General features: G+C 37.8%; 21 protein-coding genes and 1 long non-coding RNA gene across 41 annotated transcripts in view; 13 read left to right on the top strand and 9 right to left on the bottom strand.

Annotated features, from left to right (window-relative positions):
- The window catches only part of cdk14 (cyclin dependent kinase 14), a 158908-nt gene extending 137741 nt beyond the window's left edge, over positions 1-21167 (bottom strand). The window contains exons 1-2 of the mRNA XM_077221663.1: positions 20855-21167; positions 16131-16162 (exon numbers count right to left, since the gene is read on the bottom strand). Coding sequence (XP_077077778.1) covers positions 16131-16162; positions 20855-20948 — 126 coding nt within the window. The 5' untranslated portion in view covers positions 20949-21167. The remainder of the gene's footprint in view (positions 1-16130; positions 16163-20854) is intronic.
- Positions 21168-23624: 2457 nt separating this feature from the next.
- Positions 23625-50921, bottom strand: LOC143731011 (pituitary tumor-transforming gene 1 protein-interacting protein). The gene is made up of 7 exons (XM_077221640.1): positions 50567-50921; positions 49483-49529; positions 48720-48828; positions 41745-41853; positions 37369-37434; positions 34816-34862; positions 23625-24850 (listed from the first exon to the last, which is right to left on the bottom strand). Exons 1-7 carry the CDS (start codon positions 50730-50732, stop codon positions 24801-24803), a joined length of 594 nt encoding a protein of 197 aa, XP_077077755.1. The 5' UTR covers positions 50733-50921; the 3' UTR covers positions 23625-24800.
- A 1683-nt stretch (positions 50922-52604) lies between these two features.
- LOC143731019 (B-cell receptor CD22) lies at positions 52605-66220 on the top strand. The gene is made up of 8 exons (XM_077221661.1): positions 52605-52717; positions 55614-55991; positions 61324-61635; positions 62791-63054; positions 63819-64088; positions 64965-65064; positions 65192-65363; positions 65958-66220. The coding sequence occupies exons 1-8, from the start codon at positions 52675-52677 to the stop codon at positions 66063-66065; spliced, it is 1647 nt and encodes a 548-aa protein (XP_077077776.1). The 5' UTR covers positions 52605-52674; the 3' UTR covers positions 66066-66220.
- Positions 66221-67108: 888 nt separating this feature from the next.
- On the top strand, positions 67109-90622 carry xrcc1 (X-ray repair complementing defective repair in Chinese hamster cells 1). The gene is made up of 18 exons (XM_077221660.1): positions 67109-67232; positions 68078-68176; positions 68566-68658; positions 68851-68958; positions 70071-70229; positions 70326-70403; positions 70486-70609; positions 71679-71776; positions 73065-73221; positions 74186-74417; positions 74529-74645; positions 78976-79054; positions 79304-79394; positions 87228-87270; positions 88209-88348; positions 88427-88517; positions 88665-88740; positions 89574-90622. The coding sequence occupies exons 2-18, from the start codon at positions 68120-68122 to the stop codon at positions 89679-89681; spliced, it is 1851 nt and encodes a 616-aa protein (XP_077077775.1). The 5' UTR covers positions 67109-67232; positions 68078-68119; the 3' UTR covers positions 89682-90622.
- A 1550-nt stretch (positions 90623-92172) lies between these two features.
- drd2l (dopamine receptor D2 like) lies at positions 92173-128166 on the top strand. The gene is made up of 8 exons (XM_077221662.1): positions 92173-92300; positions 108392-108762; positions 109696-109805; positions 111300-111436; positions 114813-115018; positions 122850-122933; positions 123024-123369; positions 126951-128166. Exons 1-8 carry the CDS (start codon positions 92273-92275, stop codon positions 127145-127147), a joined length of 1479 nt encoding a protein of 492 aa, XP_077077777.1. The 5' UTR covers positions 92173-92272; the 3' UTR covers positions 127148-128166.
- Positions 128167-128992: 826 nt separating this feature from the next.
- On the top strand, positions 128993-139169 carry LOC143731005 (uncharacterized). The gene is made up of 10 exons (XM_077221634.1): positions 128993-129452; positions 131415-131934; positions 132244-132348; positions 132462-132590; positions 133191-133365; positions 133531-133709; positions 136733-136828; positions 136900-137042; positions 138345-138500; positions 139022-139169. The coding sequence occupies exons 1-10, from the start codon at positions 129438-129440 to the stop codon at positions 139073-139075; spliced, it is 1572 nt and encodes a 523-aa protein (XP_077077749.1). The 5' UTR covers positions 128993-129437; the 3' UTR covers positions 139076-139169.
- A 109-nt stretch (positions 139170-139278) lies between these two features.
- Positions 139279-149131, top strand: ethe1 (ETHE1 persulfide dioxygenase). 7 transcript variants are annotated; one of them, XM_077221566.1, is made up of 9 exons: positions 139279-139456; positions 139616-139722; positions 141355-141484; positions 142854-142998; positions 144372-144520; positions 145808-145937; positions 146936-147025; positions 147282-147398; positions 148659-149131. In XM_077221566.1, the coding sequence occupies exons 3-9, from the start codon at positions 141455-141457 to the stop codon at positions 148703-148705; spliced, it is 708 nt and encodes a 235-aa protein (XP_077077681.1). In that variant the 5' UTR covers positions 139279-139456; positions 139616-139722; positions 141355-141454; the 3' UTR covers positions 148706-149131. The 7 variants fall into 7 exon arrangements, with proteins under 7 accessions (XP_077077681.1, XP_077077682.1, XP_077077679.1 ...); XM_077221567.1 differs by having other exon boundaries at positions 139281-139456; positions 139659-139722; XM_077221564.1 differs by having other exon boundaries at positions 139318-139456; positions 141342-141484.
- A 3163-nt stretch (positions 149132-152294) lies between these two features.
- Positions 152295-172376, top strand: phldb3 (pleckstrin homology-like domain, family B, member 3). 6 transcript variants are annotated; one of them, XM_077221558.1, is made up of 16 exons: positions 152295-152553; positions 154109-154174; positions 157839-157987; positions 158714-158824; positions 158902-159039; positions 159132-159248; positions 159659-159826; positions 162183-162293; positions 166229-166330; positions 166427-166508; positions 167744-167915; positions 168994-169078; positions 169565-169702; positions 170585-170792; positions 171652-171737; positions 171922-172376. In XM_077221558.1, the coding sequence occupies exons 3-16, from the start codon at positions 157841-157843 to the stop codon at positions 172054-172056; spliced, it is 1800 nt and encodes a 599-aa protein (XP_077077673.1). In that variant the 5' UTR covers positions 152295-152553; positions 154109-154174; positions 157839-157840; the 3' UTR covers positions 172057-172376. The 6 variants fall into 6 exon arrangements, with proteins under 6 accessions (XP_077077673.1, XP_077077674.1, XP_077077675.1 ...); XM_077221559.1 differs by having other exon boundaries at positions 152306-152544; XM_077221560.1 differs by having other exon boundaries at positions 152322-152553; positions 170588-170792.
- A 1280-nt stretch (positions 172377-173656) lies between these two features.
- LOC143730939 (polyadenylate-binding protein 1-like) lies at positions 173657-180497 on the top strand. Its single transcript, XM_077221526.1, has 8 exons — positions 173657-173789; positions 174982-175175; positions 175260-175375; positions 176431-176570; positions 176654-176748; positions 177927-178064; positions 179949-180044; positions 180162-180497. Exons 1-8 carry the CDS (start codon positions 173672-173674, stop codon positions 180495-180497), a joined length of 1233 nt encoding a protein of 410 aa, XP_077077641.1. The 5' UTR covers positions 173657-173671.
- A 14-nt stretch (positions 180498-180511) lies between these two features.
- On the top strand, positions 180512-184407 carry LOC143730938 (polyadenylate-binding protein 1A-like). Its single transcript, XM_077221525.1, has 5 exons — positions 180512-180614; positions 181834-181961; positions 183677-183737; positions 183842-183972; positions 184052-184407. The coding sequence occupies exons 1-5, from the start codon at positions 180512-180514 to the stop codon at positions 184139-184141; spliced, it is 513 nt and encodes a 170-aa protein (XP_077077640.1). The 3' UTR covers positions 184142-184407.
- Positions 184408-185518: 1111 nt separating this feature from the next.
- LOC143731001 (polyadenylate-binding protein 1A) lies at positions 185519-192475 on the top strand. Its single transcript, XM_077221629.1, has 15 exons — positions 185519-186194; positions 186820-187013; positions 187089-187204; positions 187488-187627; positions 188003-188097; positions 188182-188319; positions 188432-188527; positions 188721-188993; positions 189718-189808; positions 189902-190012; positions 190098-190246; positions 190985-191069; positions 191182-191312; positions 191961-192056; positions 192148-192475. The coding sequence occupies exons 1-14, from the start codon at positions 186002-186004 to the stop codon at positions 192048-192050; spliced, it is 1902 nt and encodes a 633-aa protein (XP_077077744.1). The 5' UTR covers positions 185519-186001; the 3' UTR covers positions 192051-192056; positions 192148-192475.
- Positions 192476-193570: 1095 nt separating this feature from the next.
- nr0b2a (nuclear receptor subfamily 0, group B, member 2a) lies at positions 193571-202342 on the top strand. Of its 6 annotated transcripts, none has more exons than XM_077221498.1 (4): positions 193571-193804; positions 195293-195410; positions 200864-201364; positions 201639-202342. In XM_077221498.1, the coding sequence occupies exons 2-4, from the start codon at positions 195392-195394 to the stop codon at positions 201878-201880; spliced, it is 762 nt and encodes a 253-aa protein (XP_077077613.1). In that variant the 5' UTR covers positions 193571-193804; positions 195293-195391; the 3' UTR covers positions 201881-202342. The 6 variants fall into 6 exon arrangements, with proteins under 6 accessions (XP_077077613.1, XP_077077612.1, XP_077077615.1 ...); XM_077221497.1 differs by having other exon boundaries at positions 195275-195410; XM_077221500.1 differs by lacking the exon at positions 193571-193804 and adding an exon at positions 193840-193875.
- Positions 202343-203406: 1064 nt separating this feature from the next.
- Positions 203407-210382, bottom strand: kdf1a (keratinocyte differentiation factor 1a). Its single transcript, XM_077221495.1, has 4 exons — positions 210095-210382; positions 207239-208278; positions 207073-207150; positions 203407-205684 (listed from the first exon to the last, which is right to left on the bottom strand). The coding sequence occupies exons 2-4, from the start codon at positions 208257-208259 to the stop codon at positions 205632-205634; spliced, it is 1152 nt and encodes a 383-aa protein (XP_077077610.1). The 5' UTR covers positions 208260-208278; positions 210095-210382; the 3' UTR covers positions 203407-205631.
- Positions 210274-215943, top strand: LOC143730926 (uncharacterized). Its single transcript, XR_013200680.1, has 3 exons — positions 210274-210386; positions 213434-213746; positions 215827-215943. It is a non-coding gene; the product is annotated as an uncharacterized LOC143730926 (long non-coding RNA).
- Positions 211165-213839, bottom strand: tpbg1a (trophoblast glycoprotein 1a). The gene is made up of 2 exons (XM_077221494.1): positions 213420-213839; positions 211165-213070 (listed from the first exon to the last, which is right to left on the bottom strand). Exons 1-2 carry the CDS (start codon positions 213710-213712, stop codon positions 212137-212139), a joined length of 1227 nt encoding a protein of 408 aa, XP_077077609.1. The 5' UTR covers positions 213713-213839; the 3' UTR covers positions 211165-212136.
- tmem222a (transmembrane protein 222a) lies at positions 214464-221443 on the bottom strand. The gene is made up of 6 exons (XM_077221502.1): positions 221292-221443; positions 220428-220512; positions 220315-220346; positions 219653-219749; positions 219058-219188; positions 214464-215167 (listed from the first exon to the last, which is right to left on the bottom strand). Exons 1-6 carry the CDS (start codon positions 221408-221410, stop codon positions 215080-215082), a joined length of 552 nt encoding a protein of 183 aa, XP_077077617.1. The 5' UTR covers positions 221411-221443; the 3' UTR covers positions 214464-215079.
- Positions 221444-223695: 2252 nt separating this feature from the next.
- On the bottom strand, positions 223696-236770 carry wdtc1 (WD and tetratricopeptide repeats 1). 2 transcript variants are annotated; one of them, XM_077221487.1, is made up of 16 exons: positions 236531-236770; positions 234933-235082; positions 234623-234706; positions 233877-233923; positions 233687-233798; positions 233412-233599; positions 231877-232059; positions 230595-230689; positions 230391-230506; positions 230206-230281; positions 229730-229814; positions 228823-228987; positions 227881-228116; positions 227615-227783; positions 226505-226697; positions 223696-224766 (listed from the first exon to the last, which is right to left on the bottom strand). In XM_077221487.1, exons 2-16 carry the CDS (start codon positions 235020-235022, stop codon positions 224569-224571), a joined length of 2037 nt encoding a protein of 678 aa, XP_077077602.1. In that variant the 5' UTR covers positions 235023-235082; positions 236531-236770; the 3' UTR covers positions 223696-224568. The 2 variants fall into 2 exon arrangements, with proteins under 2 accessions (XP_077077602.1, XP_077077601.1); XM_077221486.1 differs by having other exon boundaries at positions 228823-228997; positions 229731-229814; positions 236531-236752.
- Positions 236771-237601: 831 nt separating this feature from the next.
- cndp1 (carnosine dipeptidase 1) lies at positions 237602-244248 on the bottom strand. Its single transcript, XM_077221489.1, has 12 exons — positions 243829-244248; positions 243616-243723; positions 242664-242807; positions 242295-242457; positions 240960-241048; positions 240634-240831; positions 239613-239697; positions 239361-239521; positions 238656-238820; positions 238428-238569; positions 237939-238086; positions 237602-237861 (listed from the first exon to the last, which is right to left on the bottom strand). Exons 2-12 carry the CDS (start codon positions 243721-243723, stop codon positions 237789-237791), a joined length of 1476 nt encoding a protein of 491 aa, XP_077077604.1. The 5' UTR covers positions 243829-244248; the 3' UTR covers positions 237602-237788.
- Positions 244249-246420: 2172 nt separating this feature from the next.
- On the bottom strand, positions 246421-248532 carry LOC143730920 (uncharacterized). Of its 3 annotated transcripts, none has more exons than XR_013200679.1 (6): positions 248450-248532; positions 247305-247369; positions 247045-247144; positions 246824-246847; positions 246560-246616; positions 246421-246484 (listed from the first exon to the last, which is right to left on the bottom strand). XR_013200679.1 is itself a non-coding variant. In XM_077221491.1 (6 exons), exons 1-5 carry the CDS (start codon positions 247533-247535, stop codon positions 246565-246567), a joined length of 342 nt encoding a protein of 113 aa, XP_077077606.1. In that variant the 5' UTR covers positions 247536-247592; the 3' UTR covers positions 246421-246484; positions 246560-246564. The 3 variants fall into 3 exon arrangements, 2 of the variants coding, with proteins under 2 accessions (XP_077077606.1, XP_077077607.1); XM_077221491.1 differs by lacking the exon at positions 248450-248532 and adding an exon at positions 247528-247592 and having other exon boundaries at positions 246824-246866; positions 247305-247443; XM_077221492.1 differs by lacking the exon at positions 248450-248532 and adding an exon at positions 247528-247592 and having other exon boundaries at positions 247305-247443.
- An 83-nt stretch (positions 248533-248615) lies between these two features.
- On the top strand, positions 248616-258402 carry LOC143730916 (uncharacterized). The gene is made up of 12 exons (XM_077221488.1): positions 248616-249251; positions 249953-250092; positions 250205-250380; positions 250464-250624; positions 251722-251862; positions 251997-252118; positions 252207-252375; positions 252488-252633; positions 254373-254497; positions 254670-254796; positions 254917-255050; positions 255893-258402. The coding sequence occupies exons 1-12, from the start codon at positions 248788-248790 to the stop codon at positions 256010-256012; spliced, it is 2025 nt and encodes a 674-aa protein (XP_077077603.1). The 5' UTR covers positions 248616-248787; the 3' UTR covers positions 256013-258402.
- A 276-nt stretch (positions 258403-258678) lies between these two features.
- c1galt1b (core 1 synthase, glycoprotein-N-acetylgalactosamine 3-beta-galactosyltransferase 1b) lies at positions 258679-262989 on the top strand. Its single transcript, XM_077221490.1, has 3 exons — positions 258679-258770; positions 260065-260714; positions 262793-262989. The coding sequence occupies exons 2-3, from the start codon at positions 260115-260117 to the stop codon at positions 262967-262969; spliced, it is 777 nt and encodes a 258-aa protein (XP_077077605.1). The 5' UTR covers positions 258679-258770; positions 260065-260114; the 3' UTR covers positions 262970-262989.
- col28a1b (collagen, type XXVIII, alpha 1b) lies at positions 262977-284013 on the bottom strand. Its single transcript, XM_077221483.1, has 35 exons — positions 283854-284013; positions 283300-283436; positions 281384-281949; positions 279687-279707; positions 277546-277605; positions 277415-277468; positions 277275-277319; positions 277154-277180; positions 275444-275488; positions 275312-275356; positions 274086-274139; positions 273511-273579; positions 272851-272919; positions 272700-272768; positions 272039-272107; positions 271886-271954; positions 271561-271629; positions 270958-271026; positions 270785-270856; positions 270619-270687; positions 270466-270537; positions 270303-270371; positions 269593-269661; positions 269451-269519; positions 269266-269334; positions 269082-269150; positions 268276-268344; positions 268086-268154; positions 267762-267842; positions 267577-267612; positions 266196-266232; positions 265545-266099; positions 264747-264823; positions 263707-263929; positions 262977-263627 (listed from the first exon to the last, which is right to left on the bottom strand). Exons 2-35 carry the CDS (start codon positions 283427-283429, stop codon positions 263455-263457), a joined length of 3408 nt encoding a protein of 1135 aa, XP_077077598.1. The 5' UTR covers positions 283430-283436; positions 283854-284013; the 3' UTR covers positions 262977-263454.
- Positions 284014-287497: the final 3484 nt, after the last annotated feature.

Below are 287497 nucleotides of genomic sequence, written 5' to 3'. Positions count from 1 at the left end.
TACTCTCATTGATTATTTAACAAAATTTTTCCATACTGTATTTTATTGTTGGCAAATATTGCTGAATCTACGGGACAATGTGTGTTTTGTTGAAAAGCATCCTTTAAAAAAAAAAAGTAAATGCATAAATATTGAGATACATATCAAATATAATTTTTAAAAAGGTCTGGGAAATATCTTTATATCTTAAAAAATCTCCCATCCCTACAGAGATATTTAAAATAGTATTGAAAGGGTACACAAACATGTATCCAGGGGAACTCATTCCCACAATGCCCTCAAAAGGATAAGAAGTGAATGCTGCTGTCATTGTGTGTTTCCAGACTGTATAAGAGTCGATGCTGAATGTTCTTTTGGAGGTCAGGATCAGGAGATGTGACCTCCGGGAAAGACCAGCGTTCAAGGCTAGCGGTGAATATCCGACTCCTGTCCTGGCAAACGAGAGGAAAATGAAAATGAAGTGGCATTTGAGGTCAGATGCAATCTGGCGGGAACATCTTGAAGTGATTTTAGATACGCTGCAGTATAACATGACCTTCGAGCCCCTGTGGAGCATTCTCACGCTGGGAGACAGACTCACTCCTGCGAGACTAAAGCTGGACCTCAGGAATAACATATAATTAATACTCGCAGACATGCCAGATTTACACACTGTAAATGGAGCAAAATAAATATTGTGTGTCTCATATCAAAGCCTTATTAATGAGAGTTTGTGCACAAGACATTGCTTTAGGGGAGAAAGACCTTAGTGGTCTAGAATTTCAGAAGAGATCTCATTATGTCTCAAACTATGCTCAGATTTCTCAAAAGTCTGATGTCAGAGAACTCAATATTATGGAAGCTTATTTACGGCACATAATAAAACAATTTAAAAATAATTGCAACCTTTTTTCTTGCGATTCTGACTTTTTTTTCATACAATATGAACCTCATTTCAACAAAACGGTCAAAATATTCAATTTAAGAAGTAAAATACACTAAAATATTTGAATAATCAAGTCGTGCTTTTTATTAAATGAAGAATATTTGTTTGAATTTATTTTTTATGAATATTTATATTTTACTCCTGTGCAGCATTTTGGTCAACTCTCTGTTGTTTTAAATTGTGCTTTATATATAAAAAAAGTAACATATTTGTTGTACCACCTCTGACAACTGCAGAAATTATAACGTTTCTGCATTTTCTGTGAAGCAGCTTTGAAGCAATATGCATTATGAAAAGCGCTATACAAATAAATGTGAATTGAATCAATATAATAATAAATAGTCATGAACAGCAATACTCACCTATATATTTTTACTTAAACATTTGAAAAGTGTCAGAACTTTCCCCACATTTAAGAGATGATACAAGTGAATTCAATTTTGGATGAATTCACTGAAATGGACAGCTTGAACTGATTCATATCAAACTTATTGTGGCGAAGGCCGAGGGCCGTGAGAGAGCGGCGCGAGTCCGGTGGCGTGATTAATAATGAGCAACACCTGCGCGACGCAACGGTCTCGTATGTCTCACGGAAGAGCGACAGAGAAGGAAGAGAGAGGTCAGGCCTGGATTTATGTCTTTTTTTATTTATATTTTTTTTACTTTAATACAATAAATGAAATGAATACAAAGCGAAAGTAAAAACAGCAGCCCCTCACGGATGACTGCTGTCACATATCATATCAAAAAACAAAAACATAAATCCAGGCCTGTTTCTCTCTCGTCCTTCACTGTCGTCGCTCCTCCGTGAGAGATACAAGACCGGTGCGTCGCACAGCTGTTGCTCATTATTAATCACGCCACCGGCCTCGCGCCGCTCTCTCACGCCACACTTATCAAGCCTAATGACATTCAAATTAATTGCCACATAAAAAGTTTGTTAAAATCATCACAATATGCTATTGTATATAGCAACATTTATTAAAAAAATTATCAAATAATTGAGAAAATGTCATGAATATTTTATTTATCACCCAAACGGCATGTGGCCGATGAATGCAGAGGATGTGATGTCATGCTCGTGTGCAGTTCTTTGGGGAGCTGAATGCATTTGTTACAGTCCGGACACAAAGGCTTTATCCCGAAGACTGTACTTGTTGCGTATCCATGGTGACGGGAGACATTAGGGGGAACACAAAAACCATCAGAGGAAGCAACATAATCATGACTCAGGATAAGAGAGCGACAAATGTGCGCGCGACCACCCACCTGCATTTACAGCAGCGCATCAGCGGATAAAGAGAAAGTACAGAGTCAATGTAAGATGCATGTTGAAGAGACGTCCAAACTCCAGACAACAAAAATCAATTAAGGAGCCATTGGGCTCATATAAGAAAAAATAGGCACCAAATTACCAAGTCTTTTCCAACTTGAGAACTACTGTATACAGTCACAAAGAATTGTTCTTTACACAGAATCTGAGCCAGTGTCACAGGCCATAGTGAACCTGATTTCACCAAGTACAACATGCTTTATTGATCCTTGAACAACACTACAATCAACCAATCAGATTTGAGGAAAAGTTTACAGTTTATGTCAAGTTTAGGCTTATAGCCAGGTGCTTCTTTAGGGATAACTTATGGGTAGGTTTTGGGGTGACCACCCGTCCCGATTTGCGTTGTACCGCACAGCATTTTCACCCTTTGTCCCGCACGTCGCATTTTGAGAAAATGTCCCGCATTTTCATCAGTCTGTTGGTTTTTTATTGTCATATTAAGAAACCGTGCAGGTGTTCTTTTGCCTTTTTAAGAAAGCATTATATTTATTATTTTTGCGGCGTAGTTTTTCACCTATATTTAACAACGCTTCGTCAGAAGTACAAATACAACAGCCATTTTTAAAACCCCATCCAATGGTTGAAAGGACTGGAGTAAAGGCGGTCACTAGTGGGTTGTGACGGCTGTCAATCAAAATGTTGAGCGGTGATTCGTTCCATGCGTTTCTGTCAGAAAACAAGTGGATAATTCGCTAAATTTAATTTTAAATTTAAAATAATTTATCAACTTGTTGCCTGCTGTGGTTGTTTTAATTCACATCCTTTCTAAAAAAAATATGCACTTTTGTGGTTTCATATATTTTTTATATATATACTGTAAGACTGTCAATGATCTAAATTCATGTTGGTTTATATTTTATTTGTTCATTATTTATTTTGTTGGATTTTATTTGGACTTGGTCGGAACTGTTTCAAAAATAGTGATCTGCATGATGCCTGCCTTGCTCAGTGATGTTGAATTTAAATGTCATGTAAAATAAAGACATGTTATGTTACATAGTGATGTAATGGTGTTTTCTGGAAGGGACTAAAGAACAAAGAATCTGTATCAGCTGAAAGGCAGAATACAAATGTATTTAGTTAGATAAACATTATATAACAGTTTCAGGTTATTTTTTACTGTTGGTAACATGTCCCACATTGTCCCACACAAACTTATAATCGTCCCACATTTGGTTTGTTTGATGGTGGTTTCCCTAGTAGGTTTAGAGCTAAGTTCAGACAGGAATGTTGTTCCAGGATCAACAAAATTTGTATCTAACTTGTATCTAACTAAGACCAAAACTATGTCAGCATCACTTGGCCATTGAGAGTAGTTTGGCCTCCTCAATGCATCCCATAAACGCTGATATGTCTTGCACACACCCAGTCTATTTTACATCATTACTAATGTCAGAATCTAAACATTCAAATCGCATTAAACTAAATAGAAAAATGTTTTAATCGAATCATTCTGAATCTAATCAATAACCTATGAATGGTGAATCGAATCGATTTCCTGTCTACCAAAAATTCTCAAATGTTTCTTCTGAACAAAATACCTAAATTATCTTACGTGTCTCATGTTGAGTTTCAGAGGAGATCTCAGCAATGTCTCAAACTGTCTGCAATCAAAGTCAAAGCTCTCCATATGAACTCTTCCAAAATGATCTGAGCTTCTCTCCACATTCATTTTAAAGCTCTATGCTCTTTCTGCAAGACAACTGACTGACTTGTGTATCCACTTTTAATTTCTCTTTAATTTTATGAGAAGCATCTAAGACAAAATTTACACTTAACCTAAATGAAACATAGCCTAAATGAGGACTCAATGTTCTACAAAAATGAATCACCGTCAAACCATCAGGACCTCCTCATGTGTAATCTTCCTCTGAACCGCTGTCTTCAAACTTTCTAATAATTTCAGCTCATGATAGGAGCGTAAAGCAGCTTAGAGGAGGAGACGGCAGCACATATAACCAGCGGGTGCCTGTATCATGCTTTTTCAGTTATTGCCTTTCATGTAATGTGTAATTTAGCTGTTTGAGAATGTAAAAGCTCTGCAAAGTTTCAAACGTACTCCCTGATCGAACCTACATAGGTTTGTAATTTGCATAATGCTCGTCTATGGTCTTCATTGGCTGCCCGTGAAAGACGTCTACTTTGACCGTCAAGCACTGTAGTTGTAGCTGAGCCCTGGAAGAGTTTGGTGTGTGTTGTCGACACGCTGTTAAGTTGTTTTCTGTGCTACAAGAACAGATCCACTTTGCATGCACTTCTAAACGATGAGGACTGAGTCTCAGGCTCGAATTAATACGGTAACGTTAACTCACGGCATCATAACTGACCTCCAGCACTTATGAGTGTGATATTAGAAGCATGCAGTACATAAGGCCACACTGTAAATGTAGACGAGTGACCAGGAAAAGTAATTCTCACACGCTGGTGCACGCTGACATCATGCGCTTGGCTTTGAAACGGTGACCTCTTTAAGCACTTCTCCAACTGATTTAAATGTCAACATGACAAATGTGGCACTTCCTGGATTGAACCGCTCTTTTCCTTTGCAAGTCATTTAGCAGACGCTTTCATCCAAAGTGATCAACGACCAAGGTTTTCAAACTGGGTCAGTGAAAAATTTGAATGCACAATTACAAATCCAATATCGCTCCATCTAATTTTAAAAAAAAAGAATTCGGATATCGACTGCTAATCTATTTTAAATGCTACAATGCAAATTATAAAAAGTGCACGTGGAAGCATCCTTACAAACCATGAAATAGCATATGAAGCAAACGAAGGCCACAAGACTGCAAGTCCAAACCAGTCAACATCAATGAGCTAAACAACACAAGAAGACACTGCTAGTGTCCTGATTCTCTATGACGAACATTATTCACCAGCAAATGCTTGTTTCATTTTCTCCAAAAGCAAAAAATCTGGGCAATTGCATTGTGTTCCTTGGAAGGAAAACATGTAATCTGTCTGGCAGTTCCTGAAAAACTTTTATCCAGGACCGTTTGCAGCGTTTGAAAAAGACATTTGTGTGTTTGGCTGGATTTAATCACTCCACACACACCATCTCAAATATAATTGGCAAGCATCTGGATGGATGGATGATAGCCAAGAGCTACACAAACCAACCTCCCCACACGAACGCAAACAAATAATGGATGAGGGGCGAATGGCGATATGACAATCTCATCACATTAACTCAGCGTTTCACACTTCATTATAAGCTAATGGAGGAAGAAGAAAACAGATGACAGCCCATTAAAATTGTCATTTACTATCTGAAATGAGGAATCCACCATGCAGCAATGCTGGTTTTCTATCCTGGAAATGCTGTGTAACGTTTCAGATTTCTGGAAAGTTTTCCGTGTGGAACAGCTGAGCTGGCGAGCGATTAGGAGGAGCAGACGTCCTGATAATGCAGTCGGTTTGGTCACATGTCTGTCCGCCAGACGCATGCTGAATCACCGAGGCGGCAGAAGCCGTGACAGACGGATTCTCACCGGAAATGTCTCAGGCTTATCTTTGACTTTGTGTTTGGAGTGTTTTCTGGCCTTTTCCCAGAAAGACTTCACCCAAAATGTGACGAACAAAAACACAATCACACATTCTTGAACGTCTTAAAGGGATAGTTCATTCCAAAATCATCATTTACTCTCCCTTATGTTATTCCAAACCTATAAGACTTTGGTTAAAAATTAAAGGGGACCTATTATGCCCTTTTACAAAGTCTTGATTTTGTCTCTGGGCTCTACAAGAACAGGTTTTCATGCTTTGATGTTCAATAAACACATTATTTTTCCACATATTTCATTGTTGCAGCTCCTCTCTCTTCCCAGTCTGTCGGTAACGCTCTGGGGTGCGTTTCCCGTACAATGACGTACGATGGATTGTTGAAGAAATCAACTTGCTAGTCACAACTGTTTCCCGAAACCATATTGTCCCAAAGTAGTCGTTCAACCACGTTGGTTTATTGCGTCACACACATGGTGGAGAAAAAACTCAATCGAATTAACGCTAGATGTTTTGATATAAATTACAGATATGGCATTTGAGGACTATTTCTTATTTTGCTCAGTTATTTTGCTTTATTTCCAGATTCAATCATGGGCTCGTTCTTACATAGTGGAGCACGTTCGCACATGCGCAGTCTTCAAAAACTGTGCTTTAAATCTCTTGACAAACTAATAGACATAAATGACATTTTTATGCATACTAAATTAAAGACACAGGTTGTACTGAATGTCAGCTTGCTTTTTTTGCTCAAGATAAGGATTTATTAAGTCCACATGTAATACAAACTATAATCTTCTAACAACAGGTCGAGAGCTGTCGTTCCAACCACACAACTTTGCGATGGTGTTTGGAACAATGGGTTCGAGAAACACTAGCCGCGTTTCCATTACCCTTCAAATTGCGCAAATTGAAATTGCGAATTGAAATTATGCCCAATGGAAAACTCCTATTTATCGCAAAAAGTTTTTTAACTCGCATGAGGTGGTTTTTCAGGCAATTCAAAAGCAATATTTCACGAAACTGCAATGGAAACAGTTGTTGGGCATTTACAGGTCACCTGACGTAGATGCAGGTTTCTGTCCCTCCGCTGAAAGTACATGACACTAAAACTTAAAATATCCAAAAAGGTTATAAAGGTGTCATAAAATAATCCATATAAATCAAGCGGCTTTGTCCAAGTCTTGCTAAAAGGTATGATTTATTTATTTGATGAGCAGATTTAATTTAGGCTTTTAAACAGCACCTTTATGAATCTTTTAGTTTCCTGACTTTTAATGCGTTTTGAAGTAAACCAAAGTCTTATGGGTTTTAAACGACAGAGTAAATGACAGAGTTTGACCAAACATGAATTCAAAATAGTCTTTAAAGGGTTAGTTCACCCAAAAAGGAAAATTATGTCATTAATGACTCACCCTCATGTCGTTCCAAGCCCGTAAAACCGGATGACAGTTTAAGATATTTTAGATTTAGTCCGAGAGTTTTCTGTCCCTCCATTGAAAATCTATGTACGGTATACTGTCCTTGTCCAGAAAGGCAATAAAGACATCATCAAAGTAGTCCACGTGACCTCAGGGGGTTAGTTAGAATTTTTTGAAGCATCGAAAATACATTTTGTTCCAAAAATAACAAAAACGATGACTTTATTCAGCATTGTATTCTCTTCCGGTTCTGTTGTCAATCCGCGTTCACGAGGCCAGTGACGCTGCTGACGGAAGACGCTGCTGACGTGTTATCTGGTGCGTCCGTGCATTTGGGTTCAAATAAATATGTCTGGTTAAAAAAAATGCAAGTCTTCCCCTGTGTCGAAATCCTTAGACATGTTTGCAAAGATTGTTTTGTTTACAGCGTGCGTCTCCCTCAGACAGTAAACGAAGCTCGGACGCACCAGATAACACGTCAGCTCGTCTTACGTCAGCGGACTCATGAACGCGGATTGACAACAGAACCGGAAGAGAATACAATGCTAAATCTAAAAAAAATCTCAAATCTAAAATATCTTAAACTGTGTTCCGAAGATGAACGGAGGTCTTACGGGCTTGGAACGACATGAGGATGAGTCATTAATGACATAATTTTCATTTTTGGGTGAACTAACCCTTTAACTCATGTTCTTGATGGCTGAAATCAATGTTCACCCCATAACAAAAATACAACAGAACACAGAAAGTCCTTAAAATTCACCACAGACTTTGATCCACTTATATTAAGGATTCATTTGCGAATACCATTAAGCTGGATTATAAAAATTTTATAAGATTATATTCATCAGCAAATAAGAAAATTCAAGATGTTTGTCTTGAAATTAAAGCTGAAGCTTTTCCCTCAAACACAAAAAGAAAAATAGATGCGAGCACATTCCACAAATAACTGGGGAGCCTTTAACATGATGAAGGACGACATTTATTAAAATAATTCCTTACGCTGACACCAAACAAATGAATGTGGAGAACATGCCAGACTCTAATTCAGCCGAGAATAAATAATGAACTTCTTGCACATGGAGAAAAGACAGGAAGAGACAGGAGGCTGGAATTTATGATTAGAAAATTACAATTTCTTTTGTGACACCTTCAGTCGATCATGTATTCAGGAATTTTACAGCTGTGAGTCTGACGACTGGATCCAAAAATAAAAAGAGTTCACAGGAATTTATAATGAAATTATTTCCTCTGTAAGTAACTGTTGACAAAAGCGTCTGCTAATTGCATACATAAATGTAAATGTAATTCTGCTAATATATTTTGATATGTAGAGCTTATATTGCATTATTATATCCACTACAGTTAGTAGTGTATATATATATATATATATAAACTATATACACAAGTCTGCTAAATGCAAAAATAAATTTAAATTTAAATGTAAATTGCATGCATGCATGCATATATATATATATATATATATATATATATATATATACACACACACACCCACACACATCATTCCACTGAACCGTTTAAAAATGCAATTTACTGAATATAAATCCCACATATGAATATAATTGTTATTCTAAGCTTTTACATTTTTCTTCCTACCTGTATTACTATCACTTCTCAAGTTATTGCCTCCTTAAGATAAATGGCTTGATGTATTCCTCCTTTTTTAAGTCACGCCTTCTAAATGGATAAATGTAAATTTGAATCTAAAAGGAGCGCAATCCTTCTCCACAGATGAGAAGACATTAAAAGACAAAGGCATCATAGCCAAACGCACAAGCGTGCATCTCTTTCCTCTCAAGCGCGCTCACAATGACAAGCATTTCAAGTCTCACAATAAACACATTCTAACTGAAGGCACCAAATCCCTCCGGGGCTTCACGCCATTTTGAGGGCCCAGCATTCCTTCAGCTGTGAACCACTCGATCCCAGAAAGTTATTTAAAATTCACCCATGTCCCGGTGCGGCAGGGACTCCATTAGCAGTCTGGGAGCGCAGCGGGGGGCTGGAAGAGGACAAATTAGATGATGTGGAGGACAGAATCTCTGCTTCATCACATTTCTGTGGGTTTTTTTTTTTTAAAGAGGAGCTTAAAATTAGAACTTGTTTTGAAGATTCTTATCCCAAAAAAGACCTTATAAAATTATCATAACAATAGTCCATATAACTGTTTTTAAGTCTTCAAAAGTCACATGACTCTTTGTCTGAGAAACAGAATCGACATCATAAGACTTCAGAAGAGTTGGAATACAGTGCATGAGTGTTATTGGTATTTCATGGTTGTGAAATGTTGTATGGAAAAGAGCCGCATGAAGATTCAAAAAGTTGACCTTTCAGTACTAGAAAAAAAAAGAAGAAAAAAAAAGATTTTAGAACAACACGAGGGTGCAAATATTGACAGAATTAAACATTTTGAGATCAGCTATTCAAGCTACTGTATCATATTTGGTACGCATATTTCTAAGGTCTCAAATTGATCAACATGAACAAAGCAGCTGAAAAACCTGTTGCACACAATCTACAACATGCCTTCTGTCTGATTGATATTTATACTTTTTAGCAAGTAAAAGGTCTTTAGTATAATTGTAAAATGTCCACCCTCAGGTCTTTTTACTGTGAAATATTTACTGATTTTTATAAAGTAAACGCAAGAACAAATTTGATATTGTTAGTAAAAATTTCAAGATGAAAGCAACTTGATATCCATACATCATTTTTTGAAAATTCATGTTCAAATATAAGTATCACATATGATCCATCAGGCTTCTGAGGAAGGTTTATTTTTTCATCTCTCAATCATCATTGTATTGCATTGGATTATAGGTTTTAAAACTACAGATCTTTAATCATACAAATTAAGCATTTCAATATCTTCAAACGAAAACATATTATTGACAGATATATGTTGACGACTGAATTGAACTCTGCTAAACTTTTATAAAGATCTCATTGATTTAAAATTACAAGCTTTCATAATTTCATCTTTTTGGCAATATATATATCAGCATCTGCATCAAATTGCATATATTTAGGCCTCTAAATGAAATTAAGCTGTTTTGCCCTTCATATCATCACTATGAGTTATAAAAGACTGATGTATCAAATATGATAATTAACAACAAAACACCTGGTTCTGATAATAAAGTTCTAAAAAACAAGAAGTTCTGAAAAAAATGTAATCCTGCAGACTAAATAAAATGGTATTTATTCTAATTAATCTGAATATTTTTTTTTTAAATCGGTTGAATGAACGATTCAATGACTCACTCGTTTCATTACTGGATGAATCGGCGTTTTTTGAACATATCTCTTGAATGATTGATTCAATGAAAATACATTTTTTAACAATCACTTGTCGCCACCTACTGGTGTAACAAAGTAATTGATACAATCGTAATTTGAAGCCACAAGTTACTTTCAAAAGATGATTTACTCTATTTTGATCGCTTTCGTAGACATCAGTGTTTATGTCCAAACTATAAACTTTGAAAATGTTGACGTTGAAAAGGCTGTTTCATACCTATACATGACAACTGCTCTCTCTGGGTCAGCGGCGATGCAAACGCAGATCTGAATTGTGTGATTTTGTCGAAGGTTTAATAGACACAGGCGAATCATTGTCATTTTGGAATAAGATTGCGTGGGTGTTTGAATCAAGATCGAGACCTTTTACGATTACACGTGCAGCTCTACTTCATCAGATATAAAAGTTTTATCAATATTGCAAGCAAGATCAGATACAGTATGGTGTTCAGATGAGCAGATCTGACATAGAGGTCACCTGTGTGACTGATCAAACTTGACCTTTGTGAAGTCATTATGAGACTCAGTATGACTGTGGACGTTGATGGCAGGTCACTCTAAAACTCTGGCATCAAGCTATAAATAAATCTGAATGCTGTGGAGATGCACACTTCAACATACTCAGCTCATTCATTGGCTCGCCTGCAGTCAAATCACACAGAAAACAATGAGATCTTCTGTAAGCGAGAATCTCATCCAGCTCATGCTACACATTTCACATTTATTTTTGAGAATCATGATTTTTCTTTTTACATTTTAGTATTTTTCCATGATAATTAAACATTTTCACAAGACATACTGTCATGTGAAAGCATTTTTAATTCTCATAATTCTGTTTGATAGTCATTCCTTATATTTATATACAAAAAATAAAAGGCAGTGCAACAAATACCACACTGCATTAATGCTTTACTAATTAAATAATGCATCATGACTTCTGCTGTGTCATGAGACATCATTGAATAGAATGAATAAACATGAAAAGAATAAATAGTCTTTATTTTGAGCAAAATATGTATATTCTTTATTCTGCTATGAAATATGAACAATAAACTTTTTTTGTGAGATTGACACATTAATGTCCTTCACACACAGAGAATGCAATAATTGTGCATGTGCAAGTAAAAATCCTGTTGAGACTAACTTTAGCGTGACAGTAACAGTAAGATCCATGCGTTAACAAGTGCATATGAAAAGCACACTAAACCAACTGTTTCTTCAACTAAGGATACTGACGACCCCTGAAAATAAATACTCTTCAAACTTTCACTAATTTTTCAACTAGAAATGTCCATCAGCGGACACATATGAATCACATTCTGTATTTTTTAGATAATATATTGTGATAATAATGATGATGGTGGAAATGACCTTTTAAATTAAAGGTTAATTTCCCAATAAATAACATTTTCATGCCATTAGCATAACTTGGCGATTGAAAATGCAATATATTATATTAATAATATTCTGTTTGCAAATTATATCTTCCTTGAAATCTTTGGCTCTGGCACCAGAGTAAAGCAATAAAATCAACAGACAAAGGGCATTTGAAAAGTAGCAACTAACATATTTCTGAAATACACTGAAAAAAAATTTTCACTAAGAAATTGCTAGAAATGTTCACAAAAAATTACAAACAAAATAATACATTTTTCAAAACAATCGACTTAAATATTTTCTTGTAAAACATACTTCAATAATTTACAACTGACAATTTTTTTTTTACAGTGTAGTTTGAATAAACAAAAGTCCCCTTAGTTTAAAAGAAACACCCACATGCATCCAGCGCTGTGCCTCAAAGCGCCAAAATCAGAGAGACCAGCAGGGGTTTATGGAAAAACTGTCATCTAGTTATACATGAAGACTCACGCGCACACACACACACACACAGAGAGAGAGAGAGAGAATCAGGACATTTCTAGGGAGGTCAAATACTTTCTGCTTTCTCAGACACACACTTCATGCTCAACAGGAAACAGTCCCTTTCCTTCTTAGATTCTTTACATGTTTCCCCAGCGGCGGCAACCATTTATAGCCAACGGACCGAACCAGTTCCCATGAAGAGAACGCTTCTGAATGCTAAATCTTATCATTTCAACAAACTGCACGGAGACATCATTTTCATGGACTAACAAGCTAAAAATAATCACCATTAATGGATACTGCCAAGATACGATTCCAAGAAATATGCTGCAGCCATTTTGCAGATAAAAAATTAATTTTACTTCTTAAATAAAAATAAAATAAATAAATAAAAAATATATAATATATATATATATATATATATATACACACGTTTAATTTTAAATTAATATATAATAAGTTATAAAATTAATATTATATTTATTTTTTACATATTATATAAATAAATAAATAGCTTCAAAAGTCATAAATAGAAGAAAATAACATTGCTACATTTTAGATTTTCTAAAGAAAATGCTCGTCTATGCAAACCTTGCTGCCACTATGCATGATCTTTCTTAGCACAAGTTCCTATTGTGCATGATTCTTTATGTTACTCCCAAGGAAAGAAAAAAAGAGTTCTTTTGAATAATCCCTCTTTAAAATGTTTATAAATGACTTGCTCCGCCTTTTTCTGCTGACATCATCAGTCCCTCTAAACACCCGCTTTTCAAGTCCAATCAAATCCTGATGGATAAAATCCATCCCATTCTACTTTAGTCTCACTGAAGATCCTGTTTCATGTCAGATTTCAGAAGTAGAATGGGTTGTGAATGTCAAGAGGGCTTTTTGTTCAAGTATGAGCAACAGTAACGGCCTTAGCGAACATGACTAATGAATATTTTGAACTAGTAAAAGCAAAAACTCTATGTCACTCACTCATTAGTTTCAGAGACTCCAGGCATTAAACATGCAGCACAACGAGGCCTCGTTTAGCTGACGGAGCGTCTCGTAACATGACACGTAGGAAAAAAGCCCAACTAGACATCTGCAAACCTCTGCGAACTGTTGAATTTTACATTTATTCAGTCAAGGTTGTTGTTTTGCATCCGCGGTATTTTTTATGCATGCGTAAAGCATGTTGTTAAATGGATACGGGGTTGTAAAGAGAGAGCCTGTCGATGAGAAAGTGACGGGCTTCCTGTGGCTCTCTAGAGAGGAACGCAGAAACACACACACACGCTCATCCAGGCCTAACCAGATGTGACGGCTGACCACAGCCGAGAAAGACAAGAGATGCAGCGATCCAAGACACCCGAGCACCAGCGCTCAGGGTTATATAAAGATCTCACATGCTCCAGTTCAAGATCAAGTTTGTCATTTGTTGATGTCCAGATAGTTTCTGGTGTTTAAAGTCACCATGAAATCAAAATTGATGATTCTTAGTTATGGAATATTGCTACATTTATTATACATGATTTATCCGTGCACATCATTATTTTATTTTATTTATGTGCCCCGTAATCTTAAGGCGAGACACTACAGGTGAATAGGCTAATTTTTTTAACTAGCAGATATCACCATGAAACTTTGCCAGTTGATTACCTACATTAAGATGAGAAAAAAAATGTATTACAAGTTTTCTGTAATTTAATGTTTAAATATGCAAATGAGACATCATGTAATTAAATATGCGCTAATTTGCATACATTTTAAAAAACGAAATCTAAATATTGGATAAAGCCAGGTTAAAAATTATTTTTTCATTGTGTTCACATATTAGATTAGAAAAAATTACAGAGGGATTTATGGATATCTACTTTTGTTATCCTGTAAATCAGAATATACTGCCAATAGCCTTAAAAAAATGATTTTCGCCATGTTTTTTGGAATAAAATGTTATATAAATCAGGCTGGGAATAATATATTTACAAATCCCTCAGTAAATGTCTTCATAACTAGGTACAAGACTGGAAAGTTTGGTGCATATATGTGCTACTGAAGTGGAGATTTCGGACTTGGAGTATGAGAGAAAAGTCATTTTGAGAAAACGTGCTTTGTTTAGCATCAGCCAATGAGATTGCGCATTTAGAGTAAAATCCCCCCTTTTACTTTCGCGATTGGTTGCTGATAAAAAGGAAATGACCATATTTGGATCCGGCAGTATTGTTCAGGAGAGAGAGAGCTTTCTAACGGTGTGTGTGATGACAGGGTGCAGATCGCGATCGCGGAGCAGAGGGATGATTTATAACGACAACTTTTGATGAATTTATGAGAATTCATCAAGAAGACGCAAACAGACAAAGTGTAGTAAAATAAAGACCTAAATGTGTATTTCAGACTTTTTTTCACCACAAGTCTGAAAGAAGACATGTTATTGAAGATAAATATCCCAAAATCTCAAAATTGACCAGTGAAAAAAAAACGATGTTTTTGCCTGCCGTGTCTCGCCTTAAATGAAAATAACTTCCCCTCCCTCTTGCATCTCATCTCTTCCCTTCATCTCTTCTCTGATGAGGTGTTGACTAGCACGAGGGCGGGGCCACCTGTCACTCACATGAGATACACCAATAGCAAACACAACCATCCAATCAAATCCCTGTGGACAAAATCAAGCCCCACCCATTTTTCTTGTTCGAGAAGCCATTTCACTTGGATATACGTCACAAAAGGGAAAAAAAAGACTATCACAACTTCCGTTTCATGACGACTTTAATGTTCAGACTAATCGGTACTTTGACTTCCCGAAGAGTGAAACAGTGATTGTTTACATGCCCATCAAACTCCATTTAACCGGAATTTGGGCTAGAGTATTAGCTAAAACGCTTAGCTACAATGGCCGTTTGGTGGAAATGATGGTGTCTCTGTTTGGAACCAATGTGACGTATGTGACATGCCGCTTGCTTCTGGTGTAGGTCAAATTACATTCACATACAGTTTATCCAAAGTGTCTTACATTGCATCCAAGGTTTGCATTTTATCAGTTCATGCATTTCCTAGGAATTAAACCAGTGAGCTTGGCGTTGCTACTGCCATGCGCTACGGTTTGAGCCACAGAAATGCAGATTGCAAATTAACTTGAAAAATACAAACAAAACATGAAAATAAATCAACAAACAACTTTGTCTTTGTATTGCAATGGGACATGTAGTACTAAAACAAAGCTTCGATGACTGCCTGAATACAAAATGGTTATCATTTTGAGAAATTTCGTTTTAAAGTTCGTCATTTTAGAATATAGAATACCTACATAATCGTCAATGTCAATGTCTTTAAAATAATACTCTGGAAAACATGGTTCTAGAAAAATCACCAATAAACACAATCAGTGATGGTTGTAACAGTGAAAAGGGGCCTCAAATGCATTGAAATAATATTTTATGTTCCAATATCACTCGAGGGCCTGTTTCCAAAGCCAATGGAATAATGTATGGACGGGTTGGTGCCTCGGCACAATGAAGAAACAGAGAACAATGAAGCATCTCTCAAATGATCACAACTGACACTTCAACCCCAGAGACCTACACCATCGCCTCAAATAGCAACATCCAAACAGCACATCCCAGCATGCACTACTCCAATGACAGTCAAAGCGCAGTGAAATCCATTAAGCACACAACTACACCAAACATGTCACATAACATCTCACGACAGTTACATTAACTGTGTCTTCCAACACTCCCAAGGATTATGAAAGTCAAATGGTTGTATTTTCGCTTACCTCGTCAAAGCCGCTGTCTTCTTTCTTGAAGGCTTGAGGGGGAGAGAAAGAAAAGTAATATCAGACTTTCATTTTACTGACTATTGAACAGTGAATAAAAGAATGAAATAATCAAAAAGTGGCTCTTTAATGTATTATGCACATGCAAATGAAAAACTAATAAGAAAGACTGTAATTGGCTGAAATAGTTTTCCAGCCACAGCCGTAGGTCATTAAGAGAAAAGGGTGAAGAGCAAGTCCACATTACATTTAATCCCAAAATCAAGTGAAAGAAATTAGAAAATATATTTTCCATAAAGAAAATGAAGCCTTGTTTTATTATAAACTATACTATAAACTTTATAAAAGTTTTTATATTATATATTGAAAATATAAAACGTTTATTACAATATATATATGCTTCACTTCATAAAAAAATATATATCATTTCTTTTGATTTGGGGTGAAATGTGTCCTGCTTTGTGTCCCACACGTATAAACCACATCAGCATCTGCTAACAACTCCAATAAAGCCGGGAAACCACAGAGAAATGGTTTTATCTATTGAAGGGTGAACATTAAACTGATACTCCCATAGCAAACATCGACTTTTAGAACATCATTCAATGAAGGAAACAGAAACTGGAGATCATTTGGGATGAAATGGCCACTGGGAGCAGAGAATGGATTGTTGGTAATAAAGCTTTCCTCTCAGATCTAATGAGACTATATGTACTTATAAAAACTGGATGACAGTTGTTTTATCTTTTTAACTGTTGTGGTAAAGATCTCTGTTGTGTCTAGCACATGGGAGAATTGTTCTACAGTTAATAAACCAATTTATGATCAAACAAACTACACTGAGATCTAAAAGTGTTTGAGATACTGTTGATAACCACAGGAAATAACTTTACAGTCAATGACGCAAAACTCTTCATGCTCAACTATTATGCCCTTTTTCAAAATCTTGATTTTGTTTTTGGGCTCTACTAGAACAGGTTTTCATGCTTGACTGTTCAAAAATAATTCAACACATTATTTATCACATAACCTCCATTTTTGCGACTCCTCTCTTCCCAGTCCGTCAGTATCGCTCTGTTTAGTTCCTATGTCTACGAAGCCCCTCCTTCTGAAAAGCTCAATTTGCTCTGATTGGTCGGTTGGACCAGTGTGTTGTGATTGGTCAAGCGCTTCGAGCGTATTTGTGAAATGTCTCTCCCCTTACCATAACCACAAGTTTCAACACACTACTAACTCAACCAGACCCTGCTCCTTTATTTTCCACATTAATATAATTTTATAATCTAAATAAGAAATATTGTGACATGTTCATTCCCGGAAGAAAAATCAAGACTACAATGGAGACGTTTCAGGCAGTTCAGAAACAGTGACACTGATATAGAGAATAACTCCCGCTGGAGTGGATTTGTAACTTTGCAGACCTTTTTCATGCTCAAACAGCAACATTACACACTAAAGAAAGTTTGGAAAGTAAAAATGCTTTGCAGCACAGACTTGAGTTTAGTCTCTTTTTAAACAAGACACTTGGCAGATTGGTGAAAAAAAGTGAACTTGTAGAAGTTTTAGAATTTTTTGTGAGTAGTGTGACTATTTTTCAGGACCATTTAACCTTTTTAAATCATGACCATGATTTTGTGTGTGTGTGTGTGTGTGTGTGTGTGTGTGTGTGTGTGTGTGTGTGTGTGTGTGTGGTGTATAAATGTTTTTATATCCTGGTGGGGACTTAAACCTGAATGCACACAGACTCATGGGGACTCGTGTAACTGTGGGGACCTAAATTGAGGTCCCCATGTGTACACGTGTTTATAAACAGAAAGTTTTGTGTGATGGGTAGGGTTAGTGTAAGGGGACAGAATATACAGTTTGGACAGTATAAAAAGCATTACGTCTAATGAGAGTCCCAACAAAGACAGTGAACTGTGTGTGTGTGTGTGTGTGTGTGTGTGTGTGTGTGTGTGTGTGTGTGTGTGTGTGTGTGTGTGTGTGTGTGTGTGTGTGTACACAGCAAGAGCTAAAACCTTTACCAAATTTCGGACCATTCCGATTAAGTAAAAAATTAATAAAAAATTCCATTCAAAAATGAAAGAAGAACACCAGAGGGTTATACATTTTAAAAATACTAGCTTCGCATGTCTGCATTTTATAACCATGCAAAGATATTGTGGTTATCAACATTATGCGTTATCAACAAAACTTTCCCTTAAAATATGAAAGAATTGTTCAGATCTGTGCTCATGACATCAGGCAGATAATAGACACAGATCTCCTTCATTCGGCTGCTTAATAAACCCTCCCACAGTTCGATTATTTGACTGAAGACAGTCAGTATCACTGTTAAACGAGCACCGCTGCCGAGCATCTTTCTTCCATGACCCTCGCAAAATTATTTATTCATGTCACTGTTGTTGTTTCAAGGCGACGAGCCATTAAATTGCACCATTCTCAGAGGAAAACTGAGACAGAAACTGCAGAACTATTACAGATTTCACTTCATTCACTTCAGGGGGAAAAAACAACAAGGAAAAACACAAGTCATAGGCTAGGTTATGATTTAATTATATGCTACCTGTGTGACTGTGACATTCCTGCATGATCAGCATGAAAGCAGCTTCACTGTCTGGGTGAGCAGATTAACTTCAATGAAGAAAAAAACATACATTCTGAGTCTCAAAATATTCGTCCCACACATTCAAAAGAAAATAAATACTTGGAGCAGGGTGTCTAAAAACAGTCGACTGGCAGCCTGATGAAAAGATAATAATGCGAAATGAGCGATGGGCCGGATGAGACATCCCAACTTCAAACATACAAACACAAGACGCTCACAGAGACGCCAAGAACATCCCCGTAGCAGCGCCTACACTGTAAAAAATGAGTTTTCATAGTTGTAAAAAATACAAAGATTATTGAAGTACGTTATACAAGAAAATCCTTAAAAATTCATGTTTAATTCAATGTGTCACTCGCCGTTATTTATTTATGAAATTTACCAGCAATTGCTGAGTGAAAATGGTTTCTACGATGAATGTTTTTTTTTAAGACATTCACTTTTAAGATAGCATCCTTGTTATAAATGAGTGATTTGGAAAGATACATATATGGTACAGAACTAAATAAGTACATATACATTTATACATAATATAGCATACATGTATATATATGCGTGTGTGTGTGTACATATATATGAACACTTTACTAATTGCATAAAAATGTTTTATAAAAAATGTAATTAAATAATAATTAATTAATTTAAAAAGTGAATGATTGAATGAATCATAGATTATTTAAACTAATATACACACTGCTTGTAAATAAAAATGTTTTATAAAAATATTTAAATTCATTTTAAAAGTGAATGATTAATTGAATGACTCATAGTTAAAATGTAAAGTATAAGGCTTATCTCATAAGGCTTAACTTTATGAGAAAATATAATTTATTTTAATTGTGAGGTGAAATGCAACATGGATGCTTTTGAGGTTCGCCCATATGTACAAACCACTCCAAATATTTATTGCCTTCAATGTTGCAAAAGAAGTTGTCTGCGCAGGCATCATGATTAACTGGATTTTGGAACGGGGCCCATATGAATTACTCCTGTGCAAAGACACAATCGTCAACCCATCACTTCTGTTCTTACTGTCCTTTAACAGAACAGATGAACGTAGCACAACCATGATGAGACACACGACTGGTGAAGTCAGCGTCTTTAGGATATAAAAGCCCCTAGGCAGCATCTTTAACCGCCACTGCAACAGAACAGCCTTTACGACACTGACAGAAGACAATCAGAATCTCAAATCAAACCGCAAAGGGACCAGCTTAGTGCCCTAAAGAGTGCTCACGGTCTCTTCGTAACTGGTCACATTTACAATAAGCCATAAAAGTAGCATTGATTGCTCAAGTCTCTATTAGAGCTCATATTGAAATGTGACACATAAGGTGAAACATCTGATGATCTAATGACTGAACCTTCATATTCTGTTGTCTAAGAGAGACCAAAGATCAAATATCTTGAGGTTGATGAATCATAGCTGTTCCACATTCTTATGAGGATTGACACATTTTAGTTTAGGATTTTCAAACAGAAGCAACACTATAATATCACAGTCAAATGTATGCCTGCTTTATTATAAACCAAAAGTTTCAATAATATCTCTCAACAAGGTTTTGATGAAATCAGGGAATTCACATAAATAACTAACAGATGACATTGATGTTAAAAAAAGCTCCATTTGATCTGCTCAAGTAATGAGATCTTATGATTATTATGCACAATCTAAAATCAAAGACCTTTACAGATGAAGGTCTCTGCGAGTTTAGAGGATTTCAGATACTGACAATGAATAACAATGCAGGAAAGCAATGAAAAGAGTTTACACTGATCGATCACACACATTGATCACGTGTGAACCTCTGACAGAAGATCACAAACAATCAGATACTGGTGCATCCGCAGATTAAAAGTCCACGAGATGATATTCATTCTATTCAATTCTATTCTGCTGGTTTGTGAAGAGCTCAGCCGCATCATGAACAATCATGCAACATGAACATCTGCACTTCACATACACAGTTGTTTCGTTTGCGTTTCATTTGGCGTAAAAAATGCGTCGCTTGAAGCATAAAAACGATCATTTACAGTGAAAACAAACTTTCTAAGGACTGTCCTGCAGAAATAATGAGCTCTTGTACAATAAAAGCGATGGATGATGGACACTCACCGATACGACTGAAGCTCTCCGACAAAGTTCTTCTTAATTTCTTCATTTTGCCGATTTTTTCGGCAGGTTGAGCCGCTGGCATTAAATCACACATGAGTTTGAAATCAGGGAGTGATTTAGACGCGTATATAACAGTTGTGTGCAAACACTGTCCTTTTGTATTAAATATGCATTTCCAATTACTACATATCTGGAGACAATGTAATCCGCAATAATTTGAAGAGGCGAGGTAAACTTAAGGACAACGTCTCTAAACGCCGCGGTTTTCCTCTGGAAATGTGGATGTCATTTTTGGGATTCTCTCCTTTCGTTTGACGAGAGTGCGGATAAAACCCTTAGTTAGCCCCGCCCCCACATGCCAGCTATTGGTCGTCGAACGGAAGTATCTCTTTTAACTGGCTGAATAAACTGTCCATCATATGTAGAGCTCCGCCTTGCCTTATAATAAGAGCCAGGCGTCTTCAGGATATTTAGACACTTACATTTGTATAGTTCGTAAATTGCTTTTAATGACCCAAATATTCCGTACATTCTATAATTCATAATTCAACCAGGAGAAGTTAAAAATGATTAAATAAATGCACTCATTTGGTTTTCATTATGCGTTTTATAATCAAGTTCTCTTTAATGTTGTTTTAATATTTCCATTAGTAGCCTACTATTACATACAGTAACAGTCAAAAAGTTAAAAACATAACTATTTTTAATGTTTTTGAAAGTCTCTTATGCTTATTAAGCCTGCATTTATTTGATAAAAATACAGAAAAAAACAGTAATATTTAGAAATATGAATATATTAATAGTATAATATATATTAGAATAGACAATATTATATTAACTGTTTTAATATATTTTAAAATATAATTTACTTCTGTGGTGCAAAGCTGAATTTTCAGCATCATTACTCCAGTCTTCAGTGTCACACGATCCTTTAGAAATCATTCTAATATGATGATTTATTAGCAATGTTGGAAACAGTTGTGCTGCTTAATATTGGAACCTGTGATACTTTTTTCAAGATAAAAAAAAGAACAGCATTAATCAAAATATAAATCTTTTCTAACAATATAAAACTTTACTATCACTTTTTAACAATTTAATACATTCTTGCTGAATAAAAGTTTTTTTTAAAAGAAAGAAAAAAATTACTGACCCAAAAACATTTGGACGTTAGTGTATATTGTTACAAAAGATTTCTATTTTGAATAAATGCTGTTTTTTTTTTTTTTTTTTACTTTTTATTCATCAAAGTATCACAGGTTATAAATAAAAATAGTAAGCAGCACAACTGTTTCCAACATTGATAATAAATCAGTAGCCTATATTAGAATAATATCTGAAGGATCATGTGACACTGAAGACTGGAGTAAGGATGCTGAAAATTCAGCTTTGCACCACAGAAATAAATTATATTTTAAAGTAAAATAGAAAAACCATTATTTAAAATTGTAGTAATATTTCACAATATCACTGTTCATTCTGTATTTTTGATCAAATAAATGCAGGCTTGATGAGCATAAGAGACTTACAAACTTTTAACCGGTACTGTATATATATAAAAACAAATTCCTTACCATTTGATATACCAAAGTATCACAGTATGACATCATCACTGTACTACAGCCACATTGTTTTATAAGTAGAGTATTACATTTAAAAAACACTACTTACAGGTTACTTTACAGATTTAAAGAGGCACCCTAATAATACAAAATTGTCATGATTTTTTTGAGCAAAAATGCTTCAATTTCTTTATTCCAAATAAAACTTTTGATTTTGAAGTAAAATATGATCAGTACATGGTTTCATATATATATATATATATACCCACGAATGTCTTATTAATTGTGCGTCTGTTACAACCATAGGTTTAGAGAACCTCTCTCTCTGAGCCGAATGGAAATGCAGTGAGAATGTGGGAGGTTGAGATTCTACAAGACAGTCGAGTCTAATATAAACATCCCTTCATCAAGTTCACAGTCAAAGCAATCACACGCCTTTCTTTGCTGATTTCTGCTGCACAACGAGATTCTCATTACAAACCTGTTAGTCAAACACAGTTCACAACCCTTTTTACCTCCATAATCTGACGTATCTGCGAGCATCCGTTGTGTAAAGTGTCTCTATTTCACGGGTGGCTGAAAAAGTCAGCATCCTCCTGCATCATTTTCCTTGGGATAGGAACGTTCAGGAACATTATAAGACAGTAAATAGGGTCAGTGTGGATTTCATGTTGACTTAAATCTTTCATGCAACCGCTGTGCTCGACTCGTTCTGCTCAGCATCTTTAAAATGCAGCTGATGAGTGAGATCTACACAGCAAATTCCCATGGATGAGCTTTGCCGAGTCTGCCCAAACATTTGCATTTCCCTGCTGGATTTTGTTCCTTTGCAGTCTAATGAATGTAGCGGGCACAAATTTCGCTGTTATTCTAATTACAGCACAGAATGAACTGCATAACTAATGTGCCTGTCGATTGTTAACGCTGCACTGTAGAACAGGTGGCATGAAATAAGAGAGAAGAACGATTAAATGAATTGAGTTATTAAACGTGGTGCAAAAGAATCCTCATCATCTCGTGTTGCAGCTCATGGTTTAGTATGGAGATCAGGAGCCGTCGTGACTGATGGAACGACTAGGACATGAAACTACTTCCTCCAGGCAGTGAAAGGGATGTGATGCGAATTTCATTTAACTCGTCTGTCCTAACTAATCGTCACTCAACACAGTTTCCATGATTTAGACATTTAAACCAAACAAGCACTAGAATTTCTTTAAAAGCAGAAGCTTGTTTTTTATTAGAACATGTTTTAATAAGAACACACAGTATAAATATAAACGTCTAAGTCATTCACGGAGTGATTTAAAAAGACGCTTCCTGATTGATCACAACTGAATCAAGAAGTGGAATAACTGAGTGAAAAATGAAAACTGTCATTATTTAATCGCCCTCGTATCGTTTCAAACCCATATGCTGTTATTTTTGTATCTGGAATTTTTCAGTCTTTTTAACAATAGTTCATAGTGACAAACAGAAAGCATCATAACAGTAGTTCATATGATGCATGCACTATACTGGAAGTCTTATGAATTCATTTGATGCTTTGTGCAAACAAAACACTTTAGTGATCATCTTCTCCACCAGGCTCTTAAGTTTGAATATGAGGAAAGACAAATAGTGTGGTGAACTTTGGTGAATTTCCATTGAATAAAACTCACAGTTAGTATTATATGACTCCAGAAGACTTGTGCTGAATTCAGAAACGCATACTAGTCGTACTATGTTTACCATATCTTTCTATGGCAGAAATAGTAAGAGTAGTATGATAGTGTACGCTTTGAATTCATCAGCAATATAAAAATAGCATACGCATCATTTGGACTATGTTTATGGCACATTTATTGTCCTTCTTATCATTTTGAAAGTCATAGTCAGTATGAACTGTTGTTTTTGCAGAAAAGAGTTGCATGAAGATTCTTGTATCCAGCAAGGGGGGAGTAAATAATGACATACTTTCCAATTTTGGTGAACTAGTCCTTCAACTCACTATAAGACAACAAAGAAACAAAAAAAAATTCACTCCATTTTGGCAATTTTCATCAGTTGCTTTTAAAGCAATTCAAATGTGATTCTGTTGTGTTTAGAGCAAAAAAAAGGAAAAAGAAATAAAGAGGAACCGCAGACTAGTATACTACTCTTACTATTTCTGCCATTCAAAGATATGGTAAAAGTAGTAAGAGTATAGTATACTAGTATACGGTTCTGAATTCAGCTAGTGTCAAATCAGAGCAGAGAGAGATAACTGACCAATGGAAGGGCTGATGAGGTTAATCTCAGTTTCAGCTGCTATCCAGCTTCATCTAACCTAAAGTGATTTGACGTGTCTCAAAAGAGCAAAGCAAAGCATCTGGTGAAGTGATTCCTGGACGTCCAATCCCTCGGTTTTACTCGTTCTCGAACTTGCTGTAAGGATGGTCGGAGTCTGGGATGAGACCTAGAAAGAAGGACGAGAGATATTTTTATTTACATTCATGCAATTAGCAGATCAGAATACAGGATCATAAGCAAATAGTCACTAAAACAATCACATGTGGGAATCAAGAACCAGTTCTTAATCATTACACATCATGTTTTCAGTCAGTGACATTTCCTTTAACACCCTGTTGCTCCAGGGCACTGACGCTTACGGGGATTTTGTGTAGAAGTAGCAGAAATAAATTTCACAGAGATCTATTCTCCTCACACACGTTGCTCTGAGTTTGTTTGCACAAGGGCAGATGGGAGAGGAAAAGCCTCTCAACTTTCACCTCCCTGATAGTTAGGAGGTGCAGCAGGTTTTCGGAGGACGTGACGTGTTTTAAGCAGACGACCGCAGCTAATCCATAACCTTGGGTCGATTCGTGCATGTGCACTGCAGAGAGACGCGGATCTGACACGGGCAACGCTCACCTCTGATGAACACGTGACATACGGGCTGAAATGCTTCTTACCAGCTATGAAACTATTTTAATAAAAAAAAAAATAAGAATACGGTTTGCATGCATTTGTTTAAATCGCTTAAGTCACTTTCATCTTAAAATTTGTTTTCAGAGAAAACACTACTTGTGTAACTAACAGATATCACCATACTTTTCTCAGTCAATCACAGTACATCAAGACAATTGGTTTGTAATGAAATGTTATGTTTATACATGCAAATGATGCATTATCTAATTGAATATGTAGTTATTTGCATACATTTCTAGAACAGAAATTTGGAATAAAGCCAGATTCAAAAGTTTCATTTCACTGACATATTAGAGTTAGAGGGATTTTGGATATCTCTTTTTATCGCTCAATAAATCAGAAAATACTATCATTTCACCATATTTTTTTAGAACATATGGTGCATGTAAAGTTGCAAAAGTGGAGATTTCTGACTCAATGCAGGAGAAAAAAACTGCATTGGAATTGAAATCTACAAATGCAAATAGATCAAGTGCAATAAATTGCAAAAAAATTTAAGTGCAAAAAAAAAAACACCTAACCAATAAAATACACTTAAATTTCTATTTAGGGTGTTTTCATTATTTTGAAAGAAGACATGTTATGGAAGCAAAACAGCCTAAAATCTCAAAACTGACCAGTGTATGAAAAAACACTGGTTTCACCTGTATTGTCTTTGCCTTAAACAAACAAAAAAAAGGTTACAAGCTAATTGGCCAAAGTCAACTACAAGTGAGTGTTTGTTTTGGACTCTGTTGCTGCGCAATTGTATTAAGAGTGTGATACATGGCAGAATCTCACACCGAACGTCCTTTCGAGGGCAGACGCCAGTGTGTGTGTCCATGTGTGAGAGCAGCAGGGTCGGAGAAACCCGTTCCCTGACGTACAGACTGCTGAGAGCAGGAGAAACACAAAGGAGGCCTCCATCCATCATGCTGTCATGTCGTCCATACACACACACGGTGCACCACAGGACACACAACAGGACACACAAGCACACAGCAGAGCCAATGAGGACACGGCCCAGAAACCATTAGTCATAATAGAGCAGCATCACCACACACTCAGACAATGACATCAATGACTTCTATTTTTTACTGAATAAGCAAAGTTTCCAAAAATGATTTTTAGTTTGCACTGCAGCAGGTTGTGGAAACAGTTATAGTTTCTGAGATCATAGTCTCCTTTTACCTAAAGCAGGCAATCTTCAAATTCTGCCCCAAAAAAAAAATACAATTTAAAAAATTGATTTGTTGGGTGAATCTCACAGAACAGCAAAGAACCCAAACAAATTCCAAATAAAAAAATATAAAATTACATTATGCATGAACATTCTTTGAGATGAAATGTAACCTGGACACAAACTCTAATGCTCAGAAAACTATTCACTTAAAGCATTAAAAATAAATTATTTATTACTCTTAGTTAAATGTTAATTTAAACATTTAATAATACATTTTGAAAATTAGAAGTTGTATTTGTTAACAATAGTTAATGCAGTATTAACTAACATGAACAATTGTATTTTGATTAACTAACATTGAAATGGATTATTAAATGTTATAAAAAAATATATATATTACTCACTGTTAGATACTAATGTTAACAAATGAAACCTTATTGTAAAGTGTTAACAGAAAACTGCAGCACAGTTGTAGGATATGAAACCTTGAATAAAATCATAAGACATAAACTTCTACAAACTGCTTCATAAAATCCATTACCGAAACTTCTGAAAGTACAACACTGGACACGAGGATCACATCTAACTGCTCAGGATCTGTTCATCAGCAGTTATTCAGCACATTACTGACCACACTCGAACGTGTGCAGATGAGGAGCCTGTCGTGCAGGGAGAACACGATAATCTCCAGTTGGAGTGGGAATGAGGAGACGGTCTTGTCATTATATGGTGTGAGCGTGTTCACAGCCTTTGATCTTCTCTCCACTTTGAACACCATCTTCACCGGCTCACAGAGAATGTCAAACAGTCGCACTGCAGTCACATGACTGTATCTGCAGGCTGTTTGTCGCCATTTGGACCTAGCTTTTTAAGTGCCCCATTATGCTATTTTAAAGGTTCCCAATTTAGTTTTGGAGTATCCTACAATAGGTTTACATGTATCCGAGGTCAAACAACACTTTAATTTTCTCATAATATACATTGCAGCATAACCCCTTCTCTCAAAGTATCTGAAACGATTTGATAAAGTGTACAAGTCTTTCTAAATCCCTCATTTCGTCGAGCCTGCTCTGATCTGATTGGTCAGATGGCTCAGTCTGTTGTGATTGGTCTACTCTGCTCTGATTGGTCAGATGGCTCAATCTGTTGTGATTGGTCTACTCTGCTCTGATTGGTCAGATGGCCCAGTCTGTTGTGATTGGTCTACCGCTTACAGCATGTGTCGGAAATGAAACGGCCATTACTATATATAGATTTCAGTTTTGGATCTTCCTCAGCACTTGAAACACAGTGAAACAAACGACGGTGTCGGTTTTAACGCATCAATCTCATTCTTTTGAAGTGCAAGCAAGGTACATTTGCTTCCGTAGCGTCTTCTCGACACTAATAACACAAACTAAACTGTTCCAGCGCTCAGCTACAACTACAGTGTTTGACGGTCAAAGTAGACTTTGTTTTTGGGTAGCCAATTAAGACTATAGGCGAGCATTATGCATATTTGTTACAAACCGATTTGGGTTTGAGCAGGAAGTAAGACTAGAATTACTGACGACTCAGTATTAGTTCAGAATCAGTTCTTTCTTTTGAGAGACATGTAGCACACGGGGGGTAGCACTCGTCTCAGTTACTAGGTCGCTATTGAGAGTGAGGAGTCACGTGCCGATTTGGGCGGGGTCTGAGCCTGTCGGCCATGATGGTAGGAGATGCTATCGGTTACCAGGGGCAACGCCTTCAGAACTTCACAGAGGCGCTACTAAACATTCCAGAGCTCTTTAATTTTCGCGTATTTATTATTTTCACGCATTTATTATTTTGGCGGGACAGAGACGGATCTACGAATATGAGGGGAAAAAAGGAAGTAAGTAAAGCAATGCAAAAAGATAAGGCGGAAGAAAAGGGACCTTACAGGAACAAGCTCACACCAAACGCAAAACAGCGGTATTTGGAGAAGTAGCATCAAGATATTTGTTCTTTTGCACTAATAACAGTAGGCCTATTATTATTATTACTTATGTTGTCCAAAAAATATATATTCAGTTCTCAATAAATATTGTTAAGCCATATCAAGTTGTTTCAAGCATTTATTTCAAAGAAATAAAAAAGTAATGAACAAGGCACTCAAACAACACTTTTGCACATGTTCGTTAAGGCACAGCAGACAATCTTATCAAAGGCATCAGCCAACCAAGCAATCCAGCATCTCGTCAGGTCAGAGACTTGCTTTCCCTGATGAAGTGTCCATTTCGGTAACCTAAAAAACTGTATTCCATTGTTCCTATGTTTTCCATATGTATCGTGTGAGGTACTGGAGCAGTTTTTAACGCAGCAGTGACGTCCAGGCATGGTAAAACAGTGCGGAATTGCGAGAATCTCCTCTACTACCGAGTTAACAACACACGTAAACAATCATGTTTTCATTGTTTTGCCGCGGTAATCCTGCCAACATGGCGGAGAGGGGAGGGGCTCTGTACAATGACGACAACTCCTCACTCTCAATAAAAGCAAAACTATGGACCAGAATCAGAAGATTTGGATCGACTCACTGAAGCAAAAATTAGCAAAGATGATAGTAAGAAAGAGTAAAAACAATTAACCACTCAGAAAAAACAATTATCTGCATTCCAGTGGTCTATTTGTTTGTTCTTTTGCATGAGTTTTATCTTTTGAAATAAAAAGAATGAAAGAAAAATAACAGTAACACACAGTATTTCAAATAAATTATAAACACAGAAATACACAGTCAAAACATCCCAACATCAATTTCTGAAATTCAACCTCAGTTTCAAGTTCAATGTCTAATTTATTTAAATTCCAAAAAAAATTACTGAGTAGGAATGTTCATCAAAAATGAATGCAGTTCAGTCCATGAAGAGAAAGGGGGGGGGGGGGGGGGGGACTTGGAAAACTTGAAAAACGCTGCAGTGTGTGCCGCACAAGCATCTCGATCGCCCCAAGGTGTCTGGTCCTAGTATAGGTCATAAACCCTGCCCTCTCCATGTTTTTTAATGGGACGTGAAACAAACTAAAAAATTCAATTACACTTCAAATATCTTTTTTCCAAAGACGGTTTCTGTCATTTGCTGTAGTTTTTAAATCAGGCTGATGTAAGTTCAAGTGTTTGATTTTAAAATAGGTTTGTTTTTAGTTAGTTACTTGATATATATATATATATATATATATATATATATATAGATAGATATATATATATGCTATAAAAACTGTGGTGTGGCGTCATGATTGACAGCTGTGATTGACAGCTTCTCTGAGCGAAGAAGTCACTGATGCACCAACAGACTTTTTTCGGGATCTTCGGAAGACTGAGGAGATTGTAGCTTTAAATTTAATATCTAAATTTCCATAACTAATTATTTCACACTGACATAATGGGTTGTTCTTACTGCTAACCGATCTGGCATATCCGAAAAAAAAGTACAGGATCATGTGTTTGCGATTGATTCTGCGAGAGTGAGGGTGAGGCTTTTCACGCCTTTACTTCCTGCTCACTACTGCGCAGACGCAGGTCCCGAGATCACTACTGCGCAGACGCATGTCCCGAGATCACTACTGGAAAGACGCAGGTCCCGAGATCACTACTGTGCAGACGCAGGTCCCGAGATCACTACTGCGCAGACTCAGGTCCCGAGATCACTACTGGAAAGACGCAGGTCCCGAGATCACTACTGGGAAAAGGCACAGGTCCCTAGATCACTGCTGCGCAGACTCAGGTCCCGAGATCACTACTGCGCAGACGCAGGTCCTGAGATCACTACTGCGCAGACTCAGGTCCGGAGATCACTACTGCGCAGACGCAGGTCCCGAGATCACTACTGCGCAGACGCAGGTCCCGAGATCACTACTGCGCAGACTCAGGTCCCGAGATCACTACTGCGCAGACTCAGGTCCCGAGATCACTACTTCGCAGACGCAGGTCCTGAGATCACTACTGCGCAGACACAGGTCCCGAGATCACTACTGCGCAGACGCAGGTCCCGAGATCACTATTGCGCAGACGCAGGTCCCGAGATCACTACTGCGCAGACGCAGGTCCCGAGATCACTACTGCGCAGACTCAGGTCCCGAGATCACTACTGTGCAGACTCAGGTCCCGAGATCACTACTGTGCAGACTCAGGTCCCGAGATCACTACTGCGCAGACTCAGGTCCCGAGATCACTACTGCGCAGACACAGGTCCCGAGATCACTACTGCGCAGACTCAGGTCCCGAGATCACTACTGCGCAGACGCAGGTCCCGAGATAACAACTGTGCAGACGCAGGTCCCGAAATCACTACTGTGCAGACTCAGGTCCCGAGATCACTACTGCGCAGACGCAGGTCCCGAGATCACTACTGTGCAGACTCAGGTCCCGAGATCACTAATGTGCAGACTCAGGTCCCGAGATCACAACTGCGCAGACGCAGGTCCCGAGATCACTACTGGGCAGACTCAGGTCCCGAGATCACTACTGCACAGACGCAGGTCCCAAGATCACTACTGCGCAGAATCAGGTCCCGAGATCACTACTGCGCAGACGCAGGTCCCGAGATCACTACTGCGCAGACGCAGGTCCCGAGATCACTACTGCGCAGACTCAGGTCCCGAGATGTCAGCGCCATATCGGGACACTGAGACTCCACTATTCACCAATGGAAGAGAGTGAAGGGTCGTCGTCCATCTTTTTTTACAGTCTATAAGGTACGAAACGATGGGATGGCTCGCCAGTCCAAACCCGCGATAATAATCCACAGCCAGGACAGGATTCAGAATCACAGAAGCAATTTTCCAGACACTCAAAAAAGAGAAAAAATAAAACACAAGAAAGAAAAGAAAAAAAACAGCCAAGGAGAAATATAAATCAGAGACCAAAAAAAAAAGAAGCTTATCAAAGGAAAATATTTTGTTCAGATCCTATCTCGTCAGTGTCTTTTCTTCTTGTCGCGTTCAGATTCACAACGCACTCTTCTCAAAGCGTGAGCTTTATCTCATAATATCTCATAAATCTACTTCTCAACTTGTTAAAGGGTTAGTTCACCCAAAAATGAAAATTAAGTCATTAATTATTCACCCCCATGCTGTACCAACCCCGTAAGACCTTCGTTCATCTTCGGAACACAAATGAAGATATTTTTGATTAAATCTGAGAGGTGGATCACTGCTACATAGGCTGCCAGAGGGAATGAAACTTGACGGCCCAGAAAGTCATTAAAGAACATGTTTGTGGCTCAACTATAAGTTTATCAAGCGACGAGACTACTTTTTTCCCGAAAAAAACCCCATAAATAACGACTTTATTCGACTATTCCTTTTCTTCCTTGTGGGCCTGAGATGAGAGTTCAAGAGATTTCCACGACGCATGCGCGAGAACTGAGAAGAGGACGTTCTTCTTCTAATACTTCTTGTTCAGTTCTCGCACATGCGTCGTGGAAATCTCTTGAACTCTCATCTCAGGCCCACAAGGAAGAAAAGGAGTAGTCGAATAAAGTCGTTATTTATGTTTTTTTTTTCGGAAAAAAAGTATTCTCGTCGCTTGATAAACTTATAGTTGAGCCACTGTAGGCACATGGAATATTTAAACATGTTCTTTAATGACTTTCTGGGCCGTCAAGTTTCATTCCCTCTGGCAGCCTATGTAGCAGTGATCCACCTCTCAGATTTAATCAAAAATATCTTCATTTGTGCTTCGAAGATGAACGAAGGTCTTACGGGGTTGGTACAGCATGGGGGTGAGTAATTAATGACTTAATTTTCATTTTTGGGTGAACTAACCCTTTAATAATCTATTGCTGGATTATTAAACAGTTTGTTCTCACTCAAATCACTCAATCGCATCTACTCTCACTCTCGTATAGTTCGCAATCTCTCGTGTCTCTCACACATTTCTGCTTGTATGCGATCTTCTGGAAACTTTCCAACATTAGGCGGAGCTAACCTTTCACCTCACCAATCACGAATCAGTTCAGGAACTTTTTCAATCTTTTGGAATTATTTATAATAAAATAAATACATTTTACTTCATGTTCTTTTCTTGCTATTAGTTTTAAAGCGATATAAACAAAATAATACTAATGATTAATATTAGTGACCCTAATATTAGTGAGTTAATGACCTGGGTTACAGACAATAACTCCGTTTATCGAGCTTTGAAACTAGCAGATCTTTTACATTTACAAACGAGAAAGCATAACTGGGGCACTTGGATATACAGTAGAATAGAAGTTTGTTTCCATGTAGCTTTACATTATTTCTTCTGAAAGAAATGCTCTCTGCTGTTTCCTCCTATTCAGGTCATTTTCATCGTTCTTCTTCTGTGGCATGAACCCACACGTCCAGCTTCCTTCAGCTTCTCTCAAGGTCACGTGTATTTCCACAGGTTGGTCCTCTTGCCCTCAGTCTCGCTCTGAACGCTGCGGCTCTGGTGACTGACCCTGGTTCTCGCTTTCTCTCGCTTTCACGCACTGCAGGAGCTGTGATCTGAAGCGCCAAATACATTTACATTTCACCTCATTCCTGTGCAGCGCTGGGACAGGACCCGGGGCTTTGCCACCATATAAATCACGGCTCTTCTCGGCTCTCCACTAGTGCTAATTAGCACAGAGTTAATCAAGCGTGAGTCAACCAGCCAGCCGGGTTTATATTAGGAACCAAAAGGTGTAAAACAAAAGAATAAATTCTGGAGAAATTAATCTCTCCTCAAACCCTCATGGATTTTAAACTTTATAAGGCAAGACACTACAGGTGAATAGGGTAAAAAAAAAAAGAACAGAAATGATTAAACATTGAATAAAGCCAGGTAGAAAATTATTGTTTGATTTTGTTCGACATGTTAGAGTTAAAGGGGATTTTGAATCTCTCTTTTTATCACTTCATAAATCAGAAAATACTGCAGCCAGAAAACAAATCATTTTTATTATGTTTTAGGAACTGGAAGAACAGGTTGGTGTCTATGTCCATCTGGTAAAAGCTAATCAGGTCATAATTCATAAGTAATTGGTAAAATAATTAGTAAAGTAATTAGTACCACTATCCTACTGCTATCTAGGAAAGCAATCAGTAACTTTTAGCATTTGTATTACTATCACTACAACACATTCATAATCTCTACTCTTCCTCTGCTGAGGCGCCACATTACATTCAGCCACAAAAGCATTGATCACGACGAATCAATCGTTTGAAAAACGGCATATGCTGAATCAAGCATTACTGAGGAACCAGATCAATAAAGACAACCAGAGCTGACATGATGATGACCTGTGTGAAAACAACTCCATATAATGTCCTGTAATCAGAACAGAACACTACAACTGAAGACACATTAGCTACGTTAACCCAATAATGAAACTACTGTAAGAAGTAGTTGCAGAATTGAGCACTTTCTAGTAGCGTCAGTGCAGCAGATCAATCTGAATCTCACCCACAATTATTGGTGCAATTATCTCCATCAAATTCATCCACATCAGCGGCCTGAATACATTAGTGTGTGAACAAACACACAGGCCACAACCTCTGCAGACCGTCTGCTCACGCTAAGTAAAGTGTGTGACGTCTGTGCGACCGGACAGAAGTTAGCACAAACTGACTGAATTTGTTTCTCATGATCTTCAATACCTTTTGCACTAAAGGCTTCTGCTTGGTAAATATGAACTGTGCATATATATACAATACCGTTCAAAGGTTTGGGGTCAGTAAGATTGAAATTAATACTTTTATTCAGCAAGGAGGCATTAAACTGATCAAATGTGACAGTAAAGACATGTCACAAAAGATTTATATTTCAAATAAATGCTTTTCTGTGGTTTCTGCAAAAATATGAATCAGCATGACTGTTTTCAACATTAATAATAATAATAAGGAATGTTTCTTAAGCAGCAAATGATTTCTGAAGGATCATGTGACACTGAAGACTGGAGTAATGATGCTGAAAATTCAGTTTTGCGTCATAGGAATGACATTCTAAAATATATGAATATATAAAACAGTTATTTCAGCTTATCGTATTTCACAATATTACTGTAATTTTGATTAAATAGTAGTGAGCATTAGAGACTTCAAAATCTTAATGACCCCAAACTTTTCAACAGCAGTGTATGAATTTCTTGTAAAACAAAATTCTACAATTTGTATGTTATAAAGCATACAGTGAAGTAGAAGCAGGCAGCACTATACAGCATACATGTATCCTCATAATTTTATTTGTGTTATTTCGTAAATCTGCTATTTTCATAAAATGCAGAAAAGAGTAAGTAGACTGTGAATGACATTAACGACAGAAGATCAGGACTGATGTGACTCACCATACTTCTTGCGGATTTCATCATGCTTCGTCTTCCTCTCCACCTTCCTGCAATAGACAGTAACCAGAGATTAGAAACTGGTTTTGACAGACAGGTCTAGGTTATGCATATTTTTCCAACTTCTACTTTATGCGAACCTACAAAACTAATAGTCATTGGCATCATTTGAGCTGTATTTTGTTGCAAAATCATCTATGACTTAGTAGAAACTAGTTAAAATCAGCATGAAACAAAATTTGCGACTGACTTTTCCTGTCTATTGTGACATATCTGAGAGAAACGGCTTCTCAAACAAGACAAAATGTAGGGCGGGATTTTTTTTTGTACATGGGGAATTGTGGGGAACCATTTGAGTTTTGCTATTGGTGGCCGATAAACACATCATTAGAGAAGAGATGTTGCTGCAAGAGGGAGGGGAAGTTATTTTGATTAAAGATTACAAGGAGCATGAATTTAAAAAAAAAATATATATATCATTTATAATAATAAACACTGCAATATTCGATAAATTGCAACTTTGATTTCATGATTCAAGAGCTTGATATTTAGGAGATAATCCAACATTGAAATTTTCATATTTCTTATCCAGACTATGTAATGTAGTTCAGCATGTATTGCTATTTATTTTTAATAATGTGTTGGTCACCACTGTCCAATATAATAACCTGAAAGAGTTTATAAACCTGAAAAACAATTCAAACTCATAACCTGGATTCAATTTCAGCTGCAAAAATTGCAGAACTGAAAACGTAAAAACCCGGCAAGTCCTAAAGAGCAGCACATGGGATGCAGTGGGTGATTCATGCCGAGTTCATGTCTTTGTTTAAGCCCATCCATTCCTTCACAGGCTCACGGTGGGGCGTCGTAAATACGAGCAGCAGTGTTTTATGGGTGTGTGACACACTGAACGACACCACTCGCTCCCCGTACATCATTCATTCTCTCTACACTCCATAAAGAAGATGGGCCGAGCCGGAGCCTGGTCTCCATACGAACCTGCGGTCGCTTCATATGTGCACAAAAGTGGTGTATAAATCAGCCGGAGCTTTATGAGCAGCTGATCTGAGAACAATCACCAGAGAGCTGTTAGCCATCTGTTGCTGCAAACATAATCCTGCACAAAGCACCACAACAATGACTCCACCGGTTGCTGTTTAACATTCGTGTGTGTGTATCTACTGAGAGAACCCACTCAGATCAGACTTCCACATTAAACTGGAGGGCCAAACGCTTAGACCAACAGCGATTAAAAACTAAAAGGGTCTTAATCAAAAGACAAAGTTACACTACCAAAAGTTTGGGGTCAGTAAGATTTTTAAGTGTTTTTGAAAGAAGTCTCACCAAGGCTCCATTTATTTGATCAAAAATACAATAAAATGGTGAAATATCATTGCAATGTTAAGTAATTATTTTCATTGTAATATATTTTAAAATGTGCAATGCAAAGCTGAATTTTCAGCATTATTACTTTAGTCTTCAGTGTCACATGATCCTTCAGAAATAATTCTTATATGCTGATTTGTAGCTCAAGAAAAAAATTCTTATTTCAATCACTGAAAATTATGATTTGTTTTCAGGATTCTTTGATTAATAGCAAGTTTAAAAGAACAGCATTTTAATTGAAATTATAAATGCTGTTCTTTTAAACTTGCTATTAATCAAAGAATCCTGAAAACAAATCATAATTTTCAATGATTAAAATAAGAATTTTTTGTCTGTCAATTTTGATTAAGGATTAACTGTCTCTTTTGATTAATTGAATGCATCCTTGCTGAATAAAAGCATACATTTCTTTAAATTTTTTTATAAAATCTTACTGACCCTAAACATCTCAATTTAAAATGTATTTATTCAAATTAAACTTGAAACACCAGTCGCAACCAATTCTACTTACACAATGTGATATTTTTATGCAGAGAAAAGAGAAGAGAAAAAGAGAAAAATACTTTTATGGTACTTTTACGCCAGACAAAATAGTGAATAAACATTTAAAATATGCAACAACAACAACAACAAAAAGAAACAAATATTAATAAACCTAACCATTGCTAATCAAATGTCTTTACTGTGTAGGTTATAATTTTTTCAATTCTTCTTTTTAAAAAAAAAAAGGCAAAAATAACTGATTTACTCCAAATACATGTTCAATTGTCATGACGTAAAAATCTATAAGACTCCCAGAATGCACTGTGCTACTGTTTGCAAAAATCATTCTAAACGATATGTACTAAAGAAACACACTGTTGTGACAGACAAGAAAATACTGAACAAAAGCACATTGTACATCAGATGCATCACACACAATCCGTCAAGACCCTGCAGAGATATCTGATCTTGGTTAATCTGAGCTCTCGAGTTCAAAAGGAGATTTCTGTTCCCCCTCGAGTGCCTGACACAGAAATGACCTTGTTAGTGCAGCACAGCTGCTGAAAGACCCTACAGACATATTTACACGCAACACACGTAATGAACTGATTGAGCCACACACACATTATGTGACCGAATCCACTACCAACAGGTGCCTGCCTGATCTGAGGTCTGAGATTTACTTACCGTTCATCTGCTCGCTGTCTGATCTCTTCTCTTCGACGGGCAAACTGCTCATCATCACGGTCAAAACTGAAAATAAACCAACATATAGTCACAATCACCACACTAATTTAATATAAGAGAGATTAACATTAAATATGCCACCTAAAAAACAAAAATAATTAAATTAAACATCATGAAAATAATATTGCAATGCAAACTAATCATAATGTTTTTTTAAAAATAAGCTTGTTTTTTATGCACAAATTCTTCTCTCTTTATTTTGAGGTTGGGGTGAAATATAACCTAGGCATGTTGTTGACCAATGAAGCTTATTTAATCATATTTATTAACCAGTAACAAAAGAGAGAATTTACAGCTCAAATTCACCTGCAGTCCTTGTCGACAGTTTTACAGTCACAACGAGATCAGCTTGAACAGATGTTAACATATTTTATGAAATGGATTGTAATTGTGATTGGATGAGCATTTAAATATTACTTACAAAGCACCAAATGGTTTAGCTCCTCAGTACTTAAGCGAGTTCTCAACGCGTTATAGTCCTTCACGTCTATTTTAATCTCAAAATTCTGGCCTGTTGATAATACCAATCAAAATCGACTGCGGGCGTTAGATCCTTTTCATATTTAGCACACAAACTCTGGAACAGTTTTCCTAGCATTGTTCGGGAAGGAGACACACTCTGTCAGTTTAAAGGGGTCCTATTATGCTAATGTTGCTGTTTAAGCATAAAAAAGATCTGCAAGGTTACAAATCTCGACTCCAAAGGGAGACATTTTATTAAACAAAATCCACTATTCAAGAACTACAATGAACGACAAGTTTGGACTACAACGAGTTTATTCCGAATCTTATGAAGTCACAATGGGATCATTTCAATAATTTCCACCAACGGAATATGCAAAAAAGGGACGAGGCCTGGCTGAACTGCATTAGAGAAGACAGTGTTGTCGCTGTCAAAGAGACGCTGTTTTGTCTACCCCGTTTCCAAAACTCATTTGTTTGACCTTCCTAAAGCTGACAAACTTAGAGTGGTTAAAAGCTATTTTAAACACTGTTCCTGAACATTAAAACCCCAACGTCTATCTATACGCTGTACATTTTATGGAGAGCAGCTTGTTTTCTGTAGATTTAGTAAGCTCTCGCCTTTGTAAGACAAAATTACAAAAAACATACCACTCTGAAGCATCCTGTGAAATCAGATCCTCTTGTTCGTTAACATTGTCAGGGTCTGAATCGTCTCGAATTGGTTTGAAATTGACGCCATCATTATTTACACTAGAGAAAAACTCGCAGTTCTGAAAGAAAAGGACCAAACACAACACACTGGGCCACCTAACCAATCACAGCACATTTCGTATTTCGGAAGGAGGGGCTTCATGGAAAAAGGCGTGTTCGAGCCAGACTGGGGAGAGAGGTGCTGTAAAAATTTAAAATATGTGAAAAATAATGCATTCAAGCATGAAAAAATATTCTAGTACACCCCAAAAACAAAATCAAGACTTCATAAAAGGGCATAATAGGACCCCTTTAAAATAGACTAAAAACACATCTCTTTAAACCGGCATACATACACATAACACATTTCTATAATTCAAATCCTTTAAAAGGTTTGTTAGGCCGCGTAAATTAGATCAACCGGAACCGGGAAAACTTCCCATAACACCCGATGTACTTGCTACATCGTAAAGAATGGCCTCTACGCTAATATTAGTCTGTCTGTATCATCCTCATCCCGAGGTTACCGTAGTCTGCCACATCCGGGTCGTATCCAGATCACCAGATCCTGCACTTGGACACAGCCCTGAAAGTCAGCAGAGACCGTGTCTACTAGAACAATCCCCTGTAAAGGACTCGTCAACACGACAGCCGTCGGCACAGATCCTCAGCAGAGACCGCAAGAACCAGACAACTCCTCTGCACAGACCTATGACCAGCTCCATACCTGCGTGACCAGGATCTTCAAGCAGAAGGAACTGGATGAAATATTTTGAATTCTAACGATCCACTATCTGATTCTGGCTTGTGATGCAGCCAGAATTATAATGACACGTGTTCGTTCATTCGTCAGAGGAGAACTGAGCGACTGAGCCTGGTTACCTCCATGTTTTTTTCCTGTATTCTGTCACCTGATAGAGTTTGGGTTCATTGCCACTGTCGCCACTGGCTTACTTAGTTGGGGACACTTAATCTATAGCAATATTACTAATTTGACTGCACTGACGCTTTTGGATGAGAACTCAACTTCTGCAGAGCTGCTTTATAGCTGAATTGATCTCATTTCATAATTGATGTACTTTACACAGTTATTGAACTGAAATGAATCAACACTGAACTGATTTCAATTGAATAATGACTGTTTACTATTGTCTTTTTAGAGCTGCAAAAATCGCTGCAAAAGATGCTTTCCAAGAGGTGTTGGAATTCGTTGTAAAACTGTGGACCTATTTTTCCAAACGCCTCACAACCGGACATTCTTCCGATGAGAGCTTGAATAATAGACACTCCAGCCCAATTGGTGGCGATAATGCACCTTTGCCAATGTTTGGATAGCGTAGCCTACGATACCGCGACTTGAAGACTACAGAAAGAATACAAACAACCCCATTTCCGTTTCCGGCGGCGGAGTAATACCGTACCTCACAGAACATCCAATACAAGTCAATGGAGTTGGACAAAAACTACGATAAAACCTGTTGGAAAGCATCTTTTGCAGCGATTTTTGTGTGAGCATATCAGTGAACACCCCAGACCACTCGGTGAGTTTCACGTCTTTGTAAACTAAAGTTTAATGCATTTTATGAATTATATTGTTCCAGTGCCCCTATGAAACCATTGTGGAGGTGGGGGTGCTAACACAGAAACCGAAAATTCTCGGGACAGCAGCATGTGTCCAAATTTCAATCTTAACCGTTCTATTTCATCAGAAACGATCTTAAAACAGGGCTTTAAGTGTAAAATACCGGACTTGTCCTTTAAGAGAGCTTACTAAATAAAAACATTGTCTACTTGCTTTAAAAGCAGAACAGCAAAAAAATCACTCCTCAGACAAAGAACATGAACTACTAGTACTAGAATCTGACATTTACTGTAATTCTGCTGAGAATCAGCAGCTTCAGGACAATCACCTTTAGGTCATCACTGAAACTGAAACACCAGACACATGAATTCCCCTTGATGATCAACCACAGTTAAATATCCTTTACTCAGAAAGAAAACAAAAAATGAAACTGATTTGTGAGTCTCAATACCACAAAACATTACAGTCCACATTCATGCCAAGCTCACATGAGCGAATGGAGATTAATACGCGTTAATAAGAGGTAGAGGAAGTGCTCACTGCTTCTTTAAGTAATTCACGTCTGCGTTTTCATCACATGAGATGTGTGATTGACATGAAGCCGGTGAGCAGATGGACGGCTTGCCAAATGAAATAATCTCTGATTGACTGACTGACACACAGACATGCCCTTTACAACCCGTCAAATAGAAATACTGGCTTCTTTAAAAATCATCTCTGTGGGGAAAACATCCATTTTTAAATAAATAATTTATCCAATACAGTATGTAATTGTGTTCATTAACCCTATAAAGCTACTGTATCATATTTGATACACAAGTTTCTCTAAATGATCAACATGATCAAAACTTTGCTAACAAAAAAACCTTTTTCACACAATCTACAAAATGCCTTTTGCCGTCTGACTGATACTTTATACTTTTTAGCAAGTAAAAGGCCTTTTAGTATCATTGTAAAAACATCCACCTTCAGGTCAAGCTTCATGTGTCTTTTTGTTGTGAAATCTTTACTGATTTTTATGAAGTAAGTGTGAGAATACCTTTAATATTGTTAGTAATACTTCAAGATGAACACTTACTGAAGCAACTTAGGTTTACTTAATTATTCATACATAAATCATGTTCAAATGTAAGTATCAATTATGATCCATCAGGGTTTTAAGGAAGGTTTCTTTGTTCATCGCTCAATCATCGTTATATTGCATTGCATTATATGTTTTGCCCACCACAGTATAAAATACAGAGCATTTAAATATCATATTACCTAAACATATTATTGGTCTAATTGATTTACATTACAAGCTAGAATTTTATCTTTTTGGCCATATGAATATCAGCATCTGCACTAAATTGCATATTTTTGAGCAGTTTTGGCACCTCTTTTGTCTGAAGGTTCAATAAACTGTTTTTTGTTTTGTTTTTCTTTTAATAGATATGGCAGGCTTTACAGTTAATATTTTAACACAGAGAGCGCATCACAGCTCTGAGGTGGAAGTGAAAACTGGAAGTGTGAATGTGACTATTTAAAGAAAAGAGGCATTGAAGGACTGTATAAAGCGACTTATGAGTGTGTCTGTCACCTTGATGAGCGTCTGCGTTTACAGCAGCAGCAGCAGCAGCACACAGTGATCGCCAGCAGCAGCATTCCCAACACCACGGCCATCGCGATGATCAGAGCCTCAAAGTTCACTGGCACAACACAAAACAACAGCAGATCACAACACTGAACTTGCTCAAACAGATCTACTGAAGCGCTTTGTGTTCGTCACTACTGACATCTGCTGGACATTTACTCACAGTGCAAAAGACAGGAACGTTCTCATGATTGAAGAGATGTGCAATTGTTTTTATTGTTATCATGTGAGCATGAGCAATGTGATTCATCATATAAAACTTAAAGCAAGAGGTTACGCTACAATGACATCATTTACGCAACTTATTTACGACCTGGACATTCAGTTCTCATTTGATTTGATTTCAATTCAACATCATCAGTGCCATTTTAGGTAATTCACCGTAGACCCACAAGGTCACGAGTCTGTCTGAATGTCTTCTTCTATTAAGATAAGTGATAAGTGGTTGTGTAACCCTGAAACTGACTTGAAACTGAGCTGCTTCATGACACTCAAGAGAAATATTTGAGACTTTCATTGTAGAAGTGAGAAACTAAGTAAGGAGAATATAAAGCCAGCCTTTCATCATCGCGAAATAAAACTCAAAATCAGGATTTTTATCATTTTTATTTTGTGATAATGACCGTCTTAATGTACATTTTCACATGTATTACATGAATATTTACCAAATAAATAAATAAAATAACAGGTATATAGCGTTTAAATTATTAATGATCTATACATAATGAAAGAAAAAAATACGAGATGGTGGAAAAATTATATATAAATGCTTTTGCGTTCCCCTGGGAAACGTTGTGTTCCCCCACAAAATGTTTTGTGTTCTCCAAGAAACTTTGCGTCCGCTCGTAAAGAACACAAACGCGCGAATGCAAGTTTGAGCGAATGCAAAGTTTCTCAGAGAACCCATCTAATATTTATATTTAATTTTATTTCAGCTTTATTTTATTTAAAGTCCCCCTGTAGTCAATAATTTGATCCCTTAAAATTTGATCACCAAAATGACATATTTAAACGTTAGTTTAACTAACTAATTGATAACAGTATCTGTCAATAAACAAAAACTAATAATAATGACAAAACAACATAACAAAATTACTACTAAAAACTAATTGAAAATTAGAAATTTTGCCTTGGCATCTAACTGAAATAAGTTTAAAGGTACAATATGCAGGATTTTTGCAGTAAAATATCCAAAAATCACTAGGCCAATGTTATATATTTTGTTTTGTTGATTACTTACAATATCCCAAATGTTTCCAACTATTTCTAAATCGTGAGAAAATTGCGATTTTAACCAAGGAAACGGGGCGTGTGAGCAGGGGTGAGGAGTCGCCAGTCAATGGCGTCATATCCGTGTTAGCATCGGTTTCCGCCAGATTTGCGCTTGCACTGTGATAGTAACCATGGTGAAAGACGTGGACAACCGGGTTATTGCCGTTATGCCTAGCAAGACGCTCATGCTGTTGTTGTTTAAACATTATGGACCATGGCAAACAGACTTTGAGACAAAAAGAAGGCTAAAACGAAAATCAAAATCTTTCGAGATGCCGAGAGCTCCACGTCCGCGACTAACTTCGACTTGACAGAGACGCGAGCAGGGCCTGAAATTAACACCTGACCACACGCCAAATGCGGGTGAATTTTGCAATTGGCGGGTAAAACTGTCAATCTACCTGCCACATTGGCGGGTAGCCAATAAGAACTGAGTGATTGATTAGTTGTTGTTTTTTGCGTCTGTCCGATAACATCAGCAATTTTCATTCAAGCAGCTGATTTATGTGAATGCATGTAAAACTAAATGTATATTGCAGCACAGGGTGAAGTCAGTATATACATTAACGATGATTTGAGACAAATAAATGTACATTTAATGTAAAACTATGTAAACGGCGCTCTTTGGCGCGGCAGGATTTTGAACAAGGTCCTGAGCCGTGGATGGGCACCGCGGACAGACACCGAGTGGCGCCGCTGGTGTGTGTACACTGATAGAAAATAATGTGTTCAAATTTTAAAGACGTGGTTCTGCGTGACGCATCCGGTGTGCGACCCCCTTAAGAGTTGTTATTAATTATAATGATTTCGTTAATAACTTGACAGCACTTAAATGTGTATTCTTACAAGTTAAAGAACAATGTTTGTGTGATTTCTATTTTTCACCTTTATGAGGCAAAAAAAAACAAAATAATAAAAAAAATTGTCTGGTAAAAAGTTACTGTGGCAGGTGGATTTTTAAATCCACCTGCCACAGTGGCTGGTGGTCAAAAAAGTTAACTTCAGGCCCTGGACGCGAGTGTTGCATGTACTTTATTAGACAGGTGAGCAAACGTACATAAAACTAATCAATCTCATTTAGTTCAACATGATGAAATGTTAGAATATGATCTGTATGTTATTCTAATGTTGATCTAGCCCACTGCTAGTCTCATACAGCCAACACACAACCTAACTAACAACATTCAACACACTGAAATGGCGTTTAGTGTGATCGTGTAACTGTTAGAGCAAGTGAAACAGCGCTGCGTTACCTAAAGTTTAATTCATCTAATAAACTGACCTGTGTGAGTATTAATTAAGCACTTGCGTGTAGTTCGGTAGAATGAAATGTCCTTATTCCTTTATATCCGCGGGACTCGCGTTGCGTGTGGCGCTGGTATACGTCTAGCAATCGCGCCATGCTTCACACCACAGTCATGTTAAAAACATCAATGTATTCACTCATCCATAAAAGATCCATCAGCTTGACGACAAGATCCATACTTACGCTTAAAGCTCCAGTAGGTAACTTTTGTAAACAAATATTTGTTAAAACTGTCCTATTGCCATTTGCAGAAATACACCGCTCCTGGTCAGAAACAACCAATCAGAGCCAGGAGGAATGTCTTAGCAGTGTCAATCACGCTCGTGTACGCGCTGATCACCCCTCTCTTGCACAGCGCGAGCGGGTACCGTCGTTCGTGACTCTCCTGTTCGAACTCGTTCATCCAAATGAACGAATCTTTTTTCAAGTCATTTCGTTCATTCAACGAACGAAATGACTCGAAAAAAGATTTGTTCATCTTGATGAACGAGTTCGAACAGGATCTCGAACGTGCATCACAGAACAGAGCAAGGCGAGCATTTGTGCTTATAAAACTTAAACTGTTTAATTTATTTTTTAAATGACCGATCGTTTCGCTAGATAAGACCCGTATTCATCGTCTGGTATCGTTTAAAGCCCTTTGAAGCTGCACTGAAACTGTCATTTGGTCCTTGAAACGTTTGTGTCCTATTGAAGTCCATTATACTATGGAGAAAAAGCCTGGAATGTTTTCATCAAAAACCTTCATTTCTTTTCAACTGAAGAAAGAAAGACATGGACATCTTGGATGACATGGGGGTGAGTAAATTATCAGCAAAAGTTTTTTTTAAAAGTGAACTAATCCTTTAACGTTATCTTACTAGCTATTTATAACTTATAGAAAGAGTGCAACGTTATAAAGTTACATGTATTGCAAAATACATAAAATTTGAGGACCAAGTTTGTAGTCAAAGTATGGGCAGGCCATAGTCAATCTAAAGCATATTGTTGATGTTTCGTCCCTATTAGTGAATGTTCCATAACTGTTTATAATCCGCCGTCATCGGTGGTCCTGTTTACTAGCCTGCGCGTTCACGCCAGGCTCCGCTGTGGGGGAGGAGCTGTGGAGGGAGGAGCTGTGGGGGAGGAGCTGTGGAGGGAGGAGCTGTGGGGGAGGAGCTGTGGAGGGAGGAGCTGTGGGGGAGGAGCTGTGGAGGGAGGAGCTGTGGAGGGAGGAGCTGTGGAGGGAGGAGCTGTGGGGGAGGAGCTGTGGAGGGAGGAGCTGTGGGGGAGGAGCTGTGGAGGGAGGAGCTGTGGGGGAGGAGCTGTGGAGGGAGGAGCTGTGGAGGGAGGAGCTGTGGAGGGAGGAGCTGTGGGGGAGGAGCTGTGGGGGAGGAGCTGTGGAGGGAGGAGCTGTGGGGGAGGAGCTGTGGAGGGAGGAGCTGTGGGGGAGGAGCTGTGGAGGGAGGAGCTGTGGAGGGAGGAGCTGTGGGGGAGGAGCTGTGGAGGGAGGAGCTGTGGAGGGAGGAGCGGTGGGGCGGAGCTGTGGGGGAGGAGCTGTGGAGGGAGGAGCTGTGGAGGGAGGAGCTGTGGGGGAGGAGCTGTGGAGGGAGGAGCTGTGGAGGGAGGAGCTGTGAGGGAGGAGCTGTGAGGGAGGAGCTGTGGAGGGAGGAGCTGTGGAGGGAGGAGCTGTGGGGGAGGGGCTGTGGGGGAGGAGCTGTGGAGGGAGGAGCTGAGGGGGAGGAGCTGTGGAGGGAGGAGCTGTGGAGGGAGGAGCTGTGGGGGAGGAGCTGTGGAGGGAGGAGCTGTGGGGGAGGAGCTGTGAAGGGAGGAGCTGTGGGGGAGGAGCTGTGGAGGGAGGAGCTGTGGGGGAGGAGCTGTGGAGGGAGGAGCTGTGGGGGAGGAGCTGTGGAGGGAGGAGCTGTGGAGGGAGGAGCTGTGGAGGGAGGAGCTGTGGGGGAGGAGCTGTGGGGGAGGAGCTGTGGAGGGAGGAGCTGTGGGGGAGGAGCTGTGGGGAGGAGCTGTGGGGGAGGAGCTGTGGGGGAGGAGCTGTGGGGGAGGAGCTGTGGAGGGAGGAGCTGTGGGGGAGGAGCTGTGGAGGGAGGAGCTGAGGGGGAGGAGCTGTGGAGGGAGGAGCTGTGGGGGAGGAGCTGTGGAGGGAGGAGCTGTGGGGGAGGAGCTGTGGGGCAGGAGCTGTGGAGGGAGGAGCTGTGGAGGGAGGAGATGTGGGGGAGGAGCTGTGGGGGAGGAGCTGTGGGGGAGGAGCTGTGGGGGAGGAGCTGTGGGGGAGGAGCTGTGGGGGAGGAGCTGTGGAGGGAGGAGCTGTGGAGGGAGGGCTGTAGCGCAGCAGAGAGCAAGAGGGTTGGACCTGTAAGTTGTGCTTGTTCAAATTTTCAGGCTAAGTCAACATTTTCTCAAAACTCCCTACTGCAGCTTTAAAGGGTTAGTTCACCCAAAAATGAAAATTAAGTCATTAATTACTCACCCCCATGCTGTACCAACCCCGTAAGACCTTCGTTCATCTTCGGAACACAAATGAAGATATTTTTGATTAAATCTGAGAGGTGGATCACCGCTACATAGGCTGCCTAAGGGAATGAAACTTGACGGCCCAGAAAGTCATTAAAGAAAATGTTTAAATATTCCATGTGCCTACAGTGGCTCAACTATAAGTTTATCAAGCGACGAGAATACTTTTTTTCCGAAAAAAAAAACATAAATAACGACTTTATTCGACTATTCCTTTTCTTCCTTGTGGGCCTGAGACGAGAGTTCAAGAGATTTCCACGACGCATGCGCGAGAACTGAACAAGAAGTATTAGAAGAAGAACGTCCTCTTCTCAGTTCTCGCGCATGCGTCGTGGAAATCTCTTGAACTCTCGTCTCAGGCCCACAAGGAAGAAAAGGAATAGTCGAATAAAGTCGTTATTTATGTTTTTTTTTTCGGAAAAAAAGTATTCTCGTCGCTTGATAAACTTATAGTTGAGCCACTGTAGGCACATGGAATATTTAAACATGTTCTTTAATGACTTTCTGTGCCGTCAAGTTTCATTCCCTTAGGCAGCCTATGTAGCAGTGATCCACCTCTCAGATTTAATCAAAAATATCTTCATTTGTGTTCCGAAGATGAACGAAGGTCTTACGGGGTTGGTACAGCATGGGGGTGAGTAATTAATGACTTAATTTTCATTTTTGGGTGAACTAACCCTTTAATGCAGAATACACGTCATCATTATACGCCTTTGTTATTGTAAGAGGTTAGCGACCCCTGGTGGCGAAAATTCTTGCATATTGTACCTTTAACTTGAAGTGCTAAAACTGAAACAAAATTTTCAGAAAAAAATATTTTTAGTGTTTAGTATTAATTAGGGGTGTAACGATAACCTCATGTCACGATTCGATACATATCACGATACTGAAATCACGATACTGAACTCACGACACGATATTATTGCGATACTACAAGACATATGATAAAAGGTAAACAACTTACTATAGATTGAAATGCTAAATTTGATATTGCATTTTGGGTGAAAATAAATAGGCTTGGACTTGGAAACTCAATGCTCAGGACAATAGTGACGCATAAAAATATTCATGATTCTGAAGATGAAGATACAGCTTAAAATTACAAATTATTTTAGACGAATATGTCACTGACTAGACATATTTAAAATAATGTAGTCCACTTTTTACTGGTCACATCAGACATTTGGCATCATCAGGACCCACAATTATAGCCCCATTGCATTATTATACATTATATTCAACATTATATATAGTAGTTTAATGTAGTACTGACACTAAAACTCTATAAACTTAATTTTTTTCTTACACAGTAATTTTTATTTTGGGTGAACTATCCACGATACATATTGTTGCATTTTTGTATTGTGATATATTGTGACACGATATATTGTTACACCCCTAATATTAATATTTAACTATAATGAATAATTATAATTATAATATCAGTGGCAGGAAAAAGAAGATCGCTCATTTATATTGTGTTGCCCTGGACAAAGGTCATTATTCAGGAATATTTAACCACTGAATACCACGACTGACCCATCAGAATCAAGTATTCTAGAGATTTGCATAATAAGTGAATTTAATGCCCTCAGGACTTGTAAATAGTGCCATGACAGACATTATGAAACAATTGCTGCCTTTCCCCTGTCTTTTAAAGGAAGTTAAACTAAGGGACTTTCAGCCCTGAATGCAAATCTCACTTCACGAATTTGAAAGTATTGCTTCCATTGTCTCAACAACTGGCTGTGTAATAGAAATCATCATGTATATTGTGCATATTAAAGCTATTAGCATGTGTCACATGCTAGAACATGAACACAAATCTAACTCACCCCAGCAAACCCCCCAGCGGGCCTGAGAGAGTTTACACACCGACGCCGGAGGAATCACATACGACACGGGATAATCTGTGCAGCTGTTGTTGGTCTGGCACCACAAACACTGTTGGCAAAAACATTTATTATAATAATAATCATTATTAAAAGGCCTCATTCTGCAGAAGTGACACTGTTTTAGTGGAAACACAGCAGCTCAAACATTATCATCAATGCATTGATGATGTTTTGTGCTGTTGGTTTGTGTCTCACTAAAACATTCATTCTGTTTGATCAAATGACAAAAATCAGTCTGATATCAACATTTCAAAAGATGAAACGAAAGTATAATCATCTTATAATTATTATAAAAGTACAGACACCAAACTGACACAAATTGTTACTATAATACAACTGTAACTGTTTTGATGATCATTTTTATTACTATGGTTCTACTACAAATGTAAGATTAAAGCATGGTTGAGGTAGTTGCATCAATAAATCAGCACAAACATAACTATCAATGCATTTAACGAATTGTATGTTTTGTAGTGTTAGTTGGTTTGTGTCTCTTTCAAATATTCATGACACACGTCACTCTTTGTGTAAATAATAGAGTTATAATTAATAAAACTGGAGTGTCTGAGCAGATTAGTCTGATATACCCTTTTATAAAAATACTTCCCTAAATTACAATATTAACTTTTGAAACGTTCAGATGGCAGCGCAAAAAAGGAATGACCCAGCTAATAAAAAGTAATTGAGCAGTACATGATCTTACCGATACATTGGCGAGGCAGGTATCACAGGAAGTCAGAGTATTGCATGCTGGGGTGAGAATAAAAACATATCAGAATAAAACACTGACATATAAAAACACTTTCACTTTGAAATTAAAGAGCTGAATTTAGCCAAGGAATTACCCAGATGATCTGGAACCTCATTAGGCATAATTCTGTATAAAGGCATAAACTTTGTTAAAGGGATAATTCACCCAAAAAATTCAACTCTGTCATAATTTATGAGTTTCTTTCTTCTGTTGAACATGAAGGGAAACATTTTAAAGAATGTTGGTTGTTCCAGACAGTCGACGGCAGCCATTGACTTCCATAGTATTTTATCCCTACTATGAAAGTCAATGGTTACCATCAACTGTCTGGTTACCAACATTCTTCATAATATCTTATTTTGCGTTCAACAGAAAAAAGAAACTCATACAGTTTTGGAACAACTTGAGGTTGAGTAAATGATGACAGAATTTTCATTTTTGGGTGAACTGTCACTTTAAAGCTACCACTGATATGAGCATCTAAGGAGGCCCATTTCCTCTAGATTATAAAAAAATCATGCTTTGGTAAATCCTGATTATGTCTTTTTATATCACAATTTTTTACATTTTATTTATGTCATAACTATGCTCTACCAAAGCATGATATTATTCTTATGTGGCAGGAATGACTTCCTTAAAAATCACATACTGGATTTCCAACCATAAATGGCATACAAGAGTAACATAACTGACTAATAAAAAACAAGTCCTTCAAAAATATTTATTTTCCATTGACATTCACAAAATATGTAACTTATTTCAACTTATGTGTTATTCATAAAAGTCCTTTTGTTGTTTTTTTTTTATATTGATGACTAACACCACTGACATTAAAAATAGTAACAGTTTTATATTAAATATATTAAATAAATTATAAAAAAAAATATTTTAATATGAATATATTAATTATAGAGACATACTATGATAATAATATATATTTATATAAGACTTTATATTACAAGCATTTTCAGACTGACTATTTCAGACTATAGAGATATAGGATAAGAAGGAAGACACAGGCAAAGTAAGAACATACGTTTGTGAACAGGTGGAGGAGTTGTAGGTTTAGTGGTAGGTTTAGCGGTAGGTTTAGCGGTAGGTTTAGCTGTAGTCCGGGACGCCGTTGCTGTCACAGTTGCGCTGAATGCGACACACAACAGCAGGAAGACCGAAATCGACCCAAAGACTCGGAATCCATCCATAATGTGGAGGATTTAAAGGTTTGTACAACAGAAGAGTGTTGAATTGTATTTGAGCTCTGAAATCTTCTTTTCGGCGAAGTGGAAATCTCAAAAACTCTCCTCAACACGCAAATGAAACTAAACATCAAATGACAAAACACGGAAGCACAACAACCCAGGTGACGCACTTGTGCTTTCAAAATAAAAGTCATTTTAAAACTCAATAAACGGAAATATAATCATCATATAATTATCATAAACGTACAGACACCAAACAACCCCAAATTTAAGTCATTATGAAAAAAAACATTGTTTTTGTTATTATAGTAAAACTTTAACCATGTTTTTCGGCAGGTTGATTTTTATTACCATGGTTTTTCTACAAATAGCATGGTTAAAAAAACAGTAGTTGCAACATCAGTACATTTGTGGTTACTGTGGGTTTACTACAAATACCATAGATTACTGTACTATTGTTGCTATAGTAAAACTATGATTATATTCACTTAATGCAGGAACCAATTACTCATTAGAATTAGAAATTTAGGCATTGGTGTGTGTTCAGTAATAGACAGAATATACTGAATGTTCACAACAAAAGAAAATATGTATGAGGAGGAAGCTCAGGAAATGGGTTAAAATGTGAGAGTGAGTCACTGCTGAGCACATGGTGAACTTAACCTTGAGTAATAATACTAATAAAAATGCTAAGAATAATAACACAATTCGTTTTTGATGAATATGACATAATTCATGCAAAGTAAAAAAATTAAAACAATTTTAACTGTAAAAGACAAGTAAAAATCTGTTAATTGGTTACCAGTAAATTCCTGTACAATATTTTTTAAGAAAAACTATAATAGCCTTACATTTAATGTAAATATACAGTAAATTACTGTTAAATGTACCATTTTAAATAAATAAATAAGTAAAAATAACTGTAAAAACATTCACTGACATTCCCAGAATTCCCTGTGTGGCACTCTACATTTGATGTTTTTTAAAGTTCCTTCTTAGTATTTCAGTAGGCTATTAGGGCTTTATGTTAAGCTGTTAAATGAATGTTTATTGCATTATTTTAGTGTCATGTTTCCAACCATGATGGTGTTTTGAATGTGTGTGTAGGCTATGACACTGTGTGCCTTTTCTATCTAGTATTAACCTCAGCTTGTGGAAAAGCTACATATAATAACTTTGAATCATCACGTTTTTCTCTATACCACCAGTGTTATTATGGTGAATGTCAAGTCAAGTCACATTTATTTATATAGCACTTTTTACAATACAGATTGTTTCAGCTTTACAGAGAAAACAGGAAAATAATGCAAAAAAGTTTGTTGAAGAAAATAGCGTCACAGTCCAGCTTAAGTAAGTTCAGGGATGTTTCATTCTTGTTTTAAAAAAAAAGTTATTAATATATAGCCGCTCTGGAGTAAACCGTGATGTCATCGTCCAGCTCAGTTCAGTTCTTGTATAATAGTGTCAATGCAGGCAGATCAATATCATTGTTGAATATTAAATTAAATGTTAAATTAATGTAAATGTTAAATATATAGATGTCAGTTGTCAGTATATTAAAAGTACAAACAGATTTTAGTAGCATCATGGCCTTGCTAATTCAGCAGAAAATGGCTGTTGGAATTACCTGTTTTAAAATATATATATATTTTAACTACAGTTAGGCCTACACGTTGTTCTGTAAATATGTTTACATTTTTACTGTATTTTTTACTGAATTATTAATTATATAGCAAGACCTGATAACAACCTTGTGTACATTGAATGCAGTGTAAATGTAGTCAAGATGTTGGATCAAGAACGTCATGGAACAGCAGGTCAGCATTACGAAATATGCCAGACCTCCAGTTTTGACTTCCCTTTAAAACAGAAAAAGACCAAAAAATCCCCAGGAGGCATCATCTGTCTACTGGTGTAGTGTCGTCCCTCCGGCTGGTGTGCGCTCATGGCTCTGGACGCAGCGATTGGGCTCTTTACTGTGATGACTGGTGAGTGAGATTTTAGTATATCTGCCCTGATCTGTATCTGTCAAAATCAAATCAAAATCCGATTATGATGCAAAGATAATTTTCTCTGAACATCAACTGAACTCTAACCATGCATTTCGTTCTTACATGCTCTCTTTCCACACATCATTAAATAAACTTGAAAACATAAATAATACAGTATGTTAATGTTCACTAAATGCATGTGACTGTATTTGTGCATGTGCTCTGAGAATGCAGACTCACACACTTCATAACTTCCCTTTTCTATATTCGACTGTGTTGTGAAATGCTCTTGTGATAATGCAAGACTGATCTGAAGAGGGTTTTTTTAGATACACGTGAAGACAAAGACCATAAAAGCAGTGTGTTTAATATTCTCATTAGGACAATCACTCTGACATAAGTGATTTATTATAATTCTGTTTCAATGAGCAAGTTTTAGCGATGAGATGTGAAATATTATCAGTCTTCATTTGCATCTGTTAAGTCATGCATCTCTGAATTGGTTTAATATAATTACTGGTAACACAATTACAATAAGGTTAGTTAATGCTTCAGCAATACACCTGTCACGGTTAAGAGAGAAGAAGGGGGGGTGGGCGTCCTGGAGTCTTCCTCAGGAGGGTCAGCAGGGATTGAAGACTCCAGGACAGTACCGGCAGTTCAGGAGACCAGGATGGAGCAGGCTGAGCAGATGGCCAGGGCGGAGACGACGCTTCGGGCGGCCAGGGCGGATCAGCCTTCGTGGCCATTCCGTGGGAGCCCGGTCTGGCCATTGAGGTCGAGGACCTATAGCCCCCCCAAAATTGTTTTGGGCGTAGCTAGGGGTTTAGGCCAATGGCGTGCACAGACCTCCTCAGCGGCAGGGGTGGAGGGACCAAAAAGGGCACTAAATAAACATTTTTTTTTGTTTTTATTCTTTCTTTCCTTGGCATTCTAAGAAAATATGTTAATACAATTATTAGAATGCATAACACATCAAATGAAAATAAGGGAAATAATATGATAATATTACTAAATATTATTTACTTTACCAAACAAAACAGTGAGAATCAAGAAGGTAATTATGGAAAATTAATTTTTAGTTTTGTTGATGTTGTAAATTTAATGTATGTATTATATGTATGAAAGACAGTGTTAGCTATCATGAATCAGTAACACTTTACAATAAGGTTTCATTATTAAAATTAGCTAATAATAAACTGCACTTCTACAGCATTTATTAATCTTAGTTAATATTAATTTCAGCATTTACTAAAACATTAACATCAAAAGTTGTATTTGTTATCATTAGTTAATGCACTGACTGTGACATAACATGAATAAACAATTAACAGTTGTAGTATTAACTAAGATATAGCCTACAGTAACAAATGTGTTGCTCATGGTTAGTTCATGTTAGTTCATGAGTAATGAACAAATTAACCTTATTGTAAAGCGTTACTATGAAATCAAAGATATAATTTCCTTACAATTTAGAGTTGGACATGGACTTAAGATTTAATTTAACTAACTGTTAGATGTACTTCCCCTTGCACTTTTATTCCTTGGATAAAAACGAATGACATTGTCACTCAGAATGCGTCTGAAATCAAGTTATACTTTTAGTGTAGTTAAAGGGTTAGTTCACCCAAAAATGAAAATTAAGTCATTAATTACTCACCCCCATGCTGTACCAACCCCGTAAGACCTTCGTTCATCTTCGGAACACAAATGAAGATATTTTTGATTAAATCTGAGAGGTGGATCACTGCTACATAGGCTGCCTAAGGGAATGAAACTTGACGGCCCAGAAAGTCATCTTCTCAGTTCTCGCGCATGCGTCGTGGAAATCTCTTCAACTCTCGTCTCAAGGCCCACAAGGAAGTAATGGAATAGTCGAATAAAGTCGTTATTTATGTTTTTTTTTCGCACAAAAAGTAGTCTCGTCGCTTGATAAACTTATAGTTGAGCCACTGTAGGCACATGGAATATTTAAACATGTTCTTTAATTACTTTCTGGGCCGTCAAGTTTCATTCCCTTAGGCAGCCTATGTAGCAGTGACCCACCTATCAGATTTAATCAAAAATATCTTCCTTTGTGTTCCGAAGATGAACGAAGGTCTTACGGGGTTGGTACAGCATGGGGGTGAGTAATTAATGACTTAATTTTCATTTTTGGGTGAACTAACCCTTTAAGAATAACTCGCATGCTGCAGCAACTTTTAGAGTAGCATGGTGATGGTAGAATACATGTAATTTTCCATATTAGCTTAAAAGTTACCACCTGCTCGTTTGAAGAGACTCGTGCGAACTGCTGCGTAGTGGGTACCAGAACCGTTGAATGCGTATGAGGTGCTGCAAAGGAAACTCCGCATACCACTTCTCCGCCAATTTTTTTTAATATAATATTTGTTTGTATTATTATTGTTAGTGGCAAGGGTGTGTAAGTGTGTTATTTATTATAATATTTAAAATAATAATTATTATTATTTACAATTATCAGAAAAGGGCACAATACATTTTGAGACAAAAGGGGCAGGGGCTTGAGCCCCCCTCAGGGACAGGCTCAGGGACAGGCTCGACAGGCATGATGTGAACAGTCTCTTGTGCGGCAGGCATGACGTGAAGCTCAGATTCGTTAGACATGACGTGAAGGAACTCAGGCTCGGTAGACATGACGTGACAGGCTCAGGCTCGGTGGGACGAGACTCTGGATAGTGACTGCGGTTGAGTGGCAGTATAGTGTCTTCATCTGCTCTGCCAACGATGAATGAGGACCCATCTATACAGAGCGCAAAGTTGATAGAACTTACTAGCGTCCATATGGGGTCTACTCGTATATATATTTATATATATAGCCTTTTTTTATAGTTCGGTAAACCGTTCAAACTTTCTGTTTCGATCTCTGTTTCAGCATACCTGTGGAGGGCGACACCTGCTGTCTCCCTTTCTGCCCCGGGGAGTGTGTTTGTCCTGGAGGGATCGTGTCTCGTGCTCCCCTGCTCCTTCAGCCCGGTACCCAGCGCAACGCGGATGGAGGTTCGGCTCACGAGAACCCCGACTTCCTACTTCATGAGACTGAGACCGACGGTCTTCAGCACTCACTGGGGGGATGCGATTCATCCAGACTTCAGAGAGCGCACGTCCCTCGCGGGGAACCTCAGCTCCGGGGACTGCTCCATCAACATCAACAGAATCAGGACAGAAGATCAGAACACATATGAACTGCAGATGAGGGAGCTGGGTCAAAGGTCATGGGCTGTGGGCACCAAAATCAACGTCAGCGTAACTGGTATGCTAATGTTGTACTGACCTGATGTAAATACAACTAAACCCGTTTAAAAAAAGGGCTTAAAAATGTTGTTTAAGAAATTATAAATGTTAACTGAAATAAAATTAAAAATGCAAATAAAAATTTATATTCAGTATGTTGCTATGGCAACATTTTTACATTTTCGTTTAGTTTCAGTTGAAATATTTAAGTAGCCTAACTAAAACTGAAATAAAAATAAATAAACATGGTTGCGGAGAGATTGTGGTTAGGTCTCAGCAGCAACTGTTGGTTTATTTGTACAGGTTGTTTAGTATTTACAGTCATTACGTTCCTGTGTATATTGCGTGAATGACGGGTGGTTGGGCAGATATTGTGGTTTGTGGTAGGTGGTATGCCATACGGAACCGTTGCCACTGAAACTGCATATTAATGCACCAGTGGGGCTCGACAGCCTTAGTCAAACGGGTTGGAGTTGAGTGGGGGACGGAGGGGGGTGACTCTGGGACGCCAGAGTCACTGCCGAGCCCTCTTGAGGTGTCGTGGGCTAGTCGACGAAACACTGAGGAAGGAAGGTGCCCACTTGAAGACCCTAGAGATGTTCCCTACTCCGCTCAATCCAGAGGGTTGTTATGGGGGGACCGCACTGTGGTTGCAGCCGTTGTGTGTGCTGACGCGCAAATACACTGCAGCCATTAACACCAGACAGAAGGAGATTCACGTCACCAGAAGGAAAGAAGCGTAAATGGATGGAGAAGCATAGGTTACTGTAAAGCTACGTCTTAGTTGGTGATTATCTTGGCGAAAACCGAGTACAAATCAGCATGAAGTTTTAACACCTACTCTCGTGTAATGGAAATCATGAAGATCTGGATACGTCCAGTGACTGCGGTGAATAGTGCTGCTGGCAACAAGGGAAAGACCTTGTGACAGCCTGGAGAGACAGCTGACAGGAGGAAAGAGACCCCAATGGGGCTGGTAAAGGTTAGTTACCCTTGTCGGCAGTATCCAGCTCTGTGTTTACAGGATGCTGGAGACACCTGCCCAAGGCTTCTGAAAAATTAAAGAGGAAAATACCCCTAGAGTCTGCGAGAGCAGGGGCGGAAGATGACTCAATGGTGGACAACATGGTTAACGACTTTGGAATGGAAACGGATATGAGTATGGAGAGTACTTCACAAAAGACTAGTTCAGGTTCTGCAGTTAGCAAAGCCATTGAACTCCAAGCTTTTGGCTGGAGCAAGGCGACAACGGTCAGGGGTTTGAAGATTCATCAAGGGAAAAAGAAATGCTTGAGGGAGAAGGGACAAGGGCCTCGCATTGATCAGTACTTCTTACGAAGTCAGTCAAGTCAGTCGAATGAAATCCAGCGACAGGAAGCAAACCACAGTTCGCAGGATATCAGCACCCCTGTCATAGAGGAGAGGAGGGTTTGCACAGTTAGTGATGAACACATTGATTCTTGTGAACCCGGTCAGACTAACCAGCATAAGAGAGAAAAGAACCTCAACGGGCATAGGCCTGGAGTTAGATGGCCAAGAGCTTGTGAGAAAACTGCATGGGACACGGTAAACACAGATCTATGTTTTGCATTGGAAAGATTAACTGGTACAGTTGAAAAGAAGCTGGATAAATTTGGGGACATCATTTACGCATATGGAAGTGAGAGGTTTGGTGTGTAAAAAAGGAAGGAAAAAGTACAAACTACTCCTGGATTGTCTAGACAGCAGCAGAAAATTGAAGGGTTAGTTAGAGAAAGGAGACAGCTGAGGAAGCAATGGAAAAGAGCGGAACAAAGTCAGAAGGAGGGACTCAATCTCTTACAAAGGGCCATAAAAGATAAGCTTGCAACATTACGCAGAGCTGAGCGCCTACGGAAACGCTACAAAAAGAAGGAGCGTGCGAGGGCTAATTTCTATAAAGATCCATTCAAATTTGTAAAGAAGTTATTCACCAGTGAGAAGAATGGCACTTTAAAAGCATCTAGGGTTGAGCTAGAGAGATATTTGGAGGAAACGCATACAGATGCAAAAAGGCATGAGCCTATGTCAATTCCATCAGACATCCCACCTGTCAATCCACCAGAATACCAAATGGAGGTCTGTGCACCTAATTGGAAAGAGATAGAATAGGTGGTGAGAAAGGCAAGGGCTTCATCATCTCCAGGGCCTAATGGAGTTTCGTACAGAGTGTACAAGAGTGCTTCAGGAGTTCTACGAATTCTGTGGAAATTGATAAAAGTGGCTTGGGAAAAACAGGTTGTACCTAGAGCATGGCGCCGAGCAGGGGGAGTCTTTATACCCAAAGAAAAAGATGCTACAAGCATCAGTCGGTTTCGCCCTATTTCACTATTAAACATCGAAGGCAAGATTTTCTTCAGCATTATTGCTCAGAGATTGTCAACCTACCTATTAAAGAATGGCTTCATTGACACTTCAGTTCAAAAAGCAGGCATTCCAGGATTCTCAGGATGCTTAGAACACATCAGTGTTATCTGGCAACGAATTCAATCAGCTAAAAAGGAGAGGAAGGAGCTCCACGTGACATTCCTGGATTTGGCTAATGCATATGGTTCAGTGCCACATGAGCTTCTTTGGGCATTATTTGATTTTTTCAGGGTACCGATGTCGATAACAAATTTAGTGAAAACCTATTTTGGAGATTTGCAATTTAGTTTCTCAACTCCAGAATTCAGCACTACATGGCAATGCTTAGAGGTTGGAATAATGGCAGGATGCACCATTTCGCCACTGGCTTTTACCATGGCAATGGAAGTAATCATTAGGGCATCAAAATGGGTAGTAGGAGGATAGCACTTGGCTTCTGGGATGCGACTACCACCAATCAGAGCATACATGGATGACATGACAACCATGACTACAACGGTAGCCTGCACTGATCGGTTATTGGGGAAGTTAACAGATAATATTGAATGGGAACGAATGCAATTTAAGCCCTCTAAATCAAGGAGCATCTCAATAATTAAAGGCAGGGTAGTAGATAAAACATTCTTCATTAATGGTGAGGCAATACCAACAGTTTCTCAGAAGCCAGTGAAGAGTCTAGATAGATGGTATGATGGGGATCTAAAGGACACAGTTCGAGTGGGAAAAGTTTGACGACAAGCAGTGGAAGGGTTGAAGAGCATATACAGCTGTGCTCTACCAGGCAAACTGAAACTCTGGTGCTTTCAGTTTGGTCTACTGCCAAGGTTGCTGTGGCCACTGACTGTGTACGAGGTTTCTTTGACTTTATAGTAAAGGAGTATTGCAGCTGCCAGTCTCTGCTTTAACCAAGGAGTTTAAGTGGGCCAAGGTCAGACTGGAAATGACTTTAGCAGAGTCACGAGACAAATGTGTAAGGGAGGCAGCCCCTGTGGTAAAAACTGGTAGAAAGTGGTCAGCAAAGAAATCTGTAGTATAGGCAAAGGCTGACCTTCAAATTGGGGATATCGTGGGACAGGTACAGGATGGAAGAGGGGGTTTTGGGCTGAGTTTAGCTCCTCCTAAATGGCACAAGGCAGGCCCAGCTCAAAGGAGGAAGCTGGTAGTCAACGAGGTGCGAAAGCAGGAGGAGAGAATGAGATGTATAAAGGCCATTTCCCAGGCCAAGCAGGGAGAGTGGATGAGATGGGAGAGTGTGGAACAACGCAAAATGGGCTTGCAAGACCTTTGTCAATGGAAGAGAGTAGGATCAGTTTCCTTATTAGGTCAACATATTATGTTCTCCCATCACCGCAGAACCTAAACCTCTGGGTAGGAGAGGATCCCTCTACTTGGCGCCATGACCAAGTATTGCGATGTTTGGCTTTAGCATTGGAAGGCAAGCGTTGTATGACCAATAAGTTGCCGCCTGTGCTAGCAAAACATTACACGCAGAAGACAATATTCCTCCGCCAAGCCGAGCAACCACCAAGAAAAGGTGCTAACACCAATTCACGCCCAGGACAACTGGAAGCTGCTAGGGACTGGAAGATGCTGGCTGATCTTGATCAACGGCTTATTTTTCCACCTGAGATTGCCACCACTAACCTAAGACCAGATATTTTTTTGGTGGTCCGGTTGCTATGGGGGGACCGCACTGTGGTTGCAGCCGTTGTGTGTGCTGACGCGCAATACACTGCAGCTATTAGCACCAGACAGAAGGAGATTCACGGGTGGTTGGGCAGATATTGTGGTTTGTGGTAGGTGGTATGCCATTCGGAACCGTTGCCACTGAAACTGCATATTAATGCACCAGTGGGGCTCGACAGCCTTAGTCAAACGGGTTGGAGTTGAGTGGGGGACGGAGGGGGGTGACTCTGGGACGCCAGAGTCACTGCCGAGCCCTCTTGAGGTGTCGTGGGCTAGTCGACGAAACACTGAGGAAGGAAGGTGCCCACTTGAAGACCCTAGAGATGTTCCCTACTCCGCTCAATCCAGAGGGTTGTTATGGGGGGACCGCACTGTGGTTGCAGCCGTTGTGTGTGCTGACGCGCAAATACACTGCAGCCATTAACACCAGACAGAAGGAGATTCCCGTCACCAGAAGGAAAGAAGCGTAAATGGATGGAGAAGCATAGGTTACTGTAAAGCTACGTCTTAGTTGGTGATTATCTTGGCGAAAGCCGAGTACAAATCAGCATGAAGTTTTAACACCTACTCTCGTGTAATGGAAATCATAGGCTATAGAAATCACAAAAAAACACACAACAAATTACTTAAATTCAAAATAGTATTAAACACTATATAGATAGCCTATATTTTAAAAAAAAATTATAAAAGTGACAAACAAACAACAACATTTCTACAACTTTAACTAAAATGAAAACAAAAAATATTTGAATAAATTCAAAATATTAATAAAAACTATATAGACATATTTAAAAATAACTAATACAAATGACAAAAACACAAAAAATCCAAAACTAACTAAAAATTAAAATGACAACTGAAAACAAAAATTAAAAAAATGAAACATATTTATAGATATATTTTTTTTGTAAATGACAAAAACACAACAAAAAATATTATAGCTTAATCCAACATTAAAATTAAAATGGAAATTATAAGCTATCGAAAATGAATCGGAACCAGCACCAGAACACAAAACACACTTGTAGCCAATCAGCAGTAAGGGGCGTGTCTACTCATGAGGTGCTGTCTACTCACAGCGTTTTGGGGCGGAGCTATCAAGGTAGGGGTGTGGTCCTTTTGGGTGGGCGCGTATTTGTTTTTGGTGATTTCAAATATCAACAGCGTTTCTCGGAAATCGCTTACTGCACCTTTAATGATGCTAAAACAACACTGATGTTCATGTGATTTTACATATAATAACACAAAATATGTGTATGAATCTTGTGTCTCATCATCAGATACACCAGAGCCGCCTGAGGTCACTGACCCGGGGCCCGTGAAGCAGGGTCAGGAGGTGGTGTTGAACTGTTCAGTGAAGCTCAGCTGCCCATCCGAACGCCCCCGTCTGCTGTGGAAGTGGGAGCGAGGCGATCAGGGCGGAAGCAGCGTTCACGGAGACACGGAGCTGCAGCGTGACCCGGGTCACTTACCGGTCATGTGGACCTCACTGTCCTTTACCGTCCCACAACACACAAACTCCAGAGTGCGATGTGAGGTGGAGTATCTGAAGACCAGGAGATCTTCAGCCATCCGAGAGATCCTCGTTCACTGTAAGATGTCAAATATCATTATTCACTAATCACAAACAAGCAGAAAAGCTATGAAAATTCAGTGGTTATGTGGAACTTAAATTCAAACCAATGCTGCATATGAGAAAAAGTTGCGGTTTTAAATGGTATAACAACATCCAAAGTGTCAAACCTTTTTTACTTCAAGGCCCACCATTGTCAAAGACCATATATGAAGGCCGTCAAAGAGATTTCTGGTAATTCTGTTGTAATTACAATGCTGCTCATTTTCAAACATTTTTATTTGTAAAAACTAGGGGTGGCAATTTAAATGATTTTAATTAAATATTTGTATAAATTATATTTATAATAATAATATTAAATTAGAATAATTCAATAAAGTAATTCAATAAAGTGATTTTCTAGTCATTTGTGACTTTTTTAATATTTCAATGATTTTATTATTTTTTAATAGTTATTTATTTGGCTACACATAGCAATTTCTAAGCACTGATCAAATATTTTAGAACTTGACATAACTAGAAAATTTCACATTCATTATAAAAAAGTCTATGACTTAATATTTCACTAATTTCCATGTCTTTTCCTGGTCTATAAATCACACTTTTAGAAATTCCCTCATGTATACAAGTTTTCTGTGAGAATTGTTGTTCTGAGCTAAAAATAGCAGTTCTAATTAAAATAAGAAATATGATACTGTAAAGTTGAGTCAGAGGATGAAGAAGATTGACGACGTAATTCAAATATGAACGTTGTTTATCAATCAAATAGACTCGGGTAATCCAATAGTGTTGAAACACAACAATAACACAAAACACAATACAACAAAACACAACAATACCAAGGGACCTGACAGAGGGAACTGAATGGATTAAATATACAAGATGACAAACTGAATACTAACAGGGGGGATCTTATTAATGAGTAACCAAGGAGACTGATTTGGCGTGAACAAAGGAACACAGGAAACGGGTAAGATGGGCAAATTAAAAGTCCTTGAAAATGAAACTAAGACAGACTTAATTGAAAATAATTGTGACAGATACCAGCTTACCATTGATATTCTGTTGTTTTCACTTATTTCAAAGTTTTTTTGTTTTATTTTAAACCATCTTGAGGCCCCCTGGTGGAGAACCCCTGATCTAACGCAGTTCTAAATGTTTCTGGCCTCCTCAGTTCCTCCCAAAGACGTCTCCATTCAGGTCCTCACGACGTCTGTCCGGGTCGGAGGAAATGCTCTGCTGAGTTGTTCCTGTAAGGCCGACCCGCCGGCGTTAGAATACCAGTGGTCAACCATTCAGTCGGGAAACACGGTGATCCTCCCCAAACGCACTCCCACCGTCCGCATCTACAACGTGACCCGAGACACACGCGCTCAGTGCACCGTTGCCAACAGACTGGGACGGGCGGCGTCTCGCCTCACGGGCCTCAATGTGCAATGTGAGTCAACAGCCTCCTGCCTCGTGCTTCAATAGTTTACACACTTATTTCATTCATTCTGTCATTATTTGTTCCTTATCTGGTGTTTCCAATCCAATCCAGCATCTGTGGAATAAAAAAGGAAACATTTTTGAAGAATTTAAAAAAAAGAAAGAAGAATTTGAAAAAATAATCAAGAATTTGAAAAAAAAAGAAGAATTTATGAATTCTGAAAATGTTTTTTTTTAAGAATTATTATTATTCTTTTTTTAAGAATTTGAAAAAGTTTTGGTGGAAACCTAAAGTTTTGTGAGCGAACAAAAAGTTTCAAGGTGGAACATTGAAAAAGCATTGAAATTAATTGTTTTCAGCCATCTCATATTTTTCCCATCATCATTTACTCCTAGGTGCTCCGTAGACCAGTGTTATTTTAGTATAATTGATAAACTAGTATAGTTTTTATTAATATTTTGAAGGTGTTTTTTATTATTTTAATTTAAATTTTAATTAAACTTTTAGTAAGGTTTTTTTTTGTCATTTTAGTAGGTTTTTTATTTTAAAAAATATGTCTATATAGTATTTTTTCAGTTAAAATTTATTTTATTTCAAGTTAAGATTTTTTTTAATGGTTCTAGTTTTTGTTAGCTATAATAATAACCCTGCCGTAGAAACCTGTAAAACATGATACAAAATTACACTGCATTCTTCTGCTTCTGTATTCTGTCCTTCATAGTGCTGTTTTGTTTGCCTCATGTTGTAAGTGTCCACTCTTCTCGTCTCTGCAGACGCTCCTGTTATTCTGTCCAACTCGTCCTGTGACTGGGACGGGACGCTGCTGTCCTGCTTCTGTGCCGTGGACTCAAACCCTCGTCCCGCTGTCACCTGGAGCGTGAACGGGACTCACCTGCCGGACGCATATAATGCTTCTTTTTCTTATTTCAACCATATACTGATGGCGACTCTCAGTGGATTCACAGACGCTTCTCTGCCGGTGGAATGTTATGCAATCAACTCACTGGGAAACGACTCTCACGTACTGTGTGAGGCTCATGATGGTACGCTACAGCTGAACAATGACATTTAGAGGATTATAGTTCAGACAAATATGAAGATTCTATCATTATTTACTCATTGTTTCAAACCCCTATTCTATTATTATCTTTGTTTGCAATGATTTTGTAACTTTTTGATTCTGTTTTTAACTATTAAATATAATACTTGATAATACAATTATGCTTTTATCTGCCGGTAATAGTTTTTATACTATTAAATATAATAATTGATAATATAATGATGCTTCTATCTACCAAAGAGTGTAGTAAAAACAGCTCTGTTTAACATAAATTTAGTGTTTAAATCCATTCTACAGATGTTTCCAAAAATCAGGACAGGAAATTAAACAAAAAAGAGTGGAAAAGATTAGAAAAGTCATGAAAATATTTGTGGTAATGGTGTAAAACCTGAAGAACATTCAGTGATGGAAAAGTTGTTTACTTTTATTTTACTTATTTATAATTATTTTATTTTATTATATTTTAAATTAAATATTAATTTATATCAGTGCTGTCAAATCGATTTATCGCATCTAACGTCAAAGTTTTTTAACATAATATATATATATATATATATATATATATATATATATGTGTGTGCGCGTGCGTGACTTTGTATATAAACATACATGCATACATATATTTGTGTCTATATACACACACAAAGGCAAATATATAATATATATAAATATAATAATATATATACACACATATGTAAAAAAATGAACAGCACTAATTTATATATATATATATAAATAAATATAATTTATAATATTTACATAAATGTTTAAATAGGCCTACTTAATTACTATTTTAAAAAACAAAGTTTGCATAGTCATTACATATGCATTATAATGAGGAAGTTTTTTTTTTCCACAGGTCATCTGATATGGATTCTAATACCAGCAGCATGTGCTGTGTTTTTCCTTCTGCTACTGAGTCTTCTGATATTTTACTGCTGTTGCTGCACAAACAGACAGTAAGATCATTCTCACTAATGTTTTATCATGCGTTTATATCATTAACAATTCAGTTTCATGTCTGACAAATCTCATCTGATTACATTAAACTGTAAATAACATCTGAGCTCTTTTCTTGTTGAAAAGGAGACGTGTCATGGCCTACAGACCTCCTGCAGTACATCCAGAGAGTCTCGGGATCTATCAGGAGCGCATGCCGCTATACATTAACTGCAGTGAGGTCACACACATCTACACCAACGGCAGTTACCAGCTCATCTATCAGAACGGCACTCCAGGTTTTGTACGAAACAAACAGGTAAAAAGCAATGATGGGCTCATTAAGATTGGTACGTTTTGAGTCAAGACAATTGTTAGGGACAGGGCCTAAGTGAAGCGACACAACTGACACTGGTAGATCACATGACAGTAACAACATGACAGATAGTACGTCCAGATTTCATTCATACTACCCATATTCATACTATATAGAATGTATTTCCTTAATGGTCGAGAAGTAAATTTAAATTCAAATGTAGTACCTACTTTACCTACTAGACAGCATGCGATTTCGGGTGCAATGATAGTCATCTGCTGTATGAATTGATGAGGTTTTACTTGATCTTTTGAATTTTGATTTTTTTTTATTAAGAATGTCGAATTTTTGACGTTTGGATTCTGAATGTTTTAATTCTGAATTGTTTATTATTATTATTTGAAAATGTATTACTACAAGTCCAAAAGCGCATTAATGAAACTCTAAATTATAAAAAGAATGTTTTTTTATTAACATTGAAAGTGAAAGTCAACTATCTGAGAGGTATCACAACAGCAAAAAGCCATCTACATTTATAAAAGGCATGTGAATTAATGATGCATTTGATTTTGAAATGCAGCCGTCTCTGTGTTGCAGATGCATAAGAGACAAAGACGAGCAGCCAGACGACAGCGAGAGCAGCGGGAGAGACCAACCCCCGTCACAATAGACTCTGACACGGCCATCTATGTGGAGGTCATATGATCACAACCTCATCAATGAATCCTCAAATAACAGAAGGAAACTTACCTGGCGGTGTTTATATAACCATACCTCTGTGTTTTCACTGAGAACTGAGCCTGTGCTGGTGCTGTTGTTTCTGTATCTACCAGCCTCCAGAAATAAAGAAATAAAAAACAGTGTCTTTGGCATCTCAAGCTGCAGTTTGAAGAATATGAAGAAATGCATGTGAGTGAATATTGTTTGTTAGGCTATTTGCAAAATCACTGAATAGACAAAAAGTGGCTTTGGAACTATGATGTGTGTTTTAATCGCCATTCAATTGAACAGCCAATCAGTGATTTGCAATTCAGTCTGAAGTCATTTCAGGTTATTTTCATGAACACTGACTGAGCTATGGAAAGTCACATTTGAGAGTGTCTAAAGATTTTCCTTGGACATGCGCTTTACAATTAAGTCATTAGTGAAAAATCTTTGCTTCATTGAAAACTGAAAGTATTTTAGTTAAGTCCTGAGGACACTAAATATAAAAGTATAGAGTTGATTGGAAACAAAAACACGCAGGCTGAGATTGGAACAGGGAAATGGGCAAAAGGTTACATTTTTTGAACACTACGATTGATCTTGTCATGCAACCGAGAAAAAGGGGAACATTGTTTGTCTGGTAAGTGTTGGACTTGTCAGATGGCATTGGAAAGAAAACCTTGAAGCTGTGCAGGTGGAAAATTACAACATCTAGGCCTATTAAAAACAAGCATAAAAGAAAGGCTATTGATCAACATTTCAGTTTCTTATTGTGTGACCATAGCAGTGAGAAAGGGAAAAGACTGATTGACAGAGACATGATTAGTAGCCTATATGTAAACCTTTTGGATTTTTTTGGAAAATAATAAATTAATAAAATATTCCTTTATGCATAACAGCTCTCAGTTTGTAAAATAAATGATTTTATTTTAGATGTTTGTTTTAGATATTTTGATAGCTTCCATATATATTTTTCTGAATGTTTTGCTATTAAAACGGACCTTTATTTTACCATCTTTTCCACTGATTTCCTATGAAGCGTCACTCTGCCTGTGATACGACGGTCGGCGGAAGTGATGTCACGTGTTGTGAATTGAGAGGGAGTTTGTATGCGTGAGAGTTCGTGAAACAGTCTCCACACAAGCTACAATAAGCCACATAACTGAGGTCTGTAGACTTTCGACTTCGGTACAGTGTTCTTGATTTAGTTCAATTGAGTGTCTGAATGTTTTCAGGCCTGTTTCTGTTGCTTTATTGACGGCTGTAATGCAGCTCCATTGTTCGCTCACACAGGGCGCTGTGAAATTATGAAGCATGCTAGTTAACTTAACTAGTCGATTCAATGCTCTTAATACTAGCTAAACTATACCAGAGACGCTGTTGACAATCATTTGGTGTCTGAGCTGATGACGCACTCAGTCTCGTATTTGTGAATGACAGCTAGTCTAACAGATACTCCGTGTAAACAAAATATATTAATATTTTGCTAGATATTAAATGTTTTCAAGTCTGTCTAGTTTAGATAATTGAGTTGACCTCTTAAATAATTTTGAATTTTTATGAGGCCAAAACACCCAAATATCTGAGTAGACTATAATTAAATTAATCGTAGGTTAGATTACAGCAAAATGTGGACAGAAATGCTCATATTAAACATGAATGCCGTTATTGTCAATTGTTTGTCTTCGTTTAATATCTGACCATAATTACCACAGTAATTATGTATTACTCTTTTGTAGATAAAACCTGCTTGCTAGACATGATTTGATATCTGATTGAATCCTTCAATTGAGTCGATTCACAGATCGAGTGCTTCATTAGCGAATCAGTCTGAATGATTAAAAAAAGGAGTCCAATCCAGCAATCACAAACAACTGGAAAGGTGGTTAAAAAAGTCTCAGCAATTAATTGCTCAGACTTTTATTATAGATCATGCAAGTCTACTGCATCTTTAAGCTTTCACTTACATTTATAATGTTCATTATTAATGAAATGCTTATTTTGTTGTACAGTGTTTTAAGATTTTATGAGACCAGAGACCAGTGTTTAATCTGATGAACATGCCTGAAATCAAACTTAAGCATGTCGTGTCTTGCAGCAGCGAGGACAATGTAAGTATACATTGTCTATATTTATACCTTAATAACTTTTACCTTTTTTTTTAAATTAATTTTTAATTAATACCTTTATATTTAATCACAATAATTAGATTTTGTGCCCAAGGCCACTTTAAAATCAACATACACTAATCTACTAACAAGAGAAGACTCTGTATAATGAGGACAGAGAGAAGTCTATTGAAATAGATCATTTGAAATGATTCACAGAAATGAATGAAACTCTAACTCTGTTTTTAATACTGAAGTTTAAATGCAAGACTATTAAAACATCTAAACACTCTCACAAGATGAGGAAGAATGAAGATAGTCTAATAACATGATGTTAATGACCAAATAGAAGTGGTGTTTATTCATGAGACTTGTTCAATCCTTCTGCACAGACTCACAAGGCAGACAACCTCTTGAGCTCTGACACGTACAGAAAATGGAAAGCTGCAAGACCTGGAGAGAAGCAAGTTTCAGTCATTCTTCAAGTATGGCTTTTCTGTTTTATTAATATTGTTTATTAATATTTTTAATTATTTAAAATAAACATATAAAAAATAATATTTATTTAATAAATAAAAATGTTATTCTAAGTTTATTTCTAAGATGAGAACTTAACATCACTTGCACTTATTTTAATGTTTTTTTTAATTCAATTTTTGTCTCTGTTGTTTCTCCAGTTGGAAAAGGAAGAGCAAATTCACAGCATAGACATTGGAAATGAAGGCTCTGCTTTCATTGAGGTCCTTGTTGGACACTCCACATCAGTCAAAGATCAAGACTTTGAGGTGCGTCTTAAAGTTACAAGCTTTAAAAGCATCAAATTACACATTACTTCAAAGCAGCTTTACAGGAAACTATTACTATAATAGTGAACTCTTTTTGTATATCTATTTATTTTTTAACGTTCTATATCTTGTATCTATGTTAAGTTACGTTTCTTGTTTCCTTAAAGGATTAGTTAGCTTACGGATGGAAATTAGCATTGTGCTAAATCCGGCGTATTTACGTTTAACTTTTATTGTTCGTTGATGAATATGCATTGTCCCATATAAATAAATAAAGACTAAGTTTGAAAATTCAGAATCAGAAATGAAAATTTCCTGATAATTTGCTCACCCCCACGTCATTCAGTCGAAAAGAAATTCAGGTTTTTGAGGAAAACATTCCAGGATTTTTCTCCATATAGTGGACTTCAATGGGGCACAACTAGGGTACAACAGTTTCAATGCAGCTTCAAAGTGCTCTACAGGATCCCAGCCGAGGAATAAGGGTAGGGTTGCCGCCCGTCCCTTAAAATACGGAATTTAAAAAAATAAAAAAAATGTTGTTTATAAAAAACGGGACGCGGTTTGTCCCGTATTTCCGATAGTGTTGCCACCCGTCCCGGTTTTTCTGGGATTGTTCTTCTTTTTAACAACCTGCACGGTAGAGAGCGCGAGACCTTGCGTGCCTGTGCATGTGTGCCTCATGAAGCGCATGTAACACCCGTTACAAGGTCACGCATGACATAGGCGGAAGTACCGATCTAGTGTTTACAAAGCGAATGTGCAAAGACTAAGTCAAACGCCATTTAAGAAATAATAAAAAAAAAATCACCTTTTTGAACCGCAACACGCATGACCTTTCAACGTGATTACGCAATGTGTGACGCATCGCAGAGCTAGTGCAAGACGAGCATATGTGGTTAAAAAGTATTTAAAATATTTCTTTTTGACTGAAGAAAGAAAGACATGAACATCTTGGATGACGTGGGGGTGAGTAAATTATCAGGAAATTTTAATTCTGAATGAACTAATCCTTTAAGCACACCCGAGGTATAAAACTGATTCTGATTCTGAAGAATGTGTCATTTTCAAGGCTGTCGGTGTTAATGTGTCTTTCTTGCGATCTGTTGTAGGTTCTGTTGGTCACGTCGTCCTTCATGTCACCCACAGAGAGCCGTAACGGCACAAACACAAACCGAGTGCGCTTCTTTGGACCCAACCAACTGGTGAAGGCCACGGCGCAGGAGAAGTGGGACTGCGTGAAGATTGTGTGCAGTCAGCCTTACAGCAAGGTGAACACTGACATTGTTTTCTCTCATGTCAAGTCATGCACCTGACACGACAGTAAGACTGTGAATCGCGAACCTTTGTTCTCTGTTTGTGTGTAGTCAATAGCATATGGAGTCACCTTTATAAAGCTGCATTCTCCTCCAGACGATAATGATGTTCCCATCACGCCTCCACCGGTGAGTGCTGTTCCTCCACAGCTCGTGTTCGGTGTCCTGATGTTTGACGGCTCTTGAGATCTGTTGTCTCTCCTCCTGACAGAAACTAACTAAACTGGGTCAGTTCCGTGTTAAAGACGAATCCCCTTCTTCTGGTTCAAATATCCAGCCGGGAAGTCTGTTCTTTAGCAGAGAGAGCACTGCTAAATCCAGCACAGGACTGAAAGGTAATGCATATTACATTATTAATGTAAACCGTTTGATGAATCCCATAGGCATAAATGGTAAAAACCTTTACCCATAACTTTGCTTGTATTAGGCCTGTCACGACTCACAATTATGAATTGTGCTGAATATAGATAATTGCGATTAACAATTTAATTCTATTTGGTTCTTGACAGTGTGAGGCTAAAGTTATTTTTTTATGTTTTACTTTGAATCACATGTAATATAATAATAAAAGTAATTAAAAGTAGTCGCATATGATTTACTTCAATGCTGTAAAGAAAACATGATACATGATATGACATGATACATAGAGGATAGGAAACACGATATTGCGCACTTTATGGCATTTCTTTAAATGCTTAAATTTTCCTTATTTAGATGGAAAAATTTGATATTTAAATTAAACTGAAAGTTCACAATTGTCGCAGTCATTTCAAATAATTGCGATTTGATCAAATAACTGTGATCAATAATCGTGACAGGTCTAGCTGGCGTGTTTTGGGGGTGTAACAATATATCTTGTCACAATATAAAACTATTTATCATGTATAGTTCACCCAAAAGGAAAGCTTAGACAGATTTAATTTAGCAGCAAATATGATAAACCCAGACATCAAAGCATACATTTGAGATTCCATGTTTATTAATTATTAACAATGAATTAAAAAATAAAATACACTATAATAAAATAAAATATTTAAACCTGACTCAAAAAAAGTTTTATATATAGTTTATAGTTGTATATATCTCCATTTTATTTTTTAAATTATTTTTAGCTCTATTTTGTCTTTGTTTAAAGTATCTTGAGAGTATCATGAGATCAGTATCGTGTCTCAAATCAAATCATGGCATTAGTGTATTATATTTTAATAGTATATATAATGGGTGGTGGGGGATGTTCATTTTTTTTTTTATTATATTGAATGTTACTGTTCATAATAAAATAATTTTTGGATTTCCTTTCAAGACAAATTTAATCCATGCTTGGTGAATGTTCATTTTTGGGTCCCGTGTACGCAGAAGTAAATGTAATAATCACAGAATCATTATTACTTGTTTCTCTATCAGTGTCTCCTCAGAATGACAGATTGAGTTACGCCACTGCTGCTCTGAAGTCCGACGGTTCGTCCACACAGTCGTCTTCCAGCAGCACCAGCACACAACAGGTACTGACTCGTGTGTTCGGATCAGATCAGAACTAGGGATTGAGCGAGTTATCAGTTCATTTTTGTTGTTGTTCTATTGAGTTGTGTGGCTACTGTTTGGGGGCAGTAAGTTTTTTCTTTTGGAAAGAATTATTTTATTCAGCAAAGAATCCTGAAAAAAAATGTATCACAGTTTCCACAAAAATAGCAGCACAACTGTTTTCAGCATTGATAATAAGAAATGTTTCTATTCAGCATATTAGAATGATTTCTGAAGGATCATGTGACACTGAAGACTGGAATAATGGTGCTGAAAATTCAGCTTTGATCAGAGGAATAAATTACATTTTAAAATATTTTTACATAGAAAGTAGCCATTTTAATTTGTATTTACATTTCACATATGCGTAAGAGACTTTTCTCAAATCATTGACATATCTCACCAACCATAAACCTTTGAACACCACAGTGTTTCTCTCTTCAGGTGTGGAGCCCTATATAACAAGCCCTATATAACTATTCCTGTCCTCTAACTAATGAGTTTTACTTCCTTATTAAATTAGCTGCTCCACTTATGGTCCCCATAAATCATCTCTCCAATGCGAACACAGTTCCTGATGCTATTGTCTTTGTGCTGAAGTGGCAGATATTTTGTAGTCGCCTGCAATGGATTATTGACCTTTTATATCCTTATAATAACTGGAACTGGAAAAACTGAATCTCAGCAGGATCTGAGATGAAGACGCTCTTCCTACTGTAGGACATCAACGCTTATCAAACGCTCCCCTTTGAAAATGTTAAGGTCACCATGAAATCTAAAATGACTATTCTTGTTTTTTATTGAATATTGCAGTATTTATTAAAAAATAATTTATCCATGCACATCATCATTATTTATTTAAATTCATGTGCCTCATAATCTTTAATCAAAATAACTTCCCCTCCCACTTGCAAAGTCTTCTCTGATGGCTTGTTTTTTTTGTTTTTTTGTTGGCAAATGTTGTTGACATTTTTTTCTGATCCGAGAAGCTGTTTCACTCCGATATACGTCACAATAGGGAAGAAAGACTATCGCACCTTCGTTTAATGCTGACTTCAAGTGTTTGAATGTCCCTTTTTTGTTAAAAAAACAGTTCTCTAAAAGATAAAACCATTATTTTCTGCCCTCATGTTGTTTCAAACCTGTACGAATGATGGTTAAGAGGATGGTGATTGTACTTGTCAAGCTCCAAAGAGCACGTCAGAGTAAAAGAAAGTCTGTTCTTAGAGAACCACTGCTTGATGTGTTTCCTGTTGTGTTTTTTTAAAGACTCCTGTGAAGAGGAAGTTCGAGTTCAGTAAAGAGCGCCTGGAAGCCACCGGTCCACCGCCCAAAAAGCCCAGTTCATCTGCCTCTGCTGAACCAAACTCTGCCACTCCAAAATCTAAAGCAAGAACCAGTGCAACTGCAAGTCCCATCACCACCGGTAAATAACAAGATTATGCCATATTCATTGAACACATGAAGTCCATGGTTCTCAGAAACTAGGAGTGTCCGGGGTTAAAATAATAATTGAAACAAATTTCTGTATTGAAGAAGTTTTAATAAGCTGAATGTTCTTCAGGGATTTTGCCCCTTTTAAACCAATGATTCGCCATGACTTTTCCAGTCATTCTTGGTTTTACCGGATCAGGATAATTTTTTTTAGTTTATTGTATATAAAATTTCCATTTATAAAAATGCTACAAGATTTCAATGACTTTTCCAGGACTAAAAATCATACTTTTAAAATGAGTCTTCCTCATATATCCAGGATTTTCCTGTTTATTCAAAGACAAAAAAATCTACTTACAGGAGGTGATTTATAAAATAAATATATATTACACCAGCTTGCATCATATTTGCTGAATCAAATCCGATACTTGTTTCCTACTAATCTTGGGGTGTTGATTCCAAAAATAGCATGTCATACTTTCTCACAAAACATGATGTGCATTTGTAGCATTTTTGCTTTATACAACCATTTGTGTGGTGAAGAAGCCTTGTATTATCCCTTAATCACCAGAAATGCTACAAAGACATGATTCCTCTGAGCCAGGTACATTCATGACATTTTTCTATTTTAAGGTTCGGCCTTCAAATCAACTGAATTTTTTTTTTCAAGATGCAGAGCTGTGCTATATTATATAATATATAAATATATGGGTAATGCTAACAATGAGCCATACATTTGTTATTATTTTAATTAATCTTCTTTGTTTAACAGTAGTTAATAAAAATACTACTTTTCATGTCAATAGATATTTGAATTTTTGTTTTAGTAGTTTATTTAAATGTTTGTTTTTTCTACTTTTCAATCATCTACTTTTAAGTCATCTCAAGGCTTCCTTTTTAAGAGCCACTGTACAAACTGAGTTCTCGATGGTGTCAAATCTTGAATTCTTCTCCAGGCCAAAAGACATCAGACAAAAGAGAGAGTCCTAAATCCAAGCCAGAGCCCAAGCCAAAACCCAAACCTAAGCCCAAGTCAGCAGAACCGGTTGCTTTCAACCGCATCATGGAGGGCGTCGTCTTTGTCCTGAGTGGCTTCCAGAACCCCTTCCGTGCAGAGCTGCGGGACAAAGCCCTGGCCATGGGAGGCCGATACAAACCCGACTGGACTCCAGACTCCACACACCTCATGTAAGGAGCCCATCCATTAGTGTCATGAAGCGTTCAGGGCCTCATGACATGTGTCAGCATTCAGAGACGCCTCGTGCTTGTTGTTCATAGCTTTTTGTCTCTCTCCTGCAGCTGTGCGTTTGCCAACACGCCCAAGTACAGTCAGGTGAAAGCAGCCGGAGGCATTATCATCAGGAAAGAGTGGGTGATGGACTGTCACAAAACAAAGCAGAAGATTTCCTTCAAACGGTGAGACGAACTGCAGCATAGAGTCAGAGAGCTTTCGTTTTTTTTGTCGTTTATTAGTAGCAGTCAACAGATGTGAGGTCAGATCATGGAACATTTGCTATAGCGAATATAATTTTTTAAAATTTTGCACTGCATGTTTAAATGGCTGGTTATTGCTTGTGATGAAATAATTCGGACCAGTGTTGTTGTTGTTGTACTAGTTTTTACTAAAACTAGTAAAATAATTGTTTTTTGTTTATTTGAAATAAACAGAGATAAAATAAAATATTAATATTATATTAAAATGTTAGACTAAAATTAGAAATGTTGTCTTGGCAACTAACTGAATAACAAAAGTTCAAGTTAAAGTATTGAAATCACTAAAACAAAACTTGAAATAAAAATAAATGAAAGGTAAAAATAAATATTTAAAACAAAGTAACACTTTGTAAGCCCGTCTAGATCGGTTCAAAGACGGCATCCGATAGAACGGGTGAAGGTCTCTGCGTGTTACTGTCTTTCCACGTGGCAAAGTAGTTTAATTCCATTTAAGCTTTTATCTGACTCCATTTGATCACAACCTTGAATTTAGGTTAGATGGCAATTGGTTATTGGTCAATTATATAATACTTTAGCAACATTTGATTGTCCTATTTAAGTCTTTACTTATATTTTACCCGTTCATATTAGGAAGCTATGTCGCTCAGAGGTCCTCACGCCTTGTTTAACGCGAGTCTCACGATCACAAGCTCGCCAGCTTCGGTCACCAAACGGAGGTAATTACGATATACCTGAGATTGGTCGCATTCACGCAATCAAAGATATTTTGGTATAGCCCCCATGGAATTGCATACACTTGAATTTAACGTAACGTTTACTTCAGTAGAGGTATGGCCACTACTACAGATATAAGTCAACCAACTTTACTTCTCTTATAATAGCTTTGGCCATGCCGTGGTTTCCCACGTACACTTATCTAAAGTAACATTAAATTAAAACAGAGGTAAGACACACCCAGATTTAGGTTGGTCAAGCAGCATTTTTTCTGCCCTAAACGGAAATTCACGTCTTGTCTTTGCAAAACCAAGTACACTTGAATTAGTGCCAAATATTAGTCGTCACTTATCTGACGCAAAACGTGCGGTAACATACAAATCTGTTTAATCTACTTAGGAAAACTATTTCAGAATAAAATCAAATGTAACAATTTATTATATTAAGTAAATGTGGCAAGCCAATTTCATAATCAGTTCAAATATAATAATTACAAAACATCAAATGCTCTGGAATAAAGAGAGAAGATGTGAACCTGACATTATAAAATACATGATGCGGAGTGCCTGCATACATTCAGCATCACGGGGTAATATGAGTTACAAATCGCCCTGAGCCTCTTGTTGCGTTTCTTTATATAGACAGAAACTTCTTCACATGGAAACATTTGGTAACAATGGGAATTTGCATTCAGAGTTTACACCTTTTTGGGAGCAGAATGCCATTTGCCTGGAGGACCCACCCTCCTCTATGTGCAAGTTATCTCTAAACTCTTAAGAACTTTATTACCTTTTGATTTACTTCTTTGGGAATGAGACATTTGTACCAGTGTACCACTGAGACATTTCAAATGATACCAAACTTGTATAATACTGTATGATAATTATTCACACTAAACCATATAGATTTTTGAATGAATATCTGGAGATCTCAGCGTGAGAGAGAGACAACATGAGGGAGGTGATTGACTCGGGGATGCTAGTTTCTCAAGAGAGAGTCAAATGTTAATTTCTAGGTCGTTCCTCAACCAGACTTCCCGGCAGTTCTCAATTCTTACACGCATACATTAGCAAAATTATAAAAACTTTAAGTGAAATGAAAACTGAAAATATAAAAGCTAATTCAAAACTAAAGTATTAAAAAAGTGAAATGATTCATTATTAATAAATATTGCTATACAAGTCTATAAATAATATTAAAATAAATGACACCGATTCAGACATGAATGTGGTGGACTGAATGTTCAGTGTTAGATCAGTTTTTCTGACAGCGAGTGTAGAAAACTAAATTATGACTGTATTGTGCAAAAACCTCCTAAATTACCCATAGAGAACTAGACTATAGTACTACACTGATCGATTTGGCCCTATTATCGGATTCATATTGAGTTTGTGAGATTTGCTAGTCGAGTCACCCAGATACTGACTCAAGTGAGATGCACAAGCTCTGATGATGTGCTGCTCATTGCTTTACAGACGGTGATGGTCTCTTTAATGACCCTTCTGATTGTGCAGTCCGTTCAAAGCGTGCAGCGATGTGAAGCAAAAAGTGTCCTGAATAATGAATGACTTGGTTACTAAAGTTACTCTCATAGCAAAGGGCGCACAAAAAAGTCCAATGTCTTTGAAACGCTGCTGCTGAAGATTTGATCGTTGCAGTGCAGATTGGTGATTATATTTGGATAATCATACAAATCATGTTTTTTCAGATTTGACATTCCTTCTGTTGTGTGGCATTTGTGCTCCAGTGTTTCTGCAGGCGGGCTTGTGTGGAAAAAGCTAAAGATGACAAACTAAACAGCCATGGCTGTGTTCAGGCAATTAAATAAATGAACTGCTGCATTTGTTGGCTAGTCTGTGCAATAGTACTGGTCCCCATTAAATATTCACTATTATTTTGAATATAAAATTATGCAACATTGTCAATATTGCAATAATTTATGTAATGAAATTTTAATTTTTCACAATAGATGGAGATATATGCAAAATATTACTGGTATTGTTGGTAAATATTGCAGTTTATCATTTTTCTATTGTTATACTGGTGCATATACAGTAAATAATACTATTAAATAGAATTTAGTGAAAAACATGCTGTGATTATATGTTCCAGGTTTTTATTGTATTTTATTTCTTACGTTTTAATGTTTTGAATATACTTCACTGATGCATCCTCTAATTTAGCACAAGTACTTTAACTTGAAGTACTAAAATTAATAAAACTGAAATACAAATAAGTTTATATATATATATATATACATGCAAACTATTTACTGCTGTCAAATCGATTAATCATGATTAAGCAACTCTAACAATAAATATATATCATGTGTGTGTGTAACTTTTATATTAGATGCGCTTGATTGATTTGACAGCCCTATATATATTTGACATGTTTGTGTGTATAAGATTATTGTCAAACGGCTGTAAATTATATTGAGTTGGTTTTTTTAGCCATGTTTCATATTGCCCAGTTCTAGTGATTATCATAAATGCCGCTTGATAAAAGGCTAGTGTTAAGTCCAGCGCAGAGTGTGCTTTGTGTGTTTATTCGTTTAGCAGTCGTCTCGTCTGTTATCGTCGATTGGTTTAGCGGGAGGCAGCTGTGTTGTTCTGTGCCTGGCTCTCCATTGTGTCTGCTTTGAGTGCCCACCTCAGATTATGTATTCTGTATTTAAAAGCTGCATCTGCCATGGGTAATTAAAGCAGCCACTTCCTTTGAAGATGAGGAGGGTATATCTGTCCATGCACGTCTCTCACGCTATCGAACACAGATCACCTCGGTTGTGTGTCCTTGCATAAACCTGTTTTTTTCCCCAGCAGTGATACAGGTGGAATGGGAAGTGCAGGAAGAAGCGCGTTTCGATCCTGCTCTCAGAAGCTTATTATGAAAACTGAGATAAACAATTATCGTCTACACTCAAGTGGATGTATTTTTATGTTCTTCATGTACAGTTTAAAGGAACATTCCACCTAAAACTTAAACTTTGGTTGACATTTTTACAATTGATCAAATTATTGTATCCTTTTCCGTGAAACAAGATGAGATGTTTCCAAGCTGCTCTTATCAACAATGAAAGTGGATGGTGATTTTCTGATTTATACTGCAATGGATTGTATAATAAATGATGTAACTTATAACAATAGTCCATATGACTCACATAATGACTCACAAATAACACAAATGTTATGACGCTTTTTTCAATTTTGATTGGAAAAGAGCGCTCTGGACATTCTGCTAAACATTGCCTTTTGTGCTTCACAATAGAAAGTCATGCACATTTGTAACAATGTGAAGAAGAAAAATTATGACAAATTTATTTTTTGGATGGATTATTCCTCTAATGGAGAAAATGTGCAAAATGTAAAAGTACAGAATAATTAAATACCAGGTCTGATTTGCTTGTGTATCTCTCGGTAGTGATGTGTTTAAGGATTTTTTACAATCACAGTCCTGTTTACTTTCCCTAGTAAAGTATTCAAACTTATTTCAGCTTCTGTACTTGATGTTTGGACAGCAGACATTCCCATCCAGTACCAGTAAAACTCAGTCTGCTGTTTCTCATTGTGTTTTTCAGGTATCTCATGGATGGAGCCGAGTCCAGTTCAGAGAGTGAAGTGGAACAGGATGAGAGTGAGGAGGAAACGCAGAAAACAGTAATTGCTTTTATGTTTTATAAATCATGTCTTAAGAAACATGAAAACCCGTCTTAATGCAATCCTCCCATTATGGTCTTTATGTGTGAATAAAAAGAGCAACATAACCTTGGTGCGGCGTGCTGTTGCCATAGAGACATCCTCCTCAGATTTGTTGACTTTGCGACATTGACTCGAAAGCAGGAAACACATCAGTGACATTAATCCGAAACCAATTGCATAAGCATCGTTTTTCTCATGCCTCCCTAGAAAACACCAGAAAAGAGGCATGTGACCCCAAAAAAGCAGCCGATAAAGGATGAAGAAGAGTATGGTGGCTCAACGGATTCGGAAGGCCAAGGTAAAGACAGAATAAAATTGAGATAAAATTGAGTACAATAGAAAGTCAACATGTAATCAAAAATGACAAATGCAGGGTCTTTTTTGTTGTTGTCTTGTGCTTATTTCACATTGAAAACAAAAGTCTACTGCATTCTAGTATGATGTAAGAGGAGGGACATTATTATTATAGAGAACTTTTGATTGGATAAAAATGTGTAGTGCAACAAGTCACAACACATTGAATATCCTGTTACACTTGAAAATGCCTGAAAGTAAAATGGGTTGTGAATGGCATATCTTGTTGACTTTAATGCTACAGTATTATGGGTTCTCTTACGAGAGGTTCTCTCGTATTGCGTAAGTATAGCTTACGCTACGGGAAAGATTCATCTTTTCGAGATATTGAAGCCAAAAAATTATCCTTAATTTTTGTATCCATTGTCAACGCAGTGCAGCAGCTAGCAGACCTTGAGCAGGCTGTCTAGCGTGCTCAAAGGCTGCCCTGCGGGAACTGCTGCAGCCTACAACTGAGCCCTACGTGACGTCACGTCCAATGAGGGGTGCTCGCGCCTTCACAGCGTCGAAGCCCGCCAGAATGGGCGTGGCTAGCGTATATAAACAGCCTCGTAGGCTGAATTCTCTGATTTTCATCTCTTCAGCGAGCTCTTCGCATCGCTGGATCTAGAGAAGCCGCCGTCGAAACAGCGACAAGTCAGCTAAGGACAGTGCCTGAGGAAGCCGGCTATCTTCGCCACCTTCAGCCTTCCGTGCCAGCTACGCTATCCGGCGACGTATCCTTACCTCTTCTATCTAAAAAGAGCGTGATACGTCTTTTTCAAGATGCCTCGCTCCACTTGTGGCTCGAGCAGAGCCCCTCTCAGCGTCGGAGAAAGCCACGTTATCTGCGCTCTCTGTGCTCTCTGCCTGGGACCGGACCACGCTGCTCTTGCCCACTCTACCGGAGGATGTGAGCACTGAAGAGCTTCCGATGTCGACCCTGTGGGCTCGACTCGAAGCTTGCAAAACTGAAGCGGTCACTCCGCCCTATGTGGGACGGCGCAGGAAGAAGCGGCATTCCCAAAGACCCCCGGACGACGAGGCGGAAGGATCCGCCGCTACGGACAGCTGTTCTATCCTGGCTTCTGATAGTGAGGGATGGTCGAGTTCTCAGCACTCCGCCGCCTCCTCGACCCAGGAATCCGGCAGGGCCCGCGCCGGAGTGGACGCTGAGCTGATGCGCCTCCCCGCACAGGGTCGTATGGTCGCCGCCCAAGGAGCCCGCGCACAACAGACTCGACGGCTGCTTTCTCCAGAGTCAACGCCGTCGAGCGCCCGCTGCCAGGCCTGCACCCTTGCAGGGGGAAGCAATTGCTGCACATCTTTGCCCGCCCTCCGAGAGATGGCGCTCAAAGCCTGCTTTGCCGTCTAAATCCTGCAGGACTACATCCTCTCTTGTCGGTCGTGCATACGCCGCAACCGCCGAACAAGCAGCTTCCGCCCTTCATTCCATGGCTGTCCTTCAGATCCTACAAGCCGATCTCCTCCATGAATGGGACGAGAAAGGCCCGGATCCAGCTGCCGTAACGGACCTGAGAAGCGCGACGGATCTTTCCCTTTGCGCTACCAAAGCTGCAGCTCAAGCCCTAGGACGGTGCATGGCCTCGCTGACTGTCACAGAAAGACACCTTTGGTTAACGCTGGCTGACATGAGAGAGTCTGAGCGTTCTGCCTTCCTCGACGCTCCTCTCTCCCACTCTGGTCTCTTCGGCCCTGCAGTGAACGGAATCGTCAACCGTTTTTCTGAAGTTCAAAAAACCTCTCAGGCTATGAATCTGTTCCTGCCCCGTCGCGCTAGCTCCGCTGCAGGTCGCCCACGTGACCGGCCGCCTGCACGAGCCACTACACAGCGCCCAGTTCAGCCAAGACAGTCCAGCCAATCCTCGCAGCGACAGGGCGGCCGCCCCAGTTTGCGCTCAGCTACCCGCAGCAGACCGCACCCCCCCCGTGGGCCGCGTCCAAGGATCACGCTGAAACCTGAGCAAGCGAAGTCCTCCTAGCAACAGTGAGAGGGAAAAGACGCCTGGGTCTCGCCGCGGCCGGACCACCGTAAAGCTTTCAGCCCTGTCAGTCCCCTTAACACAGGCTACTGCAGTGAGTTATTTAGCAGCCAATGAGTCGGTAACACAACCCGCTCGCCTGCACACAACAGCCGTTTTTAAGGCGAACCAGAGAAATCTCAGAAAGACCATAATGTCTGGTTATCCGGCTCACGCAGACGGTGTTTTAAGTGTAGAAAAAGTGCCCACACCACAGTGCTCACCCCTACACACAAACACAGCACTCCCCGTGTCACCCGCAGAGCCCACTCTCATAAAGCTGGCAAATGCCGCTCAAGTGTCAGCTGCAGGAGATGTGCCCACGTGCCCGTGCCCACATCTACTATCTGCCCGCTCTATTACACGGCCAAGTCACGCGCTTCACAAAGTGCAGACTCATATCAATCAGGTTGTGGATGTAAGTCTCGTGCCCGCTCGCAAGTGCTCACGCATACTAACAAGCACTTCGCACACAGCGCCGCGCGCACCACGAAGTGCAGCCTTACATGAGTCAGAATATGAACGTAAGTCTCGTGCCAGTGAATTCACGCCAGTGAATGCGGAAGTAGCACATCTACTTCGCTCAGAAATAGCAAAACTGCTGGGCAAAAGGGCCATAGAACCGGTGCTGCCTTCTCTGAGCGAGTCAGGCTTTTACAGCCGTTATTTTCTCGTGCCTGAGAAGGACGGGGGCCTCAGACCCATACTAGATCTGAGACATTTGAACAAAGCTCTTATGATAAGACCGTTCAAAATGATTACAACCAGACAACTCCTCGCGCACGTTCGCCCGAGAGACTGGTTTATATCTCTCGATCTGAAAGATGCCTATTTTCAGATTCAGATAATACCCCGTCACAGGCAGTTCTTGAGATTCGCCTTCAACGGTCAGGTTAACAGTACACCGTCCTGCCGTTCGGTCTGTCCTTAGCACCCCGCACATCCACGAAGTGCATGGACGCGGTACTCGCCCCCTTGAGAAATCAGGGCATGCGAATTCTGAACTATCTGGACGATTGGCTGGTTCTAGCACAATCAGAGTCGGAAATACTGTCTCACAGAGCTGTGCTCCTCAGCCACCTGGAAAGCCTGGGTCTCACGGTCAACTGGACCAAGAGCTCATTAGTGCCCAGTCAGTCAATTTCCTTTTTAGGAATAGAACTGAACTCCGTGGCTATGACGGCCCGCTTGTCAACTCAGCGCGCGCGCTGTGTTCAGCAACTGGCCGCGTCTTTCCAGAAGGACAGCACCGCCCCTCTGAAAACATTCCAGAAGATGCTGGGTTACATAGCTTCAGCCGCTGCGGTACTTCAGCTGGGTTTGCTACGTATGCGCCCGCTACAACGCTGGCTGGCCGCTCGTACCTCACCGAGCTTGGAAGTCAGGCTGTGCCCGGATCAGAGTGACTCAGAGCTGTATCACAGCTCTGCAGCCCTGGTTAGTGGCCGACTGGTAACAGTGGGGAGTGGTTATAGGGACGGTCTCATACAGGAAGGTCATCTCGACAGACGCGTCCAACATGGGTTGGGGTGCGCTCTTCGAGGGCAGACCAGTCTTTGGCCTGTGGTCAGACCGGGAAAAACTCCTCCATATAAACTGTCTGGAAATGATAGCGGTCGAGAATGCGCTGAAGCGTTTCCTCCCGTTTATACAGGACCACCATGTTCTAGTCCGCTCGGACAACATGTCTGTAGTGTCCTACGTGAACCGCCAGGGCGGTGTCAGATCCAGAAATCTCTGCCATCTGGCAGAACGCCTCCACGTTTGGTCTCAGCACCACCTGCGCTCGCTGAGGGCGGCGCATGTGCCAGGCCATCTGAACAGCCGCGTGGCCAATTCTGGTGAGAGCTGATCTCCTCTCTCAAGCTCGCGACTCGATCTGGCATCCCCATCCAGAGCGCTGGTCTCTGCATGTATGGTTGACCAACGGTTACCCGTTGCCCTGCCAGACGCTGTAATGAGCACTATCACGCAGTCTAGAGCTCCTTCTACCAGAAGGCTCTACGCGTCTAAATGGTCTGTGTTCTCTAAATGGTGCGCTGACAAAAATCTGGACCCACGGAAATTTGGGGTTCAGCGGTTGCTTAGTTTCCTGCAAGAGCTACTGGAAAAGGTCTCAAAGTCGCTCAAAGTCTATGTGGCAGCCGTCACAGCGTTCTCAGAATCGACGCAGGGCCAGTCGATAGGCAGGAACGAGCTTATCATCCGCTTCCTCAGAGGAGCCAGGAGGATGAATCCCCCGTGCCCCCCTTCAGTCCCTATGTGGGATCTTTCTTTGGTCCTCTAGGCCCTGAAAGCATACCCCTGTGAACCTTTAGACTCTGCGGATCTAAAATACTTATCACTTAAAAAAGATCGCTCTGTCGTCAGTCAAACATGTGGGGGACTTACACGCGCTGTCTGTTAGCGCCGCGTGTCTCGAGTTTGGCCCGAATGACTCAAAAGTCATCCTCAAACCTAGACATGGCTATGTTCCCAAAGTGATTGGCACACCGTTCAGAGCACAGGTCATTTCACTATCGGCCCTGCCAGCATCCGATAGCGAGAGTGGTGTTAATCTCCTCTGCCCAGTCAGGGCGCTGAGATTTTACATTACGCGCTCCGCCCCTTTCAGGCGCGCCGAGCAGCTTTTCGTTTCGTTTGGTGGGCGCACCAAAGGTCTCGCCGCCTCGAAACACAGTCTATCCAGATGGATAATTGATGCGATTGCAGCTGCTTATACAGCGAAAGGTCTGCAATGCCCCTTGGGCGTCAGGGCTCATTCCACCAGAGGCGTTGCCTCTTCGTGGGCATGGTCCAGTGGAATTTCTATCCATGACATATGTGTGGCGGCGGGCTGGGCCTCCCCGTCCACCTTTGTCAGATTCTACAATCTGAAAGTTCCCGCCTTGCAGGCGAACTACTATCAGTCTAAGTGAGAGGTCAGTTCTGCCCAGATACTATCGTGCGCAAGCTACTCTCATGCCACTAGCTCTTCTGGTTGAGCTGCATTGTATCAGGTGATGTGCTATATGCTTATACAGTGACCGGCGTCTATACATTGACCGCTCTGTATTCCCTGTGAGCGTTTTTATTGCGCTTATATTACATGCGCTTATTCCCGCTGATCTGGGATCCCTGTATCTTCTGGGACTCATAAGTGGATGCTGGCGCGCACGGCGTTGACAAGGAGTTCCCGTAGCGTAAGCTATACTTACGCAATACGAGAGAACCTCTCGTAAGAGAACGTACTTGGTTACCTAACGTAACCTCGGTTCTCTCTAGAAGAGGGAACGAGTATTGCGTAACCTGCCGTGCTTGCGCCACGAGCGTTTTTCGCTTCAGTCGATGAAAACCAGAGAATTCCGCCTACAAGCCTGTTTATATATACGCTAGCCACGCCCATTCTGGCGGGCTTCGACGCTGTGAAGGCGCGAGCGCCCCTCATTGGACGTGACGTCACGTCGGGCTCAGTGGTAGGCTGCAGCAGTTCCCGCAGGGCAGCCTATGAGCACGCTAGACAGCCTGCTCAAGGTCTGCTAGCTGCTGCACTGCTTTGACAATGGATACAAAAATTAAGGATAATTTGGTTTTACAGGATCAGTTAGATTTAGATGTGCTGTAGTGTGTGTGTGTGTGTCTGCTTTGATCGATGTCCATGTCTTTCTTGCAGCTCGAGAGATTTCATACATATCTGTAGAACTCCTCTAAATTGGTAGTTGAAGGGTGACTGGTTCGTGTATGGGTAGTCAAAGAATATTGTGAAATGTACTTTTCTCATTTTAATTCAATGCACATTTATTTTTATATCGTTTTTCACAATATAATTTCGAAGCAGCTTTATAGAAAATGCATGCCTACATTACAATTTAGAGTGATCAGTTATCAGAGGTGACTGGCCAAGTTGATGAACAGATTGAATTTAGGCTTTTATTCACATATTAACATTGATCAGCAAGCATAAACAGAAGCTCAACCATACTTGATTAACGCATGAGAACAAACCTCATTGGTTATTTGAGAAGTCTGAACCTGCTGCGTAACACGAGCAGTAACCTCATTGATTCTTAGTCTGAAAGCCTAAATTCAATCTTTTCATATAAAATCGATTCTCTTTTTAAAAATTTGGACTAAACCGATAAATTCATTTGGGTTAGTTTAATGATCTCTTCATTAACTTTTTGAAGTGTAGTTGCGTAGCTATCAATGAAGGGACAGAAACCTCTCAGATTTCATTCAAATACCTTAATTTGTGTTCTTACGTGTTTGTAACGACATGATGGTGAGTAAGTAATAACACAATTTTCATTTTCAGATGAACTAACCCTTTAACAACAACAGCACTGGTTTACACACAAGTCAAAGCGGCACTGTAGCAAAGCTGTTATCCACTTTTGACATTAAAACCTAAACGGATGTGCACAATGCATTAAAAAAACAGACATGACATCAATAAACTCAAAGTATGTAAACCTACAAGTTAGGATAACGGGTGATATAATATAGTTGCTTCGATTTCCCGTTGCTTAAACCACTAATGACCTTTCACCTTAATAAACGAGGGGCATTTGAACGCCTACATGAACTTACACGTTCTCGCCTTTTTAAGCAGAATCAGTGTAAGATGCTGCAGGTAAACCGAGACGGTCATGTATAAGAGAAGGTGTTTGATTGTTCGTTCGCAGCAATGATGCGTCACCTCCATCAAAATCAATTATGGTCATTTTAAAAGGTTTAATGATGCTACCGTCTACGTCATTTTCAGAAGCTCAGCTGCCCGAACATGGCAGAACAGGCGTCACCTACATGCATGCCTGAAGCTCATGCCCTCATTGAAAATCATTAATATGTCAACATGTTTGTCGTGGTGGGGCCCGTCACTCCGGGAGGGTGGAGGCCGGGTTAATGAAGTGCGTGTAAAGCAGCACTCCAATCAATCAGGAAAAATAAAAAAATGGAGGGCCAGAAGAGAGCAGTAGGATTGGAGAGGCTGGAAGTGCGTTACAGACACTTGCCCGGAGCATTCGCAGAGAGGAGACTTGGGCATGTTTCTCATTTCTATGTAAATTGAGGGTCCGCATGAGCTTGCGTGAGCAAACCTCGCTCTTTATTTTCATGCAACTTAAAACCTATGAGAGAAGAAAATGGTGAATCATTGTCCATTTTCATGAACATCATTAGGGCTGAGTGGTTGGACGGCATACTGTGCAGATGTTTCAGCAGGTAGAGAATTTGATCTAGACTTTATACCACAGCTGGATATACTAGGCGCAGACAAGTCAGTGTTTGTGAGTGTTTTCTTTTAGTCTTAAATGTTTTATAATGTGAATCTGTTTTTACTCTAATATTCTTTTGTTTTGCTTTGTCTATCCAGTTCAAAATAAAAAATAGTAACTCTTTAAAATAAGGTCCCATTAGTTAACGTTAGTTAATGCGCTAACAATGAGCAATACATTTGTAATCTCATTGTTAGCTCATGTCTGCTCGGGTCCATTAAATAATACCGTATTAACAGATACAAATTTTGATTTTAATAATGTATTCAAAAATGTTGAAATTAACTAAGATTAATAAATGCTTTTAAAGTATTTTTCATTGTTTAGTTCAAGTTAACTATTGTAGTAAACCAATGTTAACAAATTTAATCTTATTGTAAAGTCTTACTTTGAAAATGATCTTTCATTTGTAAAGCATTTAATTTACTGCATGATTATTGAACATTTTAGACATAACGTCTACTCCTACTGATTCATGTTTTTTGATGTTGTACGTCACAGAGGATGACGCATCTGGCATGGACACTGAAGATGAGCTGAACAGGTAAGATATTTATTGTTACAAATATTGCCCAAATGTAGTTGCGAGTAGCTAAACTTGGATTTTGCCATGAAACATTTTAGTTTTATTTTCGAGTAGCTAAACTTGGATTTTGCCATGAATACAGCAATAGATGCTGACATGGCGTTAAAAAATCAAAAATAAACGAATACATTGCCATCATGTGTTAATCAAGAATCATAATTGTTTTTGGTTGTTCTCATTATTCAGGCTTTTAAATAATGTTGTCTAAATTCATCTGTAGTCCGAAATATTGTGCAAAGTTTTACATACACTACATGCCAAAAGTTTGGGTCAATAGGATTTAAAAAAAAAAACCCATTGTTTGACAGAAGACTCTTTTGCTCACCATGTCTGCATTTTATTAAAAAATACAGTAAAAACTGGGATTTTTGTGAAATGCATTTATTAATGTTAGTTTGATTTCAATCTTTGTTTTAAAATATCATTTATTCCTGTGATGCAAAGCTGTATTTTCAGCATCATTACTCCAGTCTTCACTGTCACATGATCCATCAGTAATCATTCTAATATGATGATTTGCTGCTCAAGAAACATTTCTGATTATTATCAATGTTGAAAACAGTTGTGCAGCTTTACATTTTATTGGAAACAGTGATACAATAAATGTGTTTTCTGTCACGTTTGATAAATTTAATGTTACCTAAAATATTTAATAAACACAAATGCATGGGCCAGCCCTGTGCATGGTTATTACATATTTTGGCAAAATTGATGATGCATTATAACTGACAGCAGAATCTCCACTGGTTTCAACATTTCTACCATTGTGCCGTATCATATTTGCCACCTCTCAGCCCTATCAGACAAGACCTCACATTTATGTTGGACACAACCTACGACTGTCAAAAAGTTAATTATCCTCCGATGGATGATGGTCCTGTGTTCGGCTGTTTTAGGGTGGAGATGGAGAGAAGGAAGAAGAAAGCAGCAAAGGAGAGCCCAGCAAAGGTGAAAGATGAAGATCCGTACGGCGGCTCTACAGATGAGAACACGGATGCTGAGGAAGAGGAGGATAAACCCATCCCTGAACTGCCAGGTCTGACGCCTCCCGGTTCACCTCGAGTATCAACAACAGCATCTCTTTATTGAATCATCTTTATTTTTGCTCCTTCAGACTTCCTAAAAGGGAAGCGCTTCTATCTCTACGGCAAGTTCCCTGACGACCAGAAAAGGCAACTTCAGCGCTACATCATCGCCTTTAACGGGTATGAGAGAGACGTGTATTCAGATTAGTGCACGAGCGTAAAGCGTCTGTAATCTATTTAAAGTGGTTTTGAGCGTCAGCAGCACTTCTTGAGAGGCTGTAGGTGGAGCGTGACCGATGAAATGATCTGATCTGTTTGATTCCTCAGAGCTGTTGAAGACTATATGAGCGAGAAGGTCCAGTTTGTCATCACCAGCGAGGGATGGGACGAATCTTTTGAGGATGTGAGTCTTCCTTATTTCTTTTTGGAGCAGAACAAGTCACCTGGTAGTGTCAAGTCACCTTTATTTCTATAGTGCTTTTTGCAATACAGATCGTTTCGAAGCAGCTTCACGGTAATAAACAGGACAATAACAGAATCCATGATGCAAACTTCATCAAATTCTACTGTAAAGCAACTTTAAAAAGACAATAGTGTCATTTTTCAGTTCAATGTTGATTCAGTTCAGTTCAATAACTGTGTAAAGTTGATCAATTGTGAAAAAAAAAGTTTAATTCTGCTGTAAAGCAGAAGACAATAGTGTCGTTATTCAGCCTGAGTCAGTTCAGTGTTGATTCAATTCAGCTCAATAGCATAATGGTGTCTTTGGTAGATATTTGATAGTATTACATACATGAAGTTGTCAAGAAAGTGGTAATTTTCTATTCTGTATGTAAATTTTTCTACTGCAAATTGCCTTTTGTGACTGTTTAAATTATTTAAAGAACCAGTATTTATAAATGATTGGAAATGTCCATTGATTAATTTCATTGGTCTCTGGCTTGACTTGGCAAACACCAGTAACAAGTGGCTTCATAGGCAAGTCAGGCTTTGCAAGAGATTTTCTCTCCACCCAGGCTTTTTCATATTGTCATGCTTTAATAGACTGCATTTGAAAGGCTTTGAGAAAGTCTTGACCCACAGCACATGGAGATCTTGTTCTGTTCAACCCGAGTCATTCATGAGATGTTCTCACAGTAATGAAAACCCTCAGCTCTCGCGACTCTTTAAATGTCTCGAGTCAAGGTCCTTTCTTCCTTTTCATCCTCTTTTACTCTCTGTTCTGTCTTTTTATAGGCCTTGATGGAAAATGGAAGTCTGAGCTTTGTGAAGCCTTCGTGGATTTTCGCCATCAATGACAGGCAGAAGATGTTACCGTACCAGCCCTACACTGTAGTCCCTTAAGAAATTTTTAATCGGCGTCTTTAAGAGCATGTCCATCAATCCCAGGCTTGACCGGAGTAGACCTTGGTTGTCTTGGGGAAATGGTTCAACTCATAAATTAAAAGTTTGTTATCGTTTACTCACCCTCATGTCGTTCCAAACCTATATGACTTTCTCTCGATCACTGTTCATCTTTTTTGTTTCGCCAAGAGACATTCTGTTAAACATCTTTTTTGTTCCATGCAAGAAAGTCATGCTGGTTTGGAAGGACCTATGAATGAGTAAATTATGTATCATTTTTGGGGATGAACTTTAATGGGCTCTATCTGTCACAGGTCTTTGTTATGATGTTGAAAAAACGGCCTAATGGCAGAGACCAACCCGCTAACCCAGAGATGAAAGACTCTGATCCATATTCATGATCCGTTTTACCAGCCATCCAAAAGCTGTTTATTAGGTGTTAAATTTTAATTACTAAAGACTGAACCTGAAGTCCCTTTTGAATCTGACTTATGCAGATTTATACTCATTTAATATGAATGTTCACATTTATGGTCAATTATTGATTAGCTGATCCATATTCATATTTTTTGCCCTCATTGCTTTGCTTAAAATAGGATCTTTTTAACATCTGTAGGTGTGGTCTTCAGAATTAATATTACAACAATATTGCTTATGTTTAGAGCCCTTTGATGAATATTCAAACAACCATATTTAAGAAAAAAAGCACATGAAATAAATATTGCTGTAAAAACACTGTTTTGTTACATTTATTGGAGAACACTATGATGTGAACTCTCATAGTTTTAATGTTTGTTTTTGTTTTTTAAATGCATTTTATTTTCAATTCCCTTTAGTGTGTCTCAATTTGTATCTATTTTGTTTTTGTTTATTAATGTAATTAATATTTTGAAGTTACGGTTTGAAGCAGTTGCAGAATAAATATAGAAAATAGTTGTTTATCTTGCGGGCCACCGCTGCCTTCTGTCTGTTTTGCTGTTTGGAAGATTTTTATATTGAGTGATTTCATGTTTTTCTAGGTTTGCTCTGCTCTAAAATATTTTACTAGTTAGCTATTTATCTTTGTAGAGTACAATATGCACATAAGCCGCTGTACAAATCAATTCAGGGTCTTATTAGAAACATTTGTGCACTGATTATGACTAATTATTTATGTCTAATAATTTAGATATAAATAATAAGCTTGATACACTCCTAATAATAAAGGTTCTTTATTGGCATTGATCGCTCCATGAAGATCCTTAAACATTCACAGAACCTTTCCATTCTACAAAAGTTTCTTTAGTGGAAAGGTGTTCTTCAGAGTTTTCAACGTTCTTCACACTAAGAAAAAAAAAAGTTCATGAAGTGCAAATGGAAACTGTTTGCTGCTAATCTTAGCTGGTTTAAAGCCATTTAAAAAAAATTTTTTTTTACTTTGTCTGTCCCAGAAAACCTTCATAGGCTGTTTTTTGTCTACTGGGATTCATCAAACAGAATTCTGAATTCGTACAGACTGTCTTGTTACTGTCCTTGAGTCGTTTGAGTCTTTTCTTTTAACTGGATGCGTCTCATTTCTGTCCATCACTAAAGAAAGCCGTCTGTCTCCATCTTTCACTTGTGTCCTTGTGTCTTGACTAAATGGCAGAATTGCACTCAGCAGAAAAACAGTGGAGTGACACTATCTTTTTGCCCAGTTGGTATTTTTTGTTGAATTTATTTCATTTCCTTCACTCAAGTCTTCGTCTTTCGAGCGTAATGTCTGTTTTGTCAACTCATCCACTTTCTCTCTCTCACACACACACAGACACACACACACACTTAACTCATTCGTTGTCTGATTCCTGGAAACATGAAAACATTAACGCTTCTGTATGCATCTTTATATATCTGCCAGTCTCATATCTGTCATTTTATCTGTCCGTCTCTACTCTTCTCTTTTCCCGCCTTAATTTAAAATGTGTGGTCAATGCGTTTTTCAACGATGACCTCGAGGTGATCAGCTAGTCCGATCAAACATTTTAAACAAATTAAATTATCACTGCTTCTTTTGATTTAAACGGACAATCTATGAAAATAAATAAACGCTATTAGTTTTTTTTTTTTTTGCCGCGACCTCTGGTCCTGCCATGAGGAGAAATAATCCGCTTGAGTTATTATGGCTTTTACGCGCTTTATGGCGCGTTAGCTTAAAATGTCCTGTCATCATCAACGGCTCATACAATCAAATATTTTAAACAAACAAAGTTTAAACCGTTTATTTCGATTTGAACTGACAATCAATGCAAATAAATAAACGTTATTAGTTTATCGCCGCTTCTGTTCCCGGCATGAGAAGAATTAAGCTGCTTGAGTTATTATGGATCCTTATTTAGATACGTCTTTTCACTATTTATTTTATAACTGTTAATGAAAATGGATATAAATCGGACGAATAGCCAGCAGGAGCGGTTGGCTGGGCGGGAGGAGGCGCGCGCCTGAGGAACAGAAGATCAGGTGCATCTGCTGCAATGTGCAGGATTACTTCATCTGCTGCTTCTCAATCATATCTTTGTTCCGATTCTCCATTAATATGAAAGCAATATCTGTTGTTTCATTGTAGGACTGTTGAGATGCGTGTGAAGCTCCTTCTAAATGACAGTAAGTCACTTTACCTTATTATTCTTCATATTTTTTCTCGTTCTGCGCGTTTTGAGTACGGGGCAAGTTGTCACATGGTCTGTAACTCTACTTCGGATTTTGCATGTTGGATTTAAACTCTTAAATTAGAATGATTTCTGATTTCATGAATTTTGTCTTTCATAGACGCTTTAAAATTTAGCTGAAAAGTCTAGAATAAGCAGATTGTCATTGTGACAACATGCCCCACTAAGGGGTCAGTAAAAAAAGAAAAGAAAAAGTGACACTTTGCACTGCATGGTCTCCTCTATATCTCCAATTATTGCATAGATGGGGGGGGGGGATGTATGTTTCAATTTTACTGATAAAAATCATTAAACCTCATAATTAATATTGTCACTTACACGAAATTAATTATTTCTATATACTTTGTGTCTGTGATTCAAAATTCATAAAAAATTTATTTTCTACAGAAAAGTAGCCTAAAACGGTTGGGTCTAAAGCCTGAGACCCTGCTTTAAATGTTTTTAATTTAATCCAAAGGTTTTCATTACTAACAAATGACATATTTGAGTAGAAAGTTTAAATGAAAACCGAGATGAATGCGGCAATCTCTCCAAAGGGGATCTTAAGGATCCTTCAATGGAGAAAGAAGAAAGAGCCATCTGATCAATGAGACTCAATTTTACATTAGTCACACAAAAATAGTGCAAAATCCCAAATATTGTGAACTGTGACCACCCTTTCAGTTTTAAATATTTCATTATTTTACCCCACTTTACTGTATAACTACATTTTGTTTCCATTTTCTCCAATTATTTGTTTATTTCTTCTCCTTTTGCAGTTTGTCTTGCATTAATATACATGATGTAAATTTCAAGAGCTTTCCTATTAGCAAAAAGAAAACCTTTTCCTCTTGATCACTTGTCTGGTAATAACATTTGTAAAGGTGTTAGTTGTATGGGTTTGTGCGCATCCCTGCGGCCCTGAACAGAGGAGTTGTCACATAACAGCAAAAAAATCAAAAAATCTGGTGTATTAAATGCAAACAGAGCTTAAAAAGCTTCTCATTTTTGATGCAACAATGGCGCATTTGTGGACATTCACTGACTCTAATGCTGCCAGGATTTCACTTCTGTAGTTCATGCATTACTACACTATACTGCTACTCCCATATACGTATATGTACAGATGCAATAATCAGTTATATTTTTATTTGTGGTTTTCATGCACATTATGTGTCAAAGTTTATATAGTTACAACTACGAATCATTCATATTTTCATTCATCTATTAAACTTTTTGAACGATCTTTGTTGTTCACTAACTGGTAGAAGTGCTAAAATATGGATCTGAATTTCGAGCCCTGCGGTGGTTAATGAAGCCGTCAAGGCATTGGAAATGATTGACACATTCCCCTGCAGCAGATGAGAAACCTTATTACTGGCTATCTCTGACCCGTTAAAGATTCATCTGAGCTCCACATGGGCCTTGAGCAACGGCACGCTCAAACACTCTTGCATCTCATGAAACCTGTCAAGATCATCTTCATATTGCAGCCTGTTTTTAGGATCATCACGTTAAACATGAAATCACTCAGTTTGAGTTCTGCACATTCCGGGTCTTAAAGGGTTAGTTCACCCAAAAATGTAAATTCTGTCATTATTTTCTCACCCTCTCGTCATTCCAAACCCGTAAGTCTTTTGTTCTTCTTCAGAACACAAATGAAGATCTTTTTGATGAAATTAAGAGCTTTCTGTCCCTCCATTGACAGCTACGCAACTACCACTTTGAAGCTTCAAAAAGTTCGTAAAAACGAATCCATATGAATTGAGTGGTTTAGTCCAAATTTTCTGAAGAGACTCGACCGTGTATGAAGAACAAATTAAATTTAGGCTTTTATATTCACAAGTAAACATTCATCAACTCACACATCAGTTGTGATAAACAGAAGCTCAAGCATGTTGGCTTGGCGTGTGAGAACCAATGAGGTTCATTCTCGTGTTATGCAGCATGTTTGAACTTCACAAGAACCAATGAGGTTCATTCTCGTGTTATGCAGCACATTTTAACTTCACAAGAACCAATGAGGTTCATTCTTGTGTTACGCAGTACGTTTGAGCTTCATCAAGAACCAATGAGGTTCATTCTTGTGTTACGCAGTATGTTTGAACTTCATCAAGAACCAATGAGGTTCATTCTTGTTACGCAGTATGTTTGAGCTTCATCAAGAACCAATGAGGTTCATTCTCGTGTTATGAAGCACGTTTGAACTTCACAAGAACCAATGAGGTTCATTCTCGTGTTATGCAGCACGTTTTAACTTCACAAGAACCAATGAGGTTCATTCTTGTGTTACGCAGTACGTTTGAGCTTCATCAAGAACCAATGAGGTTCATTCTTGTGTTACGCAGTATGTTTGAACTTCATCAAGAACCAATGAGGTTCATTCTTGTTACGCAGTATGTTTGAGCTTCATCAAGAACCAATGAGGTTCATTCTCGTGTTATGAAGCACGTTTGAACTTCACAAGAACCAATGAGGTTCATTCTCGTGTTACGCAGTATGTTTGAGCTTCATCAAGAACCAATGAGGTTCATTCTCGTGTTACGCAGTATGTTTGAGCTTCATCAAGAACCAATGAGGTTCATTCTTGTGTTACGCAGTATGTTTGAGCTTCATCAAGAACCAATGAGGTTCATTCTCGTGTTACGCAGTATGTTTGAGCTTCATCAAGAACCAATGAGGTTCATTCTCGTGTTACGCAGTATGTTTGAGCTTCATCAAGAACCAATGAGGTTCATTCTCGTGTTACGCAGTATGTTTGAGCTTCATCAAGAACCAATGAGGTTCATTCTCATTAGGCTTGCTACAATAGTCGGTAAAATCACTTGCCCACCGCGGCACCGGTGGTATTGATTTTATTGATTATTGATTTTTTTTAATAAAATCATTTAGTTCAGTTAGAGAACAGACACTATTAAACTGAACATCTGCTTAATAAATCATGAGCTGAACGGGAGTCGCAGCACAGATCAGCAACAGGAGTGAGGTTTCATTCATCGCGAGAGTGAGGAGCTGACGACAAGGTGACTGCGGAATATTTGGTGTCAAAGCGTAATGTAAAAGCGCCTATTTAAGCGAATTTGTCTTTGCACTGTTTTGTTGTTGTGTATTTCCGTGCACATTTTAGTTTTGTTTTAAAATTAGCGCCATTTCGCACAACAACAAAACAGAACAAATTCGGCACAAAAACAAAACAGTGCTGCTCCGCACCATTATGAATGCCCGTGCAAACGCATGCATTTTACTTTGCCTTTAAATTAGCGATTTAAAAGCCCTCGCCGGTGATACCGGTCTTACCTGTGTTGTCACACGTTGATTAACCGGTGGGAAAATATCCTGACCATCACATCCCTAATTCTCATGTTTCCCAGCACGTTTGAACTTTGCAAGAACCAATGTGGTTCATTCTTGAAGTTTGAACTTTAAACTCTGTTTAAGTTCACTGATCAATGTTTAATTGTGAATAAAAGCCTTAATTCAATCTGTTCATCATATAAAGCTAAATTCATATGACCTCATTCATTTACAATCTCTTTATGAACTTTTGAAGCATCAAAGCGGTAGTTGCTTAGCTGTCAATGGAGGAACAGAAAGCTCTCAGATTTCATCAAAAGAGATCTTCATTTGTGAATGAAAGTCTTACGGGTTTGGAACGACACAAGAGTGAGTAATTAATGACAGAATTTTAATTTTTGGGTGAACTAACGAAACAACTTCAGCTGATGCCTGCCTGTCATACAGAGACACATTTCAACATCCAATCAATTAGTTCAAATCAAGTCCTGAACTACACATCTTTTTTCTCATTAAATATCCCGTTTTACTGTAAGAGGATTTTTATGACAATTATGCACATTTTCCTCCTAATTGTCATTTTCTAGTTACCTACTCATTATCCATTACCCATTTTTGGTCATGTGACATCAGGCATGCAGGATTTTGGTTTGTTTTTTGTAATATTTCAGATGTGTGAGGGGTGTTTGTTTTTTCTCAGTATCAGTAATGTATTGCAAAAGCACTTCTCATTACTGTAAATTGCTAAAAATATATCATTAATAATTGTATGTAAATTGTAAAGTATGCATTATGCTAGTGATTTCTATACAGTAAAAAAATATTTTATGAATATAAAATGAATTTGGGGTGACCCACTGTAGGAGAAAGTGTGCACTGTGCTTAATTGTCATTAAAATAATGTCACAATGCAAATTTAAAATTTTATAAATGCTCCAATTCAGTTTCTTTCTGGTTTGAAGTACATGTAGGATGTTTTCATGAGGACTGAGAAAAGCCATTAAAACTGATCATCAGCTGCAGAAATTTTTAGGAGATTGATGTGATTATTAGATTAGGAAGCAATTATTCCTCTGCAGAATCAAACTGCACGCAGAGCTATTCATTTTTGAGTGCATACATTCATTAGCTAATACTTAATTATCACACATGCATCATTTTCTCATCAGTGATCAGTGTTTGTGTCTCTGTAATGACAGATTCATCAATGCTCAAATGAAATACAGATACGAGAGCTCTCATTAGTGTGTATTGTCCTGAGTGATTCCTGATTAACAGGCGTGAGGATGAGAACAGAAGCTAAGATAGATTCCCTTCTGCATAATGTGTCGAGTGCCGCTTTCCCTTTAATCAGGGTCGGACCGTCCGCTTCACTGCCGCGCAGCTGCAGCCTCGTTTGCATAATTCGTTTAAATGAACTGCTGCCCTAAGAAACATCTTAATGTTGGGATGGTGGTCTCAGTGAACCTGAAAAGATTTGTTGTGCTATTTGAAGCTGCATAAATTGCTTTGTAAATGCAGTTGTTTGACCATGGACTTAGTGTCGTTGTGACTGTGTGCATTGATTTACACTCCTTTACTAATTGCTTTTCCTATTTTTCATTGCTTTTTCTTAATTGTGTTCATTTGAAATTTAAAATTCAGGGGACAACAGCCCTTATTTTAGAGCATTGTTACTGTTCGTTGTGCACTAAAGTGTTTAATATGTTACTTCGAAACTTTTTTACACTGAAGTTTTTACTGTGAGCTGAATGGTGGATAAACATCCTTAAAATGCCTCAAGTGCTTCCAAGGCAACTTGTTTTTTTCTAAAAGTTTCAATAGACTATTAGATTAAAATCCTGCTTGTTGGAGAGGCTGTGGGCTGTTAGGTTCTGATTAGGTGACGGATGAGTAAACCCTTCTGGGTGCCGATAAGAGCACAAATAATGAGGAGACAGGTGATCAGATTAATTCTTTGTATTGGAGTAGATGAATGGGCCACAAAGGTATATTCAATGATGTACATAGTCTGAAAGATAAATACAATAAAGAGAATGAATAAACTAAATATATAATAAGCATTCACTGTTACATAATGAAAAATAATTATTCCTAATATGCATCATTGACGTTTCTCTACTCAACATCCAGTTAAATGAACAGAAACAAGGTATTCCACAGGGAAATACATGCTGTAAGCGACCATTTGTCATCAATAACATACAATGCCCATATATGGATAACATCATGGCTCATATGAAGAGCATTCAAACAAACATGACGCTAATCAGTAGTCTGGTATTATAACATCTTAACAGACCAACATCACCTCATTAATTACCCATAACACTGATATGTAGCTTAATAAAGAATGAATAACACTTTAAATAATATTACCGATCTGAATAACACAGAACGATCTCTACAGGACATGTCCGGACATGCACGTATGTCACAGACGCATAACTCTGTTCAGATTACGTTTAACACAATTATAATCAAATTGACTTACTTTGTAGGTCAGTTACTAACATCATGATATTACAGCTGCAGCAATCCCCACGAACGAAGGAATCAACAACTCTGACAGCTCGCACAGATCACACATACACAGCAGATAGCGGCAGCGCAACTAACTACTGTACACTGCTCGACATATTACCATGACTACGGTTTCAGAATAAAAGTCCCGACTGAATGAGCCTTTAATACAGCCGCCCCCAAAGATGTGGAGCATCTTTGCTACCATGAAAGGCGACTTCACTAATCAGGGCTAGAAGCATTAGGACCATCGTTTGGTAAGGCCGGCAGGATGACTAGGCGGGCTACCGGTCTGGTATAAACTTGGCCCTTTATCTCCACATCAGCTGAACGGATATGACCATCCGGGCTTAGGTGGGTCTTGATGACTTGTCCCACAGGCCATAAGCTCCGAGGTAGTTGGGGGTCTACAACCAAAACAAATGTTTTCTCCTTCAAGTCGGGAGGAGAGGCTTGCCACTTCTGGCGAGTTTGGAGGCTAGGAAGATAGTCCCTTATGAACCTGGACCAGAATCGGTCCGCTAGGACCTGGGAATGTCGCCAGTGCCGGCGACTTAGCATCTCTGATTCTGGGTAAATGACTTGAGGCAGAGATCCATCAGGCCGCCCCATGAGGAAACTATTTGGCGTCACTGGGTCAGCATCTGCAACATCTGACGACACATAACCCAAGGGTTTTGAGTTCAGGATGGCCTCCACTTCCAGCAAGACCGTCATTAAGACTTCCTCGGGAACTGACTGTGAACCCAAAACCGTGTACAAGGCTGATTTAACAGATCTCACCTCCCTTTCCCAAACTCCACCGAAGTGGGGGGCCGATGGGGGATTAAAGTGGAAATGGATCCTCTGGCGAGCAAGCTGATGCTGTATATCAGGAACTAATGCAGCATAAGCTTCCCGTAATTCCCTTTCACTCCCGCGGAAGTTCGTACCTCGATCCGACCATAACTCAGCCGGTGTCCCTCTTCTTGAGACAAACCTTCTAAGAGCCATGAGGAAGGAGTCGGTACTCATGCTTGGGAGTAGGTCTAAATGGACGGCTCTCGTGGTCAAACATTTAAAAAGAATACCCCAACGCTTCTCCGTACGTCTTCCAAGTTTGACCAGCAATGGTCCAAAGCAGTCCATTCCACAAGAATGGAAGGCAGGCTTGTAGAGCCGCAGGCGAGCAGAGGGGAGATCTGCCATCTTAGGGATTGTCGGCCGGGCCCTCCACCGTTGACATTCTGGACAGTCATGCTGAAACCGCCGAACAGCTTCGCGGCCACGTAGAATCCAGTAATATCTCCGTATTTCCGCGAACAGCCGTTCAGATCCAGAATGATGTAATTTGTGGTCATAGTGGTGAATAATCAAACGAGTGACTGGGTGATTAGGATCCAGGACCAGAGGATGTAAAACGGAGTCCTCAATGCCTGCAGCTCTCCTCAAACGACCTCCTACCCTGATCAGACTACTGGACGGATCCATTTCAGGGGCTAATGAAATTAGTCGACTTTTGGACCTGACTGACTTTCCATTCCCTAACACTTTATAATCCTCAGGGAAGGATTCCTGCTGCACCCGTCTGAGGATATGGAGCTCAGCCTGATGGTAATCCTCAGCCTGTGGAGAAGTCCCTGGAGAAAGCGTAGTTCGAAGTTCTTGGGCTGTCACGTCCAATAGTTCCTGCCAGGTGTGGTAGTTCCATCCATCAGTGTAGCCAGAAGAGGGAGGGAAGGTACTGATCCCACAGAAGGCAGATTTCCGCAGTTCAACCTTGTCTGCTATGGTCTCAGACTTAGGTATTACTGGCCAATACTTGGGATCCTGAAGGAGAAAGGAGGGTCCTTGAGACCATCGGTTTGGTGCAGCAAGATATTGGAGAGGTTTCCCTTTAGTGAGGTCATCAGCCGGGTTGTCTGCCGAGCTTACATAATGCCAAGAACACTTATCCGTCAACTCCTGGATCTCAGCGATTCTGTTTCCTACGAAGACTCTGTATCGACAGGACTCCGAATTCAACCACTGGAGGACCGTGGTAGAGTCTGTCCACAGGGAAATAGACTTGATACGTAGGGTCAACTCGTTCTCAAGTAACTTAGCCAACTGTGCTGCGACTAGACTTCCGCAGAGTTCCAGTCTTGGAATAGAGTGAGCTCGTCTAGGAGTAACACGCGAGCGTGCTATGATGAAGGACAGGTAGGTCCGACCTTCCTGGTCGGTAGTCCGGAGGTAAGCCACCGCTCCATATGCCTGCTCAGAGGCATCCGAGAAGATATGTACCTCATGGGTAGCTCCACTCATTCCAACTTCAGTAGGGACATAAGGCCGGGGAAAGGTGATACAAGGGAGGTATTGGAGTTCCTCCTCCCAAGTATTCCAAGACTGGAAGAGCTCAGGTGGTAGGTTGGGATCGTCCCACCCTCTCTGTTTGTTCCACAGTTGCTTAATGATGACCTTTGCTCGAGTCGTATAAGGTAGAAGCCAGCCAAGAGGGTCGTATTGGGAAGCTAGGACCTTATAGATATTCCTTAAAGTAGGAGTGTTATATATCACAGGTCGGTGCTTGTAGGACAAAGTGTCCGTCTGCCAGTTCCAGCTCAGACCTAGCGTTGATTCAGGGATGTCTGACTTCTCCTGCGTCAACCACAGTTCCACACCCACAGCTCGGGCATTGGTTGGTAGGTGACTCACCACACCAGGATCACTGCAGGCCCACTGGCGAATTTCAAATCCAGCTCCAGAAAGGATATTTCGTAGTCGATCAATCAAACTTCGCGCTGCATCAACAGTAGGCAGGCTCTGTAGGCAGTTATCGACATAAAAACATCTCTCCACCGAAAACCGAATCGCCTCATCTGTCTGGGGATGTTGCTGTACATGGCGTTGTAGTGCGTAGGTTGCACAGCATGGACTGGAGGTCGTGCCAAAGGGTAGTACCTGCCACTCAAGAATCCTGGGTGCCTCATCCATCTTCAGGTCCCGCCAAAGGAAACGGAGTAGAGGACGGTCCACAGGTAGAAGGCGGACCTGGTGAAACATCGCCTTGATGTCCCCACTCACTGCCACAGGGTGTTCTCTGAAGCGGATAAGAACGCCCAACAGCGAGGCCCCAAGGGTGGGCCCTGGCAACAGGTACTGATTGAGGCTTTGTCCTTGATACTGATGGGAGCAGTTAAAGACAATGCGGAACTTTCCATTGTGACTAACAATGTGGTGAGGGATATACCAGCATTCAGTCGAATCAGGTAAAGGGTCAGTCGCTTCCCGAACAGCTCCTGTCTCAATGAGTTTCCTCATTTCCTCTTTATAGACCTCAGCCTTTACAGGGTCCTTCAGCAGACGCCTTTCTACACTGCGAAGGGTAGGTAGGACTGACTCCTTAGGTGCATTCAAAAAAGGCATGTCCTTTTGCCGCAGTAAAGGCGTAGCTAACCGATTGATACCCTGCATTTGATGGGTGAGAGTTTTAGTTTCAAGCAGCTGAAGAGCCTCGTGATCTTGCTTGGACCGGGTTACATCTTTACCCTCCCACTTCGGAACCGCATCCAATTGCCACAGGCGTTGAACGTTCTGGAAAAGTTCATCCTGAATTGGATCCATGGATGTTAACAGGCATTGCCGTGCTGCAGGAGGCCACCCCATGGAAGGAATGGGGCCCTGAAGCGTCCATCCTAGGCGTGTATGAACTGCAGCTGGCGCACCCGGGCCGCCCCAACGGACAGGCTCCGTCGGAATTATGAGATGGGGCTGATCGGAACCGATGAGAAGTAAAGGCTGGACGTCAGTAAGTGTACTGATTGGAAGACCCCGCAGATGTCTGTACTTCTGACGTAGCTGTTGTACAGGGTAAGACTGGCGTGATAGGTTAAGACGATCTGCTGTAAAGGCATGAGTGATCTTATAACTTGTTTGGGGTTTACAGAGGGAAGAGATTTGAAAGGATATGGAAGAACCATGAAGGACCTGAATATCGTCTCTCACTGTCCGCAATGGAAGATCTTCAGGGACACCCTTGATGCCCAAGGCCTTAACTGCAGTGGAGAGCAGAATAGTCCTCTCCGAGCCGTCATCCAGGAGAGCGAAGGTGTCCAGGGTGCGATCTTCATAATGTAAATTTACAGGAACCACTTTGAGCATAACTCGACCACTGACAGAGGGTTTATCCAGGAAGAGCCGATCTGGAGAGGAATTTGTCAGGCAACTCTTCTCCACTTGAGCTGAATTCTCCCTTGGGGATAGACCAACATTCACCTCATGAAGAGGGCGGAGATGGGTGCCTTGGCAGAGGTTGCAGGGCTTCTTAAGGTCACACTGAGCAGCATGGTGTGCCCTAGCGCATCGCCAACAACGGTTGTTAGTACGAATCCAGGTTCTGACCTGGTCTGAGGTAAGCTTATTGAAAGATGCACACTGGCTCAGGTAATGCTCAGTCTTATCACAGAATGGACAATAACGTTTCACTTTAGAAGGCTGAGTTCGTGAAACGGGACCCTTCCGAGAGACTGGAGTCTCAACCGGGGGTTCTCCAACCCCATGCAGGATGGTCACAGTTCTCTTTCCAGAATCTGGCTTAGCGTGAAAGACCTTAGACATCGGCTCGGAATCGTAGCTATGGCACCATGTTTCGTAACGGAGCCAGTTTGAAAGGTCAACCAGATTAGGGGTCGTGCCGGGTTGGTGGAACATATGACGACGAAAGTCAGCGCGCAGCTCAGGGGGAAGCTTACCGAGAAGGCGCGCAACATGGGACCCACAACTCAGCTCCAGTTCACCATCGCGTCCCAAGGTTCTCAGTAGGCCCACTAGTGACTGTACCTGTAGAGAGAACCTTTGGAAGGCAGATATATCACCTCGCTTGATGTCAGGACTCTCAAGAACAACAGAGATCCTCCTTAAGGCAAGCTGATGCGGTTGGCCGAATTTCTCATGAAGTGCAGCCATCGTATCAGTGAATGGGGTAAGGGAGTTCAGATAAGCATCCGCGATCATTCTAGCCTCCTCAAGCCTAAGATGATCCACTAAGATCTGGTATTTGAAAAGTTCCGTCCCGTCTGGAGGTAGCAGGTTCTCTAAAGCTATCCGGAGTCGGGCAAACTCACCCGGATCAGGCCGGCTGAACTTAGGTATTGTAGGGGTAGGTCCTCTGTACACATATTCAGACCTGGAAGGTGGTAGAAGGGGTCGATTGGGTTCTGCCTTTGGCGCTAAGGTAGGACGAATCGAATAAGCAGGCACCGAGCTGAACCGTGGGGAGATAGGCACTGACGTGCGGTTGACAGGTAAAGACATGCCCGCAGGTGTTAGCAACTCTTGAATCTCTTCAGGGGTAGGAGGGGGGGGAAATCCCCAAACATCAGGAAAGTAATGTTGAGGAGGGCGTGACTGAGTAGCTGCGGAAAGGGGATACTTCCTGGTCCCTGGCATCACAGGTGAGTAAATCGTGGCACCCGTATCAGACAACGCAAGGGCATCCACCCGTGTTCTCAGGTCAACGTCAGGCTCAGGCCATGGCGGTGGGGGAAGCTCAGCGACGTGTCCCTTTTCCATTAAGGTTGTGGATTCATACGGCCTCACGGGGGGACTGAATAACTGAGACGCTGTCGGCTGTGCTGGCGATAGGTTGTCTCCTTTAGCTTTACTGAGATCGACTCTAAGGGACTGAGCCTCCTGAACTAATTCTCTGACTTCTGCACGGACTTCTCTCAACTCCCTTAAGTCAGCCTGTAAAGCTTGATGTGTCTGCATTAGTTGTGCATGCTCCTGGCGCAAATGCTGTCGCTCACTGTCATGTGCAGAGGTGGTGAAATCAGCTGCCGAAGGTGACGAGAAGGATCGCTGAGGAAATACAACAGGCTGTGGAGGCATATAACTCGAGGACATGATCTGTGAGCCACCAGAACATACCAGGTCACCACCAGGGGCAATGGCGTAAGGCTGGAAGGATGGGGGAGGAGTCCGATGGACAGGTGCCTCCCAGGTGGGTTGTACATCATGCTCAGCGACAGGTCTGCCTCGGGTATAGTGTACCTCATACTGCTGTAGGTAAGCTGGAGGACGAGTATGGCGCTTAGGGCGAGTTCCTCCAATCATCTCCTCATCAGAGTCCATAACTTCAGAAGGGAATACTCTATCCGGCTCGAAGGACCAATTTGTTGGAGAGGTTGTGGGCTGTTAGGTTCTGATTAGGTGACGGATGAGTAAACCCTTCTGGGTGCCGATAAGAGCACAAATAATGAGGAGACAGGTGATCAGATTAATTCTTTGTATTGGAGTAGATGAATGGGCCACAAAGGTATATTCAATGATGTACATAGTCTGAAAGATAAATACAATAAAGAGAATGAATAAACTAAATATATAATAAGCATTCACTGTTACATAATGAAAAATAATTATTCCTAATATGCATCATTGACGTTTCTCTACTCAACATCCAGTTAAATGAACAGAAACAAGGTATTCCACAGGGAAATACATGCTGTAAGCGACCATTTGTCATCAATAACATACAATGCCCATATATGGATAACATCATGGCTCATATGAAGAGCATTCAAACAAACATGACGCTAATCAGTAGTCTGGTATTATAACATCTTAACAGACCAACATCACCTCATTAATTACCCATAACACTGATATGTAGCTTAATAAAGAATGAATAACACTTTAAATAATATTACCGATCTGAATAACACAGAACGATCTCTACAGGACATGTCCGGACATGCACGTATGTCACAGACGCATAACTCTGTTCAGATTACGTTTAACACAATTATAATCAAATTGACTTACTTTGTAGGTCAGTTACTAACATCATGATATTACAGCTGCAGCAATCCCCACGAACGAAGGAATCAACAACTCTGACAGCTCGCACAGATCACACATACACAGCAGATAGCGGCAGCGCAACTAACTACTGTACACTGCTCGACATATTACCATGACTACGGTTTCAGAATAAAAGTCCCGACTGAATGAGCCTTTAATACACTGCTGTTACATGACTCATGCGTGACTGTTTTGTTTGAAACTGCAGTCGTGCTGGCTTTGGAAGTGCTCGGAAAATGGCTGCGTTGTAGTTCACCGAAGGGCTGATCGTGCATGTGTGTGCGTGCTGGGAAAATAATTTAAAGGGATAGTTCACCCAAAAACGAAAATTCTGTCATTAATTACTCATCCTCATGTCATTCCAAACCCGTAAGACTTTCATTCATCTTCGGAACACAAATGAAGAATTTTTTTTTAAATGAAATCTAAGATTTTATATCTTTGTATCTCCATAACCGCAGTCACCCCCTTCTATGAAGGTCGACATATTGTGTCTTCATGTTTCTACCGTAGCCGACAGCGAACACACAGCGCTACAGAGTAAGTTTCATCACACACCTTTTCAGTGGTGTATAAAGACCTTACTTAATGAACCATTATATTTGTATTACTTTAGAATGAGCAGTTTCTATCTACATAAACCGTGGATCCCCTTACATTGAAATGTGCCGACATGTTTCTACAGTGGCCCTAAACGGACAAACGCGTTTCGTTACTATGTTGCTCTTCGTGCAAGGAAGCAAGCTTAGTTCAGCGAATAAAACACTGACACAATGATGAACAAGTAACAATAATATTCGCAATAACATAGTTTTAATGAATAATTAAGTAAACATAATTTCTTAATTTATCCTTGTAAAGAAACCTCATTGCTGAAAAGGCTACTCTCTGCTGTCTCAGACGATGACATATTTTCCTGTCGGCCACCGTAACTTTTGTTGGTTGCAATTCGTAACCTCACCACTAGATGCCGCTGAAAATCTCACACTGCACCTTTAAAAAGTTCATAAAGAGATCTAAAAATAATCCTTATGAATTAAGCGGTTTTGTTGTAAACATTGATAAGCGAACATAAACAGACGCTCAACAATACTTGCTTAATGCGTGAGAACAAACTTTACTTAACGTAACTTTACTTTTCATTTATTAGTTAAAGCTCAGTTGAAGTTCTTTGATACTACATCAATGACTACTAGCCTATATAACAAAGTTACAAAGTCTAACAGTAGTAGTCAGGTAGAAAAAATGAATAATCAAGCCTAAATGTAAAATAACACTATTTGTTCACTGTACAAATTAATAGTTTCATCTTTGTTAAAGCTGTATTTTGTTGTTTTATTAACATTAATGATACAGTTGCAACAGTTAATATATGATATGTGTGCTTTAAGACTGACTGCACGGACCGAAAAAATAAAATGCACAGCGGCAAACCTGGCCTTACCTGACTAGGCTACTGTACAATTTTATCATTGTAATAAAAAAACGCAATTTGGCACACAAATTAAAGTAACAGTAAATACTAATTAATGCCTATTGCACTTTATTTTTTTGCAAAAAGAAAGAAGGCTCGAATAAAATAAGTCATTCACATTATAAGCTAATTAACTTTTTCACTGTCACTGAAAAGAGTGACAGTCACTGTCTTTTTCAGGCTGACAGTGCAATTCATTTTATACCAGCAGGCCTAACAATCATACAAGAAATAAACTATGGAGCCTCGATATTACAGTTACACCGATTCTAATTCGCTAAAAGTTCACTGCACAACTGTGCAATGTGCATGTGCATGTTCACATTTTTAATTGTCCATAACAAACCCAAAAGTTGCCTGATTGCCTTGCACATCTAATTAATGGGCAAAGTTTTCAGTGTATATCGTTAATAAAGTGGATCAAATGGATGTTAGTGTTTCTCTAACAGCTTATTGACGAGGTGTTGATGTAATAAACCAGTTACACATGTGCCCATGGGAAATATCCAGATAAGGGCTTTGCAAAATGGTTAATGAATAAATAATGACACAATTGTAATTTTTGGCTGAACTATTCCTTGAATAGTTTTAGAGTCCTTCACAAGGTTATTTTCGTAAACGAAACTGAAACTAAGACTTAAACTATTGGTCAAAAAACATTTTCGTAAACTGAAATAAAATTAAAAATTCATAATAAATGAAAGACTAAAACTAAACTAAACTAATAACAGTTACTGAAAAACTAACTGAAATAAAATAATAATCAGCAAAAATAAATAATCGTTTTCGTAATTAGTAAGCTCTTTACTTTGACGGAAAATCTGACCTGTGGCTGTTTAAGGAAATGCCTGATACGGTGCTTGGCGTCATACGTGAAGAAGTTGCTGAGGCGATTAACCGCTGTCCTTCTGTGATGCGCTCAATGAAGGTCCGTAACGTAGAACACATGGCTAGTTCTAAGCGCTGTTCATAAAGAATGCGTCTGTTGCATTGGAATGGGTAATAACACAAGGTAATAAGACGGAAGTTGGACTTTTTTAGAATGCCGTTTCATTTGCGAGACGCGGGTGCAACAGCAAAACACGTCCGTCAAGCACAAAAAAAACTTTAATTTAGACTACTAGGCTAAAGTAGGCTACTCTATGTTTCAGATGTCATGTTTTCATGAAGGTTGACAGGGTGAAAGGTGCATTTAATATTATTATCCACGTTGAAACATTTCCCCGCAATGTATGGAATACCAGGACACGACACACACACACACAAGTGCGCGCATACATACAACACACACACACACACACACACACACACACACACACACACACTGATCCACTATCTTTGTGGGGACTCTCCATAGACGTAATGTTTTTATACTGTAGCCTCAAACAAACTGTATATTCTGTCTCCTTACAGTACACTAACCCAACCCCTAGACCGAGTGTTATGTACCAGTGGTCACTCTGCTACATTTACAGCTGAAAAAAGTAAACTAGGCATGCTTAACAAGATTTCATCTTTAATATGAATTAATTTGTCTGAGTTTTTTCTTGTATACTTTTAAGTTCCATTTTTTGGTGCTTTGTTCAATCTCAAACCATTATTTTATTTTTATTATTAAGATGTACAAGAGTTAACTGTAATCTGGGCAAACATTACACTTTGCTGAAATTAAGCGTCCCGCTTTGGTCTCCACTGGAAGTGTTTTGTTTGTTCTGCTAAACTATAATTACTAAAACTAAATCTGAAACTAAATAAAATAAAAACCAAATAGAAATGTCTTTGCAAAATAAAAACTAAACTAAAACTAACAAAACTATTAATGAAACTAACTGAAACTAAACTGAAATTTAAAGCAAAATTGAAAACGATATTAAAATAAAAACTAATTTAAAAAAGCAAAACTATAATAACCTTGGTCCTTCATGTCTTGCCAGGTGCCCAGAGGATCTGCATAATGCCTCTTCTCGACGTAACTGAAGACAACTTCTCCATCGCTTCCCCAACCCGGAATTCATCTCCAGCTCTTTCTTCCATGGCGTTTTCCTCCGTCTCTCCATCCCTGTCCTCGTTTCTCCCACATTCAAACTGCTCCGTGGCTCCATCTCCCTCCTCACCGCCGTATAACTTCTACGCTGTGTTGTTGGTGTTGCTGATTTTTTGCGTGGTGTTCGGTAACGTGCTGGTGTGTGTGGCCGTGTCCCGAGAGAAAGCGCTGCAGACCACCACCAATTACCTCATCGTGTCACTGGCCGTGTCGGACTTGCTCTTGGCCACACTGGTGATGCCCTGGGGCGTCTATCTGGAGGTAAGTAGAGGTACTAATTGGTCAATTTAATTGGTAATTACATGTAGTTGCAACCCTGATAAGCACATAAGTAGTGCCGTATGGAATCTGTTTCCAAAAGTCTATTTTTTTTTTTTTTTTTCATTTTTCTGGATTCCATTTAAGTTATCAAAAAGCATGTCTAAAATTGAATCATCTATCTTATAGAATTTAACAAAAATGTATTAAAAGTTTAATAAAAACTAGGCTATATTTTCAGGGCCTTATGAAATCATTTCTAAGAAATCAAAAATAAGTGTTTTCCACTTATTTTTTTCATGGTTTAATTAGATCAAAAAGCATGTCTAATCAATTGAATTCCTAAAACTATTAATAATTCAACTTTCGGAAAAACGAAATAATTTAACTTTATTTTTTTAAATAGAGTCCTATAAAAAATTCAGAAATTCAGTTTAAACTTTTCTGAATTTATGATTTAATTTATTATCAAAAATGGTGGTGTTAGCAAATGAAGGCATGAACCATTTAATTAAACTTTTAAAATGTAACAAAATGAAAATTAGAAAACAAATCATTTGTTTTTAGTTTTTTGGCAAACAAAGTGGTGCACAACCGTTACTGTAAAAATGAAAACATGGAAGAAAAAATTCGATATTCCTTGAAAAAAGTTCATATTTTTACTATCATTACATTGAGAAGTACATTCTACTGTACAATAGTAATATATTTCTGTCACAATTTCTTCAAGTTTTAGTGATTTTTATGACCGGGTTCTGTGATGCATTTGCATTTTCCATTTCGCTGATAACACTGGGCTCTATATAAGAACAAAACAAACCGTGATTGGTCACTGTACACTTCTCCAGCTTTCTACGTGGCATAAGCTGATTTTATGCTGATATTTCAAAAAGCACTGATGTTTGATGTCTAACGAGAACACATGTGTTTGTACAGGTTGTGGGTGAATGGAGGTTCAGTCGGATCCACTGTGACATTCTGCTCACCCTGGACGTCATGATGTGCACTGCCAGCATCCTCAACTTATGTGCCATCAGCATCGATAGGTGACCCATTCATTCACCGTCCCATTTACATCCCAGTTGACTCATTGACTAATAGCCAAAGCGATGCATGAATGAAATCCTGTTCTGTTTTTAGTTTTTTTGGAATAAAAATAAGAATGATTCTGTTTAACATTTTAGCATTTAACATTTCCTAATCTGGTTTGCCTCAGCGTTTGTTTGGAGCTTTGCTTGACCTGAATTTATCTTTGGTTTAAACGCACTCCTGGCAATTACATGCCAGCAAGGCAGAGGAGATTATAAATTATAAATCCTGCAGTGTGTTAGAGGCACTTTTTTCCCTTGTGGAGAATTTTAGTGAATGCTGCTCCTCATTAAACCGGCTCTGGAAATGTGCTGGAAAATTGGAAGTACATTAAAGTCGATAAGCATGAATAACTTATAGGCCTATAGAAACGGGCTGCAGGTAATGTGCTGTACTTCTCAGCATTGTGGATTATGCTTGGCCGTTATATAAGCGTACAGCATCATTACTGTACCTGAGAATGTGGTAAAAAGAAAAATGCCCCTCTTATTCAAATCCACATTTTCAATTTCAACCATTACATACAGTATATTCAGAAGCGGTTTACGTTTTTACTAATCACAGTATTTCTACATGAAAAGGCTTAAATGAGAGGACAGTGGTGCTATTCTTACTCAACACAAAAAAAGGGCTTTAAATGAGTTTCTGAAAGACTGTCTTTCATGTGATGCACAACCTTTAGAACAGACACCTCAAACTTTTCAATGAATGAATCTGCTCATGTTGTGGTTAAAAGACATTTCTATAAAGTGTTCGGCAGACTTTTAAAGGTACGCTCTGGTCGTTGGGTTTTATTCTCTCAAATAACGCGACTTAAAATGAAATGCACTCCACTCCTCTGTTTGTTTCCTTCCTTCCGATCGATGTTATTGATGTGTACGGATTGACAAATGCAATAGAGGATTCATCATATTGATTGAAGCGCTGTGGCTGTATTGAGAATAACATACTGGCTTACTACTCTGACGACTCCTTCAATATGTAGCATGTGTGTCATGCATAACTTTGAAAGTGACCTACTACATTAAAATTTGACCTGACCTTACATTTTCTGGATGATGAACCAGAAGTAACATCAACTGCTATGCTGTGTTAATTGAGTTAAATATTTTTAGTGTGGTAAACTGAAAAAAATTAATTTACAGCCCTCATATATATATATAAGTGCTAAATAACTCTCTTTGTTGATAATTGGACGGCACTCAATGTAGAGTGCAACTGCTTGGAGTGTTGCATAATAGAAACAGTTTTCGCTATTTTTAAAAAATAGTATGTACTCGGTGAGTAAACTAGTATTCCCTTCTGAACATAGCCTGACTGTCTGTCTTGTATGTCATCAATGTGACATAATATTTGATTTGGTACACCTGTAATTTGAAAACACGTCTGCATTTCACTTCAACAGCAGCATGTTGCACATTCATCTAAACGTGTCGTGTGTCGATGTGCAGGTACACGGCCGTGGCCATGCCCTTACTCTATAACACGCGCTACAGCTCCAGAAGACGGGTCGCTCTGATGATCGCTATCGTCTGGTTCCTGTCATTTGCCATTTCCTGCCCGCTGCTGTTTGGTCTCAATAACACAGGTACAAAACACTTACCTGGACATTGTAACTAGTTTTATGACGAAACTGTATTGATAGAATCGTAGTGCCTTGTTTTCTTTTATATGTACACTCAACATTAAAAGAATGTCCTTAAAATCACTCAAAACTCATATGATGATCTGTGAAACTCAAAAGGAGAATCTTCATGCATTTCTTTGATATATAGCAACAGTTCACTGTAAAAAAAAAAGGTGACTTAAAAACAACCAAATTTTTTTCTGTTTTGTCATTTTTAGCAGTTTTAAATGCTCAACTATTGTTATTGTAGTTAATACTATAGTTATAGCTATTATATTGCTGGGTTAAAATTTATAATCATTTGCAGTATGACTACTGTAACAACACATGCAACAGTAATAATCAAAAGGAAAACATTTATTAACAAGAAAAACCCAAAAATTGACAAAAATATTGGCTAACATTTACGTACGAGTGAGGAAATAGTGCAGAAATAAACAAATTGCCTTTGAAACGTTTAAAATTGAATAACTTACATTTAACTCTTTCCCCACCAGCGTTTTTTTTTTTTAAGTTGCCAGCCACCACCAGCATTTATGATAATTTTCACAAAAGTTTCATGGCCCCCAGAATATTTTGTTGTATGATGATCTGAATATCTCCAATATGTGAAAATAATATTGCATCTGCTTTTAAACAAAAAAACAAACAAAAAACATTTTATCCTTATTTCATGCTTTTTTTTATCAACACTTGATTGTGGGTAAGTTTAATAAAAAAAGCAACATTTTGAGCAAAAAGCTGAGAAAATCGCATTTTTGTCAAATACTACGTCTGGATCGGATTCAGAAAGATGATCATAACATCAAAAGTCCATCAACATTCTCAACCAAGCATTTGTGTTGAAAAAATGTACCTGGGTGTTTTAGTGTTCAATGCCACCATGTCAGTCGTGCTGATTTGATGGAAATGCGCCCGGAATGAAGAGCTGAAATTCTTTTAAAACAGTGAAACCGTCATCACTGCTCAAAAACTGTCGAGTTTAATATACAATTCTTCTTCCTCCAGCTCTCTAGTCCGTCCAATGAGCCTGACCTCTGTCTGAGTTTTCATGAACTTCATTTGTTGAAACAGCAGAGTGAACTTTGTGCTGAATTTCATCCAAAGGGACGTGGCTGGATTCATGCACTTGTAATGAGGTTTCCCTCCGTGCATAATTACCATTTCTGCACTCCAGGCAATATGTGTGTGTTCCTTTGTGTTAAAGCTCATGTGACTGTGTTTGATATGATGTGATAAGGATTTGGAAATAAGAGCAAATCCCAACATCCCTCCAAAGAACACAGCCTCCGAGCAATCCCTAAAAAAATAATTTTTAGCCCAGTGGGAATCATTACGGATGGGTTACAGTAGCTGTAAATTATTATGCATTTATTATTAGTAATTTTTTCAGATTGTGTGCCCATTCAAAAGTCTCCATTTGCACTACATTCTCTGTTTCATTGGTACTATTCATAGATGCCACCTACGTCACTAGAAATAGAACGCCTCCGGGCAGCTATTTCGGACTAACAAGACCAGGCTCCTATCTAAATGAATGGGCAGTCAGAACTGCACATTCACTGGTCACCGGGACATAAAAACTGCATGCATAGAAACAGCAGTAAAATATGATAAAAATCGCTGGAAAAGTTTGATGACTTTGCCCCAAAATAAGGTTTAAAACACCTTTTCCCCCACAGGTTATGATTTTACTACACATGCGTAATGGTTCTCTCCCTCTCTGTCGTGCGCGCGCTACACGGTATGAAGCACAGTATGTGCTCGCTCTTGCTCGCTCGCTCTAGATTCCGGGAGATTTGAACTAATTTGCGGGCATCAGGGAGCCGCTATCAATATGCGGGAGACTCCGGGAACTTCCGGGAGACTTGGGATGTCTGATATTTACACAACTCACACATACACTGCATATCAAATCTGCCGCCTTTTCAAACAGTAACGTATTTTCCGCTGTCGCAAACCTCAACTGTGCGCATACGTCAGTGGAACCAAACGATAGGCTTAAATGTTTCCCGGCTTGACTGTTAAAAATAGACGATTGGCTTTGCAGCGGGAGGGGTGGGACATGTGCATACAACCGCCATCTTTGGCGTAACGGATTTTCCCTATATAGTTGTATTGAGGATCGAGGAAGTGGCATGTCTCTATATAAATAGTCTCTGGAAACGGTTATAGATTAGGAGAAAACTGCAGCTTTACCGAGCTCAGACAGAACGGCCAAGCTGTGATATAAACTAAACACTATTGGCTATTTTATAAAAGGGGAGAAGCTGCTCGATGTGTCCCGCCATCTCTTCCTGTTTCAGTGGAAATTACTTAGACACATTGAATAATGCTGTATGTTTCAAGGCAATTCAGTGGGCCTTTTATGTAATATGTAGCGATTGCAGCTCCTCAGTATTGAGAAGCCTCCACTTATCCACTATTTGTGTCTTAATTTAAAGTTCGCGCTTGTGTACATATATACATATATATATGCTCCTCATGTCAAACCAACCTTGACAACAACGTAGAGGAGGAGGAGGATTGAAACACCTCCCTGACTGAATTTCAATTAGCGAGCTCCTCTTCAGCTCAAGTGGCATCTGCGCTTGCATACAGAGTCCTTCACAGATTGTCTCAGCACGTGGTGCTTAAACAATAAAAGCTCAAAAGAAAAAAAGAAAAAATATGCAGCGTTCATCAAACATGACACTTCCACTGTGAGCAGTGGGAAATTATGTTAGCAAGAACCATTGAGTCAAGGTCTAAAAACTTTTTAAAGAGAACCTATAAAGAATTTTTTCTTTTTTTTGTTACATTTTCAGTTTTTCTTTTAGTGTGTAATATTGCTGTTGAAGCATGAAAAATGTCTGCAAAGTTACAAAGCACAAGGCCACTCAAAAGGGAGTTATTCTCTGTATCAGTACGTACTGTTTCTGAACTCCAGGAACAAACACGTCACAATAATCCTCATTTATATAATTCCCACATATGCAGAATGACGGGGCGTGGCCTGGTTGAGTTAGTTAGTAGTGTGTTGAAACTCGCGGTTATGGTTAGAGGCGTGACACTCAAAGCGGTTGACCAATCACAACACACTGGTCCATCTGACCAATCAGAGCATTAGTTACACTTTCCTGAAGGAGGGGCTTCATTGAGACAGAAACTAAAAATTGCGATACTGACAGACTGGGAAGAGAGGTCCTGATATAAAATATTTGAAAAATAAGGTGGTTTTTGAACATTTAAGCATGAAAACAAAATCAAGACTTTGCTTTAACATTCCTTAAGTAGTTGATGTAAACTGCATGTTTGCATGAGATTCACTCTTGTCCTTTCTATCTTTCATATCCAGCCAGTCAAGAAGGGAGAGACTGCAGCTTTGCCGACCCTGCTTTCGTGATCTACTCTTCTGTTGCTTCCTTTTACGTGCCCTTCATTGTGACCGTGATGGTGTATGTGCAGATCTGCGTGGTCCTGCGCAGACGGGGCAGACGCACTGCACCTTCACGCAGACACGGTCTCCTTCCAGAACCCAGAGATGGACAGAGATCTCGCAAGGTGAGGTGGGAATATCCTTTCACTAGAATTTTACTAAGCCCTAACCTCAGCAGTTCTTCAATATTTGCTTACATCCTTTGGTCTTGCAAAAAAAAAATTGACTGAAATTTCAGCAATTTTCATTACATTGCACAGAGAATGCTACTTTAGTTGGTGCCATCAAAAGATTTGAAATTGTAAATAATGGTACACTACCGAGACTTCCTTTCAAAATAGTAGTCCACAAAACAATTCACTCATGAACACAATCAAATTAATACATTTACTCTGTAAGCATATCATTTAACCGTGACTTCAAAACTGAGAAATGTACCAGATCATAATTTTTTTTGTGTTCAGTTACACCCCTAGCCAGTGTTGTGCCTGAACGCGTTTATTGAACGTTCATGAACTCGTTCATATTTTGGGTGAACGTGAACTGAACGTACTGTATTACTGCCTGGTGAACGTTACTGTGAACGCGTTCATTCTGCAGTCTGTGAACGCATGCTCTCTCAGTTTAACTTCGTTCAATCGGGTGCCAGATTTCTAGAGTCTTCCAGGCGAAAACCCGGCTAAAACACACCGTAAACAGGCCTAATATGTAGCGGAAAAAACACAATCTGGCAACACCAGCCACCAGTGTCGCACCGCCGTCATCAAAACAAAAACCAGCATGGAGGCGATAGCAGCATATAGGCGACGAAGCAGAAAGGAGGGGTTGTATGATAGTATAAAAGAGTTTTATGACCAGGTCGGTGAGGATGGAACAAATATTACATTTCTGTGCAAACTTTGCCCGCCGGCTTTCAAAAATAAAATACGCACTTCACTCACATCCACAGCAAACCTAAAACGGCACATTGAACTGAAGCACCCAATGAAATCTGACACATAGTTCAGTGTTAAAACTGATAAAATAATTGCTGTCTGTAGTTCTGTATGGGCTGTGTCAATCATTTTGAAAAATATTAGCTCACAGCAACATATGGAAAAAAAGAACTATGAACTAGTTCATTTTTGGAAGTATGAACTATGAACTGAACTAGTTCATTTTAAAATGTGTGAACTGAACTTTGAACTAGTTCATGTATAAAGTGAACTTTCCCAACACTACCCCTAGCAATGCATCAAATCAATATAAAGTGACCGTAGCGTTTATATTGTTACAAAAGATTTCTATTTCAAATAAATGGTGTTCTTTAAAACTTTGTATCAGTTTCCATAAAAATATGTAGCTCCTGAACTGTTTTCAACATTGATAATAAGAAATGTTTCAACATATTAGAATGATTTCTGGAGGATCATGTGACACTGAAGACAGGAGTAATGATGCTGAACAAATAAATGCAGACTTGTTGAGCATATTGGTGTGTGTACACCAAAAGTGAAGCGAATATTCGCATAACGTTACCCGTTCTAGATTACTCGCGGAATGTTTATTGTTTTCCGCGTTACTCGCGCGAATAAAAACATTTGCGTCTATTCGCGTCTTTGCATTGACTTTGTATGTAATCTACTTGTGCAGATAATTAAATTAGCTTTTGGTGTGCACACACCATAAGGCCCTGCCCCAAATGGCACACTCCGGACTTCTGGACTTCCTCAGAGTCCACACTTAGGTGACGTCATGTAGTGCAGACCTTTAGGGCCCTTAGCGCGAGTCCGCGAGGGCGCATTGTCACGATTCATGAATTCGCTGTTTCCTTCAGGTCTCGTGTTATTGTTTTTCTGTGAGTATGAGCGCGTGTGAGTGGGCGTTACCGCTCGTTTAGCAGATCAGTCAGCGGCTGATCTCATTATCAGCGCCAGTTGCTGCCTATTCACCTCACTATAAAGACTCATCACAATCTCCTCTCTTTGTCAGATCGTTGGTTTGGTGTCCTCTGTGTCGTGCTTCGTGTCCCTGTTGCAGTCTGTTCCAGTTTGAGTTCCTGTTCGGTGTCTTCGTGTCCTGTCTCGTCTGGAGTTCTACCTGCACTGGATTCACCATCACCCGCACTGGATTCACCCTCACCTGCACGCTGACCACTGAGTCCCTGCGCCACCATCTGCTGAGATTCCTCGAGTTTGTCTTTGTGTCTTCTGACCCTAAATAAAAGAATTAACTTACACTTGCTTCCGCCCTGTTCTTGTGACAGAACGATCTGACCCTCATGGAAGCAGCAAGCTAAACTTCAGCTACCTGGGAGGAGTTCGTTAAAGTCAGCATTTTACGGATGGATACCCAGGAAAGGAACATGAATGATTCAGGCCGGGCTATTCAAGCTCTTGTGGCGCAGGTGTCCGAGCTCACCCAGCAAGTCCAACTTTTGCGGGTTCCCACTGCGCCACCCACGCCGCCCGCTCCTCCTATACCACCAGAGAGCGCCTTCCAGTCAGAGCCCAGACTGCCAGTTCCTGAAGCCTATAATGGTGAGCCAAACTTTTGAAGGGCATTTCTAACACGCTGTTCTATGCACTTCTCTTTGCAACCCAGGACCTTTTCCACAGAACGAAGCCAGGTGGCGTTTGTGCTCACACTCCTGACTCGAAGGGCAGCTCTGTGGGGGACGGCTGTGTGGGAGAACCAAGATCCATGCTGTGCCTCGTTCCAGACACTCGCCGCCGCCATGAAAGGAGTTTTCGACCGCTCGGTCGCTGGAAAGGAGGCAGCAAGGATGCTAGCGGATCTCAAGCAAAACGAGAGATCAGTATCTGACTACTCTATTGAGTTTCGGACTTTGGCGGCGGAGTGTCAGTGGAACGAGGAGGCGCAGTGGGACATGTTCCTGCATGGGCTGGCTGACCGCGTCCAGAAGGAGATTTATGCACTGGACTTACCCCCCACCCTCAACGAGTTGATCGATCTGGCACTTTGTGTAGACTCTCGACTCTCCCGAGTCGAGGGTCGGAAGGGACCTGCTCGGGGTTTCGGAGCAGTGGAGACTCCGAGACTTAACAGTGTGGACGCGGTCAGCCCTGTCTACGATCATGAGCCCATGCAGGTCGGTCGAGCTCGGCTTTCCCGGGAGGAGAAGGAAAGGCGGAGGTCCCAGGGCCTTTGCCTTTACTGTGGCTCTGCAGGACATTTCGCTTTCAACTGCCCGGTAAAAGGGCAAGCCCGGCAGTAAACCTGAGGCTACTGTCGGGTGGGATCTCCGCTGAGAAGACCTCATCAACATCAACGCTCCTCCCGGTAAGACTCAGGTGGTCAGCTCACACTCACGACTGTCAAGCACTACTGGACTCCGGGGCTGAAGGTAACTTCATGGACTACACTTTTGCACTCAGGATTCAGGTTCCCCTTCTACCCCTCAGTCACACCATCGCAGTGCACGCGCTCAACGGACAAACACTCCCCACTATCTCTTATACCTCTGGACCCCTCACACTCAGCGTATCCGGCAACCATTCTGAAACCATCTCTTTCTATATCCTGGACTCCCCCCTGGCACCCATTGTTTTAGGTCATCCCTGGCTCATCAAACACAACCCCAAAATAGACTGGCAGCAGAGATCAGTGTCTGAATGGAGCAGTAAATGTAATGAGTCCTGTCTTGTGTCTGCTTGTCCGTCTGTTTCTGTTTGTACGTTTCAGGAGGAAGCAACGGACTTGTCAATCGTGCCCACGGAGTACCTAGACCTGAAGGAGGTGTTCAGTAAGTCTCGTGCTGCTTCTCTCCCTCCGCATCGTCCCTATGACTGTGCTATAGAGTTATTGCCAGGTACGTCTCCGCCTAAGGGCAAGTTATATTCACTTTCTGTCCCAGAGAGGGAGGCTATGGAGAAATATATTTCTGATTCTCTAGCAGCGGGGTTCATCCGTCCCTCCTCTTCTCCAGCAGGGGCGGGGTTCTTTTTTGTGGGGAAGAAGGATGGGTCTTTGCGACCTTGTATTGACTACCGGGGGCTGAACAACATCACGGTAAAGAATACTTATCCTTTGCCATTGATGTCTTCTGCCTTCGAGAGGTTGCAAGGAGCATCTATCTTCACAAAATTGGATTTACGTAATGCTTATCATTTGGTCCGCATCAGGAGGGGGGATGAATGGAAGACTGCTTTTAATACCCCCAGGGGGCACTTTGAATACTTGGTCATGCCTTTCGGCTTGTCCAACTCCCCAGCGGTCTTCCAGGCACTCGTCAATGACGTGCTGCGAGATATGGTCGACCAATTCATATATGTCTACCTGGATGATATATTGATTTTTCTTCTTCTCTCCAGGAACACGTGCAGCACGTTCGACGAGTGCTTCAGAGACTGCTAGAGAATGGGCTTTTTGTCAAGGCGGAGAAATGCGCTTTTCATGCACAGTCTGTTCCTTTCCTTGGGTACATTGTGTCGTCTGAGGGAATGCGTATGGATCCTGAGAAGGTTAAGGCTGTGGTGGATTGGCCAAGTCCAGATTCCCGTAAGTCCCTACAGAGGTTTCTGGGGTTCGCCAATTTTTACCGGCGGTTTATTCGCAATTTCAGCCAACTAGCCTCGCCTCTGACCGCCTTGACCTCCCCCAGAACGGCGTTCAGGTGGTCAGACGCAGCGGAAGCTGCGTTTGCCAAACTGAAAGGCCGCTTTGTTTCAGCCCCCATCCTGGTTACCCCTGATTCATCACGTCAGTTCGTGGTGGAGGTCGATGCGTCAGAGGTGGGGGTAGGTGCAGTGCTATCCCAACGCTCTCTCACAGACGACAAGATGCACCCAGGCGCGTTTTTGTCTCATCGATTATCCCCTGCCGAACGTAACTATGATATTGGTAATAGAGAGTTGTTGGCAGTCAAGTTGGCATTGGAGGAATGGCGCCACTGGTTAGAAGGGTCGGGGGTACCTTTTGTCGTCTGGACAGACCATAAGAATTTGGAATATATCAGAACTGCTAAAAGATTGAACTCTAGGCAGGCTCGCGGGGCACTTTTTTTCGGACGTTTTGACTTTTCTCTCTCGTACCGCCCGGGCTCCAAAAACATCAAGCCCGATTCTTTATCAAGCATTTTTGACCGTTCCGATCGCCCGTCTACTCCCGAGTGCATTTTTCCAGAGACTCTAATTATCTCTACACTCACATGGGAGGTCGAATCGAAGGTCAAGACGGCCTTACAAGGGGTTGCCCACCGAACCGCTTATTTGTGCCAGAGGAATTACGGTCCGACGTTGTTCAGTGGGGGCATTGTTCCAATGTGGCTTGTCATCCAGGAGTTAGCCGCACTACATTTTTAGTCAAGCAACGATTTTGGTGACCACGTATGGCTCGCGACGTTCACAGTTTTGTTTTGGCTTGCTCAGTTTTTGCCACTGGTAAGACTTCCAATCGACCCCCAGATGGGCTCCTTCAACCGCTGCCGGTCCCTTCGAGACCCTGGTCCCACATCGCTCTAGATTTTGTCACCGCCCTCCCACCTTCTCAGGGTAACACGGTAGTTTTAACCGTGGTGGACCGGTTCTCGAAGGCGCCCCACTTTATTCCCTTGCCCAAATTGCCCTAAGCCAAGGAGACAGCGGTAACAGTCGTTAACCACGTCTTTCGGTTACATGGCCCCCCGACAGACGTGGTTTCCGACAGAGGTCCCCAATTTGTGTCCAAATTTTGGCAAGAATTTTGTAGATTACTGGGTGCGACTGTTAGTCTGTCCTCAGGGTTTCATCCCCAGAGCAATGGCCAAACTGAGAGAGCCAACCAGGATTTGGAGAGAACGTTGCGATGTATGGTTTCCAAGAATCCTTCCTCATGGAGTCAACAACTGTCAATGGTGGAGTACGCCCACAATTCATTACCAGTATCATCCACGGGCCTATCTCCGTTTGAGTGTAGCATAGGGTACCAGCCACCAATTTTTCCTAGTCTGGAACCTGAAGTCGCGGTTCCCTCCGCTCACGCCTTTGTCCAGAGGTGTCATCACACTTGGACTAGAGCCCGGGAGCCCGCGCACCAAGGCCAAAGCCGATCGCCACCGGCGGAGGCCTCCCGAATACGTCGTCGGTTCCAAAGTGTGGCTTTCTACCAAGAACATTCCTCTCCGTTCCGTTTCGAATAAGCTTGCTCCCAAATTCATTGGCCCGTTTACTGTCACCAAGATTATTAGTCCGGTGGCAGTCCGCCTCAATCTTCCTCCAGTGTACAGGACAATTCATCCCGTTTTTCATGTATCCAAAATTAAGCCAGTTTTTCGTTCTTGTATTAATCCGCCTGTCCCGGTTCCCCCACCGCCGCGACTCGTAGACGGGGAGACCACATATTCGGTTTATCATATTCTGGACTCAAGGCGGAGGGGACGCGGGTTCCAGTACTTGGTGGACTGGGAAGGTTACGGTCCGGAGGAGAGAAGTTGGGTGCCTGCCAGAGACATTCTGGATCACTCCCTTATTGATGATTACAATCGACAGGTAAGGGAGTCTGGGGACAGGAGGCGTCCCTAGGAGAGGGGGTACTGTCACGATTCATGTATTCGCTGTTTCCTTCATGTCTCGTGTTATTGTTGTTCTGTGAGTATGAGCGCGTGTGAGTGGGCGTTACCGCTCGTTCAGCTGATCAGTCACCGGCTGATCTCATTATCAGCGCCAGCTGCTGCCTATTCACCTCACTATAAAGACTCATCACAATCTCCTCTCTTTGTCAGATCGTTGGTTTGGTGTCCTCTGTGTCGTGCTTCGTGTCCCTGTTGCAGTCTGTTCCAGTTTGAGTTCCTGTTCGGTGTCTTCGTGTCCTGTCTCGTCTGGAGTTCTACCTGCACTGGATTCACCATCACCCGCACTGGATTCACCCTCACCTGCACGCTGACCACTGAGTCCCTGCCCACCATCTGCTGAGATTCCTCGAGTTTGTCTTTGTGTCTTCTGACCCTAAATAAAAGAATTAACTTGCACTTGCTTCCGCCCCGTTCTTGTGACACGTATTGAGAGGTATTTTTGGGTCGATCGTCAGGCCGGAAACAGGAAGAAGGTCTCAGCTCAGACGTCGAAGCTGAATAAACTTAAAGGTCCTCTCATCAGTCCCTTTATTAGAAAAATATCACAAATATCATTAAAAAAAATTACAGTCTTTAGCATCGAGAACAGGATTTATTTTATTTTCCCAAATCTTATGTCCATGTGAACTACACAGCCCGCTTTTACAGTTTCTTTAATTGTATATGCTACCTGGGCATTAGAATAGATATCATGGTTATGTAAATTATCTATGCAGTTGTACATAATAATACATAATGTTCAATTTTAACACAAAATTAAAATGTAAATGAGTTTAAGAAAAATGTATAGGTTTCAATATTCATACTACGTTTATATGACTCAGTAAAGCCATGACATTCGGTTCTATTTATGTAATGAAACATAATGATCGTATTATGTAACATGCTATTATTATGTTTGAGATATCAACCACTGGTTGATAATGTTTGTATAAACTGTAAGTAACAACTGGTAAAATGTACGCCTATATCATAAAGCCATGTTTACAGTTCGTGAGCGAAATCTCCTCCCATCCGTTTTCTGATGGGCATTTCGCAAGGATTCCTGGGTAGTTAAAGTGCGTGGAGCCTGCAGCTATGCAGGCTTCGTGGAAGACCGCTTCAAGGGTACAAAGGGGGTGCTGCTGAGCACACTTCAGAGCGTTAAAATGCTAAATGGGACGGCCTACGGACTCGTAGACTCGGCGAGCACGCGCAAAAAAGTCCACCGAAGACCGAAAGTCCGCATGAAGTGCGCTATTTGGGACAGGGCCTAAGAGACTTCTTTCAAAAACATTAAAAAGTCTTACCAACCCAAAACTTTTGAACTAGATATAACATGCCTTTTGATTAGAATTAAAATGATTAACTATTGACTGCAATCTGTCACATTGTTTCATTGTTTTCTCTCTCTTTTTGTTTGTCAGAATAAGTGTACTCATCCTGAAGATGTGAAATTGTGCACTTTAATATTAAAGCCTCCTCCAGCCGCTCCGCAACGCAAGAAAGTGGTAAAACACTACAGCTATTCATACTGTCCCTCTCACATTCAGTCACTTCCTAAGCGTGAATGTCTGTGTGAATCATGTTCTCTGTGACAGACGCTGGTGAAAGAGGCTGTGGTTCATCCTCTGGACGTGGAACCCATGTGTTTCCTGAGTCAGGACAGAGAGCAGCCTCCACAGCAATCGCAGCAGCCTGGACACGCTAAAATCTCCCTGTCGGTGTCTGTGGCGCCCAGTCCCACGCGGCCCACACGGCCCTGCTCCACGCTCTCGGTCCCCGGCCTGCGCAGGGCCGCCCTGCAGGAAAGCGTGAACGGCCCCCACGGATGGAGGGAGAGAAACGCAGACAGAGAGAAAGGAGCCCTGGCGAAGGAGAGAGTGAGAGGAAGACTGTCACAGCAGAAAGAGAGAAAGGCGACACAGATGCTCGCCATCGTTTTAGGTGAGAGGTTAAAATAAATTACAATAAAAACTATGAACCTGGTGACTGTCCTGGTAGCAGGACACTTGGCACATTTTTTTATTGCCTTTTCACCATCACGTAGTTTAGCAGTCGTCATAAATTAGGTATATTTCAAGCGCTTGACTCAAAATTCTAAAAACGTAGACATTATATAACCATTAAAATGGTTTATTAGGCTCAGTTTTTTTATTATCAGTTTCAAATTTAGTACACAACTTAGTTTGACATTTGGCTTTGATTTTCTAGAGTCCAAATTATTTAGTAAAATATACATTTTTTATAAAATGTTAAAGTTTTTTTTATTATTATATTTGCAACTTTTTTACACTTAAATTTTTTTAAAATCTGTTCAGTGTCTTTAAAAAAAGAGGCCATCCTTAGGTCTCTATTCCAAAGCATTCATGAATTAAAGCTGTTTAGGTCCAGATCTAAGCTCAAAAATGGGGGGGGTCACAGTTTAACTAAATAAATATGTAGTCCACGTTTAGTGTGCGCTTCACTTTTGAGTAATCTCTAAGTTGAGAATCTAACCAGGGTGCAGAAAATTAGTTTTTTGGGGGCTGAAAAGATGTTGACAGCCGATTAAGAGTGAGGATCATGTTTCAAATCATCAACTACACCAGAGATTCCAAGATCTTCCTGAAGTTTTCTATAACAATAAAAGACATTACTTAAAGAAATTACTTTTCAACAATAATAAATCATTTAGGCTGAGGGGTTTTTTTTCTGTCTGAAATCATATCACAGCAATAGTGGACAAAATGAGATTTAAGTCATTGTTATTTAAGTATTATATAGTTTTAATTAATATTTAGAAATAGCTTTAATTGTTCAGTTTTTTATGTGCTTTTGTCATTTATTTGTTTTGTTTTTTTAATGTCACTATTTAGGTATCGCTATCAATTATTTATTATTTTAGGTCAGTTTATATTTCCAGTATATTTCCAGCTTCAACTCTAAATTTCTAAATTACATTAACCTTAAGTTTTTGCAACTGATATTTATATGTTATTTTATTTCAGTTAACTTAAATGTTTTACTAGTTTTTATTTTAGTAAATTATCATAACCCTGATTTCATTCCACTTTCAAGTGTCCACATTGAAATATCTCATGTTGGCAAAGAAAACTGTCTTCTTATTCTCCAATTAAAGCATCTTTCTACGGACTTCATTTGGAGTCGAGAAGCATTTCCGGCTGGTTTGTAGTTGCTGCAAATGCTGGTGAACATAAGTGCTGGTGATCTACGTGATTTTAGGTCTCTTTGTTCTTTTAGGGTTGACATTTAAGCAGCAGCACTTTTGACATAATAAATATTCATTATTCAACAGATAGTTCAAATCCTCTAATTTGACTGGACGAGAGGTTTTCAAAGAGTGCTGATAGTCAGTGTTTCTTCAACAGCACTTTATCACGTACACATTTATTATTAGACTTCAGATGAATGGTACAAATGTGCAGTATTTCTTATAGGCACCTTTTCACTCCTACACTGTAATTTTTTTTCGTAAATCAAACAAAAATTAATGGAGTTTAATTCAAATTAATTCATTAATCAAGATTAATGGAGTTTAACATTAAAAATTTTTAAAAAATATACTATTTCAGTATTTCTACTTCAAAATGTCACATTTAATTCAATGTGTTACTTGCCGTCTTTGTATTATTTGTGAAATTTACTAGCAATTTTTAACTGAAAATTGTTTAAACGTAAATCCAACACAATTTTTTTTTCAGTTCACATTTAAAAAGAATCTTAGTTTTTTGGGACTATGTTTTACAATAAAAATATAATTCAATGTTTTACTTGCTGATGCTTTGTAATTACTTGTGAAATGTACTTTAGTCAAAGTTAAACTATATTGTCCTTTTTCAAGGAAATTTGTCTCAACTATAAAACCGCAGTGATTCGCAGCAAACCACAACACACAATTGACACCATTGTAAAAAAAAAAAACACTTTTAAAAGAAAGCCATGCTTATTATGTTATTCCAACACTATCTCTTGGTAATTTGTAAAAAAATTTATACGTTTTGATGAATTGGTGTCTAATTTGTATGAATTCGTAACATCTCACTCATACGTTTTCGTCCGATCTGCTTACGCCCCAGTGACGTGTATGTTAAATTCGTACGATCTCATTCATACGTTTTCGTCCGATCTGCTTACGCCCCAGTGACGTGTATGTTAAATTCGTACGATCTCATTCATACGTTTTCGTCCGATCTGCTTACGCCCCAGTGACGTGTATGTAAAATTCGTACGATCTCATTCATACGTTTTCGTCCGATCTGCTTACGCCCCAGTGACGTGTATGTTAAATTCGTACGATCTCATTCATACGTTTTCGTCCGATCTGCTTACGCCCCAGTGACGTGTATGTTAAATTCGTACGATCTCATTCATACGTTTTCGTCCGATCTGCTTACGCCCCAGTGACGTGTATGTTAAATTCGTACGATCTCATTCATACGTTTTCGTCCGATCTGCTTACGCCCCAGTGACGTGTATGTTAAATTCGTACGATCTCATTCATACGTTTTCGTCCGATCTGCTTACGCCCCAGTGACGTGTATGTAAAATTCGTACGATCTCATTCATACGTTTTCGTCCGATCTGCTTACGCCCCAGTGATGTGTATGTTAAATTCGTACGATCTCATTCATACGTTTTCGTCCGATCTGCTTACGCCCCAGTGATGTGTATGTTAAATTCGTACGATCTCATTCATACGTTTTCGTCCGATCTGCTTACGCCCCAGTGACGTGTATGTTAAATTCGTACGATCTCATTCATACGTTTTCGTCCGATCTGCTTACGCCCCAGTGACGTGTATGTTAAATTCGTACGATCTCATTCATACGTTTTCGTACGATCTGCTTACGCCCCAGTGATGCTCCTGAGAGCGACGATTAGATGAATATGTAAATATGTGCTGCAAGCTTTCCTCTCAAAAACAAAATAAACATACTACAAAAATGACAGTATGAGAAAACAGCCATCTGATCATAGTGATGTGAATATATTTGCAACAACACTGCAATTCACCGGCATCATGTCGACAGAAGAGGTCATTAAAATTACATTGTTATGATAGTTTGATTATTAAGTATATTTGAGACTATATAGATCTGGCTATGTTAGACTATAGTTTGAATTAGTCCTTTTTCTTTGCATGACAAATTGACATTACAGTATAGAATAGCTCTTTCAGCTTTATCCTGAAATTAATTTTGTATAAGCAATCATTTCATGTGTCATAGGATGGAAGACAGGCTCTCACGAGTGTGTGAAAACGTGTGAAATCCTTTTGATTTTCCAAGTGAAACCGGCCTGAATCTTTCACATACGAGTCGGTCTACAGGCTTTCGGGGAAGGTCTTGTCCTTTTAAGTTTCGTTGCAAGCTCTTCACACATTTCCAAAACAAAAAGCGATTAATACAAGACAATTCCCCTTTAAAAGGAGAGGTTGAACTAGGTGATTTTTTTTTTAACCAGGTCAGCTTAAAAATGCAGAAGTTGAAGTAGTTTTCACTCCTTGATGTCTGTGTTTTTTGCAGGTGTCTTCATCATATGCTGGCTTCCCTTCTTCCTCACACACGTACTGAAAGCTCACTGCGGCAGCTGCTGCATCTCTCCGTCGCTCTACAGCGCTGTCACATGGCTGGGTTACCTCAACAGCGCTGTCAACCCCGTCATCTACACAACCTTCAACATCGAGTTCCGCAAGGCCTTCATTAAAATCCTGCACTGCTGACAGACAGCACACCACAACAAGGGGATTTACTGAACAAGAGAAGCTTGTGACAGACAAGGGAAACATTTGAAGCTCAGTATGTAACGATAACACAGATCAAGAAACAGTGACAGCAAAGAAAAGACGAGACATTTGAAAAGGCAAAGAGTCTTTCTTTGTGGAACTCATTCTCTGAAACGGTTGCAATCGGAAAACGATGTGTTTTTATAGCAGTACGTCATGCAAAAGTTAACATTTCGTCATCATTTGCTCACCCTTGCATCCAAACCCATATTATTTTAGTTCTTCTGTGAAACACAAACAAAGATGTTGTACTCAGTGGGGACACGGTATGACTTGTTTAATTGAACACGATCATACACGAGATTTCAGTGCTTCTGTGGAGACTAAATAAATTGGGATATGTTCCTTACAAAAAGGATTTCGGAAGACTTCAAAAGTATTGATATGAGACTATTTTATGATAAATTAATGGTGTTTTTTGTCCTTTTTGGCAGTACATACTTCCATTGTTTCAAAAACAGAAGCTCAAAGATTCTCCTAATCATCTCCATATGTGTTTCACTGAAGAAAGAAAGTCATACAGGTTTGGAAGGGTGAGTACATGATGAGAGAATACTGATTTATGGGTGAATTATCCCTTTTAATCATGTTTTTATCCTTGGAGTAGGTAAACGATGCTGAAAATGATCACAAAATGCACAATTTAAAGATACATTTTAGTGGATTTCAAATGATACAGATAATGTCAGTTTGTTTTTTAATCCCTAACCAGTTCAATCATCTTTAAATATTTAAACATGTTTTGAAGTTAAATAATTCAGTGGAATCTCTAGTATATCTCATTAGCAGATGCTAATGTAAAATATGCTCATGCTCACTAATGCACCTGCTCCAGAAGAAATAAACACTTATCATTTTGTATCTATGAGAATGTGTGATCTAACATAATATCATGCAGAAGATCTGAATGTGTACTGTATGCTGTAAATAACATAAGATAAATATTCAATATTGAATCCACTGAGATTTTTGTCCCCTACCACATGACTTGAAAATGTGCAAATATTTTAAAAACTTCCAATTATATACACATCATCTCTTAAAGGGTTCATATCGAATTAAATCTGTTTGTTAAATTTAATCAGATTTTGGTTTTAAAAAAAACTTTTATTTTATCATTATTATTTTATCATATTTTATCAAAGTCTTATTTTATCATTGAGAAATTATAGCTTTTCTGTAAATTTGTTGTTTTTGTCATATTTATTAGTGTTTTTTTAATATGTCAATATAGTTCTAGTATTTTAGTACATCAAGTTAGTACATTCATTTTATTTCAAGTAACGGAAATTTTTAGTTTTATGATATGTAGACGTATTTCAAAGGAGGCTGGTGACGCTTGAAACTCCTGGCTCTTATTTGTTTGCCTTCCCTTGGCTTGTCCTTTAGTGTAATCTGACGTCGTAACCATGGTCGTAACTGAGTTAGTTTAATCTTGTTTTCAATCCAACTGCTCCCATTACAGATTGCACGTCTCCTGTTGACTTCCAGCACCTTACACGGTCGAATCCTGTAATGTGATCGGGCAGGTAAAAACCCTCCTGGGGTGAAACAGGATTCACAGCCTTGAACCACATGAACGCATACACTCACATGCGCACATTTTCAATATGAGGTTGCATCAAACATGTCATGTTTTAAATCTTTATTATGCCTTTGTAGTATAGAAATCTGCATAGCCCTAAAGGAAGATACAACCAATGCAAAGTATAGATGATTGTTAACACTAGCAGCCTAATGTTTTTTCCCCAGCAGTCATCGTGAACAGGTACGTGCTGAGTCACTGGCTTTGTTGTTTTGTGACCCATCGGTCGCAGTATAACTTACCCTCAGTCGCTCAACTCTGACCCCGTCTAACAATAATCAGCATGCATTTTTCATCAGCCTTGGCAACAGCTATCCATTACAGCCGGACCACTCTTCATAAAAATTCCTGAGCAGCGTTGGACACCAGCTGAAGGTTTAGACTGAATGCCAGCGGATAAAATGCTGTTGAAATAGAGCAAGTGAAGGACAAGAGAGCAATTCTGAGATACAATGAAACACGGCGAGCGTCTCAGCGGAATGAATGGATGGTGGATGAAACGAGAGGTACCTCTGCTGTTGTTCTTTTGACACTCATCCAAGGTTTTTGGACTTTCATTATTCCTTGCGTTTCCAGGTGTCATCTATTGGAGGCACTAGAAGTATGGCCTCGTTTCTTTGAACGCATGAGCTGACACAAACTATGGCTTTTGCCCAGGTAAGAAGAATAGTCTCTTAGTATTTGTAACAATTCATCAAAATGTCTCGAAGAAACTGGCGTTGAGTTTACATTAGCTGAACAGCAGTGACATTTAATGTGTGGTGGCGGAGTGTGTAATTGCTAAATAGTCTTTCATATCCCTACCCCCAATTTATCGGATAGTGTCTTGACATTCACGTTGCGAAAGGCACAAAAAATCTTAAATGTCTCAGAACACCCTCTTTACAAGTATTTTATCCTTCTGCCTTCTGGCCGCAGGTATAGGTTACCGATGTGTAGGAAGGCCAAGTTTAGTAAGAGTTTGGTTCCTGTATCTATACGAGATCTAAATACATAGGAAATCAGCCTTTGATACGTCAGGTATGCTCTCTAGTTGTTGTTGTTTTTCTTTTCTTTTCTTTTTTCTTTTCTTTTTTTTTCTTTTTTTTGTAAATGTTTATATGTTGACGTTCTTAGTATGTTATACATTTGTGTTTGTATTGTGTACGCATCTATGGTGGAAACAAATTTCCTCTTGAGGACAAATAAATCATCATCATCATCATCATATCCTGTTTAATGTACAGAGTTAATGTCAAATGTTAATGTGAAACAGGGTCATGTATTTTGTAGCAGTGTTATTTTAGTATAATTGACTATTAAATTATTATTATTTATTTATATATTATTATATATACTATTAATATCGGTTTTAATTTTAATTTTGGCTAAAGTTTTAGTGAATCTGTTTTGTTTTTGTCATTTTTTATAAGTTTTTTTATATGTCTATATAGTTTTTATTGATTTTTATTTCACTTTTAGTTATTTTAGTACATAAAGTTAAACTAAATGAAAATAAGAAATACCGCCTTGGCAACTAGTTGAAATAAAGTAACTAAGTTTTTAAAAAATATTTTACTTTATTTCAAGCAACGAATATTGGTTCTATGTTTTAGTTTTGATTAACTATAATAGCTATTTTTTGTAGCTTTCTGAATTATCTTAAATGGTTAATTTAATGTTCCAGAAATTATTTTCTGCATCCTTTTTGCTTTTATATTTGATCTTTTTCATTGTTCGAAATTTTTTCAGAACTTTTTCAAAATTCTCCCCATGCATGTTTTTTTTATTCAATATTTTGGCTAATTTGATGTTTTCGTTATAAAATTATCTTATTAGTCCTTCTAACTAAATTGACCTCGTTTAAAGTCTTCTGATAGACAGGGTTTGGAAAAGTATGGAATTTGATTTATTATTTCCAGGTCTGGATAAGTATGAAAAAAGACAACAGCGTATGGAAAAATACGTTTCAAGAATATTGCCCCTATTCAGTTTTCTAAACTATAAAAAAATAAGTCTCATAAGGTCGTATTGGCAAAAGTTTAGTGATTGTTTTAGTTGAACATGTCTGAATGAATTCAATACGCACAAGGTCTTTACCTTACCATCTTTACCGTTTGTCACTCAAACCAACAACAGATAAAGGAACAAATGATTATCTAAATCAGACTGTACTTCGCTGTTTGGTGATCGTGACTCATTTTTCTTTTCAAATATCCAAACCTATCTGTAGTTTTTTCAAACCATATTTAACATAAATGGTTCATACAGCATTACCAGCAGCATTATATTTGGTATATAGTACAGTCATCAGTAATACTTTTATTTTCTCTTTTTTTCATTTCTCTGACACATCAGTTTGATACTGTAAATGTGGGTTGTAAAAAAGAGAAAATAAAAGTATTACTGATGACTGTACTATATACCAAATATAATGCTGCTGGTAATGCTGTATGAACCATTTATGTTAAATATGGTTTGAAAAAACTACAGATAGGTTTGGATATTTGAAAAGAAAAATGTGTAGGAACACTGGCAAGAATTCTGTCGGTTTAAAAAAAAGTGAAAAAAAAGGTCTAGAGTCTGTCCAGGCCTAGTGATAAGTGACATGATTAACTTTTGCCATTTTCTTATGTTTAGGTTTTCTATAAAATTAGCCCTGCAAAAGACAACCAGGAGCCTCTGCAGTCCTTCCCAACATGTCCTCCTCCGTCCACTGGGATTCCTCCAGATCTGCTGTCCGCCTGCCCGAAGCTTTTAAACACGGCTCTTCCTCTTCTCACGGCTCCAGTAATGACGGACGCACCTCTCACCTTGATACCTGGAACTACATCAAAAAGCCTGGTTGGCCAGAATCTCACAGAGCTGCCTCTATACGGAACAGAAAGTGCATCCATACAGTTTCCTCTCCATCCTGTTACGCTTTACACGTCCACACATCCACAGATCTCTCCTGGTTGTGTCCAGTTGCTGGGAGTCTCTGAATTGGCTCCCTACACACTGTCGACACTCATGCCACATCTGCCCCGATTACCACCACCTGAGAGCGGCTCCTCACCCCTCGCAGACCCTAGAGCCTCCTCCAAAGAAGAAGAGATCATCTTACAGGAAGGAGGCATTAACATTAGTGTTTCTAAGAACTCCTCTACAGACGGGGCAGGTGAGGTGATGCATGGATGGATGGATTGATTGATTGATAGACGGAATGATAGATAGATAGATAGATAGATAGATAGATAGATAGATAGATAGATAGATAGATAGATAGATAGATAGATAGATTGATAGATAGATTGATAGATTGATTGATTTATAGACGGATTGATTGATTGATTGATTGATTGATTGATTGATTGATTGATTGATTGATTGATTGATTGATTGATTGAATGATTAATTGATTGATTGGTTGATTGATTTGATAGATAGATTTACATATGTTTAATTCTCTTCTGTTTTCTTCTCACAGATGTCTCTGGGTTCAGACTCTGTCCATCATGTCCATCACGTCTGGCTTTAATTACAACCCTCATCCCCACCTTCATCATCCTCACCGTCTGCATTGCCATTATAGGTAAATGTGCTCTCAGTAAAGACTGTGATCTGGTAGAATCAAATCAATATAAATCTATTTACAGTGATTAAATCATGAAAACAGTCAGATAACGCAATACTTTTCCTCTTTAGTGAAGTTTGTGTGTTTCCCAACCAAAGCGCGAGATACCCCTGCTGGCTGCTCACAGAACTGCACCATCACACCGGTTCCCTTCTATTCGGTGAAATATCCAGCCAACGACACTGTCAACATTTCTACAGGTACCATCAGAGATATATCAGAGAATGTCTAATAAGGGGAGAATTGGCACTGTCTGGTTACTTCCGGTTTCAACTGGCTGCAGTAACAAGTCTCTGTCCATGCGGGGGCGCTCGCAGGCGGATGCAGAGTGAATGGGAGTCTATGGGGTTTCACCCCCAGAAATCCACTTTTCTCAGGATGTAATTTTTGTCAAGTAATTTGAAAGTTGCATTCAAAAGGGGGGTGGGGGGGGGGGGGGGGGGGGGTTGGCTAAGTTGGGGTTGGCTACTCGATCATTCGACTTTTGGTCTATAATCTATATTGAACTTGCGGAATCAACAATAAAATCTACGTTGATTCAACGACAAGCAGGAGAAAGGGATACATTTAGCCGTCTAGCTCAATAGACTCCCATTCATTCTGCACTCGCCCGCGATCACCTCCAGTGGAATTCTAATGGAACTGCAACCAAGATGATATACAACAGGGCTAATAGGAAGTGCCAAGACTCTCCATAGACGGACTCTGGATATATTAAGAGATCTGCTGTGCAGATTTGATTTTATTATGATGTCACATGGTCTTTTCCTGTCAAAGTGACCTTGGTCTTTGTCGCCCAGATTGCTCCACAGCAATGAATGCTGGGTCTCATGGGATGCGTATTGTTGGTGGTACGGAGGCTGTGAAGGACCAGTGGGGGTGGCAGACCAGTTTACACTGGCGTGGCAAACACATGTGTGGAGGATCCATCCTTACTTCTCACTGGGTCGTCACTGCTGCACACTGCTTTGTAAAGTGAGTATGAGACAACAGAGAGAAAATGTAAACTTTATTATTGACCAGCTCTAATCTGCTAAATGTGACTATAGCTGAGCTATAGCTGAAACCATGTGTATTGTGAAAAGCACTATACAAACACATTTTGACTTTTTTCATTGCTGTGTTTGTGTTGTTTGTCAGATATGATATGATGCTGGAGTCTGATTGGATCGTGGTTGTTGATACTGTCAGTATTTCGGATTCGTCTCAGGGCAAACGCTACAACACACTGCAAATACACCCACACCCAAGATTCTCAGAGAACGACAACGACTACGACCTGTGTCTGATGCGCACGCAAACTGAGATGGAGATGGCAGGTATCTTCACTTGGGCAGGACTAGCTCTGTGCAAGTTCATTTGCAATTCCAAAATTTTTTGCAAGTTTATGTTCCATGTAAATTCACTCAATTTACTTTCTTAATACACATTCTTGGTTTAAAAAAGGATGTGTTTTTGCATTTGAAAACGCAAAAGCAGGGCAGTGAAATGTAAAAATGGTAACACTTTTTCAATTAAGTTTCATTTGTTAACATTAGTTAACTACTTTAGTTAACTAACCAACAACACTTATAAAGCATGTATTAATCTTAGTTTGTTAATTTAAACAATTACTAATACATTATTGAAATCAAACGTTGTACCTGTTAATATTATTTAATGGACTTCAGCTAACATGAACAATGAAGGTGTTGTATTTTATTAACTAACATTAACAAAAATTAATAAATTCTGTAATAAATGTATTTCTCATTGTTTATTAATATTATTTAATACATTAACTAATGTTAACTAACTGACCTTATTGCAAAGTGCTACCAAAATTTATTTTAACTTAAAGGCCCACTGAAGTACCTTGAAACGTTCAGCTTTATTCAGTGTGTTGATGTAATTTCCACTGAAACAGGAAGACAGGGCGGGACATATCGAGCAGCTCCTCCCCTTTTATAAAGTAGCCAATAGCATTTTGTTTATTCCTGTCAAATAAATAATAAAAATTAAAAAAACAGAACATTCTTTATCAACAAGAAGTAATCAAATCTAAAACAATACTGGATAGTCTTTACTTTATAAATTAAATATAGATCCTACTAAATATACTTAAGAGCAATGAGTGATTTTCTCTTTGTCTTTTGATTTTTTTGATTCACATAAATGACACAGACGGCAGCAGGTATACTAGGCTACTGTCACTTTAAGACCTAATGCATGGATCCAATATACTGTCAGGTATGGGGTGTGATGGACGGAGAACTCAGGTGCAGAGTTGATGGGCTTTTAATGATAATAAAATAAAATAAAATACAAACAAAAACTACCCAGAGGGGGAAAACAAGACAGACTTGAAAACGAGACATGAACACGCAGCTAATGAGAACTCATAAGCCGCGTGTTCACACAGAACATGACAACACACAGCCAGTGTAAAACACAAGCTGCGTGCTACACAGCACAAGACAAAACACGACATGAAAGCACGCGGCCAATGTAAACACAAGTCACGTGCTACACAGAACACTACAATACTCAGAGAGAGAAGAGCGTACGGTCTGAGCGAACTCAAAAACCACACATTCACATGTAAGGCCGTCTAACTCGATCCAATGGCGGTATTCGAATTAATGGTGAAGGTCTTTGCGTGTTACCGTCTTTTCTCGCGACAAAGTATTTTTGGTTAAATGCAATACATTTTCTCATATGTATTTTCTCGTTATTTCATCTGACTCCATAAATGAAAAGGGTTTTTATGATATCTGTGCATCATTAAATGTGAGCGAATGTTTTACTATTCCTTTAAACTCTTGAATGAAAATAATGTCAAAGTCAATTAGAATAATCAAATATCACAATTTAATATGTCAGGTAAATGTATCATTACAATTCCATAATCAATTCAAAGGTAATCAATGCAAAACATCAAATGCTCTAGAACAAAGAGGAAAATAGCCGACAAGAAATACGTGAGGCAGAGAGACTCGGCTCTCGACCTCACAGGCTGATCTGGATACAGAAAAAGAGCCCCGAGCTCTCGCTGCGTTTCATTATATACCCAGACCTCATTTCTAATCTAAACATCATTCAAAGTGGAAATTTACCTGTAAGTCACCATTTGCTAGCAGTGGAAAATTAGCATTCAGTCAAATGGTCAGAAGGTGTTAACTCAAAGACATACCCTCCAGTGTGGAAGATGTTTCTAAACTTCCTAAGAACTTTATTACCTTTTGGTTTACTTGTTTGGGAATGAGACATTTGTACCAGTCGTACCGAGACATTTCAAATTATACCAAACATGTATGAAACTCGATGATAATCATTCACATAAACCATTTAGATTCTTGTGTGAGTTTGGGAGATCTCTGCCAGGATGAAGAATGGGGGAGAGAAATATAGATTAGGATGAGGGAGGTGAGACCTTCGTCTAATATTATATATTATTATATATTATAAACAACGCCCCGCACATGAAACAAGGCATACAGATAAGTGAGCGCACGGCTCGAGGACGCTAGAAACCGCGCGCTCAGACAAAGACAAGACAAAACATGAGTGTCAGGGCTCTGTCACAAAACCAAGAAATAAACTAGACAGAAGTGACAGAAGCCTGACATATACTGTTACACATACGTCTTATTTCCCAACTGTTTATGTTCACTTAAGACATAACCGACGGCGTTTAAGCGAATATTCACATTTTGACATATTTCTGTGTGTTTTTAACCGTTTATGCACGAACCCTAAGCTCAAAGTCTACTTGGCTTGTCCGTGTGCATAGAAAGCCTTTTGGAGAACGGTGTGCATGTTTTGCATTTTTAATAATTATTTTATTATCGAGCACATCCTGCAGTTTAGCAACAGTAGACTGTAGACTGCTGATTTGGATTAAGTTTAGGCCTTTAGGGAGAAAAGAAAGTGCACCGCTGTGAGGGAAAGAAATTGATTAGAATCGTAGCCCTCTTTATCGTGTGTGTGTAATATGTATGTGTATATTTATTTATTTATAATAAATATACACTTTAAAATATTATTATTTTTGTTTATCTTCGTATGAACGTACATAATTGTGTTTTGTGACTGAATCAGAGTAAGAAATACTCTTTTCTGATCTTGATATTTGTTAACATTTCAAAGCAAATGAAAGATTCCTTTATCTCTAGTTGATAAATTATCAATAAAAGAGGATATATTTTTGTGTTATAGTAATTAAAATAGGCAGAATGTATTAAAAACAAATAAGAATAAAATCTAGTAAAATGAGGTGCAAATGTCATGTTGACTTTAAGTGATATTAATGCAGATGGTTTCTCCTCTGTAATTCAGAACAGATGTGTTGACTGTTGTTTAGATGGAGTGAGACCCGTGTGTTTACCACGTCTGAGCGAGTCTTTTCCTCCTGATTCCCCCTGCTGGGTCACAGGTTGGGGTTACACTCATGAAGGAGGTGAGATCATGTTTCTGAAGCGTTTACAGGCCTCCCGAACTCTCGTGAAAGTGTCTTTATCTCTCATACAGGCTCGGTGTCCTCACACTTGAGACAGGCTTTAGTTCAGGTGATCGATCAGTCCATATGCTTACAAGCCAACGTTTACGGCTCCCAACTCACTCCCAGAATGCTTTGTGCTGGCGTTATGGAGGGAGGAGTGGACTCCTGTCAGGTATACACATCCATTAACGTGATAGACTGCTCAAAAATTACAATTCTGTCATCATTTACTCATCCTCGTGACGTTCCAAACCTGCATGACTTTCTTTTTTCTGAATAAAATGCTATAAAAGACTATAAAATGCTCATGCACATCATTATTTCAAGTCCAGTAATAATGAGGAACAGATTCACTAAAAGTCAAATCTGATTCATATTGACCTGCAGTAGTTGAGCTCATGAGGGAAAATGACATAAAACCAGTGATTGATGACAGAATTGTACATTTTCTGTTAAATACTTTGATACACTGAACAGTGAACACTTTACAATAAAGTCTAATTTGTTAACATTAGTTAATTCGTTACCATTTAACAATGAGGTAAAAAAAAATCATTACTTGAAGTAAATTAAACATTAACTGAAATAAAATTGAAACTTATTTTATTTCAGCTAGAAGGCAACATTTATCATTAATAAAAACTACTGTATAGACATTTAAACAAAAATTACTAAAACTTTAGCTCAAATTAAAATGAAAGCAGAAAATATTAAATAATATAAAACCTAAAAATAGTAATAGTATATCAATGATACTAATACATCACTGACTTTTGTGAACATTTAATAAAAATACAACTGTTTATTGTTAGTCATAATTCTTGTCTTGTGTCCGCGTTTTGTGTTTAAGATCTTTTAATTTGATATGTCTTTTCTGTTCCCATTGGTCCTGTTTCACTTCCAGTGTTTGCCTTGTTTCCTTAGCTCCCTTGTTTTGTTTCCATAGTGAATAATTACCATCACCTTTCCATTGTTATCTTGTGTAGAAATACCCCTGTGTTTCAGGAGTCGGTTGTTGTCTTTACATCCCCTTGTACAGCTGTTAATTTTTTTTTTAGTTATCCTTGTTAGGTTTGGTTTCTTACTTGGATTTCATCATTCCTGTTTGGATGTATGTTTCCTGTATGGATTATTGGCATCATTTTTGCTGCTTTGGATCTTTGTTTGTGTGTTTTCTTCAATAAAACTGCTGCCCTCATATTTTCATCTCTCTTCCCTTCCCCTGTGTAACATAGTTCATGTCAGCTCATGTCCATTAAATAATATTAGTAGATACAACTTTTGATTTCAATAGCGTATTAGTAAATGTTGAATTTAACTAGGATTAATAAATGCTTTAGAAGTATTTTTCATGTTTGTTCATATTAACTAATGTTAACAAATAGAGCCTTATTGTAAAGTGTTACCAATATTTTCTTGAAGGATCCTGTGTGTTTGTGTTTGTTATATGGTGTGTTGTGTAATTGTTCTCCAGGGTGACAGCGGAGGTCCTCTAGTGTGTAAGACTAAAGCTGGTGATTGGAGGTTGGCTGGTGTGGTGAGTTGGGGAGATGGATGTGGAAGACGTAATAAACCAGGCGTCTACACCAGAATCACTCAGCTTCTCCAGTGGCTGGATCAATACATCAGTGTAAACGCAAACAACACCAACAGCATCATCATTCTGTTTGAGGAATGTTACGGGTTCAAGTTAAGCTTTGACCTAAAATAAAATTGACTGTAATGCACTTACAATGGAAGTCTAAACAATGCATAATACACAAACGTAAAACCACAGGACCTTATGCATACAATCGAATTGATGAACTTTGTAATATTGACACTAAATGGAATCAATACAGATCAATCTGTATTGTATAAAGCACTATGGAATAAAAGGTGACATGACATTGTTTACACTTTACACCCGCCCACTTTTTCAGCAGCTTTTGTTCTGGAAGAATGTTTTCCATTAAATCCACAAAAAAGTGAGTGACTGTGTAAAATAAACCACATCTAATAAACCAACCAAACTCCTGACCTGACTTTATACAACAAAAAAGTACTGTTTACACAGACTTTCACTGATTTGAACTTGGTACATTCCTTTTAAACCAATGTGCATATATATTAAGTCCAAAAACCATTAACATTTATTTCATTTTATTTCAGGATGAAAATGAAGAGGCATTCTCAGTGGCCACCATAAAGGATAATAACTTTTGAAAATGCAGTATTGTTATATAGATTGTACAGTGTCTTAATCTTATAACAGATAATTGAAACCTTGAATCGAAGCAATAAAACATTATTACATCCAGACTGGCTCATGCTGATTTAATATGACTGACTGGAGTCACGTAAGCTCAGAAAAGGGCGTGTGTGAACAATACATAAATAAAAATGATGTTGAGAGATATGAATGGAATGTGGGACGTAGTAAATTCAGCTGACTCACTCTGACTGTTGTCTCTTCATGATGATGTTGTTTCTGTAGTTGTTTGAATCTGAATCTGATCACGTATCCTGGTGATTGACCTGTACTGGAAACTCTGAACAGAGACTTGAAGCTCATAAATGAACTGGAACTTGCGTTCATAGTGTCTGGTAAACATCAATTTTTTCATTTCATATTTTAGATGGCTCATGAATATTAATTAGGGTGTGCTGCTGTTGTTGCTTGGTATCACACTGGTAATTGACCCTCAGAGACTCATTGATATTTTTGAGCCTACGTGACTCCAGACACTCTGTGTTTCATGATAGGCCTAATTGAATATTTTTGTACATCACCCACTTCCCTACAAAGATCCTGAAAGTGCAGGAATAGAGGCGGACAGCAGCTGCTTTGACCTTTACAAGCGTATTTCCAGGTAGGTTCAAAGCTAGTCACTAAAGTTGTATTTGGTTGTTTCAAAAACCTCTGTTAATATATGTCTGTGGTTTACTCTGGTTATGTGAATAACATTAATTGTTGCCAACTAGTGTATAATTGTAATGTTTTCTGTCAAATGTTGCTTTGATGCCTTTTAGAATGTGAGCTGCTTCAATTGTATTTTTAACTCTTAGTTAATTTAATTGATTGAAACATTGCAATTTTCCAACTATTGAACCCCAGCAAACAAAATATTATCCCAACGTAAGCAGGTTTCCTGTTTGGTTTATTTTGGGAATCAGTTCATACCATTAGGAACATTCTTTTAAAGGGATAGCCCACCCAAAAGTATAAACTCTATCATTATTTACACAAAGGATATTTTGAAGAATGTTGAAAAACTAAACAGTGTTGGTAACAGACAGAAATAGAGACACGTCTTCAGGAGCATTACTCAAAACATTTGACAAAAAATGTTAGGTAATACAGTCATCTGCATGCAATAGATGTTGATAGTCTACTAAAAGAGATAGTTCACCCAAAAATTCTGTCATTAATTATTCATTCTCATGTTGTTCCAAACCCGTAATACTTTTGTTCATCTTCATAAAACAAATCAATATCTTTTTGATGCAATCTGAGAGCTTTCTGTCCCTCCATTGACAGATAGGCAACTACCACTTTGACGCCACAAATAGTTTATAAAGCGATCGTAAAACTAATCCATGTGAATTGATTGGTCTCGCTTTATATTGTGAACAGATTGAATTTAGGCTTTTATACAAATATAAACATTGATCAACATACAAAAACGGAAGCTCAATCGTACCTGCATGACACACGAGAATGAACCTCATTGGTTCTTGCACATCAAGCAAACATGCTTTAGCTTCATCACAACTGATGTATAAGTTGATGAATGTTTACATGTGAATATAAGAGCCAAAATTCAATCTGTTCATCACGCGACATGGTCTCCCGAAAGTTTTGACTAAACCACTCAATTCATATGGATTAGTTTTACGATCTCTTTATGAACTTTGAAGCATCAAGTGGTAGGCGCGAATGTCAATGACGGGACAAAAATCTCTCAAATTTCATAAATTTTTTTTAACTAGTTTCTGTCTTATATATTGTTAGAGGGAATGGTTTGTGACACCCTAAAAAAAAATTAAACAGAACGTTCTCTAATGGTTATTTGTAGGCTAGGTTTTGTTTTTAAACCAAAAACTAGGTTTCTCTCGTAAAGTGAGTAACGTTATGGGTCTGCATCCCACCGCCAAGTGGCAGCGCTGCACATACGAGCTTGCTGCGCATGCGCGGACAAGTCGAAATTCCTTGTCAGTGCCCTTGATCACTTTAGAATTTCATAAACATTAGGCATCGACACTACTATCTATCTATACTGCATATTAGCACATTTACAAAGCGATTCCATGCATGCCAAATAATACGCGCCCCCACCATCTGCAGTGATCCCGGAAGGAGGCGTGCACTCGCGCGTTTACAGTTAACTTACAGTTTGACGACCCAAGTTCCTTCAGTGATCTGATCTGACTCATCATACCGGTTTAAGCTGGAGACTCCGACGCGCACACAGAAGTAAAATGAGTGCAGCTCTTTTAAACAGACTGAAGCCTGCAGTGAGCTCTGCGATCCGGCTGTGGAACTGTAAAGCACCGGTGATCGATCACAGAGGCCCGGCGTCAGTGAGACTCTACAGCGGACTGATGGAGCCCGCAGCCCCGCTCTTCAGACAGGTGAGAGCGTGCCGGCCTTCTAATGCTCTGCAAATTAGTTTAAGTTGTTTATTCATGTGACATGAGGCGAAACAAGTGTATGTTTTTGTATTTAATGGTGCTCTGCTCATTGTGTGTGGATACGGAACTGCTAAAATGACAAGGAAAAGTTAATTTTTACAGGACATCTCATACACAATGAGTGATTTACAGAGGTGTGATAAATACAAAGTGAAATGCAGACACATAAAGGCTTATTAAAGTCTGCAGGAACTTATCTCGCATCATGTGGCCAAAAGTTTAATAAAACAATAAATCTGCAATAGATGTTGATATTTTTTGTGATTCTGAACACCTGACCTGTGTGAGCTTGAGCAGAACTGGCATATGAGTCGACTAAAATAAGTGTAGAAAACATTTATGACTACTGCATGTTTAGAATGAAAACAAAGGAACATTGAAACGACTGTTTTAAAAAAATGATTGACTTTTTATCATCTTCAAATGACAGTCCCGACTCCATAGCTAATGGATAACAAATTGCAACATTTTATTCATTCTCCACAATTCAGAAAAGAAAGAGCTTTATTGTCAATTTGTCTTGGTGACAGAAGCTTCCAGTGCACAGACAGAATGACAAGACAGATAGTACAAATAAAATAAGTGATACAAATATATTATTTACTATGTGTACAGGTATGTTATATTCAATGCAATATTGTCTATTTTGTATGTTGTGTATTTTTACCCAATACAGTTAAACCTGCAGTTATTATTACATTGGTAACACTTTACAATAAGGTACCATTTGTTAACATAGCCTACATGAGTTTCATGAACTAACAATGAAAAATACTTTAAAAGCATGTATTAATCTTAGTTAATGTTAATTCCAACATTTACTATACATTATTAAAGCCAAAAGTTTTTTCTTATTATTTAATGGACCTGTTATAACATGAACTATAAAGGAACGGTTGTATTTTTTATTAACTAATGTTAACAAAGATTAACAAATACTGTTATCAAATATAAATTGCTCATTTTTACATAATAATAATTATTGCATTCATTGATGGGACCTTATTGTATAGTGTTACTGTTACTTCTGTAAAAGCTCTTTCGGCTGCTTCCTGTTATTCTAAAATGAATTTGTTGTTTTAATTTGTTTTATATCAGTGGTGGGAAATATCAAATTAGATCAAAGACGTTTTACTATGGAATTATGTCAGAAATAATGGTTACCCTGTTGATTTTGTGTGTGTGTGTGTGTGAGCTGCATGTAACGAGTGAACTGATACACGGTAACCGTAGTTTGCAGTTGAAGGCAGATATGCATGGAATGTTACTGGACACACACATTCAGATGATGATGATGTTGTTCCTGTAGTTGTTTGAATCTGAAAGCAGCACGTACACATACCTGCTGGCCGACACAGACACCAGAGAGGCCGTGCTGATCGACCCAGTGCTGGAAACTGTGGACCGAGACCTGCAGCTCATCAATCAACTGGGACTTAAACTCATAGTGGCCGGTGAATCTATCTATCTATTTATCGTTCTATCCAGGGCCTTAAACTAACTTTTTTGCCACAGCCACAAATGTCCGGAGCCACGAAACTGTTTTTGTGAATGCAACAAATGGCAACAAAATTTTAGATAACAGTGAAAATTCACAATTCTCTATTCCAATTTTGAGACCACAGCTAAAACTACTTAGCCTGGCTCCGCCCTCAAACGTACTTCCGCTCAATTTCCATTTCCCTTCAGTACTACGTCTGGGATTGTGCTGTAGTCTTTGGTTTTCAACGGTCAATTTTTTACTGGGCCAATCAGCGAACAGAGGGAGTGGCTGAGAACGATGACGTTGATGTCTTGCGTTATTTTGAGTTGTAGTTCAGTAATGGCAGCGGAGAAAGATGCGAGCTAAGCCATTCAGTCCGTTGTGGCAACGCTGCCGAATATAAAGAAGTTAAAGCCGGAGCAAGAACAATCTTTGCTTAGTTTTGTTGGTGGCCATGATGTTGTGGCCCTCCTCCCCACGGGGTTCGACATGACATACGTCACGACCAAACGTTAGCGATTGGTTATGGCAGATCCAGAGTGACTCTGGGGAGATCCAATAGTTTTAGACTTCAATAGAGTACCCGCCTACAAGGAAGTTAACGCTTGTCAATGGAGCGATGCCAGACTCTATGTACAAATGAAATGTACGAGAGTCTAGTGGGACCAGGCTTAAAACTACTAGCCTAACTAATGTAAATTTAAAACAATATTAAAGACAAGTAAACAGTCAGTAATAAAATAAGAACAGATAATACAATTACTAGCAAAAGCACAAATAAATACAATATAATAAAGATTCAAATGAGGGGAAAAATCTGCTTTTCAGGTTTTTCAGGTAGGTCTGACAATAGTTTTCAGGTACAGAAATTTAATAAAGTAAGCAAATGTTAAATAACACTGCATAGTCTTCACTGTATAAACATGAATAGTCTTCGCTGTATAAATAATGCATCCTTATTAATCCTTATAAAAGTTATTCAGTCTAGAGCAATGAGAGATTTTTTCTCAAGCGCAAGAAGACGTGAAAGAGCTCAGTGTAGTTTCTACATGCGCACACAACTTTCTACACAGTGCGTGAGTAATGTAATGACCTCCTTTTTCCATCAACCGTCCCAAGCGGCGTTGACGTTCATGCATTGTTAGAATTCACAAAAATGTTACCGGTCAACTGGTGAGTCACACCGTTTCATATACTCGCAAATGGCGATTTTGACTCGCATTTGGAGCTTTGCAAGTGTTCATTTTAGGCCCTGGTTCTATCTTCCATTTATGAATTGGATGCAAAAAACAGCCTGGTCTACTGTCAGTTTGATGATCTCTGTCTGTGCCTGTTCTCTTCCAGTGAACACTCACTGTCATGCGGACCACATCACTGGCACTGGACTGCTGAAGAAGAAGGTGTTTGGACTGAAGAGTTGCATCTCCAAACACAGCGGAGCCACTGCGGACATACTGCTCTCAGAAGGAGACCGGATCACTTTCGGAAAACATGTATGAAGGATTAAACCTGACCAGGGCTATTCAATACATTTTAAAATCCATACTGTTTAAAAAACAAAATCATGACTGGGCCATTTTCAGTATGTTTATTTGTATTAAAGCTCCAGTCTGTTTTTTGGGTTAAAAATTAGCCAAAATAAATGTTTGAGCAAGTACATAACCAGCCAGTGTTCAAAACCCTCTGCTTGACTTAGCTCGATTCAAAACAGTATGCTTGTAATAATGTTTTTAATTGCGGTGGTACTGGTGGATTTCCGCAGGAAATTCGAGCATGTCTTTGCGTCATTACATCACATCTGTATACATAAAGAAGTCTCGGCTTGTAGGCTATATTGCGTGTGAGGATGTTGGAGGTGGAGATGTATAGCCTTTTCTCACAGCACTTGATATAATTAAACTTTTCAATTTGATGGCGAATCCAGAACGGTTGAAACTACAATCACCAGTGACAACAAATTCAAAAGACTTCGGAGCGGCTACAGAAAGAAAGAGACTGCAACCGGCCCAAGCGGAAACAAGGATAAATATCTGAAGGGCATTAAATTTCACGCAATGCTGATGTTGTTAACATTAACAATTTGAGAACAAAGTATAATTTGCACGGGTGATATAAGCGATCGTTAGATTTTATCAGCACGATTTACTGCAATGCTTTTTCCCCTTAGTTGGTCAGAACAAAAGTGGATGTTACTTGTTCAGAGGACATTTTCCCTTGAAAATTCTCTTGTTGGTCATACTTCCAAAAAGTAGAATCTGTGATTGTGAATGACAGGATCCACACCGGCGCGGCGACTGACCGCCGTATATTCTCCTCAAAACATTGGATTCATCCGCGCTGTGCCGTGCCGAGGCACAACCCACGTAAACTTGATATTCCGCTAATACCTGCAATTGCAGATTTCGAACAGAGATGGCGACAAAGAGAAAAAACTACAGACTGCAGCTTTAAATAATATATAATAATATCACCTAAATAATATATAATACAAACATATGATTTAATATTGCAAGTGATCAGGGGAAGGCACTAAACCTTACAATCCACTCAAATTTAAAAACAGGATCATGAACAGGTCATTTACAGTTAGTTTATTTATAATAGTTCATTTGTTTAATCTATTTTTATGACAGTGTGAAGAAAAACAAAGGCTGTGTTGATGTTTTACAGTGTTGTTATCATGCTTATCATAGTCAGTGAGAGTTGAACAGGTTATATAATAAATAAAGTGCTGATAGGCTTATTACTCTTTCAGAACTTTGGCTTTTGGTCCGTTTCAGTGTCTAACTGTGCGAGAGACCCCGGGACACACGGATGGATGTTTGACGTACGTCACTGGAGATCAGAGAATGGCTTTCACTGGTGATGCCATCCTCATCCGAGGCTGCGGACGGACAGACTTTCAGCAAGGTGACTGAAGCATTAGGATTACAGAAATACAGTAATGATTGAGCGAATCTCCCATTGTGGAGCTGTTAAAGAGGCCATAATATGCCCTTTTACAGAGTCTTGATTTCGTCTTTGGGCTCTACTAGAATAGGTTTTCATGCTTTAATGTTCAATAAACACAGTATTTTTCATATATTTGACATTGTTGCTCAACCTCTCTTCCTAGTTTGTCAGTATCGCTCTGTTTAGTTCCCATCTCTATGAAGCCCCTCCTTCTGAAAAGCTCTGATTGGTTGGCTGGAACAGTGTGTTGTGATTGGTCAGCTGCTTTGAGCGTGTTTTGGAAATGTCGCGCCCCTTACCATTACCAGGAGTTTCAACACACTACTAACTAACTCAATCATGGCCCCGCCCCCTTTATTTGCGTATGCCTTGTGTGGAAATTATTAAAATTAGGAAAAGTGTTTATTCCCGGGAAAAAATCTCAGGACAATTGAGGCGTTTCAGGGAGTTCAGAAACAGTGACACTGATATAGAGTGTAACTCCTGCTAGAGGGACTTTGTGCTTTGTAACTTTGCAGACCTTTTTCATCCTCAAACAGCAACATCACACAACTAAAGAAATGTACAAAAGCATTATAGGCCATAACAATATTTTCATACTGTTTTTCTCAAATGTACACAAGGAAGGGCACCAATTAAATACATTTAAATGCACCAATATAACAACACAGCCATAAACTCCAATATGTACCTACGTTGATTGTGAAGGTAGTCAAATGACATAGTGTTTAGAAAATGTAATACCCAAATAAAAAGCAGAATAAAGTCAATGAAATTAATGTGAAAAAAAATAGTAGAGTCATATCATGGTAAATATTTAGTGAATATTCACAATATATCATCTAGCCCTAATATTTGTTTGTAGATTTTTCCCTGTGCTCGTTGCCTTTGTTGTTGTAGTACTTCAAATGGCCACATGATGGCGAGACAGTAAAGCTCCTCATGTCTTCACTCAGGTTGTCCAAAGAGATTGTACGAGTCCATCCATAAGAAGATTTTCACCCTGCCTGCACATTGTTTCATCTACCCCGCACACGACTACAAGGGTACGTGATTTACAGCATTAAACTATGAGTCACTGTGTGATTTACCACAGGACACGAAAGTCTAAAACCACTTTAACTGTGTGGAAGCCGCTGCTTTTAGAGTCCATTGAGTAATCCGATAAAAGACACCAATGTTAAACAATTAAACAACTATTTACTAAGGTTTGTAGTAGTAGTAGGGATATTTAACTTTCTCTTTGTTGTTTTGTGCATTATTTCTTGTCCTGTTTGTTTTGATCTACTCTGAACGCTGAAGGTCAGACTGTGTCCACCGTAGATGAGGAAAAGAAGTTTAATCCACGGCTGACAAAGACACTGGACGAGTTTGTGAACATCATGAACAACCTCAATCTCCCCAAACCTAAAAAAATAGGTAGAGTATTAGTTTATTTATGCTGCATGTACAGTTACAATACACTAGTACCGTTACATCGTTTAGATGCGCATTATATAAATATATATACCGTATACTTTATACATAAAGACATTTATATAATTTAGATAGTATTACATTTTACAATAAATATTTTCTATTTGAATATAATTACAATTATACACCTGTAATCAAAGCTGAATTTTCAGACTCCAGTCTTCAGTGTCACATGATCCTTCAGAAATCATTCTAATATGATGATTTGCTGCTCAAGAAACATTATTATTATTATAAACTGTTGTGCTGCTTCATACTTTTGTGGGAATCATGAAACTTTTTTTTCAGGATTCTTTGATGAATAGAAAGAGCAAACAGCATTTATAAATAGGATTTTTTTTTGTAAAATTATAAATGTCTTTGTCACTTTTGATCAATGTATTGCCAGTAAAAGTATTAATTAATTATTTAAATCTCATCTCTAATCTTGGAATAGTAGTTTATCACAGTTTTCAACACTGATAATAATAAAATGTTTATTGAGCAGCAAATCATCATATCTGAATGATTTTTGAAGGATCATGTGACTCTGAAGACTAACTAATGATGTAATGATGCTGAACATTCAGCTTTAAACACAGGAATAGATTACATTTTATATATATTTATTTAAATAGAAAACAGCTATTTTAAATTGTAATAATATTTCACAATATTTCTGTTTTTTTATCAAACATATAAAGCTTTGTTGAACATAAGAGACTTTTCAAATCACCCTGATGTCATTCCACACCTATATGTTGTTATTATTCTGTGTAACATAAATAATTCAACATCTGAGTGTGAACACGACTGACACTATATTCCAAGTCATATGATTTTTTGTGTGATGAACAGACCCAGATTCACATTTTCACACACTTAAAGTGGCATGTTGTTTTTGGCTACAACATCTGTCTTGGTGTCAAACCGTCAATAAAGGAATTCAGATCTTCAACATGCAAATGAGTAAATGATGATGAATTTTTTTTCTGGGTAAACTATCCCTTAAGTGCCGTAGGGGTCAGTTATAATGGAATGGGTGAAAACGTGGTATCTATCATTATGACTAAGGTGGTTGGGTCAGGTATGACAGGATGTGTCGTTTTGCTCATATTGAGTGTGTTTGAAGCTTCATTTGATGGAAAATGAGGACTAAAATTGTGTTCTTGTAACATTATTGTAATAACTAAAAGGCGTCATGTTTTGTTTTTAAACCCACAGATATATCAGTGCCTGCGAACTTGGTGTGTGGACTTCATGATATCTGAATGTGAAAGCTGACATTAACTTTTTAGGTGTCTTATTTTAATTTTACAGAGCATATAAATATAAACTACATTCAGTGAGATGATATTTGTATTGAATCATTCCTGTGATTCAGGGTAAGCAGACAAAGATGAACCAGAACAATGAAATATCAAACAATTAAATTTTCATTATGGTCAGTATTTGTTTTAGTCGATTTTTTTTCTGGGTTTCAAAAAATACTTTGGCCTTACCTGTGTGCCTGAATCATATAATATCTCATTCAGAGAAATGATGGTCTGCTTCTTTTAGGATCCTTTACTTAAATGCTTTAAATAATCAAGTACTGCATCTCTCATTTGTAATGTGAAAGGTTATAGTAAAACTCATCTTATGATCTAATATATATATATTTAATCTGTTTTTAATAAATGTTTGGTCAATCCTCAGCTGCGTCATGCACAGTTTTTGGCTCTTTTTGGTTTTTTTTTGTCACTTATGCAAACGTCCTGAATGTTGCATTTCCACAAATGCCTTTACCGTCAGGACAGACAAGAAAAACGACGTGATTTGCAAGTGAAATGGGCTGAAAGTTCATGCACAGCCTGAAAGTCTCGTCTTCAAAACAGTGTCATTTGCATTAGTGTATCAGTGCTGATGAGTCTTCACACTCAGATTACTGTGATGCTGTTAGTTAGATGATCTGACTTTCAGTCATTTCAGAGTATTCGGGTGTAGGATGTTCAGACATGATGTTTCTGATCACCCACTCCGCGTCATTGACGTGTAAATGTGGACAATTATGTGGGTTTCCGGGCTGTTTTAGCAGTGTAGTTTCAAATGTTCTTTTTGGAGGCAGTTTTAAATATCATAGTAGATCAAGCTCTTATGAAAGGTTGTTTCCACAATGGAATAAAAATAAAAGTAATTGTGACTTAAATTGCGACTTTTTTTATATATCTCACTCACAATTATCTCGCAGTTCTTACTTTTTCAGAATTGTGATATAAACTCACGTTACAAAAAAAAGTAAGAATTGTAAAATCGCAATAACCTTTTTTAGTTTTATTCTGTAGAAGAAACGGGGGAAATAAACAGAATTCAGAGAAAAAAGTCAGAATAACGAGATATAAACAATTATGAGTTTATAACTTGCAATTGTAAGAAATAAAAGTCTTATTCTTGAGCTAAAAAGTCACAATTACCTTTTTTATATTTGTATTCCATGGCCCAAAAAAAAAAACAATAGAATTACGAGAGAAAAAAAACTAAAGTCAAACCTAAAGTATTAACCTTTTTTAATATATTTTTTTCATTGTGAGAACAAACTTTTTATAGAACTGGAATCTGTTTGTTTTATTGTCTTGGGTGGGTGTGGCATAACACTGGCTCAGCCAATGGTGTCCATTTGGGGCGGAGCTATCTCTGTGATTTGACTAATGGCAGACAGGGAAAGTATTTTAACTTTGACAGCAATGACTATTTTTGCAGTTTTGTTTTAGTGCTTCACACTTGACCTATAAACGAGCAAGTGTTGTGTAGTTACCTGCGTTTCATCAAGCTCACACACTCAACACTCTTTAGTGCCCTTTGTGCAGAAGCAGCTCAATGCCAGGAAGCCAACAGATGTGCTTCGGCAGGAAAATAACAAGCCTTTTATTGTGTGACAGTGGCGAGTGTGAATAATAGTGAAACAAAAACTGTCACATAAAAGCAGTCACTAAACTCTTGATAGTCTCGCCTGCGTTTGCCAAATGAGGTTCGTTTGCTGCACGGTATAAGATTTGAATGTCTCTGACAGTATGTTGTGTGCAGGAGGAAGACACTTTAGTGCACAAAAGAGCCAGCTGTCCGTGTCTCACTGCCCTCCATCTGTTCTGGGTTTTGTCTCAGCTTTTATACGCATCTCACTCTGTCTTTCTGTCTGTGTGGCACTGAGACTAATGTCATGCACACTTACGCTTTAGATTTATGACCAGCAGTCGCGCTGGACTCTGACTGTCGTGATGTGAAAGTCACACTGTCTGTGTCACTTCCCTCAGAAGTGAACTGAGCAACGATTAGGGGTCTTTCCTCATACGCAGTACGCTTTTGAACAATTTATGAGAAATCTGCTCATGGGTCAAACTCACTTCATGTCTATTAATTAACATTACCTCAGATTATTTTTCATATTTTCAAGACAGAATGTGTGAATGTTTTAGAGAGACACAAACCAACTAACACTTCAATATTTCAATATTTTATCCAATATGTTTAGACAAATATGATTAAACTAAAATGTAAATGCATAAACAAACTTATCACAGATGGACTAAATTGGCTTCTTCACACTTTATTTAAACTTTTTTATGAAACATTTATAGTTATAAAGCTGTGCCTGGAGTGTAAAAGTGGTCATAACCATCTTGCACTCATTATTCCCAGCAATAAATCACAGTGTGGCAGATATGAGCTATTTTATTAAATGTTATTTTGTAGGTCTAAGTGAAACTGACCAGATGGAAGAAGCTGTCCTCTGCAACCAAGGAGGATATTGTTAAAATAGCAAACCCTGGTCAATTGTTTTTCGACATTGCTCATGTGCGGGATGTGAATGGTCACAATGTCGGCTAAGAGGATGGATTGAGAGGTTGTGTACCAGTAAAGAAACCATTTATTAGTTTTATCTACTGCAAAAAAAAAAACCTGCATTTGCCAAAGAACATAAGGATTGGAGTGTGGAAGATTGGAGCCGTGTTCTGCTGTCCAGCCATTCAAAAGATAGCGCTGGATGGTGTCAGATATTTTTGTAGGAGACTACTGGAGTGTTTTAATACCAGATGCATGCATGTGTGGCGTCATTAAACAGGAGAAACATGATGGTATTGGGGACGTATGGCTGCATAATGTTGTTGAAAATGGTCGAATACTTGGGAATCCTGCTGAACACAATGTAGCCAAGTATGGAGAATCAAGAAAAATGTGTATTTTCCAACATGATAACAATCCCAAACACACCGTGCATGCAACAAAGTTGTGTGCAATGAAAGTGTTAATGCCAAGCATTTTAAAGTTTTCAAGTTTAAAGTTAAAGTCTTCAGTGTCCTGACCTTAAAGCTGTTGAAAACCTTTGGGAAATTATAATGTCATGCATGGTCTTCCAATGAAGCTGAACTTTAGGAAGAATTTAAGGAGGATTGGAAAGAGGTTAAGCATGACAAATGCACAACGTTTAGTGAGTCAATTTAACAAGGATAATGGCTGCTGTCATCAAAAACAAGGAAGAACTAACTAAATATTTAAAATAGTCAATGTGCTTATTTCCTGTGTGCTTTGTTTTTCTATGCCTTTTTTGCATAAAAAAGTTTGCCTTGTACAAGTTATTTTGTCTTATGTATATAATTAATTATGTCATTTTAATACCAAAATCAAATTAATACTTCTTCCCAATATAGCATACTCATATTTTGATTGTTTAATATAATCTGCACTGTTGCTTCACCTGTTTGACGGTCACATTCAGCTGACATTATGGGCTGTGCTTCAAAACCTAGAGAGTCGACTATATAGACAGCGGGATTGAGCGTCACGTGCACGTGCATTCAGTGAACTCCAACGCGACGCCCACACGCTGTTTACGTAGGCGTCACGTTAGGTTTGAGACGCGGCCAGAAACTCGGCGAAACACTCTCTCTCTCACTCTCTGCAACGACTGAGTGAAAGTTGGAAATCCCGCTGGTCATATCGTATCTTGATGTTTCGGGAAAACCCTGTTTAAATCCCCAGCACGGAGTTTATTCACCTCTGTTGTCTCGCTATTTTGTCGTTATTTTTATAACCCAAGGACCGTTGAAGGATTTGAGGCGGAAGTTCTGGACAGGTATGATCGGTACGTATATAACGTGAACGTTATGAATGTATTGATAAAATTGTCTCGATTAACTTTCTCTCGAGAATGACTGTTACGTATAAAGTCATACTTCAGATTTAGAAATTTTAATTCTTGAGAGAAGCAATTGATTGACGGAGATCGGATCAAGTAACGTTAGGCAGTGTGTGGGTCTGAATGACAGTTTCAGCCTAACGTTACTAACGTTAATTTACCATGAAATAAAATGAAATATGGTAACGTTACTACCATGGTAGTCTTTGAAAAACCTAGGAGTAAATAAAAATACTATATATATATATATATATATATATAAATATATATATTAGTAATCAGTCAGCATAATTGTATTTATGTATGTATGTGTATATAGGAAACCACAATGTTTTATTTTGCATGTATTATATTGTGTTTAGGCATACTGTACTGCCTTAATAACGGATGTTTTCACATTGTAGTGAATTTAGAATAAATATGTAACACAAGTGTGATTTGTATACATGTCATTTGCTGTCATTATTATGTATAAACCAGCATTATATCAGCTGTACAACAGTGGATTTCAAACTGGATCACAGGAAAAAGTTTAGAGAAAAACAGTGTAAAAATGTAAAATAAATAAATAAATATATTAAATAATTAAGTGATTTGATTACAACAAATAAGAAGTGATTCAAATAAATGTAAAAATTGATATGTTAATAACAATTATTAAAATAAATAAAAGGCTACATAACAGTACAGTACTATTGCGAGTAGGAAAATAAACATTATAATTTAACATAATGGAAACTAAATATTTATTTTCGAAACAATATCATTATATTAATATTTCAGTGTAAGTTGGGACTTTACACATGAAAATATATAGCTGCCTTTAAATATTAAATGGATGTCCCTTTCACGAGGATGATCATATTTGTGGGTCCATGGCATCTAAAGATTGAAAACCCCTGGGCCGTTACTAGTCTAAGTTAGTCGTCAAATTTTTTTCTTTAACACTATTCATAATTTTTTAAGTCAGTTACATAAAAACGTAGATTGGTCTAATTTGATACTGAACAGTAAGACTGATTACTCCTAACTATCTGCTAGTTGGTCATTCTAGTTCTGCAAAGTCTTAACATAATGGCTATGTTTATGCAACTCGTCAAGAATAAACAGAATCACAATCTCCACAAATCAGTCCATTACTACTTTTCTTTGAATAACTAAATGAACTATCTCTTTGTGTATATGCATGATCAGTGAGTCAAGGCTACTTCAGGGCCTGTGTGTGGATCAATCTCAATGAACACTGACCTCATCAGTGTGTCGGTCACTCTGATAACTCTTTGTTTGGTTTATGATAAACTACAGCAAACCTGTTTGTTGCGCTCACAGACTAAAGTGATGACAACATATGCAGGGAAGACGGTTCACATCTGAGTAAACATCCAGCTCATCTGATCATCTGGGCGTCCTGCGCCGTTCAGCTGTATTTCATGAGTGTTTCACTGAAGAATGTTGTGTTGCACCTGTAATTATAACGAGGTGTGTTATATTCGTTGTTTAGTTTGAGCGGTCGGCGCGAGGAATGCTCTCCTGAGACCAGCTTTACGCCAGAAACGGCTTTATACAGGTAAGATATACCAAATACACATGCATCTGTAATAACGATAATCTACTTTAATAAACAAGTTAAAATTTGACAGTTCCACTTACACTGTCAAAAAATGTTTTGTAAATATAACAAAGTTTATTGAAGTATGAAAAAAAATACTATTTCAGTGTTTCTACTTCAAAAATTTCACATTTAATTCAATGTGGTGGTCGTTTCTTCGGAATTATCTATATTGCAATTTCAGAGTGAAAATTGTTTAGAAGTAAATCCTACACCACATTTTTTTTAGTGTATCTGCAGAAAACGAACTATGCATTTGTATTATCAGATTTCTTTTTGGCAAGTACCATGATAGTACTATAGTATTTCAGGTACCTTGGAGTCCAATGTAATTTATCATTTGGGGATGATAAAACATTATATTTGGGCATTTACCATGACAGTATTGTGGGGTTTTTTTTATGAAGCTTGGGGTACTGTGTAAATTTAATATTTTTGCACAAAAAACATGATAATACCTTAATATTTGGACATTAGCCATTTTAGTACCACTATAGTCTTTGTGTGTTCACACTTGTAGTTTGGTTTGCTTGGTTCGTTTGGTCCGGACCAAAGAAAGAAAAAACATTTAGTCCTGGTCCACTTAGAGTTCACATTGTCATTTTAACACAGAACCTAAAGATACCGAACTTAAAGGCATATATGGATATGTTCACAACCTGATTGGCTGGCTTTTATTGCGTGTATGTCATGATGTATTTTGACCAGCTGAGAACTCGTGAAGTGCTTATAAAATGTGTAAATGAGTCAAAACAGCGTCAGGAATCCCTCCGTCACACACAAACGAAGATCTGCTGCGAGGAGACGCGGTTCTGATGGTGTAACGAACTATAATAAGCAACAGCGCGACTATGATGAGAAAAAAATAGGTATGTGTGATTATTCTGTCCTTTTTAGGGTCTCATCTTGTGACATCATGTCCCCTTTTTGGTTCGTTTAGATGTCTTTGGTCCATGTTGCAGTAACATGGTATTACATTCTCAGGAAAAAAGGTTTGTTGAGGCTCTATATAGAGCCCTAGTATGGTTACGAGCGGCTTAATTAATAAAATAATCAAAATAAATAATTCATTAAAACTAAATTCATAAAATTATCCCATGATGCGAACCCCAAAAAGGTTCTATATATGAAGTGCCTGACAGAAGCTTTTCTTGTTCTACATAGCAGCTTTTCTTGTGCTCCACAGTTAGTGTTTTTCTTCTGGGTTTTTATCTAAACTGGTTTTACAAGAAGATTTGGTGGAGCGCAACCGAGTCGTGTTGAATGAATATTGGGTTTTGTGGCAGGATGTGGAAGATATTTTGTTGACATACAGATTCTTCTGTCTGATGCCAAACACAATACGGACGGCGCACACACAACACTCACCCTATTTGCTGTAAAGAATCATGGAAGGAATGTGCATTGTTGGTGGCGAGTTACTGGCGAGTCGAGGAGAAATGATTAGTAAGTCAGTGTGAACGGAGTCGTCAGTCAGAGCCAGCAGTGTTAGTAATGACCAGGAGGAGCGTGTTATATAACAGGATGTTTATGCCACATTTTATCTCTTCTGCCACTCCTCTGCAATTACAAATGATTATTCACTCATTACACCCGTTTGTTTCACCCATGCTATTGTACCTGTTGCTCTTTTCTATTACTTTCACTCTTGGGTTTCTTTTTGTTTCTTTTGTAAGTGTATCACAGTGACCCAGAGCTTTCATATCTGCATTTTCACTTTATTGTGTCTGGACTTCAAACCTTACATGAATACTGCTCTCTCCTCTAAGTTGGATTTTAGATAAAGGGCAGATAAGATTGTGTTTAGGCTTGTTGGCGTCACATGTGGCCTGGTCTAAGTTAACCAAACTAGAATTAACAGCCAGGACAAATCTGGCTACAGGACAACATCTTGGTTTTTATAACACCTAGAGAGCTGTCTGCATAGGCAGCATTTTATGGAAAGATGTTTAATGTTAAAATAAAATGCCTTCATTTAGCCCAAGAACAGATGAGATTTTATATTATTTTACGTTTATATTGTATATTATGCTGCTTTATAAGATGCTTTCTTTTAGCAAAAGAGCAGATAAAACTTTATTACCGTATATTATTTATTATTAGTATTGTTGTATTTATTTTATTATTTATATATTATTATTATTATTATTATATATTTTATATTATTCTGCCTTAGAAGATGTCTTCTTTTACCCAAATAGTAGAAAATATTTGGTATTATTTTATATTTGTATTTTATATTATGCTGACTTATAAAACACCTTTCACCCAAAGAAAGAGCAGATAAGATTTTATTTCACATTTTATGTTTATATATATATATATATATATATATATAGTACATACAGTATACATAAATTATTTACTATATTATTATTGAATTATTTATATATTATTTAATATTTATATTTTATATTATGCTGCCTTATAAGATGCCTTCTTTTAGCCAAATTATATTATTTGTGTATTATTTTAGATTTATATTTTATATTATGCTACCTTATAAGATGCCTTCTTTTAGCCAAAGAGCAGATAGAATTTTATTTTATACTATTTTGTACATGATTATTATTTTATATTTATATTTTATATTAGGCTGCCATCTAAGACTTTTAGTTCAATTGTAAAGCTGCATTGCACGTATCCTGCAGAGAAGGCAGTCCTATAATGCATTAACAAGTCTGTTTATCATCTCAACAATATCTCAGTTAAAATCTTCTGGGTCTAGTCTTGATCAACAGTACATGTAGTAAACATACATACTAAAAAACCTGCTTTTGTCATGAAGGGCTAAGCTAAATTCATGTTTAAACAAGCTATTGTGTGTCTCTGCTTTAGTGAGGCTGTGGTTAATCTAGGACTCCAGTCTCTCTCTCTCTGTGGAAATATGAAACCGGCCTGTGACATTTCAGAAGCCACTTCCTCCTCCAGAACTCTCTGTGTGGCAGTCTGCGTTTGGAACTCCTCATATCGGAGTTTTATATTTATCCTTGTGGCTCCAGTGCTCTGAATCCTAATAAGGCTTTGGCATGGGCAGGACTGATGGACAGGGCAGAGAGACGGTGGGAAAGGGTTTGGACAATGGCGTACCGAGAGTCTGTTCCCACACTCAGCTTTGTCAGATGTGACGTTAAGAGCGTAAGAGGGCGATACGGGGTGGAGAGAACTAAAGCTCACAGACCGGCAAATACAAAAGCTTCAATTGAACACACAGAGCCCATTTACAGTGAACTGTGGCCTTGTTGTATGGTATTGTGTAAAAAACACCTGAACAAGCTACAAACCCCCCCCCCGCTGTTGCTGTAATGGCATTGATCTAGTGTCTTTCATTTGAGCTTTCATCTTCACAGACTTTTCTGTGGTGTGTTGAAACACAACTCACCTGATAATTAAGAGCTGTTATGTAAAATGTTTTGCTGATTAATCTAATTAAGAAACATCAGTAACACAACATAAGCTGGTTACCAGTCATGTGCATCTTTTTAGGACAGGATTATCCTTTTGCCATGGTCAGTGCATGTTAGCTTGAGCATCTGTCATTGTTTGCAGCCTCCCATGAGCCGGACTGAATTACTGTAAATGTCCCATACCTCCTAACTAGTCTCCACTCCTGTTTAATTAGACATGCCCAGACACAATATGGATACACAGAGGAGCCAGTGGGAGCCTGTCCTAAAATCCCCGTGGATCATGCGAGTGGCTGTGGAGAAAAGCCCCGCCTCTTCGGGGGCGGAGTCAGACACCGAGGGCAGCAGCACAGAGAGCGAACAGGTAAATGTTATGCTGTCTTCCATTTCAAATTTATATTTTGTATTATACTGCCTTCTAAAATGCCTTCTTTTAGCCAAAGAGCAGATAAAACTATATATTATTTTATTATTATATATTATTTTATATTAACCAAAGAGTAGATATGTTTTACATTATTTTATGTATTATTTTTTATATTTGTATTTTAGGTAACACTTTATTTTAAGGTGACGTACTTACACGTTACTACATGTACTTACTATAGTAATAATAAATTATGCACAATTACAAGTAACTAGCCCTAACTCTATAGTAAATCCATGTTTTTCATTAATATTACTACTCAGTATTTATTTAAGTACAGTGTAAATACGTCATCTTCTAATAAAGTGGAACCATAATTTATATTATGCTGCTTTCTAAGATGCCTACTCTTAGCCAAAAAATAGAAAAGATTTCATATTATTTTATGTATTATTTTTCGTATTTGTATTTTATATAATGCTGCTTTCTAAGATGCCTACTCTTAGCCAGAAAGTAGAAAATATTTTATATTATTTTATGTATTATGTTTCGTATTTGTGTTTTATATTATGCTGCCTTCTAAGATGCCTATAAGATTTTATTTCACATTTTATATATGATCATGATTCAGCATTGTTCAAATAGACTCTTTTATCTTATAATCAGTCCTGCAACTTGCCTGGCGTTTCAACCACATCGGTCTCTCATTCTTCACTTTACCAGTATCGGGTCAAACAAGCAGACAGAGTCTCGGCGAAGCTCTCGACGTCACCCTCGCTGGTGCAGCAGCGCATCACAGAGCTTGACCAGCAGAGGGAGGAGCTGAAGATTGAGGTGAGCGGAGTACAGGTGTGTTCTCACCAACAACTGAGTGTGCAGTGCAAGTGAGCCGTGTGTTTGCTCTTCTGCAGCTGCAGCTGGAGGTGGCCCTGTTGAGAGGGGAACTGCAGGCAGAGCAGGAGCGACTGCGCAGACACACAGATCAACTGCAGGTGTTGCAAGAGAAGGACAGGCAAAGAAAGAGCCAGCGCTTGGCCAACAGACAGAAGGTCTGTATTTGCTGTGTTCACAGCTTGATTTGCGTATTCATCATAAAAAGCATCATTTGTGTTTGAGCTGAAAACGTACTTTCCTTTTTCAGCTGGAGGAGCAGCGTCTGAAGGTGGACAAGATGAAGATGAAGTGTGAGGAAATGGAGAAACAGATTCCCTCACAGCCAGAAGACCAGCGGGAGCAAATGCTGCTTCAGCTGCAAAAGGTGACGACAAACTAGAGCTGGTCGATAACTCAGCCTGAATTTACAGCATCATTACTGCAGTCTTCAGAAATAATTTTCTGTTTTTCATTTGTGGTTTAGTTTATATAACCAGCATATATAGAAGTTGCTGAAAGTTCATATATAGAACTTTACATATATAAAGTTACGTTGCTTTCACTTTAATACACAGATCTAATATACACGTGCGTAGATCTAATATACACGTTTCTTTACTTGCTGTTTACATTACCTAAAAGTTGTACATAACCTACTGTTTTGTAGGTTAGTGCAATAAGACATAAAAGAGAAATTAGTTTAATACTCGCGGGACGTGCCGTCTGACTGCCAGCTTTCTGTGCGCGTCAGGTTGACCAGATAAGATATTTTGTCTGTATGTGTTTTGTATTCAGGACAAGGATGTGCTGGAAGCCACAGTGCGAACTTTTGAAGACATGGAGTTTCACATTCTTGAGCTGGAGAGCGGAATAGAAGATGAGCGAGAAGGGGAGAATGGAGAAAGTGAAACGGTCATAGAGCGAGAGATAACCAGAGTACAGCACATGCACAGCGCATCTCAGGTGAGCTGAATAACTTTGTTTTAAGAAATGGAGTTTATCTGACAGAAGTTTTAGTCTAGTTTACCTAGATTACCAACAACTCACAAACTATTGAATGCTTCTTATTTTATTTGCTTTATCGTTCATGCTTATTACTATATGAGCACATCACACTTAGTGCCGCACAGTTCATGCCAAATCAGAGTTGTGAGTCCGACTTCAAGTGGAAGTTAATGAAAAAAATTGGACACTGTCCAATCGACTGTTATGTTATCAGTAGAGGCAGACTGCCACACTGAGCAAGAGTGTAAGTATTGCTCACGCTGACTGACCAAACACAGTCACGTGATGCAGTAAACAAGGTAATTACATCAGGGGCCACAAAAGAGAGAGACTACACTGACTGAGAGAGATACATTGAATTGAATCGGGTTACACGGAGTTCTTTGGTGACTGTCTGCAGTGCTGCTCCTATAAGCTGCTTTAAATGTATAATTTATAATTAGTAATATAAATATATTGCACATAAACAATTTTTAAAAATATGAATTTGAATAGCATTTATCACAATTTAAATGCAAACAATATTATAATATAATGTAATATAATCATATATTGCACATACAAAATATTTCAAATATGAATTTAAATTGTATTATATATTACATTTTATTATAATATAATATTCTTTGCATTTTAATTGTAATGAATGCTATTAAAATTGATAATAATATTTTACAATTTTTTTTTTTTTACTGTACTGTTGATCAAATGCAATTAAAATAAATATTTTTAATATTGTAAACATAAATTCTAGTGCCACTAATTTTTTGTTTATATATGTATTTATTTCACTCACACACACACACACATGCATGTTTTTATGTTATATTTATATATACACTACCGGTCATATACCGGTCACTATATATACACTACGTTTTAGATCGTTAAGATTTTTAATGTTTATTAAAGAAGTCTCTTCTGCTCACCAAGGCTGCATTTATTTGATTAAAAATACAAAAATAACAGTAATATTGTGAATATTATTGCAATTTAAAGCAGCTGTTTTCTATGTGAATATATAGTAAAGTGTATTTTATTCCTGTGATCAAAGCTGAATTTTCAGCATCATTACTCCAGTCTTCAGTGTCACATGATCCTTCAGAATTCATTCTAATATGTTGATTTGATGCTCAAGAGAAATGTATGATTATTATCAATGTTGAAAACAGTTTTTTACATTTTTATTTCAGGATTCTTTGATTAATAGAAAGTTCAAAAGAGCAGAATTTATCTGAAATAGAAAGCTTTTGTAACATTAAACACTAGCCTCAAAAGTTTGGGGTCAGTAAGAATTTTTATTTTATTTTTGGGGGAAAGAAATCAATACTTTAATTTATCATGGATGAGTTAAAGGACAATTCCGGCCAAAAATGAACCTAGGGCTAAATAACACATGGGTACCGAGTCGACCGTTCTCTCGGATGCGTTTTCATGATAATCGAATGTACCCAGTTTTAACGTTAGTTTTAGTTTAATCACAGATTAGCTTATAACGCTAGTGTATGGGGCATCGAATAAGTACAAATCAAAATAGCCCCACACTAACACAGTAGCATAATTAGGGTCTCTACCTGCAAAGCGAAGCATTGAGGACTCTGTAAGTGTACAGACAGTTTAATAAGAAGATACTTTATAAAGACAGTACACTTCACGTATACAAGCAGGAGCCATCTTTGGAAAACAGTCTCGACCAGTCGACCACGAATGCCGTGCTACGTGCCGGTCGATAGTCACAGTTCAGCTCACGTAGCACGGCGTTCGTGGTTCGACTGGTCGAGACTGTTTTCCAAAGATGGCTCCTGCCTGGCTGCCCTAGGTTCATTTTTGGCCGGAATTGTCCTTTAAATTGATCAAAAGTTACAATAAAGACATTTATAATGTTAGAAAATATTCTATTTTAAATAAATGCTGTTCTTTTGAACTTTCTATTTAACAAAGATTTTTGGAAAAAAATGACCAGGTGGTCCATTATCTGTACACGTGTTACATCCGTATCAGGAGCGTCCAGTGTCGGTTGAGAATACTAGGAGTGATCTAGTTTTGTCACGTCGTGCCAGCGCTCAAGGTGAGAGTGTCAGAGCAGAGTGACTCAGCTGCTCCGTATGACAGATCTCTGACCCTGACCTGTCAGCTCAATGTGCCAGGTGGGCGGCACTCTCTTTGAGTATATGCCATCAGTGCCACACAAACCAAACCAAGGTTCATGAGTCCTTAACACACCAGAACGAGGCTTATTGCTGAATGTGTAAGTTTCATATGAAGTTTCTGTTCATGCTGAAAATGTTTTGATGATCACGTCGCTGTCTTGCAGGAACAAGTCCAGCAACTAGAAAAACAGCTGAAGGAAATGGAACAAGAAAAGGATAAATCTTTGAATTCCCTCAGGCAAGAGAGAAAAGAGCTACTCCACAGGTCTCAGAGGGTAAGACGTACTACACGCTTCTTCTTCAGTAACATGATAAAACTAGGGTTTTACATGTTCTAAAAACGTGTGTGAAAACTCCTATCACTGTGATCTTCTGGTCTGTTTTGCGTTTCCTCCTTCAATGTGGGATTTTTTTCACCTATTTTATGGTGAAAATGGTGCGTCTGATCACTTTGTTAAGTACCAAAATATCTCTCATCAACCAGTGCTGTTATAAACAAAACTAAATATACTAAAAAACATTTACGTGAGTTGCAATAAATTAAATGTTTACAAAAAGAAAATAGAATATAACAAAACATATTTTATTTTTTCAAAATTCAAATTTTCACATTTTGTTTAGTTTAAGTTGAGGTATTAAAATTGCTAGCGGTAAAGTCGTCATAAAATCAAAATTGACCCTATTTATTTGTTAGTGGATATTACTAGTCTTGTGGTGAACAATTAATCCGTGCACATTAATACACAGAAAAAATTCTTTGTCGTGGTAATCTTTAATCAAAATCTGAAAAGTTACTTCCGGTCTGGAATGGTGGTCCTTCTCTGATGACATCAGTTTGACAGCTTGAAAACGCTTAACCACTCTCCTCAAAACTGTTTTTTCATAGCAAATAGCAAACCGTTAGTCTGCTATGAGCAATAAAAAACAGTAACACTTTACAAAAAGGTCTCATTTATTAACATTAGTTAATGTATTTACTAGCATGAGCAATCTATTTTTAAAGCCTTTATTAACCTTTGTTAATGTTAGTTAATAAAAATGTTCATGTTAGTTCATGGTGCATCAACCAATGTTAAGAGATACAACTTTTGATCTTAAAAATGCCATTTAGTCTCCCATTTTAAGAGCTGTTCAATAGCAAAATCCTTCCAGTGCACTGAAACTTAAACCCCCTAAAAATCCCACAATGTACCATGAAAACCAGGGAGCATCGATGCTCACTATGTTACATTCCTGTAAATTCTGAAGCACGAAACATTCAATTATACGAGCCAACTCAACATGACACGCGTTAGATGTTTTAAAAAACTAACCCACTATTTAATTATATTTCAGCATAAACATACGTCGCTATACACGCAATGAACATAATCTAACTAACATTTATAATAAATTTATGGCTGAAATGTTTCAGGGAAATGTGACAAAGTATTTATCATATCATAATATACGATTAAATAACATAAACAAATAATGTCAGGAAGATACCAGTAGTGATGCTGTACATCGAGGATGTTAATGTCGCCGGAAATAGAAGCATTAGTGCCCTAATGTGTAGTTGTGTGTAGTGTAGTCGGGGTCCTAACTGTCCTGACCAGTGCCTGAATTTGTGAACACGGATATCCAGGGAGCTGATTGAGACGAACACGTATTGTTCATTGTTAGTTCATGTAAACTAATGTAGCTAACTAATGTTATTACGCGCCTCTGTGGAATACTTGATTCTGATTGGTCAATCACACCATCCAGCGGTATGTTATTCCCCGATAGCAAGCAGTAAAAACTGATTACACAAGCTCATCCGGGTAACTGAACTCAGCGCTATATGTTTGCTAGGACAGTTTTTTACTTGTGGAAGTTTTGCGTTTAGGTGAGCTAATAAAATATTAAAACTCAAACCAATATTTTGATACAGTTATTTAATTATGTCATCCGGGAATCTCAGACTCCCTCTCTCTTGTTTCATACAAACGCAGCTGCTGCTATTTTGCAATGATTGTTTTGTACACTGAAATGGATGATAAGATACTAACAGGTACGATTTTAAAACAGTTTAGTCTAAAATCAATATCTCGTATCCTTATAATTATTTATGTGGTGAAATGCCGTATGATAAATGGCATGGCTGTACTATATCCCTTAAATGTCCATCTACAGTAGTTTGAACTTGCCGCTTGTTAGCAACTGCTTTCTTTCCAAAAGAAGCAGTTCCTAAATAATAAAATATTTCAAATCAAGTCAATATTTTGTGCCCAATTATATGGCAAGTAGCCATATAATAAGCAGGATAATGTACATCCGGTTCAGGGTCCTGATCACCGCGTTGGTGTTTATTCTGCGATAACAACCGGCTGGATAAACATTATCCCTCACTTAACATGGAACCTTATTGTATTATATTATTGTCTATTATATTTTTACCAAAAATAACAAACCAAAATTACTAAAACAGAAAAATTACTAAAATTACAATGAAAACCGAAAATATAACAATAAAAACTCATTCAAAATATAGTTAGCCTACAATACTAAAATAACACTGTCCTCAAGAGGAAGAGCATGACACACACACTCAGCTTTAATGCTAGCGTTACGTTATGTTATAGTGATTATAGTTACACTAAAGTCAAGGATAAAGTAGGTGGAGGAATGAATTACTGAGGGAAGAGAGAGTCCGAGAGGGCAGGATTCCCAGAAAAGGGAAGGACCACAGGAAGTGTGAGAGGACAGAGCGATAGAAAGCAGATATCCTACAAAACTCAACACACGTCTGGTGAGTGTTTCTGTCTGAATGTACTTCTTCAAGAGATGTGTGTCTGCTCTGTAAAAATCTAATTCTTGCACGCAGATATGACAGATCGGGAAAGACAGGGAATGTGTTTAGGGATTTTTACAGAAGACAGGATTGAGAATAAAAGCAGCTGTTAACTGGTAACATGACCGACAGTCTAACTGAATTATGACTGATTTGTCTGTATGTACGGTCTGTAGGAAATAAAGACAGGAATGTGTTCCTCGCAGTCGTTCATGTGTCTGTGAGTCAGAGGCTGCAATCAAGAGCTGTCTGGAGCTTCTTGAATTATTCACCAAACGATTGTTTTTTCCCGTTTGTAAAATGTGTTCTGCTAATAATGGCCAATATTAGGAAAAGCTGGCTTTTAGATGACAGGAAATGAACATTTTAAGTAAAGATAGTTTGACCTCCCATGTTTGTGTGAGTAAACGAGTGTCTGTGAGTCAAAGGGTGGGATTGATGCTTAAAGCTGCAGTGCTGTTTAACTCCTTTACTACTCTGAATAGTGCTAATCAGTAATCACTAGGACAAGTACTTATAGTGACTCTCAAGGCCCTGATAGTGACATACTCACGGTAAAGTTGTTCGCTTAGTCATTTTAGTCCTTTTTAGATCACTTTTTTATATTGTATTTTATTTCTGTTAACTTATTTTAATTGTATTTTTAGTTTTGTTTAACAATAACAGCACTGGTTGATGAGTTGTGCTGTTACTTTACTATGTGATCAGACGCATTCATTAAAATTCATAATTCTCTAATGGGTTTTATGATTACAAACTGAACAGCTGCCTTCTAAGATGCCTTCTTTGCATGTATCCATTATGGAGCAGGACGTCCCATAATGCAGGGGTTCACAGACTTTTTTTTCAGGTGAACTCCTTTGACGTAAAATATTTTCTTAAAGCCCCCTCTGAAATTTTAAGTTAATATTTAAATAATTTAACAACTCATTTGCATGTGCACCTGCATGTCATGTGACAAATAACTTCCATTAGAGAACCATGAACATGCAAATGTTAAATTATTAAAATATTAACAACAGTGTTTTTTTTTTTTTTTCAAAATTATTTATTTGTTCAAATTTTACATTTTTAGTATGTCATTTTTTGAGTTGATGAAAAGCTAAAAAATAAAACCTAAAGTGTAATTTAAATGATTTTTTTACCCAATATTTGTTGTGTTGCGTGTATTTTTATGCTCATAACATTTACAACAACAACATTCTATTTGCCAAACTCTATTGAAATCAGTTGTAAATGCTCTGTTTCTATGACACACACTCATTAACTACGTAGACAGTATGGCAGTGCACTAGGTTTTTGGAAAAGAACCTCTTTCCTATATGAATGTAATTTAATTGGTCAGGATGTGTCTCTCACTCACATGCTAAACATCAAGGACATTTGCCTTTGTAGATTTTGAAAGAGAAGAAGCCTCTCACTGATTGGTCCAACGTCACTGGATCCACCCCCTGCATGATGTCACTCAGCCCTCTGACCATTCACAAAGCAGCACAGGTACACTGTGAATGTGCATTTTGACATCTAGACCTTTAGTGATTCATGAGTTTGCTACGGTCAGCACATTGACTGTGTTCAAAACCACGTTCCTAGGAATCATTGAAGGATTCGTCTAGCTTACCCCGCAGACGGAGCTCACATAGGAAAGTCTCAGATAGACCTCTCTCTGCGCAAGGTGAGCAAACCAATGAGGTGAAAGCAACTTTTAGGTTTTGAGCTTTATTGCAATGATGCTTGAACACAAATATCTGGTGTGATTAAGTTTAACTGGCGCTCAGACTTGTAAGTAGGTCAAACGGCAACACAATTGTGCAAGACGATGAATGCAAAGACAACAGGCAGCATGCAAAACGACAAAACCAAGTACAACTGCCAAACGTCATGACAGTCCTGCGTGTCGTGGCTTATTAGCTGTGAAAAGCTTTTGTCAGTGTTTTCGTTAAGGTGTGTCCGTGTTGCTCACACATACTGGAAAAGCGAGTGGAGCCACTGCAACTGCACACAGTCGTGCTTTTGTTTGTCGATAATAATCCTGACAGTCGTTTATCTCATGAAGGAATTGATCAAACAAAGAAAATCTATGGAACGGTGTCTGTATGCGAAGGTTCATGTGCACCTTCTTTACATAAATTCGTCTTTAAGAAATCTGTCTATACTTTATTTTAAAGTGCGTGTACTTGCAGTGTACTTACCCAAGAACGGACTGATTATAAAAGGTAACAACCTGGGTTAAGTCTTGGTGTAGGAGTAGGTTCAGGGTTAGTATAACCCAGTTATTGAATGTACATTGTATGTACAATGCAGAACAGGACTGTAAAATAAATTGCAAATCTAATGAGTTAATGATTGAATTATGGGATGTGACTATTTTATTGCACTTCCTGATTTAATTTGATTTCACGATTTCATGATGATGATGATGGAAAGAGAAGTTATTTTATTGAGAATTTCTATTGAAATGTTGCAGTTGCCAAAGTGAACTGCGTGTGCGTGTGTGTTGCTTAAGTAAACCCTAAGATATGGGGACAAAATGTCCCCACAAAGACGGCAATATCCAAAATTGTCCTTTTGGGGACATTTTTTGGTCCCTATGAGGAAAACATTTTATAAATCATAATAAATTATGTTTTTTGAAAATGTTTTCCTCATAGGGACCCAAAAATGTAGGGGTAGGGTTAGTGTAGGGGGATAGAATATGCAGTTTGTACAGTGTAAAAATCATTATGTCTATGGAAAGTCCCCGTAAAACATGAAAACACAACGTGTGTGTGCGTGTGTTGCATACGGGTCAGGCTTTATTTATTTATTTAGAATATTAAAAACTTTTTTTAGGATTTTAAAAGATTAATAGTAGCATCTTATAAATGATTGAATGTAAATGTAATGTGTCCCGTTGCTTTCATATGCCAGTGTTGATGCGAATGACTCCAGACAGACCAACCTCAGAGTCTCTTTCGCCTCGCCTTCCTCATCACTCCCACAGGCTGAGTAATGGACATTATAATGGGCTGAGATCAGCGCAGACCCATGGGAACGGCTCTCACGCGCCATGCAACAGCGCCAACACCTCCCGCGCGCCCAGGTGAGTGGCACAGAACAGCAGCCTGGCTTTATGTTCCTATTATAATACTGAATAATCTGTACAGGAAGCTCTAACAGGTGTGTGTTTACATGGGTGTGAGAAACCTTTTATTTTAGGTATATGAATCTGAAGTGTTTGTGAGTAAACACTAAACTTACTGCGTGTGGGTGAATTCTGTGAACTTTATACCCCGGCCTGGAACATATTAGGAGAATTTTTAATGCAGCTTAATTATTAGTGCTTTATTAAGCACTATTTTAATGTAGCTTGTTTCCATACAACAACAATTTATAGTCCATGACCAGGACTGTCGAATTTCGAATGATAAAATACACCATAACAGTACCATAAAAACAGTCCATATGACTCGTGTCTTCTTGTCTTCTGTTCTGAGGCAAAGGATTTGTGTGAGAAACAGACCTAAATTAAGTAAATCATATACTAGTGTCATTGGTTCATGACGCATGTAAACCAAAAAATGACATCAAACTGGCACGAAATTTCATTGCTTGGCCAGAAGGGAAGATGTTTAGACAATAATGGCTTTAATTTAATTTAATTTTTTTATCTCTATATTATAATTGAGTATGTATTATATACTATATTATGCCCAGAAATATATATGAAGTTGTGTATTTAAGTATATCCAACTTTATTCGCATACATACAGTACACTCATGTAAAGCAATATATATATATATATATGGTAACACTTTATAATAAGTATACCGTAACAAAGCACTTATAAATACTTTTGCAAACTATTAGTTTATAAACTGTAGTTAATACATTAATAGACTGTACAAATACTGTACAAGTACAAATCTTCATTCATTGTCACTATAATTAACAAAGTGTTATTGTTTACTTTAATTAGCTCATATTTAAAGAGTTAGATAATGCTTTGTTAACAACTTATTAACCATAAATAGTTCTCACTTCAGATTAGGTCACGGAATATGGGAAAACGTAATGAATTACTTGTAATTAGCTGCCTTTATTGGACATTAATTGCATTAGTATTAAGAGTTCCTTAAAATGCAAAACAATCGGATCATGTGACCTTTCATCTTTACAGCCCTCAGAACCTCTTGGATTTGGTGGAGATCGAACGTAAACTCCGAGAGGCCAAAGCAGAGCGAGAACGTCTGCTGAAAGAGAGAGTGAGTATCTGACCCGACACAACCACAACAATACTGATCACTGCAAATCATACACAACCGTAAAGTACATCATCATCAGTGTTGAAGAGCTCACAAGAGACTTGTTTATTTCTTTGTTTTTCTAATATCATTGCAAAATCACACTAATTCTAATCCTGACTCGCGGCTTCAGCTGTGATTCGGTTGCATATGATCACATGACTTATTGTTCATGCAGCAGATCCATAAACAACATTTACCTTTGCATTTACTCATATAAAAGACACTTTCATCCAATAGGCCTGTCACAATTATTGATTGATCAAGGTTATTCGATGAAATCTGAATTATGTGAGATTATGAGATGAAGTGAAAGTTACTATTGAATGTTGCTGACTAAATTTGGCCAGTTCATAAGTTGTTTTTCCACCATTGAAAATATTTCTAAAGGAATCCAAACTAACACGTTCTGATGGCAGTTTCTCGTCTCCGTTTGTCTGGATGCAGGAGGAGCATCAGCGGCTGTTAGCTGAGCAACACAGACCGAAGGCGCAGCAATCTGTAAAAATACACACGAATGCATCAAAACTAGAGCCTCTCGCTGAGGAGCGGCTGCAAATGAACTCACCGCACAGGACGCCCGAGGTACGTCTGATGATTGACACTACTGAAATAAAATACACATTCTGACATCATTACTCACCCTCATGATTTGTTTTCTTACTTTCGTGAAACACAAATGGAGATGAGGCAGAATGTCTGTGATTTAGTTTTACATATATTGAAAGTGTAGTGATTTGTTCTGTCAAACTCAAAGTCTAACTCATATACTTACATTATAAGTCTTCTAAAGTCACATGATGTTTTGTCAAGTATAGCCCAGATTGCAGTAACAAACAGGAAGACAACCATGTTAATGTTGCTAAATTAATTTCAGTAAAGCAGCTCTAACCAGAGGGCTGGTTCACACAGAAGACGCGTTTTGCTTTGAAAACCACGGGCAGTGGAATGGAGAAACCGCAAGGTCTCGAGATGCGTCTTTTAAAAGTTTAACTTATTTTAACTTGAGTGTCGCGTATTTAGGACACTGTCATGTACGAGATGCTGCAAAAGACATAAAACGTGAGCACAACAGTCAAACACATCCGTCTAGCGCGTGTTTACATAGAAAAAATAATGGAAAAGTAGCGCAGTAGAATAATAGTGTCAATGCTGCAATGGGGTCCATCAACTGTTTGGTTACCGACATTCTTCAAAATATCTTCTTTTGTGTTCAACAGAAGAAAGAAACTCATACAGGTTTGAAACAACTTGAGAGTGAGTAAATGATGACACAATTTTCTTTTTTAATTGAACTGTTCCTTTAAGAGTGCCCTGTTTAATATGCTTTATGCTATTTTAAAATCCATTCTTTTGAATCTGTACAATGTCCCCCCAAAATCAGCACATGAAATGCTGCGTGTTTCCATCTGAGCATTTTCATTTCAATTGTGCTTATATCTTGTTTATTTCCTCTTCTTCGTACAGCAGGGTGTCCCGCTTTCTCTGACGTCGAACTTTGACCTGCGCGCTCACGTGGAGTCTCTGGGTCATAACGTGACAGGGTGCATGGGAGTTAATCTGTCTCCCCGCCGGTGTGGCGGCTTTCTAACCAAGCGTGGAGGTCGAGTGAAGACGTGGAGGAGGAGGTGGTTTATCTTTGATCTGGACCACCAAAGACTGGCGTACTACACCGGTGAGGAAAAGACAATATATTACAACAATGCATCCATTAACACAATGTTTTCCACAGGGGGGATCATGAGTTGATGAAAAGCTAATAATTATTAAATCCCAATGTTACATTATAATAAACAAATAGGGCTTAATTTGGAAATTTACATTCACATTTGCGTCATTTCCAACAGTTCAGCATTTCACCAATATTCGCCAAAATAAAAGGATTTGACATTTAAAAAATAAGCAAAACAATAAAAAAAATATATTTCATCTTTTTACTTGCATGTGATAGTTTTTTTCATATTTTGAATGTTTTCTTATTTTTCATATTAATTTTTATGTAAGTTTTAGTTGATGTTTTCTTTTGAAATTGTATTAGTTGTTGTTATTTAGTTTTTATTCATTTTTATTTCATTCATTTTAGTTTTATTTTTCATTTTAGTTTTACTTATTTTAGTACATAAAGTTAAACTAAATGAAAATGAGAAATGTTGCTTTGGCAACTAGCTGAAATAAAATAAGATTAATGTTATGTTTTTAGCAGTTTTAAACAGTTATAGTTTATTGTATTATTAGTAAAAAAAATTTGTATAGTTTTAGTTGACTATCATGACCCTGAATGTGACCATTAACTGACATCAGAGAACCGTGAACATGCAAATTCGTACTTAAATGATTGAAATATTGACAATCTTAGGGGGACTGCAAGAAAATATCTGACATCTACAGGGTTCGGCTGACAAAAAGTTTGGGAATCGTTGGATTAACACGTCACACTAAAAGTATTTCTAGTGTTAGTACACTTCAGCTGAGATCTGATGAATATCTGCTGCTTTCTCATTGAAATCTCAATGTTCTTTTCATTGTTTTCTCAGAACTAGACGAGAAGAAACTCAAAGGGGTCATTTACTTTCAGGCCATCGAGGAGGTTTATTACGATCATCTACGAACAGCTACAACAGTGAGTTCATGCGCCTCCTCATGTGAAGTAAAAACTGACCACAATCTGAAATGATAGACACAAACCTGCAACTCTAACTAATTAGCAGAGTAGCCCATGGTCATATTTTGTAAAACCCCAGTTTAGCAGGGTTTCTGACACATTTCTGTATTTGCCATGCTGACTGTGTTTTTATCGTTCTCAGTCTCCACGGGCCAGTCTCACCTTCTGTGTGAAAACATACGAGCGGCTCTTTTTCCTCGTGGCCCACAGCGCCGAAGCCATGAGAATCTGGATGGATGTTATTGTGACTGCGACAGATGAACACAGCAGATACTGATGAACACTAGAAATGATGCTGAACAGATGATGAAGCCTGTAGATGAGAGCGCTAAGGGACTCAAAGGGATGCCACAACACAAGATGAATATGAATGTTAGCAGAACAGAGGACATATGTTGTATGAACACTGATAAACAGACGATTTGTGTTCTGCTTCCATCTGCTGTTACACAAACAGAGCACATCACACACTGCACTCATGTGTTATGTTTCTTACATATTATTTATTATTGTTAAATATCAATTTTTGTCATGTTTTGCTATTGAAAGTTTGAGGTAAAAATCCTGAAAAGTGTTAATAAACATTTACATTCCAAACAATGTGTCAGGATGACCTTATGTGACCTTATACAGCTGTTTCATCAACTACAAAACTAACAGCTCTTTGTTATTTTGTGTAAGAAGCAGCCAAAGAAAAATAAATAAACAAATAAATTACATTCAAATAAATTTAAACCTAAAGGAAAAATTAGTTTGATTTAAATATATATATATATAAATGCATCTTCTAATATGACTAAAATGGGGCTTATAAAATGTTTCAACAATAACATAGAGTCCTCAAATATATAGTTCACTTAAAATTAAACTTTTTGTTTAAATAAATAGAGCTAAAGGAAAAACTAGGTTTTTAATATATATACTATTTATTATGTATAGGCTATATATATATATATATAAGCTATATCAAAATGCATCTTCACGTTTGAAAATTAAAAATGTACTATTTATTTTTCATTTATTATCAATGTTTGAAAATCTTTTATAACCTGTGATACTTTTTTCAGGATTCTATAACAAATATAAAGTTAAAAAAGAACAGCATTTATTTAAAACATAAATCTTTTGAATGATTTCTGAAAGGTCACTGGACATTGGAGAAATGATGCTGAAAATTCAGCTTTGATAACAGAAATAAATTACATTTTAAATTATATTAAAATACAAAACGATTATTTTAAATTGAAATAATATTTCACAAATATTATTGTTTTTTTCTGTGTTTTTGCTAAAAAAAATTATGGGCTTGAGCATAAGAGACATCTTTCAAAACCATTAAAAATAGTAATGTTTCTACAATTTTAATCAGTATTGTATATTATAATATACATATATGCATCTTCTAATAAGATTAAGATGGATGGGGCTTAGAAAATTTTTCAACCAATTAAAATTAATCCTTGAAAAAAAAAAGGTAAACTTTTCTTCATGATTTACCTTTTTGTGGAACACAAAAAAGTTGTTTTAATCAGCTCGCGAGTATTGACCGCAAGAAAAGTTCCATAAAGGAGAATTAAAATGTATCGTGCGCTGACTGTAGCCTAATTATAATAAGCTAAATAAAAAATGTCGCCATATGTGCGATTATGCTATGTCATGATGTGATTTTGTGTTGTTGTTTTTCAGAGTGCAGAATAAAACGATGATGATAAACGGAATGTTTATTTATGATCTGACTGAATCTTTTAAATCCGATTCGTTGATCGTTACTCTGTTTGGCAGATTGAATCTCGGCTGCTTTCAGTTCTGCATTGATTATTAATTGTAATATGAAGATGAGGGTGAGTAGCTCGCTGTATGTGGGCGATCTGGAGCCGGACGTGAATGAAGCCATGCTGTTCGAGCGCTTCAGGGCTGTCGGTTCGGTTCAGTCAGTCCGAGTCTGTCGAGATAAACTCACGTGCCGCTCGCTCGGATACGCCTATGTGAACTTCGAGAAACCCACTGATGGTGAGATGATGGCGAAGATCACCATAACATTATTAATCAACTGACCAGTGTGATTATGTTTTCTATGAAATACTTTTGTACCTTAGCATGAAAAAAAAAATAGATGTCACTCCAGTGAATGTCAATTTTTGTTGGCCTAATTTCTTCTTTTTTGAATTTAGTATTTTTTTCATACCATTACATTGTTTAAAGCATAAATAAACAATATTTTATTCATATGTTATGCTATGTCCTCTGTAGTGGACACCAGGACTCAGTTAGGCTATTTTAAAAATAAAAAGGCATGAAATGACATCTCTTTTTTAACCAAACTTTGTATAAAGATGATTCTCAACTATGTTATGAAAGATATAACAGAATAAATTGATATAACAGTTACATTATGCACTCAAATAAATTAAGCATTTTAAGATTTACGCATTGAATAACCCTTATGTATTTCAATTGAATAATTTATTAAGGATTGTTCAATTATTCAATTAAAAATATGTAAGGATTGTTCAGTTAAAAAAAACTTTCTTCAATTCAATTTCTGAAACAAAAAGTATCAGAATGAAGTGATTTTTTTTAAACGAGAACAAATATCTGCCAATGGGGTCAGAAAAATAAACTTAATTTAAAGGGAAAGCAAGATTATTTTTCAGACCCGCATTGGCAGATATTTTTTCTCATTTTAAGCATAAACTAACTTCATTTTGATATTAAATATCTAAACAATCTTAAAATAATATACATTAATTTAATATGCAAAATGACATAAGATAAGTCTTGTTTTCTAAAAATGTTAAAATTAAACGGGTTATATAAAAACAAATATCTGCCGATGGGATGAGAAAAATAAACTTAATTCAAAGAGAAAACAAGATTATTTTTCTTAACCCTGCACTGGCAGATTATTTTAAAAGCAAAAACATTAATTTTATACATCAAGATTGCATGTTATGTTCTTGTTCACCTCACGTAAATATATCGATTTAAGAATTTTTAGATATTTATACTTCTGACTAATTTTTTTGCAGTGAATATGGGACAAGCTGTCACATTTCTGATTGACACTTGATTAGCCTACTGATTTGAGAGGAATCAATAAACAAAAAGCATTTGAAAATCTGCACTTAAAATGATCCAATCTTTCAAGAAATTCCTAATCACATTTGCTTCATTGTAACGTTGGGTCTCCTTCACTTCGTAGCCGAACGAGCCTTGGATACCATGAACTTTGACCTCATGCAGGGCAAGCCAATGCGTCTAATGTGGTGTCAGCGAAACCCTTCCCTGAGGAAGAGTGGCGTGGGAAACGTCTTCATTAAGAACCTGCAGAAATCCATTGACAGCGAGGGCCTGTTTGACATCTTCTCATCATTTGGAAACATCTTGTCCTGTAAAGTAAGTAACGTTCTCCACCTCCAGCTCTTATACGAGATGAATATTCAGCGTAGGAGAATCTGAAACACGTTTCTTTTCATTAAGGTGTCTTGCGATGAAAACGGGTCGAAAGGCTTTGGATTTGTGCACTTTGAGACGCATGAAGCCGCTGAAAAAGCCATCGAGAAATTAAACGGCATGTTGATCAACGAGCTGAAAGTGTAAGTCGTGTAACGCATCATTTCTTCATGTTGAGTCTTGTAAGCGGAGGTTTAAGAGTAGCCTACCTGAAAAACTTAGGTAGAAGTACAAGATACCTTTAGCAAAAATGACTGCAAGTTACAAGTCACAAATTCCAATACAGTATCTGATTTTAACTTAACTTAATTGTTTTACTCGTACTGTAAAATAAAAGATGCACTATTCAACACATTTAAGAGACAATGCTAGCAATCATATATTTTTTGAAAAGTCGAAATAAAACTGAAAACCTCAATATTGCAATAAATCAAGGTCGACACAACAGCCTCTTAAACGTTTACAAAATCTTAAAGGGATAGTTCACCCATAAATGAAGAAGACCTTCGTTCATCTTCAGAACACGAGTTAAGATATTTTTGATTAAATCTGAGAGCTGGGTCACTTCTCCATAGGCTTCTAAGGGATTGAAATGAAATACTAAAACTAAATAGGGATTGATACTTTTATCAAAAATATCTTAATTCGTGTTCCGAAGATGAACGAAGGTCTTACGGGGTTCGAACAACATGAGGGAGAGTAATTACTGACAGAATTTTAAATTTTGGGTGAACTATCCCTTTAAGCTCAACAGCTCAAAAAGGGCATAAGTAAACCCATATTATAAAAAAGGCCTTCTATATAATATTAATAAAATAATGTTAATTATAATTAAAGCCTAAAAAAGTCAATGTCTACATGCACTGGACGTCATGTCCTCATCTCAAATATGAAACACCTGCAACTAGCTGATAATGCACTCACACTCTGTAAAGAACAAGGGAAAAGCACACAAGATAGTACCTTCATTACCCTGCAGATGGGGATATTGCATCTTTTGTAACAAATAAGCAGAAATGGGTAGATGCCATAGCTAAATGTAGTTTGTAATTGCAATACTCATTACAAATATGTTGGAGTAAAGAGTACATATACTCAAGTAGAGAGTAAAAGTTACTCACTCAAAGTGCAAAGTAGCCAAAAAGATACTGAAGTACAGTAACTAATTACATTTAGTTTCATATGTCGCACCTTTAAGGTTCGTCGGCCACTTTAAAGCGCAAAAGGAACGCGAGGCTGAAATGCAGGAGAGAGCAAAAGAGTTCACAAATGTTTACATCAAGAACTTTGGAGCAGATGTGGATTCCAAGACACTGACTGAGATATTCAGCAAATTCGGTGAGGATTTGTTTTATGGAAGTATAGATGAAAAAAATGTCTCTTGTTCTGTTGCGTCTTTGACACTTTTATTTTTATTTTAGGCCCAACCTTGAGCGTTCGGGTCATGACGGATGAGAGGGGAAACTCTAGAGGATTTGGTTTTGTCAGCTTTGAGAAACACAATGATGCCAAGCAGGTGAGAGATGAAACCGAGGCTAAAAGAGTGTAGTGAACCAAACGAGGGAAAACAGTGATCTGTGTGTTTGAGTGTTTATTGATTTAAAACACTCCATCACAAGGCTATTTTATTTTTTCAACCAACAGCAAACTATATGCACATAATTATGAATATTATGGGCTGCAAAGGATCCTATAGGCAGCATTTGTCTGGTTCTGTGCTTTAAACTTCACATTTTTTAGAAGTCAGTGCTACTTTTTTCAATTTTTGTCTCCAATTTAAACACAAGACCCCCATAAGTTGTGTCCCAAATGGCACTGATGAGGTTTTGTCACACTCCCCTTCTGCTACATATTTCTATTTTAGTATTATTAGTATGCTTTTAGTGCTGTCAAATCGATTAATTGCATCTAACATAAAGTTTTTGTTTATATAATATCTGTGTACTGTATATATTATTATATTTGTATATATTATATGTCTGTGTGTTTACTGTATACACACACACACATACTGTATATATATAATATATATAAATAATATATACACATATATTATGTAAACAATTTTTTTTGTTAGAAATTAATAAGAATTATTTTACATTTTTCATTTGAGTATATCTGTAGAATCTGCACTACATGGGTCTGTCCATTTAAAAATAAATTTTGGATATATACTCTCACATGTGACCCGTGGCCCTACAGAGAACAAGTGGTTTGATATTCTCAATGAAAAAAAAATGGAAAAAAAGAAAGAAACCTGGATTGAGACAAAATCATCTGGAACGTGACTGAAAATGCCGGAGCGGTACAAATTGTAAAGTTTGCGTGAAGAACTATAACTTATATCTGTTTTTTTTTTTTTTTTTGCAAATGAGAGTTAATACCCGGTCACATTTATTCTAAAACTACTATAACCGTCATGTTTACATAGCTCACACAATGCTGCATTTACTCATGATTTCTCTCAACATAGGGACAGGAGAGCTGTCAGTCAATAATAAAAAAAAAAAAAAAGTAACTTGTGTAAATTTCTTGAAAAAGTAACTTAGGTATTTAAAAGTAATGCTTTACTAGTTACTTGAAAAAAGTAATTGATTACATAACTCAAGTTACTTGTAATTCATAACCCCCAACACTGATTATAAGTGGACCTCAGGGGGAAGATAAACAAGAGAATTGTGATATAACCCCAAGGCTGTGGACGAGTTGAACAGGACGGAGCTGAGCGGCAGACACGTGTATGTGGGCCGAGCTCAGAAGAGACGAGAACGTCAGGTGGAACTGAAGCGGCGCTTCGAGCAGTTAAAACAGGAGCACATCATGCGCTATCAGGTACCAGTGAAACCTCACGCATTTATTACGCTCATTAAAGGGCCATGCTTGCACACCAAGGATGATTTATAACAATAACTATGCTTTAACAATTTCTCTAATTCTAAGAGAATAGGGAAGTGCACACCATGACTCTAACAATAATGGCACAGAAGAACGAAATTGTTGGAATCCCTTTCAGAACGATTTTTTTCATTTGATAAACGATGAAAACATTTATAGCCAATCAGAATCCACCCAACTTTAAAGAAATTCAGCATTTAAAGTGGCAGACAACAAAATAGATATAGATAGCTTTATAGTTATTGTTGTATTTAAGGTTATAGTCATTATTATGGTTATTGTTAATAAACGTTATAATCATTGTTAGTTATCATTATAGTTATAAGCGTTATCATTATAGTTCATTTTAAAGTTATAATTATAGTTAGTTATTGCTATAGTTCTTGTTGTATTTATTATAGTTATCTCTGGGTTTTATAGTTATTGTTAGAGTTATCATTAGAGTAATCCTTATAGTTCTTAGATTTATCATAGTTATTGTTAAAGTTATAATTATAGTTACCCTTATAGTTATCAGTAGTTATCCTTTTATTTATTGTTAAAGGTGCAGTGTGTAAACATTTAAAGTATCTATTAACAGAAATGCAATATGACATCCATAACTATGTGTTCAGTGGTGTATAAAGAACTTACTTAATAAACCGTAATGTTTTTATTACCTTAGAGTGAGATACATTTATATCTACATAGGCGCGGGAATCTCCTTCTCTGAAGGTCGCCATATTGTGACGTCATGTTTCTACCGTAGCCGACAGCGAACATACAGCGTTACAGAGCGCGTTTCGTCACTACCTTGAAAGAGAAACCGCAGAAAGCTAGAAGCTAGCCATAAACACCGTGAGTAGTGACTTTTCCCTTGTCAGTGGTGTAAATATGTAGTTGGATTGTTTCATGTAACTTTATTCTTCTCCCTCGCTGTGTTATGGCTTTGCTATGTGGGGATAAATGAGCTGGTTACGTTCGTGAGACAGCTGATTAGTACTCTTGTCATTGACCGTAAAACAGTTACAGGAATCACCAACCCGTCGATCTTGGAAGCATTTTAAGTCGATCGAGTTTCCAACATCAGAGAAAAAAGCCTGTTGTGTGTAGTAAGTGGTGTCTAGGGGATGCGGAGGCGCGCGCACTGTTACAATCACGTCATTTTTGCCGCACGCACCTTTGGGCTCATGCGGACGCGTCGAGTATAAACAAGGCTTAACGCTTTAACCAGCTCAGCCACAGTAACAGCTCATATTAGCCAGCTAAACTTTTACTACCCTGTTAGAAAAAATATATAGTTGCATAGTTTCATTTGGTTCTCCCTCGCTGTATTATGGGTTTGCTATGTGGGGAGAAATGTGCTGGTTACGTTTGTGAGACAATCAGCTGATTACTATTATTATATTATGTATTAAGACCCTTGATCCTCACCTGACTATGGCTTTGTAATCTTTATCCATGATGTGGTTTATAATGGACTGTGGTACAGAAACTTGGTTTACTCTGGCTATTCTCTGCTGTCTCAGATGACGATGTTTGTCCTGTTTTAGCCACCATAGCTTCTTCAAATGGGAGGGGTGAGCAGTGGGCTGAGCCCTTAGTGCAAACTCGCAACCGAACCGCTAGATGTCGCCAAAAGTTACACACTGCACCTTAAAGTTATCATTAGCTGGTGTGGATACCAATATAGTTATAATTCTAATCATAATAGTTATTAAGTTTTGGTTATAGTTGTTATTTTAGTTACTGTTATAATTTTCATTGTAGTTAACATTACAGTTCTTTTTGTAGTTGTCGGTCTTGTGAAGGGGTCTTAACACGCTTTGATCATCCTGACAGGGAGTGAATCTGTACATCAAGAATCTGAGCGACAGCGTAGACAGCGATCTTCTCCTCAAAGAGTTCTCACCATACGGGAACATCACCAGTGCTAAGGTAGGAATTCATCTTTCATCATAAAGAAATAGTTCATGTCATTTATTTGATTGTAACCCAGTAAATGCAAATAAAACAGCAGCCAAAGATCCAGGATTGTGTTTCTTTTCCATTCAGGTGATGACAGATGGCGGCCGCAGCCAAGGCTTCGGATTCGTTTGCTTCTCCTGTCCTGAAGAGGCCACCAGAGCCATTACTGAGATGAACTGCCGCATCATCGGCTCCAAGCCCATATACGTCTCTCTCGCCCAGAGGAAGAAGGAGCGTCAGGCCCACCTCATCCACCAATACATGATGAGAAGGGCAAGCTTCCATAGGCAGCAGCTGCTGCTAAACCCGCCGGTTGAGCCATTCAACACGAATCCACATGCTGAGCACTTCATACCTACACAGGTCGAGATTCACATCAAGTACTCTCATCATAAAACAGAGTGTGGAGAAAAGCACATGTGACGGGTTTTTATTACATGCTTGATCCGTATGTTTCACAGGATCTGAATCACTCTTCATACCACATCACACAACCTCAACCCGGCACTCAATGGGACGCACAGAACATCAGCCCTCAGTGTGAGCAGATCTTCTTAAATAATACACCACATGCTTTATTTAGATCAGGGTTTCCCAAACTAAGGGTTTTTGAGCGGATCGTACAAATGCAAAAAAAAAAAAAAAATCAAAATAAAACACAAAAATGTATTATATCAAAAAATAAAGATAAATTAAACCATTCAAATTAAAACTTACTAAAATGAAAAGTACACTAAACTTTTTTTTGTTCAAAAGTAACTAAATTTAAATAATCAAAAAAATCTCAAATGAATTTAAATGTAAAAATTAAAATAAATGTATCATTTAATATAGTACTAACTCTGTAATATATTCCATTGCACCATTTGCTCTTAATGCAGAACGTAGCTAGTAGGTCGTAAGCTCTCCGTAAAGTAATGTGTAGTTGCAAAATATGACATTTACCCTCAATGATCCTCAATTACCCTTCAAATACGTGAGCAGAAGTTGTTTAAATGCTGTGAATTTCAGTTTATCCTTCACTCTAACTTCTTTTGCCTCAAGTAACTAATGGTAAATATAAGTTTCCATTAAATACAATACTACTTAATCATAAATAGGCATTTTTATATGTAAATAACATTTAGAAACCGTATTTGAAATTAATAAAGATCAATAAATCAAATACGGACATGAGGAATTACCTGTATTTGTTACATTTAGTTCATGTTGAAGAGCCTCTAATAAAGTAATCTATTAACATAATGTTCTCTCTCTTAAAAGTGTAAGAGATGGTGTAAATGGCGGCATTATCATATATGTCTAGAGAATTGAAGTCTGTCAGGTAAAACAAGAGCTTATTGATGCTGTTCTGTCAGTCTACTATTTATTCCAACCGTTTCTCCTGATCAGAGGCTTCCATAATAACTATATAGATTATTATGTGTAAAGTTACACTTCAACAAAGTTTTATGGTGCAGCGTAAAAATATTTAGTAATGCACAAGTTATAACTTGGTGCCCTTTTACGTCAGAACAAGGCTATTTTCTAGGTGACGGCACAGCTGGTGCAATCGGCCCTGCTGTGAACAGGCCCTGTCTAATCTGACACACCCATTTAAGTTCTTTACTTCTTAACAATGAGCTGATGACTTGAATCAGGTGTGTTTGATTAGGGAGATATCTAAAATGTGCAGTGCTTGGGGTCCTTCAGGACCAGGATTGGGAACCACTGAGCTAGAGCTTCTGATGGATTTCTTTATCATCTGTCTTCCTCACAGCCAGTCTCACTCACTGGACGCCCAGCACAGCTGCAGTGCACGGAGAACTGCAACACACGTACACCCCTGAAGATAACAACCATCACGAGTTCACAAGCGCACCGCAGGAGCAATGGGCTGTGCAACAGGTGCACGTCACATCTCACTAAATGAGTCGCTTAAAGCGCTATAGAAATGATTCATTCACTCACTCACTCACTTACTCTTTCACTCACTCTTTCACTCACTCAATCATTCTTTCACTCACTCAGGCTGCGTTCCAGTCCAAAATTGACATGCCCTTCACTTGCTAACTTCCCTCCGTCTCGTTCACTCGCATGTGCGTCATTGTACGTTGCACGAGTGCCCACTACTGGCGTAAACTGCAATGGGCTGAACTGGAACGTCCTAAGCCCTTGATCACTTGGAATCAACTATGGAGTTGATTTATTATTTAAAAAAAATGTTCCCTTTAAAATTTGTTTAATGCAGCATCCAAATGTATATACAGTAGGTGTGTTTGGCTTGTTTTATGTAAAAAAATCTAATTAATATATCATAGTTGTTTTTGGTGGTGGTGATTAGACGAGATATGCGGTGACGTCACAATAGTGTTGCATTGTGGTATATGGAGCTGCCTGAAGTGGAGCTGCCTACATATTAAGTAGACTCGCTCCCTCTGTCAAAATCGAGGGAACGAGGGTCTGTCCATATAAACTTCCCTCGTCCACTTCACGAAGTGGAACGCACTTCAAAATGGCGGCAGGGATTCCCCCGAGGGGAAGTGCTTAGGGAAGTTCGCAAATGCATGTCTAAAAGTGGACTGGAACGCAGCCTCACTCTTTCACTCACTCACTCTTTCACTCACTCACTCACTCACTCACTCTTTCACTCACTCACTCTTTCACTCACTCACTCACTCTTTCACTCACTCACTCACTCTTTCACTCACTCACTCTTTTACTCACTCACTGTTTCACTCACTCACTCTATCACTCACTCACTCACTCTTTCACTCACTCACTTACTCTTTCACTCACTCACTTACTCTTTCACTCACTCACTCTCACTCACTCTTTAACTCACTCACTCTTTCACTCACTCACTCACTCACTCTTTCACTCACTCTTTCACTCACTCACTCTTTCACTCACTCTTTCACTCACTCTTTCACTCACTCACTCTTTCACTCACTCACTCTTTCACTCACTCACTCTTTCACTCACTCACTCTTTCACTCACTTACTCTTTCACTCACTCACTCACTTACTCTTTCACTCACTCACTCTTTCAATCACTCACTCTTTCACTCACTCACTCACTTACTCTTTCACTCACTCACTCTTTCAATCACTCACTCTTTCACTCACTCACTCACTTACTTTCACTCACTCACTCTTTCAATCACTCACTCTTTCAATCACTCACTCACTCACTCACTTACTCTTTCACTCACTCACTCTTTCACTCACTCACTCACTCTTTGACCCACTCACTCTTTCACACACACACACACACTCACTCACTCACTTACTCACTATTTCACTCACTCACTCTTTCACTCACTCACTCACTCACTCTTTCACTCACTCACTCTTTCACCCACTCACTCACTCTTTCACCCACCCACTCACTCTTTCATCCACTCACTCTTTCACCCACTCACTCTTTCACACACACACACTCACTCACTCACTTACTTTTTCACTTACTCACTATTTCACTCACTCACTCACTCACTCACTCTTTCACTCACTCACTTAGTCTTTCACTCACTCACTCTTTCACCCAGTCATACAAACTTAAAATTAAAAGCAACTTTTTTTTTTCAAAACTTATTGTACATGTTCTTGTCCACATTAAGGTCCAGGAGTCTCTGACCGGATCCATGTTCAGCTCACCGGAAAACCTCAAACAGATTCTGAGCAAGTTTATTTCATTTCTGTATTATTGTGACCTGTCTATCTTTTCAAACTCTTGTTTGATTTGTGTCCATGTCTTTTGAGCACATATCTCCATTCTTCCACAGTTCACAGCCTCTTCCCACTCGTCCAGGACATGGTAGGGCCATTGGCGAATAAGATCACTGAAATGCTGTTAGAGATTGATGAATCTGAACTGATTCAGTTGCTGCACTGCTATGAATCTTTGTGCATGAAGGTTTGTTCCCGTTAGTTTGGCTTTGGTTGCTTTGATGTATGATTTGTTTATGTAATGTGTAATTTTTGTGTGTGTTCAGGTGAATGAAGCACTTGCTGTTTATCAATCTTATCAGCCAATGGACGTGACACCGAGATCCTTCACCAGCCCTGTTATTCTCACTGCCTGAGACCGATATCTATGCAATAACCACAGCGTATTTATTCATTTTAAAAATGAATCTGCATTTGATATATTTTTTTAATGTTTCTTTTAATAAATTTAACAATTTAATGTCAATTAAAAAATATTGTTCTACAACCATATAAATAAATATATTTGCATATCTTTCAATGTCAATTAAAAAAATTGTTATGCAACAATATAAATAAATATTTTGCATGTTTGTTCGTTTTTTCCCAGGCTTTTTTTATTTTAAAAGTTTTTTTTATGTGCCATATTTCATTTTCAACATTAAAATCAAAGTTGAGTCAAGGCAGATGTAACCTGTAGATGACAAGTGTCAAATAATACAGATTATGAATATATTGCAGTTTAGCAAGAAAAGAAAAAAACTAACAGATTGCATATCATAAATGAGCTGGGGTTTTTTTTATTAAAAGAAAAGAGCTGAAAACAAGGAGGTAAGAAGCATAAACATATTTTGGTAAATTGATATGACATGAAAATGATGTCCTCATTTACTCACCCTCAAGTTGTTCCAAACCTGTATGAGTTTCTTTCTTCTGTTGAACTATCCCTTTAATGAATTTGGCATGACTGCTTTATCCAAAGCAACTTACATCATTACTTTACACATTCCCTGGGAAGCAAACACATGACCTTGACATTCACCTCTTATTAATGGACACCCATTTCGGTCACATGAGAAAAAAAATCATGCTTTAGTAAATGGTAATTATCAAGAAATTATAACACAGTAAGTCATGATTATGAGATGAAAAGTAGAAATTATTAAGTCATAATTATTGCAAAAAGTCTAAATTATGACAAAAACGTTTTCACAGTTTCACAGACAAGGCTTCACCCTAGTCACAGACTAAAATGCATGTTTGAGCTGTTTTAACCCAAAGTAACTTGCGCCGGCATATTTTAAAATATATAAGTGCCATTTGTTTTATCTCGAGATGCACACCAGAAAAGTTTTTTTTTTCCCATTGCATGTTTATAAAAGCTACTCGAATGTCCTTATTGAACTAAGGCCTAATCCTGTCTTATTCTAAATCATGTCTGTGAAACCAGGCCACAAATTAATAATTATGACATAAAATAATAATTTAGATTTTCTTTTCATCATAATTTAGATTTTTTTGAATCTCATAAATATGATTGTGTCATAGTATGACACAATTTCGACTTTATCTCATAATTCCCACATTTTATGTTATAACTATGACTTTTTATGTCATAATTAAGATTTACCAAAGCATGCTTTTTTTCTTAATGTGGCGGAAGTGTGCTTCAATACACATTTAATCTATTAGCCCATTGACTCTTATTTTGCTCTTACGTAAAATTATATAAAAAAGCTCACGCAACTTCCGGCGAAGACGCCTTCTTATCTGAGCCGTACTTCCGCTTCTCTCCCCCTATCTTGTGCGGTGCGAGAGAGAGCGCGTGTGCCACAGAGCCTCGGCACACTCATCTTATATAAAAAATCAAAAATACAAAAAAAAAACACAAAACAAGAAAAAAATACAAACAAAAAATCTACTTTTATTGCCGAGTACCTCGGTGAAGCAGGATCAGCGGACAGATTTGAGAAGTTTATTATTAAGGCAGCACCGCAGTAGGCCTGAGGAGATTTTAATCATCTTATCATCGATACCGCGAACACGTCGACGCCAAATCGGTACCAAACGCGTTTTAATTAGTCTTCAAGACTGTTCTTTAAGGGTGTTTATCGTGTTAAGGCGTTTTCGATAGGTAAGTTACACCGAGGAGATTTTAGCTCGTGCGTCGCCATTACTAAGCTCGTCAGTTTTTCCAGGTGTTTCGGTAGGTCGCTCTTTTGTCGTACGGAAGAAAGATGAACCCTAGCGCTCCAAGTTACCCGATGGCCTCCCTATATGTGGGGGATTTGCACCAGGATGTCACCGAGGCCATGCTTTACGAGAAGTTCAGCCCTGCCGGGCCCATTCTGTCCATTCGGGTGTGCAGGGACATGATGACCCGCCGCTCTCTCGGTTACGCCTACGTCAACTTCCAGCAACCCGCTGACGGTAAGCAAACGGTCCCCGTTAATTACTAACACGATGTTTTACATTGCATTTAGACGTCCATCTAGTTGGGCATCACGGACACGTGCAGCACGTGACCGTCCTCCGGTTCAAATTTTAAGTTTAATGTTTATTAACGATTCATACATGTTTGTATCAGGACTTATGAATGTCGTAGTTGCCGTTACTGAGGCCAATAGAAGTATCTTATCCCAGGACTTTAACCTCACGAACAGAAATCCCCAAAATTGTGTTTAACAAATCATATCCTTGTAACGTTACATATTTTTTTGTGTGTACCGTAAGCTTCAAGACAAATGCAATGTGTAATGAAAGAATCTCATTCTGATTCTGAAAAAATTATTTGTTTGTGTGGTTTGGAATACGGATTTGCTCCCTGTATTCATAATTCAATTTAATGACGACACAACCAATGTACAAAATTGCTGAAATGAGTAGGCTACTTGTTTTACACAGTGTGTTCTCAGACTAGCGCTAGAGGGCGCTACACAACCCATGTTAAGTCCAAAATTAATATTAATGTTTATAGTACTAGCAGTTTGTTGACACTTGCTGGTAAAGTTTGTTGGTCATAACTTAATGCTAATATTTATTTTAATTGTTTCAGCTGAGCGTGCCCTGGACACAATGAACTTTGACGTGATTAAGGGACGACCTGTCCGCATCATGTGGTCCCAGCGAGACCCCTCACTGCGCAAGAGCGGTGTGGGCAACATCTTCATCAAGAACTTGGACAAGTCGATCGACAACAAGGCCCTTTATGACACGTTCTCTGCCTTCGGAAACATCCTGTCCTGCAAGGTAATAAACGTGTGTTTGCAGTGATGTGCATGTTTCTGGTGTTTGGTGCTCAGTGCTGGTGTTCTCTTTCTGAAGGTGGTTTGCGATGAGAACGGCTCTAAAGGATACGGCTTTGTGCACTTTGAGACCCATGAGGCCGCAGAAAGAGCCATTGAGAAAATGAACGGCATGTTGCTCAATGACCGCAAAGTGTAAGTGTGCATTTGAATTAACTACATTGTACTAAATTGTCGGTTTGGTGTGAAGTGTGCTAATTCTGTTTCAAGAATGATTCATACTAATTTAAATTTAAAGTGACTCGAAGATATTAGTATTTATCATGTAAAATTAAAAGGTTTTATAACTGTTCTTTGAAGTGTTAGTGTTATGGTAATTTAAAAACCTATTACTCTTGAGTTTGCCATGAATATAGCCTCTATGGTCTCATAAATTCACTTATTCAGAATAATTATGGTAACTTGTTACATCTTAAAGGTTTGTCGGTCGCTTCAAGTCTCGCAAGGAGCGCGAGGCTGAGATGGGCGCCCGTGCCAAAGAGTTCACCAATGTATACATCAAGAACTTCGGAGAGGATATGGATGACGAGAAGCTGAGGGAGATATTCAACAAATATGGTGGGTATTTTGCTGCTAGTAAGAGCCTGTTCACACCAAGAATGATTGCTATAAAGACGATTATAACTATATTTGCATCAACACCAGTGAACAATGTCGTTCAGTTTATAAGGGTACGCAGTTGTCTTTAAAGCGGGATGGATTCTGATTGGCTGTCAATGTTTTTGTTCATCAGCTGTGAAAAAAGTAGTTCTTAAAGTGTTTAATGACTGTTTCTCTGTGGAGTTATATTTGTAGTTGTGGACTGTTTTATTTTTAGAATGATTTTACAACTGCATCTTTTTCATTAGTTCTTGTCCTTTGTGTAAAACAAAAGACCTGCTTTTGACCTTATTGCATGAATCAGATCTTTGAAGTGTTCGGCTGCCGTTACAGGTCCAGCACTGAGCATTCGCGTCATGACCGATGAGAGCGGCAAATCTAAAGGCTTTGGCTTTGTCAGCTTTGAGAGGCACGAGGACGCCCAGAGGGTGAGTAGAAACAGATTAATATCATTTTGTAATCCTCACTACTGTGAAGTGTTGTATCGTGATTGTGTTTCCTCTGATCATCAGGCTGTGGATGAGATGAATGGAAAAGAGATGAACGGAAAGCAGGTTTACGTGGGGCGTGCGCAGAAGAAGGGCGAACGTCAGACAGAGCTCAAGCGCAAGTTTGAGCAAATGAAGCAGGACCGCATGACTCGCTACCAGGTAAAAAATGACCCGTGCTTGCCTGATGTGAACATTAGATGATGCAAATGAGGGTTCTTAATGGTTTATGGATGCTTGTCCTTGAACTTTGGATTCATCTTGTTTTTAACAGGGAGTAAATCTCTACGTGAAAAATCTGGATGACGGCTTGGATGACGAACGCCTGCGTAAAGAATTTGCACCATTCGGCACTATTACTAGTGCTAAGGTACAAAAAAAAACAATAAATTGCCATAAGCTTTATTACTTTAAAAGTCTCAACTTTCAAATTGTCAATTTTAAATTGAATCATGAAATCCGTCTCAAATCATTGGTTTTCCTCAAGGTTTGTTTGGATGATTGACGTATAATCCCTCGAGCATCAGAATTGATGGCTGTTGAATCTTTTGTGATCCATGCAGGTGATGATGGAAGGTGGCCGCAGTAAGGGTTTTGGGTTCGTCTGCTTCTCTTCCCCTGAAGAAGCCACTAAGGCTGTGACTGAAATGAATGGCCGTATCGTCGCCACCAAGCCCCTGTATGTCGCGCTGGCCCAGCGGAAGGAAGAGCGCCAGGCGCACCTCACCAGCCAGTACATGCAGAGGATGGCCAGTGTGAGAGCCGTACCGAACCCCGTCATCAACCCCTACCAGCCCGCACCACCATCTGGATACTTCATGGCAGCCATTCCACAGGTCAGATAACTCTTTTCTATTAAAGGTGCGGTCACATTCACCATTGTTCAAATAAATTGACTGCAACGATTTGAGTTGGTCATTAGAATTCGTCATGTTGACCAATGAAAAGCTGCTTGGTTTGAAAGCGTGAACTGCGAATTCTAATTTGGTTCAGCTGTAAAGCAGGTCTACAGAAGAAAATGGTGTCATTATTCAGCCCAATTCACTTCAAGTTTTGTTTTCAATAAACGGTGTCAGTGCAGTTCTAAATCCTGTGGTTGTACATTTTGAAAATCACTGGGAACATGTCTACCCTCGCTGCCGAATAGGCCACTCCAGACTAAGACATGTTTTTGTGAAAGGCTGAACATCCTCCTTTATGCACCTTTTGCCAGAGACTTTTATCGCTGTTCTGATGGGCCGTAATGGCTTGAACTGTTACGACTTTTTACTTTTCACTTTACTCTTATGAAAAGAGTTCTAATGAAGACCAGAGTTTTAGAATTTTTTTTTTTAATTCAAAGATAAAATTTTAAAATCCTTTAATAAACATGGTATTAAGCTATAAACAATGTCTGTGCAGTCAGATCTATAATATTACTGAATATTCAGTGTCAACTGACAAAGAAACTTTTTTTGTCTGAAGTTGATAATCTCTTCCCTTTAACAATCATGAAGTGATAATTCAGGTCCAGTTCTGTTATTCGTCATTGATTCACATTCCCTTTTGTGTGATTGACAGGCTCAGAATCGGGCTGCGTACTATCCCACCAGTCAGCTCGCACAGCTCCGCCCCAGTCCTCGCTGGGCCACTCAGGGTGTCCGCCCACAGCGTGAGTAGCTCTGCCCCCCTTACCTCCCAATACACTTAAACTGTAAACCATAACGGTTCATTCATTGTTTTTCGTTTCTCATTTCCTTTGCAGATTTCCAGAATATGCCCAATGCTATCAGGCAATCTGCACCCCGTCCACAAACCTTCGGTTCCGTGCGTCCCACCTCCCAGGTCCCCCGAATGATCTCCACCCAGCGCATGGGTGAGTGATGAACCTTGCTGTTATACATGCAGCAAGTGCATTACTCCAGTTCATTGATCCTGAGTGTCCTCTTTCTTCCTGGCAGCGTCTCAGGCGATGGGTCCTCGTCCTTCTGGCGCAGGTGCAGCTACTGGTACCGCTCAGGTCAGAGGAGTGCCACAGTACAAGTATGCTCCTGGAGTCCGCAACCCACAGCAGCACATGCCCAATCAGCCGCAGGTTCCCATGCAGCAGGTATTAGTTTTACATTTGATGGCACTTGTTGTTGACCCCAAAATGTATGTCTGCAATTTAAAATCATTTGAGAGAACTAGTGCATCCCAATTTGCATACTTGTGCACAATTCTGTCATATTTTGTAGTATAGTGTTCACACTAAAAAAAAAAACCAAAAGAAAGTGCACTTAAAGTACCCGGATGATGCACTTGTTTTTCGTAGCCAAATCAGGCTATGATGCTCTGATAATATAACCTTATACAATTCATTCACTTGACTGAATACAGTGCTTAGTGTCATTTGGAACAAAAAAAGAAACTTAAGAAAATGTAAACTATTATTGCACAGCTCTATATATAAAGTAGGATTTACTAGTTTTTATAGCCGGTCGTATAGCCTTGGATTCTGACATGGCACGAAATAAAACAATCTGAATCTAGTAAAAATCAAGTAACATTGAATTAAATGTGAAAATTAAGTAGAAATACTGATAGTATTTTCTTGTGAAACATACTCCAATAATCTGTTTTATTAACAGCTTTGAACAATAATTTTACACAAATTATACCTTTAGCAAACCTCTATTGCCTGATTCTGAATTGTCACAATGTAACCATTATTGGCCAGCTTTATACATAAAAGCTGGTTGTCCAACTTAATTTGCATACCCAACTTTACAAGGTGAACATCACAGCATGTTATCTTGCAGAAGTGTCTTCATGTTCTCTAATGTTACTATATTTGACTCCTGTTCAGCCTGCGGTCCACGTTCAAGGTCAGGAGCCACTGACTGCGTCCATGTTAGCTGCCGCCCCTCCACAAGAACAGAAGCAGATGCTGGGTGAGTGGTTCGATCTGTCTTGCTTCTGTTTCTCTTCCCTTAATTGATTAGAAAAATGAAATGTAAATGTTTAATTTAAATATCTCATACATCCTGCTCTCCCCTGCCACAGGTGAGCGTCTGTTCCCGCTCATCCAGAACATGCATCCCAGTCTGGCTGGAAAGATCACTGGTATGCTGTTGGAGATAGACAATTCAGAGCTGCTCCACATGCTGGAGTCTCCGGAGTCTCTGAGGTCAAAGGTCAGTGGTCATGTGATCTTTTCTTTAAGTTATTTGGACTTGGTCTTGATACCGGAGATGTCCTTATCACACTGTTCCTGGTGGAAATGTATGGAAAAATGATCAAGAATGTGTCCGTTTTGTCCCTAAATCATGTATGTATGTTTGTGGCGTGTAATAGAACTTTACAATTAATCTTTAAAAAAAAAAAAGAATCTCGATCAATGATTCACCGGTCTATGAAACCTTTTACAAAATCATACCGTAATGTTCAAATCTAGGTTGGTGCTGCTGACCCAGAGAGCAGATATGTACAGTACAAGTATGAAACGGCTTCACAAACAGTGTCTTCAGCAAGACAGTACCTTTTATTTCTGTTACAAATATTCATATTATCACAGAAGTACCTGGATAAAAGTTTATAGTTCGGATGTAAACACTGCTGTCTACAGAAGCTTTCAAAATAGATTAAATGTCACCTTTAGAAAGTAACCTGCCGCTTCATGTAACGATTACATCATTAAGCCACCAGATGGTGACAAGTGACTTAAGTCTGTTCAGAAACGTGGGAAAATAGTGATCTCTGTTTGAAATAACAAAAAATCGTGCTTCTCAATGTATCCAGAATCAAGCAGGTCTAGTGTGTAATCGCTGTCACATGTGTTCCAGGTGGATGAAGCAGTAGCGGTGCTGCAGGCTCATCAGGCCAAGGAAGCCGCCCAGAAATCAGTCCCCAGCACTGCTGTGCCGGCAGTCTAACACAAGGTGAGAGAAGATGGGTTTTCCAAATTCATGATGATTTTATGCATTTTCTCTGCTTGTTTGAATACCTTTTTTTGGGATTTTGTTTTTCCAGAATGAACCTCTCTGGCCCTGACTTCACCAAGAAGGACGCATTAAAAAAAGAGAATAAATATAGAAAAACCTGAAACTCAAAACAGAAAAAAACCCTACAATGATTACATCCAAATATTTTGCCAGGTTGAGAGAGCTCTTGACCTTGATTTATAATTAAAAATGTACAAAAAAACAGAAAACTTTTAATTTTGAAAATTGCAAAACATTCCTTTCTTTTTATTCCTCTTAATTGAATGCTCATTGTCAATTGTGTTCTTGCAGTTGATAGCTGAACATTTGGGAAAGTACATTGGATTAAACTGCTTGAATAAAACTTTAAACATTTATTGTTTGTTGTGCCGTTTTAATTTGACTGCTGTGCTAAAAACCTTTGGATGAGTTAAAGCAGTTGCTTTCATTCTCAGAAATGCTCGATTACTCTTTTTAAAGGGATGCACATTAGTTTCATGCGAACATTTTACAAATGTGTAAGCTTGGCACACTGAAATCACTAAATGAATTTCGCAGCATTCAGAGTTCACTAACTGTAAGGTCTCTGCCTCTTGAGATCCCTGGGTTAATGCCCTGAAGGACGTGAGGATGGTATTGGTGAGACTGGGGTCAGTTGTAATGCAATCAATGTATTCAGTCACAAGCCTGGGTGACAATGCTTGGCACATGATCAGGAGTTTTCCACTATAGGAGAACTGTTTAGGTTCTTGTGGGTCGAGTTAAATATATCAATTGCAGGTGTTGCGTTCAATTCACATTTAGTTGTATAGCGCTTTATCGTTTCAAAGCAACTTTACAGAAAATAGCAAGCTTCTACATTACAATTTAGCCTGTGTTATCAGAGGTAACTGTCTATGCATTTTAGAAATGTACATATACAAATCACAGCTAACAAAAAAATTATTTAAAAGAAATTTAAGGCAGAAACAATGAGCTCATTGAAGTTATAAATGCATGTTTAACGTGATTATGAATGAAAATGGCTGCATGTTGCATTGGCTTATTGCCCCCCCCCCCCCCCAATGTATGCATAAAAATGGTAGTTAACTTAAATTTCTTTGTTCTATTGTGACTCGTTACACTTCAGTTTTTTGCTATCAACTTAGTTAAACGGAAATGGTAGGAACACCTAAATCTTTACTATCGTGAACGCCCCACACATTAATATTCCTTCTCTTATATCCTGGTCCTATCTAAAAATATAATTTGTATAGATCAAGGATTAGTACCTATTATTAGATACTAGTAGTATGCCTACTTATTAGATACTTGTATTTCGTACCTAGCAATTAAATGTATACTAGTATTTGTAACATTTCCATTAGATACTACATGAAGTAGCCTACTTGTAGCCATTACATAGATTTTTAGTACTTATTCATTAGATGCTACACATTTATTAGATCAATAGGCTACTAGTAAGATTTTTAGTCGAACTCTTGTGGGCCATTAGTCATTGCAAGACGAGTAAGAAAAAGCCGTTGTGAATAAGATGTCATAATTATCATTTAACAAGAAATGGGCTTCATAGGGAACAGCTTGTTACGACGACCGTTATGATCATCAGAGTGCCGTTTTAAGCGCGCAACCTTTGCGCGTGGCTGTTAAAAATATATTTAGTCAGGTTTTTAAAGCCTCGACATCAACATCACGCATCTTTTTTGGTGAGTTGTAAACCATTATTCTTACTAAGCTGAAGTTTTTTGTGTGTTTCTGAACGTTACTTAATGTGAAGGTCAGCATTTCCTAACTAAAGGCCTCAAAACAGGCTTAACGTTAAATGTTTGGTGTTCATGCTTTGCGTGCGATCTACGTAACTTAACGTTACTTAAGTTACGCAGTGTTGTTGATTACAATTGAGCATCATTTAGCAGAAGTTACCATCGCAAATATTCGATATATCACGCATTCCGTATATGTGTTATGTTCTGTAGGATTATTAGGCCTGAAATAAAACCTTTGATTGAAAAAAACTTGTACCTGATAATTAACGTTACGTATCGTATAGGCTACTGACTGCAGGAAAACGGGTTATTTGAGTTCACCAACAGAAGAAAAACTAAACGGTCTCGACCTGGCCTTCAACATTACAGCTCAGTCATTCTTATGACCGTCATAAAAGCTGAAATATAAATAGATTCGAGGTGCTGTCACTGAGGAACATGAATCACGTCCTGTTGATAAGACTTGTGTTGTGTGGAATATGAAAAACAGTAAAAAGGTGAAAAATTGTGGCATTTGACCTGCAATAGTTGAACTATCACACAGTAGGCAGACAGGTAACTGTTTTCTCGATTCTCGCTTTCAAAGATGATGTTAAACCTCTTGTTCTTTTGCAATGGTTTTAGGTCAAGGCTGCAGAAAGTCATCCAGTAAGTGTCACATGTGAATTGAAGCTTATACGTCTTTACATTTACAGCAGGTTTATGCTGCTCTAAAGGTTTATGTGTCCTTCCAATAAATGTTTAAGAGCCAAACGATCATTAAATGTTGACTTGTACGCACATATGAGGAACAGTGTACATGCATGGAGGATCAGGCTAATCCACAGAAAGCTGCAGGTTCAGATGGGGTCTCAGGATGGGTATTTAAAGGGTTAGGCTAGTTCTCCCAAAAATGAAAATTATGTCATTAATTAATTACTCACCCTCATGTCCTTCCAAACCTGCAAGACTTTCGTTCATCTTCAGAACACAAATAAAGATATTTTTGATGAAATCTGAGAGATTTCTGTCCCTCCATTGACAGCTACGCAACTACCACTTTGACGCTTCAAAAAGTTCATAAAGAGATCGTAAAACTAATCTATATGTATTGAGCAATTTAATTAAAATCTATCAAGAGACATGGTCACTTTAGGCTTATATGATGAAAATTGAATTTAGGCTTTTATACACATGTATAAACATTGATCAGCAAACATAAACGGAAGCTCAACCGAACCTGCTTGACACGCGAGAACAAACCTCTTGCAGAAGCTCAAACGTGCTGCGTAACACGAGAATGAACCTCATTGGTTCTCGCACGTCAAACAAACATGCTTGAGCTTCGGTTTACCACAACTGATGTGTGAGTTGATGAACAGATGCAGTAAGTTAAAATGCTCTCTAGTTGTTGACTGTGTGATTTCTTAGCTACACAGCTAGTAACAGGAAAACGCTCTAGAGGGTTGTCCTGCCAGCACAGAAGATAATCGAAGTAAAAACTACTACTACCAGAGCCCAGAGTACATCTATAGATCATACTGTCTGATGAAAACTGTCATCATCTGTAAGAACCACACACACCCATGCCATCATGTTTAAACTACTCCCTTCTGGCAGATGTTACAAGGCATTTATAGACTGTGGAATAGTTTTATTCCCTATAGATGCTCTGAACCAAGCCAACCATACCATACATTCTTTGACTTTTTAAGTGTCTGTAACCTTTTATTTGTTTGGCAAAAATACCCGTTACCTGTTCAGAGATAATATGAGATATTAAGAGTTTTGCAGTGTACAAATTAATTTACATCTCCACACAAAGAAAAAGCAACTATATGGACACGTGAGAACATTGAATGTTTTTTTTACCCATGAGAACAACTTGCATGGCCAACAAAATGATCTGATGAAATAAAATCATTCAGTTGGCCATGCAAGTTGGTGTCCATGAAGAAGATCTTTATCTAGAATGCCTTGCAAAAAAATAAGTTAAAGTTCAAATGTGTGTTCCAGTTGGCTCTGGAACATTTTCATGCTGTGTTGTCTACACAAGTGATTTCTAACCCTGTTCCTGCAGTTCCACCAACACTGCACATGCTGGACCCGTCCCTAATCAAACACACCTCAAACACATTCACACTGTGTCCTATTGAGGACCTCCAGGAACACATTTGGTACACATTGTTTTAGATATATAATAAAAAAAAATATATATATATATATATATATATATATATTAGGTATGCCAAGTGATTAAAATTTTTTAAGCTAATTAATTACATGATGTGGCAATTAATTAATTAATCGCAAATTAATCGTACATCAGATTTGGCTGAGAAATTATACCCCAAAAGATAATTTAAAGTCATTATTGTGTTAAATGAGAAAAGCATCAAATAGACATTACAAAAAGTAGCTTTAGAACAAAATGTATTTTATTTGATTCAACATTTATTACACATAAACTTTAAGACTTTAATGGCCATGAAGGTGAGTACATGATGACATAATTTCCATTTTTGGGTGAACTATACCTTTAATGTATTTTTTTTTATTAATATGGAAATAGTATTTTTTTGTGTGTTGAAATTATATTCTAAATAAATAAGAAACTAAAACGGCCAGTGGGTGGCAGTTAATGTCTTAATGAGTAATTTATTGTCTGAGTCCGAAGGTACTTATTTTGAATAGGGCTGGGTAAAAAATATCGATTTCTCGATTTTAATCGATTCTCATTTTTACGAACCAATATCGATTCTTAAATCCCAAAAATCGATTAGTCATCCTGTTTTCAGTTGATGAATGAATGGAACATTGTAGCGCGCATCCCATCCAATAAACGCAATAATCTTTGTGCTTTGTTACTATTGATATGAAACAAAGTCTCAGATTTCAAATTACGTCAATTTTCTTACGAAGTTCAAAAACATAAATACCGTTTTGGCGCTTTGGCGTGAGATCGCTCTGGCCCAGCTCAAGAGAAGCAGCAGCGCCGAGCACACATAATCTTCTCTTCCGCCTTAATATTACCAGTTACAGCTTGAAATAAACATGAATGAGCATCTGAAAGTGTGTTAAAAGATAGAGTATAACTTATCGAAATCCTTGTTGTCACATGGAATCGCTCAATCAGTGTTTCAACCGAGGAAAGACGTCAGTGAAACAGCTTGTAAACAATGTCATGTAACGTCACATTTACCTCAGAAAAACCATATCCAGTGACCATGAACTCGTTAGTCAGCTAGAAAAATTAACTCTAGAGAGGAGCATTTTGCTAAATATATGCACCATATTACATATGGATTTTATGTTATTTTATAATTATTTTATGTTTTTCAATATTTAGTGCATGTTTGAATAAATCTGGCAAGTTTTTATGACAGCCACCATTTAAATATTTATATTTCATATAACATTTATTATTAGAAAAATAAATAAAAGTGTAATTGTTTGTATACAAATCAGTAAATCTTTACCTTTAATATTAGGCTATAGTAGGCTAATGAAACAATTTTAATGATACAACTGACTCCCATAGTTTACAGCATTAGTTAAGAGATTTGTTTTCCTTGAGAAAATTTGCCATGTATTGTACCTGATATCCAAAATAATCAATATTGAATCGAATCGAATCGAATCGTAATCGAATCGAATTGCAAGCTTGTGAATCCAAATCGAATCGAATTGTGAAATTTGTGTCAATACCCAGCCCTAATTTTGAATAAGTAATTCACGACTGCTAAAAATGTATGTTCTTTATAGTATAGGTGGGTGTAGAATTAATGTAATCTGGACATACTATATCTGGCCATGTTGTCATTATCATGTGACTTACCTATGTCAGTTGCGTTGCTTCACTGCCATTCAGAAATCCTCTCTCTTGGCTTCATGGTATAGTAAAGTGTCCATCGTATGCACACTTCAGGATCTCGCCGGAATAGGTCATCCGGGTACTTTTTGCCTACACTTTTATGTGAATTCAGACTTCTTTTGTCACATGCTGTTTTTTACCTACTCTATAGGGAAGCTTGCGATTTTGGATGCTGATATTGAGTCATTCATTCATTCGATTCGTTCAAACGGCTGATTCATTCAGGAATTAAGTAAATGGCTCTCTTTACGTATGTGCCATTGAAACATTGGTTCACCTGATTAATTCGCTCAAAACGTGGATTCATTAAGAAACTACACACTGTTGTGTGTTGCTCTGAGGCGCACAACAGTTCTACTGTGGCTTTATAGGTAATATTTTTTGTTGACAATTTGTAGCTAAAGCAAAAAATATTGTCTAAAATATAACAGTATTAACTTATTTTTTTATTGAACTGTTGTCTAACCTCAATGTCACATTTGCACTCGTGCTATTTGGGACAAAAACATCGCTCGTGTGATATTGATTAACCATATCATGATAAGACAGAAACATTTTTGCCCTGATATCTTGAATTTTAGGGTCATTCTAACTGCATTCTATAGGCTTTATCATGCAGTGGGTTTTTGTTGCCCCACAGCCCTAATATATAGACAATATACCGTATGTCTGCGCAAAAGACTTCTATCAATATAAAATCCTTAAAAAACTTACACCATGAATAAAAATCAACACTTCATATTCAATAAATATGAGCTCATAAACACCACATTTATAATATTAAAGAATGAGCAAAGTGTTGTTTAAATAGTTCTAGATTAGAGTATAGCATTTCACCCTAAACTCACATCAAAATAAGCAATTTATTTATTTATTTTTGCTTTGTATTTAATAATTTCTAAAATGTCTGCAGAGGTCAGCACAGTTGTTTTTTCTTGTTTCATTTGTCTGTCATGAGGAATTTTTCTATCATGCTGATGATAAGATGGTGTCCTCAGTGTCTGTCTCAGACTGTCTCGGCCTTCAATAAACGTGGCCTTATCAAACTCATTTACAACCCGTGATTCAATCACTATGATTCAGACACTGATTTGTGTACTCTTGACTCTTTATTTGTTCTCAGGATGTTCATGTACAGTGTAAATCACAAAACAACAACATCAAGAGCTGGAATATATCTGCCATTCTGTTTAATTCCATAAGGAATATAATTGACTTGGAATTAAGACAAATATGATTGGTTTATCCAATGTTTTTTTCTGCCAAAAACCATGAGATAAATTTACATGAACAAATGTTGTGAAACTATATCCTTTAAGTGGCTTTGGTGAGTGTTTGTAGGAAACATAAATATTTATAATGGAAATTTAAGTGGAATCGCACAAGTAGCTACTTGTTGATTTGATTGAAAGCAATATAGTAATTAGCTTATCTGGTTAAGTTCTCTGTGCTAGGCACTGAATAGATAATAAACCAGGACAAGTCTCACATGACTGACTGACGCTACAGAAAAATATGTCAATGGGTAGCTGGAATTTCTCTAGAAAGTGATAAACGGTGGAAAACTTTTTACTGATTCTGCCTGGCAAATGTTCTACAATGTTGATTAATTTTCTTTGTAGACTCAGCTTCATTGATCACATTACCACCTTGTTTGTGCATTCATTTAAATATAATTCAAGTGTTTGATCACTTCAATGTTTCATTATTTGACAATTAGTCAAAAGTAATTTTATCTGACTGATTTTTTGACGTTTTCTGCAGAGAGTCTGAAAACAGTAAAAAGCAAACAAATAAAATTGGAGGTAGATAGAAAAGGAGTAGCCTAGATTCAATCAGCTTCAACAAAACCTCTGTGTTGCGCTTAAGAACAGTCCTTACTGTGGTAAAATCACTGTAATGCTTATTGTTTACTGAAACCAAGGACAGCATTGAGACACCAACGTTCAATAAACCGATCAATGTTGTAAAAATAATTTGAACAATTCTTAATAAAGCAATATGGTTTTACAATGACTTTGGATGTGACATTCAAGCACAATTTAGATTCAAAACTGTTTTTATTGGATCGTACTTTTGCAAACAAATAATCACCCACCCGATCATAGTCACTGTGACTGGTAAAAAAATATAATATAATGAAATATATGGGATTTATAATATTCTTGCTAAAAATTTGATTTCATCAGAACACACAGCTATGTTTTAATGACCATCAATGGAGAAAATGGCATTTTGCCTCATAATGGTGACACATTATCTACGAGTGGGTGCTAACCAGCTAGCCAACCTTGAGACCTTGGTAGTACAAGGTCAATATAATGGAAGAGAAAATCCCACACAGCTTGAAATTCTTTATTATATAAATACAATTCTGTTAAAGACCTTCAGGCATTGGATTTTCTTCAGTAAATTGAATCTTCACAGCATAGTTCACACCAAAAAAACAATTCAAATGATTAACTCACCACTCCAATTCAAAACCTTTCTTTCTTTTGTGGAACACAAATCAACATATTATGAAGAACTTTGGGAACCAATGTTGGGGGACATTTTTCCAAAGGTCTTTTTTTTGAGTTACACAGAAGTAAGAAAACGATGACAGAATCGGTGAACTGTCTCTTTAATGTCTGTATGAGCTTCTAATCTTTAATAGCTAATGAAGTAACAGTCACCCTTCCCGTTCTCAAGGGTCAATAACCTTTTACTTCTCTCTGTTCTAGATTCGACTGTTTGTAGGTTTATTGGCAGTACGTCTGTAATGATAGGGACCATATAACTTGAGGAGTCCTTGGTCGCTTGGTACAGCCTGGTGTAATGACTTCAGCAGAGATAATATTGCCTCACCTAGAGTATATCCCAGCCTACAGTGGGTTTGTATTTAAGAGGCCTTATCACCATTTAGCCAATTGCTAAACAGCAAAGGGCAGTTGTTTTGTTCACAGCAAATGTAGATTGACAGGTCAAGGTTCAGGAGTTAAACCACATGAATGCGTGTTATAAATAGGAGCCGTGTCAGTGACAGATGTGAGTCTCTCACAGCTTCAGTCTACATGCGGTTCGAGCGTTAGCACTGTGGCTTTGAGTTCTAGAAGATACCACGCATCCGATCAGTGACAACATGGATTGCGAATGTGATTGTTCAGACTACAGTAACGGACAGGCGAACGCCATCCTTTTTAACATCCTCAGCCGAGGCGAGTCGACTCAGAACGAGATGAACTACAAGCCGGTTCCTCAGTCATGCCACTGCGAGAAACGCAGGAACGTATGTCTGAAAACACCCAACGAGACGTGTCAGGTTGCTTCAGATGTGCTGGTCAAGACGATGCACTTCATGAAGAGTTTGCCGGCATTCCAGCAACTACCACCCAAAGACCAGCTATCTCTGTTGCAGAACGGCTGGGCGCCACTTTTCATTCTGGGTCTGGCCCAGGACAGAGTTCGTTTCGAGGTTGATGACATTCCGGCACCCAGCATGCTGGAAAGAATTCTTCTCAACAACCAGGAGATGATGAACAGCGATCAAGAGCAGCCCACGATGGCCGGCGTGCAAACCCTTAAAGCGTGCCTCATGAAGTTCTGGAGTCTGGATTTAAGCCCAAAGGAGTACGCTTATCTGAAAGGCACCGTGATATTCAATCCAGGTATGTTTTCCAAAATCAAAACTGTGTTGCACAAACTATTTCAACTGCCTATATTTAAAAATATTTGTTTAATGGCATCTTTTTTTGAAAGACAGCACTGATGTCTCAATGAAATTGATTATTTTCTAAATTTTAGCCATTAATTATAGTCATTCATAATATATTTAGTTATTAAAACAAAATATATGTAGTTATTTATATTATTTTTTACCCTAAAGTATTGCTTTTAGCCACAGATTTCATAATATACTCACCCAATATTTTCCTTCTGCAGATGTTCCAGGCCTGAAGGCATCTCTGTTCATTGAGGGTTTGCAGTATGAAGCTCAGCATGCCCTGAAGGAGGTCCTGGTGCCTCTTCATCCAGAGGATAAAGGGCGATTTGCTCGTATCCTCCTCACCGCATCCACTTTAAAGACCATCACTCCGAGCCTCATCATAGAGCTCTTCTTTCGGCCGGTCATTGGTCAGACAGATCTTCTGGACTTGCTGATTGACATTCTGTTCACAAGGTAGTGAACCAAAGACTGACGTACTCCTTGAATTTGGACTTTCAGAAGAACATTCTTTTCTCCAGTGCTGGTGGGAAAACTGAGGTCCAAGCATTGGATGAAAATCATACTTCGTTACGTCTGAAAAAGTTACAGACTTTAGCACATCTTTATTGTTTACACAGTTTAATGAAATTACTGCATGTTTGTAATGGTATTTAGGTCACAAGTATGTGATTTACGTCTTAGTATTGATTATTGTTGTTGTTGTTGTTGTTTTTTTGCCTTTTGATAGAAGCACCGTTGCAGCTTTTTGTATGGGATGGATTTTAAAACGACAAAGTATTCCTTTATAAAACTGTAGAAAGCATCTCTGCGCCTAAGGGGGGGGGGGGTCATGTATTGTCTCTGTGAGAAAGCTAGATTGAATCTGAGGAAAACATTTGTATGTTCATAATTATACTGTAATTAAATCTATTTTTACACATTTTGCATTATCACTACAAAGAGTCTAGTGTTTGCCATATACTTCTAAATCACTTTTATAAATAATTTTTTGTACATATGTCACAATTATCACAATGACATTTTCATTCATAAGAGAACCCCTAAAACAATTTAATCGCTGAACATCAGCCCCATAAAATTATTTGGAGACTTAAATTATATTTAAAATGGGAGAAATTGAAACCGTCATTATCAAAGCAAAACTAAAGCAAATGTAATTTACTCTAAGTAAAGATGCACAAAAACACTTGACAAAAAAGAAGATTGTTCGTTATGAACTGCCAAAACATAAGATCTAATGTTGAAAATGTGTGTTTGTCCAATATTAGTGGAACATGTTTATAGTCATTGTGATGACCTGCTACAGTTGCCAAAATATATACAACATTGCACAATGCGCACAATACTTTATCCTACAACGTAAATGCAACTTGACTTGATATTCCATTTCCGGTGTAATGAATGATAACTGAACACCACTCTCTTAAACATGCAATGTTGTGCAATGTAACAATGTGGAATATTTTTAGTTTTGCATCCTATTTAGTGATTAGTAAACTAGTATTTAATTACAATTTTAACCTGTCAAAGCTTTGCAAACAATAGTTTCTGCAGCCTCATGCTTTGCTAGTGTTATACAGCTTCAATGGTCAAATTGCACAATTGTAATAAAAAAAGTTGTGTCTGCTGCTGTGTGTAACCAGAGGAAGTCTCATGGTGACACTACAGGGTCAGTGGCACAAAGGTAGATGTAGCGTTTGCACAGCACGTACCTGCACATTTGTTTTTATGGCAGATGATTGATCAAGTGACTTACAAGAAATTCCATTCAGTCGCTTTAGTGATGTCAGGATATAAATTGAGCTGCAATATATTTAAAAAAACAGGCCCAAACCAAGAGTACCACTCAACACTAACTATACTGCAAAGCACACACTGTATATTTCAAGTATTTTTTGTTTTTGTTTTTTAAAACCATGTACAACTCTTTGCAATTCTAAAATGTTTCAAACATTGCATGTTTGCAAATTAAATTAAAAATGGTTCATTTGCATTATTTTAATTAAATTTGTGTGAGAATTCACATTGCATTGTAGGATAGTGTGACCTTAGCATGCATGGACAAACGTTATGAACATTTTATGTATTTAGGGTTTGCACACAATATGCAATATAAAATATATGCCTGGCCAAAAAAAAAGAAATTTGCTGTTTGGATTTAAATAGGCAAATGCTTAAGAGTCTATGACTGGATCATTATTGCAGTGGTTATTATGTTTCTATCATGTTATATGTTTGGCAACAGTTCTTCTAACTCTAATTAATAGAGTGTGTAGCTTTTCATTTCTTAAACAACCATGCAGGAAGACACATCATGGCAATATTCCAGGATGACAATGTCATGATTCATCAGGCTCAAATTGTGAAAGAATGGTTGGAAAGAACTGCTGCCAAACATATAACATGCTAGAAACATAATCTCTGCAATGATGATCCAACCATTGACTTTTAATCATTTGCCTACTTAAATCCAAACAGCCCCCCTTTTTTTTGTCCGGGCAGTGTATATTCCAGAATTACTACTAATATACTAAATTGGGCATAGTCTAAATGTACAGATTTCCCAAACAAAACCAATGACAACACACACAATCTCTAATCACCCAGTGCCTAGCGGCTCTAGGTTCAGGTTCCTCTGTCATGATAATGTGTACAATGATGCCCTCTTGTGCCGACAAAACAAAAAAGCTGTTTTACATACATTTCTACACATACAATGTTGAAATACTACCTATGCCAACTTTTTCTTTTTTTTAATAAATATAGTACATGCAACAATGCATTATAGAATGAGAACCATTTGAAATAGAAGTCCATTACATTGCAATCACGTCTTTCACTATGACATCCATATATCTCGGAAATAAAATTGTTATTTGGATTTTAAGTCTTATCTTTCATAAACATCTGAACTTTTGCCATTCTGACCAAACAATTAGCTAAGAAAGATGTTCATGCTGTGTCATTGTGTATCACACATTTTCCCATTGTGTTCTTGTCATGCCATTAATGGGGTCTGAAATGTTTTACAATCCAAAAGCAATACAACAAAATGCTAGCACACACATTTAGCTTCCATGTTAAAAAAAGAAAATTAGTAAATTTAACCTATTAATCCTTAAAACTGTATTTCTTAAATCCCGAATGTAGCTTTCACTAGTAAATCAGAGTATCTCTTTTACAGTAAGTGGCATAGTGTCAAAAAGAGGACAGTTGAAAGGGGAATTTTCTCTGGAGTTTGCCCCTCCTCCGCAAAGGTACAACTCCAACAAACACTAGGATTTTATTTCCTTTCTATTGTCAAACCAGCCAAACAAGTTCATTGCACAGTGACCTGAGGGAAACAGAGGGAGGAGGCGTACACCAATGCAATCTTCCGAGAAAAATGCTCTGCGGTACAGAGAGAAATACTCTAACACGTATGAGTGTAAATATGTTATACATGATACAGGACTAGATTTGTTTTCTAAAACAACACCGCTCACTTTAATAGATAAAATGGAGCATATAGTTTAAATTAATACAACGAGTAAATACAAAAAATGAGGGGAAATTCCCTTTTTATTTCAATATAAAAAAAGTTACCAAAAAACTACATCTATACAAAGTATTTTAAAATTCCACCATGCAGATGTGGGTGTATCCTCTGACCGTGAACAGTCCCAAAACAACATTAAATTGCATCAAATCGTTTAAACAAAGAACAATTGTTCATCTAAGGCGACATCCAAGGACGGGCTAACAGAGCAAAGCAGTCCGATGAAGAAGAACTGATTGAAGTCTCTTTGTTGCTATTAATCAGTGCTCAATACAGGCATATTAATAGATACATCACCACTTAGGACGACAGCAGACTTGTCTCCGAAAGTATAATTAGATCCAATACTTAAATACCCTTTGATGCCAATGTTTTGGTGAGGAAACTTGTCCATTATGTAACTATCTATCTGCATGGCTTCTGGCGAGGGTAGTAGGGAACCATCAAGTGCAACATATTTTTTTTGCAACAGGCTCCATTGTTGAACATTACACTCTGTAGGAACATGACAGAAACTGTGCCTAAATGGACAACAGCAGTCTTAGGGCATTCAGACAAATACAAACTGTCCTTAGCATAATAACTGCTTTCACTGAAATATAAGAGGAGCACAAGGACAGTAGAAGAACACTAGTAAGGCAGTAGTAATTGAGAATGAACAGCTGGCGTGTTAGCACAATAGCGGAACCCCTGATGAATCTGTGGCCGAGCTCGAGTAGTAATCTGTGAAGGAAAAGAACATGTTGATATTTACAAGCGGTTTGAAGTTGGTGTGTAACATGTCTGCATGCAACAAATGTTTTGAATAAAGGTACAGTCACATGTAGTGTTGCTAGGTGAAATTTAGTTTGCAAAATCCAGTAGTTTCAATGGGAGTCGGCACAATGATGGACTTCCTGTGGCAAAATTTTAATCGGGTTCGGTTCACTTTGATACGTGAATTCAGAGTCGATCAATAGCAAGCCTCTTGATTTGGCAGTGACCGATATGTGGGGGAGTTTCGTAACTTTGCAACAAAGCAAAATGAAACATTCACAATGGACAGGCGCTCGTTCTGGCAGTTATTTACTCTAGTTTTGTATAAAGCTCCAGTACACTAGTTTTGTATAAAACTACACATCAGTATTATAAAATGATTCCATTTTGTTTATTCATTTGCTTTGGATGTTTACTTCGTCATCATTATTACTTCATGGTATTTTGTTACATCTGGTCCCGCTTTCTTTCACCTACAAAATTTTGCAGAGCAACATTAAATGTCACGGCACCTTAATCTCAATTGACTGCACTTTTCCCAATAAATCATTAGAACTGAATTACAAAAAGGAAAAACATTTTTCAAAACATAGTTTTGTATAATTTGTAAAGAGACACATGCACTTCTTTTGCATAGAAAGATTCCATAACGCAACAATTCCGCAGAAAAGTGAGACCCCTAGACATGTTACAGAATGAGAGCAACCACCATTATGTGTGGAATGGTAGATGTGATTCGATATAGAGGAATACTGGATAAACTGCTTGGAGGCGAGCTAAGACCCCTCAAGAACTTTTGTAAAATGAGGTGAGAAGCTTCAGTGTTCACTGTCAAAAGCTTTAGGCTCAGCAACTACAGTTTATGGAGAATGGATGGATGGGTGGGTGAGGACATTATTCTTGGGGGGGAGGGGTGAAGATTAAAGGCAGGAATGCCCATTTGAAAGTAGAGAATGAGCAACATCTAGAAATGGAACCATTACAATAGGGCAGAAAAGAATACCCCATCCTCGGGGTGCAATTCCACCATGTTCATATCCCAACGCAGGATTGACATGTTACCACGGGCTGGGAGTAAATGATCTTTTCACATCAAGCCATCTAAAGGCTAATTCAACGTCGCCTACCAACGGCGATAGTCACCAGATTACAGTGTCACCTTTCAAACATTCCAAGACCCAAAAAACACTGATTCAACATGTTCAATTGGCACAAAAAAAGCACCAACAAATGGAAACAGACATCGACATGGGTTACACATTGATCCGACAAAACAAGCTAAATGTGTCATGCCTCAACATGGGGGCTGTACTAGAACAGATATTATAAGGAGAACAAAGAATGTTGACACTTACTTTTCCCGCTGTGGCCTCTCATATTTCGGGCAAGCTCATCCGACGGTGTCAACTCTGACACTAGCACCTCGGGATCCCCTGCAGGGAAAGACAAATATCATCAAAAGACATTCAAACATCATCGTTCCCTACTGGCACTCCTACAAAAAGAGCTACCATCACTCACCGTCACTAAGGGTAAAGGTCATGGTCTCATTCCCACTGTCGGGCAGCGTTCCATCCCTCCTACCGTTAGTATGCTGCATTGCATCATGCGATTTATAGTCTTTGCTTTTGTAACCTTTTGAGGACTTGTTGCGGGTGCTGATGCGTATGACACCGTGCACAAGCCGACACTCTGCTTCCTGCTCCTCCAAGTTGTAGTCCTGAGCAATGCTGTTGATCAGATCGCTGATCTCATTGGTTTTACGAGAGAAGGACACATCAGACGTGCATTTTGCCAGCTGCTCAATCTGGTGCATTTTATAAAGTTCTAGAAGCTTTTTAGTGATAAGCGAGTCGATATCAGTGCCGCCATCATCCAGGTCATCCAGATCCAAATCCTCTCGAGAGTAGATACTGGTATTACTGATAGGCCGCTGGTTGTCACCCTTCCCAGCTGTCCTGGTCCGTCGTGGATGTGCCTCTGAGTTGGCAGAGTACTCCACCTTCTTGCCAGCAAGGTAGACGTCGCCATACCTGAAGCTGCCAGAGTTTGGTAGCTGCTTCGGCTTGCTGGGTTCAAAGGTTACACCACACGTGGGGTTGGTCAGTGCCAATCCATTGGGCTTCCTGGGATCTGGCTCAGGTTTTAAAGTGTTGTCAGTGGAGCTCTCATTGGGTGGCAAGCAAGGTTTGCGTGACCCATAAAGCCCACAGGTGAGAATGCAACACAGCAGAGCTTTGCAACCACTCCAGCCGAGGGAGGCACACGAGCCACAGGCTTGAGTACACTGAGGAGAGTCTGCAGATCCTGGTATAAAGCCCAGGGTTTCCGAGCCTCGTCCATTGGCGTAGTGTGGATGGGTTTTACGGGTGAACTGCGAGTCTATGCTACGAGGTTGCTCGGTGTAGTTCTCCTTGCAGGTCTCTTGACTCGTGCTGCTGTCCCTGGAGTATGTGCGGTTTTGCCTGTAGCCATCAGCCTTAGAACGGCTTGAGCTATGAGGACGTGTCTTGTGATGTGTTCCTGTGCTGTGGCCAGGCATAACTCACCACATTCAGGACCTGCAAGAATGTTGACATTAATGCATCAAAATTTATCAGCGCTGAGAGAGTTCACAAAATATTTATTCTTAGGCATGTTTCAAACATCTCACTTAAAAAGAGCCAATATTATCAGGTTGCAGAATTCACACTGCACACATAAAAAGTACAGCTTAATCGTACTCATGGATGTAAAGATGAGCTGAGCCAATTTTTGCTGAACATTGCATGCATGATTAAAATACAGGATTATCAACATCTTTTGCGATTTAAAAAAAAAACGCACTTATTAATCAGAAAATCAAATTGAATCCAGGCAATTTAAGCAGTTTACGACATCACTTCAGATTTATGACATTTTCAGATTTGCCCATTTAATTATGACTTCTATATTAATGTGGTCTTTTTCCTCACTTGAAGTAAATGTCATGGCCATTAAGTTTGTAGTTCTCAATAAGGTTTTTAATAGCCTAACTATTTTTGTCATTTATGGCTGAACAAATAAATACTTGTGTATGCTGTTGCAGTTACTCTTTAGATGAAAGATATGTGAAACAGGCCTTCTTATACAGTATTTAAAAGATATGCTCAACACAGAAACCACAAAAAAATTCACTGTAAACAATGACTGCAAAGGAAAATGACAAATGTTATTTAGTGAATATACATAAACATAAAAGTGTTAAACAGGCCTTGAATTCTCCATTCTATGTTCATTGCACAATTTTACTTCCTCAACCCTGGAGATATAACAGAAATTCAACAACCGTGCAATGGTCAAATCAAATAATGAAGGAAATACCTTCTAAATTATAAACCAATCACTAAATTATATTGAAAAATATACAATTAGCCATATGCGTCAAACTACCACACAGTGGACATGTTCATACTGTGTCTACGCGTGTGTGTCTGTCTCTACAACTAAGAGTTAAAAGGCATACCAAACATGTGAACAGCAAATGGATCTGTATCTACCATAGAATGGTTGTTTATTTATACAAGCCTGGAAAATGTGAACATGGTTCGGAGCTGTTATATCAACACAACCATATCAAGATATTAATATTACACATGAAAAAAAGCTAATCTTGAGCTACATAAGCTCTTGCTTAGCATGTTTACATTTAGGAAAGTGGGCTATCTTTGGTGGGCAGGAATTACTCGATCATCGAGTTATTCATTTTAACATGTGTTTTTAAATACACTCCCTTGTGACTTCACCTTTCATAGTCAGTGTTTGGCTTGAGGTTTGCGTTCTTTGTCAAGAGTGATGTGTGTTTGATGAATATGGTCACCGACTCTCAGAAAGCAACATGCCAGTTAAAAAATTCCAGATATAGATGTTAAGTATTGTTATTTGTCATTAACCTTTGACAGATGATCTATAAAATGGATGGGAATGGAATGTATAGAAATTTCTGCTTATTCATCTTCTGCTCATTATCAGTGAACATAGAGTTAAGTCAGATGTAAAGCAGGCCTGTAAGTGTGCTCTGGACAGTCACAAATACTTTATTTGGAATATTTTAACAGATGGAATATATGTACCGCCAAAATGCATTTTGTCTGTCAAGTACAATAGCCTATTAAACGCTTCATTGTTTAGTCTTCAGTGTCTCTAACTGTTCTCGTATGTATGCCATGGCAGTAAAAGAATGATATTTATCAACTTCACAGAAATATGTATGACTATCATCATTTCATATATCCTTTACACCCACTGCAACCGGCAAACTAGAACGCGTCCACTAGATTCCATTGATTGCGAGCGTTCTAGTGAGTCGCTTCGCGTCGGTCGCAGAGCAGATGGTTTGTCAAAGTGTCAGACACTTACCGCATAGGCTCGGATGAAATCCTCAATTGTTTTGAACGCAACTTCAAGTGGTTCAAGATCGCGGAAGTAGCCGAGTGTGAAATATGTTCCTTTTGACTCCTTAAAACTTCCACTTCAGCGAGCTTTGTTTTGATTCATTGACTGAAAATGGGTCAAACGTTTCGATTTCGTCGCGCAACACGCGCTTTCAGATTCTGGTCATACTAAAGCTTTGATCGATAAGATTCGTTCCTTCGCCCCGCCGTGCCGTATTTTACCTGCGGCTACAGGTAAATCCAACGCCCACTTACAGGTAAGCAGTGACGTCAGGCCTTTAAACGGATGTTGCTTAAACGACCTAAATATCTTTTGTTCCTTGACTTTTGCTTTCCTTTTAATCAAGCCAAAACCTGACTATACTATTGTCAGCGTTTATACAGTAGGCTATAGTGTGAAAAAAATATTTTTTGGTTAATTTGTGTATGTTCTTATAAGAGAAAATTAATTCAAACATTCACTTCATGATATTAGGCTACAAGTGTCATTCAACAGGCCAATTTCTAAGAAGTTCTCTTGATCTAATATCCAGTATTTGCATTTAAATAAGGGACACGCAGTGCTTATCTAGATGTTAAATGTGAACAGTCTATTAAAATAAACATATATATGCAATTTCAACAATATTAGAAAAGAAATAGAAAATGGGTTATTGAGGATTGAAACAGGTCCTGAATTAAATAATTCCCACAGTCATTGAAATTCTGAAATACTGCAAATCCCCAAATCTAAAAAAGTCTTGAAACAAATAGAAATCTTAAAAAGTAATAGAAAGTTTGAGTTGTTATGCTCAGTCAGTGTAAAGTATTTCCTCTTGAAAAGATGCTAAAAAAAAAAATTCTAATCAAATACTCATGAATAACTGAAAATGTCATGGAAATTCATTGGTCAAAAGCAGAGGGAACTCCAAATAGAACGTACATTTATAAGTATAAATATTCTCTGTGGAATAATGAAAAAATGATTTAAATGCAGACATTCCAAACACTACAGATTAATTTACACTTCTTCACATAGCAACAGAAACATTTTAGTTTCTTTTGAGTGGACAACGTTTTAATGTTATGCTACATAACTGTGTACGCACACATACCAGAGGTGTTTCCCCCCCAAACATGCTGTAAAATACTGCTTTGCCAAAAGTGTAGACACAGATTAATATGAGATGTCTGGTCTTGATCAATTGCAGTCATTAGTTCCAGGCTATAAGCACACATGCACACGGAGAGATTCACTATGTGCTGACAGGGAACATTAGACTCCAAATCCTTCATTGTGCCCCATTTCCCCCAATACACCCCTTCATTTCCCTCCTTTCCTCAACCGTATAGCGAAATATTGAGGACACAATCTGTAGCAGAGAATGCTGTTGGCCGCACCAACTAATGTGATGGAGAGCAGCGTTTCAATCTGCTGAATAGGTTATGAAATATAATGGAGAGTATAATTCAGTCAGATAGGGTTAGATGCACATGAGAAGTCATTCAGTGCGTCTTCAGGTCTCCTTTTATAAACCCCAGAACGTTTGGCAAGACAACAATAGACTGATAATTCAGATGATGTTTAGAGTCAATCAATTCATTTTTTCAGATATCTTAGTAAATATTAAAAAGTACAATTCCAGCATATAGATGTACATGCAGGGTTTTGTGGCTTTTAGTCCATGTTGGTTAATGTTGTAATCCTACACATTGACACAGTAGATTAAGTATATGCTTTGACAATTTCTCCTTGTGGAAAACAGACCAAAGATTGCATTGACTCATATTGCACTGGTGGATGTTGTCCAATCTAATGTATATTGTATTAGCCTACACCATGCATATATTAGAATTACATAAGCCAATTAGCCAGCCATCTCTTCAGTTAATGTAATTGCTGACCACTAGTCTCAATGACACGATTTTCTTTAATTTGGTCTATTTAAAAAAAAAAGTCCACTTTGCTACAGACTGAAATATATTTCTATTAAAAATCGGTTCATTGTGCAGTTCTTTGCAGTCCAGTTATAATGTCACATCCGATGGAATCTGTGTGATACGGGAGTCAGAAGGGATGTGCCCCAAATGTGGGTCCATTCGAGGCTGACCCTGACGAATGTTTGGAATACGCCCCAGTCGTGGGTCAGAGTCAATTTCGTAACGATAATGATACCCCTCCAGCACATTTTGGCATGCTTCATGTATGTCTGCGATCCATTTCTTGATACCCTTTCTGTTGAGGTAGACGACGAATAGAAAGACCATGCCAACGAATCCCAGCACTAATCCAAGGAACACGTAGGAAGTATGTAGGGACAAGTCTGTAATCTCTTCGTGCGATCTACCGTAACACCCCAATGCCTGTGTAGTGAGAACCCGCAAAGACACTTCACGCAGCGCAGCGGGGTATTCGCAATACAGCCTGTCTGCATCGCCCACCCTGACCTTTGAACTGTTTAGCCAGTTCGCAAACTCTTGTGCTTCACACGTGCACACGTAAGGATTCTGACCCAACATCAGACGGACCCGACCGAGTCGCTCCAACTCGTGAAGACCCTCGTCGCTGATAGTTCTAAATGCATTTCTGCTCAAGTCCAGCTCCAAAAGTTGTTCAATACCAGAGAAAGTGCTGTTGTAGACAGTCACCAGAGAGTTGTTGTTCAGATGGAGATGCTGCAGGTTTGGCAGAGGAGAGAACATCCCCGGGGGTAAGAGGACAAGGCGGTTGTCGGACAGGTCAAGGCGCAGCAGATTTGTGAGCTCGCCCCAGCGCAGGGCAGTGATGAGGTCAGTCAGAGATGTGTAGTTGTAGAGAGACGAGCGAAGGCTGAGCTCCTGCATGGGGCTTCCAGGCACGGAGAACGCCTCTGGATGGATGAGCACCAGCTGGTTGTTGTTCAGGATTAGAGAACACAGCATGTGCAGTGAGGAGAACGCACGCGCTCCAACCTCCATAATGCTGACAATGAATGGAAAAAGTTTTTTAATGGATTTTACATTTTTTAAAATGATTTTTAGAGGGAATATACAGAAATGAAAGAGCACGACTAAATCTATATTAGCTACTTTCAGAATAGATATATAGATAGGCTAGATAGAAAAATGGATAGATGATAGATAGATACACAGACAGATTGACAGACAGATAGATAGATAGATAGATAGATAGATAGATAGATAGATAGATACACAGACAGATAGATAGATAGATAGATAGATAGATAGATAGATAGATAGATAGATAGATAGATAGATAGATAGATAGATAGATAGATAGATAGATAGATACTGACCATATATTTTCTTACCTATTATTCCTCAGGTTCAGGTGTGTGACGTTCTGCAGTCCGTTGAACGCGCCGTGCTCGAGTCTGTGAATCGTGTTTCCAGTGATGATCAGGCTGATCGTGTCGCTCGGGATCGCCGCGGGGACTCGGAACAGCGCGGCAGACACGCAGCGCACCGTATGTTCAATATCAGAACACTCGCAGCGCGACGGACACAACGCGACGGATAAGGAGACGCACAGCATCGCGCAGACAAGCGTCAGCGACAAAGCCGGCAGCATCATCCAAACTCTCACACTCGCAGACCGGAGCATCTGATCACCGTCTGCACGAGCTGCTCTCTTCAGTGTAAGTGCACATGCTGGAGTACAACAACACACAGGACTGACGGTCCCCCTCACTCTAGGTCTAGGAGATCATTACTAACTCATTACTCAATCCAGAAACACCTCCTGATCGTGGCTATATAAGCGGGTGGGTGGAGCTGCATATACTCTATAGACAAGAATATACTTTATATGTGTATACACATCCATCCATTCAGAGTACTGAGGATAGTATATGTACTGTGACCAAAGAACATTTGTAGAGCAGTGTTTTCTTTCTGATTATGTAAATTAATTGCACTGATTTCTTTCTGTCCTTTGTCATACATTAAATTCCCAAAATAAATAGCAGATGCACACCCTCTAGAATAAAACCATTTAAGAAAAAAAGTTCGCTTCGTTGGCTTTGAAATGCTAAAACAATAGATGTAGTGCTGAAGATGGTCAGTGTTTGTTTGTGGTTAGTGGATCATGTGATTCTCTACACCTGTGATTCCCATATTTGAGGAGAAATTACTTCATACATTCAGTAAAAACACTTTAAACATCATGAAGAAAAATTACCCTATATTTTATAGAAAAGATCCAGCACTAGATGTATTGTTTGGACATTTTTAGCAAACATGTACTTGCTATCTTTCTTTACAACAATTGACCCTTGCCTTTATATTTTGATAAGTGTATTTTAACTTTCAAAATACCTTTTGAGGTCATTGTATAAAAATGAGGACAAACATTATGGATTTACATTTGTATTTGGTCATATAATATAAATGAAAACATAAAGAATGAACCAAATATACAAACTCCCATTAGAATAAAATAATGTAAACATCTTGGATCATTTCAAATAACTGATGAAAATTTACATATTTTTGATGCACACAAAGTTCAAATAGTTCTAAGAATGAGGCAAAATAAAATTACGAGAAGTCGTATGCTTAGATCTTAATTCTAATAACCGTCATCATTATTGGTTGTGGAGTCACTTTTCACAAAAGTCTTGACAGGAAATTGTCTTGTTTCATTTAGACCCATCCATGTATGTGATTATATTACAAATATATCAAATGCAAAAGCTTATGTAAGCAGTAATGGAAAAGGTCCCTGTAATTCACTTATTTACAATGTCACTAATAGTCTGCGTGTCACTAGATGCAAAGAGGTCTGTGTATTCCCAACCAGCCAGACTGAATCTCCAAACAGAAGCAATGTAATGTCGTAATGCATGATTAAAGTTCAGGTTCAGATTTGCTTCTCGTAGCCGTGGCTCATAATGATCCTGAGGTGCCCTGTACGACCGTTCAACATCTCTCTCTGTGTGTTTGATGCTCCTGTCATCCATCCAGCCTCCGTCATCGCAGGTTGACAGCAAGGGCGATGGTGACTATGACCCCACAAATCATCAGGAAAGGCAGCCAGGTCTTCAGAAACCCCACAAAGCTACAGGACAACAAGGAACAGAGACCTTCACATGAGCCATTTTAGCATCATGTCACCCTTGGCTTGATTTTAAAGACACTTAATATTCAAACGCACTTAATATTCAGCAATATTGTCAATTTGACTGCAATAAAACTATCGGATTATAGAAAATTTGAACTGAATTCAGCTGAATAACGACACTGTTGTGTTCTGTTGAGCTGCTCTATACAGTAGCTGAATTGACTTTTATAATTGACGAACCTTTCAACATCAACAGTTGAACTGAATTGAAATGAATTAAGCTGAAAAATATCACTACTTCTGTTGAGCTGCTTTACAGCAGAATTAGAATTTGAAGTTTGCATCATTGAAGGTTATTTTCCTGTTTATTACTGTTAAGCTGCTTAAAAATCTGTATTGTACAAAGCGCTATATAAAGGTGACTTGACTCATGTAGATAAAAACATCACCCTTTTGGAGAAACACAGCATTAGAGGGCTTAGTTTAACCAAAAACGTAAATTATGTCATCATTTACTCTCCCTCGTGTCATTCCAAATCCATATTCAAGGCAGAATGTCAAAGTGTGACACAAGGGGGAGGGAAAACAATGAACGAATTATCATTTTTGAGAATAGTCTCACGCAGAAGCTTACAATCCACCTCTCTCTCCCCCAGAAACCCTTATTTTGTGTGTCCTGGTGTCCTCTACGTCACAACACTGAGAGTCCCAGGTGGAAGACTGGTGACATATAAGGGGAAACACGGTGGCCGACTGCGATAAATCATTCAGTCAAAGGTAAGGACACACTGACTTCTAAATTCTAAGGCAGTATTGCATGGATCCTTTACAGAAAAGGCAATCAGAATTTATTGAGCTAAGTGAAACAATCAAACCCTTACCCAACACTGCAGATGCAATGTGGGAATTCATTGCATTTACATGAGTAATATGTTTGAGTACATTTAACTTAAACTGACGTTGGTGAGTATATGAAACAGTGTCAATTGCCAGTTGGCCGGTAACATTTTTATGAATACTAACAATGCAATATTGTGAGAACATGAACGTGAAATGATACTCGGGACAGTTGATTGGCCAGTGCCGCATCACCACAATATTTAAGCCTTGCCAGCAGCTCATTTAAATATTCAAGCACAAGAAGACGCTAAAAGCAACTCAATTTGTTACTCGTGTGCTGTGTGGAAAGTTTAAACATCCGTAGTGCGCGCTCAGAAAGCGTGTCTCAGACAGCGTGCAATACTGAATTGAGCTCTCTTTCACATCTTCTTTGCACTTGAACAGACATCTTCAAACAAAATTATGTCAAAATGCCTGTCTCCTTGGCAAGCATCCTCATACATAGTCAGTTATGTCTTAAGTAGACATGTGCCGGTATTCGGTAATGCGATAAATCGCGGTACTGAATATGCACGATATTGTTATCGCGGGGACTTCGAAATACCGTGAAAAATAATAGATCCGAATTTAGATTTTTAGAACGCGCATCAGCTTATTTTCCATCAACCGCTTAAAAAAACAATGCGTATATGCTGCGCAAAACACGTGCGCACTTTGATGTAAACAATCCCCACATCACATGTATAAGCACTGTGTGAATGCAGTGTGCACTCTAGTCTAATGTAAACAATCCTCACATGGAGAAGAAGGACGGCGGATGGAGGAACGCTGCCGACTATTTATCCCCCGCATGGCTGCCAACTCTCACGCATTCAGCAGCTTGAGACTCACGCAATTGACACTTTCACACGGTCTCGCGCCACACATCCATTTTCTCACGCAGAGAAAAATCGCGGAGCAAAGAGGACACTGACACCGACAGACTAGACAGAGCAGGTTACTTTTGATATGAAAAAAATATCAGCTCTCAGGTTTTATAACGAAATTCAGACAATAAATACTGTTTTGGTGCTTGTAAATGACGTGACAGATCGCGCGCCTCAGTTCAAGTAAACAGATCATCTGTTACTTTTTATTAAAGATACAGTACAACCCACCGAAAGGTACGTACTTTCGATCAATCAGTGTTTTTCAACCACGGAAAGAGGTCAATAACACTGCAGGAGAACAATTATGTCACAGAACGTTACATTTACCTCAGGAAAGCCATTTAATGTTAGTTGACTATAAGAAAATAGCTATAGAGATGAGTATTTTGCTAAATATGTGCACTATATTACATATTTTAATATATGTTTACTTGTCATTATATAATTGTTATTATAATGAAAATTACGGCATATTACATTTTTATATTTATATTATTATTATATTTATATTGTATGCATTATATTTAATTTCTCTCTGTATGTTTACATCATTATGTGAGATATATTTTTTCTTGAGAAAAAATTAAATGCAGGCTATCTACTGTAGCCTACCTAATATTTATCCAAATGAGTCAATATTGAATCAAGATTGAAATTAAATCCAAGAATTTAATTGAAATCATGAAAATTGTGTTAAGCAATAATACAAACAGTAGCCTCAGTAACTGTACCATGTAAACATTATAACATGTTGTCACTAAAAAAAAAATTAATGTTTTGACAATCACAATTACACATTGTGATGCAAGTTTTTTTTTAGATACCCCCAATCCGTCTGTTTCTCTTGTGCAATTAAAATATCGTGATAATACCGTATACCGTGATAAAAGCTCAATCAATTAATCGCAGCATGAAAATTTGATACCGGCACATGCCTAGTCTTAAGCGAACATAAACAGTAGGGCTGGGACGATACACCTATCTCCCGATTCGATACTATCACGGTACTTGGGTGCCGATACAATATATATTTCTATTTTTTTAAGAATTGCGATTTTTTTGCAAAAGCTGATTTTTTAAACACTCAAAGATAACGACACATTTCATCCTCTGTTGGAACAAAAGTGGCTTCTACAAAAGGACAAAAATAAAGCAATTGAATTTGAACTAATATCGAATCTGGAATAAAAAAAAATCGATTTTAGAATCGTAAAAAAAAATGTAAAAATAACAAATTGCGATAGCTAGGTGAATCGATTTTTCTCCCAGCCCTTATAAACAGTTGAGCAAGAAAATGAATGCATTTCAGTATATTGAATCCGTGCATTCGCTCTTAAAGCGACAGCAGCCTAATATTCCTGCTGCAGTCTGTGTTTTTTAATGTTAATCAAACAACAAAAGACAAAGAAAAATCACTCACTGCTCTAGAATGAGTAACTTATGTAACTTTAATAAGGATTAATGTATGCTTCATTGCTGGTAAAAAAAATAATATAATAATTCAAGTCACCGACCCTTAACAGGAATGGCAAAAACAGAAAAAAACAGTTTAGTCCCACAGAAGGATATAAACAGCGACTAAGCGTTTAGAACAGCCATTGTAATCTCACCAGCCTCTCTTCATCAGTACAACGCTGTTTTAAATAGCACAGCTAAACTTTTCAGAAGCATAGTCACTCACTTTTGTCAGGAAGAAATAATAATTAGACAATGTATATTTTTTACCATAATATAAATGAAAGTTGTGATAAACCGAGAGTAGCGACAGATCTTTTCTTCTGTATTGTGATGTAGGGTCAGTCTTGGTTCTATGCATTGTTCATTGATTGGATGTTGGAAATGTGGGCGTGGCACTCAATACTGCAGGCAGATCTGAATGCTAGCTTGCAGTGGATTGTAAAAAAGGGGCGGAGTTTCAGCTGACTAAATGATTGGAGAAGACCAGCATACGTCAATAGAGAGAAGTCTGTCCTTTCACTGGAAGATCTAGTTATGATATTCTGATTAAACATTTCCAGGGTCAAAAAACCCCAAACAAACGGATGAATCGTCCACAATAAGATCAATAACATGCATCTAGAAAATAGATTTACATTTCCCGCTGACCCAGCATCTCACCTGACATGTTTGCTGTGGATGAAGGACAGTAAGCAGAGTTTGACCATGTTCCACGAGGAGCAGTTGTCGTAGCGCATGAGGTTCAGAGCCATGGCCACATGAGAGTGGCAGTTATCACAACACAGATTGTGCTGCAATGCGGTGAGGACGTCACAAAAAAGCAAAACAGAAAAGAATGTCGGTTAAAAACAGAGATATTAGGAAGTCGCTCTGTTTGTATAATATAATTGGGTTGCAAAATTAACGTTCTTAACAAAACTTTTGTTGAGACTATCAAAATAGAACATACAAATAAATATATAGATTTATTAGACAAATACACTTTTATAATAATAATGATTATAATTATTTTTATTATATTTTCTTTGTAAAAAATATAAAAATAGACAAAAGTCATATTTAAGCCTTATTAACAAATAAAATAAAATATATGGTAAAATGTTGAATGTATATACATTTCACAATATATGCATTGTGTAAATAGGTGAATCTCATGAGTCATGAAAATAACTCCAGTTCACATTTCACCATAAAATCAGATGTCAAATGACGTCATTCACAACACAACAAGAATATTTTACAGTAGAGATCTGACCATTCTAGTTTTGTATTCCTCAGATGCCTCGTGCACGGCCATATCCCAGGCGTTTGCTCCACCGCCATACACTTTATTCTTATCCAGCTTCCAGTACCTGAAACAAAAAGCATTAAATCCAAATTTTAAATTTAAATGTATCCAAATAAATATCCTGTATCAATTATAGTTTATAGTCAGGGCTTAACATTAACTTTTTTGCTCACCAGACACTGTCGCTAGTAGTTTTACTATTTTTAATATTATCTCATAATTTGGCAGCAGGTATATTAGGCTGCTGTTACTTTAAGACCTGATGCACTCACCCATTATACTGTTACACATGCTTTCTTTCCCAACAGTTCACTTGAAAAATTTAAAAACGATAAATTTATATTTTTGACAACACTACAAGTGGCGAGTGACTGCGTTACACGCTACCGCTGAAATACATCCACATTTGGCGGGTCGGCTGGTGTTAATGTCAAGCCCTGTTTATAGTTTAGATTTCTTAATGAAATGTTTGACAGGGTAAAATGTATTATTAGTTTGAACGATTATGATTAGTGAGAAAATATGTTTGTTGTAAGGACCAAATCTTTCCAATGTTTAAGTCTCATATGTGCAGATGATCATTCTGATGATATTCTTCTCTATCGCATTAACTAGCGTTTTAAACTCACTTTGTTGGTTTTCCAAACGCCATGTTGTCCTCCTGTATAAAATATAAATGAAAGTAGTTAGTGCATCAGTGCAGTCATGCTAAAGTCAGTGTAATCATCAGAAATAAACTCACTGATACGAAGTAAGGACCAGCAAAATCCCTGATCACACCAGTGGATGTGCATATGCCCATGTGCCCAATGAATGGCAGAAACCAGCTGCACAGACAAAAAAAGAAAAAGAAAAACACATGGACACAGAAATCCTCCTCAGACGTGTGTATATTTGCAGCTTTTTAGTATGTTTAGTATGTTTGCAGCTTTAATGTATGGAAGCCCATTTCCGACATAAGGAAAAAAGAAAATCATGCTATGGTAAATCATAACTAGCATAAAATGTCATAATTATGATTCAAAAAGTCCAAATTATGGCATAAAAAGTCGAAATTATGTCATACTATTAATTTTGACTTTTTAATGACATAACTACGACAGACTAAATCATAATGACAATGAGATAATAAAAGTCCAGATTATGACATACCGAGTCATAATTGAGTTTAAAAAGTAGAAATTGTGCTTTCTATAACATTTTAGGTCATATTTTTTGACTGTTTTATGTCATAATTACGGCTTTTTACTTCAGAATTTGACTCAAATTTTGAAATTAAAAAGTGAAAATTATGTAATGGAAGCCGTTCCATTACATAGTTTTCACCTTTTAATTTCATAATTCTTTTGATTTATAATACGTCATACTAATTTCGAATTTTGTAAACAAAGCTTCAATCACAGTCATGACTTTTACAAAAGCATGATTTTGTTTCGTGTTGGAAATAGGGTTCCATAGATGTGTGTGTGAGGATTATAAGAGCTCAGTTGAGACAATAATGACGGAAAGCGCTGACAGTAATATTGACAGACACAGGCGCGTTCACTGTCAGAATGTGTTGGTGTTCCGCACGTGATCCGTCAGAACATCTCCGGTCTCTACTCACGTCAGAACCGGAATCGGTGTCCAGACGATGCAGTGCGGATAACGGCTCATTTCTTTGTCGATTTTCTCGAAACCTCCGTGGAAGTGTTTCATCTTGTCGATCTCGGTAACATCCGCCATCACAGTCTACGCGGTGACGACATCGTGACGTCGCCGCCGTAGTGGTTCTCGTAATCTCGTTAGGTTATAATATTATAATCATCATATATAAATAATATGTTTCACATTATACATACTATATTATAATACAATATAATAGTTTTTTTCAGTTACAGTTTATTTAAAGACTTCATATGTGTTGCATTATAAAAATATTATTATGCCTTGTAATGCACCTCATTGTATGGTCTCATGAATAATTCTAACCACAATTATAATACATTATAATACTTATGTTATGCCTTTAGAAAGTATAATGCTTTAAAACACATGACAAACATACAATCTCAGATGCAAGTAGTGTATAATAATATGCATTTCAACTTTGGTTACAATTATTTATGAAACAGATGTAATGCATTATAACATACATTATGAATACCTTCATAATGCATTATACATAAAGGCTTTTAGTAAAGTGTTTCTGGTTTTTCTTTTTGTTAGAAAAAATTAAGAAAAAGTAGTACAACAAATACTATCACGATTACATATTTTTTACTTGTTTTGCTTTAGAGTAAGATAGGATGAAAAGTATTACGGTTTCATACACCATGTCTCATTTTGTAAATGTTGGAGTACCTTTTATATGTCTGCAGAAAATGTAATAAAATAACTTGGGAATAAAAAGTATTACGGTAATGAGAATTTAGGGTGTATGCACTGTCACGGTGCAAAAAATATTGTCTTAAAAATAGGTCTTAGATTTCTTCTCATGTACAATCTGTGTAAAGACAAACCGAGGCTTCATGCATTAAATCACAGCAGTAAAAGAGCAGATGTTACTTGTATTAAGGAGAAACATCCTCTCCAATCATTGCATTCATTCATATTGTACTGTGACGTCTGGGTTGCCATATGACTAATGGCACGGTTAACTGTACTATTCTCACAGTGTAAGAAGTGGAGCACAGGTGCATTTTTCTGACAGGATACTGGCCAATATATGAGGGGATTTTGGGTCCGGATGTGTTCTAGATTATTCCTGTAAATCAAGACATATTTCTTACACTACAGCATTGTGGATTGTGTTACATACAACAACTTACAACATAGGCTACATATCATTTTGGGGAAAAAAGAAGAAAAAAAACGTTTTAATGGTAACACCACATTAACATGCTTTAATTAACATTAACTAACAATGAGCAATACATTTGCTACATTTGTTTTGTTTTGTTGGTATTTGTTTAGTTCTGCAACTGTTAGTTCATGTCAGCTCACGTCCATTAAATAACATTTACAGATACAACATTAGACCTTAATAATTGATTAGTAAATGTTGAAATTAACATTAAATGCTTTAGAATTCTAAATTCTCATTAGTTCATGTTAACTAATATAGAAAACTAATGGAATTTTAACTTTTGTATGTGAATCAAAATAGAAATGCCAAAATTACAATGGAAGGTTGCAAATGTAGTAGGTCACAGTTTACATACTACTAAATATATATAGGCAAATATTGTAGTATGCTATTCTGAACACAACTATGGCCTTGCAACCCATCTGGCCTAGATGCATGTTACACCTTCCTCAGTGTATGTAGGTCAGGTGGCCTTTAGAGAACACATGTTTTCTCCACTGTTTGCTGCACAACATGACAGGAAATGAATTATACTTTAGGAAAAAAACGAACTATTCAGCAAAACAACAGACTTTGACTAATTGTGAGTAGGGAAAGTGAATGTAACAACTTCATCAAAGTAGCACACAGGGATATGGCGGCGAGTGTATTTGCGTCAATTCAGAGCATCCAATCAGTTGCGAGATGAGAAGCACGTCTACACTGAAAGCTGCATCATGGGAATGTTCAGTGATCATAGACAAACAGCTTGAGCTTGAAACTACACTTTATCCTTAGTGAAATTAAACTGTTCCTGTTATTTACAACCGAAATCCATCAGTTGCATGGGTTATTTTATGTATAGGCGAAAATATATGATTAACACAAAAGTAGGACAGAGAAATCATGAGCTTGCTTTAATGTAACAATCAGTAAATAAGTCAATTAATAAAATCACACATAATATCTGTAAATGAATTAATTTTATTTGAGACATGACTGGAGTAGCTGTGCAGCGTGTTTGTCTGGCGCTTCTAGTGTCGATGGCTCCACTGGCTCTAATTAGAGCGATCTAGTTTGTCTCCGTCGCATTGTTACCGTGTTTTAAAAAGCCATACCGCTGATGATAAAAGTATGTTTAAGTCAAATAATTTGCTTTTTGGAAAAACTTCACCAAGGATCATGACAGTAACAACAGAAATGTTATTTATTTTTTACATGTTGCACTAAACTGTACTAAAATCCTAAAAGAAAATTAACACAGTGAAACAACAACAAAAAAAGAACACATATCCCAAAATAGACCCAATTATGTTTCTTTTTACTGCAGTTAAATCTCTTCTTCTCATAGCAGGTTATAATCTTTGTGATAAGTCTCTTATTCTTGTTTTATCATCTCTTTTCAGGTTCATCAATGAAGATGAAAGGGCAACAGTCAGACGTCCTGCTTGTGCCGATGAAGAAAAAGGTAAAAAAAAAAATATTAATAAAAACAAATCCTTCCAAAATATCTGACAATAAGCATAATCTTCAACAGCAAACATTTTCAGTCCCAGCAAACCACGACTTGATGAACATCCACAATGCAAGTCTGGGTCGAACATAAACATTTATTTTTCCAGAATATATTCCAAAAGAAATTGCTGCAGACCTATAAACATATATTAACACTCATTTTACTGTCCTCTGGCGCTCAAAAAGATGATTACGTTCATTGGGAAAAGAAACAAAATGAGAATTTCATGGTCAAAAGTGTCCAACAGCAAGCCCCACATATGAAAGACCCAAGCGCTTTGAGACTTTGGAAACAAGCTTTAATCTGACGGTGTGCCAACACTCTTCAAGCGCGCGCTTTTTAAAATGATTTTGCCGACATTAATCTGTAAGTGCTTTTGACTTCACTTGGATTGTGCGATTGTGTTCCCCACTTCTCCAAACTTCTGCATAGTGTGGAGCGGCAAACATTCATTCACTCAGCATCATGTTGAAGAACTGAAATTGCAAAGTAGATATCTAAGGTGCTTTGTCGCCTTCTCAAATGTGGGACGGGCGCGTTCTAGCTAGAGCGGCACTGAACCTGTCCCTCTGAGCTATCGTCCTCATCCGAGCCCTCGGCTCCTCTGCTGCTCAGGCCTGTGATGCGGTAGCCCATGTTCAACAGCATCACCTCCAGCGGATCCGCGTTCATGCGCCGTTGGTTGGCTTGGGCCGCACTCTCCATGTCCTCCACCACCCGACAGTTCTCATTCTCAGACTGCCGGTCGGCCATGCAGGATAGACACAAGAGAAAAGAAGTTTGGAAGTTACTTTTGGTGCAATCAACAGTCTGATGTAGTTTATCTGTCTTTGTCTCGCCTCGAGATACATTAGATTAGTGCTGCGCGATGTTGGAAAAAACTGACATTGCAATATTTTGAATAGCTCCATTTGGAAAGAATTAATCATTCTAAAGCAGGGCTTTTCAATCTTTTAGATGCCGCAGACCCCCGAAATATGATGATTCGTATGGAAGGGACCCCCATCCTAAAATTTAAAAGAGAGCTTTATATTTTTATGTAAAAAGATCCAACTAACAGTGTGAAAAAATGATATTATAAATGTGTAAACTATTAAGTTTCTATTAGCCTACTTCATTGCGTTTTTAAACTCACTGTAAGTTGAAGATGTGAGTAAGATGTATTTTATACATGTATTTATTTTTTATATAAAAAAACAATTTTAATTAAATGTATGAATATGGGCCGATTTATTTATTTAAATAATATTTTGTTTATTTTAATCAATTAATTTATTTAGTAAGTTTCATCTTATTTGTATTTATTTGTTTTTACATTTTACACTCATTTTCTTATTATTTATTTTCATATATTAATTATTTATCTTACTTAAAAAAAATTTATTGTAATACATTTTTTTAGTTAGTTGGATCAATCTTATTTTTGTTTATTTAGGCCACAATTACACAGTTTTTGATAAATTCAATACGCTCAAAAGGCTCGTCTCGACAGCGAGCGTCTCCGTTAAACTGAACGAGCGCTGGCTTGCACATGTGCGTCCAGCAGACTAAAACTAAAACAGACCAAAGACTCAAACAACTCACTAAAATCTACATTTTTCTATTTCTAAAATTTTACATGCAACAAATAATTGTAATAGGCATTTTATTACTGCTCTCATAAAAATACATTTATATATGTTCAGATAAGTAAATGTGTATTCTTGCTACCTCGTACCAGTTAGTCTGAGCTTTTGATTTTCTTCGTTATTTTTTAATTTAGTGATTTTACCTTATACTTGTGCATAGGAAGTAATGAGTTTAAATTCCTATTTTTTGCACAATGTTTAATTGGATATAGCCTACATAAATACATATTCACTAAATTTGTATTCATTGCCTTCAACTTGGCATTTGGACATTATCTGGAGGGCAACATTGGGCAGCATGTGGAATAACAATTTTGTAAATTACGGATAATTGTTTTGTTTTTTTAAACGGATTATTTTTGGATTTTCATCCAATTGATCAAAGAAATAATCAGCAGATTAATTGATTATCAGAATAATAATTTGTTGCAGCCTACGTTTACATGTGAAGCAATAATGTTATTATTTTCAACAATCAGAGTAAGAAGTACGAATCTGTGCATGACATGTTTACGAATCTGTGCATGACACCATCATCCACGTATGTCACAAGCACATGCATACTTTGGTCAGAGTGGAATAGATACGATTAGCGTTTACATGCCTGTTTATAGTGATTAAAATCAGCATACACCACATATTTTACTAAGATTACGGTTGCTACGATTATGAGCCTAATCGCATATATTTGATCAAAGTATTGTGTTTACATGAAATAAAGTTTAATTGCAATATTGCCTAAATCTCAGTATAATCGCATTATGAGGGTGCATGTAAATGCTGTTAGCAATAATTTATTCATCAGTCATAACTGATGTGACAAAAGTGGCATTGGAGTCGGTTGGTACCTCCGGTCTTGGGTTCCACAGCCGCACTACGGGATCGATGCCGCTGGTGGCCAGGAAGCAGTAGCTGGGGTGTGGCTGTAGGCAGTTCACTATAGACTCGTCCCCCTGTAAGATCCGCACCAGGTTCGTTGTCTCTTTGTTCCAGATGAAAAATGACCCATCATCTGAACCGCTCACAATGTACTGGCCTTTACTGTAGAGCGACAACCAAACAAGTCGTGTTATGTTGTCTTATATTCAGATCCTCGTTTAGCAGCAGATATGGCATGCATCATAGGCATAGACAAGAGATTTACATTAAAGGGGGAATTAACAAAATGAACAAAAACTGTCAAAAATGTCACCCGGCAGACCTGCTGACAATTAAACTGGGATATCTGGGAGAGAGATTGATTGATTTTATTTAACCACTTGAATATTTAAAAAAAAAATGAAACAGTACTCGGTCTCATACATTAAAAATACATAAATAATCAGGGATAACACAATAAAGTCCATAGACTTATTTCCATTGTGGTCCCCAAGGCATAGACAAGAGATTTACATTAAAGGGGGAATTAACAAAATCTGTCAAAAATGACAGCGCTTTGCGTCATCCGGCAGACTTTTGCTGACAATTAAACTGGGATATCTGGGTGCAGGTAACACGGAGAAAGATAATACATTGTTTTAATATACTACCTATACTGTAACAATATAAACCTGGTTAAAAATCAAAATTTAATGCATTTGGCAGATGCTTTTATCCAAGTGACTTACAATGCATTCAGCATTGCATGTATTGCCTGAGAATCAACCCTGGTGTTCAAAGTGCTGTGCTTTACTGTTCCAGCTACAGGTACCATTTTTAACAAGTAGATGCAAAATGTGTAACGCAAGAAGAAAATTTACAGTAAAAATCTAGTTCAAATTATCAAGGTGTGCTACTGAAGTTTAAATGAGAGATTCCATTAAAACATCTTTAAATCATTAAACTAGTGTATTGAAACATTCTTAAGGAAACTTAAATAAAAATGCATTAAAATCATCATAAAATTATTATTAATATGTATTTAAATGTATCACCCAGCCCTAATTCATTAGAGGGGAATAATGCATCAGTAAACTGACCTTCCAAAGAAGTTTGCTTCCTTAATATCAGTGGTCGTGTTGCAGTGGCCACAATAGCGATGCTTGTAGTCGAAGCTTCGCTCTCTGAGAACAATCTCATCCTCCGGGATGGACTCTTTCCGGCTGAAATTATGAAAGCGGATGGAGCTGTTCCCCTTTTTGTCGTCAGCTAGATCAGATGCATGAAAAAATATCCAGAATCCTTATTATTAAAATGCATCCACAAACAAAATACAATATCCAAGACAGACAAGACAAGAACATACAGGAGTCTGTTTTTGAGAAGAGGGCAGCCTTGATGTCTTTGTCGAGTGCGTCACAAGCGTTGCTGTGCGCCTGGTCTGGAAACTTGCCCTTGAAGTCATCTAGACACTCCAGGGCCTCGGCGATGTACTTGAGCTCGAAGAGGCAGCGCGCTAAACGGAAGTGCGCCTTCAGGTGGCCTGGGTTCAGGGACAAGGCCTTAAGACAGTCTCGCAGCGCGTCATAGTGATCACCGTCCCTGTCAGAGACCAGAGCAGAGCCACATGATGCTCTTCACATTAAAACTATAATAAAAACATTGATTATTAAAGCAAGACACTACAAGGCCAAACCATTGTTTTTTCATGCACTGGTCAATTTGCTTCCATAACACGTCTTCTTTCAGACTAGTGGAAAGAACTCAACCAAAATACACTTTTAAGTGTTTATTTTATTGGACTATTTATTTGCATCTGTAAATTTTAGAGTCAGAAATCTTTACATACACCAAACTGTACATTTTTATTCCTAGTTTTGTTGACAGTAATTTCGGATATATGGAGTGTAACTGTACCTGTTAATTATGTCAACAAAAACAAACAAGAATTTTGAGCCTGGATTTCTGTTCTGGAAAGGTGCATATTTAATTAGATAATTTATAAATTTGAACATAAAATTTCTGAAAACTTGTAATACAAAACAATTGTCATAATGTACTTTAATTAATCAACTAGGGAAAGAATGGTAATATTGATTAGTTAAAATCTGACCTTATTCACCTGTGGCGTCTTGCCTTAAAGCAAAAATACTGTGGATTCAGTTATAAACAAATATAAACTTGGCATGCGCTGTATGAACCTTCTTCAACCCGAGATGTGCTGTTTCCAAAGTCAAAATAATCACAATGTGATGTTTTTTTTAACCAAATCATGCAGCACTTCTTGCATCAAAAAGCTCGATCATACCATTTTCGTTTCATGTATGCAGCAGCACGGTTTCCGTACAGCATAGCATTTTGGCTGGCTTCATGGAGGCCTAGACTGTAGAGCTGAATGGCTTGAGTCCACTGCTGCCGCGCGAACGCTTCATTAGCCTGTTGCTTGATCCTCTCCAGATAAGGAGGAAGATCACTGGAGCCACGCAAATACAGACAGCAACAATTACTGCAACTCAAACTAGTCTGTGACAAATGAATGGGAAATAATATTATATAAACAGGACGGCGACAGAATCAATAGCCATGTTTCCAACCACCTATTTTTATGCGAATTTTAGGATATTGCATTAAAAAAAACACTAAATGGAAACAGCAAAATGTGCATAAAATCCAAAAATGTATCATAAAAAACATATGCATTGCACGCAATTGAAGCAGATAATTTTTTTTATCCGATAAGACGCGCATAAACTATGATGGAAACACATTTACCAAATAAATTCCTGAATGCACAACAAAAACTTACACGATGTTAAGGTGATTGGATAACTGGACTAACCAGTGGACCAATCGCTTTGCAAATCATCTCAAATGTTGGTTTGGTCATTCTGAAATGCCTGAGCAAAAGTCTGTCATCAAAATGATCTGGTTTAATTTCCTCCCAGAACTTTCCCAAACACCAGACATTCAAATGCAAGATATCATGACAGTATTTCTTAAAACGCAAGTAATTTATGATGTTAGTAAAAAGAGGCATTGTGGCATCCCCAATTGCAGCAACTTCCATTTTTATTACACATATTTTGCACCAATTTCCCAGGAACAATCTAGTCTCCTGTTTGAGGTAAGTGAGACAGTCAGAAGTTGAATTCACAAATTTGGTTGGAAACATAATTAAAGATGCAGTCAGGATAACACACATGAATCAATGTTACCTGGTCAATTTAGCCAGTTTAAGGTGGCTTGCAGGTAGATGAATCCCATTGGACACACCGTTGGTGGTTTTTCCATTTTGTACCTCTGCCAGAAGATACCCATCATGAACAACAATTAATCAAGAGCAGACCAGTGCAACACAAGGTTACTTCTTATTGATGTATATATATATAATTAATTTCAGCTGTAAATAAGCTTTAAAAAGACAAAAGTGTCATTATTCAGCTCAATTTAGTTCAAAGTTGCGCAAAACCTTTGTAATTATTAATTATGATCCTAAATGCAATAAGACTAATTGATATATTTATCATTATTAAATAAATACAGAAGTCAACATTTTAAGTGGATCAAAACCTTTCATCAAAGTTATACATGAATTTTGAACAATGCCCGTTCTGGTCTTAGTACAACTTGGATGAACTACTTTGGTCTACTTGTTATTGACTACTATTCCAAGACAGCTTTCACAGCTTACCTGATGATGGGTGGCACTTTTTGGGCAGCAGAAAAGTGTACGGCCTCTGTTTGAACGTCAGATCAAATAAATATACCTGCAAACAGGAAGCAGTAATGCGTAACTGTGCATAAAGCATCTTTAGTGCTGCACACTGGCAACGGAGAGTCAATAACTATCAGCAGCAAACCTCACTAGTTAATTACCTGTTCTCCACCCATGTTTACCAGCAGTTCAGTACCGTCGGGACTGAATGTAACATAGGTTGCCACCAGAACTCGTAATCTGTTATTATAGTCAGGAAGCTTCACAGGCAAGTGACCTGCAAACGGAGATAAATATCTGTGAAAGCAGGTTTTTCCAACACAGAAGTTCCATCCTGGAGCAACGCAATGATAAAGACTACAAACCTGCGACATAGTATTGTCCAGCACCATCCGGTATCGATTTCCGTTTGTCGCAAAATGTATGAACACCAGCTGAGGTACTTTGACTCATAGACTTCCTAGAAGGTAGACAGGAATGTAACATTACACCCTAAAGAAAACATCCCTGAAATATAATCAAAAGAGGAACATGGATCTTTAACCAAGCATTTTATTTACTGTGTGTTTTCTGAAAAAGTCGTTTTTATGAAATTAAACGTGCTTCGCATCAGTGACTTATATAATGCAATTAGCATCAAGAACATTTATTTTTTAAATTTCACTTCATTAATTTAGTTTCGGTTGTTGTTTATAATGAATGCCATTATAATTTGTTTTATACCTATATTTTTCATTCTAGATCAGGTCTGAATACCGCTAATTTTATGTTATAAGTATATGTTGTGGAGTGAAGGGAACTAAAACACGTTTAAAGTATTTAATGTTTGTATATATTTCATTTTACTTACCGTTATCTATCATTATTTGTGATTGTAATAATAAACTGACTTATAAACCAATGTGTGTGTGAGGGGGGGTTCCCTCAAAAATGCAATTTAAATGCAATTATGTTCTGGAAAATAGAGTAAATTGAAATAGTATTTCAAGATATATTCCACCCGAAATTATTTTTGTCATTGGAATGCGAATTTTTGTGAAAAGGATTTATAATCTGCCACGTCTCAACTCTCACTTGTTGCCTCACTTTTCAAATTTTCAATTCTAATAACATCAAAGGTCCGTGTAACGCTTCACAATTCAGTTTTCAGACCATACAGTGCAAATAAAGCAGTTGCATCAATGAAATGATAGTAAAGTTATTCCACGGCCACACCCCCGTGCCAATGTACCGCCCACGGCGCAAATTACAAGACGGAAAATCGGTTCAAATGTTTTTGTCTGAAGTCACAATTTAGCACAAGTAAAATTTAAAAAAGGGGAGAAAAAGGCAACTATCCATTGATAATGTAACTGGAAAAACAAGAAAAATGAATGTCTGGTTTCAATTTTTCATTTGCATTGTATGGTCTGAGAACTGAATTATGAAGCGTTACACGGACCATCAAACCTGCTGCAATGAGTCTAAACTAACAGCTTGATTGATAACAGCAGAAGTGATTGAGATTTGAGAGGGGAAGATTGTTAACAAATAATGTCTGTCTCTTCCTTGGATACTTTTTGGACAATATTATTTTTGTAGGGACATTCTGCCTCACATCTCAGTTTTTTTTTCGAATTATTCTTTTAATAATACAAATAAAATCACCTGTGATTGTGGATCATTCTGATGTCATAGAGCCGGACAAAAGGCCCGTTAGCTCCCACAGCCATGTAGTTGTTGTCACGAGGGTTGATTGCCAGACATTTGGCTTCCACAAGCTGCCCGCAATACTCCGTCAGATCTATTAACACCTCCGAGCGCTTACTGCTCTCTCTCAGATCATACTGCCTGGGTACAAGAGAAATAAAATGGTTAACAGACTTGAAAATGTAAAGCGAGTATTGATTGTCTATATATGGCAGATTGGAAAAGGAAAGAAAATTATTACATTTTAGTGTCAGATTAATTTTTTTCGTTTACAAAAAACAACAAGTGTACAGGTCCATCCATACAGGATGTGTTTTTACATTCCACTGCGTTACTTTTCTATTGTTTTTATATGTAAACACACGCTAGATGAACGTGTTTGACCATTTGCTGAGAGGAATTACATAATGTACTACAAACTTATAAAACTTATCCCTGAGAAATGTCCTCCTCAAGTCACCCTACACTATTCACAATTGACTTTTTTTTTTTTCGTGAAATGACACTATTGTGACCACACTTTCAGACACTTATTTAAAAATAAAAAACCTGTTTGAAGCTCATATTTTCCTACTGTTGATGTGTCCTCTACATGCAGAGCATTAAAGACAGCAAGGCAGTGAGCTTTGGCATTAGCCAGAGACCTGCTGTGTTCTTTCATATCCAAACATCATTCAGTGCCAGGGCATTTGCATGCTCCCCGATGGGTGATACTACCCTGCAGCCAACACAACATCTGGAGATGCCGTTTTCAAGGGCATATAAGCTGGTTCCCATGAGCCTATTTAACCTCAAGGAGAACATATATGATTAAACTTCAGCTGGAGGCTTGTGCTCATCTCCTCGAGATTCAACACGGCTAACAGCACGTCAGCACCAGTGTTGCCAACTCTCGCAAGACAAATAAGTAACCGCAGCTTCAAAAACAAGCCCGATATCATTATATTGTTTATTATCAATAAATGAGCCTGCAGCATATTAAACTGAAACCACTCGGAGTTTGAAAACCAAAAACAGAAGTTATTTTACAAAAATCATCAAATTGCAACAAAGTGGGAGGGCACGCACTATCCTCTGATCAACGCACTAAGGGGGAGTTGTAATATAGCCACATATTTATAATAAAAAAAATATGTATGTAAAACCATATGTATCTACTGTTAGCATTATTACTTGTTTTTTAATTAAAGTCTGTAGTGATTAATAAAATTAAGACACAAATATAATACTGTTGTAAATAACAATTGTTCTGTAAAATAAAAAACATATTGATACTGAAATGCTGTGCGTGCTTCACTCTGAAACATATAGCGCATCAGCCTATACAGTTATTTCATCACATTGCAGCCTTTGATTTGATAATTGCGCAGAGCTTCATCCTGTTTATCATGCAGCCCCATTTATTTATTTTCATTTTTTATTCAATGCAATTATTTGCTTTTATCAACTCGCGAACTCAAGCACGTCTGAGGCAGAGACATCAACCCGCCTACCTGATGATGCCGTCCTCAGCTGCGCTCCAGAAGGTGTTGGGCCACATGGGAGCCGTTGCGATCCGTTTGACACGGTTAGTGTGGTCTGAGAACATGTGAATGGTCTCCTTCGCCGTCAAGTCGTGCACGTGCACCTTAGTATCGGCGGCTCCTGTGATCAAGATTCGGTCGTCGGAGTGAGGGAGGAACTGCAAACACACGTTCATTAAGAATACACATTCTGGCCTATTTACAAGCCCCTGTGTGAAAAAGCAGAAACTTGACGTGAGCTTCACCTTGACTGAGAAGATGTTAGCTGCATGTCCTGTGTGCATAGTGATGAGCTTCCTGTGCCGGAAGGGATCCCAGATGATGGCATGCTGATCATCTGAACCTGAGGCCAGGAGACTAGAAAGGAACAAGCCGAATGAGTTTATGAAGAGACACTGTGAAATGCAGCAAACTGGGTTTTACAACAGAACTTACTCTCCTTTCTCATTCCACTCCAGACAGTTGACACAGCCAGAGTGACCCTGAAAACACAGACAATAACTCAGCGCTAAAATATATTAGCAATCCTAATATATATAGTTTTTCACCAAACCCTATCGTATTCCAGAACACTTGGAATATACGGCACGTGTCATATGGGATCATTCTGTGATACTTTTGCGTCTTTTTTAAAAAGCTTGATGCTGGTTGCTATTCACTGCCATTATATGGACGAGCGTGAACTGAACATTTACAAAAAAAAATCTCCTTTTGTGGTTCTTAAAAGCAAATTATGACTTAATTTTCATTTTAGGATGATCTGTCCCTTTAAGCATTTTCTTTATATGGTTTTCTAGGGGAAACATTAAATGTAGTTTAGCTGCATTCATACTCTGGGTGCATTTGCTTGCCTGCATAGAAGTGTGCATTATCATTAAGATGTATGCTGAGTTTGGGCTTTTAATGTCCCAGTAGATTAGTACTTAGTACAAACCTGGTAAAAATAACTGGCCTTGCATTTTTAAAAGTTCTTTTCACTTTTGAGTGCAGAATGCATCAGGGTTATTTTTGTTAAATAAAAATAAAATCATCAAAAATCATTTTTTATTCTTGAAATAAAATATATATATATATAAAAAAACTTAAACCTATTTTATTTCAGAGGAAAGTCTTGCCCTTGGACGCGGTGTATGACGGCACGTAAAAAATATGAAATTAACACACAATCATTCATAAATCACCTGTAGTTCGGCCTCAAGCCCCAGACGCTTTATAAACGGGTCGGTCACATGATAGTGTCTCTGGAAGTCCAGCGCTCTCTTCTCCTGCACACACGGATCGACATACATTACAAGTGCTCTAAGACATTTGTATCGCATTTCTTTATAAAACTGGTTTAGCAAAACCGGTTTAAAACGGGCCTCCACATTAACAAAACAACAACATGGAATAACATGAGAGTGACTAAATAATGAGGGGATTTTTTTTGCTTTAAATATTTATAATTTAACTAAACTCTAGTACTTTTAAAAGATAAAGACGTTTCCTCACCCTGATCTGCCTGTGCAGAAGATCACTGGTGACGTTCCGCAGCGACATGGTCTCACAGCACGTCATGGAGCGTCGACTCGAGTGTTGCATCCAGGTGCCAAAGATCTCTGATCATCTGTGCAACTCAAGCCTCTCGGAGAGGCAGAGCTTCTAGAACGGTAAACAAGGCCAGAACAGCAGCTGCTCATGTCATTTTACACTTATTTGGAGTCTTGGACTTGCCTACTCAAGTTAGTTAGAGCTTGATAATTTAAACTGTCATTCTGTCGCATCTCATTTATTTTCAATACATACACTGGTCAAAAGTTTGGAACAATTACGATTTTTTTATGGTTTTGAAAGAAGTCTCTTAAATGCTCACCAAGGCTGCATTCATTTAAAAATAACAGTAATATTGTGAAATATTAATACAATTTAAACTGGCTGTTTTGTATTTGAATATATTTATATAATGTGATTTATTCTTGTAATGCAAAGCAGAATTTTCAGCATCATTACTCCAGTCTTCAGTGTCACATGATCCTTCAGAAATCATTCTAATATGCTGATTTGCCACTCAATTATGATCAGTTCTTAGTTATTAATAATTGTTCTTCATTATAATTTATCATTATATGACGCAAGTCCCGAGGTAAATAGCGTTCGTCAGCTCCAGTTTGTATCCAGCCTCTCAAGGAGACTTCAGATGACCCAACACCTGCGATGAGATGACTAAACGCCTGAGAAGAGACGACTCAACGCCAGCGATATGTTATGCCCTAAATTAATACATGATTAACTATCTGTATTTTTCTATGTACATTTCTGAAATGCATTTTCTGTAAAGCTGCTTTGAAACAATATGTATTGTGAAAAGCGCTATAAAAATAAATTTGAATTCAATTGAATAATGCCTTTACTTTTACTTCACTTCTGATCAGTTAATATATATAGCACATTAAAATGATTTCTGAAGGACCATGTGACACTGAAGACTGGAGTAATGATGCTGAAAATTCAGCTTTGTTTCACAGGTATATATTACATTTTAGACAACAACAGATCTTACAAATTGTATTCATATTTCACAATGTAATAAAACTTAATAATTCAAAACGCTTGACCAATACTGTATGTATGAGATCTGAATACTGCCCTGCCTTTATTACTTGAAAAATTCACAGTAAAGTTACGTTTCTGTGTCAGATCTGCATTTAAACGTCACTTAAATAGTGCAATCCAAATCTGGATGCATTCTTTAAGCATTCCACATCATATGTTTATAGTGACATAAGTGCTATGCTATTTAACTGTGTAGTTTATTAAGCAGTCCGTATACCAATAACCTCAGCCATAATAAATTAGTTTATAGCAAATAAATGTATTAAGCTGAAATAATTTGACTGTCAGCTGAGATGACGCTTTCACCAAAACATAAACAACAGTCAGTAGCATTAGCCGACTAGCGACACATTTAAACTAAACATTTAAATAAACAGAAAAACTTCTGGCAGCAGTGAAAATATGTTAGTGGTTATTCAATCAGTCTGTTTACAACTAAATGCATCTAAAAAAATAAAAAATAGCATTTAAGCCCCACATGTGCAATATCGTCTTACCTGAGAGTCTGTCTGGCCTTATTCTGCGCAACTCGAAAAATCGATATTTACGCTTAAACCTGAACAGTGCTTCCAGTAATTTATTGCAATACTTTTAATTAGCCGCTGAATAACACCATCACCTAATAAATGACTAGTTGTGATCAAGCATCGGTGAGATTTTGAAGCCACATTACTAACGAGTTCCTTGACTGAGCGCTGACAGCCCGGATTGCCAGATCCACTGAAATGCAGCAAAGTGCTTGATTTATTTAGAGAAACGACATAATGATAGGCTACTTTCGATTTTGTTATTATACTTTGCTTTGACTTTTATTCATATTATGTATTTTATGTTATTGTACTTGTGTTATATTAACCTGGATTGTTTCAAAAAATTTTCAAATACATTATTCTATAAACTTTCAAAACGTGTCAAACGATTACGTGCTCTTCAGATGATTTAATAATTAATTCACAGCGATTGCATTAAAGTTTATGTTTTTAATGAGAATAATGCTCAAATGTGGTTAGGACGTTTGTTGAAAAAAGCAAAATAAACTAATAAATATCTGGCAACTATAAAATGTTCTCAAGCATTTCCTGTTTTAACAGAACGTAAAATTACATAATACAAGTCACTAGACATACACCAGACTTGGTCATTGTGGGTTGAATGCAAATCTTCTTCATATTATAGGAAAACATCTGGATGGGTTATGTGAAGTATGTAGAATATCTGTATTTCATGTATTATTTGAATGTGTGACATAGCCTATGTTAATGAAAAGAAAGAATTAAATGGAAAATGTGAGAAAATTGGTGTAACCACCTTTTCCACTGTCACTCTTCTTATACCCAAGGTGAAAATATCTGAAACATTAAAGTATGTTCTGGAATTTTTAAAGACAAAGGATTTAAGGATTTGAGTTTCGTTTTTTCACCATAATAAGTAGATTTAAAAGTCCTGTTGACGGAGGTAATGAGCCGAATAGTATTCAATCTGCCATCATAAAATGTAATAAGAAGTAGCATATGTCTCATGAGTTAATTTTAGATACCGTTTTCAAATAAAATCACTGCACACATGCATTGCATTACATAATTTGTTTAATTTACTAGCAACATAAATCTTTGTCAACATGCAAAATATGTATCAATTAAAAGAAATATATTTGTTATTAGATTCAACCGACACGTAATGGTAATATTTGTATGTTACAGAGTAACAGCAGTAGATGAAGCACAGTGGTATCAAGCAATCTTTCACATAATCTGGTCAGTACTTCTTGATCTGGGACACTTCATTCAGGTAGGCAATAAACAGCTTGGTTCCCTCGATGTAGTTGTATCTGAAAAATTAAAATAAAACAATACATGTATCTACATAAAGAAAAGCAATCCAGCAGACTAAAGAAGATCTAGTTACCTGCTTATCTTCTCGTTCTGTGAATGAAGGCCGTCGTCAAAGCCTCCGATGGGAAGCATAATGATGCTCTTGCCTGTTACATCCTGAAATGTTCTGGCAATGGGAATCGTGCCTCCCTCACGGATCAAGTCAGGCTCTGTGTCAAAAACTACAGGAGAGAAGTACGTTGTGACGTCATTGCTCCCTTGATCATGTTGTATTATTAAATGCACAACTGTTTACATTGTGAATCTTGGTTCTAGAAGTATTTTTTCCCTTGCACTTTCTCCATAAAAAAATCCAACAAGTTCTCAGTGGCTTATAACTGCAACAGTGTTTTAAAAATCCAAACAAAAGACAAAAGTTAATGACATTTGCCATGCTTTTTAAGAGCAGATGTCACTGCTTCACAATTTCTTTGTGGAGAAAACGAATGATGTTTTTACAGCTAGAATATCCTCTCATTCCCATCAGAATAGAAGGGAAATTAGGGATTGTACAGCACAGGACCTCTCTTGACCGCTGCTTTTCCGGCTTCAAATAATGGATGGGTGGGATCAGCCAGCCAAGGTTTGGCTCCAATAACCATGGTGACGTTGAGTTTATTGGGACTCTTGCGTTTAGCAAACACTGATCGCAAATATTCTGTCACCTAGGGTTGAAAAGATCCTATTTAGCTCTAAATGATAGTGTGAACAGTTGGATTTACATCTTAAAATGAGATTTATCTGCTTTCACCTGTTTTTCAACCGTGGCTGGATCCATTTTAGGTACCTGGCGAATGGAGAACTTAGCTATGACCTTGGCCGGTATGACAGTCTTGGTGCCAGTTGAAGAGAAAGCGCCCTCTATGCCGTGGATAGATACGGTTGGGTGACGCCATCGATGAGCGAGTAAGTCAACCTGATGGGATTAAAGAACATAGCATGAATTTCTAAATTAAAACACTAAGAGTTATACAAGAGTTTCCTGTCATAAAGCTCTCGTATGACTCAAGAAAACTTGGAATTATAAAGTAAATTATGACATTTTTTTTTTTTTTTTTCGGGTGAGCTATGCCTTAAAGTCACCATGAAATCAAAATTGACCATTCTTATTTTTTATGGAACATTGCAGTGTTTATTAAAAATGATTTGTCAGTGCACATCACTATTATTTTTTTATTCATGCGCCTCATAATCTTGAATCAAAATAACATCCCCAAGCTCTTGCAGCAACATCTCTTCTCTGATGATGTGTTTACTGGCATGAGGGCGGGGCGACCTGTCACTCACATGAGATCCACCAATAGTAAACCACAACCATCCAATCAATTCCCAATGGACAAAATCAAGCCTCGCCCTACATTTGTTCTCGTTTGAGAAGCCGTTTCACTCAGATTTACATCATAAAAAGGAAGAAAAGTATATCGCAACTTCTATTTCATGTCATCTTTTTACTTGCCTTGTTAGAATACATCAGCTTGTCCATGCCGATGTCTTTCTTGTAGCTCTCCATGTCAAACTCAATGTCTTGATACATCTTCCATTCCTCATCGGAAAGATGTGCGACTGCTTCCCTAATGCCGGGAATGAGGATCTCCCCACTAGGGCTGATGAGTTTGTCTATGTAAAAAAAATTGATAATGATCCTTGATAACTGATGATTGATAATGAGCTGGTAAAATAATAAAGAGCCGAATGTGTTAATAAGCACCTAAGATGCCGATCAGGTCTGTCATTGGTTCTATTACTGTTCCTCCATAAACTCCAGAGTGCAAATCCTTCTTGGGTCCCTCCACCTATACCACCATTAAGAAACAAACACGTGTAAGGAACATTGCTTTTAATTAAAAATTAACCATTAATCAAAAATACTTCAGGTCATAAATGAAACAAAGCAATTGACAAGATGCAGACAAACTTAATATATTATGTTGCAAGCGGTGTTGGGTGTTACTCTAAAAAAGTAATTAATTACTAGGTTGTTATTACATCTTCACCAGTGTAATTGGATTACTGTACTAATTACTCTCTCTAAAAAGTATTGCACTAATTAATTAATTCAAATAAATAATATAAAAGTTAATTGCATAAATTATTCTTGAACTGACTAAAGTATAGGAGAGGTTACATTAAAAACATGCATTTTAACATCAGTCATTCAATTTTGATGTTAAAACCACTATTGTTTTTATATAGAATTATTCTATAGTCTATACAATATTTAATGCAATTACATCAGAAGTAACTGTAATCAAATCACAGAAAAAATAAAAGTTATCCCTTACTTTACTTTTTCAAGGGAAAAATAATTAAATTACTTAGTGATTAGTTACACCCAACACTGGTTGCATGTAAATACTGGTTAACTTATGATTTGTTTTCTTGATATTTTGTGACCTTTTCTCATGCAAAGTTTCAACACTCTGAGTTGTGGAATGTACGTATACAATTTCTGTTTGTGGGTCAATTCGACCCAAATTTTTCATAGTTGTTAAATCCAGTTTTAAAAATCCTATGCTCTCGTGTTTGTTTGTTTTTTGTAATGTGTGAGAATTATTAATGTTAAACATTTTTACCTGTTTTTTTTTTCATTAAACAAGGCTTAAGCCACATACACATGTATAAAATATGATATGATATTTAAAATATATATATATTATATATTTTAGATGAAAACTTAAAATATCTGGTGACAGCACATGAAGAACATCTGAATGGTTTAATCTCGGTACCTGGGCAAAGAAGTAGCAGTTGCCTCTGGTTCCGTAAGTCAGCGCAGGTCGTTTGCTGAGCCAAACACAGTCAGAGATGATGATATAATCTACATCTGAGAAGAATTTGTCTTTCTGGGCCTCAATCATATCATCTAGGCCATTAGAGCCAGTCTCTTCCATTCCCTCGATGATGAATTTAACATTGACAGGCAGCTCCTGTAGGACACAGTTTGAACTTCAAATTCTGGACAAAAAGTCTATAGCAACATGTTGCATTTGAAGAATTATAACATTTCATTTCACAACAATTCATTTAATTTCACAACTATTTCAAGCTGTCTTACAATGTTAAGGGCCTTGTAGACCTCCACCGTGTGGATCCAGGCCAAAACTGGTGCTTTGTTATCAGATGCTCCTCTTCCATATAGATTTCCTAGGAGTAAACTATACATAGTATCTGATTTTCTTGCTGGTTAAAAACCTTTGAAATCACCATGAAATAAAAACGTTAAAAAAAGGTAAGGGAATATTGCAGTATTTACTATAAATAATGTATCCATGGACATCATTATTATTATTTTTTAAATTCATATGCCTTGTAATCTTTAATCAAAGTAACTCCTCCCTCTTGCAGCGACATGATGTGTTTAATGGCGCGAGGGCGGCACAACCTGTCACTCACATGAGATCCACCAATAGCAAACCACAACCATCCAATCATTTCCCAATAGAGAGCCTAAGTCCCTCCCCTCTGCTTCCGGCTCATGGGACCTTATTTCGGAAAAAATAATTATGGTAGTCAATGGCGAGAGACAATTTATCTTTTTATTCCGTCTGAACTGTGCCCTGAATTACACATATGATGTTTGTCAATTTAAAAGATAATTATGAAAGTCAAGAAAGTCACAGTTTGTCATAAAACAGAAGAGTAACATTTAGTTTTATGTGAAAATCACTCAATGAACTACATCTCTGCTCTCGCACTATGTAGTCACCAAGCTCGTGTGTGTGCAGTCTGGTACAAAACACACAGGCATGACGGCGTAACGTTACGATTATAACGTTAGACTATAGAAGAAATGACAGACGTTAGCTTCAGTAAAGTAAGCTTCATTCATTGAGAGAAAAGGTAAGACGTCACATGTGCGCCTTTTGGCTTTGTAGTCTTTTTGTAATTACGTATTTTCACAGTCTTATACCTCAACAGTTTTACATCAAACTGCGACTTTCTTGACTTTAAAATGTATCTTTTAAATTGACAAACATCATATGTGTAATTCAGGGCACAATTCAGATGGGATCCAAATATTTGTTGTCTCTCGCCATTGACTACCATACAATATTTTTCCGAAATAAGGTCTCATGGTCCACCGGAAGGGGAGGGACTTAGGCTCTCTATGGACAAAATCAAGCCCCGCCCTACATTTGTTCTTGTTCCATAAGCTGTTTCACTCGGATATCACAATAAGGAAGAAAAGATTATCGCAACTTCCAATTCATGACGACTTTAAAAGTAAAGGTTTCATTCAATGTCTACAATTACTGGCAAACGTTTGGCAAAATTAATCACAGCTATGAAGCATATAGCTAAGAAAGCTATAAGCTATAGTTTGAGAAAGCAAGACATTTAAACGTCGAAGCTAAAAACTTTCAATTGAAGTAACAGGTGACAGGGTTACCATCGATATCAGTCAGCTCATAAGGTTCTGTCGCCCATCCGTCTTCTATCTTGGCTGGCTGGACGTCCACGTGACCGTACACGCAAACAGTGCGTTTACTAGGATCACTTCCAAACTGAGCTGTGACCACTTTTGGCAGGGCAATTGTGCTTCCGTTGGGAAACTGCAAAAGAGATGAACTGAAGGTTTAACTTTGATGGATCTATTTCGTTCTTACTGACCGCCAGAGGCAGTGTTTTTGGTGGTCATCCAGAACTTATAGAACCGTGGTTACATACGTAACTTGTTTTAAGTACTGATAGTCAAGCTGTTCTAAATGAAGACACTAGAGCTAAATGAGAATGAGTGTGTGTGGATGCATGATCTCACCGCCTGCGTTCCGACGTCGATCATTTGCACGGTTCCTCCAATGAACCGGAGTTTTTCTGCAGTCATGTTCATCATTCTGTGCAAGTCGGATCGCTTTGTAACATCACTGGAGTCGCTCTCCACAGCGACCCACTTTCTCAGTGTCTAAAACAGTCAAAATAGTTTTTACAGGTGGCATTTCCTACATGGATTACAAATAGGCTGTGCAATGTTTCTGAAAATACTCATTATGTTGTGTGTGTACAACAGTAGCCTATTAACATTAATTATATTATTCATTTTTAAACTTGATTGAATACACACACACACACACACACACACACACATTAAGTTTAACACACGTTAAGTTTAAACTTTAAAAAAATATATATGTAGGCCTACATATACACATATTAAGTTTAAAACAAAGAAACAACACACACACACACACACACACACACACACACACACACACACACACACACACACAATTGTTTACAGGTGGCATTTCAAACATGGATCATAAATATCATATCATGAATAATATCATGTGTGCCCAACAGTTATAGGAAGTTATGCTACTTGTTTAATTTTAATGCCAATTCTGCATCCTGTTTACTACATTCAAAATTAGGAACAAAATTTTAAAAAGGAATCTCAGCAAAAATCTATGTCTTTCATCAACCTTTGCTGACCAGATTAAATCTTCAAAGAAAAGAGTCTTGGTAATTCTGTGTCTTCTTATCTGGAGTTTAAATAAACAACTTCATCTGCAACAATCTGCAACAGACTGTGTTGCATTCCTGCAGAGATAAGATGCATCAATGAAGAGACACATAGATGCCTTTGAGCATCTACAGATGGATGCTGTCTTTCTGAGCTTTCTTAGCTCACAGTTTGGACACAAGATCACCAGTTATCATATGGAATCATCAAATTAATGAACAACTTTAACATCCCAACCAAGAAATACCTCGATAAATTCCTCTTCGTGGTTGTTGACATATTGTGTCAACTCCTCAAATTTGAAGGAAGATGCTCCTGTCCACAGAAGGAAACAGACTAAACTAATGCTGTTCATCTGTGGAGAGCAAACAGAGTCATCAGCAGATCTGACACACTGGCAAAATATTCGTATTCTCAGAACAAGAAATGAAATGTTTTTAAGAGAAATGAATTGACCTACCGTCTCAAGACGATTTGCTTACAAGGAGGTCCAAAGAGCTCAGCGCAGTCCAGTGCTTTCTCCAGATGAGGCTGTGTTAAATAGTTTTTATCATAGGGAACCCCCCGCCGAGATAAGGTCACTGAAGTCTCCCTTGCATGGAAAAAAACAGCTTATAGCTGCCAAAATTAATTTTCTTGCTGGCAAACACAATCCCTAAAGCAAGGCTGAGAAACCCCCTCACGCTGAGTTCAGTATGGAAGCAGATCAAATACATTCCAAAGCTCAAACACGTAGACAAGTGACTCTGTTTAAAGGACAAACATCAATACTTCACTAGATAACCTGACATCTCTTTGTATGCTGGATTTATAAAGTTGAGTTAAACTGGAAGATTAGTTGAAGTTAGGCTTTGAGAGATTTGACGTTCGAAGCTTATGCAGTGGAAGCCTTGTGTTTAAAATGAGATTATCAGAACGTTCTGGCAAGAATCTCTCAAAGTTATGAACACAATGTTCTTCCAGTGATGTTAATAAAGTGATCTGGTCTTTAAAAAAAGTTCTCAAAACGTTAGCACAAGAACAGACTACGTTGTTCTTGGCACATTTTTTTCCTGAAACGTTTTAGTTGAATATCCGGCTAATACTTGTTTCAGAATGTAATTCAAAAGTAACTTTCTAATAATGTTTGCAAAGTGTTAAAATGTAATGTTTTCTTAATGTTCTTTCTAACGCTCACATACCAAAAAAAAAACATTTTAAAAAATGTATGTTTAAACGTCATGATATGTTTTTTTCAAAACTTAATATGAACATCGGCAAAATGTTCTTAAACCCTATTTTTTGTTAGCTGGGATGGTTGTTATGGTGTTCCAGTGTTCTAAGGAGTTACTTTAAAAAATGCCAATGCATTTTTTATGTGGTTGATGAAAAGTTGCTAAGGCATTCAGAGTGATTGCTAGAGTTGAGACAGATCGACAGACAGATTTTCTTGATAATCCTGGAAAAACCTTAAGCCTAATTAGTCAAATAGGCCTAAGTCATAGAAAACCTTTGTCAAACTAACATAATGAGCATGTTGACTATTGAAATCTGGTTTTAATAGATGGGTCAAGCCGAGAACATAGAACCAATCCTGTCCGCTATTTTGATTTTCTTACATAAAACTATTTTTTTACGCTTCTAGACCGTTTGTCCGATTTTCACCAAATTCGAGACAGATCATCTTCAGACCATCCCGGCAAAAAGTTATGGATTTTATGTTGATACTTGATAGACAAAACAATTTTCGTATAGCCTATCGAATTTGATGGCATAATGCCAAACTGCATGTGAGACTGTGTAGGCTATCTCCAAGGCAATCTCACAGCAAATTTGTACGTATGAGGGGGCTTTTTCACTCGTAAGTTTTCATAGATTTGTCTAGATCCCAGTGATAGGTTTGGGGGCGGGGTTAGGGATGGTCCTTCCTCATGACGTTTTTTGAAAAAAAATTATGAATTCGTAGAATTAGCCACCTCGTAATTAAGTAGTTTAATTTCAAACTACTATTGTATAGTTATAGATGACGTCACAGCTAGGTTTAAAAGTTTGATTTCAAAATGCAAATAAACTTTGACGTGGAACTGATTTACTATCTCAGCAGAATGATTTAAGCCATTTGAACTTTAAACACAGGGGGCCTTATTAGGTGATCAACAATGAACTTTTATTTTAATTGTGTTGACAGGTTTAACAGGCAATTAATTCAGAGCATGCAGAATATTTCCGTTCCTTTTAACTTGTGCATCCTCTGCCAGCATGTTAGATGAGGTAAGTGAACGCTCCAGTGTGCAAAATATAGGCCTACACCAATAATAACTTGCGTTTTTGCAAGCATACGCAGGCTGTGTTCATACCAGCAAACAGTAGGCTACATCCTGCATGTGTTGCATATATGAGTCGTGGTTTCTGAGCCTTTTATTCTATTGAGATTAAATATGAGTAAATTAGTTCAGTATTTCTGGAATTCTGACCTCTGAAAGTTGGATTAGTCAAGAAAGAGATTAACTATACGGAGCAAATTCTTTAACATCAAGGTCCTTTAATAACTTATGTAAAAGGCAGTTTCAGAGGAATACCACAAGATGGGGCCCTTGAAAATGGGATTTTAGGCTTAAAGTTGTCTGATAATACTCATCTACAATCCAGCTTTTATTACGTTATGCCATTTTATACTACAATGAGGTGACCTGGAGTATCAGTATTTTATTTCTCATTATATATATATTTCTTATTACAATACCAGTCAAAGGTTTGGAATATGTTTTTGACAAAGTCTCTCTTTTTTCTCTTTTTAGGCTGTTTTTATTTGATGAAAAATACTGTAAAAACAGTAATATTTTAAAATGTAATTTATTCCTGTGATCGAGGCTGATTTTTCAGCATTATCTTCAGTGTCACATGATCCTTCAGAAATCACTAGGTGGCGATGTCGATTCAGTAACAAATTCATCCTCATTTTTTTGTTGCTTAAAACTACATTTCTTGATTGTAAATGTTTACTAATACATTACATCATCATACACAGACATGTTAAGGTATGGCTTAAGTACGGTATACATATATCATAAAACAAATATGGTTGCATGTGTAAAGCTTCAAAGTCACAGTGCTTGGCTTTCTTTCCTAGAAGGATCCTAGAAGAAAATAGATATCAGAATCTATATTGAAAGATTATGCAAAATAAAAAAGAAAGAAAGAAACAGACTCACCTGGTTCAACAACATTTCGTTTCCCCATCAGACCCACAAAAGTCTGGAATTTCTGCCCTGGAAGTGATTTGTGTGATGATCAGAAAACACATGATCAGATTTGATTCATACACGATTCAGCATGAGCAGTTACTTATTCTTTTGACAAAACAACAACCTTATAGTCACATTCACTTAAATGCACAGATTATAGGATAAGTGCAAAAAATCAAACTAAGTTCTGAGGAATTTGATTTGGAAAACTTGCCAAAAATCCATACTTACGTCTCCGTGTTATCTGTGATTTTGCTGCGAAGAGAAAGCAAACCTGATGTCACCATAATCATTTAATAATATTGATTTAATATATAGACACACGCACACACACACACACACACACACACACACACACACACACACACACACACACACACACACACACACACACACACACACACACACACACACACACACACACACACACACACACACACACACACATTTACCAGATGATCTTTTCCCCATTAGACCATAAACCTGTTGTAGGACAGGAGTTCGGCTGACCTTTTCCAACAGTGTCTGTAGCTCCGACTCCAGCAAATTTACCTTCAGATGATATAATTACTTAAATAATTCAACCAACTGATAATATTTATACTTTTGTTAAGTAATCATATATTAATATAATTGAAAATTACATTTCTGTGCAAATGATATCACTTCTATATTCCATTACTAACAACAATGCAAGAGTGAAATCACTAACCTCGTCCGGGTACCTGTCATTCATCCAGTTGTCCTCATCAGGATTGAAGTTCTGGCACAAAATGTCTGTCAACAGCAGAAGAATCAGCAGCAAGATCTTCATGATGCACTGATGTTGTTGCAGTTCAGTTGACGGATTACTAGTGACAAAAAATCACTAGACTGACGCCAAACTCTTAGGCTGACAACAGAAACCCAATAAATTCAGACTGGAGCTAAATAACCTGAGCATTGCCTGTGATGATCTCTTTACTCAGATGTGGTCAGGAGCTCTGTTTAAATAGGGCTGGTGAAATGGGCACAAGATGAATCAGGTGGCAATTATAAATTATTAAAAGAAAATTGCTGCTTCACTGGATGATCCCTGTGAGATTCATCCACCATCGATTTCAGCTATTATTCTAATGATTCTGCATTTGACCTCTGATCGACTCCTGGTTCAGATCCTTTGAGATGCCTGATTCATTTGAAGGAGTCTCAGAATTAATCAGTATAACTTTACTTCATGACACTTCATGGTTTTGTTCATTCACTCATTCTACTGATGCGGTAGTCCATTCATTCTTCATCAACTTGAAAACTATTTTATTTTTTCACTTGTGGATTAACATTTTAATATAATATTCACTAATATTAAGCAATATTTAATCTATTTTATTTCTTAACAATTAGATGATTATTCAGTAATAATGATAAATGAATTAATGTGATGTGCTTATTTATTAATTAATTACATTAATAATTACATTTGAATGTGCATGCTGCACAATAAGAAAGAAAAATGAAAAGTATAATTTCAAAAATAACCTTATGTGATATGATGGAAAAACAATCTGTATGATGAAATGTAAAAGTCTTGTTGTTGTTAACTAAAATTATTAATAGAAATATTAGATGAAAAACTTAAATTTAAAAATGATGCCTGTGGAACTAATTTAAATAAGTTGAAGTTGAAGTACTAAAATTATTAAAACTATACAATATTAAATAAAAGAATGCTAAAATAAATATATAAACTAATAAAAATGACAAAAGCACAAAATTACTTAAACTCAAATTAAATTGAAAACTTAAAATATAAAATAATAGGCCTAAATAATAGTAAGATAACGTAATTAATAATAATAAAAAAAGTATTAAAGATACCTCCAAGAAAATAACATAAAAGTCTCTGAAATGGATGTCCGATTAAATAAAATCAAATAGTCGCTGCTGTTCTTTCCACTCCAGTATTTGAATGTATGATTATTATTTTGCTTAGTAATCTGCTACGTCTCGTCTCTTATTGGCCAATTGAAGGTGTCACTCAAACCTGACAGGCCTCCGTAGGTCACGCCCCCGCGTTTATCCATATGAGGAAGAACTTGAATAAAAGTGAAACAATGTAGAGATAAACAGTTTCAGGACCGGTCACTTTTACGAACAGCTTAATAGTTCACGTACGTGTTTATGAACAAAGAAATGCCCGTTTTGAATTGAGAATCATGTATTATTGTCGATTACTGCTGATTTATTTTTATCTGTTATATTTATGCGTTGCGTTTCGCGTAAATGCAACGACTCCTCCGAGAAATGCGAAATCGTTTGATAATCTTGAGCACATAGACTCTGTAGAGCAGAATACGGGTAACGCTAGATCCAGAGGAAGGGCCAGTGAAGGTCTCGGGGGGTTTGAACCTGGTGATCCTGCTCCTGCCTTCCAGGTTCAAACTCTGGATGGAGTTTTTATTTACAATCCCCAGAATGAATCGAGGCGCGCGCTCATCGTGCATGCTTTCACTAATAACTCCGCGTTTTTGGAGTGTCTGTGGACGTGGAGCGAGTCTCTGTCGGACCTGCTGGAATATCTGCCGTCCGAAACCGAGGTCCTGCTCCTGTCCCTGGATGAGACTGCAGTGAAGGACTCGCTCTGGATGAGGGAACAGGTGTACAGTGCCGCTGCACACAGGTACTGACACACAGGAGGAGGAGGAGGAGGGATACACACACACACACACACACAAACACACATGGCTATTGTTCAGTATCAGAGGACCGTTATATTACCATTCCATACTATCACTGTACAATACATGTGCAGTATTTATTTATTTATTTATTTAAGTTCCAGATTGTATTATTTTGGACATTAAGGTAATAGTGTAGCATTCTTTACATTACTTTGGAGAACCATTTAAATATCATAGTATGCGAATATGTAAACATTCAATAGATAGATTTCTAAATACAGACAGACTGACAAAGCTTTTTTAATTCCTACATTTATTTATTTAATTTATTTATCCATCCATCCACCCTTCCTTCCTTCCATCCATTCAAATTTCCATCCATTCTTCCATCCATCCATCCATCCTTCCTTTCATCTTTCCATCCATCCTTCCATTTATCTTTCAATCCTTCCTTGCTTCCTTCCTTTCAAATGTCTTTCCTTCCTTCCAAAAAGTACTAGGTTTTATTATTATTTTAGGACATTGTGGTAATACTGTGGTATTCGTTATTAGTTTGGAAAAGGATATATCCAGGGCATATCAAAGTACCACGGCATTATCATCTGACACCATGACTGTAACACTGTACAACTACAGTAAGCAAAAATTGTCATTTAAGGTATTAATAAATTAACATTAAGACACCATTTTTTCTTGTTAGAGGAAAAGAGATCTTGTCCAGACTGCATTTCTCTCCTACGCCCGTGTTCGCGCTGGGAAACTGGATACCCAGAGTTCTGTACTCATGGGGGTGCGGAGGTCACAACTGCGGCCTCGCTCAGGTGCTTTTCTCCTCTCCAGGTGAGTGTGGATGTCTTTTGTTGGGATCACATGGCTTGTTTGTACTGTTGTCATACTGGGGGCGTCATTTCTTAAATATTCATTATATTACTGATACATTCTGGAATTGCAGACTGGAGCATACCGTTGATCGCCAAGCGTCTGAATGCCCGATACGACTGGCTGAATGGTCGCTGGGGTCCAGATCCGTACAGATTGCTGGATGCAGGGGATGGTTGTGAACCTGTAACGTCGGTCAAAGGTGCTGTCGCATGGGTGTCTGAGGGTGGCTGCTCTTTTTTCAAAAAGGTGAGCCACGTGAGCAGGGCAACATGGATGTTTGTTCAAGACACAAGATACGGCCCGATTAACAATGTTTTTGAATGTTTAAGATAAAAAACATGGCTGAATCCAATGCTACTGGGGTGCTGGTGTATGCCTTGCCTGGGAATCCCATACAGGACATGAACTGCTCAGGAGACGATTGTTCCACCTCGCTCAACATACCTGCGTCTATGGTTCACATTGAACCCTCTGTCATGCAAGCCCTACGGTGAGCAAATAGTTTATAGCCCATGACTGGCCACATAGGCCCTGTTTACACTAGAAAGATTCCGGGTGAAAGCGTAAAAATATTTTATCGGATATGCCTTTCGTTTACGCGGCGACAGCGTTTTGGGGGCTTAAAAACGCAAAAAAGTGAAACCACCCTCCAGAGTGGAAATCTTAAAAACGCTCCACCGTCGCGTTTCCGTCTAAACGGTAAAAACGCAAATCTGCTCATGGTGGTTCTCGTCGCGTACGCGTTTACGTCACAGGCATGCGCCAGTACAGGAAAATAACAACCAACATGTCGGATTATTTCCATACGTCGGACCTTTAAGTTGCCCTAGCTGCTCTGATAAACGTACAAGAATCTTTTCAGCAGTTGTACAAAATATTCTCAGATATTGGTGTTGTTGTGTGGCAGTGCTTCACATTGCCACCTAGCTGCCTGGAGTGCATACTACATCGAATTTCACACACTTTTGCGTCACCATATGCACACGGATTCCCCCCCCCCCCATAATGCTCGTCTAAACGCAGAATAAAAAGTGATAACGCAACGCCACTTTTGCGTTTTCTCTTCAGATCGTTTCCGTGTAAATATAGCCATAGTTAGAGAGAGATGGATTGTTTGTTCTTATTTTACCGCTGGGTTACCATAATCATGAATTTTTAAATTCCATATTTTTAATCACTTTATTCTGGGTTTGTAATTAATTCCTGTTACTCATATTTAGATTTTTCACTCTGTACATTTGTAATCTCAGGGTTAATCTCAGTGTTGGAAAAAAAAATGTTTTTGTTCATATAAATTAAGCTGAAATAAAATTAAATATTTGTATATTGGAAATGCTGTAATGCACTTCCACCAATAAATAACATTGTTTATTCTTCACCGCAATTAATTCATGTGCCATCATGTTAAAGTATTTTTTTTAGATACTGCAACCAAACAGTGTGTTAAAGTTTCTGTACCTTTAACCCAGGTTAAAAATAGTTGAAATGTCTTATACATTTGAAAATATCCGTGTGAAAATTGTGTCATTTAAAGTCTAATCAGTGTTTTTTATTTTTTATTTAAATGTTGTGAATTATTTGCAATAGAAAGGGGCGTCCTGTGAATGTAACGTTCCAGATCACACCTTCACCAAACTTCTTCTTTGGGATCGACCAGAAGGGGGCGCTGGCTGAGATGGGCTGGTTTCTCTACCCAACCTTTAGATTCATGGCCTGGCAGGCTCATTGGTAAGATCTGTTGGGCAAAATACTTATATCCAATGTGAAATATATTTTGGAGTTATTGGGCGATGCTGATAATCTTAACCTTGCTAAGTATTGACCTGTCTTAAAACCCAGCACACATTTATGTGATCCTGTAGGTTCACATTCAAAGAGGCGTTGCAGGAGCAGCTAAGTCGGCCTGCCTTTACAGTACCTGTGTTTGAGCGTCATCTGATGCAGGGAGAGACGGGCGCTCAGGCAGTGGTGGATCTTCCTGGAGGTTTGAGCTTCACATTAGTCACATTTACTAATGCAGGCCTATCATTCAAAACTGGACATCACTATTTCTTTCCTGCTTTTCTGTATAGACATTTTAAATTATGATGTTCTGGAGTTGGACGCCTCCCTGTCCTGTCCCGGTCGCAGGGACGAGACATGTGCTCACTGGGATCACACTGTACAGCTGTACATATGCTGCGATCATACCAGCCCCTACTGCAACCTGGAGCTCGGGCGCTGGATAACGGCCTTCCGCAGGTAACTTGAACTGAATATTTGCTATTCTTTCAACACCATCATTTTGGACCATTTTTGAATTAGTCTTAGTCGGTGTGCTACTATTTGAAAATGTTTGTGACTATCTTTACAGAGGCACAGGTCATTGGCTGACGGATGTGTCCCCTTTGATTCCCCTGCTAAATAACAATAAGTGCTCCTTCAGCATGAAGACTGCGCCATGGGCGATGCCATGGATGACGTCTCTCAATCTACGCTTTAGTCACAGCAACCAGACAGGTCAGAACATTGTACTACAGGTCATAAAAGCATTCAGTGTGGCAACTTTGTGCAAGCTCTTTAAATCAAGTGGTGTTTTGGTGGATGTGTAAAGTCAGTTAATCACATTAACTATAAACATTTTCCATTAATGCTTCACAAACACAAACTGATGCAATATTTTTTTTGTTCTCATTGTGAACAGTATACACTACTGTTCAAAATTTGGGATCAGTAAGATTTTTTTTAAGGAAATGAATATATTATAAAGCATTAAATCAAAGTGACAGGCAGCAAAGACATTTATAATGTTAAAAAGGATTTGTGTTTCAAATAAATGCTGTTCTTTTGAACTTCATCAAAGAATCCTGACAAAAATATATCATGGTTTCCATAAAAATATGAAGCAGCACAACTGTTTTCAACAATGATAATAATAAGAAATGTTTCTTGAGCAGAAATTTTACTTATTAGAAATATTCTGAAGGATCATGTGACACTGATGACTGGAGTAATGATGCTGAAAATTCCGCTCTGACATCACAGGAATAAATTACATTGTAAAATTTTAACAGAGAACCGTTCTTTAAAAGTCCCCCTGTAGTCATTTTATCCCTTAACTCATCTTTGATCACCAAAATTACATATTTAAACGTTTTTTCCTTGAAAAAAAATTCGTCATGCCTTAAATTAGCTTGAAAGTAACTCTACACCCTTTCCTCATTTAGTATAAGCGGTTCTATGAATATGCAAATGAGCCCCGCCTCTCCCCCACCTCCACTCGTTGACGATCACCCGTTGAGCTGATTGGTTTCAAGGTAGTTTGTGACGTCAGAAATACCAGCGACTTCAAACCGCGTTTTTGAGACAGTCTCTGGTTCACTGCAGTGAAAATGCTCAGCAATGGTGTTGACTTATGAATTTGCAAATTGTTTGTGTTAAAGCATATTAAAACAGCACATAGACATATAAACAGCATTAAAAACTTAATTTTCACCACAGGGGGACTTTAAATCGTAATAATGTTTCAAAATATCGCTGTTTTTCCTGTATTTTTAAACGAATAAATGCAGCCTTGGTGAGCATAAAGGCCTGATAAACTTCAAGCAAAATCGAAGAATGAAGTAATGTAACATCATTTTCATTTAGAACAAAATCATGGAGTTCAAAGCAGTTTGCCAAAGTGAACTTCCCGTAACGGTTCGCTCTGGCTGGTAATTACAATTGAGCTACGATTGGCCCCTGGCGATGATGTAATAGGTGGGTGTGGCTCTGAGGCTACACCTTCTTTGATGTGGAAATCTTCTCCAGAACATAAGATTAAATATTTGCATACACACACAATATTTCCCTGGAAAGAACATCTTGAAGATTAATTTATTGTATTCAGCTGTAAAAGCTGTTACTCACCCACACATGTTCTATCAAGTCATCCTCAAAGGAACCATGTACCTTACAGAGAACTTCAGCACAGTCTGTTACTCCAGCGTCCTGCACATTTGTAGTTTATACAGTCAGCTTAAATAAGCGTATTTAAATGTATTTAAAGGTCATTCAATGTTGCTTGTTGCTCTATTTTAGTGCACTTGCAGGAAATCATAAATACACTATTTTTGGAAGATGCATTTAGGGACTTGGCTGTTTCCCAAAATACGTCAATGCAACTTTAGATACTGTAGTAATAAACCTAGTTAAGTAGTTTGCAGAGGGAGGAGGACATCTGTTATGAATATGGACACCATCTGTGATTGTATTTGCAGGTAATTACTCTGAGAGATTGCACCCTTTCAAGGTAACGTCACTCTTCTCTGGTGGGACGTTTGACAAAGACTATAACAGCAGATACCAAGAGATTAAGTTCAGTCTTCCAGCTTCAACTAAGAAGGTGATGCTAAATTATTATTATTATTATTTATAACCATAATAATAATACCAACAACAATAATACAAATTTTATTATAAAACACAGTTGCAATGTAAAATTTTATTAAAAAAATGCATGAAGTAAAAACTTTCCAAGAATTTAATGTGTGTTTTTGTGTGTGCTGGAATGACAGGTGGAGTTATACACCGTTATCACGGCTCACGGATCTGACGAGAACTTCTGCGGGGAATTTTGTGTGACATCACACCACTTCCTGATCAACAGAGCCATCAATAACACACTCATATTTGAGTCAGCTGGTTAGTAGGACCAGGGTGACAGGATGATGAGTGTGACACTTGATAACATTTTATCACATGAATTAAAGTGATGTGCTCACACTGTGCCAGTGAGTAAAACAGATGTGCATTTCCGGGTAGGATCACCCCTGGGCTGTGCCATGCGGGTACCTGAAGGGGGAGTGCCCAATGAACATGGCACCTGGTTGTACGGTCGCGGAGGCTGGTGCGACGGGCTCCAGGTGGATCCGTGGAGGACCGACATCACTTCCCAGGTACAATAAATTGGAGCAGAACAGAATGCAGAAACATGAAATATGATGAGGTCTTGTAACAACAATGACTATGTTTACATTTGCTCCTATAATGGGATTATTTCATTGATTTAATCAGAGTAAGACTCAATCGCAGTAAGATTTTACATGACACAAGCAAACCTCTTCACTCCTGTTTATGTTAATTTTTCATTATTCTGATTATTCGCTAAGAACTGTGGTTATTTTTACCTCCATTATACACAACCCCAATGCACAGGACAGATAATGAAGTCTCAGTTACTGGCCACTGATTCAATTTACTTATGTCAAATGCGAAACATACAGACTAATGGATTTTTTTCGGTGATGTGCCTAAAATGTCTCCATTTTGATGTTTTCAACCATCAAAATACTACATTATATTAATGTTGCACAACTTGAACTCAGTTTCTTCAGCACCCAAAAAATATGATGCCTTCTTTACCACCATGTTTATGAATAAGCACATGACAATGTTGTCCATTTATGTCACAAGCACATGCACACAGAGTGGAATATATACGATTACATTTTATTGTGATTAAAATTAGCATATGCCACATATTTTACTACTATTATGGTTGCTGCGATTATGAGCTTAATCGTGTCAATTTGTTCAAAGTCTTGTGTTTACATTAGGTAAATTATATTGCCTGAATGTCATTGTAGTCACATTATTAGGGTGCATGTAAACTTAGATAGTGTAACGTGTTACTGTTTATTGTTTTCTAAGTGCAACTATAAAATAGGTCAGGCTGTTCTAATGATTTATGCGATGCATGATGTGTTAATGATTTAAAACCATTTTGTTCTTCTCACAGCTGGACATGAGTGGAACCAATTCTGTCCTTTACTTTGGACTCTATGAGGGACGTAACCCAAATCCAAAGACTGACCCCGGATACATTATTATGTACTCCTATCTAGTGTTTTATAAATGATTTCACAGATTTTTTTTTTAGTTCTTACTTGAATCTTAAATTTTTTTGACAGCATTGATCCTTAATTTTCTTTCATCCAAAATCATTTTAGTTTTAATGATTCATGTTAATTTTAGTATTTCCTCATGCTGCTCTTTTTTTTTAACCAAAAAGTTATTTATGTTTATACTGTATTTGCAATCTGAGATTATTAAAAAAATCAAACTTTTACAACAGGTGACTACTGAGATTAGACACTCTGGATGGGATTTTAAAAACATAAAAAGATATTTCGGTAACACTTTACTATAAGGTTCATTTGTTAACATTAGTTAACAACTTTAGTTAACTTGAACTAAGAATTAACAAGACTTCTACAGCATTTATTTATCTTTGTTAATGTTAAATGTGTTTTATGTAACTTTTTCACTCTACTACGGGATTAAAATACCATATGTTTGCATATATTGAGGAAACATGGTAAATTCACATACTCGTTTCTCTGAAATACACTTCTACAGCCAGTTAGTTTACTTTGAAATGTGCGTTTCCAGGCTGGAATATTTGTTTTGGTCTGTGATACTTTAAATTGCCAATTTTCATTGTCCATTGCGCTCGTTCCTGTTGCGTGTGCTCAAACTGGCAACCCGAGTGAGCGCCGTCCAGTCTGAGGAGCCTGTGGCACCTTTAATTTCAACATTTACTAATACATTATTAAAATCCAATGTTTTATGTGTTAACATTAGTTAATGCACTGTGATCTAACCTAAACAAACAATGAACAGATGGATGGATTTGTATTATAATTATAACATTAACAAAGATGAATAAATACTGTAACAAATCGTTCATGTTAGTTAATACATCAATAATGTTAACAAATGAGACCTGATTGTAAAGTGTTAACGTTACCTGATTGTAAAGTGTAATTTATTTGTATTATTAGCCTGATTTGTGCAAAACATGGCAGCGTTTGAAGGCATCCCAATGCAAAGGCTGTTCCAGGAAGTATGATTATGCTGTTTTCTAAAATATTGTACCTTCATTTGGCCCTTCTTTTTGAAGAAAAAATCCCATAATGCATTCCAAAGAGCTCAGTGGCAAATACTGAGAAGAATCCTTAATTTTAAAGTTTAATCCAAAAGTATTAAGCAAGTTGCTGCTAAAGTGTTCCATTTCAGTTAGTATGTAGTTGCAGAAATCAGGGCAGCTTACTAGGTTTTCAGGAACAGTGTTTCACATAATGTTTAGTAAAATAACTGTATTTGTCCTCTGTCATTCTTCAAGTCTTGGTAATCTCTGTTTAATGCACGGTATACACGGTATGCTTTTGGGCTGTTTCAGATGAAAGATGGTCAACTTGAAGCAATCGTGGCGTTTTTTTTTTTTTTTTTGGTCGTGGCTCATAACGTGCTCCTACGTCGTACTGTGTGAGAGGTTCAAAGATAGCCTGTGAAAAGTTTCTGATGGTTTCATACATTTAGGATGATCACCTCACAGTGTGTTTGCTGTTACGACCCCGCTTACTGATTAGCCAGTGATAATGCAACATGAAATTAGGCTACATATTGATTAATACGACATGTCTCTTAAATAAAAAAACTTAAATAGGCTACCATAGAGGCGAAAAGAGCTAAAAGGAATAGTGGCACAAAAAACACTATTCATCTTGCTCTATTTGTTTCCCACTGCTGATGACGTTTTATTCTTCTACTAACTAAAGATTCAATAGGTGTCTTCATCGTACGGTCTGCATACATGTCGTGCCCAAGTTTATTAGATCCATGCTGTACAGTGTGATTTGTAATGATTGTTGAAATGAAATCGCAGTCTTAGAGATTCTTCATGAAATGGTTTCATCTGAAGTTTTTTTCTGTTTGACAATTATATGCAATTAGGCAAGTCTCCAGTAGCTTCTTAACTCAAAGTGGAAGACCAGGACATCTTGATCTTCATTCTGGAGAAAAGCTCTTTTGACTTCAAGGAGCTTTTAAGTATTTTTCAGAGGACTGACCCATTGTGACACTCTCTGAGTCACAGAGGTCATCCTTGCTCAACTAGTTTCCACACTTGTGTGTTCTATAATTGAAATGTTGTTCTTCTAATGCCGGTTGCACATTAATTAGAACAGAACAGAAAATGCACTTTTTTATGTCATGGACATATTTATATATACTGTGCTTAAACTGTATATAGTGTGCTGTACAGTAGCCACATTTTTAAAAGCCGTATGTAATATTTGAGAGAAAAAAGATTGGAATGTTTATATTCTTGTTTTGTGGTAAATAGAGCTTTTTAAATGACCGATCTAATAACTCAAGGTGTGTGCAACCATTATCAATCCAGGATGAGAGATCTGTGACGTAAATAACAGCTAATAAAAGTTTTATGTATCAAGTTGCAATAAAAAAGGTGTGACAGATGACTAGTGTTTTCAAATGGCTGAACCTCAGCATAAACAGTCGCCCTCCTTGATTTTAGATTTTTAAGAAGTCATTTTAAGTATCCAGAAAACAATAGAACTGTGACATAAACTGCACCGATATGGTAAGTCATATTTTTCTGTCGCAGAATATATATATTTAGTTATATTGCTTGTTTTGAGATATTTTTCTCTTTTTCCAGAAGTCTCAGCACATATGGCTATTTTGTGGGATATTCATTGGTTTTCTCTTTGTTCAGCAACTCACGAGTGTTAGATTTGACCTTCTAGCCAGAGCTCGTGCGACCTCACATACTCTTTCCGCTCAAGCCAAAAGTCATGCATGGAAAAAGAATGGTATGTTCATAATAACTTACTCATATTTTGAGTCATAATGGCATTGTATTTACAGTACCAGTCAAAAGTTTGGATACAGTCTCAAATTTATTTCTTATATTCTGCAACTTTAAGAAGACAAAAAAAAAGTTAAAACTTTTGTTTTATAAAGAAATTAATTTGTATGCACAATTTATATTTACGTCAAAATATTTGTAATATGAGAAAGATACAGTAAACTACCGTTCAAAAGTTTGGTGTCGGTAAGAAGTCTCTTCTGCTCAACAAGGGTTGAAAACAGTAAAATCAGTAATAATGTGAAATATTATTATTTAAAATAACTGTTTTCTATTGTAATAAATGTTAACATAATTGATTACTGTGATCAAAGCTGAATTTTCAGCATTACTGTGATTTGCTGCTCAAGAAACATTTATTTATATTTATCAATGTTCAAAACAGTTGTGCTGTCTATAGAATAAAAAAAAAATCAAATTAAAGGGATAGTTCACCCAAAAATGAAAATTCTGTCAGTAATTACTCACCCTCATGTTGTTCAACCCCGTAAGACCTTTGTTCATCTTCGGAACACGAATTATGATATTTTTGATGAAATCTGAGAGCTGGATCACTCCTCCATAGGCTTCTAAGGGATTGAACTTTCCGGCCCCGAAAAATTACTAAAGACATCGTTAAAATAGTCCAAGTGACTACAGTGGCTCAATCTTAAGTTTATCAAGCGACGAGAATACTTTTTGTGCACAAAAATAATGACTTTATTGCAACTATTCATTTCCTTCTCTGTTGGCCTCGAGTCAGTTCACTAGTGTAATAGCGTAGAGCTACGTCACACGCTGGCTCACTATTGGCAGACGCTGGTCATGTGTGTGATTCGTGTGACGTATAACAACAGAAGCTTATGCTATTACACTAGTGAACAGACTCGAGGCCCACAGAGAAGGAAATGAATAGTTGAAATAAAGTCGTTATTTTTGCGCACAAAAAGTATTCTCGTCGCTTGATAAACTTAAGATTGAGTCACTGTAGTCACTTGGACTATTTTAACCATGTCTTTAATAACTTTTCAGGGCTGACAAGTGTCAATCCCTTAGAAGCCTATGGAGGAGTGATCCAGCTCTCAGATTTCATCAAAAAAATCTTAATTCGTGTTCCGAAGATGAATGAAGGTCTTACGGGGTTGGAACAACATGAGGGAGAGTAATTACTGACAGAATTTTCAATTTTGGGTGAACTATCCCTTTAATTCATCCTTGCTGAATCAGAGAAAACCCAAATTTTTGCTTGAATTTTCCAGATGAGCTGTCACAGTCCCTGCATTCCCGTGTGCGTGTGTTGTGTTGGATCATGACGAGGCCTGAGAATCTGCTGAAAAAGCTCCAGCACGTTCGTGCCACCTGGGCTGAACACTGTAACCTGGTGCTGTACATGAGCTCGCAGAGCTCCAGCTTCCCCACCGTGGGACTCAACGTCAGCGAGGGCCGATCTCAGCTGTACTGGAAGACGATCCGTGCCTTTCAGTACATCCATGCCCACCACCTCCAGGACGCCGACTGGTTCCTCAAAGCGGATGACGACACATTTGTGGTGGTTGAAAACCTGAGATACCTACTTTCCCAGCATGACACAGAGGAGCCTGTTTATTTCGGGCACAGGTTCTGGCCGCTTGTTCGTCAGGGTTACATGAGCGGAGGAGCCGGATACGTTCTGAGCCGAGAGGCTCTCAGGAGATTTGTGCAAGGTTTCGGCACGGGACGCTGCAAGCATTTCAGCTCCGTGGAGGACGTGGCCTTGGGGAGCTGCATGGAGACCATCGGAGTGAAGGCCGGGGATTCAAGAGATCCAAACAAACGAGAAACATTTAATCCTTTTACACCGGAAAACCTTCTCATTTCCCCAAAGAGTGGAAAACAGGCCTGGAGCTACAGTTACTACAAAACAAAACGGGTGAGTGCAGCTGGCAGGTTTTCATTGAAAATATTTGTGAGTCATTCTACAGTTAAACCTAAGCTCCGCCCTGCTTGGTTACTGTTGCTAACACCGCATAACACCGGGCTTGATGAAACGGCTCTGGATGGAACGAAAGACAATAGATCAACAGCTTGCCTACTTTTTCCATTGGTTTTGGAAGTATTTTTTCCATGCATTTCTCCCATAGGGATTTAAAAAAAAATCTTTGTTAAAGCGTTATGAGCCATGGACCAAGCCAATCAGCTACGAGGTGAATGATAATAACACTACAAAGTTTGATTCGAAGCAAAACAATTTTTAAAATCGGACTAAAATACAAAGGTACAAAGACTGAGTACTTAACTGTTTTAGTGAGGGAAAAAACTACAGCATAATTAAATTTAAAACGGTGGAGGAATATAAAACTATGCAATTAAATGCAATTTGATTATATATATATATATATATATATATTGCAAAATATATATGTTGAAATATATTATTTTGAGAGTGTAGAGAGATTGACTCGATTACATCATTCGCAGTGTTTCATGGGAGTGGGCGGGGCTAAAGAGATCTTTTGGGCATTTTGCTTGTTTCGACTTGGATTGGTGTCATTTTCTGTACAGCATCATGGGTAATGTAGTTTTTCTTCAAGAATTCGGCTGTTAAACATGATTATTTTATAACTAAGTTGCCGTCTGACGGCTTTAACAGAAGAAAATACAATCAATTAACAACCTTGCAGCTCACAGTAGATCTTGTCTTTAAAGGTTTAAAAGTTATTGTTAAAAATCAATTTCCTGATGGAGAAAATGAATGGAGTTTTTACTTCTGGACCCGAATGTTGCGACAATGTTTGTGTCTGGTGTAAGACATTCGGTAGGAATGAACTAGAGATGTACGTGAACAGGATTATTTTCAGTCAAATTAGCCATTTATCATAAAAAAAAAAAATTATTACTCAGAAATGTGAATAAAACTGCATAGACTGTGAATCAGAATCCTTTCATATTTTTTAATATTTAATGTAAAATTCAGTTTAAACCTACCCGGACACAGAGACAGACTTACAGTAGAAAACATGCTTTGGAAAAAAAATCACACCTTTTTTTCTTGTTAAATATATCCTGTTTCGCTCAGATATACATCAAATAAAAGTCCTTTTTGTTATTTTTTATAAAGCACAAACACGAACACTAATTGAAATTAAAATTATTTTATGTAAATATTTCTTTTTAATATTTTATTTTTACTTATAATTTCAGTTTGTCACAACTACATTTTGCAGTTACAATTACTGTACAACAAATGTTCTATTTCAATTTTTACTGTTTTTTAACTGTAAAAATATCTCTTTTCTCAGCACAATAATAGAGCAATATTTCATGTTCTAAGAAAATGTTCAAATTAAAGTGATTGTAAATAGTAATAAGATCCCCACTATAGTTAAAGGGGCATTCGGCAACTATTTCAACTTAATAAAACCATTTAGAAATCATTTGGATTGTTTAATAACTTGTTCTGGTGAGAATGGTGACTTTCCCCGCTCCCCCCAGTGTTCCCAGGCGGAAAACCAACCTTACAACATGGGGACTAACATCCCAGTAAGTTGGAAATAGAAAGTCTCGTGAGAAGCGAGAACGAGCGAGAAACACCAACTGCTTTACGGCAATTCGACATAAACACACACGCCGCCCTCAATGTGTATGATGTATTACCCACCTCGGTAGACATAGCTCCACACGATAAAGTTGGCCGGCTCCGATAATAACAAATGCACATGAGCAGCGGTTGAAAGGGGGAGGAGGGGACGCAAGTGAGTTTTTTTAACGAAATTGTTGTGAAATATACGCCTCACAGCTGTAGGGGGAGCTCGTTGAGAAAACATGAGACAACAAAGGTGAAAATCAGCGAAGACATAGCTAGAGTTGCCGAATGCCCCTTTAAAATCTGTTTTAAAACAAATATGGAATTCTATAGGACTTGTGTACATTGAAGTATAACTTTTGCATAATGACCCTTTTGTATTGTCCAAGATTAGTCAAAAATGAATGATCTTTCTCTTTTTCCAGGGCCCTGACTGCTGTGCGGATTTTGTGATATCATTTCATTATGTGAAACCTGCAGACATGTACACGCTGGAGTATTTTGCACATCACCTGCGACCATTTGGATACAAGTACAGATTCAACACTAATCCTGAAACAAAACAGCACCAGTCAGCTCATACCACAATACAAAAACAATAGATGAAAATAAAAAAACACAAAGATGTTTAATGTCACCAAATAATGAGAACATTTGATGGAAAAAGATTGTTAAAAAAAGATTACAGATTGTTTTACTTTATGAATATTTGTTCATTGCCCATAAAGAAATAGTTTCTTGTTGGTTTGCTCAAAATAATGTCTAATCGTCACTGCATTAGACTACAACATATCAAATTACTTTTACTTTTTCTGAGTCTTTAATTTTTCATGCCTTATATAGCTTTTGATATTTTGCTATATAATGCAGTCATATTCTGACATTTTAAGTGTGACATATTTGTGGCAAATACATGCATTTATTTAATTGTTCAAGTTCTATTGAGCAGTTTAGTTATTTAAAATGTTCACAGTTAAATATTAAAAGCTAAAATATTTTAAATAATAAATGACCCATAGCTTATTTCATTTTTTTATTTTTAGTATCCCATCCTTGTGCATCAGTGTCAGTGCTCTAATCCTAAGACTTACATTTTCGCACAGGATTTTCTGCAGATCTGTTCACTATCAAATCGGTTTTTGTTGCCATTGCAACCTCCAAACCAGAACTGAGCACATGAATTGGCCTTAGGATCAAAATACCATTTAACAGCATACTCTCGACACGGACCAGGATCCAGAGGCTCCAGGCACCCCTCTTCTGCGAGAGAGAGAAAATTGAAGGATTAAGCTAGTTCTTTTGTTCACAGAATTTAGTTTACAGCTGTATGGGCATTTACCTGCAGTAAAATCGGTCTGTACGAGCAGCGGCGGGTCAGTTGGTCTGCTTGTCGGGTCAGTCCGGTATGTGCCCTGATATGGCCGGTCCAAAGACGTGAGAGGGAAATCTGGGAGGCGGTTCAGGTCATTCCTTTCAAAATATGGTGTTATGGTCCCGATAATGGCCTTGTCGTCTGATTCGGGATCATAGGGGAACACGCCAAACTCTCCAAGTGCATCTGGCTGATTGATATAGTGTAATATTAATATCTCTTGATAACTAGAGTATGTACAGTACTTGCATAATAACAGTAAGCGACAAATATCAAGCCATTATTATAGCTTTAAGATCTTTAAAAAAATCGTATCTCCTTTTTTATCGTCTAATACAGTACTGCAGTTTAGCAAATTATTTTATTTGCAGTTTAACAATAATAACAAATTATTATATAGTCATAAAAATTGCATGGATGATAATAATAATTAGAAAAATATCATAATAAAAATAAATACATTTATAATCAAGAAATGTTAAACTATGTTTTTTTTGTTTTGGTTATGTATTTTCTTTGTTTCATTAAAATTTCTATAAAACTTATCTATAAAAATACATAAGAAATGCAATAAGGAAGTCAAACTGCTAGACATTTATTATGTAATTTCAAGAGCAGAGCAGTTGAAATAAAATAATAAATGTCCTGCAGTGTAACATTTTTGTTAATATTTAATTTCTCATCAAACATTGTGTATTTTTAATATGGTTTTGTTAACTGAAGCATGTGTCAGTCTCTCAATTTATATGAAGTCATAAAAAATTGCTTGTTTAATAATAATGAAAAAAAGTTTATAATGAAAAAAAAATTATAATGAATGTCACACTGCTGGATTTTTTTGTACTTTAAAAAAAATAAATTTTTAGTTTCATTCAGAAATTCTGCAATGCAGTTCTGCAATGAAAGTGCATGCAACACCAGGCAGCTCTTAAAACAAATATGGCGGCTTGGATGTGTCATGAGTTTTTAAATAATGGTCTTGTTGACTGAATTGTGTGTCACTTTACCTTAAAGCTGGAGGTAGAGCTGAATATTGATCCATCAATGTTCTCACAGACCTTATGGAGCAATTTACTTTCCACTTCTAGACCACAGAGATAGAAAACATGAATTTAAGGCATTCAGTTTATATTTATATATGTTTGTGGGTTTTTAAAGGTGAGGTTTATTATTTTTGTTAATGCTAAAATACCTTCTTCTGTCTCAGTTCAATGTCCAAATATAAAGCCCTTCAATGGGATTGTTCAAAATAAAAATTCTGTCAGCATTTACTGTTCCACACAGATATTTGTTTACTAATTTTGACAAGTAAGACAAGAATCAACATATTTTGTTGATCTTGGAACAACATTTCTGTCCAAAAATGTTGTCCCAGCCCATAACACTGATGCAGAAGCACCTAACCCTGGTTATAAGCCTAAACTCGACATAAACTGTAACCTTATCCCTCAAATCTGATTGATTGATTGGAATGTTGTTCCAGGATCAACAAAGATGTTGACCCAGAAACATATTGTACTTGGTGAAATCCCATTCACCCCACATACACCTACCCCTAACCCTATACAATACACTTTATTTTCACTTTTCTAGTATTTTCTTCATTTTTATTTAAAAATAAAGGCTACTCTGAGCTGATATGTGATGGGAAAAGGGAGAAGAATGACTCCGGAAAGAGGAGGATTTGAACTCGGGTCGATCGTGTCAGAAGTTACGCCTTTCTTTTGTAAGAATTTAGAAGTACCGCAACAAAGACAATAGACACTCCATTTTTAATTGTGTGAAATGAATGCATTGGGACATACCAGGAAGTATTCTGAAGTCTTCAATGGAAAACACATGCTCCTCAGTGGGCGGGGATGCTATTGACTTCAGCTCCTCCTTAAAATCATCATAAATCGGGTCACTTTGATTCACCACTCCTATAGCGAACATGGTGATATTGGCTGAATGAGCCTCTTTGACCGCATCCTCCAGCTTCACCGTGTCACGGTGGTCCGTCTGGCCATCTGTAATAACCACCGCTACTTTCTTCACACCAGGGCGAGCAAAGCGGAAGATCTCATTGGCCTTTCTGATGCCACTACCTGTGTAAGTGCCCTCTCCAATGTAGGGCATCCTGCGCACAGCTGCTTTCACTCCATCACGAGTTAAACTGTCTTGTATGCTTGCGACCACCAGGTTAATGTGGCTGTAGAGAACGACCCCTACACGCGTCACCTCCGGACTGACTGACACGCGGTCGATCAAGGTATTCACAAAGTCTTTAATGACTTCAAAGTTATCTGGGCCGACACTCTCAGAGCTGTCAATCACAAACACCAGCTCAAGAGGTTTTACTCTGCATATCCGCCCACAACCTGAGAATCCAGAATAAATCATCCGATATAGTTTTGGTGTAATTCATTACAAAGCATTCAAATTTAGAAAAAGATCTGCTCATTTGAATTACTTACCACAAATAGATCTGATTAGAGTGATTATTTCGTCTCTCTGCAAAACATAAATCTTTTTACTGAGTTAAAACTTAAAATGAAAAAAAATGATAATTTCAGCTTTATAAATAATTAAGAAAATTAAGTTGTAAATAAAACAGTATTATAGTATGTTTTACAAGAAAATAGTCAAAGTTTATTTATATAGCACCATTTATATAGCAACAGCTGACCAATGTGCTTTACACTACATCATAAGACATAAAACAAGACATAAGAAAAGGAGTGATTCAAAAAACACATGGCAACATCATATATGAAAGGCATGTAAATATATATCAGCATCTAATGATCATTAAAAGCCAGAGAGAATAGGTTTTTAGCAAAGACATAAAAATAGGAAGGAACGGTGCGGATCTAATCTGGATAGACGGACTGTTCCAAAGTTTAGGCCCCGCAACAGCAAATGTACGGCCTCCGCTTTGCTGTAATCTGTATCTATAGGAACAACTAAAAGTTTTTGTTGAGAGCTCTTGAGGGATAGTGTAGGACTAATTAGAGAGGTAGGAAGGCGCCAGGTTATTCAAATATTTACTGAAGGTGATGTAATTGAGGATGGTGCATAGGTCTACCATCGAGAGGCCCAAAAAAGATAATCTTGGTTTTATTTTCATTTAGATTTAAAATGTTAGCAGACATCCACTTTTTAATATTGTTTAAGCAATCCAGCAAAAGCCTCAAGTGAATTTTTTCCAGATCGCTTCAGGGGGACATAAATTTGTGTGTCTCCTGCGTAACAATGGAATGATACATCATGTTTCCTATGGATCCCTAAGGGGAAAAAGGGTAGGGTTTGCAGCACTGTCCAACAGAGGTTTGCAGCTGAGGACTCAGATGAGCCAAAACTGAGAGAATTTACGTTCTTTCAAAAAGGAGTTGAACCAGTTTAATACAGTTCCTTTCAACCCCACATCATGTTCAATTCGAGAAATAAGGATATCATGGTCCACCATGTCGAATGCAGAGCTGAGGTCTAGGAGCACTAATATAAACTATAATATATAGTCACCAGCATCAGTTTTCAAATAAATGTTATTGAGAACCTTCAGTAAATTAGACAGTAGTGTGGAGTGCTCTGAAGCCAGACTTCGACCTCTCATAGATAGAATTTAGATGAAGATAGAAAAGAATTTGAAATAAAACCACTTTTTTGAGAACTTTCTAAATGAAAAGTACATTTGAAATGGGCATATAGTTTTCAAGTATGGTGAGATTATGCAACAACAGCATAACACATTGCAGTTTAGAACTGTCTTTCTTTAGGTGCAAAACCATTTTACAGTATATATAATAATTTATGTAAAAAAAAAAAAGTTGAAAATTCTTTCATCTGTGCACATACCGTGAGACCGGGTTCTCCTTTTGTTCCTGAATTACCCTGTGATTGTAAGAAAAAGCAATGTTCAGTGTGTTAAATATAGAGATGTTGATTATAGTGTTGTCAGCTATCATAATGCTCAACGATTAAAAAGTAAGTCTAGCATGAAGAGTTTTTCAACTAATCAAAATTTCCTCAGTTCTTCTCACCTGTGGTCCCGTAAATCCTGATTCTCCCGGGTTTCCTCTGTCCCCTTTGTGTCCTTGTGCTCCAGGTAACCCACGACCCCCCTACAAAGGGAACAGTTACATCATAAAAACATGACATAATGCACCATTTTTAAAATTGCATATAAGCGTAATTTTATAATTTTTGGAGTTTGTGGAAAAGAGCATTTTAAGTTTGACAGAAGAAAAGTTGTGCAGGTTTGGAACAACCTGAGGGTGAGTAAATGATGACATTTTTATTTTGGGGTGAAGGATTCTTTTAATGGTAACTATGAAATCTGAATGCATGAGTGTGATTCTCCTCACCTTCTGTCCCGGCAGACCCTCTCCAGTGAACCCTTTTGGCCCCTGTATACCCTGATATCCAGGCTCACCCTTTACAAAACCGAACGAAGTGCATGTTAATTCAACAGTTTCAGTGTTTCACAACTGTACAGCACACTGTAATGTGTTCAGGATTACTGTATCCTGCTGATATGCCTCAGATTCCTGTTACCTTTGGTCCTTGTATGCCCTCTCCTGGTATACCTGGAGGACCAGCTGGACCAGTCTGACCAATGGAGCCCTGCAGACCACAAAAACACTTCTGATTAAACCTGAAAAGAATCACTTTCTGCTTAAAAAATTAAGCCTATTTTTAGGACCCTTTATGAAGGACCAAAATTCATGATTTTCATCTGAACATAAAACACAACAGACTCATCCAACAGTGTATTGTGACATCCCTGAGTGTTGATTATGTGTATATGTATGTGTCTTAGCCTCAGACGTCACGCCCACGGACCATTGGCTGAATGCCTGGTGCATATGGAACACAAAATGGGTAACACTTTGGGATTTTCAAAGTCATCATCTGATTGGTTGAACTCTCCAGTATTTCCAGGAAACGTGTATGCCACGTTTTTTTAACGGCCCACCTGGAAGCAAAGCCGTCGTAATGCCAAACCCCCTTATAGAAGAAGAATGCTGTCGTTTACAACTGTGACAATGAGCACCTATCAGGATTAGCCAAACGCTGGATTTTCAAAAGTATGTGAAGTTCACAGCACCATTGTTGCTCCAGTAAACTTGCACGACATTCTTGAACGAATTGCATGCTTGTCTATATAACTTTCCATGTTCATGCATCTAAACGTAATGCTGAACAAAGGGAAGTGTGATTGGTTGCTTTACATCTCAGTCAGACATCCTCTTGTCACTGCTATTGAGTCCAGACCTTCTGTCGTCAGTCTGACGGTCTGGCTATGCAAGACTAATATGTATTCTACATATAATATATGTAGTTTAAAATATATTTCCCACCTTTGGGCCCACCTGACCAAGACCTGGTACTCCTTCAGGCCCTGGGCGACCTGGAGGGCCTCGATCGCCCTGTGACCGAAAATATAAATTAATCAAATGCTCTAATAGAATAATATATATTTTTAATGATTCAAATGTTTAAATTTCCTGAAGAAAATGGGAGCGATGCAATCAATCACCTTACCTTTGGTCCAGGTAAACCTGTACCCTCTGGCCCAGTCTCTCCTGTAAGACCTGGAAGACCTTGTAGACCCTATAGATCACATGAGCAACACATACATATAGTCTGTTATAATTCAATTTGGTATGTCAGATTAAATACAAACTTTACTGTAACTATGAGTTACATGAATTTTGTTTTTTATTTACAGGTTCGCCGGGATAGCCTTCTCCCTTCAGCCCTGATGGTCCAATGGGTCCTCGTAACCCTATTTCACCCTAAAGACAGACAAGACTGATGATCTGAATCACAAAAGTACAGTGTAGATTTCCGCTGGGAAGTCACTCCTACCTTCGGTCCTGCAATGCCTATCCCTGTTTCTCCAGCAATTCCTGGTGGACCAACTGGCCCGGGATCTCCCTACAGGAAGATGAACATGGTATGAGATCTCCTGATGTGGATACACATACAGTAGCTCCCAAAAAATGTAAGCCACAATAAAAAATTTTCAGTGATTTTTTTTTTTTAAAGCAAGAATTTAGAATGGAAGTAAATTAACCTTTGTCTCAGTGTTTAGAAATCTGAAACTAACTTTTTTTTTTAAATTTTCATTAATTATTCATTCATTGCAATTGTTTATTATTTAATCAATCTTTCCGGAGTGGAACCATTTTCAAGATGCTTCAATGTTTAATGCCTGACTATGTGTACATCCCTTGTAGGTCACTGTGATTTTGCCAAGGCATGTTCCTGGATCAACATTCTTGTCCAAAAACATAGTCCGACTCCTAACCCTATTCATACCCCTAACCCTATCCATAACATGTCCCTAAAATCAGAGGTGAATAAGAATGATGTAGAAGCCCGTAAGCCTTTTTGTTAGTCTGAACTTGACATTAAATGTAAACCTATCAGTCAAATCTCATTGGATGATTGGAATGTTGATACAGGAACATGTTCTCACATTCACCATCCATTGTGTCTTATACTGTGACCATGATTTTTGCTTTTTATTTTATTTTATTTTATTTTACTGATAAAGCTTGATCTCTTTAACGTACCTTAGCTCCGGGTATGCCTCTTCCTGAAGGCCCAGGAACACCTGGAAGTCCAACATTCCCTGGTTTTCCCTACATTCAGAGAACAGCGGCAGTGGCACAGGGCTTTTCTTGACAAAGTATTTTGTGTTTGTTAAGATGAAGATGTAAAATAAGTTGTTTTCACCTTTCCCCCTATTGGCCCAACTGGTCCCATTGGCCCTGGTTGGCCTCTGGAGCCCCTCTCCCCTCGATCCCCCTGTTGAAGGAAGATACAACCTATTTAATACATTAAATTATATATATATTTTTAATATAATAATTTTAGTAGGTATGACACCTTCTCTCCTGGTTGGCCTCTTCCAGGAGGTCCGTCTTGTCCTTTGGGTCCTGGTAGGCCTAAATCACCCTGAAATCAACAAGATATTATATGGTATATTACAAGATTTGCCCACTGAATATTTTGGATGTAAAGTTATCCACCACTAACATGCTATTAAGGGCACCTTTGGTCCCATGGTTCCATCTTCTCCTGGTACACCTGGTTCACCTGGTAAACCTTGGAATCCAAGTTCACCCTACGACATCAACCCAAACACAACTCTGATTTCATTATTTGATACTTTATTCTGTTCTTTTAGGTTCATGTCATAACAGTTTAGTTGAAACGACAACCTACTTTGGGTCCTGGTTCTCCGATTCCTCTTTCTCCAGTGGCTCCAGGATCTCCAGGAAATCCCTGTTCTCCCTGAGAGCAAACAAAACAAAATTATATGTCCTTCAAAAGTTTGGAACAATTACGTTTTTTCCCCCCAAAAGAAGCCTCTTGTTCACCATGGTTGAATTTATTTGAAATACAGTAAAAACAGTAATACTGTGAAATATTATTCTATTTTCAAATAGCTGTTTTCTATACGAATATATTTTAAAATATAATGTATTCCTGTGATCAAAGCTGAATTTTCAGCATCATTACTCCAGTCTTCAGTGTCACATAATCCTTCAGAATCATTCTAATATGCTGATTTGATGCTCAAGAAACGTTTCTATTATTATCAATTTTGAAAACAGCTGCGCTGCTACATATTTTTGTAGAAATCATGATTTTTTTTCAGGATTCTTTGAAGTAAAAAAGAACAGAATTTATTTTAAATAGATTTTTTTGTAACAATATAAATGTCTTTAATCTCACTTTTGATCATTTTAATGTATCGTTGCTGAAATTTTTTTATCAATTTCTTTAAAAAAAAAAAAAAAAATTCTTATAGAGGTGCAGTCTTACCTTTGTACCTATGAGTCCAGTCCCAGGATTCCCTCTTTGACCAGGAGGACCAGCTGGTCCCTGATTCCCCTTTCGATATTAAGATGGAGGCGACAGTTGAATGTTTCCAATGGTTTCGAAACATAATAGCACACTTTTCAACATGCATGATTTGAGGAATCATATTGCATATAAATATAGAACAAACAGTGTTTATTACTTAGGATTAGGGATTTGTATAAATCACTAACACTAAAAGCATTGAGAACTTGCCTATAGCACCACTAGTACAGAAATATTGGTATAAATAAAAAAGCTAAACCAGAAAAATAACATAACAAAATACTTTCTCTCCTTGAATTCCCCTGCCAGGCATTCCTAATGGTCCAGGTGATCCAGGAGGTCCCGCGTTGCCCTAAGAGGATGCATATAAGGGCTACATTTTAAGCAAAATGGCTATTTATATGGCCAACGAAAATCTCACACAACTGCACCGTACCTTTTCACCTCTGACTCCATAACCTGGGGGCCCACGTCCACCAGTAGGGCCGACATACCCACGGTCACCCTAGAACACAAACACAAAACAGATTAAAAAAGTGATATTTCAATATCTTTATTCACATGACCATTAAATGGAATGAATAACATAGAGGTATATGTTATCAATGTGCAATCTTAAAAATAAATGTTCTTTATTGGAGTCTAAGGTTCCATGAAGAACCTTTAACATCCATGGAATCTTCCTTTTATCCAAAGGTTCTTTATAGTGAATAAAAGTTCTTTAAAATGTTCTTCACACTTTAAAATGTTCTTCAAGAAAAATGGTTCTTTTAAGAACTGTTTACTGAATTGTTCTGTGAGGAACCCAAAATGGTTCTTCAATGGAAACCCCCTCATAGGAAACTTTACTTTTAAGAGTGTATATTTTATTGACCTTACTATGGTTATTCACTTTCACTATCGAAAAGATGCAGGACAAGACATCCTGCTAAACATCTTCATTTGTTTTTCACAGAAGAACGAACGACTTACGGATTTGGAACAATTTGAGTGTGAGTACGTTTCATACGTTTTCTTTTAGAAAAGGTCAGAGAGCCTATATATCGAAAAGGGAAAGACCGAAAAAAGAAGCAGGAACAGAAACTGTCTCTGCTCACCTTTGGGCCAGGAAGTCCCTCGCCTGGAGCTCCTGGGTTCCCCTGTGATCCTGGTAAACCTGGAGGACCCTTCATTGATGCATGTATCATTACTTCATTATAATCTATAGATGCATGTTTAAAAGTCATACAAGAGGCGGTTTATACTTACAGATAGACCTGGCTGACCAATGCCAACCTGACCTAGAGGACCTGGTCTTCCTGGGTTTCCTTTGTCACCCTAAATCAATCACACCTCAAATAAAATACACTGCATGTAGGCACTTTATTGTGATGGACATGAACATACTAAAACCTCTGGGACTAGAAAGTACATCATTGTGAATACAGTGAAAACAGTAATATTGTGAAATATTATTACAATTTTAAAAAACTGTTTTCAATTTTAATATATTTTAAGATTTAATTTATTCAATGCAATGCTAAATTTTAGCATCATTACTCCAGTTTTCAGAGTCACATGATCCTTAAGAAATCATTCTAATATGATGATTTGCTACTCAAGAAACATTTCTGATTATTATCAATGATGAAAACAGTTGTGCTGCTTCATATTTTGTGGAAACTGTGATGCATTTATTTTCAGGATTCTTTAAAGAATAGAATGTTCAAAAGAACAGCATTTACGTGAAATAGAAATAATTTGTAACATTATAAATGTCTTTACTTTTCATTTTGATCAATTTAATGCATCTTACTCACTCTAAACTTTTGAAGGGTAGTATATGTTTCCACTTCTTTAAACATTTTGTTTTTTGTCTAATATGAACTGAAAGAAGTCTTGTTGAGAACAACTAGCTGAAAAGTTTACCTTTGGTCCAGGGAATCCCACTCCAATATCTCCCGGCGGGCCAGACGCACCAACCAGCCCTCGGTCCCCCTAGGGACAACCACAAGGTCAGTTATTTATTTAGATGTCATCTTCTTATAAATTTAAAGCTGATACCGTATATTTGTTGCAAAATGCCATAAACCTCAATCATCTTGAAGATACATGTCACATTGCAACTTCTGGCTTAATATTCAAAACATCCTAGCATGAGGTATGGTGAAAGGGTTCAGTATACACTCTGATCACCCAACGTACAGTATTCTCTCGTGTATGTTCGGAATGACATTTACAGAGCATAAAGGCACCCCTTGTGTCTAACAGTTTAAGAGTTTTTGCATTAGAATGTGCTATTATATATTTGTCAGATTTTCAAAGCACTCTTTGTTAAAAATTACAGATCAAACTTGAGAGGCAAAATCTGCATTTAAACATGGAAAGATCACCAAAATGTGAATTCGTTATACCCCTCTTTTTTTTTATTACTATCTCTATTCAAGGCACAAATATCAGTAACAGTCATTTCTCTGGCAAAGAAACGAAAGATATGATCATACTTTGGGTCCTGCTTGACCCTCGTGCCCCTGGTCCCCTGGAGGCCCTATCAGACCCTGGTAAAATAATGAAGAAATATGTTAAAATTGGTCTTGCACTCTCATGCATACATTTTTTAATCATTTAATTATTGTAACAATTAATCAGCCATATGCCTATAATAAAACAGAGGTTGATATGGCAATCTGTTGATGCCTGTTAAACTGTGCAAATGTTGGTTCTGAAGGACCTGACCCAGTCAATCTGAGCTATTCAGTCTCTTCACTAATCCCACAGTACAAAGTCGTCCTCGGAAAAAGAATAATATCCTGCAAGCCTGGATTCACTCCTTTACATGTGTAGATTAGCATAGGATTGCGAGCGATCTGCCGATCACATTCCATAAGTGCAGAGCGAGGAAACAGCCACGGCCTGCCATGATCACTGCGTTTATGTGATGAGACAACATGTGATAAGACTAATGCATTTAGTTTTATATCAATTTATTCGTCTTTCTATCTATATTCACTTTCCAACTTTTAGAACAACAACTGCAAATCGCAGTGTCTGAATGAAAAAATCAGCCTTTTAAAAAGAGCTTACTACCGGTTGTCTTTAGTCACATGACTTTTGATCTTCTCACAAGATTATTTTTGTCTGAAATCACCCTTACACAGTTCAATCCTAAAAATTGTGCTATTATACACTCTTCTTTTACATTTAAAAAAAATGTTCTGCATCTTTGACAATTAGTATTTTATGTAAAAAGTTAAAAAAATGCTTTTGCCAGATAATGTTTTTAATTGGTGGCATCAAAAAGAGCATTATACTACTGCAGTAGAAATGTTGTTTATTTATTTTTTGTTTATAGTTGATTGTATGTATGGATGAAATACACAATTATCATTTGTTTAACGTGTTCAGAAAAATACAGGCTAAGATGAATAAGAGTGCCTGACTATTAATAATGTGTTTCATAAATACATTTTTTTATTTTATTTTAAAAATTCTTTTTTTCCAAACATAAATTGGAGCTTTAAGTGTGTTCTACTGTTAAATATAATGCATGCCATAAAGGAATCTTTACTTAAGGGTCTCACAGAATTAAATTAAATGATCAGTTATAAAATAATGATCATTATCAAATGATAAAAATACAAATACAGTTCATGTTATGCATCATGAATTCAGCTGAAACCTGAAATGTGGCATATAATATGTCATATGTAAAGAGATGTTTGTACTGTGCCTGCTCTCCTCTGGGGCCCCTCGGTCCTGGAGGCCCTTCAGTGCCCTGTGAAATGACACATAAAACTTTGATCAATTATATGTGGCATATTTTAGAGCAATAATAATTCATAGAACAATAGAGAAGACTTACCTTATGTCCCTTTTGCCCTGGTGGTCCACAGTTACCTTGATCTCCCTAAAACATGACTCAAGACTTCAGTTATTGTATTGTGGAAGAGAATGTGTGAGAACAGTGAAAGTAGTATTAATGAAGCTGAGGGGTTACTCTGTCTAGTGAATCCACAAGTACACTCGTTGAAAACTACAACAGGAAGTTTTCACAGCGATGCCATAGAAGATGGTAGTTTTTGCTTCCCCAAATAACGTTTCAGTGAACAGTTCTTAAAATAAACACTTTTTTCTCAGTGAAAGGAACATCTTAATAATCTAAAGAACATTTTTTTCCACTATAAATAACCTTTTTTGCAAGGAAAAGGGTTCCATGGATGTTAAATGTTCTTCATGGAACCATCAAAGCCAATAAAGAAACTTTATTTTTAAAGGAACACTCCACCGTTTTTTGAAATAGGGCTTATTCACCGTCTTTCCTACAATTAGATAGGTGGGCAAACACATTTTTGTCTCAGTGCATGCATTGTCTTAGTTTGGCAGCGTCACCACTAGCTTAGCTTAGCATAATGAATGGAATCCTTTGTCGCCAGATAGCATGTCGTGAGTAAAAGTAATAAAAAAAAACTAAAAAAAACGAATTACTTCTTGTGCCCTGCGTATTCACAACGAGTACAATAGCAAGTCAGATTAAGACTAGGCGATCTCCTAGGAAGATATTGACTTGGGACTACAGTATATTGGGGTGAAGCACAGGCAAAGCACTGCAACTTGGGCGAAGAGATATCAAGCAACACCTGAAATCCGTCAACATACTGACGTGACCTGCACCGAGTATCTTCGCTTTTGGATTGTGTTGAGTTTGAGAAGTTACAGCTACAGTTACAGCAAACATGGTAATTGCCTGCAAAAGTTTGTGAAAACAAGCAAAGGACATACACTCACACCACCAGTTCGTGTTGGCTCTCATCCTCACGTCCTCAGGCTGTTGAGTGATCGCAATCTCCTCCTCCTGTCGTTCTATATCCAAAGGATGCAAGCTGCAAACTCTTCTGAAAACTCTGGTTCATAGAGGTATGGTTCTGGATCTTGACTGTCTGAGAAGTCACCCTCTTCGTCTCTCACAAAATCTGCCATGTTCATCGTCATTCACTATGTCTACTGTAGGAAAAATAGCCAGCTACTATTCACGCCGGTATGTTGATGGAAGTTGTGGGATTTCAGGTGTTGCGTTATATCTCTGCACCCAAGTTGCAGTGCTATGCCTGTGCTTCCCCCCAATATAGTCCCTAGTCAATATCTGCTTAGGAAATCGCCTAGTCCTAATCTGACTTGCTATTTGTACTTGTTGTGAATATGCAGGGCACAAGAAGTAATTCGTTTTTTTACATTTATTTTTTATCACTTTTACTCACGACATGCTATCTGGCAACAAAGGATTCCATTCGTTATGCTAAGCTAAGCTAGTGGCGGCGCTGCCAAACTAAAACAATGCATGCACTGAGACAAAAATGCGTTTGCCCACCTATCTAAATGTAGGAAAGATGTGAATAAGCCCTATTTCAAAAAACGGTGGAGTGTTTCTTTAAGAGTGCTTTCTAATTTGCATGCTAATGATTTTGCAATCTTAGTAGATAGTATTGTGGCCGGTTAGGACAATGCATGGAAATATTAACATATTAATTGCAACAACCCAAATACATATGCAAAAGATAAAACACAGATATTTTACCTTATCACCTTTGAACCCAGGTCTTCCCTGTGGATGAGAAACCAGGAACAAGAACCGTGTTGGTCAGAGAGTCAGTAGTGAGACAAAATGTACAAACTGACCATATGAAGATGTGATGTACCTCTGGACCATTGATTCCTGGAAGACCAGATGCTCCTGTTTCCCCCTGTAAAATCAGTCAGACTAGTGCATCAACAGCAAACTACAGATCTAATCATCATAATTCCTTTAAACACATGTGGTGATTATTTTTACTCTCACCCTTGAGCCTTTTGGACCAGGCTGTCCTTCATAACCTTGGTCTCCTTTTTTACCCTAAACAAAATAGTGTTTTCTTCATGAATGCCACAAGTGAAGGAAAATGGCCTCAATTCCATTCCAGCAATACTCACAGAAGCTCCTGGAAGACCTCGTTCACCTTTCTCACACAAACACACCGGTGGTCGTGGGCACTGGCAAGAGAAATACAACCAACAGGTATTTTGCAATCAGCATTGTTCAAGTCAAGCTATTTTTGGTGTGTTATGCTTTGTTTAAAGGGATAATACACCCAAAAATGAAAATTTCATCATCACTTACTCCCTCTCAAGTTGTTCCAAACCTGTATGACTTTCTTTCTTCCGTTGAAGACAAAAGATGATATTTTAAAGAATGTTGGTAACCAGAAAGTTGATGGTAGCCATTGACTTCCACAGTATTTTTTTTTTCTCATACAGGTTTGGAACAACTTGAGGGTGAGTAAGTGATGACAACATTTTCATTTTTGGGTGAATTATCCCTTTAGTCATGTCAGGTCAAATGTATTTGTATAGCACTTTTCACAGTTCACATTGTTGCATATCATGATGTTATGTTTATAATACCTTAATATTTTCATGACATATTTTCAGATTAGAGCTGGACAATAATATAGTTCACATTTTGCAACGACAAGCAATTAAGCAGTTGTGATTTTTAGCTTGATTGCTTGTACTGTATGTGAATAAAGTTGGAAACACTTATACAGGGGTTGGACAATGAAACTGAAACACTGATCAATATAGTGTTGGAGGTTTCACGCCTGTATCTCCACTGATTTACATTCATCAGTAAGAGCCGAGTGTGAAGGTTGAATTAGCAGAGAAATAGCACAGCTGTACATAAAATATTGCAATCCACACAATATAATGCGAGACATGTCAGAGTTATATATCATATCAAAAAGGACAAATTGTTGGTGTGTGTCTCTGGCTCCTCTGTGATCAGGACAGCAAGTATTTGTGTATCGAGAGGTGTAATATCCAGGGTAATGTCGGCATTAAACCACAGAGGACGAACCACATCCTACAGGAGTGACTGTCGACGCAAGAGGAAGCTTCTGATGTCCAGGTACTAACCCGGATCGTATAAAACAAAAACATAAAACCACATCTGCCCAACTGTGGACGATGTGAAACACGCTTCGTTCTCTGACGAATCCACCTTCATTATCTTTCCCACATCTGTGTGTGTGTTACGGTGTGGGGAAACCCTAAAGAGACTGAACAGCCGGACTGTTGCTGTCCAGAGTGAAGCACGGGTGGATCAGTGATGCTTTGAGCTGCAATATCATGACAATCCTGACTGTGTTTGATGGACACGTCACTGCCAACGACTACAGAACCATTCTGGAGGATCATGAACACCTGATGTTCAAACCGTGTATCAGCATGATAATGCACCAATACACACAGCAAGACCTGTGACAGAATGGTTTGATGAAGATGAAAGTGAAGTTGAACATCTCCCATGGTCTGCACAGTCACCAGATCTGAATATTATTGAGGTATTTTGGAGGAGCGAGTCAGAACATTTTTTTTTCTCCACTAGCATCATATATAGTGACCTGGACACTGTTCTGGAAGAGGAATGGCTCAAAATCCCTCTGGTCACTGTGAAGGACCTTGAAGAACTTGTATCTGTCATTCCCAATACAAACTGATGCTGTATTGTCCACAAAAGGAGGCCCTACACCATCCTAATAAATTATTGTGATCTAAAACCAGGTGTTTCAGTTGCATTGTCCAACCTCTGTATATCCAACTTTATATAAAGAGCTGATCAATAATATATTTACATTTTGAGACTAGATAATCAGGCAGTTGAGATTTGCTATATTTTCGCTTTGATCGAGTGCTGTGAGTTTACTGCATGTATGCCGATAAAACTGGATATAATATATAGCCATATATATAGAGCTGTATGATTATACATTTTACATTTTTGCGTCAATATAAACAATCACGCAGCTGAGATTTGATATTGATTTTCACAAGTGTATCTGGGTAAAGTTGGACATTGTAGTTGTATATTCCATTATTAGTTATTCATTTAATCCATTTGAGTTATTAATTCAATATGAGGGGATATTGAGAATTATGAAACCTGTGTGGTTTTGTAGCTTAATGCCACTTGGTTTTTGTAGGCTATTTTCCTCTAATGCAATGACATTCTGACTTTTATGACTAAAGTGTCTGAATACTTTGAGGGCATCTATTCTTAGTTCAGTACTTACTTCATTCTTTGCAATTATTTCCTGGAAAAAAAAATGAAAAGAGAAATAAGAATTAGAACACAAATCTATAACAGTACCAAAACAAGTCAAATTTATCGCAAAATTCCGTGCATAGGAAGCATTATTATGCATTTCTAAGAGACCCGTATTGTGTGATCACAGACAGTGCTTGACATTTCACGAGCGGCAGACCCTTCCTTCTGTGTTAATTGGGAAAATCCCTCACACACAGATTTGATTCACCCACTGATGTATGAACCATGCTTCAGCACAGAAGACCAAACACTAGTTACTGTATTTGGATCTCAAACCCTCACGAATATAAACTTTTAGAGCATCCATTTTCTGACCCAAAATAACCGCAACATTTCCAAATGTTGTGCAGAAACAGAAAAGCGTGAGTGTGCATGTTTCAATGTGTTTGCCAAGATGTTTTGAGTGGTTATTAACATGTTGCACTACACATATGCATTAGAATAATTAGTTGGTAATCTGCTATGTGATTTCTTATTAACCCAAATCCCAGGTGTGTGTTTATCAGCATTTTACATAATCTTCAAACATGGCTATTCATAATTTAGAGTTAGAATTATCCGAAACTGTTCTGTTTAAGATGTTTTTTAATTCACGTGCATGGTTTTAAATGACCTGCAATGCAGTGCCTGCAACCCAAAACTGGTGTGACTGAGTGACCATGAGCAAAGATGGCACCTTGCAGATCACATACTAGTTAGCATTAGCTGGTAGTCTACTAGTTAGCAAACTCGGTTAGAAAAGTTAGCAAATTCATTGCAAAATAATTTTCACTGTCACAGCAACATCGAAAAAAATGCACCCAAATGCATTTTTATTTTTTTAATGTGTTATTATTTACTTTAATGTGTTATTATTTTTTTCATTTCATTCAACTTTCTTTTTCTTTTCTGTTAATAAATTTGATCTCCATAGGTCTAAATCTTAATAATTGATCAAAGTAAAACTGAAATAGAAAAAATATATTACAAATAGAAATATATGGTAATTACGATAGTTCCGGTACTTCATTCTGATTGGTTGTGCCATTACTCTACAAACATACACCTGTGATCTCATTAAAATAAATATGTTTATGGACTAACCATTTTATAAAAGCAATAAGCCCCATGAAGCCTGGGTTTACAGTGAATTTAGAACAGCTAAAGGACGTTGCATGATTATATATAGGCTAATACATTAAGTTTTAATTATATATATATATATAAAATTATAATGTGAATATATAGTTTTAATAATATATATATATTTATATTTAAAAAAATCTTTAATAATAAATAATTATACATTATAATCATATTTTCACACTTCATTCTGTTGCACAATGTAATTTTTGTTTTTTCACTGAAGCCCATGGAATCATGATTTAATTTGATTCAAAATGCTAAGAAGTGATGTATCTCAATAGTAACTGAAGTGGCGTAGGTATAAAATATTTGAAAAGTTATGGGAAAATGTATTGAAAAGTATTCAAAGAAGTGCTGATACCTGCAGTTTCTCAATTCACTATTGATCGTTTTGGTTTATTGTATCATTTAATTGTGCTATTTGTATGCATCTTTCTCTCCCATTTTTTAATCAATCATTTATTTGCATATTTATGATTATGATGATGTCTGATCTTGCTAAAGCTAAAAGGCTGACAGATGAAGTGAACATCTCACGAGCTGCTGCAGGAGCCGTTCTTCCAGTTTGGGGTCAGTGAGGCTGTGGGAGTATTGCTGGGCTGGACTGCTCGCCACCACCCGCAGCTTGGCACTGTTCACGCTGTCCTTCGCCAGGTTTGACAAGCCTATTGTGAAGATTTTAATGTTGTGGCCTTTGGCCTCGGCGACCGCCATCATGATGTCAGGATTCCTCGGATGGTCGATGCCGTCGGTCATGAGCAGGGCCACCCGAACACTCTGCTCCTTGGTCTCGCTGGTGAAGAGCTGGGTGGCGTTGGATATGGCATATGTCGAATACGTTCCCTGACCGATGTAGATGGCGTCTGCCAATCTTCTCAGGAAGACGTCAAAGTCCTGCCAGTCTGTGAAGCGTTGGTCGATATGCACTGAACTGCTGTAGTAGAGGAGCGCCAAACGAGTCTTCAGATGCCAGTCAGAAACCTGCATCTGCGCCACACGCCTGCTAAAGGAGCGCACGAATGCTTTCTCTCGGTCAAACAGAAAGCTCTTCGCACTCTCTGAGCTGTCCAGGATGAATGCGATCTCGAGTGGACATACTAGCTCTGAAACGAGAGAGGAAACTAGCCATAAACTCTTTAAGCACAAATACAAAAATAAAAGTTCTTATGGTTCCTTGAAGATCCTTTAACATCCATGGAGCTTTTCCATTACTCAAAAGGCTCTTTAGATTATTAAAATGTAGTTCATGCTGACAAAAAAAGAAAAATAATTATTCACTGTAAGGTTCGTTGGGAGATTGGTTCTTCAATGGCATCATCACTTTTTAACCCAATAAAGCCTGACATACGAAATAATACATATATATATATAGGCTATATACATATGGAACAGTTTATTTAACCTTTTTAGACAAAATCTAATTAAAACGTTTGCATATGTGTTTTGTTAAGTATACATAAGGCTTTTAATGCTCATATAGAATGAAATTATTGAGCTCATTCTCCAGGAGGAAAAAAACATCTAAATTTTGGTCAGAAATTGAGCAAAAATTTGCAATTTGGTGCAGATGCTGATATTTGTATGGGGAGAAAAAGTAACATCTAATATGATAGCTTGTAGTGTAAATCAATGAGATTTTTAACAGTATAACAGACTATTACATAAAATGTATACTAAGATGATATTTCGATGCTTATTTTTATGATCACAGCTTGTTTTTATTGTGGGGGGCAAAACATACTGCAATGCAATACAATGATGATTGAGAGATGAACAACGTTCTTCAAAGGCCTGATGGATCATATTTGATACTAAACACGATTTTTCAAAAAGGTTTACTCAGGGTAAACCTAAGTTGCTTCAGTCCAGCAAGTGTTTATCTTGAAATATTACCAACTATATAAGTTATTCTTACGTTTACTTTTTTAAAAATTATTTAAAGATTCCTGAACAAGAAGCAATTGAACCACAAACTAAAGGTGGACTTTTTTCAATCATACTAAAAGCTACTTTGGAAACTACCAATCAGACGACAGAAGGCATGTTTCAGCAAAGTTTTGATCATGTTGATCATCTAGAGAACTTAGAAATTTGTGAATCAAAATATGATACATTGGGCTTTATAGAGGTAAGAGTAATGGGATCCAAAAGCATTAGACCAGTAGCAAAAATAATTTATTTGGCCTTTGTTTGTAATTAGATCAAATTACTCTAAAAAATGATGGGTTGTTTTAACCAAACTTTGGGTCAAATATGGACAAACTCAAACATTAGATTAAAAATGTAATTTAAAATTGTAACCCAATTGCTGGGTTTGTCTCCATTTAATCTCATTGTTGTCTTGGATAAACAATTGAGATAGTAAAGATATCTAGCTTTCACTTTTGTACAAAGACTTATAGTCAACAGAATAAATGATGCACTGGCACTGAAGAAAACGCTAATGCATTTACCATTGTCCTGTTTTGTGGTGAGGTTGTTCAGTGTTTCTCCAGACTGTCTTCTGCTCTGGCATCTGGCCGCAGGTACAAGCAGCCAAAGCAACAAGCTCAGAAAAAACACTTTGGCCATGCTTTCATTCATGCCTAACCTATAGACAGTCGAATAAAAAAATCGTTCAGACCTTCTGTGCATCTTAAAAATCTGTTTATGGTGCATCATTATTGCATGCATTATATAAAGTCCAACACAAGTGGCTAATAAATGCACAAAGAGGTATTGTCCCTTTCTTGTTGTTTGAATACACACTTTTTAGATGTTCAAACACAGCAGAAGAACACGGTCCTCAGATATTTCTGAACAAACATAATAATGTCAAATAAATCAAGTGTAACGATTCAGAAAGACCAATTTAACCCACAAATACATCATGCAACAATGTTAAATGTGTATTTTTAACATTAATGATCAATTCTATGTTTAGTTGTGTTATTATTTAATGCAAAAATGTTGTTTTAAGCAGGAACATATATTAAAACAATAATATGAAAAAGGATAAAGCACTTACCTTGGCTGCTATGCAAATATAGGGAGTATCCACATGCTCATGTCTTCTGTATGAACTTTCTGTTCTGACTGAGTCACTTCAGTTCTGCGCTGAACATCAGCCCAACATCCCAGACCCAACAATCTGATGCCTGACTGAATACACACACACGCGCGCACACGCACGCGCACGCACACAGGCACGCACACTCTCGGAAGGACAGGACATCCATCTAATACGTGTAATGTTGTCTTTTTATCCTGCTGTAACCTCTAGATCCTAAAACATTCCCATAATCTGCTGCAGTCAAATATTGCCCTTTACTTAGATCAAAGAAGTAAGGGTCCTCGGCTGTGCCTCTAACCAGTTCAATCTTGGATTCGAATGTGCACAATATTAATATTTCATTACATGTAAAAGCATGAGACATTGATAGGGAAAATGTTTGTTTAAAAAGTTTTACGAATCACCACAACATAATTTCGTTTTATTTTAAAAAAAGATTCAGATTTTTTTTTTCAAGGAAAAAATTTCAAAGGAATAAAAAACTATGGGCTGTCATTATAGTAGGCTACAAGTATAAGGTAAAACTTTGGACATATCCTAGTCCTTTATTAACATAAGATTGCAGAGGCACATATTCAAAACATCTATTTCCTTTTCACACCTAGGCTATTTTATGCAGCACACACATAAAAGCTTTATTTGGTAAGTTTTTCTTTTCGCAGCCCTTTTGACAACCTAAACATGTTGCGTCCACACACACACAAACACACACTTCTAACAATCACCCTTAAGTTCACAGGTCAAGCTCAAATTATGCTTTAAGTGGTTCTGCAAATTCAAGACATCCTCATTTGAGCAGTCTATTTTATTCTCAACCATAAAACCGTTTACAATGTGTATTATTTTCCTGTTTAATCGTTCGAGTCGTCTGATCATTTGTATTAACTGCTGTGCACGATGAATCATCCAGTCCATTCCGAGGGAGTTGAGCCGTCGATCCTCGCCAGCGCCTTTCTCTCCTTCTTCTCCTCTTGCGAGCTGTCTTTGCGGTGTCCCTCCGGAGGTGTTCAACTATAAAATCGTCCATACAACTCTCAACCTTGTCTGTTACATTATCATTTCTTATTTCTTATATCCGTTTTACACTCAGAGCATGCATTGCATATAGCCTAGTCTTTAATATTCCATTTCTGGGGGTTTATCAGAAGAAGAAGATTTACTGTATCAGAAGAATTCATAATCATTTGTTCTCCATTTCCAATTTTTATTACAAGTAACCATCTAATATTTTTATTTTATATTTAATTGTTATTTATATTTTATTAAATACATTTATAGCATATATGTTGTTATGGTATAAAATAGACTTTATTAGATTTTTGTGATTTAATGGTGTTGAACAGGAATTCATCTCTCTACTATTTTCTGCTGTTTAGCTCTGTTTTGGAGATGAATGCTGAGAGATTGTTTGGAGGATAATAACATTTTCCCCAAATACAATTCACAAAAACTACACCTCCGTGAAATCTGGAAAACATACAGGAACCTCCTGAGATCTGACTGAAGGATTTTACGACTTTAAAAGGGATAGGCCTAGTCCACCCTCATTTTTCCACGTTATTAGGCTATTCATCCTCATGTTGTTCTTAAAAATAAATAAATAAATGGGTTGAGGGACCTCTTCTCTTGTGGTGTGCATGAATAACATATCTCTACAACTACAGAATAAACATTTTAGGAACAAGGAGTTTGGGACAAGAGACGACGTGTCTCTTTTCCCCCTGAAATGCTTAAGATTTTTATGAAATTAACATTATTACAGTTTTTCTGAATTGCTAAAACCCCGTTCTCTGAACCAAATTCTCAATAGCCTAAACCAATTTGTCGAATAAATCACCCTTTCTGTAAAACATTAAACAAAGTTCAGGTTAAAACACTGTTTGCAAATCTCAAATCTTTTTACAAAACTCAAAACACATTCTCAATCACTAAAACACATTTCACACTGTGATGCACATATGTTTTTAAATTGCTAAACGCAAGCAGGCAAAAGATAAAAACACAACTACAAAACAGTTGTCATCGTTTACACACAACGACTCAAAATTGTTCACACTTATTTCTTGAGAAGTTGAGACCGAACCAACTGTACATAATACAAGTCAGTTCAGAGGGCCAACATTTACTCAAAATGTTGAATGTTGATACTGTTGTGGCAAAAACAATAGTTAAACAAACAGCATCAGCGCGTAAGAGACGTTCTGATCCGAATTGTATTTTAAAAGTATTTCTTCTTGCAAGAATAGGACCCAGTCGCACACAGTCCAGCTGCAATGGTGAGTGAAAGACAAGGAGCAAGATTTTGCTGACAGTCTTATAGTGTTTCTCTTCAAAGCTATCTCGTCAATAGTTATTTACAAAAGTTTATTTACACCCAAGCATCTTCTGATTGTCTTTACTCATGCCTTCACAGCTGTGTAAACATAATAATAGAAACTCAGGAATACAGACAGAGACCATATGATATTTCAATGCAATGTCCATTATTAATCAGCCAATATTAAAATTTCCACTACAATACCAACAATGGGTGGAAACAATATAAGAGGGAGAGGAGGAAGAGTGTGTGTATAAGGAGGAAGGAGAAGAGGACGAGAAAGAGCAGGTGTGAAGAATGTTGTCAAGGCTGGATCTGGCTTTAGGGTTTTCCTCTTCGCCTGCAGAGATTACGTTGTCTGTGATGTGGACAAAGTCCTCAGTCTGAACCTAACATAAAGATATGATGCTGAAGCAGAATAACATCTCTCTCACTGTCCTTGATTCTGCAGTTGCACAACTCTTCTGAGTGTACTCTACATGCTTTTCATTTAGACTTTTTTAGGCTTTTGCAATTGGGTCTTTTCACAGTTTACATTCAATCAATATTCAGTACAATACTATACTTGCAGTGCATACAGTACAATTTATTCACCTTACACAATTAAGTTGTCATTACTATACTTTTTAACATAATTGCAAAATTTGTTTACTAGCTACAATACAATTTGTTTTCTGTAACTGCATGCTTTGGATTCTGTGTTCTCCATTTTTTGATGTAGTGTCTAATGAATGACCTGTAGTGTTTATAATATTGACTCGCTGTGTGTATGACCTGAAAGCATTGTTTGATTTTGAGCACAGATAAAATAGTTTTGAGGCAATTGTTTCATTTTACCAGAAGAGTCAAAGGTTCTCTGAATGTGGTTTGAAAAATTGGTTTTGTGTTTAAGGTTTTGAGAAAGTGAGTGATGGTTTCAAGAAATTTGTTTTAGCAATTCAGAAAAACTAATACATTTCCACTTTTTATGAATAGGCCTAAAACCTTTTTTCAACTGTAGAGGGCAGTAAAGTTTTAGACCTAAGCCCCGACTGCTCCAAATCCTTTGGAAGTCCATTTCTGTCGCTTAAGAAAAAAATTATGCGTTCGCAAATCATAATTATGAGATGTTCATAAAAAAAAAATCGAAATTTTGAGATACAAAGTCATAGCCTATTTATGAGATAAAAAGTCAAAATTATTAAAAAAACTGCTTCTCATTTCACAGTGAAATTTGTGTCTCTTAATTTCCACATAGTATGTCTTAATTTAAACAGTTAGCCTATCTTATAATTATGGCTTT

This window comes from Siphateles boraxobius, unplaced genomic scaffold (assembly GCF_051911475.1).
Source record: "Siphateles boraxobius isolate OS27281-9 unplaced genomic scaffold, OSU_SipBor_1 84, whole genome shotgun sequence".
NCBI classification, from domain to species: domain Eukaryota; kingdom Metazoa; phylum Chordata; class Actinopteri; order Cypriniformes; family Leuciscidae; genus Siphateles; species Siphateles boraxobius.
Note: the sequence above shows the minus strand (reverse complement) of the source record. Positions and strands in the feature narration are given on the sequence as shown.

Excerpts from the sequence above, each read along its gene's own strand:
- LOC143731011 (XM_077221640.1), bottom strand. The coding sequence starts at position 50,732 with ATGGATGGATTCCGAGTCTTTGGGTCGATTTCGGTCTTCCTGCTGTTG. Across the intron at positions 48,829-49,482 it reads CCTGCCTCGCCAATGTATCG|TGTTTGTGGTGCCAGACCAA; the intron begins GTAAGATCATGT and ends TTTTGCCAACAG. Across the intron at positions 37,435-41,744 it reads AAACGCAGACGCTCATCAAG|TTTTGACCGTGATGATGAGC; the intron begins GTGACAGACACA and ends GTTTATTTTCAG.
- LOC143731019 (XM_077221661.1), top strand. The coding sequence starts at position 52,675 with ATGGCTCTGGACGCAGCGATTGGGCTCTTTACTGTGATGACTG. Across the intron at positions 64,089-64,964 it reads ACTGTGTGAGGCTCATGATG|GTCATCTGATATGGATTCTA; the intron begins GTACGCTACAGC and ends TTTTTTCCACAG. Across the intron at positions 65,065-65,191 it reads TGTTGCTGCACAAACAGACA|GAGACGTGTCATGGCCTACA; the intron begins GTAAGATCATTC and ends CTTGTTGAAAAG.
- xrcc1 (XM_077221660.1), top strand. The coding sequence starts at position 68,120 with ATGAACATGCCTGAAATCAAACTTAAGCATGTCGTGTCTTGCAGCAGC. Across the intron at positions 73,222-74,185 it reads TGCAAGTCCCATCACCACCG|GCCAAAAGACATCAGACAAA; the intron begins GTAAATAACAAG and ends ATTCTTCTCCAG. Across the intron at positions 74,418-74,528 it reads CCAGACTCCACACACCTCAT|CTGTGCGTTTGCCAACACGC; the intron begins GTAAGGAGCCCA and ends TCTCTCCTGCAG.
- drd2l (XM_077221662.1), top strand. The coding sequence starts at position 92,273 with ATGCGTGTGAAGCTCCTTCTAAATGACA. Across the intron at positions 92,301-108,391 it reads GAAGCTCCTTCTAAATGACA|GTGCCCAGAGGATCTGCATA; the intron begins GTAAGTCACTTT and ends ATGTCTTGCCAG. Across the intron at positions 108,763-109,695 it reads CCTGGGGCGTCTATCTGGAG|GTTGTGGGTGAATGGAGGTT; the intron begins GTAAGTAGAGGT and ends GTGTTTGTACAG.
- LOC143731005 (XM_077221634.1), top strand. Across the intron at positions 137,043-138,344 it reads GAGGAGTGGACTCCTGTCAG|GGTGACAGCGGAGGTCCTCT; the intron begins GTATACACATCC and ends ATTGTTCTCCAG. Across the intron at positions 138,501-139,021 it reads GGCTGGATCAATACATCAGT|GATGAAAATGAAGAGGCATT; the intron begins GTAAACGCAAAC and ends ATTTTATTTCAG.
- ethe1 (XM_077221562.1), top strand. The coding sequence starts at position 141,332 with ATGAGTGCAGCTCTTTTAAACAGACTGAAGCCTGCAGTGAGCTCTGCG. Across the intron at positions 144,521-145,807 it reads GGATCACTTTCGGAAAACAT|TGTCTAACTGTGCGAGAGAC; the intron begins GTATGAAGGATT and ends GGTCCGTTTCAG. Across the intron at positions 147,026-147,281 it reads CCCCGCACACGACTACAAGG|GTCAGACTGTGTCCACCGTA; the intron begins GTACGTGATTTA and ends TGAACGCTGAAG.
- phldb3 (XM_077221556.1), top strand. The coding sequence starts at position 157,841 with ATGCCCAGACACAATATGGATACACAGAGGAGCCAGTGGGAGCCTGTC. Across the intron at positions 158,825-158,901 it reads GGGAGGAGCTGAAGATTGAG|CTGCAGCTGGAGGTGGCCCT; the intron begins GTGAGCGGAGTA and ends GCTCTTCTGCAG. Across the intron at positions 166,331-166,426 it reads CCATTCACAAAGCAGCACAG|GAATCATTGAAGGATTCGTC; the intron begins GTACACTGTGAA and ends CCACGTTCCTAG.
- LOC143730939 (XM_077221526.1), top strand. The coding sequence starts at position 173,672 with ATGCTGTTCGAGCGCTTCAGGGCTGTCGGTTCGGTTCAGTCAGTCCGA. Across the intron at positions 173,790-174,981 it reads CTTCGAGAAACCCACTGATG|CCGAACGAGCCTTGGATACC; the intron begins GTGAGATGATGG and ends TTCACTTCGTAG. Across the intron at positions 175,176-175,259 it reads GAAACATCTTGTCCTGTAAA|GTGTCTTGCGATGAAAACGG; the intron begins GTAAGTAACGTT and ends CTTTTCATTAAG.
- LOC143730938 (XM_077221525.1), top strand. The coding sequence starts at position 180,512 with ATGCTTGATCCGTATGTTTCACAGGATCTGAATCACTCTTCATACCAC. Across the intron at positions 180,615-181,833 it reads ACAGAACATCAGCCCTCAGT|CCAGTCTCACTCACTGGACG; the intron begins GTGAGCAGATCT and ends TCTTCCTCACAG. Across the intron at positions 183,973-184,051 it reads ATGAATCTTTGTGCATGAAG|GTGAATGAAGCACTTGCTGT; the intron begins GTTTGTTCCCGT and ends GTGTGTGTTCAG.
- LOC143731001 (XM_077221629.1), top strand. The coding sequence starts at position 186,002 with ATGAACCCTAGCGCTCCAAGTTACCCGATGGCCTCCCTATATGTGGGG. Across the intron at positions 187,628-188,002 it reads GGAGATATTCAACAAATATG|GTCCAGCACTGAGCATTCGC; the intron begins GTGGGTATTTTG and ends CTGCCGTTACAG. Across the intron at positions 188,320-188,431 it reads ACCGCATGACTCGCTACCAG|GGAGTAAATCTCTACGTGAA; the intron begins GTAAAAAATGAC and ends TGTTTTTAACAG.
- nr0b2a (XM_077221496.1), top strand. The coding sequence starts at position 200,839 with ATGGATTGCGAATGTGATTGTTCAGACTACAGTAACGGACAGGCGAAC. Across the intron at positions 201,365-201,638 it reads CACCGTGATATTCAATCCAG|ATGTTCCAGGCCTGAAGGCA; the intron begins GTATGTTTTCCA and ends TTCCTTCTGCAG.
- kdf1a (XM_077221495.1), bottom strand. The coding sequence starts at position 208,259 with ATGCCTGGCCACAGCACAGGAACACATCACAAGACACGTCCTCATAGC. Across the intron at positions 207,151-207,238 it reads GACCTTTACCCTTAGTGACG|GGGATCCCGAGGTGCTAGTG; the intron begins GTGAGTGATGGT and ends CTTTCCCTGCAG. Across the intron at positions 205,685-207,072 it reads GAGAGGCCACAGCGGGAAAA|ATTACTACTCGAGCTCGGCC; the intron begins GTAAGTGTCAAC and ends TTTCCTTCACAG.
- tpbg1a (XM_077221494.1), bottom strand. The coding sequence starts at position 213,712 with ATGCTCCGGTCTGCGAGTGTGAGAGTTTGGATGATGCTGCCGGCTTTG. Across the intron at positions 213,071-213,419 it reads CTGAACCTGAGGAATAATAG|CATTATGGAGGTTGGAGCGC; the intron begins GTAAGAAAATAT and ends ATTCATTGTCAG.
- tmem222a (XM_077221502.1), bottom strand. The coding sequence starts at position 221,410 with ATGGCGGATGTTACCGAGATCGACAAGATGAAACACTTCCACGGAGGT. Across the intron at positions 220,347-220,427 it reads CTGGTCCTTACTTCGTATCA|GAGGACAACATGGCGTTTGG; the intron begins GTGAGTTTATTT and ends TATTTTATACAG. Across the intron at positions 215,168-219,057 it reads ATCCACAGCAAACATGTCAG|CTTTGTGGGGTTTCTGAAGA; the intron begins GTGAGATGCTGG and ends GTTGTCCTGTAG.
- wdtc1 (XM_077221486.1), bottom strand. The coding sequence starts at position 235,022 with ATGCAACACTCGAGTCGACGCTCCATGACGTGCTGTGAGACCATGTCG. Across the intron at positions 232,060-233,411 it reads GCTGAGGACGGCATCATCAG|GCAGTATGATCTGAGAGAGA; the intron begins GTAGGCGGGTTG and ends TCTTGTACCCAG. Across the intron at positions 226,698-227,614 it reads GAAGCAAACTTCTTTGGAAG|TAAAGGCCAGTACATTGTGA; the intron begins GTCAGTTTACTG and ends GTCGCTCTACAG.
- cndp1 (XM_077221489.1), bottom strand. The coding sequence starts at position 243,723 with ATGAACAGCATTAGTTTAGTCTGTTTCCTTCTGTGGACAGGAGCATCT. Across the intron at positions 241,049-242,294 it reads TGAGCTGACTGATATCGATG|GAAATCTATATGGAAGAGGA; the intron begins GTAACCCTGTCA and ends GTTTACTCCTAG. Across the intron at positions 239,698-240,633 it reads ACTGCTACTTCTTTGCCCAG|GTGGAGGGACCCAAGAAGGA; the intron begins GTACCGAGATTA and ends ATGGTGGTATAG.
- LOC143730920 (XM_077221491.1), bottom strand. Across the intron at positions 247,145-247,304 it reads ATGACAGGTACCCGGACGAG|GTAAATTTGCTGGAGTCGGA; the intron begins GTTAGTGATTTC and ends TATCATCTGAAG. Across the intron at positions 246,617-246,823 it reads ATCACAGATAACACGGAGAC|GGCAGAAATTCCAGACTTTT; the intron begins GTAAGTATGGAT and ends AATCACTTCCAG.
- LOC143730916 (XM_077221488.1), top strand. The coding sequence starts at position 248,788 with ATGTATTATTGTCGATTACTGCTGATTTATTTTTATCTGTTATATTTA. Across the intron at positions 249,252-249,952 it reads TACAGTGCCGCTGCACACAG|AGGAAAAGAGATCTTGTCCA; the intron begins GTACTGACACAC and ends TTTTCTTGTTAG. Across the intron at positions 250,625-251,721 it reads TCTGTCATGCAAGCCCTACG|AAAGGGGCGTCCTGTGAATG; the intron begins GTGAGCAAATAG and ends TATTTGCAATAG.
- c1galt1b (XM_077221490.1), top strand. The coding sequence starts at position 260,115 with ATGACGAGGCCTGAGAATCTGCTGAAAAAGCTCCAGCACGTTCGTGCC. Across the intron at positions 260,715-262,792 it reads GTTACTACAAAACAAAACGG|GGCCCTGACTGCTGTGCGGA; the intron begins GTGAGTGCAGCT and ends CTCTTTTTCCAG.
- col28a1b (XM_077221483.1), bottom strand. The coding sequence starts at position 283,429 with ATGAATGAAAGCATGGCCAAAGTGTTTTTTCTGAGCTTGTTGCTTTGG. Across the intron at positions 281,950-283,299 it reads CACCACAAAACAGGACAATG|AGCTAGTATGTCCACTCGAG; the intron begins GTAAATGCATTA and ends CTCTCGTTTCAG. Across the intron at positions 267,843-268,085 it reads AGGGTCTGCCGGGACAGAAG|GGGGGTCGTGGGTTACCTGG; the intron begins GTGAGGAGAATC and ends TTCCCTTTGTAG.